A 240,192-nucleotide genomic window follows, 5' to 3' on the forward strand; every position below is an offset into this window, starting at 1 on the left:
CGTAAAACGCCACAGGGTTGCAGATTGGATAAAAAGAAATGACCCATCCATTTGCTGTCTACAAGAGACTCATTTCAAACCCAAAGATGCATTCAGACTGAGAGTAAGGGGATGGAGTACCATCTTTCACGCAAATGGACCTCAAAAGAAAGCTGGGGTAGCAATTCTCATATCAGATAAATTGGATTTTAAACTACAGACTATAGTTAGAGATGCAGAAGGGCACTATATTATTCTTAAGGGAAGTATTCAACAAGTGGATATGACAATTATAAATATATATGCCCCCAACAGGGGAGCAGCAAGATACACAAGCCAACTCTTAACCAGAATAAAGAGACACATAGATAAAAATACATTAATAGTAGGGGACCTCAACACTCCACTATCAGAAATAGACAGAACACCCTGGCAAAAACTAAGCAAAGAATCAAAGGCTTTGAATGTCATACTCGACGAGTTGGACCTCATAGATATATATAGAACACTACACCCCAGAACCAAAGAATACTCATTCTATTCTAATGCCCATGGAACATTCTCAAGAATAGACCATGTTCTGGGACACAAAACAGGTCTCAACCGATACCAAAAGATTGAAATTATCCCCTGCATATTCTCAGACCACAACGCTCTGAAATTGGAACTCAACCACAAGGAAAAATTTGGAAGAAACTCAAACACTTGGAGACTAAGAACCATCCTGCTCAGGAATGACTCGATAAACCAGGAAATCAAAAATCAAATTAAACAATTTATGGAGACCAATGAGAATGAAAATACAACAGTCCAAAACCTATGGGATACTGCAAAGGCAGTCCTAAGGGGGAAATACATAGCCATCCAAGCCTCACTCAAAAGAATAGAAAAATCTAAAATGCAGTTTTTATATTCTCACCTCAAGAAGCTGGAACAGCAACAGAGGGACAGGCCTAATCCACGCACGAGGAAGCAGTTGACCAAAATTAGAGCTGAAATCAATCAAGCAGAAACCAGAAGTACAGTAGAGCAGATCAACAGGACTAGAAGCTGGTTCTTTGAGAGAATCAATAAAATTGACAGACCACTGGCAAGACTTATCCAAAAGAAAAGAGAAAGGACCCAGATTATTAAAATTATGAATGAAAAAGGAGAGGTCACGACGAGCACCATTGAAATTGGAAGGATTATTAGAAATTTTTATCAACAGCTATATGCCAATAAACTAAGCAATCTGGAAGAGATGGAATCCTTCCTGGAAACCTATAAACTACCAAGATTGAAACCGGAAGAAATTGATTCCTTAAACAGGCCAATTAATTATGAAGAAATTGAGTCAGTGATAAACAACCTTCCAAATAACAAAACTCCAGGCCCAGACGGTTTTCCTGGGGAATTCTACCAAACATTCAAAGAAGAAATAATACCTATTCTCCTAAAGCTATTTCAAAAAATAGAAACAGAAGGAAAGCTACCAAACTCATTCTATGAGGCCAATATTACCTTGATCCCCAAACCAGGCAAAGACCCCCTCAAAAAGGAGAATTACAGACCGATTTCCCTAATGAATATGGACGCCAAAATCCTCAACAAGATACTTGCTAATAGAATCCAACAGTACATTAAAAGGATTATCCATCACGATCAAGTGGGATTCATACCTGGGATGCAAGCGTGGTTCAATATTCGCAAATCAATCAGCGTGATACATCATATCAACAAGAAAAGACTCAGGAACCATATGATCCTCTCAATCGATGCCGAAAAAGCATTGGACAAAATACAGCATCCTTTCCTGATTAAAACCCTTCAGAGTGTAGGAATAGAAGGTACATTTCTCAGTCTCATAAAAGCCATCTATGAAAAGCCTACTGCAAATATTATTCTCAATGGGGAAAAGCTGGAAGCATTTCCCTTAAGATCAGGAACTCGACAAGGATGCCCACTCTCGCCACTATTATTCAACATAGTACTAGAAGTCCTTGCAACAGCAATCAGACGACAAAAAGGGATCAAAGGTATTCAAATTGGCAAAGAAGAAGTCAAAATGTCTCTCTTTGCAGATGACATGATACTCTATATGGAAAACCCAAAAGAAGCCACTCCCAAACTATTAGAAGTTATAGAGCAATTCAGTAACGTGGCAGGATACAAAATAAATGCTCAGAAATCAGTTGCATTTCTATACACGAATAACGAGACCGAAGAAAGAGAAATTAGGGAATCCATCCCATTTACAATAGCACCAAAAACCATACGTTACCTTGGAATTAACTTAACCAGAGACGTAAAGGACCTATATTCTAGAAACTATAAATCACTCTTGAAAGACATTGAGGAAGACATAAAAAGATGGAAAGATATTCCATGCTCATGGATCGGAAGAATTAACATAGTTAAAATGTCCATGCTACCCAGAGCAATCTACACTTTCAATGCTATCCCGATCAAAATACCAAAGACATTTTTCAAAGAACTGGAACAAACAGTCCTTAAATTTGTATGGAAACAGAAAAGGCCCCGAATCTCCAAGGAACTGTTGAAAAGGAAAAACAAAGCTGGGGGCATCACAATGCCGGATTTCGAGCTGTACTACAAAGCTGTGATCACAAAGACAGCATGGTACTGGCACAAAAACAGACACATAGACCAATGGAACAGAATAGAGAGCCCAGAAATGGACCCTCGGCTCTTTGGGCAACTAATATTTGATAAAGCAGGAAAAAACATCCGGTGGGAAAAAGACAGTCTCTTCAATAAATGGTGCTGGGAAAATTGGACAGCTACATGCAAGAGAATGAAACTTGACCACTATCTCACACCATACACAAAAATAAACTCCAAATGGATGAAAGACCTCGATGTGAGACAGGAATCCATCAAAATTCTAGAGGAGAACATAGGCAACAACCTCTACGACATCGGCCAAAGCAACCTTTTTCATGACACATCCCCAAAGGCAAGAGAAACAAAAGATAAAATGAATTTATGGGACTTCATCAAGATTAAAAGTTTCTGCACAGCCAAGGAAACAGTCAGAAAAACTAAGAGGCAGCCCACGGAATGGGAGAATATATTTGCAAATGACACTACAGATAAAGGACTGGTATCCAAGATCTACAAAGAACTTCTGAAACTCAATACACGAGAAACAAATAAACAAATCAAAAAATGGGCAGAAGATATGAACAGACACTTTTCCAATGAAGACATACAAATGGCTAACAGACACATGAAAAAATGTTCAAAATCATTAGCCATCAAGGAAATTCAAATCAAAACCACACTGAGATACCACCTTACGCCAGTTAGAATGGCAAAAATAGACAAGGCAAGAAACAACAATTGTTGGAGAGGATGTGGAGAAAGGGGATCCCTCCTACATTGTTGGTGGGAATGCAAGTTGGTACAGCCACTCTGGAAAACAGTGTGGAGGTCCCTTAAAAAGTTAAAAATTGAGCTACCCTATGATCCAGCCATTGCACTACTGGGTATTTACCCCAAAGATACAGACGTAGTGAAGAGAAGGGCCATATGCGCCCCAATGTTCATAGCAGCAATGTCCACAATAGCTAAATCGTGGAAGGAGCCGAGATGCCCTTCAACAGATGACTGGATTAAGAAGTTGTGGTCCATATATACGATGGAATATTACTCAGCTATCAGAAAGAACGAGTTCTCAACATTTGCTACAACATGGACGGCACTGGAGGAGATAATGCTAAGTGAAATAAGTCAAGCAGAGAAAGACAACTATCACATGATTTCTCTCATCTATGGAACATAAGAACTAGGATGATCAGTAGGGGAAGAAAGGGATAAAGAAAGGGGGGGTAATCAGAAGGAGGAATGAAACATGAGAGACTATGGACTATGAGAAACAAACTGAGGACTTCAGAGGGGAGGGGGGTGGGGGAATGGGATAGACCAGTGATGGGTAGTAAAGAGGGCACGTATTGCATGGTGCACTGGGTGTTATACAGAACTAATGAATCATTGAGCCTTACATCGGAAACCGGGGATGTACTGTATGGTGACTAACATAATATAATAAAAAATCATTAAAAAAAAAGAAAAAAGAAAAGAAAAAAAAAAAAAAACCTGACAGAATTAAGGAGAAATAGAAAATACAACAGCCATAGTTGGAGATTTAGCTACTCCTATCCCTGTAATTGGTAAAAGCAGAGAGAAAATGAGTAAGAATAGGGAAGCATTGAACACTATTAACCAAAAGGATCTAATTGACATTTAAAGAATACTCTAAGAAGTAGGAAGATCGGTAGGAGAAGAAAGGGAAGAAGAATGGGGGTGTAAACAGAAGGGGGAATGAACCATGAGAGACTGTGGACTCTGGGAAACAAACTGAGGGCTTCAGAGGGGAGGGGGTGGGGGAATGGGATAGGCTGGTGATGGGTAGTAAGGAGGGCACTTATTGCATGGTGCACCGGGTGTTATACGCAAGTAATGAATCATGGAACTTTACATCAAAAACTGGGGATGTACTGTATGGTGACATAATATAATAAAAAAATATTACTATAAAGAATACTCTCCAGATGGCAAAGACAAAATACATATTTTCAATCACACACGGAACAATCTTCAGGATAGACTATATGCTATTCCATAAGGCAAGTCTTAAAAAAATTAAAAGGACTGAAATAATACAAGTATTTTTTGTTGTAACAGAATTAAATTAGAAATATAAAGGAGAAAGCTATTCGAAAATGCCTAAATATTTGGAAAATAAACCACAGACTTCCAAAAAATCCTGATAGTTAAAGAAGAACTTACAAGGGAAATTGTACAATACTTTAAAATCAATAAAAATAAAAATACAATATATCAAAATGTATGAGATGTGGCTAAAGCAATGCTTAGGAGGAAATGTAGGTCATAAAATGCTTAGACAGTTAAAAATGAAAAATCTAAATCAAAACTTATTTTCTACCTTGACAAGCAAGAAGGAAGAAATCAAACTCAAAGTAGAAAGAAGGAAATAATAAAGACCAGAGCAGAAACCAACAGAATAAGAAAGGAAAACATGAGAAAATATCAGTGGAAGCCCAAGCTGGTTCTTTGTAAAGATCCATAAAATTGATAGACTCGAGTACACACCTTACAGGAATTGCAAGAATCATAAGGAAATATAAACAACTTTACATGCCTACAAATTTAACACTTAGAAGAAATAGATAAATTCCTAGAGTGATACAAATTACCAAAACTGACCTGAGAAGTAATGGAAAATCTGAATAGATCTCTGCAAAGTAAAGAAGGCAAATTAGTGATTCAAAACAAGAGGAGGGAAATTGCAGTGTAGAGTTCACTTTGCAAAATTCTATATATTATTTGAAGCTTTTACAAGGAGAATATAGTCCCCAGTTGTTTATGTGATAATGAAAACGTCTGTTTCTGCTGGCTGTAGTTGTTTTACATTTCAGCTGAGCACACATTAGGCTTGACCCAGCACCATATGTATGTCGTTTTAAAAAAGCAAACAGGATAGATGCAGCATGCAAAACAACACAGCCATGGCCTTGTACCTCCCAGGCACGGCTTGCGATGTTCCTGCCACGCTGCTTAGAGAGCACGCATGGTCATAAGAAATGAAGCTGAAAATGTGCATGCCGCCACAGCTCGGGGACTCGTTAGCTCCGGATCCTTTAAGCTTTTATTCCTGATTTAGTCAGCCTGCTTTCTCTGGTGTGTGCAACCAGCCCCAAGTCTCCGGGACAGCTCTGCCTCATAAATACCAATGATTTGTTACTTGGTCGGCACAAGGAGGTGGGATTTGGTCCTGTACCTAGTCCTTGGTCAGATTCTTTTTAAATACAGATCTGCTCTAGTTAAATTCTTAAAAATTACTTCAGTTAATATTGCAGGGAGGGTTGAAAACGGCTCAGATCATCAGACTTTCCTTGAGACTAAAGGAAATGTCAAAGAAACAGCTGTTAACTCCTTCTTTTAAATGAGTTGTTTTTCTCTTTATTTTTTTTATTTAAATTCAATTATTAACATATAATGTATTATTGGTTTCAGAGGTAGAGGTCAGTGATTTATCAGTCTTCTATAGCAGCCAGTGCTCATTACATCACGTGCCCTCCTTAACGCCCATCGCCCAGTTACCTTAACTCCTTTTAAAAGTCTGGACAGAGATCGCTCAAAGGTTAATACCAGATATGTGATAAGGTTATAGGTGATTTCTTTTTTATTTATATTTTTACTTGTTTTTGTAATTTCACAATGAGCAGTGATTCATTTTATATTCAGAAAAATAAAGCTATTTCCAAAAATTTTTGTAAACAAAATCACATGTCTGTTCAATTGGGGAAATGAACAGTCGGTGCCGACGGCAAATATTTTCATGTTTGCCGTTCCTTGCCGAAATGACACAGAATTTCATTGGCATGTGGTAGTCTTACATATTACATTTTCACTTCATTAACTCTGATTTTAAAAATTACATCTTTAAAAACTTCCATAGAGGCGTTAAAACTAAAATAGAGAAAGGAACATGTTTTGAGTACATTTAATTTCCCGTTTCATTTTTTGCAGCAGGTCGGGCCGTCCCGGGAGGAGACGCGGAGACGGACGCTGGCAGGCGGGAGGTTCAGCAGCGGTGCGCCGCGCGTTGAGCGCACCTGCCGAAGCAGGATCGGGCAGACGGGAGGGCGGAGCCGCAGTGCGGTCTCCGCTGAAGCTTCAGCCGACCACCGCTCCGAAGAGGAGATGGCCTTCCAGGGCTGTTCTGAGTGTGGGAAGAACCGTGGGAGAGAGCGGGGAAAAGGTAGGAGAAGGGGGTGGGGGCGTGAAGGGGAGGAGGAGCGAGTAGCGCCCCTGCAGGCGCACGTGGATGAAGATGGCCTCGGGAAGGGGGTGAGGCCTTGGTGAGGTGACTCCTTCAGTTGGGGCGATACCTGAAGGGAGCTGATAGCTGGAGGCCTGTCTTCCTCGGAGCAAGCCTCCTAGCAGCAGGCGATCAACCTGGACGGTATATTACAGTGCGCCCTTGCGATTTGAAAGTGACAAATGACGTGCACGAAGTGTGTCTTGTAACACAGTCTTGGACAGCAGACACTCTTAGTTGCCCAGCCAAGAAGCTGCAGGATTCTCCTGTGGTCTAATTTGTTTGAAGCAACGATGCGCCGAGGCCAAGGGAAATGACACGCGTGTCTAAACCAATTCTAAGAATCCTGTTCTCTGCTTTCCTAGAGTTTCACCTGCTCTCCCACCCTCTGCCGCGGTTAGATGTGGTCAAAGAGCCTGACGATGATAAGATAATGAGACTCAAGGAAATGTCTGCTACAGGAATTCTGAAAAATATTTGTTTTCGTTGTTAAAAGGAAAGAATGATGCTGATGTCCCCTCATGACCTCCCAGTTCCCTCTTCCTTTTCTCATACTCGGCTGTGGTACTTGTAGCTGTTGTTGAAGTTACCTTGCAACTGAGAGGAAAAGGTCAAGAGAATTTTTATGAGTTTGTTCTGACATTTATGAACCACTGAATAAAGCCACAAACCTACCTCTGGGTTTCTTGCTCTTTAATAAAAATAAGCCCTAATTGTTTAAGTAGCTAAAATTGGATATTCTGTCACTGGTAACAAAGCGTAATCGAAAATGTGTTGAGCTGTAAGATGGGATCATGACTCTATTGAAAATCTAGAATGGATAGATCTAATGTACGTGTGTGTTTACCAAATTGTGTATTTTCAGTTAAGTTTGGAAACACCGTAGTACGGTATTTTCCTTCGGGGGTTGCATCCTGCATATTAGCAAGAGTGATATTATTAGTGTTACGCTGTTCTGCCATATATCTCTTCCAATGTTTATCCTTCTTACACGTATTTGACCAAAAAATACGTAATAAAATCCCTTCACCGACTTCTGTGGAATGGATTAGGAATCAGGTAGCACGAGTTCTGACCCCTGGTTCACTACCCTGCTCCTTATTTCTGTGATTATTTTCTGCAGCAGTATTTTTCTTTCCTTAGAGATTTTATTTATTCCTTTGACAGAGAGAGAGACAGAGAGAGACAGAGCACAAGTAGGGGGAGCGGCAGGCAGAGGGAAAGGGAGAAGCACTCTCCCCGCTAAGCAGGGAGCCCGATGTAGGGCTCGATCCCATGACCCTGGGATCATGACCTGAGCCTAAGGCAGATGGCCAGCCGACTGAGCCTCCCAGGCATCTCTCTGCAGCAGCATTCTCAGGAGCATCCAGTTCAAGTTGAATTAAGCAAAAGCAGTCAAACATGGTGACTTTTTTCCTCTTGTGCTTATGACTGGATCACTCAAACAAACTAGCTGTGAGATACTGACATGTCTGTGTTTTAGGATGTGGTCGAAGCTTAGCAGAGAAACACGTGTGGCAGCACATTTGCAGGTCACAACCAAGCTGCAAACTTTGTTTGTTGGTCACAACTAACATCCTGTGTCTGTGCGCTAATTATTTTTATCTGCCTGCAATCAGCCCCCTTTCACTCAGGTAGGCTTGCTTAGTGCGGAAACAGACACAGTGTGGAGACACCCGGCATCCTATGCTGAAGGACGGCGTCCTTTGTTTTGACACAGGAAGTCAGGGTTGTGGCCACTTCAACAAATGTCCTGAGTTGCGCTTGCTCGCTCGTGTCGTTTCTCACGCCAGCCCCTATAGAAAGGGCTGTGGACACTCCCCCCAAAGTCGTTCTAGCGGGACTGACTGGGGACCCACCTTGCTTCTCTTTGACCTGCTTCAAAATGGTCCATCTTGTAGTTACTCGGTCATTCCTCTTCTGAGGGATGACTTAATGTCTCACAGACATGCCAAACTAAAATGTTCTAAAACTGAACTTTTGATTCCTTCTCCATCTGCCGCATTTTGATAACAGCACTATCATCACCCAGAAACCTAGAATTCCTCCTTGCTGCCTTGGCATGGCCCCACTCCCCTCACACCCAATCCATTTTCTTTCTTTTTTTTTTATTAAAGATTTTATTTTATTTATTTGACTGAGAGAGAGAGACAGCCATTGAGAGAGGGAACACAAGCAGGGGGAGTGGGAGAGGGAGAAGCAGGCTCCCAGCGAAGGAGCCCGATGCGGGGCTCGATCCCAGAACGCCGGGATCACGCCCTGAGCCGAAGGCAGACATGTAACGACTGAGCCACCCAGGCGCCCCCAGAATAATATTTTAAAAACTGAATTAGAACAAGTCACTCCCTTGCTTCATGGATGCTCTCAATGGCTTTATGTTGCACTAAGAATAAAATTCCAACTCTTTACTGTGCCCTCAGGCCCCACAGGGTCTGGGCTGTGCGCAGTGTTCATACTTCAACATGTAACGTTTTTCCTTTTGCTCTATTGTCTAGAGCAGAGCAAATTACAACCCATGGGGCAAATCCCCCCATCACCTGTTTTTGCAGATAAAGTTTCGTTAGAACACAGCCACACTCAATCATTTATGGACATCTATGGCGGCTTTTGTGCGCAAAGCAGAGTTGAGTAGTTTCCACAGAGAACACCTGACCTGAAAAGCCTAAAATAGTCACTGTCAAGTTTGAGAAAAAATGTGCCAACCCCTCCTCTGGAGCCTCAGTAGCCTTTCTTTACCCGCTTGATCAAGATAAGATCTTTATCACCTCCAGCCTTTGCCCTGCTTGGAGAGGGTAAAATGTTTCCTTGTAAAGCTTCTTTGATCTCCTCCTCAGTGGCCCAGCTCAAATTTAAATATTCAGCACAGCCTTCCTTTAGAACTCTGACTGAAGTAGGGCGCTCCTCTCCCCAGGTGCACCCTACTCTATTATATCCCATTTCCTGTGTAACACATTAGAATGGAAATGACTTTGCTTATGTTTTTGTGTATGGTCTACTTTCCTCCACAAGACTCTAAGCTCCAGGAAGTCAGGCCCCATGTCTGTCTTCTTCAGCAATGTTTCCCCAATGTCTAGAAAGCGACTGCACACAGTAAGCGCTCAGCAAATATTTGTCGATTTTAAAAAGTAACTGTTATTAACCAACTTCCCTGAATGACAGTCCTCATTTAGTTTGACATCCAGTAAAAATTTCCCACAGGAAATTTTCCCTTCAATACCGCCTAGAATGCATGAGAGGATAACAATAGGTATTACGACTGCCACTCCGAGAGGTGGTACAGTTGCATTTTGTATTCATTCATTCATGCATTTATTCATTGAACAAATATTTAGTGATTGCCATCTGAGGGAAGGGTGGGGAGAGACAGGATTTAATAGGCTTGGCCATTAGGCAGAAGTGATTATCATTGTCTTAATTTGACTAAGAGACCTTGAAAGTTAAAGAGACACCATTCTGAGATTTCCCCAACCTGTTACCCTACTCATCAGGAACGACCGCCTTGGAAGACTCAGCAAGAATTTTGCTGTTAACCCCAGGGTGAAAGTAGTCAGCATAAGGCCTTCCAAGACCCAGTGGAAACTGTTCTGTAGAGCTCGGCCTGGATTGATAGATGCTGCTGAAGCATTCTATAAGCTGGGTTAAAGTAACTGGTGTTTCTTGCAATGATTAGGAGTCTTGTTAGTGATGGAGAAAGAGGAGCAGTTGGAGATGAAGGACTTTTCTGGAGCTCAGTGTTACTGGGCTTGGATGTGGCTCCGTAGTAGAGAGTTGTGGACCGTGTGGTCACTGGGTATTTGTGGAACTAGACAAAATGTCATCTGTTCACTAAGGAGAGGGGTGGAGAAAAAAGCAAAACCATAATTTGTCTACATTATGCCAGTTGCGCTATGTCCCGCTGCCACTGCCTTCTCTTTAGCCTTGGCCACACCTCGCAGGTCTTCCCTTATTTGTCTTTGTACCTCTCAGTGTGCCCAGCTCAAAGTTTTCACACTGTATTCTCTTACACATTTTCTAAATTGAATAGCAAGTACAGTTCGAGAGAAGGGATTTTCCCTGTGATTTCATCTACAATGAATGCACCGACAGCATTTGCGTGGTTTTTCACTAGAGTAAGGCAGGAGTTCCATGCTACTAAACTCATTCAGTTTCGGAAACTCTTTGTAAACTGCACGAATAGGTGAATTTGCAATGGCAGTATTGAAAGATAGAGCTAAGGGCTTTTGGTGTCAAGAGATCAAGCTGCCGACACTTGCCATCTTGTTCGGAAATGGCAAAAGATGGGTGTTAGGATGATCAGCAAGTTGCAACCTCATTAATCTGTCCTTGAAATCAGTTTTACTACAAGCTGCGAGATGGATTTCCTGTGGGAAACCGCCACTCTGCCCCTAACCCTCCTCCTCCCACCACTGAGTCTTAACTGGCATCATTTCCAAGAAAGCTCAGTAGAGTTAGCAAACAACAACAACAACAACGACGATGGTGATGAGTTTTAAGATTTTTAAGAAATCTACATTTCTGGACAAAAAAGGAGAGAAGAAGGAAGGAGCATATAAGCGTTATGTATACAGTGGCTATTTATTTAATCTTATTGAAGTGCTTTGCATACGTTGGTATAAACCTTTTCAACTTTAGCCTGTTCTTGCTACAGAGAGAATTACAATTTTAAAAAGGCTCTTCTGCCTCTTTTCACTTTCATACTCTAGAGAGCCACTCCTTGCTAATTATTCTAGTAAATATTCATACACATTATTCCTGTTTGCCATCATTCTTCTATCAGTGAAGACATTGTATTAGAAATAGCAAAACAAATTGCTAGCAATCGTGATTATACAAAAAGCTCAATATTGCCCTGCCATTAATAAAAGCCAAACTATTTGGGAGGAAGAGATCACAGCATAAGGATATCACTTCGCTGAGAACCCATGTCCTCATTTGATACCAAAAAGCTGCCAGATTGAAGCACTTAAAACTATTCAGACAAAATAAAAGGCTAATAAATCATTTTGAGAATCATGGCTAAGGGTAAATATTGGAATTTCACAGCTGTTTCGGAAACTTCCATGTATTTGAATAACACTGAATTAATATATCCGCAAGAAAAATGAGAAAATAGTTTTAGTCAGGTAAGGAAATGCAGATAAATTTTTAAAAATCGAATGGTACTATTAATAGCTCAATGTTAACTCAACTACCATGTTGTTGAGAAGAAATCAATAGTGTTTCTCTCTTACAGGTGAAACACACAAACTCACTGTCCAGCAAAACCCTATCAGGCCAAGGTCCAACTTATTTAGTGGCTCTATTAGTGTAAAATGCATCTGGATTTGCAGGAAAGGGTACATGTTATAGAAGTAGTATGTAAATGCCTTTAAATTGTATTATGTAACCGTCCTAGGGCAGAGACTATTTCTTATGCATTTTTGTGATTCTCCATAGTGCCTGAAACAGTTCCATGAATATCGGAGCTGCCCAGTGTTTGTTTCCTAACAGAATGGACTTAGTGCTAAATCAAACTAGGAAACCTAGACAATCCTAAACTGTACGGTAACTTAGCCATGTTTTACACTTAAATATTGTAAAGGACTTCATTTTGTTATATACTTTTGTATTTTTATCTCTCCTGAAATTCTAACGTATATAAATAGGTAAATTTTTTTTTTATTATATTATGTTAGTCACCATACAGTACATCCCCGGTTTCCGATGTAAAGTTCGATGATTCATTAGTTGCGTATAACACCCAGTGCACCATGCAATACGTGCCCTCCTTACTACCCGTCACCAGTCTATCCCATTCCCCCACCCCCCTCCCTATAAATGGGTAAATTAGTATCAGTTCTTGGTGAACAATAAGCGGATTTTATAGAAGACTGGCTTTTGAATTATATATTCTATCAGCCTGATACACGGTTATCATTCATCGTGTAGAGCAGGATGGCAAGATAAGAGATGTCATGATCTTTAAGATGCACATTTCAGGGCAGCTTTTTAAAATTTTCTAATCAAAGGTATTTTATGTTTAACTTTGATTTTACATATAACTGTCTTGTCTTGTTTGTTGCTCAAATAATTTATTATATGCCTATTTTTTGCAAACTTTTAATTATTGAGTACTTTTAAATTTACAGAACTATGACGAAGATAGCATCGAGTTTCACATGCCTCACACCCAGTTTCCCCTATAATCCTACCTTACATTGGTACATTTGTCACGATTATGAGGGCTAGCATGGTGTATCTTTCTCCATCTCTTTAATTTTGACCTATCGGTGTCCTTATATTTCAAATGATTTCTCTGAGATCACATAGAGTTGGGTATTGTTTTTTTAATCCACCCTGACAGTCTCTGTCTTTTAATTAGTGCATTTAAACCATTCGCATTTAGGGGCAAGTGGCTTAGTCTGTTGAGCGTCGGACTCTTGATTTTGGCTCAGGTCGTGATCTCAGAGTCATGAGTTTGAGCCTCATGTCCACCTCCATGCTAAGCATGGAGGCTACTTAGGATTCTCTCTCTCCCTCTGCCCCTTCCCACCTTCTTCTGCTCATGTGCATGCTCTCTCTCGCTAAAAAAAAAAAAAAAAAAATCATTCACATCACATTTAAAGTGATTATTGAGATATTTGGATTAATATAAGCAAATTTTGTAACTTTTCTATTGATTGTCAGAGATTTCTGTTTCTGCCTTCTATGCTTCAAAGCATGTATTTTATGAGTATTTTCTATTTCACTCCTCTCTTAGCATGTCAGTTATACTTTTTAAAAACATAATGCACTGTTTGTCCTAGAGTTTGTAATATACATTTTTAACTAAATCTGCCTTCAGTAAAACTATTCTACTTCATGTATAGTGCAGGAACCTTCTGACAGAGTTCCCAATTCCTCCCCCTCACCTCTTGCTGCCATCCATTTATTTATCCGTGATGTTATAATTACCCAATACACTGTTACTATTATTGCTCTAGATAGCTATGTTTTAGGTCAGTTAAGAATAAAAAAATATTTTATTTTACCCACATTTATTCTTTCTCTAAAACTTTTCCTTTCTTGATGTAAATCCAAATTTCTGACCTATGTGGTTTTCCTTCTTCCGGGAAAAAGTCTTTAAACATTTCTTGCACAGTAGGTATGCTGGTGATGATTTTATTCCATTTTAGCTCGTCTGAGAAAGTCTTCATTTCTCCTTCACTCGTCAAGTATAATTTCACCACATACAGAATTCTAAGGTGATGGATTTTTTTTTCTTTCAACACCTTCAGTATTTCATTATATTATTCCTCTGGTTTTCCTCTTTTCTCATAAGCCTGATGTCATTCTCATTCTTGTTCTTCCATAGATAAGGTGTTTCTTTGCTTCCTTATTTCCTGGCTCCTTTCAAGTTTTCAAGTTGTCTTTGGTTCTCTGCAGTCTGACTCTGATACAGCTGGGTGTATCTTTTGATATTTATCCTGTTTTCTGTTCTCTGGGCTTCCTGAATTTGTGGCTTGGTGTCTGCCATGAATTTTGGAAAGTTTTCCATGACATTATTTCAAATATTTGATTCCCTTTTCTCTTTCTTCTTGTCTTACAGTTTTTTAATGCTCTGTTTTATTTTCTTCATTTTTTCTTCTCTTTAAATTTCGACTTAGAGATTTTCAAGTAACCTGTCTTTAAACACACTAGTTCTTTATTCAGCCATCTCGAGTCTTCCTAGCATTTCTTGGTGTTTCTTAGAATTTCCATTTCTCTATTTATATTATCCATGTTCTTGATGTTGTCTACATTTTCCATGAGAGCCTTTAACTTAACCATATATATGTTATGATTTTCTGATCATTCCAACATCTGTGTCATATTTGAGTCTAGTTCTGATGATTTGTCTTTTTACACTGTGTTCTTTTTTGCCTTTTGCCATGCCTTTTTGAAGGCCAGATATGTTGTATTGGGAAATAGGAACTCAGCTAAATAGGTCTCCAGTGTGAGGGTTTATGTTAATTTGGCTAGGAGTTGGGCTTTGTGTACTATTTTCTGTAGCTGAGAGAGGCGTCAAATTTCTCTAGTGTCCTCACGTTCTGTCTCCCACATTGACTCTGGGCTTGCCTAAGTACTGCTGCTTCAAACAGAATCTGGGTCTCATCGGTCTTTCAGCTGTAATCCACTGCAGTTACACTGGAACCCTGTTGGTGTGGTGGTAAGGTGTTGGTGGAGGGGGCATTCTGTAATCTTTCAGTTTAGTCTCGGCCTTTCAGTGAGCTGCATCTCTGGTTTATGACTTTCACAAATGATTCTTCTTGTGTAGCTCTCCCTACCCCACCACATTCCTTAGGGCTAGGTGAGGCTGGAGTGGGAGCAGTGTCTTTCTGCCACAGTTCTGGAACAGGCTGATAAAGTTTTTTTTTCACCCCCCCCCCCATGGGAAGTAGGCCTTTGTTAGGAGGAGGGCCCCAGGCAGGTGCATTTCACAGCAATTATTCTGTCACGAAAACAGCTATCGTTCTCAGATCTTTGCCATGAGAACTTGTTGGGTTTCCTGGATATAAAGTCCATAAAAGTGTGGCGTGCCCCCTAAAACTTTGACCCCCAGGAGTTATTCTCACATTAGTTCATAGATAACTTCCAACAATCCATTAAAATCGCCATTTAAGTATTTCTATCAGTTTATGCCATCAGTGATGTCTACTCTAGGTAAGCAAATCTTACTATGATGCTGGATTTCTGTCTCTCCAGATGTCAGGCAGGATTTTGTGCTGCAAACTCATTCTCTGATGACTGCAAGAAAAGATATTGATTTTCTTGGTAGCTTGGAGAGAGGGCCTCCAAGCTCTTTAAATGTTGGAGCTGAAACCTGCATTTAACTTTCATTGGCTGTCTTTTGCATATGAAAGTTTCATACTTAAATCTTAAAATATTCGTGTTTTCCTTCTTGACAAGACGTCAATGGCCATTGATTTAGATTTTTATCACCAGCAATAAAAAGGCTACAGAGCCATTTTCCACCTCATGCTGCACGTCTTGCATCCACGGTGCTTCCTTTCATTTTGTTGAAAATGCCCGGCTGCATGTCCTTCGGCCACAAATCTTAGATGTACAAATGGACATAAATTACATCAAAGAGCCTTTTTAAATGTACATATATATGGTTTTCTTATGTTACATTTTTAATCTTTTTATTGTAAAATACATATTCATAAAATGTACAAAGTACACATGTACAATTTAGAGAATGATTATAAAATCATTACCCACATTAAGAAATATAATATTGTGAGTTAAAAGTCTGCAGTATAATGCTAAATCATAATAGAAGTAATGGGCATCCTTGCCTTGTTCTTAACTTTATTGCAAAAGCCTCTAGAGTTTCTCCATTAGATAAAATGATTACTTTAAGTACCGAAGTATATGCTTTTTATCATGTTTACTATTTTATTGAATGTTTTTTGTTTTTTTTTTTTTAATCAGGAATGGACGTTGATCTTTTTTTTTTCCCCAAAGATCTTTCAGCATGTATGGAGATACTGAAATGATTTTTCCCTTTGGTCTATTAATATGGTGAATTAAATTAACGAATTCCCTAATAGTGAATGGTCCTTGTATTCTGGAGATAAATCATACTTGGTCATCTTGTCTTTTTTTTTTTAATATGCTGATAAATTCAGCTAATCATAAGGGATAATGAGGTCATATGAGTGGGTCCTAATCCAGTATGACTGGTGTCCTTATGAGAAGAGATTAGGCCACAAACACACACGGAAGGGACACTATGTAAAGATGCAGGAAGAAGACAGCTATTTGCAAACTAATGAGAAAGGCCTCAGAAGAAATCAACTGTGCCAACACCTTGACTTCTAGCTCCAAAACTGTGATGAAATACATTTCTGTTGTTTAAGCCACCCAGACTGTGATACTTGGTCATGGGAGCCCTACCAACTGAAACATGACAGTCTTCACTTCAGTGCTTATAAACACAGTCAGGAAAATCACTATGGGGTGATGACTGGGAGTATGAAGCACAAGGATTTCAGGCAACTGTTAACAGAAATTTAGATGTGTACATTTTTCCTGAGAAGTCAAGTTCCTGTGTCATATAATGGGCTAGCAGAGTTGCTCATTTTTGGTCCATTGATCATTCTGTTTTAATCCTTGAAAGCAGTATTTTTTCGGCCAAGAAAGATGTGACTAATGAGAGTACCATTTTTTTTTTTTTAGAGATTTTATTTATTTATTTGACAGAGAGTCAGACAGCCAGCGAGAGAGGGAACACAGCAGGGGGAGTGGGAGAGGAAGAAGCAGGCTCCTAGCGGAGGAGCCCGATGTGGGGCTCGATCCCAGAACGTTGGGATCACGCCCTGAGCCGAAGGCAGACGCTTAACGACTGCGCCACCCAGGTGCCCCGAGAGTACCATTTTTTAATCCAACCCTGCAAATGAAGTAAGTGTCCTAAATAATCTGTTTTCTCTATCAAAACTCTTACCCAATTGTTAAATGTTTTCTGGTTTAAATTCGTTTTTTGTCTTATGCTGCTCTGTATTCACAGCGCACTGAAGTTATGTATTGAAGGTTCAGCTTTGAAAAATTATCTGCGGAATAAGCTAAATTTGTGAGTGACTGTTTAGCTAAAAAGTGAGAAATAAATTCATGTACCTTTCCCAGTTTTACTCTTTGCCATGGAGACTTTTCATTTTATTAATGAAGAAAAAGTAGCAATTTATCCCTCAGTTTAAAAATTCTGACCAGCAACTTTTCCTGGCTAAGAAAACATACATCTTTGTGAAGAAATACTAAAAAAAAAAAAAAAAAAAAAAAAATCATAAGCAAGTCTTTTAAATTTATAATTTTTATCTCTCTGTAGAACGTAGAAAGGCAGACTTGGAGGCAAAGTATCTTGCTTCTACATCCAGGATGCTTGGTGACCATGCGAGCATCCCCTCGGGGAGTTTTGTTTCATACAGATTTGACTCCAACTTTCCTCACATCTGGTCATATGTTCCATTCAATAACCAGCTCAAAAAAACTTGCTGAAATTTTCACCCATCATTTTACTATCAAGTACATTATAAATTAACCTGACTTCAGATGTTCCTGGTATAAATGTAGTGGATAAAAACAAAAAAGGGACCATATCACGAATGTCTGTATTTTCATCCAGCCCCATGATGAAGGCTCAAGGTAACCTTTATCTCTCAGCTACTTGTTTGAATCCAGCCTTATCTACAGCACAGTGCTGTATCAGGTTTTATTCTCTTAAAATAGGAGGCCCACCTTCCAGAGTAATTCCCAAACTGAGTTTAAGGGAAAATGTCAGGCGATTTTATTCTCTTGTTTACGCATCTCATGGTATGACTCTTCCTCAAGGCTTCTTTTCCTTTCCTTCTTTCTCTCTTTCTTTTTTTGTTACAAAATGTAGACATTTTCCTAATGAACAAATGATTAATTCCCGAGCATTCACAATTTTTGTTCTTTCTCAAGGATTCTAAGGATTTTGTGTTTTGAGTCACCTCCAGAGCACTCCTTGGTTCTAAAGAAATGGATGAGATTAATGGGATGTGAAGTAGAACTAAGGTTGTGTTTATTTGGGGGAAACATCAAGAGCTGGGGAAGGGAGGAATTTGGGAGAGTTGAAGGTGGAAAAGAGAGAGAATTGGAGGGAGAAGATACTTTTTGGGTGGAAGTTGTAGAGGGGAGGGTGATGATTAAAGATTTTTAAACACACTTGCTTTGCTTTAAAATAGACTTTCCTCTTACATGATCCACTAAGAGACTGATTAAATCATTAAATCTTTTAAATTACCTTTTAGCTGTCAAAACCAGACAATGCAGGCTTCAGGATTGGATCCATTTATACCGATTGATTTTTAAATGTCACCTCTGAAAGGACTGCTTCAAGCTACTATTTCTCAGGGCTTTTTCCACACAAGAATCACAAGAATGGAAAATATAAAGGATAAACTCTTCCCAAGGCCATGATTTGGCTACGGCTGGTTCTTCACCAGCTTGTTTCACTTTGACTACATCAAACTACCAACTCCTCATCCTTGCATTGGGTGGTTCCATTAGGCTTTTTTTTCTGAAGAGCCTTCCCAGAGAAACTTAGGAAAAAATCATCACAAGTGGGCCCTCCAAATACTTCTTTTTTTTTTTTTTTTTTTAAAGATTTTTATTTATTTATTTATTTGGGAGAGAGATGGAGATAGTGACAGAGAGCACAGGAGTGGGGAGGAGAGGGAGAAGCAGGCTCCCTGCTGAGCAGGGAGCCTGACATGGGGCTCGATCCCTGGACCCTGGGATCATGACCTGAGCTGAAGGCAGATGTTTACCTGACTGAGCCACCCAGGCACCACCTTCCAAATACTTCTTAGATGAATCAGTTAATTTATTTCTTAATTTTTAAATTTTTTAAAAGATTTTATTCATTTATTTGACAGAGAGAGAGAACACAAGCAGGGGGAGGCAGGCAGAGGGAGAGGGAGAAGCAGGCTCCCACTGAGCAAGGAGCCTGATGCAGGACTTGATCCCAGGACCCTGGGATCATGACCTGAGCTGAAGGCAGACACTTAGCCTACTGAGCCACCCAAGTCCCTGAATCAATTAATTTAAATTGATATGCATCTGTCTTTTTGCTCTCATGCTCCCCTGTTCTTTACCTTTTGTTTTATAGGAGTTTCTTTTAGAATTCTTCATGAGAATGCCCACCTGTCACCACCAGGATAGAATACGGAGGTCTATAGGTAAGTGGGTGCTCGCACCTGGGGGCTGAATCAGACGTGAAGCAGCTTAAGCAAACAAGCGTCTCCTTTCCTGCCCCCAGTGACAAATTGCTTCTCAGAAGCCTTTCCAAAACCAATGTGCTGATTGTGGCCAGTAAGGCTTCTGGACACACTCCCCCAACCCTATTCCAGTTCACAGTGGCCTGGTGAAAGGACAGAATCTGAGCCTAGCACATGCATACACAGACCATGGCCTGCTCCATTTTCTCAGGGGCGGCAGTGCTTCTGGGCCCCTGCATCTCAGTTGCACAGGACAGCTTCCAGAAAGCGAGTGAAAGCGAGTGTAGGTGGGAGCGCCTCACACCACACTGGCGTGTGAGGCAGATGCTGTTAGGGCCTATGCGCCCGGGGGGCTTGTCTGGATGCTGGATTTTGTCAGTAGGGGAGTAACACTGTTGTGCGGCTGGGCCTGTATTTACCCACTCCTTGTCAACTGCAATCTAGAAATATCTTGAACCCCCTGCATTCCCTACTCAGTTGCTTTTAACTTTGCTCTCTGCTGCCATTTCCTTCCTAGATGTGAAAGGGTAGAGCACTTCAGGTAAGTGTACTGCTTTATTTTATTTTTTAAAACAGATTTTATTTTTGAGTAATCTCGGCACACAACTTGGGGCTCAACCCTACAACCCTGAGATCAAGAATTGCATGCTCTACTGACTGAGCCAGCCAGGCACCCCAAGTATACTATTTTAAGAGGAATTAAATTTTTTTTTTAAAGATTTTTTATTTATTTATTCGACAGAGATAGAGACAGCCAGCAAGAAAGGGAACACAAGCAGGGGGAGTGGGAGAGGAAGAAGCAGGCTCATCGCAGAGGAGCCTGACGTGGGGCTCGATCCCACAATGCCAGGATCACGCCTGAGCCGAAGGCAGACGCTTAACCGCTGTGCCACCCAGGCGCCCCTAAGAGGAATTAAATTATCTCCATATAATGGGTCTGCTTTGGGCCACTGAGCAGACTGTGTCATCTTCACAGATGAACCTTCACAGAGGAGAGAATGTCCTTATTGCTGTCCCTGCCTTATGCTGATAAAGAGGGTTGTACCTTCATGGCCATACTCTCCTTTCCTTCAGCAATTATTCTCTGAGTCCCCACAGCCACCATGTATTAGGCTAAATACTGGGGATACAAAGATGAGATTGCTGCTGCCTTCATGACTGATCAGAAACCAGACATGAAAATAATCAGTCGTACCAGAAAGCACAAGGAAACAAGTCTAGGAAAAGGCATATGTAAGATGCTATGCTTAATCCTCATGACAAGAAGATACCACTGAGAAACTAGTATTTGAGGAAGGACTTAACAATGAGTAGATAGAGAAGGCAGGAAAAGACTTTCTAAATGGGTGGAACAATATAACTTGAAGCAAAGAGGCATCAGAGAGTATGGCATCTAAATACTGTCCGTGGGGCTATTAAATCAACCAGATTAACTATTTTTAAATCCTTTATCATCTTATCACTTTAAATCCTTACCATCATCATTATTATTATCTATCATTTGAAATATCAACCTCTGATGGAGGAGTGTCTCCTACTTGAAATAGGATGTTTTATAACATTTTTTTCTTTTATTTTGATTCATTTTTTAATTACGTATTTTTATGCTATGTTCATCAGTATATAAACTTTCATCACTATTTTATCTTCTTGATGGATTGCATTTTATGAATATAAATTGAAATAGCCATCTTTATCTGGTTAACCATTTTTGGCTTAAATTCTACTTTGTCTAACTTACTAAATTACTTTCATTAAATGAAGTAGCTGAATCTATAATAATTGGATCCCAGTCTTCTGCCTGGACCTTGAGAAAAGAAAGAATAATGCAATGAGAGATGAGCCCAATCTTTGATCTCAGCTTTGAGAGTAGTGATCAGTGAGGACATGGTTTTGGTGTATAGGAACTAGGGAAATAGTAGGAGAGGGGAAATCTGTAAAATCCTGAGGCCTGGACATACACCAGAGCAAACACAATTAATGACGTTCACTTCCCTTTCATACTTCTTTGAAACCCAAACTCACTTCTCTACCTCTTCTAAAGTTAGGTGATCTCAGGCCCTATAAAGTTGAGTTGTAGGCCAGGACAAACCATTAACACTTCCTGGACGCCCCATAAGCTACATGTTCTCCCAAAGGAAACAATATTCCTTCAGTGAAACCATTCTGCCATGGGACCAGAGATGGGAAAATGGGAGGAAAGGTAATTGGTTACTTTATCTTTGTTCATAAATAAATATGCCTCCTTATCATTTTTGGTTGAGCCATGTAAACTAAGAAGAAGGGGAGAGGGAGAGAGAATCTCAAGCAGTTTCCACACTGAGCACAGCGCCTGACGCAGGGCTCAACCTCACAACCCTGAGATCACAACCTGAGCTGAAATCAAGAGTCAGATACTTAACTGACTGAGCCACCCAGGCACCCCGTGAAACTTTATTTCTAAATCCAGCCACCATGCTGAGAAAAGTGCAAGCTCATGAAGAGGAACATGAGTGTTGCAATTAACAGCTCCATCTGAGCTTCCAGCCAATGGCGAGCAATGCAAGTGGGCCCCCTTAAGAACCTAGCGTAGTTCAGCCTTTGATGCCAACATCTGGCTGCAACTGCATGAGCAACTCCATGTGAGAACCATCTAGCTGAACCCACACAGTGTAGTGAACTGTGAGAGATAATAATAAAGATAGCTGGTATTCTTAGATAGGCATAGTACTGACTCTGTGGCCCCACAGATGATGAAACTGTCACAAACTTAATCTGCTTTTCCTCTTCCTTTTCTGAACATTACAGGTGTCAAAAATAAAAATGTTTGTTCTTTTTTTATCCCTTCTCCTCCCACTTTCCTTTCTTAGAAACGTGATTTCTACCATTCAAAGATTGTTTTCACTATCTGTGGTTTCTATTTACCTTTAGATTCTTGCTTAATTCCCCTGTTTCTAAGAATTCATTGAAGAAAGATATCTGCTTTTTATAAACTCTTACGTTATATAGCTTTGCAACACTCAAGAAGTGAGCCCCACAAACTCACTTCTCAGTAGTACAAGTGTGAAGGGAGGGCAGTTAGGTGAAATCCAAGTGAATTTATCCTTATATTTTATGTCCTGAATATCAAGAACTTAGACAAGCACTGCAAGTAAGAAAAAAATTCAAAATTTAAAAAATATATATAACATATATAATTATTGGATATCTGCATTGGTTTCACTAAAAAAACAACTGAGAAAAGTGGAATGGAGATTAAAAGTTTTCATTCAGCAAATATTTATAAGGGTATTTTTCATTGAGTATTAGATTTCTGTTCAACCCACTGTCAATCATGGCTGTTTGGTAAGGAGTCAGTCCATTCACACGATTTCTGGTGACATTTTATAAGGAGTAACACACAAGCCTAGCTTGATGAGAAAGGATGCTTTCCTGGCAAAACTGGAATGTATTGATAAATTGAACATTTCCCTAACTTCTTAAAAAGAAATCATCTTGACAAAGTGTTCAGTCTCGTTTAGTGAGTTATGTGATGAACAAGTTATGTATGGTTTCCCAAATGTAGGATGAGGTTTAAACAACGGATGGAAAAATTGAAAAAAAAAAAAAAAAAAAAAGAACGACTGATTTAGGGAATGCCACCAGAGACGAAGATGGAATGTCAGAGTGAGTGCTTTCATGAGGAAATATAGAAAAACTATACTCAAGTGTTCTCACAAGGACATATGAACAACTTGGTACCTTTGACTTCTCAGGAAGCGTTCTCTGAGTAGAAACTATTTAAGTTGAAGTACTGCCTGTTAACCAAGTTCATAGTGTCCATTATTTTTTGATAGAATAACCACAAACATAAAATTTTTTTTTATTTTTTATTTATTTATTTATTTTTTTTTTAAAGATTTTATTTATTTATTTGACAGAGATAGAGACAGCCAGTGAGAGAGAGAACACAAGCAGGGGGAGTGGGAGAGGAAGAAGCAGGCTCATAGCGGAAGAGCCTGATGTGGGGCTCGATCTCGTAACGCCGGGATCACGCCCTGAGCCGAAGGCAGACGCTTAACCGCTGTGCCACCCAGGCGCCCCTACAAACATAAAATTTAATCAATTATAAATATATCTATGCGTATGCCATTAACTAATCGTTCATGGATTTAATTTAATGTAGAATACTGTAGTAGTTGCCTCACCCTTATCTTACTCAAAACCCCCTTCTTAATTTTTATAGCAAAACATAGAAGAAGTTGGGTGATTTTGGATAGCTTCTTTGAAGAACTGCTGGACAACAGTAGAAAATATATGAATTTTGCAACAAAAGCTATCTGGTTGGGTAGATTTCATGTTAATGAGGGTAAATCACAGCTTTCTGAGACCTAGTTCCTTATTTTAAAAATGAGAAAGAGGTCTTATCTAGTATGAAAAATTAGCGAAGTACATAACATGCTCCAAGTTGTAAATCTCCAATCTCTTTCACCCATTTGGGTTAGGTGTCTCTCTGTGTCCTTTTTCAGCACCTTGTAACCAACTCATTGTATTGTATTCCATCTGTCTGATGAGTTATCATCTCACATGTTTCTCATGGGTAGGGGCAGTGTCTCCCCTGACATTGTGTGCCCAGTGCCTATCCATGTTACCTGAGCCAAACTAGGCTCTCAGTGAATGAATGAGTGAATGAATGAGAAAGACATTCAAGGTGGCTCACTTTTGTTTGGGTTTATGTATTGTGTCTTGAACAGTACAAATATTACAGAACATTTCCATCATCACAGAAAGTTTTATTGGTCCGGCTACACTAGATGCAATAATGAACAGTAACCAGATCTAGTTTGGGATGAAGAAAGGATTTTTTTTGTAGGAACGGTGCAATAATTACATGTTCTGTTTGTTTAAATATGTTATAATTATCTTCAGAGAATGCTGCATACCCATCTTAATGGGACTTAAATACTTCACAGTATGCAAATCTCACCTGATTATCATAAGTAACAATAAATCATCTTCATGGTGAATGTTAGAGAGGCTTTTTATGTTTGTAAAGGGTAGTGTGACCAAACCAAGATCTTCCAGAACAAGATGGTTGGCAGTACAAACACAGTGGGAAATTTGAATAAGTGCTCCATCAGAGTGAGTGCTTTCAGCTGATCTCCTTGTGCATAATTCTAAATCAAGCAAGTTGGCCTAAAGCTTTGGTGTCCTTTTTTTGTTTTTTCAAGATTCTGTGATTTTATAAATTGTTAAATGCTTTAATAACAATCCTCAGGGGACTGTGTGATATTCAGCTAAGTGAGAGATACAAAGCTGGTGATATCCCAGTTATGAGAACAGATTCCAAAGTATTTTTCTAGGAGAAGAGGCAGATACTGAACCTGATATTCAAATGTCATGCTAATGTCATTCCTTTTAAGTGCTCAGAAAAGGTTCTCGCACAGATGAAAGAATGTGAAATCACTTGACACTAATCTGGAATCTCTTTTAGTGTCTGAGGACATTGCTTCCAGGAGTGGATTCTCTAACCCCCTGGCTCTTTTTTAGTACCTGTGTCTCCTCACAAGTCCTGCCCTGGTTGAAATTTAGAAGATAATACTAATTCAGCATAAATAGTTCAATAATTCATTATTTTATTTTCCAAGACTTGAACTAGCAAAGAAAGAATATATATATCAGCAAATAAAACATTCTTCTAATTGGTTTTCCCATCCCAAATAATACTCTCTACCTTTTGACACCCAACTTGTCTGTTATTTTTGTTGTTCTGCTTCTGCATTCAAAACAAACTTTTATATAATTTTATTAAAGGAGAGAACCAGGAATATGGTGGGGTACAGGGATCCCGAGCTCACCACATCCCATGGACACACTGAGGCAACAACTACACCTGTACAACTTACTCTGAAAATGACCAGAAGACTGGCAGAACAAACCTCTGCAGCTAGTCATGGAGAGAATTGCACATCGAAAAGGGTAGGAGGGGTGGGGTTGTGGTTGGGAGCCTAACCCCTGGTTGGACTAACCACAACAGAAGGGACCTCAAAAGCATGGAGGAGAGAGGGGATCATACCCCACACTGGGTGCCACCCACCCTAGGGACCTGCCCTGGGAAGAAAAGTCCCCACAAGTCTGGCTCTGAAAACCAGTGGGGCTTAATTAATTCCAGGAGTTCTCAGCAGGGCTTAACTCTGGGAGAATGAGAGGATGATAAGAAGCTGAGTCCCTGCCCTTAAAGAGCCAGCATACTAAATAACTCAACCCACAACACAGCACAGAAGCAGGGGTTTGAAAAGCACCTGGGATATGTGTGAAGGAGATCTATTGACCAAACTTATAATGTATGCTGGAGGGGCAAGGATCTGCAGGAGAGTTTTCCAGAAACTAAAGCGCTGGCAGGTGCCATTTCCCCTCTCCCCCAGCCCAGATAGCCAGACACTTGTGGGAGGCAGCACAATAGTCTACACCTACCTTGCTCGCATCATGTGCCCTGCCCCCACATTCCCCTGTGGAGCCAATCCACCCGCTTCTTCAGGCATCCTACCAAAGCAGCTCCCATTCCACCACGTCTGGCAGGCAGCCCTTAATGGGACCAGCACCACTCCAAAGTAACTCCTGCCCTTCCCCACCCCCAGTGGGAGGGAGATAACACACACACCACATCTGTAGTCCCTGCAGCTGGGCCTCTTAGCTAGCTGTGCAGGGAGTGAGCCCTACCCTTTAGTGCACCTAAAACTGTGGCACACAGGCTAATTTCAGATAGCTGGGGCTGAATGCCAGCCCCGCCCACCAACCAGTTGCTATGGTAACTGCAATAGCTCTCTCAGTAGCATAGGGAGAAGACCCTGCCCAGTGTGCCCACCACAGGCGAAGCAGTCACAGCTCAGCCACAACAGGAAGACACACACAGTTCACACAGGGAACACCCCTGCAGTGTGTGGTCCTGGTGATCAGGGGATGGTACTATAAGGTACCAAAAGACTTCTATATAAGACCATTACTTTCAAGATCAGGAGACACAGTTGACCTACCTAACACAAAAACAAACAGAGAGAGAAAAGAAATGAGGAGTCAGAGGAATATGTTCCAAATGAAAGAACAAAACGAAATCAGAGTAAAAAAGCTAAATGAAACAGAGATAAGCAATATGCCTGATAAAGAGTTCAACGTAATCGTCTTAAAGATACTCACTGGACTTGAGGAAAGAATAGACGGACTCAGTAAGTACCTCAGCAAAGACATAGAAAACATAAAAAAGACCAGGTAGAGGTGAAGAATTCAATAACTGAAATGAAAAAAATACACTTAGAATGAATCAACAGCAGATTAGAGAATGCAGAAGAATGGATCAGCAATCTGGAAGACTGGGTAATGGAAAGCAACCAAGCTGAACAACAAAAGGAAAAAAAAAAGAATAATAAAGGGAGAATAGGTTAAAGGAGCTCTGTAACATCAAGCATAATCACATTCACTTTATAGGGATTCCAGAAGGGGAAGCGAGAGAAAGGGGCAGAAAACTGATTTAAAGAAATAATACTGAACACTTCCTAATCTGGGGAAGGAAACAGACACATAGATCCAGGAATCACAGAGAACCCTAACAAGATTAACACAAGGAGGTCCATACCAAGACACAAAATAATCAAAATGACAAAAAATAATGATAAAAAGAGTTTTAAAATCATCAAAAGGAAACAGTTACATACAAGGGAAACCCCATAAGGATGTCTGCTGATTTTTCAGGAAAAAGTTTGTAGGCCAGAAGAGAGTGGCAAGGTATACTGAAGGTGATGAAAAGAAAAAAACCTACAACTAAGGATATCCAACAAGGTTATCATTCAAAATAAAAGAGACATAAAGAGTTTATCAGACAAACAAAAATTAAAGGAATATATTACTACTCAACCAGCCTTGCAAGGAATGTTAGAGTGAATTATTTAAGTGGAAAAAAAGGCCATACTAAAAGAAAACTATAAAAGGAAAAAATTTCACAGCTAAAAGCAAACATATAGTGAAGGTAGTAGATTAATTATTGATAAAGCCAGTATAGAGGTTAGAATTCAAAAGTAATAAAATCAATTATATCTACAAAATTAGTGAAGGGATACACAAAATAAAAATATGCAAAGTATTTCATCATATACATAAAATGTGGAGGAAGGAGTAAAAATTTAGTGCTTTTAGAAAGTGTTCAAACTTAGGTGACCATCAGCTTAATGTAGACTGCTATCTATACACGTAGGATGTTATATACGAACCCAACGGTAACCACAAATCAAAATACTAGAGACACAAAAATAGAGAAAGAAATCCAAGTATAACACTAAAGAAAGCCATCAAACCACAGTGAAAGAGAGTAAGTGAAGAAGAAAGGAAGAGAGAAGCCCTACAAAAACAACCAGAAAACAATAAACAAAATGGCAATAAGTGCGTGCCTATCAACGATTATTTTAAATGTAAAAGGACTAAATGCTCCAATCAAAAGACATAGGATGACTGAATGGATAAAAAAAATGACCCATCTATACTGCCTACAAGAGACTTGCTTCAGACCTAAAGACACATATAGATTAAAAGTAAAATGATGGAAAAAGATATCCCATGCAAATGGAAGCAAAAACAAAAACAAAAACAAAATCCACAGTAGCAATGCTTATAACAGACAAAACTGACGGTAAACAAAGACTGTAACAAGAGACAAAGAAGGGCATTATATAATGATAAATGAATAAATCCAAAAAGGATATAACAATTGTAAATACCATGCATCCAACATTACAGCACTTAAATATATAAAGCAAATCTTAACAGACAACATAAAGGCAGAAATTGATCAAATATATTAATATTTCCAATAAGGAATTATCCGAAATATATAAAGAACTTATAGAAGTCAACACCAAAACAAACAATCCTATTTAAAAATGGGCAGAGAATCTAAACAGACATTTCCCCAAAGAAGACAGACATGAAAAAATGCTCCACATCACTAATCATCAAGGAAATGCAAATCAAAACCACAACATGATACCTCCTCACACCAGTGAGAATGGATAGTATCAAAAAGACAAGAAAGAACAGGTGTTGGCAAGGGTATAGAGACAAAAAACAAATTTGTGTACTGTTGGTGGGAATGTAAAATAGTACAGCCACTGTGAAAAACAGCTCGGAGTTTAATTAAAAATCAGAAATAGGATTTTGGGTATCTACCCAAAGAAAACAAAAACACTAATTTGATAAGATGTATGACCCTATATTTACTGCAACATCATGTATCATAGCCAAGATATTGGACGCAATCTCGGTGTCCATGGATAGAAGAATGGATAAAGAAGAAGAGGTTATATGAACAAGTTTCTTGTAGATATATTTATATATACCTTATATATATATATAGATGTGTGTGTGTGTGTGTGTGTGTGTGTGTATATATATATATATATATATGAATATTACTTAGCCATAAAAAGGGATGAGATCTTGTCGTTTGTGAGAACATGGATGGACCTAGAGGATAATACGCTAAGTGAGTCAAGTCAGAGAAGGACAAATACCGTGGGATTTCACTTGTATGTGGAATCTAAAAAAACAAAACGAATGAATAAACAAAAGAAAAGCAGCAGCAAACCCATAAACACAGAGAACAAACTGGTGGTTTGTGGGGGGGAGGACATATGGTGAAAAGGAGTGGGAGGTACAGGTTTCCAGTTATGAGATGAATAAGTCACAGAGATGAAAGTACAGCACAGGGAATATAGTCAATGGTATTGTAGCTGTGTTGTATGGTGACAGATGGTCGTTACACTCGTGGTGAGCATAGCATACAGAATTGCTGAATCACTATGTTGTATCCTTGAAATTAATGTAACATTGTGTGTCAACTCTACTTCAGTAAAAAAAGGACCCCTTTTAAACATCCTTTATACTTCCATGATAGATGTCATACTTTCCAGTATTCATTAAGAAACATTTTTCATATTCATTTATCAAAATGAATATTTCTTGAGAGAGTATTATTAAGGATCTGGGCCACCAACAAGGTAAACATAATCTCTGCCTTCACGGGGATTATAGTCCAGTGGGGGAGAGAAGCATAAAATGATTCATAGAAATAACTACATATTTACTGTTTGTTAAGGGTTAAGATGAAATCGTGGAGAGAAACCTCCCCTGTGGAAGTGACCTTTATGTGACTTGAAGATGAGTGGAACTGAGCCTGGTTGGGAAGGTAAGTGCAAAGGCCCCTCCCACGGGAGCCTTCTTAACTGGTACCAGCCTAGTTGGGGGCGGGGGGCGGGCAGCACACACTTCATTTAGATATAACTCAACTGGTTAGGAAATAATTCAGTGGAACTGGATTTTACATGGCAAAGCAAAGCACCTCTTTGGTTATCTCTGGAGTACTCAAAAAAGCTGCAGAACCTGCTGGAGATTCCATCCAAGAATGGAGAACGAGTAGGAACAGACATGCAGGTTTGAAGGTCCAGGGGAAAAAAGAAGAGAATTGCATAATCATTTTATCCTACCAAATCCTGCTCATTCGGTGAGAGAACTAGGAAAGATTTTGATTGCTGCAGATTTGCATTTAGGAAGCATTCCCTGGGTACCATGTGGGGACTGAGTTAGAGGGAGCAAGGACACTTTCAAGGAGACGCTTGGGGGATCAATAAGCCTGGGGAAAGATGACAGAAGTCTGGAGGAGAGTCGACAGCAAAAGGGGTGAAAAGAAGTGCAAACATGCGAGGTGTAAATGTAAATACATAAAAACCAAAAACTGCTTATGAATTTGGTGACACTTTTAAGTGTTTGTGTTTATTATGCCAGCATACTTACATGTTGGAAAAATAGTAAAACACTTTGTGGTATTTTGAGTCCTCTGAGCTGCCGCTGCCAAGACGGGATTCGGACCCCCCCGGAGTTCTATGGAGGGAGAGGAAATGAGGGCCAGGCCCCTGAAAGTACAGTGCCAGTCTGCAGTGCAAGTCTGACCCCGGGGCGTGGGGGGGGGTGAAGGAGAGACTGCCAGCAACTCCCGTACCATTTAGCAGGGTTCTAGGGCTGGTTCCCTAATTAGCAGTTGCCCTTTTAAGCTGTGGCTTTGTTTCTATGCCTCAGGGCAGACAAATCTGCTCTCGGGCTCTCAGTGCCATCCCTCCCCATTGCAGATGGCAGCGTGGAGGGTGGGGGTTCCCTTCACGACCCTGTCTCCATCTGTCTTGCTGGTCTCTGTGTGGTCGCTCTATCTTTTGTGGTGCAGGTAATGTTCAGTCAGCCCTCGGTTCTTTAGGAGGAGTTTCTCTGTAAATAGGTATATATTTTGCGTATCTGTGAAGGAGGTGAGTTTAGGATCCATGTTTCCATCTTGGACCAGAACACAAACGGGTCCTTTAAAAAAAAAAAAAGAAATTGCTCGGAAAACCTGTTTTTAGCTCCTTAAAATGATGACACTAAGGCCACACATGGGGTTTTACACGATTTCTCCCCAAAGAACAGGCTCAAGTATGTGATTGGGATGAAGGATTTGGGGAACAAGAAAATCACAATATGAAATAGAAACAGCATCAGGAAGGTCAGAATTCCGTTTTCTCGAATACTTGTCCTTGATTTAAACAATAAGCATTCCTTTAGAGGAAAAATCAGAGAAAAGGAAAGTGTGTGTCTTTTGTACTCTAGCCAAGCCTTTGTGAAGAAAATGGAAACTGGGGACCAAGAAGGGCAAACCTGAAATGAGCACTTTCCTCTGGGATAAGTGTTTGGAGAGAAAGCTCCAGATGGGACAGACTTCCCCTACCTGAGCTGAGGGCCCACATGGTGCCTCAAGAGGAGATGGAAATTTGGATTTGAAAGTGAAATATCCTACAGTTTCTTGTGGGCAGCTACTTTAACTTTTACAAAATAGTGTCCAGGCCAAACTCTTCAGCCAAAATTTGCATCCTTTGTGTTATTAGACCTTCTCCCTTTGCTCCCAGTTATGCTTTTACCGCTCATGTTGTCCCAGGGCCTGCTCAACTCCTGACTTCTTGGGTTCTGACTCCTGCTCTAAATGCCATGTGTGCCTTTGACCTTAATGAAAAATTTCTCGAAAAACAAGGGGTAAATGAGGTTACGGGTTTTCCAGCTCTTGATCCTCATATTGCCCAGACCTCCACTCCTACCACCAGGCCTCCAGGCCAGGACCCCAAGAACAAGTAGACAGGGCTTCATGCCAACAAAAAGTGACAGCCCCCCAAATACCCTGGGGCTTTGCCAGATTTGTACAAGCATAACTTATTATTTTGCTGGCAGAAGAGTGAGATAAATGAGGACTCAGAGGACCAACAAAAACTGAAGGCTGTCAGGACTAAAGCAAGCTCAGACATTGTGGAGCCTTGGCCTGAACTTGATGCCAAAAGGGGAGTGTTGAGGTCACACCCCAGATGTCTTGGTTGGCATCAAAAAGCTCCAGAAAGAGCCAATCGTTTAAATTCTTCCCTTCATTCTGGGCCAGAAATTCTTAATTCCAAGGAGGAAGTACGGCAGAAAGAAGGAGGGGACCTCAGAGCAGAACGAACTCCTGGACTCTGATTTATGGGCACGACGGTCGGATTTGGGCATGTGACAGTAGATCACCGTTCTTGTGTTTGCTGACACAGCTTTGAAGCCCTCATCCCCATCTCCAGGCTCTTGGCCAGAACTCAGATGGAAGAGACAAAATAATAATAATGGGGACCAATTGTGGAGGAATATGTCAGCGAGTATGACATTCATGAAGATTCTGTTCGGGGGAGACGAACTGCAAAAAATTGAATATTGAAACTAGCAGTTGTCAGAATTCTTTTCCCCGATCCCCACATGCCCCTGCAAAGTTTTATAATAAATATCAATTACCCAGTAGGAGAGGTGTGAGTTAACAGCCATCACCAGACATCTGGCTTCCGAAGCACCTTTGCCAAAGAGAGCACAACCTGTGCAACTGGATCTGAGCAGCCTTCACTCTCGGTGGTCTCGAGCATCCTTGCACCCAGAGAAAGGAATCACTTTGCTATTTTATTTAATGGTTTATTTATATTTTTGCATAACATATTTTGGCTGTATGACTTTCTGGACTTCCCTCTTTTACAACCAACAATCGCACTGAAATGTGAAATGTGCCTAAAATTAACAAAGGCAATGTCTCATCCCACCTCTCCGATCCTATTTAGGCTTGAAGAAGTGGGACAACAGCAGACAGGGTGCAAAGCAGAGGAGCAGAGAGACCTGGGGTTGCTCCCAGCTTTGTGCCTGCAAAGCTGCTCATCTGTGACCTGAAGTCAGCCACAACAGTTGTCTCAGTCTTAGAGGGAGTTGTCTTTTGAATGACGGATTAGAATTAGATCATCTCCAAGGGCCCTGGTTGCTCTAACACTCTACTGCTGAACTCAGGCTGACATCCGAGACAGACTCATGGGACTTATCTTCAAGTTTTCATTCCTATAATGATATGTGGATGACTAGGGGCTGAAGTGTTGGGAAGATACCTTGGAAATTTCCCCATAGAGACGTCAAGAGGAAAGAGTTCACAGTCTTTTTGCACCATTTCTGCCGAGTGTTCCTTATTTCTCTGGTCAAGAAATATAAGTTTTGAGAATATCTTCAAAAATAGTATGGCTCTCTCCTTCTCCTCTACCCCTGGAGGTTCCACTGGGTGATGAAGGTCTGAAAGAGATGCGGGAATCCAGCCAAGCACTGCCTTACCGCCCCCCCCCCCCCCACACACACACTCACAGGAAGGAGGATCCAAGAATCTGCCGACAGCCAGCAGGGGGTCCATTTTGAGCCATCTGCAGATACTTTAGAGAAATTGTTCTCTTTCAATGAGGAAAAGCCACACATACACAAAAACATGCTCCCTACCTATTTCCTGACCCATTGCAGACCACCAGTCTCTTCTCACCAGTCATTCTTCCAAAATGTAAACTATACCACAACACCCATAATGCTTCCGTTTCAATTTCTGAGGCAATATTTTCAAGATCCTTGAAAGCTAGATTGACAACAGCCATCCTATGACTTCTTTTTTAAAAAAAATCAATGGTTATGTGGCTGTTTCATATCTATTTCTGAGTAACAGTTCACCCCAAAATTTAGTGTCGAAACAACAATTTCTTTCTCATGGGGTTCTGTGGGTTGATGGGGAGGTTTTTCTGGTAGGCTCATCCAGGCTCACTCATTTTGCTGCATTCAGCTAGAGAGAGTCCCTGACTCCTTCACTGATGTCTGGTAGGTGGCCCTGGCTGTTGACTAGAAGAATTTGGTTCTCCTCTGAGAGGCCTCTTATCTTCTAGTAGGCTAGACTGGTTTCCTTACATGGTGGTTTCAGAGCAGCACTTCAAGGGAACAAAGTGGAAGCCACAGGCGTCTTAGAGCCTAACCTCAGAAGTTCTACATAATTTCTGCCATATGCATTGGTCAAAGTAAGTCACAAGTCCAGAGCAGAGTTAGGAGGTGGGGAAACAGACTATCTCTTGATGGGAGGCACAGCAAAGTCAAAGAGACATGTGTGCAGGAATTGGAGGACTGTGGACTGTTCTCTTTACCTCTACCTACTGCAGATAACTTTTAAAATGATTTTTAAAAAGTAAAACATTATAACTATGGAAAAAGTGGAAAATGTATCAATAATTATAAATAAGGAAATAAAAATCACCCTTAATCCCACCACCCCAAGAGAATGACTGTTAATATCATCAGCGTATGTACGCCCAGCATTTTTCTATACATCTTTACATTAGGTCAAGATATACATACTGTTTTGTTCCCTGATTTTTAGAATCCAACAGCATGCCCTAAACATTTTCTCATAATGTACTTAATCTTATATTAATGTGCTGTGACTTATTTATATATTTTGTGTATTTTTACTACTATAAATAATCATATAGTGAACTTTTTCATATAAATCTTTGTGCATATCTCTGGTTATTTCTTTAAGGTTAAGTTCATAAATTAGAATTGCTGGGTCAAAAGAAATATATTTTAAGACTTTGAGATATTTTGCCAAATGACTTCCCATAAAAAATTTAAAATAATTTTATGTTCTCAGCAGAAGAATACAAGGAATCCCTATTTTCCCCTTTTCCTTAACCCTGGTGAATCTGAGAGGTGAAACTGACATTCATAGCTATCTCAATTTGTATATCATTGTCAATAATGTTGAACATTTTCCCATTTTTATCAGCCATTTGCATTCTCTCACCAATACAGTCTACTGCTTGTCTCTCTCTCTCTCTCTCCCTGGAAATATCAAGAAGAAAAAATGGAGAAGTCATGTTTCTTGCTCATTCTTAGTGGTGATAGAAGCTTAATGCCGTAAATGACTTAAAGGGTAAGGGTCTCACTGTGGATACATCATAGGTTCATAGTCTAATAATTAGACATCAGTAAGTATCTCTGCTCTGCCCAGTTGTTTCTCTTCCCTAACATCTGATGCCTTACTAGATTTTAAGTAGTTCGGGAGCAAGAATCATTTCTTAATGCTTCTCTGTGTCTCCAGCACCTACAGATGGCAGATGTCAATGGTTGTTGGTTGGCTGGTTGAATAACTGAATGGATGAATGTTGGCCTAAGAATTTTTCTACCCTTCTATCTGATTCTATCCTGCTTCAACTTGAGAGACAAGCTAGAGTTTTTCATGCTGTTGAAATATACCATGCTACTGAAATATGCCATGAGGATATTTCTGTTAACTTTCTAAGGACTATCACTGAGTTTTGGTGCAAAAGGATCAATCCTGGCATACCCCAAATGTAGTAGTGCATTATTTCAAATAATGGGTTGCCCAGTCTCCCTGGCTCTTATACCCCATGTTCTCCTCATTTAGCTCTACACCAGCATCCAGCCAATATTCATTTTCTAAGCCTTTCTGATCCATCTCTGCTCATAAAATTAATTCTAGCTTTCCTTCCGCACCTCTCCTCTACCTTCTTTTGAGCATATAACTTTTTTCCCTTTCTTCTCTTTCCCTCCCTGCCTCTCCCTTCTTCCTTCCTTCCTTCCTTCCTTCCTTCCTTCCTTCCTTCCTCCCTCCCTCCCTCCCTCCCTCCCTCCCTCCCGTCCTCCCTCCCTACCGTCCTTCCTCCCTCCCCTCCTCCCTCCCTCCCCTCCTCCCTTCCCCTCTCCCACCCTCCCTCCTTGCCCTTCCCTAGCCTTCCCAGGCCTTCCCTCCCCTTTCCTCTTCCCCACCAGACTTGGTCTCATGAGACATAATTATTTTATCACTTTAAAGTGCTCACATTTATAATAACTACTTGTCCATAGGAGAAAGAGACTAATATAATGATAATTAAGGAAAGGTTTTTCCATTAAGACTCCTTCTTCTCACAGACACAGGAGACAGAATAACAAGTATAGAGGAGAGCACTGAGCTAGAATGGCTGCCATGACAGGTGATCCCAGGGTGAATCTAATAATGCAGACTTGATCTATGTCACTTTTAAACCCTTCCACCAAAATGCTATCCACTTCCGGGAAAATCTACATGTTTTTGCCTCCTTTAGCCTCCACCATGCTCAACCTCTTTCTTTTCACTATTCTCTTCTCCAGACTCTTCCTTCATTATTCCTTCCAGTGTCCCTTACGGCAGTCATCTCCATCCAGGATCTCTGTCTCTCACCTCTGCTTTTGTCCACACCCAACAGTTGAGTCTGTTAGCCTAGTATTACTACAACTAACTTAACAACAAATGCCAAGAACATACTATCATCTATTAGACATTTCCAGCATCCAAAGGACCTGGATGGTCCAATTACTGATCTTTTGGACAAATAAATTCACTGAGCCACTCAGGAATACTCTTTTTGGGCACTGGAATGCAAATTTTCTTCTTATAACCGACTTGCACCTGATTAGAACCTTGATGAGTGAAGATATTTTATGGGTTCACAGCTAATGGACAGGATCAACTCATCAAGTTTTATAGAGCCATTTTTTTTTCTCTGCTTGATGATGCAGAACTCTGCAGTCTTAATCAGGTACCTCTGTACCCCTTGAACCGATTCCAAGATAATTTTTGAGGGATGTATTGCCCTATCTCCAAGCAAATCCATGACTAACCTCTATTCAGGGTGGGTCAGCCTCTCATTTCTTTTTTTTTAGGTTTTTAATTAAATTCCAGTTAGTTAACACACAGCGAAATATTAGTTTCAAGTGTAGAATTTAGCCGTTCAACACTTAACATACAACACCCAGTGCTTCTCACAACAAGTGCCCTCCTTAATCCCCATCACCTGTTTAACCCATCCCCCCCACACCTCCCCTCTGGTAACCATTACTTTGTTCTCTATAGTTAGGAGTCTGTTTCTTGGTTTGCCTCCCTCGCTCCTTTTTTTCCCCCCTGTGCTCATTTGTTTTGTTTCTCTAATTCCACATATAAGTGAAATCATATGGTATTTGTCTTTCTCTGACTGACTTATTTCACTTGGTATTATACTCTCCAGCTCCATCCATGTTGTTGCAAATGGCAAGATGTCATTCCTTTTTTTGGTTGAATGGTATTCCAGTGTGTGTGTGTGTGTGTGTGTGTGTGTGTGTGTACCACAACTTCTTTATCCATTTATCTATCGATGGACACTTGGGCTTCTTCCATAACATCGCTGTTGTAGATAATGTTGCTATAAACAGGGGGGGTGCATGTATCCCTTTGAATTAGTGTTTTTGTATCCTTTAGGTAAATACCTAGTAGTGCAATTGCTGGATTGTAGGGTAATTCTATTTTCAACTTTTTGAGGCATCTCCATACTGTTTTTCGGGAATCTCCATACTCTTTTCCAGAGTCAGCCTCTCAATTTTTATCTGCATTTCAGTTTTGTTTGTTTGTTTAACAGGCTCCATGCCCAGTATGGAGCCCAATGCCAGGCTGGAACCCACGACCCTGAGATCAAGACCTGAGCTGAGATGAAATGTCGGATGCTCAACTGACTGAGGCACCCAGGCACCCCTGACTTCAGTTTTTACATCGAATATCAACCTGACTGGTTTTTCATGTACTGTCTAAAGTATATGCATCCACAAGATGAAATAGTAGCACTTCCATGCCTCATCAGAGAACTCTCCACCTCTAGCCAAAGACAGCTAGAAATTTGTGCTTGAGACACCTGCAAACTTCCTGTGGCTATTGGTTTTTCTGGTCTCCTATTTTTTTCAGATGTACCATGAGTTTTTAAAAATTAAACATACATTCAAATGCAAGTTATAAACTGTAAACAGGTACAAATAGGTTTACTATAAAACATATAAAAACAGAAAAGGTTAAAGAATGAGAAAACTGAAAACGAGAAACTGTATTATTTACTTCTTATAACGCACGGATTGTTTTACGTATTTCCACATTCCACATTGAAGACCTCTGCCACATGCACAAGGGAAGTCATAGGAAAAGAATGCTGTGCCTTAGCTTAACCTGTCATAGATGATCCCGTCAGCCCCAGCACCATCTTTCCTACCTTTACTTTTCTTAATTGCTCAGTTACTTTTACTGAGATTTAAGGTCCCAGTTTTTCAGCCTCTGCTCTATGCTACCAATTTTTTAAAATAATTTTTATTTTGTTATATTAGTCACCATACAGTACATCCCCAGTATGCTACCAATATTTCAAACTTTATTTACATACTATAAAATAAAATGAAAAGTGAGCAGTAGAGGATTGGACGGCAGAGGAGATAAAAATGATAAAAAATTTGCCTCCACATTTGAGTGATTGGGCAACCAGTGCGCTCTTAGGAAGAAGATAGCTCCAAAGAGAGAAGAATGTTAAGATTCCACTTAGTTTGTCTACAAATTTTGGAGGAACGAAAACCTTTCTTCCATCTTCTTTGTGTGAGACCTACTGACTGTTTTCCAGGGATGCTGAGGTGGAAGCTCTAACGAGCAGTGGTTTTTCCCTGGCAACACCCTTATAGCATAAGCAGTGACTGCCAAGGTCAGGGACGAAGGCAAGAAGCAGGGTACGTTGTCTGCAGAGAATTTAAAAGCAAGAATAAATCTGAGTAAAAGTCTATTCAATTTTTATTATCACCATACACTGGCAATTCTAAATAATGTCAATGGTGAAATACTCCTCCCACAAAACATTGTTAGTCTAAAAAATTGCTCTGATTACTGTTGAGTATCTTTTTTTTTTAGATTTTATTAATTTATTTGACAGAGAGATAGAGAGCACAAGCAGGCAGACCAGCAGGCAGAAGGAGAGGGGAGAAGCAGGCTCCCCGCTGAGCAGAGAGCCCGACATGGGGCCCCATCCCAGGACCCTGGGATCATGACCTGAGCCAAAGGCAGATGCTTAACCGACTGAGCCACCCAGACGCCCCAGTGTTGAGTTTTAATAATATTTGTGTAAACTTAAAATTAACACCTTTTAATTTCTCATCCTTTAATAAGCAACGTATTCTACATGGAAGTTAATTCAGGAAACTTCCACTTATATGGATACGCCCTATATATTCAGTCTCAGCTCTCAACCCTCATTTTTTTTTTTATCGAAATGTAGTTGACACACAAGGTTACATTAGTTTCAGGTGAACACACCACAGTGGTTCAATAGGTCTGTACATTATGCTCTGCTCACCACAAGTGCAGCTGTCATCTGTCACCATGCAACACTATTACAGTGTCATCGACTAGATTCCCTTTTTATCCCTGTGACTTATTCATCCCATACCTGGAAACCTGTATCTCCCTCTCTCCTTCACCATTTTGCTCATCCTTGCCCTCCCCTCTCCCCTGACAACCATCAGTTTGTTTTCTCTATTTATGGGTCTGTTTCTGCTTTTTGTTTGTTGGTTTATTGGTTGATTCATTTGTTTTGTTTTTTAGATTCTGCATTTCAGTGAAATCATATGGTATTTGTCTTTTTCTGACTGATTTGTTTCAATTAGCATTATACCCTCTAGATCCATCCATGTTGTTGCAAACGGCAAGAGCTCATCCTTTTTTATGACTAATATTCCATTATATATATACATATATAATACACACACACACATAGACACCACATCTTCTTTATCCATTCATCTGTTGATGGACACTTGGGCGACTTCCATATCTTGTCTCCTGTAAATAATGCTGCAGCAAACATAGGGGTGCATATATCTTTTCAAATTAGTATTTTATTGTCTTTGGGTAAATACCCAATAGTGGAACTACTGGATTGCATAGTATTTCTATTTTTAATTTTTTGAGGAACCTCCATACTCTTTTCCACAGTGGCGATAGCCAATTTACAAGTATTCCCTTTTCTCCGCCGCCTTGCCAACACTTGTTATTTCTTGTGTTTTTGAGTCTAGCCATTCTGACAGGTGTGAGATGATATCTCATTGTGGTTTTGACTTGCATTTCCCTGGTAATTACTGATGTTGAGCATCTTTTCATGGGTCTGTTGGCCTTCTGCGTGCCTGTGGAAAAATGTCTATTCAAATCCTCTGCCCATGTTTTGATCAAATTACTTATTTTTATAATATTGAGTAGTATGAGTTCTTCATATATTTTGGATATTAACCCCTTATCATATATATCATTTGTAAAGATCTTCTCCTATTCAGTAGGTTGTCGTTTTGTTTTGGTTTCCTTCACTGTGTAAAATCTTTTTATTTTGGTGTAGTCCCAATAGTTTATTTTTGCCTTCGTTTCCCTTGCCTGAGGAGACATATCTAGAAAAATGTTGCTAAAGCCAGTGTCAGAGAGATTACTCCCTATGTTTTCTCCTAGAAGTTTTATGATTTCAGGTCTCACATTCAGCTCTCTAACCCATTTGAGTTTATTTTTATGTATGGTGCTAGGAAGTGGTCCCGTTTCATTCTTTTGCATGTGGCTGCCAGTTTTCCCAACACCATTTATTGAAGAATCTCTCTTTTTTCCATTGTATATTCTTGCCTCCTAGGTCATAGATTAATTGACTAGATAAGCATGGGTTTATTTCTGGGCTTTCTATTGTCTTCTATTGATCTATGCACCTATTTTTGAGTCAGTACTGTACTGTTTTTAATAATTATAGCTTTGAAGTATATTTGAAATCTGGGATCATGTTACCTCCATTTCTGTTCTTCTTTCTCAAGATTGCTTTGGTTTTTCAGGGTCTTTTGTGGTTCTATACAAATTTTAGTATTATTCTCGTTCTACAAAAAATGCTGTTGGTATTTTGATGGGGATTGCTTTGAATCTGTAGGTTGCTTTGGGTAGTATGGACGTTTTGACAATATTAATTCATGAGCATAGAATATTTTTCCATTTGTGTTGTCTTCATTTTACTTCATCAATGTTTTGTGCTTTTCAGATTATAGGTCTTTCACCTCCTTGGTTAAATGAATTGCTAGGTACTTTATTCTTTTTGTTGCAGTTATAAATAGATGGTTTTCCTGATTTCTCTTTCTGCTACTGTTACTAATGTATAGAAATGCAACTGATTTCTGGGTGCTAATTGTGTATCCTGCAACTTAACTAAATTTATTTATTCTAAGTTTTCTGGTCTTCAGGGTTTTCAATGCATTGTATCATGTCATCTGCTAATAGTGACAGTTTAACTTCTTTACCAATTCGGAAGCTTTTTTCTTGTGTGTGTGTGTGTGTGTGTGTGTGTGTGTGTGTGTGGTTGCTGTGGCTAGGACTTCCAGTATTATGTTGAATAAAAGTGGGAGTGGACATCCTTCTCTTGTTTCTGATCTTAGAGGAGCTCTCAGCTTTTCAACATTAAGTATTATATTAGCTGTGGGTTTATTATATGGCCTTTATTATATTGAGCTATGTTCCCTCTAAATTCACCTTGTTGAGAATTCTTATCATGAATGGATGTTGTACTTTGTCAAATGCTTTTTCAGCATCTATGGAAATGATCATATGGTTTTTATCCTTTCTCTTGTTAATATGGTGTATCATGTTAATTGATTTGTGAATATTGAACGAACCTTGTATCCCTGGAATAAGTCCCATTTGATTGTGATGAATTATTTTTTAATGTATTGCTGAACATGGTTTGCTAATATTTTATTGAGGATTTTTTTACATCTACGTTTATCAGGATATTGGCCTGTAGTTTTCTTTTTCTGTAGTGTCTTTATCTGTTTTGGTATGAGGGTTATGCTGGTCATAGAATGTATTTGGAAGCTTTCCTTCCTCTTCTATTTCTTGTAATAGTTTGAGGAGAATAGGTATTAACTCTTTTTTAAATACTTGGTACAATTCACCTGTGAAGCCATCTGGTCCTGAGCTTTTTTTTGTTGTGATTAATAGTTCAATTTCATTACTTGTTATCAATGTATTCACATTTTCTATTTCATCCTGATTCAGCCTTAATAGATCGTATGTTTCTAGGAATGTATCCATTTATTTCTAGGTAGTCCAATTTGTTGACATATAATTTTTCTTATTACTCTCTTATTATCATTGTATTTCTGTGGTGTCAGTTGTTACTCTGCTCTTTCATTTCTGATTTTGTTTATTTAGGTCCCTTCTCTCTCTCTCTCTCTCTCTCTCTCTTTTAATGAGTCTGGCTAAAAGCTTAGCGATTTTGTTTATTTTTTCAAAGAACCAGTTCTTTTTTTAAAAAAAAAAGATTTATTTATTTATTTGAGAGAGAGAGAGTGAGCTAGAGCACATGGGTGGGGGAAGAGGCAGGAGGAGAGAGGGTGCAGACACCCCACTGAGTGGGGAACCTGACATGGGGCTTGATCGCATGACCCATGAGATCACAATCTGAACCAAAACCAAGAGTCAGAGGCTTAACCAACTGAGCCACCCAGGTGCCCTTCAAAGAACTAGTTCTTAATGTCATTACTTTTTTCTTTCTTTCTTTCTTTCTTTTTTTTTTAGTTTTTATTTCATTTACTTCTATTCTGATCTTTATTATTTCCTTCCTTTTACTAACTTGGGGTTTGTAATATGCCTTCATTTCTATTTTTAAAGTAAGTTCATGACACTTTGGAAACATTCAAGTTTGCCTTTGTGTCTACAACTCCTGTCCTGCTATGTATTTATATCTCAAATTTATATCTCACCTTTCCCCTGAACCCCAGACTTGTATACACAACTCTTATGCCACAGCTCCACCTGGATGTCTAATAGGCCTATTGAATTGACTCTGATCAAATATGATTTAACATTCTTGCCATATCTGTTCTGTCCCCAGGGGTCCCCATTTTAGCAAATGGCATCATTCTTCAACAAGTCATTTAGAATATAACTTGATCTTTCATTACTCTGTTTCTCCTGTATCTCATACCCTGTGCATTAGTAGAACTTAAAAGGCTCAACCTTCTGTATGTAACGAAAATTTATCCAGTTCTCACTCCTTCCCTTACTACCATTTGATATCCGGAACTGTACAAAAGCTTGCTGCTGGGTTTCCTTGCTTACCTGTTTTCCTCCAGTCTCTTCCATAGCAGTGGCCTTAGTAAGCTTTGTAAAACATAAATGATCTTATGTAAATAAGTCATATCATCACTCCCCTGAGCAAAATGCTCCAGTAATTTCCCATCAAATTTACAATAAAAACCAGAGGCCGTACGTTGGTTTACAAGTGCTGTATAACCGTCCTGGCCCCAGTTGTGTTTTTGGCCACTTTTCTCATTTCTCTGTCCTTATTCTTTTCACTCTCTTCGGCCACACTGCCTTTGTTACTATTCCTTCCCACCTTATGCTTTTTATATTTGCTTGCCCCTTAGCCTGAAACATTTGTCCCAGCGTTTTCTGTGCTTTACCCCACACATCCACAGGTCACTGTTTACAAGTTATCTTTTCTGAGATGTCGTCCCTGAACGCACTGCATTCTATAAAGCACAGAAGTATACTCAATTGCCTTGCCTTCATTTCTTCTCCTTCAGGGCATTTTTCAATATCTGACATATTATAAATTTATTTTCCACCCTAGAGTGTAGTCTCAAGAGCGCAGAAACCTTGCCTACATTGCCCGCTGCCCACCAGAGCTACGATTTGTATAGAGAAACTCTATAGTCACTGAATTAACAAATGGACAAATGTACCCAACTTTTATACCAAACCCAAGTCTGTGCTCTTTCCTGCTCTTTATCACTCTTTTGTTTCCTCAGCTCCTATTGGGGCATTAAGGAAGCATCCTTGACTTTTTGCTAGCGTCATCGAGCCCCATTCTCGAAGTTTCCTGAGAGAGATATGTCGAAGAAATAGCTGGTCCTCAGAGGGCATCTTTAGGGAAAGGGGCAGTGAGTCTAGCCACAGCAGCAGCAGAGTCAGGCTTCCCCACCTGACTGCCTCCGACAAGGGTTATCCAACAGCCATTCTCTGCTTCTTCATCTTGCTTTTAAATCATGGGATTCAATCCTGGTGACCATGTATCCCATCCTAGAGAATAAATCACATATGAGCCCAATGGTCTTATATAAGGGGTTGTAGCGATCTACTCAATTTCTTGGTCACACTGGAAAGGGAGGTCATGTGACCCAGAACTGAACAGTGAAATATAAGGGGAAATCTGCTTGAGTTTCTAGGGAAAAATCTTGCTTCCAAAATGAAAAGGCAAAGCCTCCAGAGAAAATGGCCTTGCCCCAGTCCTTCCTTCCTGCTCAGGATCTTGGCTGAGGCTGTCATGATGCCTGCCGACTTGGGACTAACAAGAGAGCAGATCAAGGATAAAAATCCAGTGAACTGAGGATGGTAGGGAAAAGGGGCAGAGATCAGGCCGGTGACGACCCTGTCGAACCTCCAACGAGAACCTTGCCATCAAACACTAGGCTTCTGGTTAAGTAAATAGTAAACTTTCCTGTTCATAAACCACTGCTAATCAGGTTTTCTGTTACTTTCCCACAGATGGAATAGCCAGGCACAGTAAAATGATGTCTAAACAGGTGACAAATAGGGTTTTGCTGAGACCCTAAAGTCACCTCTTCCTAATGAAGGATCAAACAAAAGGCCTATAATATGGGGCCATTAACAGAAGGCGTGGGTGCTGTCCTTATCAGGTTGCCAAGAAGAAAGCAGAGGGAAGAACAGAAAGGCGGGAGAGCTCCCCTTGGCAGAGAACCAGAGCAAAGGCAGCTGTTGCTTATTGTGGACACACTGAATTTATCACAGTTGTGTGTCACACCCTAGCAGGCATTTCTTTGAAAATGTACTGGGGAGTGTGCTTGTATGTTGTGCTTGCTTGTGTGTGGAGGCGTGTCCACGTCAGTACCACAGGGTATAAAACATCCTTTCCTGACTAGTCTTTTGCAGACCTTTTCTGAACTTCTTGGTGAGTGAATTTGCCCTGCAGCCACCCTTCCTAAGTCTTCAAACCACTTGGGAGAGATCCGGGCTCTTCCACGCTGATACTGTTGTTCCTCTGTCTGTTCTCTCTTAAAACTCTCCACGTGCTCTTTCCCCTTCTTCCCAGCCATAGTGGAGCTCAGAGACACCAGCATTCTGTCTTTCCTCCAGGCCCCGGGACACTGCTGTTCTCCAGGATGAAGTCTCCCTCCTGCTTCATTCTCATGCTCATCCTCCTCCAGCTGATGACCCCAGGGACTGCTCCGTGTACCTTAGACTCCATTGTGGCTACAAAGATAAAGGAAGCTCTCACCGGCTTAGGTGATTGACTGGGGGCGGGGAGTGGGAGAGAACCCCTGATCATGCCTCCTGCTCCTAAACCTAGCTTGTCTATTCCGTCCCCAATTACCCAACCTCTTTGAAGTCCGTTCAAGCTTAATCTTCCCACCCAGAGCTCTGCTTCCATATCATTTTTGGATTCCTGGCTAGAACTTCAGGTTTCCCCGATGGTGATAGCTTGATGATGGTGGTGGTGAGAAGGAGGATAGTTATAACTTATGAACACTCATCATGAATGAAGTATAATGCAAAGCTTTACATAGATCACTTCACTTAATTATTTTTCACTTTAGAAAGTAAGTACAACTATTACTTTCATTTTACAAATGAGGAAAGTAAACTTCAAAAGCTAGTGAGTACCATGATTATGGACACAGTGATACCTCTGAGGTAAAAGGAGATTTGGAAGGGGATTATGGGAGACAGATATCATGGGCAATATCCCTTCTTCTCTCCTATTCAGAGTTAAATCCTTCCCCAACAAGAAAGATGTCATGTATCAGTATCAAGAACTCAGGCAGACTGTCCTCCTGCCCTGCAGGTGAGTAACTCCATGAGGAGGAATGGTGGGTAAGATGCCCTGTGCCCTCCCCTGACCAGCCCCCCGTCTCATGTCTGTATTATCCTGGGGCCCATTCTCATTTCCCTTAACAATGCTACTGAGGGCTCTTGGGTTTCTGCCTCTTCGCTTCCCACCTCCCTTTCATGACCTCACACATCAGCCCTCCTTCCCTCAGTCGTCCTGTTAATGATTCGTCACCTACCATTCCCCCTGTCATTCATCTCCCTTTCTCCGTCTATTCCCTTATTTGGGTGGGTAAGGCCAGCATAGAGGTAAATATATCATGAAACTAAGCAAAGAAATGCCTAGGTCCCTCACTTTCACAGGTCTCCCTAAAGTTTGTTTTAGTAATTTTTGTATTTTTTTTTCCCCTTAAAGAGGGCTCTCAAAATTGAATTACCTTTCAGCTCCAAAAAACTTAGATCTACCACTGGGCTGCACAGAAATGAAAAATGGTAGGAGTGCCCCCCCCCCAAATCCAAGGGTTCTAATGTCTGCGTCTCATGTGCCCATGCAGGGATGGTTGTCACCGGCTGTGCCTGTGGCTATGGCTGTGGTTCCTGGGATATCCGGGGCGAAACCACATGCCACTGCCAGTGCAGCACGATAGACTGGACCACTGCTCGTTGCTGCCACCTGACTTGAGGGGGAGGAGGAGAAGAACCCAGCTGTGTGACCATGACCGTAATGAAACCATAAGCCAAACAGGAAACCTGACTCAAACTGTCCCTTTCATTTGTTACAACCTGCTTCTTGGGTAGTAAAGACAATTTTTACATCTCTCGTGGTTGTATTTTTGATATTACTGCTCCTGGCTTAGGATTGCTCTAGTCAAAAAATTTCTCCAGCATCCTAATTGCCCCTTCTCAGCAAGGATGAGGAAAAATGTGGGGAGAATGGGAAAAACTGGATTTGATACTCCAGCCTCCTAGTTCCCTCACTGTTTAACAAAAGAACGATGACTGTGCCAGGCATTTTGCTTGGCACTATAAGTACAGAGAAAAAAAATAACATGCATGCCCTTATGGAGCTCACTGAGTAGAACAGTGCAGGCAGACTTTCCAAGGTGGAGACAGGTCATGCCAGTTTTACAAGAATAAATTTCTAGATTCCTGCTTTGCGTATATACTGTTTTCTAAACGTGTCAGAGACCCATTTTGATCAAAGTGATGAATTTGCCATGTCTTTCTCCCCCATAACAAAAGAAAAACACAGCCTTTACCTGCCATAGAACCTCACCATGATTCATCAGCTCGGGGTATAAATATCCGCAGAATGGAAAGGAATGATTTCAAATATTGGCACAAAGGCTGAGTGATCTGGTGACTGGGTAACGAGTCCTTTTATAAGTTGTGAGGCATCTAGTGTTTGATGTAGAAGGGTACCATCCTGTCGTCAATTGGTAGACCGCCCAAAATGGGTTTTTAAGATTTTACTTATTCATTCGACAGAGACAGAGACAGCCAGCGAGAGAGGGAGCACAAGCAGGGAATGTGGGAGAGGAAGAAGCAGGCTCCCAGCGGAGGAGCCTGATGTGGGGCTCGATCCCATAATGCCGGGATCAAGCCCTGAGCCGAAGGCAGACGCTCAACCGCTGTGCCACCCAGGCCCCCCCCCAAAATATTTTTAATAATAAGTTGCAGTATAATTTTTAACAAATACTTAAAAGGAATTCAAATGAAGTGAATGATATTACTACAATAAAATTTTCCCTCCCTGCATACTTAATTATGAAGTTGTCATCTTAAAGCTTTTAACTATGAACAGAAAAAAGGGAAATATACTTGGCTCTCAACCTCATCTCTCTCTAGGATTATTTGTTCATGGAGATATAAACTACTCAAAGGGGAAAAAAAGCAGCTCCATCTCTCTCATTAAGAAATACATTTCCAAAATATACTGTTTGTGTTTATTACTTATCAAAATTTGTTACAAATGTTTTGTTCAATTGTGTACTGTTAATTGGTGTAATAATAACTCAATACCCCTACTTATGGCAAGTAGAGTGAGTCTCTTAAAATATAAACCAAAATCATGTCACATTTCTGCCAAATTATATATTCCAGTGACTTCTCGTTACACAGAAAATAAAATCCCAAGTATTTATCATGGCCAGCATGATCTGCATCTAGCCCCTGGAAGTATCTCCAGCCTCATTTCTAATCCTTCACCCTGGCCACATCTGAGTTCTTGGTGCTCCTAAAGGCAATAGCCACCCTCCCAGCTTGGGGCCTTTCTACTCCATGGCCCCCAGATAGTTACATGGTTCTCCACACACAAGGTCAATCATCATTATTTCAGAGAAGCCTTTCTGGCATGCTCTATCTCTTGTCATTTTCTTCTTCTTCTTCTTTTAATACTTTTTAGTCTTGACTTCAAAATATGTATTTATCGGTTAATGTATGATCTCTCCCTTTGGAACATGTAATCCATGAAAGATGAAACTTTGTCTAACTTGCATATCATTGAATCCCCGGTGCTTAGAATGATACCTGGCCCGTGGAAGAGCTGCAATGAGCAAATGAATTAGTGTCCTACCAAGTCCGAGTCAGCTCCCTCTCGTGCCTCTATCCCATTTCTGTGGTCATTGAGGGACAGACACTGTTTTACTGGTCTCCGGGTCGCGCGCTCAAGGTGCCTGTAGAAGAAATAACTGTACATCAGAGGGCACATCTTTTAAAGAAAAAGTCAAGGTGAAGATGGAAGCCAGAGGGGTTAGCAACAGCAGAAGCAGAAATTGGATTTTGTAGCTCTGGCTGATATGGGTGCCCACTGAGTGGCCAATTTCCCCTTTCTCTGTGTGAACAGCGTCCTGGTTTCACTCAGAATAGTAATGTGCCCAGTCCTGGGGGATAAATTACTGTTTAAGTCAATAATGGAGCCACTGTTCCTCTTGGCCAAATACTCTCTTTCCTAGATACCTTTGCATGGGGTGGAGTTGGGACATGTGACCCAAATCAGGCCAAGAAGACAGAGGAGGACTCTGCTTGGGTCTTCTGAGAAAGGGTTTGCTTCCTGGATGAAAAGCAGAGACTCAAAACTGTCCATGCCAATTTGTTGCTTTGGGTTTGAGAATGTGAGGTCTGGAGCTGCGACCATGGAGTTAGTCAACCATCTTGTGATTTTTGAGGAAAACCTGTAAGTATGGGGAAGAAGGAGGGAAAGAATCTGAAGCTGCTGGAACAAAGAATTTGAAAAAAGTCTAGAATCATCAAAACCTCATTTCTTCATAAGTGTAGAAATCCATGTTTGTATTTATTCATTTTTTAGAAGTATTTATTGAGTTCTGCTGTGTGACAGGCAGTGGGATACAATGGTGGCTAAAATAGGCAAAAATTACTGCATTCGTGAGCTTCCATTCTTTTTTTTAAAGATTTGTAAAATTAATTAATTATTATTATTTTTTAGAGCACATAAGTACGGGAAGGGGCAGAGAGAAAGAGAATCTCAAACAGACTTCCTGCTCAATGCAGAGTCCAACTTGGGGCTGGATCTCACAACTCTGAGATCATGACCTAAGCCGAAATCAAGAGTCTGAGACCGACTGAGCCACCCAGGAGCTCCAATGGAGCTCCAGTGGAGCTTCCATTCTAATTCTAGGCATCCACCAGCTGGAATTTTTGTTACTGTCCCACGGATAATAACCAAGCAGATGACAACAGAGTCCCAAGACCACACCTTTCTGCCTCTTCCTGTTGAAGGAATGAACGAAAGATCTGTAATGTGAGATGTCAGCAAACTTGGTAATTCCTGTCAACTTAGCTGCCAGGTTTGTGGGGCTGCCAAGAGGAGAGGGGAGGGGGAAAGAGAAAGGTGGAAAGATTTACCCAGCAGAGAACCAGAGCAAAGGCAGCTGGTCCTTCTCTGGACACACTGGAGATTGTTGCGGCCTCTTTCTGAAGGCTGGACCCTCCCCAGCTCTCTTAGATCCCAAATATTGTCTGTGTTTGTTGGTGGAGATGAGGGAAAGCCCTTGCCACATGCTGCCAGGGTGAAAAACGTCGTGCCCTCCCAGCCTTGGCAGCCCTTTCCTGAACCTGCTGCAGAGCTCTGTTCCCTGACATCTCTGCCTGTCAGGAGTGCTGCAAAGGGATCCAGGTTCCCCAGTCCAGTTCTTCCCCACTGTCCTTTCCCTACTCTCCCCTCTGGACCCCAAAATTGTTTCATCTTCTCTCTACATTTTCCTCATAGCAGGATGCTGTCTTCCACCAGGATGAAGCCCTCTTCTCGCCTCCTCCTCATCCCTCTTCCAACTCATGAGCTCAGAGGATTCTTAGTGCTGCTTACACTTCGCTATAGATGAAAAGGTAAGAGCAGCTCTCAGTGAGTTGGTTGACTTACACTGGGAGGGGAAAATGGGAGCAGGGGCAGTCATATCTTGGATTCTCAATCCTATTAGACTCCACCCCATTTCCTAACCCATCTTCAGATGGCCACCTCTAACTGGAAGATTCATCCCCAAACTCCCTGCCTTCCCTGTGCCTTATAGGCTCCTAGAGCTGCTGGTGGCTCGGCGATGAAGTCTACACCTAACATTCGCGAGCATTTACCATGTGCTAGGCACTGTTAGGCGTTCTATTATTATTTTATTAACTTCTCACTACAGCTATGAGGTAAGCACTGTTATTTCCATGGTGCAGAAGAGAAAACTGAGGCTTAGACAAGTTACATAATTTTTCCAGCAGCACACAACTATTAAGTGGCTCAATCCTGGATACGTTGACTCCTTTGCAGAAGGGGGATGTAGAATGTAGGGGAGGGGGCTGGCCAGTGTAGGCCCTGTCTTAGCTCTTCGTCTCTCCCAAAGAATGCAAGCCCTCGGACTGCATGAAACAGCCCTGCTGTAGTAGCATCAGTAATGAAAATAGCATGTCCTCCTTCCTCTCAAATAAGTTACTATATGAAGGTGGAGGTGTTTGCTCACCCCTTGCCCTTCCTCATGCACCTGAGCCCATTACTGTACCAGCAGGTTTTCTCCAAACTCAGGATTGTAATGTCATTGTGTTGGGTCACAACTCCAATACCCATAATTTCCATCCTTCCCTCCCAAAGGGCTACTAAGGGACCTGAGGTTTCTTCCCACTCCTCTTCCTTAACCTCCCCTACACCAATCTTTCCTCTCCTCCAGTGCCCTGCCATATCACCTCCTTCCCCTTCTGTGTTCTCCCTCTCCCCCTCCATCTAATCCTGTGCTGTTTCTGCCCCCTCAGAAAGGAGGAGGCAAAGGATAACTGGGGAGGGCTTCCTCATGTGCCTGGGCCCGTGGCTCCTCAGATGTCCGGGGGGACGCCGGGTGTCCTGCAGCGCAATCCTGTAGGGCATACATGGTCCACTGCTGCTTCCTCGCCTAAGGGAAGGAGGCAAGATCTCAGTGTGGGGACAATAAAGGCTGTAAAACCGTGAGGCCAACCAGGAAAACTCCACCCCCTCTCCTTCAAACCATGACTTCTCAAGTCCCCTCTGCCTGTGACATCCCTGCCTCACCAATAGTAAAAGTAGTCCGTTCACCTCCCTGTTTGTGTCTTCGGTGTTACTACCACGCTGAGGTGCGAGCAGAGGGCAGAGAGCATGAAATGGTGGTGGAAGACAGACCCTGTGGCTACCAACCACGGCCTGTGACCAGCTACAGAGGAAGAGACCTCCGAAGCTGAGTTTTACACCAGTTAATTGTTTCTTATCTTCCTTTTTTCTCCCCATTAACTTTTATGGAGAGCACTGGGTGGTAGCTAACGTTTTCGGTACTAGTTTGCAGGGAGGAGGAGAATATGTAGCCAGGCTCCTTCCACATCAGGTCGCTATGTTCTACCAAAGCCAGAGTTCCTACCAGGGGGTTATTTCTATGTTCTCTCTCCCGGCTTCAGGATCTGCTCCTTCTTCTGAACTGCTGTTGGGTTCTCCTTAGTTACACCTTAGCCTGGGTGGGCATCTACTTCCTGCTGCAACTCTGACAGATACGATCACCAGGAACAAGTCTGCCCCGCTCCGCCCCTCTGCACTTCAGGGAGTACAAGGGGTTTAGAACCTTCATAGAACTTCCGTAGTCTAGCTAATCACATTTTCGCCCTGACCGCTCTCTCTGTTGATGTAAGCTCATTCTGACGGCTTCATTTGTATTGCATTGCCACAAACCAAGCCCAGGCCCGTAGTCCTTTGAGGAGCATTAGCGCGTACTGACAAGCCACTATTTACCAAGTGCTATAACAACCCTTTTACACACGGTATATCATTTAAAGGTCACAAGATTGGCAAATCCATTCTACTCATTGCTCAGGCCAAATATACTGGAGTCATCCTGCTACCTCTCTTTTCCTTACCTGACAAATGGGGATACTCTACAAATGTTTTGAATGAATCAATAAACACTTCTATGGTAAAGGTGTTATCTACTATTGCAGTCGCAACTGAGGCTGAGGGCCATGGAGAAACCTGCCTGAAGTGACACAGCTGAGAAGTCAGAGCTGGGAGACTCTAACCTGTTCTGTGTGATTCTGAAGCCACCCTTCCGCTGGACCAGGCTGCGCCCCAGCGTGGAGCTGCACGTTAGCCTCTGTCTGCTCTTTCCGATCCTGCCCCACCTGCTGCACCCACTGTGTCCATCTGCGTAAGGGTCTCCCCTGAAATCATCTCTTTGCAAATCACTCAAAAACCTTCACTGCCGCCCACCCCTGCCACTGCCTGGGGTACCAAGCTTACCGTCCTCAGCTTTGCTGCGGTCCGCGCCTCCAACCTTCTTTGCTGCTCCGCCCCAGGAGATCTTCACTTTATTCAAATGTGTCAATTCCTGGTAGCCCTAATCCACTCCCCACACTTCTTTTTCCTCTCTGCCTTTGTACAATCCATTTCTTCTACCCCAGCTGCCACCCCACTGCCACTGCCCAGTTCCCCCTCCCCCCACCCGCAATCCCACTCTATAGAAAGCCTGCCTGTCCCTGAAGGGCAGGAGCAGACCTCATCCCCACCGAAGCTGTCTCTGACCAACCCCAGCCCACAGTGACCACGACTTCCTCTTGCTTCCAACATCTGTCTACACCTTCATTTTGCACTTGCGGATTGCTTCCTGTAGTGTTGATTATCTCTTTATGTGTTACGTCTCATTTCTCCTACTACATTTCATGTTTTCTGTGCAGCAAGGACGATGTCATATCCGTCCTCCAGAGTGCCTAGGACAGAATTTTACATAGTGTAGGAGTTTCGTATCTGTTTCTTATATGTCATAGCATGCTCTGGAATTTAAATGAAGTACAACCTAGATGCTAGACTGATTCCTCTATTACAGGGTTTTATTTCAGAGATAGGAAGTACATGCTGTGCATAGAACATTGGCTTTAATTAGACAGATGGACCCTCACATCTCATGCTCTTTCACAGCATGAACTTGGTCGATGCTCTTAATATCTAGGAATCTCAGTTCCCTTTTCTGTAAAATGGGGATAATATTACCTTCCTCATAAAGTTGTCTTAATGATTAAGTGAGGTTCCTGTGCTAAATGCCAACACTGTGATTGGCACATAGAAAACACTCAGTAAGTGGTATTAACTACTCTGGAGCCATCAGAAGCACATGAGCTATTATCATGGAATCAGAAAATTGGATATCCAGGAAGCAGCCCAGCCACCATCCAGTCTGCCCTCTACCTTTTTTTCAGGTGTTAATTGGAAGGTGAGGGGCTTGATCAAGGTCAAAAAATTGCTAGTAGGACAGTAAACACCAGCAGTCAGATCTTTGATTTCCCAATCCCAGGCTCCTTCTGCTTTACACCCTGTTTCTCATGACCAAAGCATGTAGTTTTTAATTCGTATTTAAACCTCATTTAATTTTTTTCTAAATAAACATTGGTTCTCCTGAAAATTTTATTTGAAAATTATAGTTTGAAATATAGTTGAAAATTATATCCTGGAGGCTAATGTTTAAAACAAGAAAGGATCTAGTGTCATGGTTTTGGCTTACGGATATAGAGAGCTGGAACGAGCATCACTCTTATACCTACAACAAGAAAAAGGGTTGATAAATGGCAAGTTCGTGACACTTTTTGGAACCCACCGGAGGGCTGACAAAAAAACTAACCCAAATCTGAGGAGACAGCTTCTGAGGGAGAAATGGGATAGAAGCTGTTGTTTACCTGGGGCAGATATAGCCAGTAAGAAGAAGTTGGACCATTTCCATAGTCTCAAGGTATTTCACTTGAATGCTTATTAATTACAGAGGGAAAACTAGTGACTGTACAGTTGATAAACCCAGAAGATCTCACCTTAACTCCATGATCAAATTGAACATTACCAGTACACCCGACGTGATAACTGACACATGTACCTCTCTTCTGTGGTGTTCTTGCCAAAAACGCATGACCTCAATCTAATCCTGAGAGAGCATCGAACCACCCCAAATTGAGGGACAGTCTTCAAAAGAATGGGCTAATAGTCTTAGTAGTATCAAAGTAAAAAGTCTAAGGAATTATCACAAATTGAAGGATACTAAGGTGACATGATAAAGAAATGTAGTATGGGGTTCAAGACTAGATCCTGGGAAAAACAGGATATTAACAACAACAAGAGCAAAAAGTGGAGAAGTCAGAGGAGAAATAGTCTGCAGTTTATTTAATACTGTTACATTGATGTTAATTTCTTAGTTTTCGTAATTCTGATTATGAAAGGATGTTAACATTTGAGGAATCTGAGTGAAGGGTGTAGGAAAGCTTTATTATTGTTGTAGCTTTTCTGTAAGTCCATGCTATTTCAAAATAAAAGTTTTTTTAGACATGGAAGTCATGGTAGTCATAGGTTCTCAAAATTGAAAGGGGTAGTTCAGTGTCATTTAGTTCACTTTTCACCTAAACTTACATATTTCTGTTTCAGGCATCTACATGTACTTCTACTAACATCTATACGCAGTCTGCTTTCAGTCCGTCTGCTTCAGAAAGAAGCAGAGTAATTGTGAAATAGCAGGCATCAGAATTTCATTTTAGGTGGACAGAAAAGAGAAGCCCAGAATGGACCCTCAAGTCAGGTGGCCATCTTCTTTCTTTCTATCGCTGGGAGGGAAATCAGTCAGACCACTTATGATGAGTTATTTGGACAGAGTACAAATTTATTCAAGTATGGTAATGTCCTAGTTAGACAAATTAAAGAGTAAAATACCAAATTTTCAAGATGCTTATACAAACATTGATCTTGGCCCTGGATACTCTACCAGAGCTAATCTATGTAACTAAATCAAAGAAAGCTATATAAAGAGTTGATTGTCTTGCTTTTTCATCCCCAGTGAGAGAGAGAGAGAGAGGCTTTGTAAGGTAGAACTATGGTCTTCATAAAATTTGTAAATGTAAGGAGTAGTCAACAGGATGGTGGAATAGGAAGTCTCAGTCCTCATTTCTCCGCACAAACACCAACTTGACAATGATGTGCATACCACAATACCTTTATGAGAAATCTAAAGTCCAGTTAAGAAGTTGCAACACTCCAGATGAGCCCAGAACCTTTAATAGCTGCATTGAAATGCGTAAGAAGAGCAATTTCACTTTAAGCTCATCAACCCCTCTCCCAAGCCAGCACAACCTCAGCACCAAGAGAGATGGCCTTAGCCTGCAATTTCTCCTCGCACGATAGGGAAGGAAGTGTGCATCCAATTTTCAGCATGCTGCCCAAAGGGCTGGTTTCTGTCTCAACACACCCAGAGCACTGATGAAACCAGCAGCCTAAAACAAAGGAAAAGAGAAGGTTGGCTTGCTGTGCCCAGCACAGCTCCACAAGTTTGGGGAGAAAAAACCCACAAGAACTTAAGGTTTCTCCATAGGGAAAAAGAAAGGAATGGAGTGTGGCTCCAATGTCCCAAGTCTTAATACAGAAGTCAGACACCAGGAGCAAGAGATTATGGGCTCCTGAAAAGAAACCAAGAAATCCCTGAAGTTGGGACTTTATAGGTACAAGTCCAGAGAAGACATATCCATAGAAAAGGTTTGAGAAGCTCTCAGAATCTCTATGAGGGCAGATTGGTGAAGGTCTTCTGAACCTGTCAAAGCCAGTCCATAAAGATTGGGAGTGGTGGCTATTCCCTCCAATGCACAGGCACCAACACAAAGCCACTCAGAACATGAAATCAAAGGAACTGCAAATAGATCTGCAGTGACTAATCCTAAATAAATAGAGATCCACGAATAGCCTGACAAAGAATTCAAAGTAATCATCTTAAAGGATCTCAGTGAGTAAAGGTTTTAGCTTTCTCCATTGTTACGAATAATGCAAGCAACTGTGACTCGGGCCATGCCTGGATATTTCTGCCAAATATCTCCCATAGAGTTGTTCCTGATTAAGGCTGGAGTCTGACTGGTAGTAGCAAGACAAATACTCATATAGACTCCCAGGGTGGAGGAGAAATAAGCTGCATTTTAAAAGGTAATGAATCAAATAGGAACTTCAAGGGGGGATCCAGTTATAAAATAGCACAGCTTTCCAGCTATGAGTCAGGTAATATGTGAGGAGGCAAAAATCTGGCCAAAACCTTTCTCTTTTTATAACCTAAAACACCAAATGCATTAGAGCACATCTAAGGTTGATGGGATCTTGTTGCAAGGATCTTGCCCTTACCTTCACGGGAACTTGGAGGGACCTCGTGTACCTCGGCCTCGAGTAAGGCTGGTTCTGTAGTAGGGTAGATCTCCGTGATCGTTTACAATCTCAGCAGCCTGAGTTTAAATGGCACAGCTGGAAGATGGCCATGTGATGACAGAGCTGTCTGGAACCAGCACAGTTGGAAAGTTTCATCCTGCCTTGTTGTTCTTCACCAACCGCAACCCCCGCCCCCGACCCCCGTAGGCTGCTGAATACCAAGAGCCATACTATGCTTATGAGTGCCTTCTAAATAAATTTATGATTTTGGTCCCAACAAATGCCAAGTCATCTTGACTGAGAAATGCCGACTGTTGGAATGTATGGTGGGTTGGGCCTGATTAGAATGAGCGTGAACCACTACCCAGACCTAAAAATGATAGATTTATCAGGGCCCAATAGGTATTGCAGACAGACTTCTCTATGATCTATACCACTGTTCACCATAGCCCTTAGCCCTTGCAGCTCAGAAGAGGGGTGATTGATGTATAGAGCTGGGGTGGTACTATCTTCTGGACACAGCAAAGGCAAGTGCACCTGAACAAGTGAGCTTGAAAGGTCACCCGGGCTCAAATGTGTTTAAACCATATTCTTGAGTTTGGAAATGTCTCTACTTATTGGGTATTGACCTAATGTCTTTTTTTAAAAAAAGATTTTATTTATTGATTTGACAGAGAGACAGCGAGAGAGGGAACACAAGCAGGGGGAGTGGGAGAGGAAGAAGCAGGCTCCCTGCGTAGGAGCCTGACATGGGGCTCGATCCCAGAATGCCGGGATCATGCCCTGAGCTGAAGGCAGACACTTAACGACTGAGCCACCCAGGCACCCCTGACGTAATGTCTTAAATGCCCTGACTAATCGGGAATTAGACTGGCTAGGTTGCCGTGACAAAAAATTAAAACAAAGTTTAAGAAAGTACCTCCTATAATGCTAAGTGAAATAAGTCAAGCAGAGAAGGACAACTATCATATGATTTCTCTCATCTATGGAACATAAGAACTAGGATGATCAGTAGGGGAAGAAAGGGATAAAGAAAGGGGGGGTAATCAGAAGGGGGAATGAAACATGAGAGACTATGGACTATGAGAAACAAACTGAGGGCCTCAGAGGGGAGGGGGGTGGGGGAATGGGATAGACCGGTGATGGGTAGTAAGGAGGGCACGTATTGCATGGTGCACTGGGTGTTATATGCAACGAATGAATCATCGAGCCTTACATCGGAAACCGGGGATGTACTGTATGGTGACTAACATAATATAATAAAAAATCATTAAGAATAAATAAATAAATAAATCTCAATAAGAAAAAAAAAGTACCTCCTATCTAATTGCCTGAATGCTTATCTTTAGGGTATGAAAACATTAATATAATGTTCCTTTGTGCATCGGAGTAATAAGTGCCACAGAGCATAAGATAGTACCAGTCCCATCAGTAAGGGTGTTTAGGTAGAATGTTTAGTTCTCTTTCTCTATTATGAACTTGTTTGTGACAGGTACATTTTTGACTAGATTCCAGCCTAATTACTTCAGAATAGTGGTTGGATATGAGGTAATTGAGCAGTAATAAGTTCTGCGATGTTCCCAGTACTTGGATAGCCGAAATCGCCACCTGGTTGTAAATCATAACCATGTCTAGCCCTTCAGATGAAACTGGGCTCTGGTGCAAAACTTTGTCAGTTTGGGATACACCTCATACCTGAAAAGGTCTGTGACCAATAAAAACATTACCACTGTGAAAATGAACATTAAACCTCCATCCCTTGGGTAACTCTCAGTTCGGGGGACCATGGTTTAGATCAGAGCAACTAGAATGACCATAGGACATAATTAGAACTATCTGGTAATTATAAAGAATGTCAATGAACAAAAAACACTGAACTTGAGAGAAGCCTTGGCAAAATGTCCTACAGTACACTGGCTCGGACTGATGTTTTTTTGCTTCATGTTTTGTTATAAATGCTTTATCATATGAGTTAATTATTTGTGGTGCTAAAGTCTTTGGCTTTACGCCCTGTTGAAATAATTCTACTGCTGTATCATATTTTCCTGCAGAATGACCAAGGGATCATTTTCCATTGACTACTCTGAAAAAAAAATAAACAAAATTATAAGCTAGAGATAGTTGGAGTATTACAGACTTGAACGAAAGATATTCAAGACAACAAAATGAACTGTAATCATATGCTTAATGCTCAAGACAGGGGATGCTCTGTGCTTCGTAGTTAGATATGCCAAGCGCTTAAGTAAGTAAAATTTAAACAGGCTTAACAATAGAATCTGCCTAGCAATTTAGCAGTTTAGGTCCCACGAAGATTCACGTTTATGTCAGGAAAGAGGACCAGGTCAAGGCAGAGGACAGTGAGCTGCCCACGGCATGCATGTAAGTCAAATGATATCCGAGGTAGTGATCCCAGAAGATGACCTTACTCAACCAGGAGCATTAGCTTAGCTTGATGACCCAGACCACAAGGAGACCAACGGACAAGTTGTTCTTGCCTTGAATTATAGAAGAGTCTTGAGGGGTTTGTGCAAGCTGCGTGGCAAGATGGGGCCGGCTCGACTAGGAACTTCTGCAAACATTAAGAATGAACTCAGGAGAAAAGGGAACTGCTCTGCCTGAGCGGTAGCTTTAGAGCCAATGTTCATCTTTTGTGTATTCAGAAGAGGTGCCTTCACTATTACATCAGAGTGAGGCTCGCTCCAAAAGGCCAGTTTGCAAGGTCTGTGCATTTTCTGCGGCAGCCTCCTCTCCAGCTACTCTTTGCAGAGACGATTGCACTGGTAGGAAGGTACAAAGGGGAAGAGTCTTTGTGTCTTTGGCTGGGGCCATATATACAGTCTATGTCAGCCCAAATCCTGCACCTGTTTAAAAAAAAAAAAACCATTTTATTTATTTATTTGAGAGAGAGAGAGAGCACAAGCAAGGACGAGGGGCAGAGGGAGAGGGAAAAGCAGGCTCCCCACTGGGCAGGGAGCTCAATCCCAGGCCCTTGGGATCATGACCTGAGATAAAGGCAGATGCTTAACCAACTGAGCCACCCAGGAGCCCCTATGCTGAACTTCTTTATCAAGACCTGGTGAGTGACATCGTACTTTCTTCCAATTATTTTTTCTCCTTCCAGCTGTCTCCTGAGACCTCAACCTGCTATAACCTGGCTGCAAAGCTTTTTACTCCTGGTTTTTCTAGGAGTAACCATGTCCCCAGTCCCCAGGCATCTTTGTAGTTTTCTCTTCTTTTCCTGTTCTGTCCCAGGACATTACTGAATGGGCAGGAAGAGAAGGACATTTTCTCATACTAAAGACAAGGAGAATACACTTCTCTGGGCTAGCAATTAGAAAGAGGCCTAAGGTCTCCCTAGTCGTAGGAATGTCCTTACTTCCCCTTCCTCACTCCACCTGGATGAGGTGAAAACACCTCAAAAAAAATAAGGATTCCATATTTGTCAAGGAGACTAGCATCCAGGGAGCTTTGTACCCTGAACATGGTGAGGAAGCAGTGGAATTGGTGTCCCCAAATGGGCCATAGAGTCGGGACAACTGTGGTCTTTGGTAAATGATTGAAGATCAAAGGAGATTTCCTCATTTCTTGGCTTGATATAAGATGTTGACTCCACTGTATAGTGGGTAGCCCCAATAAAGAGTGAGGTTGAATTTCCTACAAGCCTGGAAAAATGAGGACCATAAGTCGAAATTAAGTTGACTTACAGAACATAAAGAAATATGGCATAGAGGATGCCCCCAGCCACATCTCTTAGATCCCAAGTGTTCTCAACTCATCTCAGGGGGGTTGTGCTCTGGGAGCCAAAATAGAAACCCCGTAAGACCAGCCCCCTCATTATTCCAAACGCCTTTATTGAGCTTTGTTCTAAGCACTCTCTAGGCTTCAGGGGCGCAAAGAGGAATAGGAACCCACAAAGCCCACGAGGCCGGTGAGGTTCAGGGCACCAGGGGTGGTTTTATCACAGCTCACATCCTGGTTTTTTGTTTGTTGCTGCCTCACCACCACCTGAGGCAAATAGGGTGTTTCTCCTTTCCAAGCAGTGACCTGGCCATGGCCTGGCTCATATTCTTCAGAGTAAGTCATTAGCCTGTCACCAGTTCAGGCAGAACTTTGGCAGGCCCACCTTCTGCCATTATCAGGATTTGAAAGTGCAAACAGCACGCAGCTGAGCAAGCTGCAGGAGATCAGCTCTCTCAGTCCCAGGGATCGGAGTCCGGCCCGTCTGAGGGAGGAACAAAAGCAATGGCGGACACCGGGAAGGGGATCGGTAGGATTTTTATATCCTAGACAAGGAAAAGGTGCATCCAAAACAGAGGATATTTCCTCAACTTCACTTTTTTCCTTTGTAGGGATAATTGGAAGTTCACATCAAAAAGCTGTCATGACTTTTTAAAATGCTTTCTGATTAAAAACAAATATTTTTTAGAGGTGCGTGGGTGGCTCAGTCAGTTAAGCGTCTGACTCTCGGCTTCAGCTCAGGTCATGACAGGGTCATGGGATTGAGCACCACGTTGGGCTTTGTGCTTAGCTCAGAGTCTGCTTGAGATTCTTTCCCCTCCCTTTCCCACTCCCTCTGCTCCTCCCCCTGCTCTCACACACACACACTCTCTCTCAAAATAAATAACATCTTAAAAAATATATATATATTTTGTAACCAACACGTATTTAGTATCTCTGGTGTACTAGACATTTTGGCAAGTATTAAGTACACAACAGTGATGAAGATATGGCCGCTGCTCTTGGGTATTCATAGAGTAGTCAGGGCGATAACAATAGAATTTCAAAATAATGCAGTAAGTGCTGGGTGGAAGGGTGCCCCAGGTACAAGAGAAGAGCTGACTTAACCACCTGAAAGATGCTGAAAGAATGAGAAACAGTTGAGGTGAGGTGACTGGTAAAGCCTCTCACATAGTAACTTCTCATTAGCAGGAGCTCTCACTGTTCTCTCATCAGTTAGGTGGACTTGTGGGCACATGGGCCCAGGTGTCACGTGATGACTGAAAGTCATACTTCCACTCTCAGTGCCTCTGTTACTTTTTTGAAACATTTTCCAAAATATTTGTAAAAGATTTTCCATTTATTAATGAAAACCTAAATGTTCTGTATGTCTCCTGTTTCAAAGGAAATGACAGCTTTTGCCTCTTCTTGGACATTTTGGGTTCTGTTTTTTGGTTTTTTGGGTTTTTTTTTTTTTGCAATAGAGCTGTATACAGGCAAGCAAATGAGAAGAACCACTATTTGCCTTAGTGACCTGGAACTAACCATTTTCCTTTACGTTTTTTTCTCATGTTTCTCTGCTCAGGATCACTACCAAAAAGCTCTCTATAGCCAATGTGAGGATTCAAAAGCAAACACCTAACTGTTAAGAAAAAGCAGGAACTTGAGAGAGTTGTATAATCTATGCCTCTGTCTCTTTGTGTATAAAATGGGGATAGTAGTAATACATACCTCATAAGGACGTTGAAAACGACTAGGTCACACATATAAAACATTACATAAATAATAGCTTTAATTGTTTATGCAATTAAAATATCTTTAAAATGACTTTTCCAAAGTACCAATTCAGAGTCTAGTATGTAGTCAGTGCTCTAGGGTATTATTTATCTTGCCAAAGGTACGACTTCAGAAATGTTACTATCTGCCATTGACATTAATCTTTCTTGTCTACACCAAATCATCGCTTTTTCTACTGCAAACAGTAGTGAAGCTGGCAGAAGAAGGCCTTCATCAAAAGCAAGGAGATCAAGCAAGGAGATGGGGAGCTGTGCCAGGGATCCATCCATTTATCATTCCAGAAAAGATAAAGAAGACATTTCTGAAGCATTAACTTATGAGCCTAGAATTCTAAATTACATCACCTATAAATCTAAGCTCCCCCTGCGTGAGACTTACACCTGAACTGAGAGCTGAAGAATAATGGTGTTATTTATCTGCGGGGACCTCATGGGTGGCAGAGGTCCCAGAATTAACACTGATAAGACTGCTGAAGAAGGGCTGACCACTCTAAATCAGCCCACATGTTTTATCTGGTAACAGTCTCTGTCGTATAATTCAGACAATTAAAATTGTTGTAGAATTCTCAGGAAACCAGAGTGTCATCAACAGGAAATTCTCTGGCCATAGTTTGTTTTGCTGGCTTTGGGTGGCTTTAAAAGGAGTGGTATTTCTTTTTTTCCCCTCATGAGAAGCAATTATAATCAGCAGGATTTTTTTTTTTAACTCCTCCCTGGTGGCTTTAGCCTTCTCTTTCCTCCTTCTTCAAGAATTTAACATTCCATGGTGGTTTAAATGTAGGGTTTACATTTTAGAAGAAAATGGGAATTGCTCATTAGTGTTGGCTATGGCAAAAAAGTTTTTTTTTTTTTTCATTTTAGATTAAACTGTCTAGTTAGTGACTGGAAAAAAACCAGGGATTTTTTTTTTTTTTAATTGCTTGCTCTCTAAGGACAAATACTACAGATTTTAATGATGTTTAAAAAATTTTTTTTAAATCACCAGTTGAAGCTCGGACCAAATTGAACACACTCCAAATCGCCTAGCGACTATTAGAGAAATGCCCCAGCAGAAGGAAGGAGAAAAACCCATTTCTTTTTGACTTCAAGAAAAACTAACAGCATATAACAAATAATGTCCTAATGTTCTGCTTAAAAATTGTTTTATACAGTCAACAAAGGCGCACCATTTCTGAGACGAGATAACTGGAAATGTGCCCTGATTTTTGATATTCTAGAAAGCAGCCTGCTAGGAGCTTTGGGAGGGGTTTCAGTCTGGGAAAGATAAGAACTGTAGCAAAAGCACTGACAGAGACACAGCCTCCCCCACGCGAGTATTTCCTCAAGGTTACTAGTCCTGGCAACGCCATGTTAGGCACAACGATGGAAGAATCGACAGAGGATAGCATGAGCTCACCATAGGAAAGCAAATTCAGTTGTTCTGCTGGGTGCCAGGCAACCCTCTTTTGCTGCATTGCAAGATATCTCAGAGTGACTGTATCTATCTTCAAATCCACAGAAAATGAGACTTTCTGGATGTGATGAACAAAGTAAAATCTCTCCTGTCCAGGCTTTCTCCGACTTGTGGAGAAGAAAAACTTTAAACACGTAAGCACATAGAAAGGCACATAAGAAATGTCGAAGTGAACAGTTTGTTGTGATTCATGCTAGCTCATTCACCCTGATTCCTTATCATTGAGGGACATACAAGGATGCTGCATTTATTTCCTATAAAATGGAAAAATACCTGCCTTGACAACAGCTTTGAGCCTCACTGGTAATTAAATGCAAATTAAAGTAAGATAACATTTTCATTTATCAGACTGGCAGAGATTAAAAGAATAGTATTATCCAGTGTTCGCGTGAACGTGTAAGGGAATGGGCACTTTCACATACTGCTCTTGGGAATGGAACTGACTGTTCTTTCCAGAATGACAATCGGACAATACCATTTTCAAAAGTCCTTTAAAAAGAGAATATTTTAAAACCAGCATTTTCATTTCTGGAACTTTCTCCTGAGGAAACAAGAGTCCCAAAATACATACAAGATTGTTCCTGTGACACTATTTAAAATAGTGGGAAACAGACACGCTGGCCTCCCATCCTGGGTGAGTCTCCCATGGGGTGAGTCGTTTCCAGCTCCATGTTCGGTCTTCTAGAGATTGGCAAGGCCGATGTCAAGCTGGCCAGCTTTCCAACTGGAATGACGCCATTGGCCATCCCGGATCTCCAGCTTGGCAACAGCAGCTCCCGGGTATTGTCAACCTCTGTAACCACGCCACACCGGAATAGGGCAGCAGCGTTTGAGGAGGGAGCTTCGTGAGGCATCTGTGGTGACTGCAGAAGCTTGCGGGCCTCACAGGGGAGATGGAGCCGCCATTTTTGCAACCTCAGGCTGAAAGACACACTCCAAGCCTTGGTGGAGGAGGAAGCAAAAAGCTCCATCCTTGAAGTAATGCATCATCCTTGAATTGTCCACCCTTGGCCAGCTTGTTTTAATAAGAGAAACAATGCCCTCATGCAGTGAGTGGTTAAACCCTCAGAGTCAGGTTTCTGCTGTATGCAACTTATCTTACATGGTAACGGAACTTATATGTTAATGCACCATCTTCCACATAAGTTCTTATAGTCGATTTCCAACTTGTTTATCATGTTCTGTTGAGTTGTCTTGTCAAATACAGTAACAATGACACTCTTAAAATCATTGCACCATAAGTTTCGTTACTGGATGGGACTAGTGCCCCCTTTTTTTCAAAATACCTTTTTTTTTAAATGTTTTTTTATTATGTTAGTCACCATACAGTACATCCCTGGTTTCTGATGTAAAGTTCGATGATTCACTAGTTGCGTATAACACCCAGTGCACCATGCAATACGTGCCCTCCTTACTACCCATCACCAGCCTATCCCATTCCCCACCCCCCTCCCCTCTGAAGCCCTCAGTTTGTTTCTCAGAGTCCATAGTCTCTCAAGCTTCATTCCCCTTCTGATTATCTATACACAAATATTTATTCTTCCTGATGAACTCTAGAATTACTTCTCAAGTTGATCCAACCCATTTTATCTTTTGAATGGAACTGTATTAAACCTATAAAGTAATTTGGGAAGAATTCATACCTTGACATTTCATCTTTTCATTCTTTTTTTTTTTTAAAGATATTTTATTTATTTATTCGACAGAGATAGAGACAGCCAGCGAGAGAGGGAACACAAGCAGGGGGAGTGGGAGAGGAAGAAGCAGGCTCACAGCAGAAGAGCCTGATGTGGGGCTCGATCCCAGATCACCAGGATCACGCCCTGAGCCAAAGGCAGACGCTTAACCGCTGTGCCACCCAGGCGCCCCTCATCTTTTCATTCTTGAGCATGGTATACCTTTCTGTTTTTCCCAAGCCTCTATAACTCCAAATAAAGGTTTGTAGCATTCTTCACATATGATTTCTGCACAATTCTTTCTATGGTTACTGCTAACTATTTTATGTTTTTATTGCTATTGTTGATTTTCTTGTATATTGTACAACTTCTTATGGTTAGCATACAGAGAAATCATTGATTTTCAAATATTTATCTTGTATTTTCTCATTTATCCTAAGACTTTTTCAGCTGATTCTTTTGTTTTCTAGGTATGTAATTGTATCATCTGTAAATAATGATGATCTCATCTTCTCCTTTTTAAGAATTCGACCACTTATATTTTTATATATTTTATTGCATTGAGCAGAAAAACGTTGAAAAAATGGAAGTAGCCATGCTTGTTCTGCTCTTGATTTTACAGGACTATTGTGTCTCCATACATACATTCTATTGTTGTTTTAAGATAAGTATTCTTATTATGTTAACCAATATTCTCCTATTCTGATTTTTAAAGAGTTTATAAAAATTTTAAAAATAGTGAGAAATATAAACTGAATGTCCATTAATAAATTGCTTGAATAAATTTAAAACATATATATAATGGAATACCACACACCCATTAAAAATAAAGATCAATGTTAAATCGTTTATAAACCAACCTGGGTCTGTGGATGATAAAATTTACAGTGATTCTAGATTTATTTTTTCCTTTATGTGTTTTTGAAATTTTCTACAGTGATTCAGCCACCTGAAAGACGCCGAAAGAATGAGAAACAGTTGAGGTGAGGTGACTGGTAAAGCCTCTCACATAGTAAGTTCTCATAGCAGGAGCTCTCACGGTTCTCTCATCAGTTAGGTGGACTTGTGGGCACATGGGCCCAGGTGTCACATGATGACTGAAAGTAGGATTCATACTTCCACTCAGTGCCTCTATTACTCTTTTGAAACATTTTCCAAAATATTTGTAGAAGATTTTCCATTTATTAACGAGAGCTTAAATGGCCTCTATGACTCTTGTTTCAAAGGAAATGAGTGCCTTAGCCTCTTCTTGGATTTTTTTTTTCTTGCAGTGCGGTTATAGGCAAGCACATGAGAAGAACCATCATTTGCCTTAATGACCCAGAACTAACCATTTTCCTTTGTGTTTTTTCTCATGTCTCTGCTCAGAATCACTACCAAAACATCCTCTATAGCCAATGAGGAAGGATTAAATAGCAAACACCTAAACATTAGGGAAAAGCATGGTATTTGAAAGTTATTTCCCCTAGTTTCAGAGTTTTAATTAAGAAAACTGAGAAACCACAAGTTTCTATATGACGTGTGAATCACATTCTAGAAGTGCGGGATCTTTTGATAAAAAATTGACTCCACTGATGCTTAATGAGGCCAATAGGTCACAGGACACCATCCCCTGCCTTGGGCTGACTTTATTTAATAATTCAAAGACAAATTAAACAGGAATATCATCTCTGTCACCATTAAGAATTACTAAGAAAGCTTGACTTTGTCCCTTGATTATTTATGTTCTCTAAGAATTGGATTCCTTCCTCTCTCACTGACTCTCTTTCCCTCCTTTCATTCTAATACCTCCTTTTCTTTCTCCTCCCTTCTTTCCAGTCTCCTCCTCACCTGCCCGGTGCTTGAACCTGCTGCCTTCCCTGAGAGTCACATGAACAGGGGTCAAATCAGCAATGCTGCACGGGTTACCCGGCAGTCAGTCTTCACATTTGAAGCAGTCTCAGCCCTTCTCTGTAGAGTCTAAAAATAGTCTATCATTGCTATTTTCTTTCTACATTAAGTAAAACATGGTAATCACTAAAAAAAGAACTATAGTCAAGCAAAAAAAAAAAAAGAAAAAAGAAAATGAAAGAATCTGAAACCTACCATCCTGTAAACCACTGCTATATTTAGAATGTATATTTCCAGTGTGTTGCTATGTATATGAAACATTTTTTTACAAAAACTGAATCATAATCTCATACAATTTTCTAACCTATTACCTTTCCACTTAATCATTATACAAATTTTTCCATGTCATCCAAAATTCTCTAACATTTTTTTCCATTTCAATTTAACAGACATTTCTTTAGAGCTACAGTATACAACTCTGTTACCCTATACAAACCAGAGAGAAGCCAGACAAACATAGCTCTATTTGCAGATACAAAACAAATACAAGCCAGGTGTTAGAAAGTGGGTAGACAAGGTGTTGTAAAAGTAAATACCCAGGAGACTAAACCTTGACCAGAGCTAAGAAAGAGTTCCTAAGAAAGAGCTCCTAAGACTCCACCTTGTAATGAGAATGCAGGTATTCTTGTGCATATCTGCTCCTATCGGAGGCTTTCTCACCTAGTTGGGTCTGCCAGGTGTTCCTTTATATTTTAATAATATGTTTCATAATTCCTGTTAGCCATCTGTGTGTAGATAGGCTTGTTTCTTTGCCTTTGCCGATCGAGTGTATTTGCTATCTAACAGGTGTCTCCTAGGCCTGTGATTAAAACAGGGTCATACAGGGAAAGCGGCAAGTGAGTATTTCTCTAGTCTGGCCTGAACCTCAGAACTGCCTGCTGAATGCACTGCGGGTACATTGCCTAGATTCAAACTCCAGACAAGAGACATTGGAGAAAGTTTCTCTCTCCCTCTCTAAACTTCTTTCCTCATCTGTAAAATGGGGGCAATTATCCCACTTCATTAATTGTCATGGAGATCAAGTTAGAAAATGCATGTGCTTACCTGGCTTAAAGTTAGCATTACTGTTATTGATATTATCAGTAGTAGCGGTATGAATTCACCCATTTGGCTGACAATGGCAGGAAGGGAGAGAAATGGAAGCCTGGTGTCTCATACAGCTGCATATTCCCAAATGACTAGTGGTTTCCAGTCACAGAAGTGGTTTCCAGATTGTTCCTAGTACCTCTGGAATGGGATACCTCGCCAAGACCACTTGGAGAGGCCACAGGGTCACTCTCCTGCCATGCTCCAGATCACTTCAGTGCTTGAAGGGTTTTCCTTCTTTCTTGTCTACTCGGCATCATTCCTTCAGATTATTGTCCCTACTCTCCATACAACTGGAACTCACTCTCTTTAAGAAATACTCTGAGTAGGACCTCTTGGGGGAAAAGCACCAAATATTCTTGACATCAGGGAAGCCCCAAATCCCTTTCCTAAACCAATCCTCTCCGTAATATGCCCTGTTTGGTCCCTCCCTCTTCCGCCAGCAGCATCCAGACCATGATCTCTCTTCTCCATTTCTGCTGTGTTTTGTGGGGCATCTTACGTACATTACATATTTGCTCTGACTAAATTTGGAGGTCAGGTGCCGAGGCTTTTTTTCTGACTCGTAAATATCCACCTTTAATTTTATACTTAGAAAAGATGGAATGAGGAAAACAGATATTTGAAATCTGCAACTCAGGGTAACATTCAGGCTATCAAATTATGCAGGAAGTCCCCAGTCAAATATTTAGATCAACCGATCTCTTACTTCTCCAAGAGGGAAAGAATATATTTATAATGCTGATCATTGGAGTAAATGTTCTTCTGCTTGGATATGGAGACTTGGGAATGCTGAGGAGTAGTTTACTGCTTTGTGACTCTTTTTGAGGGTAGAATCTTAACGTACGGGTGTCAGACTCTTAATGTCTTCATCTAAAAATGGATCAAATAATACCTGCCAACGTCACAGAAATGTCACGAGGCTCACACCATACTTGTGAAAGTGACTTTCAAATGTTAAAAGTTTTGTAAGCGTTAACACCATTTTTAAATGAGCTGGCTCTTTCTTGGGTATAGTGTCTTACGAAGTCCGCGGAGATGTTGTAAGTTGCCCTCCAACAAATTTCACAGCTATTTAAGAAATAAAATCTACTCCTTTCAGATTTATTTCCATGTGTTTCTGTTGCCAACTATTTTAAGGAAGTTTTAAATTTGGTTATGATATTTCACAAAACAGCTAAAAACATTTAACGGACTTGATCTCATCCATCAATTAAAGAGAGGTTTTGTGTGTGTTTCATGTTTTTACTCTTTCATGCTATAGCATTAGCACCTCTGATGTTTTTTCTCTACAGATTCAAAGCTGGGCACAGAAGCAGATGGCTGAGAGCTGACGTCTGGTTTCAACAAAGCTGGTATTGCAGTGACATAATTTGCTTCCACTGACCTGCAGGTGCCACTCCCGCTTTGGGACAACCTACCGGAGCAGAACGGGCATGGCTTTGGAGGCAGACCCGGCTTCAAGTGTTAGCTGGGTCTTTTCACTAAATTATTTTCGTTTTTTTATTTTTTATTTTTTGCTTTATTATTACTTTTTAATCTTTAATCCATAGATAGTCCTACCTTGCAGCATGTCTGAGGACTAAATAAAGTGAGGAGTATTAAGTAACAAACCTGGGATTTAGAGATTTAAAAAAAATGCTTCCTTTTTCTTCATCCACCTCCAAACTGATGCTCTGGTATCTCCAGCTGAGTCCCCAGCCACGTCCCTTGAGCAAAGTGAGGGTCACGTTAGCATCGAGCTCAGCGGCTGCACGTCCTCCATCTGGAAGGATTCTGCCGTAGGAGACTAATTGCTAGGTAGGGTGCTAATTGGTTGGTCATATGGAATATAAGTGAATTCAGATCTGTTTCTTGATGAATGCCTGCTCATTGAATGTGCACCTATTTATCATAGGATAGCAATGACAATTTTTCTCAGAAAGAAATGTTTCTGATTTACATATATGTGGCTGATGCATGAAGCGGGTTTTATAAATCACTATGTCATCACCACCAAAAAATGCCCTGTAGCCATATTAAAAAGAGCCCATGACAAGGGGCCTATCAAATTGAATGGAAGGGCCATAAAACCATCCGTTCATTTGACATAAAACTGATATATTATGTGATAATGCTTCAAGTAGAACCCAGGACCCCATTCATCACATAGTCCGCTCATGGGCTAGGTTCTGAGCTGGGTGTTAATGAAACCGTCACGCTCCGCTCAAGCCGCAGACCGCAGGCTCCAGTCAGCACGGGGGACCTACACACCAGAAAATGTTCCCATTGAAAATATGTTTTGTTCACTAATGACGTTTCCTGGGAGAAAGTTGTATCAGGACAGAGGTCACACAGCTCCTTGGAGACAGCGTGTTCACATGTAAAGGGCGAGACTAGGTCCATGGTTCTCCGGAAGAGAAGTGCATGAGACTCACCTGCCTAACCTGCACAGACGCAGGGGCTAGGGCCCTCTCCCAGGGCAGGACCCGGGCAAGCCCAGCTTTAAAAAGATCTCTCGGTGATTCCAATGCTCACCCTGGGTTTAGCCTTTTTTTTTTTTTTAAAAAAAAGATTTATTTATTTGAGAGAGAGAGACCGACTGTGAGTGGGGGGGGGGGTAGAGGAAGGGGATGGGAGAATCCTCAAGCAGACTCCCTGCTGAGCTTGATCCCTGAGCCGAAATCGAGAGTCCAACACCCAATCGACTGAGCCACCCAGGTGCCCCCCTGGGTTTACCCTTTTTTTTTTTTTTTTTTTTTTAAGATTTTTATTCATTAGAGTGAAGGAGAGCATAGAGGGAGCCTGGGAGGGAGAGCGAGAGGGAGAAGCAGAATCCCTGCTCAGCAGAGAGCCCAACATAGGGTTCAATCCCAGGACCCTGAGATCATGACCTGAGCCAAAGGCAGACGCTTACCTGCCTGAGCCACCCGGGCGCCCCTGAGTTTAGCCTTTTTACTCAGTGTCATTACAGCACTAACAGCATCAGCGTCTGCTGCGAGCTTATTGGAAATGCAGAATCTCAGACCTACAAAATCAGAATCTGAATTTTAACAACTCGCCAGCGACTCGTTGCCCATTAAAATTTGAGCAGCATTAGAGAAGTGTTTCACAGCCTTGGCCCCATATTAATATCTCTTGGGAAGCTTTTAAAATCCCAATGCCCAGCTGTGTCACAGACTCTAATCAAAACCTCTAGGAGTGGAACCCAGGCATCCGAGTTTTATCTCCCCAGGTGATTCTAATGTGTAGCCAGTGCTTGAGAACTACTGCTTTAGAACCTCATTTACAGTTTACACCTGAGGCTTCAGCTGGTCCTGAGCACATGACCATGATGGGACTACGCAGAACCACTGATTTAAGGAGGCGGCTCGGAGTAACAGCAGAAAGGAGAGAGGCATTTTTTATTGAGTTCCGCCTTCACCCAGGTATTGTTTCATTCTTTTATATATACCTTCAAGACAACGCTACCAGGTAAGAATTCTTAAATATTTTTAAAACGAGAAAATTGTGGCTCAGAGAGGTAAAGTGATTTGCCCAAGGTTGTATAGCTAGTGAATATTGTGTATCCCATGCCAAAAGTTCTGCTCTACGATATTACGCTCCCCTCTCAGGGTTCCATTGCTTCTCTCCCTCTGTACCTCCCGGGATATATTAGGTTTTTCTGTTTGTTTGTTTTTAGTGGGAGCACAATTACAGAAGTGATAGGTAGAAATAGGATGATTGCTCTTTCCAGGATCATTCCTTTTTTTCAAGTATCATCAGAATGAAATGTAGAGAAATATCCAAACTCAAAGCTTTCAGGGATAGGATCAGTAGAAACCTGGAGGAGCCCAGATACGCCCAGCTGGGTGGTGGTAACCGGGTGGGACCTTTTCTTAGTGTTTTTACTCCAGTTGACTAATGCAATCTCCTTAGAATGTAATGACCATACTGCTACGGGAAATGTGGTGCTAAGAACACAGCTTGAGATATAATTGACATACAATAAGCTGCACATATTTAAAACATACAATTTGGTAAGTGTTGAGTATGTATACATTTGTGAAACTATCACCGCAATCAAGGTAATGAACATATCTGCCACCCCCCAAATTTTTCTTTTTTAAAAAGATTTTATTTATTTATTTGAGAGCGTGCATGAGAGAGAGTGAGCCTGGGTAAGGGGGTGGGGAGGAGCAGAGGGAGAGGGACAAGCAGACTCCACACTGATTGCAGAGCCCAAGGTGGGGCTAGACACTACAACCCTGAGACCGTGACCTGAGCCGAAATCCAGAGTTGGCTGCTTAACTGAGCCACCCAGGCGCCCCTCCAAATTTTTCTTTGTGCTTCTTTGTAGTAACTCCTTCCTGTCCCTCCCCCCTCCCAGGTAACCAGTGATTTGCTGTCAGTAGAGAAAAACTTGCCTTTAACAGAATTTTGTACAAATGGAATCATACAATGTTTACTCCTTTATTAGTCTGGCTTCTTTCAATAATTATTTTGAGATTCATCAAAATTGCTGCATGTATCAAGTGTTCTTTTTATCATTTACCCATTTACCTGGTGAAGGGTTGTAATACAGTAAGAAATATATATATTTGGCTTTTGTCCCTGGTTCCTGACATGGAAATCTTAAAACCCTTGGAATTCTCAAAGGGATGAGGGTCTTTGGGGAGTTAATGAGAGCACTCTTGCCTGAAAGGCCCTTCAATAGCTTCAGGATGGAAGCTGGTCACCAGAGAGCCCAAGGCATTTTGGAACATTCAGCCCTACCCCTCCATCTCCAGGGAGGGGAGGAATTGGAGATTGAACTAATTACCAATCACCAGTGATTTAATCAAACATGCCTGTGTAAGGGAACTCCCATAAAACCTTCTAAACAATGAGGTTCAGAAAGCTTCCAAGTTGGTGAACACATCAAGGTACTGGAAGGGTTATAAACCTAGAGAAGGAATGGAGGCTTCATGTCCCTTCCCCCATACCTATTCATCTCTTCCATACATCTGTTTTTGAGTTGTATTGTTTATAATAAACTGATAATAGTAGGTAAGTGCTTTTCTGAGTTCTGTGAGCAATTCTAGCTAATTATCAACCTCAAGGAGAGGGTCATGAGAACCCATTTAGTCTAGTCAGTCAGAAACACTTCCAGGGACTTGAGAGTGGAATCTGAAGTTGATGGAGTCTTGTGGTTCTAAGCCCTAAGAGTTTCATATGTTCCATATATTTGCCTACACTTGATATGTTCAATCTTTTAAATTTTAGACATTCTAATAACATCTCCCTATGGTTTTAATTAGCATTTCCCTAATGACTAATGAGCATGTTTTCATATATTTATTGGAATGTGTGTGTGGTCCGTTTTATTTTCCCCCCCTTTTTATGAGTTGTTTCCCTATTACTGCATTCTGAGGGTTCTCTATACATAAATGTAATTTATGTGATTTAAAAAATATTTTCTTCCAATCTATGGCTTTTTTTTTTTTTTAAGATTTTATCTATTTAGAGAGCATGCACGTGGAGTGGGGGAGGGACAAAGGGGGAGGGAGAGAGAGTCTTAAGCAGACTCTGCACTGAGCCCACTCGGGGCGCGGCTAACATTGCCAGATAGAGTATTCCTGGTTGTGGGTTGTTTTTCTTTAAGCACTTCGAACACATCCTGCCACTCTCTTCTGGCCTTCAAAGTTTCTTCTCAAAAATCAGCAAATAGACCCATGGGATTTCCTTTTTATGAACTAAGTGCTTCTCTCTTACTGCTTTTAAAATTGTCTTTATCTTTAATCTTTGAAATGTTAATATGTGTCTTGGTGTGGCCCTCCTTGGGCTCATCTTGTTTGGATCTGTGTGTTTCTTGAACCTGGATGTCTATTTCCTTCCCCAGTTTAGGAAAGTTTTCAGCTATTATTTCTTCAAAATTTTCTGCCCCTTTCTTTTACTTCTCCTGGAGCCCCTGTAATGCAAAGTGTCTGTTTGCTTGATGTTGTCCAAGAGAACACTTGACCTAGCCTCGTTTCGTTTTTTATTCTTTTTTCTTTTTGCTGTTCAGCTTTGGTGCTTTCTGTTACCCTGTCGTCCAGATTGCTCGTCTGTTTTTCCGCGTCCTCTAACCACTGTTGGCCCCCAGTGCGGTTTTCATTGCGGTTATCGTACTCTTCAACTCTAATTGGTTCTTTAAAAAATTTCTCTTTGTTGAAGTTCTCACAAAGTTCATCCACTGAGCATCTTTATGACTATTCCTTTGAACTCTATCGATAGATTATCTCCATTTAGTTATTTTTCTGAGGTTTTGTCTTGCTCTTTCAGCTGGAGCATATTTCTGTCTCCTCATTTCTTAGTTCATAGAAACAAGCACTGAAAATTAGGTAGAGCTGCTCCTTTTCCTAAGCTCGAAGGGAAGGTATTGTATATCCCCTGAGTAGACTGTGTGTACCTGGTGACTTTGGCTGGCTGGACCTGTGACTGGCGTGGGCGGGGGATCTTGGGGATCTCTGTGCTGGGGCTGCTCTGGTGGGATGGCCAAAGCCGAAGAGGGTGTGGACTAGGGCAGCCCTGCGGCTGTCTGCAGAGGGAGCACCGTGGCAGGAGAGTGAAACTGAAGTGGACGCAGGCCAAGTTGGCCGCAGGGCTCTCTGCACAACAGGTGCCCTGGCAGGACAGTTAAGGCTAAAGTGGGTGCAAGCTAGGATGTCCTGGGACCCTCTGAGCATGGGGCACCCTGGGGTGGCTGCTGGGGTCCAGGTAGGGAACAGGCTGGAGGTCTTGTTGGAGCAGCTGGAGCTGAGGCGGGCTCGGGCTGGGGTTCCTGGGGTGCTTCATATACGAGGTGTCCTGTAAGAGGAGCTCAAGCTGAAGCGGGCATGTGCGGGGGTCCCCCAGAGCGATCTGCACTGGGGGCGTCCTAGCAAGTTGTCTGAAGCCGAAGTGGTGTGGGCTTGGAGTGTCGCGGGGGTGCTTTGCCCCTTTGTCACTTTAGGAAGATGACTGGAGCTGTAGGGAATGCTGACCACCAGTGCGCCACTGTGTACCACGCTCGGGCTGCCTGAGCAAGATGGCTTAGGCTGATGTGGGCTGGGGGGCCAGGGGTCACTGTGGCAGTAGGCCGGCTAGGGCACCTGATCTCGGCTCCCAACCACACTGTTCAGGTGGGGAGGGGAAACGTAAACCATGCTGCTCGCCAGCCGCTCCAACACAGAGCATTTCCGCAGCTCCCGCCCCCATTTGGCAGAATTCTAGGGCAATATTCTAGCTGCTCTCTTACACTGGGGCTTCTTCTTTCTGTACCCAGCACATCTGGGGCTGACTGCGGCGGTAGGCCAGCTATGGCATCTAAACCACGAGCTCGTTTGCACTACCGAGGTGGAGAGGGAGCGTAAACGATGGTGCTCACCAGCCCCGCGGCAGAGAATTCCAACAGCTCCCTGCCGTCCGGCGGAGTTCTAGGGCTGGACCATTTGTCTTGTAGCTGCGCTTGTAGACTGCGGCTTGTTTTCTGTGCCCCAGGGCGGACGAACCTGCTCCCCGTCCCTAGGTACTGTCCCTCCCTGCTGCGGTCTGCGGCGTCGGGGATGGTGGTGCCCTTTGCTACCACGTCTCCGTCTCTCTTGCTGTTCTCTCTGTGGTCTCTTTTGCCGTGCAGAAGCTGTTCACCCGACCTCCGTCCTTCACGGGGAGCTGCTCTATAAATAGGTGTAAATTTGGTACGTCTGTGGAGGGAGTGAGTTCGGGGTCTTCCTGTGTTGCCATCCGAACCACTGCCTATTGTTATTAAAATACGACATCAGTAGGGCCGAGTATATACAGCTTAAATAGAAGTTCAAGATAGATAGAACATCCTATAAATTCTCGAGTCTTTCCTCTTGTCCACCCCTGCATGTGCCCTTTCCATCAAGTATTAGTTGATCCTATCTTTATGAGTTTTCCATAAAGGGAATCATACAGTATGTACTCATTTTTATCTGTATTAATTCATTAAAAGATATATCTTCATAATTTATCCATATTGTGAGGAAAATAGTCCTCTTTTTCCCTGCTTTATAGCACTCTATTGTAAGGATATACAACAGTTGGCCCATTCTCTTATTGATAAGTTCAGAGTTATTATGAGTAATACTGCTGAACATTCCTGTACACGCATTGTGGTACACACATGTACACATCTCTGTTGTGTGTATTACTAGAATGGACTTGATGGATTGTAGAGCAGGTCTAATCTTAGCTTTGGTAGATCTTGCAAATCTGTTTTCTAAAAGGATTATGCCAACTTGCATTCCTACAAGCAAACGGAATGAGAGGTTCATTTGTTTCACATTCTTGCCAAAATCTCGTAATTGAGGTTTTCACTTGTTTATTTTCATTTTAGCCATTCTTCTCCATGTATAGTGGTATCTCTTGGTGGTTCTATTTTTTATCTTTCTGAAAATTAATGATGTTGGCCATTTTTCATGTGCTTTTGGTTATTTTTGGTTATTTTGCTTTTTGGTATTTCATGTGCCTATTTATGAGGGGTGCGTTTTCCTCTTTTGTTTATATTAAGTTTACTTCTTTTTCTTATTTATAAAAGTTCTTTATACAATATGAATAAGTGCCCCTTGTCTTTTTTTTTTTTTTTTAAGATTTTATTTACTTAGAGACAGAGCACAAAAAGAGGGAGAGGCAGGGGAGGGGGAAAGGGAGATGGATAAGCAGACTCCCTGGTGAGAGGGTAATCCTGACATGGGGCTCAATCCCAGGACCCTGAGATCATGAGCTGAGCTGAAGTCAGATGCTTAACTGAGCCACCTAGGAGCCCCAGGAGTCCCTTGTCTTATACATGTATTTCAAATAATGTGTCCCAGATTGTGGCTTCCCTTTTTGTGCTCTTAATATGTCTTTTAAAAAAAAGTTTTCTTGAGGTATAATTTACATGCCATTAAATTCATCCAGTTTAAGTGTATGGTGTGAAGATATTTAGTGAATTTATTCAGACAGCAACCACTATAACCTAGTTTTACATTTGTTTAATTTCTGGAACCAAAAATTGGAGGGGTAAAATTTATCCTATTCTATACTTTGGTTGTGTAGAGAGGGTTCACTCCACAAAGAGGATTCATGTTGTTGTAGTCAGATGTCACACAAGTCAATGGTTTTATAATAAGTATAAAATCTTAATTGTAATGTCTAGTTTATTAATCCATTCCTTCATGGAAAAGCCTTTTTGTGTCTTAAGAAGTACAAGGGGATTTTTCTCTTATCTTTACCCTGAGAACCAGGTAGGCCTCCTAGAGATAAACCTCACAAAATTCCCAGGGGGTCTCTCCCTTATGTGGGGCCCCAGTAATGTTCATTTCTCAAGCTAGTTCACACTTAGTCTTCAACAATTAGCCATTTGCCCCGTGATTTTTCTCTTGCTGGTCCCAGCAGTGTCTTCTGCTCCCAGTAGGCTGTGATTCTCTGTGTTCCTCTGTCTCTCATTTTCCGATCAGTTTGCCCTGTGACTTCAATTCTCTGATGGATCTAAGAAGAGTCGTTGATTTTCAGCTTGATATTCAGATTTTTCTGGTTGTCAGGTTGGGATGAGAGTGATGATTTCCAGGCTACATGTTGGACCAGAAACTGGAAGTCCTTATGTTTACTTTTGATACTGATTTCTAGCTCAATACTATGGTCAGAAATATACTCTGCATTATTCCAACTTTTTGAAAGTTGTTGACAGTTGCTTTGTGGCAGAGCATATGGTCTGCTTTGGTTAGCCTTTCACATGTAGCTGCAGAGAAAATGTATTCTACAGTTGCTGGGAGTAGTAGTCTATATGGGTCAATAAGTCTGTTTGTTCTATCATTTACTGAGACCAGTATAGGAAATATCCCAATAGGATTATGGATTCATCTCTTTCTCCTGCAGTTTAACAAAGGCTTTGCTATTAGATGTACCCAAGTTGAGGACTGTTATATCTCCCATGAAATGAGCCTTTTATCATTGTATCTCTCTCTAACCCTAGTAATATTTCTTACCTTAAAGTCTATTTTATATTAACGTAGTTATTCCAAACATATTTAGGTTAGTGTTTGCATATGATTTTTTAAAATATATTTTTAATTTCAGCATTTTTGTGTTCTTACATTTAAGGTGATTCCCTTCAAAATATAAAATAGTTGTTGTTTCTTGTTGTTTCTTTTGTTTTATGGTTATAATCTGAGCTTCCAATCCTTGTCTTCCAATTAGAAAATTAAAGTTACTGCTATTTAATGTAACTACTAATATATTTGCCATTTAAATCCATATTTTATGTGTTTTATATTCGTCTTTTCTGTTTTGTTCCTCTTTTTTTCCTTCCGAAGTGTTTTTATTCCATTTTCTTTTCCGTTGGCTTTATGATAATATGTTCTTATAATTTTAGGCAGTTAGTGTGGAGATATCATGCATCCTGACTGATTACTCTTTATCTAGCTAGTGCTTTTACCATTTCTGAGTAATGCAAGAATCTTACAACATTTTTAACTCATTAACAAACTCTGCATTTTTATTGTATTTATATTATGTTTTGAATTGTATTTTGTCAATATGGGTTTATAGTTGACCCTTGAACAACATGAGTTTGAACTATATGGGTCCATTCACATGTGGATTCTTTTCAATAAATACGGTCTAGTACTGTATATGTATTTTCTCTCGTGATTTTCTTAATATTTCCTTTTCTCTAGTTTATTGTGTTATAATAATACTATATGTAATACATATTTTTAATTTTTTTATTATGTTAGTCACCATATAGTACATCATTAATTTTTGATGTAATGTTCCATGATTCATTGTTTGCATATAACACCCAGTGCTCCATGCAATACGTGCCCTCCTTAATACCTATCACCAGGCTAGCCCATCCCCCCGCCCTCTCCCCTCTAAAACGCTCAGTTTGTTTCCCAGAGTCCATAGTCTCTCATGGTTTCTCCCCCTCTGTTTCCGCCCCCCTTCATTTTCCCCTTCCTTCTCCTAATGTCCTCCCTGCTATTCCTTATGTTCCACAAATAAGTGAAATTATATGATAATTGTCTTTTTCTGCTTGACTTATTTCACTTAGCATAATCTCCTCCATTTCCACCCATGTTGGTGCAAATGTTGGGTAATCATTTCTGATGGCTGAATAATATTCCATTGTGTATATGGACCACATCTTTATCCATTCATCTGTTGAAGGGCATAATACAATATGTAATACATATAACATACCAAATACGTGTTAGTTGTGTTATGGGAAAAACTTCTGGTCAAAAATAGGTTAAGTTTTGAGGGAGTCAAATGTTACATGTGGATTGACTGCATGGAGATCAGTGCTCCTAACCACCCTTTGTTCCAGGGTCACCTGTATTTGTTTGTTTTCCCCTGTTGGTGCTCTTTATTCCTTCCTGCATTAACAGACTTCCATTTAGGAACATTTTTCTTCTGCCTAAAAAAACTCTCTTTAGTAAATGAGGTTCTATAGGCAATAAATTCAGTTTAGGTTTGTCTCAGAGACATGGATTAATCCTCAATTTTAGAGGATATGTTAACTGGAAATGGAATTCTGAATTGGTAGTTACTATCTTTCAATATTTAAACACATCAATGCATTATCGTCTTGCTACCAGTATTTCTTGTATAAAATTAGCTCTGTTTTATTGTAGCTTTTTAAAATCCCATAATACTTCAAGATGTATTATTTTTCCAGCAGTTTTTCTCTGCTGTACCTGAGTGTGGCAGTAGCAGCTTTTTCTCTTCCCCTCCCTCTCCCCACCCCTTCTTCTTTCTTCCTCTTTCATCTTCTAAATGTTACTTGGGGTTTGAATAGATTCTTCAGCCTGTGGCTTGACTGTGTGTGTGTGTGTGTGTGTGTGTGTGTGTGTGTGTGTGAAATTTTGGAAAATTTGTAATTACAATCTCTTTAAGATTTATGGGGTGCTTGGGTGGCTTGGTCAGTTAAGTGTCCAACTCTTGCTTTTTGCTTTGGTCATGATCTCAGGGTCCTGGGATCGAGCACTGTGTTGGGCTCTGCACTCTGCTCCGAGTCTGCTTGTCCCTCGCCCTCCCCCACTTATGTCACGTTCTCGCTCTCTCAAATAAATAAAATCTTTAAAAAAAGATTTATGACCCATTCTCTCTCTCTTTTTCTTCTGGGAATCCAATTACATGTATGTCAGGTGCTTTCACTTTTACACTTTCCTGCATTTTCTATGTTTTTTGCTCTCTAAGCTTCAGCCTAGATATTTTCTGTTGTATCTTCTTACTCACCAATCCTCCCGTCTGCTGTGTCTAATGTTCTATTAAATCCACCTATTAATACTAGATTACAGTTCATTTTTTTTTGTTTTGAAATTTTACTTAAATTCTAAGTTACTTTCTTTTCATCTGATTTCGCAAATATATTAGTCACAGTTGTTTTGAAGTTTTGTCTCGTAATGAATGAATCTGGAATACCTGTGGGTGTGTTTCTGTTGTCTGTTGTTTCTCTTGGTTTTCAGTCATTGAGTTCTATTTCTTGGCATGTTTGGTAATTTTTGTGTGTGTATGGAATGCCAGTTGTTATGTATGAAAAATAAAAACTGAGTAGACTCCAAATTATTGTTGTCTTCTAGAGAGATTTTATCTTCTAGCAAGCAGATAGAGCATGGGCAGATCACTTTGATCCAATCAGGTCTGACCTATTTCTGGTTTGTCCTTACCCCTGAGATTCTTAAGGTTCTCAGGGGAATGCCTATATTATTTGTGAGCCCTGAACTTCAATTCTGAGACTTTGTGATATATCATAAGAAACATATATTTGGTCTTCATCCTCATTCCTAGCACAGAGCCCTTAAGACCCTTGGAATTTCTTAAGGGATAAGAGTGATAAATGTGTCTTTTTATTCATAGCAAGCCTCTTTCAACCATACCTTGCTTTATGTTAATGAGATAACTTTTGGAAAGCCCCTAAGGATAAGAATGGGGATTTGTTGCCAGAACGAACCATGTGACTAGAGGGTTGGCTCTTTCAGCCCTACTCCATGATCTCCAGAGAGTGGAAGGGGCTGGAGATTGAGTTAGTCACTAATAACAAATAATTTAATCAATCATGTCTATATACTGAAGCCTCCATGAAAGTCCCTGAACTACAAGGTTCACAGAGCTCCTCAGTTGGTGAACACATGGAAGTTCTGGGAGGGTGGTACAACTGGAGAGGGCATGGAGGCTCTCTTCCCCTTCCTACTACCCTGCCCTATGTATCTTTTTTATCAGGCTGTTCCTGAATAGTATACCTTATAATAAACCAGCAACCTAGTAAGCAAACTATTTTCCTGAGTTCTGTGAGCTATTTTAGCATACTGTCAAATCTCAGGGTAATGGGAACCTCTGATTTATGCCTAGCTGGTTGAAGCCCAGATGAAAAACTGGACATGTGATTGGCACTTCAAGTGGGAAGGCAGTCCTGTGGGATTGAGCCCTCAACCTGTATGATGTGATGCTATCTCCAGGTAGATAGTGTCAGAATTAAATCTGTAGGGTGGCAAATGTGTGTCCACCAGAAAGTGGGAAAATTTCTTGGTGTGTGTTTGGGTGTGGGACAGGAACAACCCCCACAAATTGGGCAACAGAATATGCTGTGAGTAGGCAGAAAAAATAGGTGTTCCCCCCCCCCTTTTTAAAGAAAGGCAGGCTGCCACATGCAGCACCTCGTTTGGATGTGTCTGAAGTCTTGGAATCTTGACTGCCCTATATTCTCCTATAAATGGACCTTAAGAGCTTGTTTGGGCATTCTAGCAGGGGAGTGTAGCTACTGGCACATCCTTTTTTTTTCCCCCCAGATCTAGAACTTTTTTTTTTTTTTTTTAAGATTTTATTTATTTGACAGAGACACAGCAAGAGAGGGAACACAAGCAGAGGGAGAGGGAGAAGCAGGCTTCCTGCTGAGCAGGGAGCCTGACTTGGGACACCATCCTGGTATCCTGAGATCATGACCTGAGCCGAAGGCAGATGCTTAATGACTGAGCCACCCAGGCACCCCGCTACTCGCACACCCTTGAGTGAAGAATGGTCCTCTTCTGTCAGAGAAGTTCATCCTCTTCAACAGAGCACACAGCTTCCTGTGGGACATACGTGGAGCAGTGAGGAAGGAAGGGTACACCCACCTACCCAGCCAGATCAGCTGAATCAACCCTGGCAATCGATAGGGTGACAGATGTCACAGCCAGATTGCCCACACTTCCAAGAGGTGTTTTGCCTTATACATTTTCTCTCTAGAATCCTAGCAATGCATAAATCTCAGCTTAGCTTTATAGCCTCTTAGCAACTCATTTCTTGATTTGTAGATTCTTGTCTGGCACATGTGCAACTGAGGAATTGACAATTGCTTCAAGGGGAAATGAGAATGTCAGTCTCACTTCTGTACAGTTTTGTCTCTAGGACATTAGTATCAGGTTCTGCTTGTCATTAGCCATGAACTCCACTGTATTTTTTGTCTCTCTAATCTGATACTTTCTTGAGCAATATGTAGTTACTTCTCAGTATCTATGCCCTTGAATATACAAGTGCCTCCAGGAGAAAATACAGCCTGTTTTCTCTTTGGAATCATGGCTCCTCAACTCCTGGCTATCCTCATTATTCTCTGATGCTTTCAATTAGCTGTCTTTGAAACATTTTTAATCCAGTTTTTATAGTTTTTCTCAAATAACATGTTAGTGATACCAACTTCAGCAAAACCATATGTAGAAGATTTAAAATACAATTTATTTCCTTTTAAATTTTATAAATCCTAAATTCTAAATATATGGAGAATGTCAGTCATGCTTCTCTAAGGATCTTTTGTCTGGCACTTTGAATACTTTAAGTTGTGGTTGTTTATTAGTTCTAAACTCCATTATTAACTAATATGGAGTTATAACTTTTTAAAATTATTTCTAAGGAAAAATACTATGAATTTATATTCAGTCAAAATATGGGAATGCCTCAGAAATGAAGCAACAGTTTTAGAAGGAGCCAATTTCTTTACTTTTTCTGAAATAAGAAGTAACAAAAAGAATTTTGCAAGATGTATAAACAAAATTTATTAAATACACAGAAAAATCCAAACTATTTTAACTCACTTTAAATCAATTCCAGAAGGGAAAAGAAGTCTTTTTATGTCCAAAAGATACTAAAGAAATGGAGGTGAGGTAAGAAACTATATAAAACAAAGACCAAACCCCATTATTATATATACCATTATATATATATGTTATATATACCATTATATATATATATTATATGCCATTAGACTGAAGAAATTTAGATCTGGGAAATCATCAAGTTCATGTCAGTAACTATTTACCTTAAGAAATAAAGCTGAAAAAATATTTTTCCCAAATCAAAGACTAAAAATTGGAGCTCTAAGGATGACTCTCCAGGGCACAAAAATTGTAATTCTGGAAGTATTGGTTTCTTCCCTGTGTTTATACAGAAATAGATTTTTCTTACTATGAAAAATGACAAAAACAACATTAAAAAGTTGTACTGATGGTACAATTGTACCTCAGTAGCCATTTGCATTTAGATCAGAACTAGAAAAAATTAGTTCAGTAACAGATTTATTAGAGCAAGGAGTTGAGAGTGATCATTAAAATTTTTTATTACTGTTATGTTTACGGATATTTTGCATTAAATATAGATTTAAAAGCAAGATTGTATATACATAAAAGTTATAATAGAAAATATTCTAGGGGCTAGAACTATGGGTGGTATTTTTTTCTCCTATGTTTCTATAGTTTGAAATTTGCTGTATTTGGTCTGCATTACTTTCTTAAAAAAGAAAATACTATTAAAATAGTCTAGTATTTAGTAAAATTCTGTGAAAGCTATAATATGCTGGTGTGTAGCCTCCCTCTGTGGTGGCTGCCCCTTACTATCGTAAATTAGTCTTTGATGAGCTTTAACCATTCAGAATACTGAGAAGATCCTGTCCGCTTCCTATCCCAAAGGAAGAAATGCAGACTCTTACTAATCCAAAGAGACTAGACCGGGGATGGTCTCATGGCATGGAATGGGCAGCACTGATGCTGACAGTTAATGAAGAACACTCAGGTTTGTAATTCCGTCAGTGGCTTTTCATCAAGTTTGTGAGATTTTTGTCTACTCAAGCCTGGTGGGAAAGAGAAGATTGGCAGATACCTACTTGTCAAGCAGTAGTTGGGGAGATATCTGAGTAAATTGTCAAAATATGGTTTTGAAGAAAAAAAGTTTTAATCAACTTAATAAATTACACCTTGGTTTCATTTTCATCTCCATCATAATTTTTAGTCTCTTTTTTGTTCATGGAAATCCTGAAAAATAAGCCAGTCATTTTGAACATCTCATCAACACTTTTGTCTTAACCTTTGTAAAATTTTGTTTCTAGCGATCTAACTAAGTCCTCTTTGAGTTTTATTTGGTAGGTTCAGGGATAATTGGAAGACCTAGGAAAAGGCTCACTGGCTAGAAACTGATTGGGGATTATTACAATAGTGGCAAGCCCAATCATTTGCACTATCAGTGATATTATAAGTATCCCAGGTTTTACTGAATTTTCCAGGCAGAGTATAGAAAGTCATCTATAGACCATGACTGAAAGACCTCTCTAGGTTGCACTTGTTTTTCAAGTTGTCCTCGTGCTTACCTAGAATGGCTACTCTGTCCTCTTATATAAGTTCCATTTGATTCACAAGACCCATTTACTTAATATTAACTGAATACCTATATTATGGCAGATAATGTTTTAGACAATGGACAAATAATAATAAACAAGGCAAGATTTCTGTTCTCATGAATCTTATATTATGAAAAAGACAATAGACAAGTAAACAACTGAATTTCAGATAAAAAGGGGGAATATATATCTGTGGTAGAGAAGAGGTCTGTTTTCATCATGGCAGTCAAGCAAAGCTACTCTGAGGTCACATTTGAGCAGAGAACTGAAAAAATGCAAGAATGAAACATGTAGTCTAAGGAAAGACTGTTCCTTGTGGAGAGTACCTAAGGTAAGGTCCTAATATGACTGAAAATCAGCAAGAGGTAATTTGTTTCTCCATTTTTGATGAGAAGCTCTGATTCTCCCATCTCACAATGACCAAACTCTTATAATAGCACTTGTCTGTGTCATTCATTTGGCACCAAATGTATGCTGCATTATAATACTAGCCATCTTTGAGAAGTTGAGATGCTTGCTCTCCACTTAAGATTTAACTACTTCCAGCCAGGGACCTTGTCCTATGCCCCTTGATATACTCAAACCCCAAAATAGTACTCCTATAACAAACATTCAATAAACACTCATGATGATCGTAATCCAATGTAATGACCTGTGCTTTTGTCATGCCCTCAAGGAGTTTGTCAACTCTTGACTGAGAGCAGTGAGAGGCACTGGCTATCTTAAAACAAAACAAAACATATCCAATAAATATATGTTGGTTTTGAACTTCTACTTAGGTTTATTTTGTTTTTGAATTTTTTTATTTTAATTTTTTTATTATGTTAGTCACCATACAGTACATCCCTGGTTTCTGATGTAAAGTTCGATGATTCATTAGTTGCGTATAACACCCAGTGCACCATGCAATACGTGCCCTGCTTACTACCCTTCACCAGCCTATCCCATTGCCCCACTCCCCTCCCCTCTGAAGCCCTCAGTTTGTTTCTCAGAGTCCATAGTCTCTCATGCTTCATTCCCCCTTCTGATTACCCCCCTTTCTTTATCCCTTTCTTCCCCTACCGATCTTCCTAGTTCTTATGTTCCATAAAATGAGTGAAACCATATGATAATTGTCTTTCTCTGCTTGACTTATTTCACTTAGCATTATCTCCTCCAGTGCCGTCCATGTTGCAGCAAATGTTGAGAACTTGTTCCTTCTGATAGCTGAGTAATATTCCATTGTACATACGGACCACATCTTCTTAATCCAGTCATCTGTTGAAGGGCATCTCGGTTCCTTCCACGATTTAGCTGTTGTGGACAATGCTGCTATGAACATTGGGTTGCATATGGCCCTTCTCTTCACTACGTTTGTATCTTTGGGGTAAATACCCAGTAGTCCAATGGCTGGGTCATAGGGTAGCTCAATTTTTAACTTTTTAAGGGACCTCCACACTGTTTTCCAGAGTGGCTGTACCAACTTGCATTCCCACCAACAATGAAGGAGGGATCCCCTTTCTCCACATCCTCTCCAGCAATTGTTGTTTCTTGCTTTGTCAATTTTTGCCATTCTAACTGGCGTAAGGTGGTATCTCAGTGTGGTTTTGATTTGAATTTCCCTGATGGCTAATGATTTTGAACATTTTTTCATGTGTCTGTTAGCCATTTGTATGTCTTCATTGGAAAAGTGCCTGTTCATATCTTCTGCCCATTTTATGTTTTATTTGTTTCTCATGTATGGAGTTTGAGAAGTTCTTTGTAGATCTTGGATACCAGTCTTTTATCTGTAGTATCATTTGCAAATATATTCTCCCATTCCGTGGGCTGCCTCTTAGTTTTTTTGACTGTTTCCTTGGCTGTGCAGAAGCTTTTTATCTTGATGAAGTCCCACAAGTTCATTTTATCTTTTGTTTCTCTTGCCTTTGGAGATGTGTCATGAAAAAAGTTGCTGTGGCCGATGTTGTAGAGGTTGCTGCCTATGCTCTCCTCTAGGATTTTGATGGATTCCTGTCTTACATCGAGGTCTTTCATCCATTTGGAGCTTATTTTTGTGTATGGTGTGATATAGTGGTCAAGTTTCATTCTTTTGCATGTAGCTGACCAATTTTCCCAGCACCATTTATTGAAGAGACTGTCTTTTTTCCACTGGATGTTTTATCCTGCTTTATCAAAGATTAGTTGCCCAAAGAGCTGAGGGTCTATTTCTGGGTTCTCTATTCTGTTCCGTTGGTCTATGTGTCTGTTTTTGTGCCAGTACCATGCTGTCTTTGTGATCACAGATTTGTAAGTACAGCTTGAAATCCGGCATTGTGATGTCCCCAGCTTTGTTTTTCCTTTTCAACAATTCCTTGGTGATCGGGGCCTTTTCTGGTTCCACACAAATTTAAGGGCTGTTTGTTCCAGTTCTTTGAAAAATGTCATTGGTATTTTGATCGGGATAGCATTGAAAGTGTAGATTGCTCTGGGTAGCACGGACATTTTAACTATGTTAATTCTTCCGATCCATGAGCATGGAATATTTTTCCATCTTTTTGTGTCTTCTTCGATGTCTTTCAAGAGTGATTTGTAGTTTCTAGAATATAGATCCTTTACGTTTCTGGTTAAGTTAATTCCGAGATAACGTATGCTTTTTGGTGCTATTGTAAATGGAATGGATTCCCTAATTTCTCTTTCTTCAGTCTCATTATTCGTGTATAGAAATGCAACTGATTTCTGAGCATTGATTTTGTATCCCGCCACATTACTGAATTGCTCTATAAAATGCCACAGGGTTGCAGATTGGATAAAAAGACATGACTCATCCATTTGCTGTCTACAAGAGACTCATTTTGAACCTAAAGATACATCCAGACTGAAAGTAAAGGAATGGAATACCATCTTTCATGCCAATGGACCTCAAAAGAAAGCTGAGGTAGCAATTCTCATATCAGACAGATTGGATTTTAAACTAAAGACTATAGTTAGAGATACAGAAGGGCACTATATTATTCTTAAAGGATGTATCCAACAAGTGGATATGACAATTATAAATATATATGCCCCCAACAGGGGAGCAGCAAGATACACAAGCCAACTCTTAACCACAATAAAGAGACCTATAGATAAAAATACGTTAATAGTAGGGGACCTCAACACTCCACTATCAGCAATAGACAGATCACCTAAGCAGAAAATCAACAAAGAAACAAGAGCTTTGAATGCCATACTAGACGAGTTGGACCTCATAGATATATATAGAACACTACACCCCAGAACCAAAGAATACTCATTCTATTCTAATGCCCATGGAACATTCTCAAGAATAGACCATGTTCTGGGTCACAAAACAGGTCTCCACTGATATAGTCATTTTTAAATGATCTTTTGTATTTCTGTGGTATTAATTGTAACTTCTGTCATTTCTAACTTAATTTGAACCATCTCTCCCTCTTCCTTTTTTCTTTTTTTTTTTTTTTTTTTGAGTCTGGCGGAAAGTTTATCAACTTTGTTTACCTTTTCAAAGAACCAGTTCTTAGTTTCATTAATCTTTTCTATTTTTTAAATCTCTATTTCATTCATTTATGCTTTGATCTTTATTATTTCCTTCTACTAATTTTGTTCTTTGATCTTTTTCTAGTTCCTTTAGATGTAAGATTAGATTGAGATTTTTCTTGTTATTTAAGGTGGGCCTGTATCACTATAAATGTCTCTCTTAGAATTGTTTTTGCTGTGTCCTGTAGATTTTGGAGTATTGTTTTCATTTTCATTTGTCTCATGGTATGCTTTTATTTCGTCTTTGATTTCTTCATTAACCCAATGATTGTTCAGTCACATGTTATTTAGTCTCTGCTTGTGGTTTTCCCTTTTTTTTTTTTTTTCCCAGTCTTCTTATGGCTGATTTCTAATTTTATACTCTTGTGGTCAGAAAAGATGTTTGGTAAGATTTTAATCTTAAATGTATTGAGAATTGTTTTTGTGGCCTAACGTGATTTATGCAGGTCATTTGGGGTTTCTTTCTTTCTTTTTCTTTCTTTCTTTCTTTCTTTCTTTCTTTCTTTCTTTCTTTCTTTCTTTCTTTCTTTCTTTCTTTCTTTTTCTTTCTTTCTTTCTTTCTTTCTTTCTTTCTTTCTTTCTTTCTTTCTTTCTTTCTTTCTTTCTTTCTTTCTAGAGCATGTGAGCAAGAGTGCACAAGATTGGTGGGGGCTGGGCAGAGGGAGAAGCAGACTCCCGACTCCCCACTGAGCAGGGAGCCCGATGTGGGACTCAATCCAGGACCCCAGGATCATGACCTGAGCCGAAGGCAGACACCCAACTGACTGAGCCACCCAGGCACCCCCTGGTCATTTGTTTTTTTTTTTTTTTTTTAAAGGAGTTTGGGGTGCCTGAGTGGCTCAATTGGTTATGTGTCCAACTCTTGATCTCAGCTCATGTCTGATCTCAGGGTCTTGAGTTCAAGCCCTGCATTGGATACTACTTAAAAAGGGGGGGGGGATAGTTTGAGGTCAGGAATCTAGATTAGAATCATGGCCCAACTACTTAACAGTTGTGCAACCTTGGGTAAACCACTTTCTCAGTATTCTGGTCTCCTAAGTGGAAATGGCATCTTTCCTATGTACCTTCAAAATTTTTAGGTTCCTAGATCATTGTCAGTTTTTCAACCTTGCTAGGCAGTATTAAAAAGTATTAAAGTTCATGCGGTTCAATGAATCAATCAAATGTTATGGGGTATAATATTTTATGTAATAAAATTACTTCTTAACATTTTATTGCTATGTGAAACTGGAAGTAGAAATAATGGTTATATCCTCTTCTCCCTTCATCCTTTTTAATAGAATTTTTACTTTTCTATTGAAATATAATTGACATATAACACTAGTTTCAGGCATTAAATGTAATGATTTGATATTTGTATATTTTATGAAATGGTCATCACAATAAGTCTGGTTAACATCTGTCACCATTCATAGTTACAGGTTTTTTTCTTGTGAGAAGTTCTGTTCTCTTCGCAACTTACTAATATGTAATGCAGTTTAACTCTAGTTATCATGCTGTACATTACATCCCTATGACTTATTTTGTAATGAAATTTGACCACCTTCACCCATTTTGACACCCCTCCCCATGCCATATACACATGCAACTACCAGACTGTTCTCTGTACCTACGAGCTTGTTTTTTTGTTTGTTTTTTTAAGATTCCACATAGGAGAGATCATACAGTATTTGTCTTTCCCTAATTTCATAGCATAATACCTTCAATGTCCATTTATTTTGTCACAAATGCCAAAACTTCATTCTTTTTAATAGCTGAGTAATATTTCTGTGTGTGTGTGTGTGTGTGTGTGTGACCTCTTCTTTATTCATTCATCCATTGGTGGACACTTAGGTTGTTTCCATGTTGTGGCTGTTATAAATGACACTTCAATGAACATGAGATGCATCTATCTTTTCAAATCAGTGTTTTCATTTTCTTAAGATAAATACCAGAGTAGTTCTACTTTGAATTTTTTGAAGAACTTCCACACTATTTTCCATAATGGTTGCACCAATTTACGTTCCTACCAACAGTGTACAAGGGTTCTCTTATCTCTACATGTATGCCATCACTTGTTATTTCTTGTCTTTTTGATACTAGCCATTCCTACATGTGTAAAATATCTCACTGTGATTTTGATTTGCATTTCCCTGATGATTAGTGATATTGACCGTATATCTTCATGTACATGTTGGCCATCTGTATATCTTGTTTGGAAAAATGTCTGTTCAGATCCTCTGCCCATTTCTTAATCGGTTTTTGTTATTGTTGAGCTGCATAAGTTCTTTATATGTTTTATAAGTTCTTTATATGTTTTATATAGTAGTTCCTTATCAGATACATGGTTTGCAAATATCTTCTCCCATTCAGTTTGTTGCCTTTTCATTACAATGATAGTTTCTCTTGCTTTGCAAGAGCTTCTTAGTTTGATGTAGTCCCACTTTTTACTTTTGTTGCTTTTGCTTTTGGTGTCAGATAAAAAAATTCATTGACGAAATCAGTGTCAAGGAGCTCACTGCCTTTGTTTTCTTAGAGTGTTTTGGTTTCAGGTCTTCAAGTCTTTAATCATTTTGGGTTAATTTTTGTGTGTGATGTAAGGTAAGTATTTTTGTGTGTGTGTGAAGGAAAACCTATTTTTTTGAGGGGGCTCTGGGGCTGAAAATAAGTCCTTTGGGCTTTCAGTGTCCTACTGGTGATTTTGTCCCTTTCAAAATGACAAATGTGAACAATGACTCCCATGCCTCACACTGCATCCTGGTCCACAGCGTTCAGCATGGCTTGTGATATGGTTTCAAGCAGGTGCTCTGGATTCATGTTTGGTTCCCAAAGAGGTGCATACATCCCATACATTTGTTTATTGCACATGTTGCTGACCACAAAGTTATCAGTCACCATGGGGCAGCCGATGAGATGTAGAGAACAATGAAGGGCTTAAAGATCTTTGGGACCAACTCAAAGTGTAGTATTGGCCAAACTGTTTCTGAGAGAGGAGGTTGGCCACTATGCTCATGAGGGCATAAGTCTTGATCTGCCAACCATACTTTAACTCATACAGGTTCATCCAGAACTTGAGGTGCTGGGCAATTGTCTGGACATTGATGGTGAGTCCAGCCAGTCTGATATACAGCCAGTCAGCCATGAGAGAGATCTGGAATTCTGTGGTCACCACCGGGGCCTGGAAGTAGGACTAATAATTATATTTGTTTTACTTTTATTGAGGTGGCAGCCACCAATTTGTTCTCTGTATCGAGTCTGTTTTCTGTTTGTTCATTCATTTGTTTTAGATCCCACATATACGTGAAATCATATGGTATTTGTCTTTTTCTGTCTGACTTCTTTTCACTTAGCATAATACTCTCTAGCCCCATCTATGTTGTCACAAATGGCAAGAATGCATCATTTTTTATGGCTGAGTAATAGTCCAGCATGCGCGCACACACACACACACACACACACACACACACACACCATATATTTATCCATTCATCTATTGATAGACACATAGGTTGCTTCCATACCTTGGCTATTAAAAATAATGCTGCAATAAACATGGGGTGCATATATCTTTTCAAATTAGTGTTTTTGTATTCTTTGGGTAAATACTCAGTAGAGAAATTACTAGCTCATATGGCAATTCTGTTTTTAATATTTTGAGAAATCTCCATACTGTCTTCCACAGTGGCTATACCAATTTACATTCCTACCGACAGTGCACAAGATTTTTTTCTCCACTTCCTCACCAACACGTGTTATTTCCTGTCTTTTTGACAATAGCCATTCTGACAGGTATGAGGCGATATCTCATTGTGGTTTTGATTTGCATTTCCCTGGTGATTAGTGATGTTGAACATCTTTTTGTGGGTCTGTTGGTCACCTGTATTTCTACGGAAAATATCTATTCAGATCCTCTGCCCATTTTTTGATCAAATTACTTTCTGTTCGTCAAGTTGTATATGCTCTTATATGTTTTGGATATTAAGCCCTTATCAGATATATCAGTTGTGAAGATCTTCTCTTATTCAGTAGGTTGCCGTTTTATTTTGTTAATAGTTTCCTTAGCTATGCACAAACTTTTTATTTTGTTGGTAGCCCCAGTAGTTAATTGTTGCTTTTCTTTCCTTTACCTTAGAGACATGTCTAGAAAAATGTTGCTAAGGCTGATGTCAAAGAGATTACTGCATATATTTTCTTCTAGAAGTTTTATGGTTTCAGGTCTCACATTTAGGTCTTTAATGTATTTTGAGTTTATTTTTGTGTAGTGTATAAGGAAGCGGTCCCGTTTCATTCTTTTGCATGTAGCTTTCCAGTTTTCTCAAAACCATTTATTGAAGAGCTTTTTTTGCCCACTGTATATTCTTGCCTCCTTTGTTGTAGATTAATTGACCATGTGAATATGGGTTTATTTCTGGGCTCTCTATTCTGTTAAATCTATGTGTCTATTTTTTGTGCCATACTGCTTTAATTATTATAGCTTTGAAGATATATCTTGAAATATAGGATTGTGATACCTCTAGCAGTATTATTCTCTCTCAAAATTGCTTTGGCTATTTGGGTGTCTTTTTTGGCCCCATACAAATTTCAGTATTACTTTGGTTCTGAGGAAAGTGCTGTTGGTGTTTTAGTCAAGATTGCATTGAATCTGTAGATTGCTTTGGGTGTTGTGGATATTTTAACAACATTCTTTTAATCCAATTGGCATGGGATGTATTTCCATTTTTTTGTGTCATCCTCAATTTTTTTCATCAATGTTTTATGGTTTTCAGAGTACAGATCTTTTACCTCCTTGGTTAAGTTTATTCCTAGGTATTTTATTCTTTTTGGTGTAATTGCAAATGGGATTATTTTCTTAATTTCCTTTTCTGCTATGATTCTGTATGTTAACTTTGTATTCTGCAAATTTACTGAATACTTTCATTACTTCTAATAATTTTTAGTGGTCTTTAGGATTTTCTATATGGAGTATCATGTCATTTGCAATAGTGGCAGTTTTACTTTCTCCTTTTAACTTGGATGCCTTTTATTTTTCTTGCCTGATTGCCCCAGCTAGGACTTCTAGTGCTATGTTGAATAAAAGTGGTGAGAGTGGATGGACATCCTTTTTTTCTGTTCTTAGAGGAAAAGCTTTCAGTTTTTCACCACTGGGTGTGATGTTACCTGGGGATTTTTCATATATGGCCTTCATTATATTTCCTCTAAACCCACTTTGTTGAGAAATTTCATCATTAGTGAATGTTGTATTTTGTCAAGTGATTTTTCTGCATCTGTTGAGATGATCATAGTTTTTATCCTTTCTCTTTTTAATGTGATGTATCGCATCATTTGATTTGTGAATACTGAACCACACTTGCTTCCCTGGGATAAATCCTACTTGATTGTGGGAATGATTAAAAAAATATATTGCTGAATTCAGTTGATAATATTTTGAAGATTTTTGCATCTATGTTCATCAGAGATATTGGCCTGTAGTTGTTTTTGTTGTTGTTGTTGTTTTTATAGTGTCTCTGACTCGTTTTGGTATTAGGATAATGTTGGATTTTGTAGAATGAATTTGGAAGTTTTCCTTACTCTTTTAATTTCTGGAATAGCTTGAGAAGAATAGATATTAACTCTTTAAGTGTTTGGTAGAATTCACCTGTGAAGCCATCTGGTCCAGGACTTTGTTGAGAGTTTGATTACTGATTCAATTTTATTACTGGTAATTGATCTGTTCAAATCTTGTTTCTTCCTGATTTAGTTTTGGAAGATTTTATGCTTCTAAGAATTTACCCATTTCTTGTAGGTTGTCCAGTTTGTTGACATAAAAGTTTTATAATATTCTCTTGTAATTCCTTGTATTTCTGTGGTGTTGGTTATTTCCCCTCCTTCATTCCTGATTTTTGAGTCTTTTTTTCTTGATGAGTATGGCTAATGGTTTCTCAATTTAGTTTATCTTTTCAAAGAACCAGCTCCTAGTTTTATTGATCTTTTTTTTTTTTTAAGTCTCTATTTCATTTATTTCTACTCTAATCTTTTTCCTTCCTATACTAGCTTTGGCCTTTGTTCCTTCTTCTTTTCCTAACTCTTCAAGTTTAAGATCAGGTGTTTGAAATTTATTTCTTGAGGTAGGCCTGTATTGTGATAAGCTTTCCTCTTAGAATTGGTTTTGCTGCATCTCAAAGATTTCATCCGTTGTGTTTTCATTTACATTTGTCTTTGTGCATTTTTTCTAAATTTCTTTTATTTGTTAACCTATTCATTGTTTAGTAGCTTGTTGTTTAGCCTCCATATGTTTGTGTATTTTCCAGATTTTCTTGTCATTGATTTCTAGTTTCATACTGTTGTGGTTCGAAAGATGTTTAATATAATTGCAATCTTCTTAAATTTATTGAGATATTTTTTGTAGTCTAACATGTGATCTAACCTGGAGAATGTTGCATATACACTTGGAAAGATGTGTATTCTGTTATTTTTGGATGGAATATTCTGTATATTTGTTAGGTCCATCTGGTCTAATGTGCTATTCAGATACTTTCCTTGTTGATTTTCTGTCTGAATGATCTATTAATGTAAATGAGTTGTTAAAGTCCCCTACTACTGTTGTATTACTGTCGTTTCCTCCTTTTCTGTCTAATATTTGCTTTATGTATTTAGGTGCTCTTATGTTGGATGCACAGCTATTTATAATTGTTCTCTTATTATACTGATCCCTCATTATATAGTGTTCTTTTTTGTCTCTTACAACTGTTTTTTTCTTAAAGTCTATTTTGTCTGACATAAGTTTTGCTACTGTGGCTTTTTCCCCCCCTTCTATTTTCATGGCATTTGTTTTTCCATCCCTTCACTTCAGTCTGTATGTCTTAAGTCTTTAGTGAGTGTCTGTAGGCAGCATGTAGATTCATTTAGTTTTGTTTTATCTACTCAGTCCTCCTATGTCTTTCGATTGGAGCATTTAGTCCATTTACATTTAAAGTAATTATTAATAGGTATATACTGACATTTTGCTTATTGTTTCCTAGTTGTTTTTGTAGTTTTTCTCTGTTCTTCTGTTGTTCTCTTCCCTTGTGGTTTGATGGATTTTTTAGTGTTATGCTTGGGTTCCTTTGTCTTTATTTTTGTGTATCTACTATAGGTTTTTGATTTGGGGTTACCATTAGCTTCATATATAACAACTTATGTGTCTAGCAGTCTATATTAAGTGATGATTAAGTTGGAACACATTCTAAAAGCATACATTTTTAGTCCCCCCTCCATGTTTTATGTGTTTTCATATTTTATATCTTTTTTGTTGTTTTTCCCTTAACTGCTTTTTTTTTTTTTTATAGGTATAATTGACTTTACTACTTTTGTATTTTAATTCCATACTGGCTTTATAAGTGATTAAACTACTTCCTTTACCACATGTTTGCTTTTAGTGATTAAATATTTTTCCTTTCTTTTTTTTTTTTTTTTTTTTAGTTCTGATTATGGCCTTTTCTCTCTACTCAAAGAATTCCCCTTAACATTTCTTATAAGGCTAGTTTAGTAGTGATGAACTCCTTTGGGAAAGTATCTCTTCTTCTATCCTGAAAGATAACCTTGCTACTAGGTAGAGTATTCTTAGTTGCAGGGTTTGTTTTGTTTTTTTTGTTTTTTCCTTTTGCACTTTGAATATATCACACCACTACCTTCTGGCCTGCAAAGTTTCTGCCCAGAAGTTAGCTAGTAGCCTATGGGTTTTCCCTTATGTAACTGTTTTCTTTTCTTTTCCTGCTTTAAAAATCCCCTCTTTATGATTACTTTTTGCCATTTCAATTATTTTGTGTCTTGGTGTGGATCTCCTTGGCTTGATCTTGTTAGGGGCTCTCTGTGATTCCTGGATGTGGATATGCTTCCTTCCCCAGATTAGGTAAGTTTTCATTATTATTTCAAGTAAGTTTTCTGCCCCCTTTTCTCTCTTCTCTTTCTGGGATCCCTGTAACACAAATGTTATTATTCTTAATGATGTTGCAGAGTTCCCTTAACCTATTCTCATTTTTTCCCCTTTATACTATTCAGCTTGGTTGCTTTTGATTTCCCTGTCTTCCAGAATCCTGATTCATTGCTCTGCATACTCTAATCTGCTGTTATTCCCTCTAGTGCAGTTTTAATTTGTTATTGAAGTCTTCACCTCTTACTTTTTTGTTTTCTATTTATTTAAGTTCTCAACATTTTACATTTTGCTCTTTTTCTCTGGTGTTGTCTTATTCTTTCAGTTGGTACATATTCCTGTCTCGTTTTGCTTAACTCTGTTTCTATGTATTAGGTCAGCTCCATCTCCTCATCTTGAAAGTAGTGGCCTTGTGTAGAAGAGGTCCTTTTGTGGTGCCCTGTAGCACAATCATCCACAGTCATTAGAACCAGGCACTGCAGGGATATCTCTTATGTGTGCTGCTTGTGCCCTGATTTTGTGGCTAAGCCACTTCAGTCTTTATCTTAGACTGTTGCAATGACCCAACGACTGCTGTGGACACACTGGGCAGGGTTTGTTCCCTGTACTGATGAGAGGCCTGTCAAGGCCACCATGCTGGGCAGGGTTAGCAGTCAGGGTAGCTGTCTGCAATTAGTCTCTCTTCCAGTTGCAGGCACACCAAAAGGCAGGGTTTGCTCCCTGCAAGGCCAGCTGAGAGGCTTTCATTGGTGGGCTGCAGTCAGACTAAGCAGCTGCAGTTAGCCTTTCTGCCATAGCTACAGGCACAAAGTGGCTGAACTTGCTTCCTGTGCAGCCAGCTAAGAGGCTCAGTTGGTGAAACTGTGGGCACACTGGTGTGTGGGGTTATCTCTCCCTCTCCTCAAGGCAGGAGTCACTTTGGAGTGTTGCTGGTCCTGGTCGGTGGGGCTTACAGGGTGTGGGATGCCTACTGAGGTGGGTGGGTTAGATGGGGTGAGTCTGTGGGAAAACCCAGGGGCAGGGCCTGCAGTACTAGCAAGAAAGTTTGAGAGTGTTACACTGCCTTATACAAGTGTCTCATTTTCCTGGTTGGAGAAGAGAACGGTACCTGCCAGTCTTTGTTTTTTTGTTTTTCCTGGAGAAATCTTGTGAAGATCCCTGTTCCTCCAGTGCACATCCTAAAATTAGCAAATTAATCTCCTTCACGTATACCCCAGGCTCTTTTCAAACTGCTGCTTTGTGCTGTCTTGGGCGAGTTATTTTTTAAGCTGGCTCTTTATGGGCAGGAAATCAGTTTCCTTGCCCTCCTGCTCTCCCAGAGTTAAGGCGGCTAATTTTTAAAGTATGCTAATCCCTTCTGATTTTAAGAGCTCCTGAAGTTAAACCCCACTGGTTTTTAAGGCCACAGGTCATGGGCACTTGCCTTCCTAGTGTGGGTCCCCTGTTCCTAGGGTGCCTGGTGTGAGGTCTGATCCTTTGTGTTTCTTCATGCTTGTGGTGTCCCTCCCATTTGTGGTTAGTCTCACAGGGGTTTTGGTTCCCAACCATTTTTCCATTCCTTCTACCTACCCTTTTGATGTGGCCTCTTTTCTACAATTGACTATGAAACGTCTGTTCTGCTAGTCTTCAAGTCATTTTCAGACTTAGTTGCATAGATATAACTGTTATCTTAGCAGTCTGTGGGTGAGGTGAGCTCACGCTCCTCCTAGTCTGCCGTCTTCCCTGAATTTTCTCTCCTCCATTCATTTTAATAAGGGTAGTTGAAGATAAAAAAAAACCTTTCAGAATTTTATCAAGGAGTAAATTCCAACATGTTGAATTACTAATGGAAGGTTTCCTACTTTGGGAATGAAGACTAATAAATGTTCGTTTAAGAACACTATGTCAGGCAAGAAGTCTTTTCCCCATTTTTACATAAGTTTTGGTTGAGAAAATTTGTTCATGATTATACAACTTTCCAAAGATGCAAGTTCAACAATTCAAATATGGATCTGCCTGAGAAAGCCACTGTATTCTACACCAACAGTTTTCAAATTTTAGCATGCTTCAGAATACCCGGGGTGCTCATTCCAAATGCAGATTCCCAAATGGCCTCTTGGAACATGTATCATTTATAAACAGAACAGATAAATGTGATGTGGTCCAGGATCCATACTTAACAGGAGTCCATTAACTCTGTAAACTGCCTACTCAAGAAAATTAGAAACCACGTATCTTTGTTATTTTCATCTGGCTATACATCAGATATAGTCCTAGAAGTCTGACCCAAGAGGTTATATGATAAGGCATCCCAGGAACATTTTATAAATGTAGAGGATTCTTGCTAAATTTGAATCTGGTAAAAAAATAATTAGCTTACATTCCCTGAATTAACTAAGATATAATTCATCATCAAGACTGGGGGAACTGCTGAGAATGAGAGGGGGCACTGTTATGTCAAAACAATAGGCATTAATTAATTGGACCATCCCAGGCAAACCAAGAATCTGAAGGAAAAGTCAGATTATGTATTTTTATATATTCAATACCATGTTCCTAGTCCAAAGAAATCAATAGGTTTACCACCTGTTTCATTTTATTTTGACAAGTATTTATAAGGAAGAAAAAACTTTTTTTATTTGTACAAAGTCAATCCAAAATGGGGATATAACTCTGAAGTACTAGAAGAGAACACCAGCTAATAGACAGAAAATCTGCCTTCAAATCCCAAAATGCCACTTTGTAGCTATGACCTTGGATAAATTATTTTTCTTACTTGGGCCTTAGTTTTATCATTTGTAAAACAAGGAATATCCACTAAAGATGCACTTTAGAATTTTCAGTGGATCGAATGAAGTAACAAACACATTTGAAAGTATCTCATAATAGCTGGAAAGTGTGTGTGTGTGTGTGTGTGTGTGTGTACACACACACACATATATATAAATAAAATTGAGGGAAAACATTACAAGATATATCTTCTTATAGTAGCTGCAATGATATTACTAGATGTTTACAGATTGTTTTTGATGTAAATATTGCCTCATTGTATTTCTGGGAAGGATGGGGTTCTAGATTTCTCAGCAGCCACAGGATTGACAGTGAGTATTGTTTGCACATCAATAAGAAAACAATACCATTGTCTTCAGTATCTACAGAACTGGACATGACTTTCAAAAGTACAATCCTAGTACATTCTCACTACTTATCAGCTACTGTGTTGAGTCCTTGGGCCCTATCCTTAGACCCAGGAATGGCAGGGTCAGCACTGATAAAAATCTTACAGCCTGATTTTGTGAGGAAAGCATGCGACCAAGTGCCAGAACCTTAAAGAATTAGGACTGGCTCAGCCACTAATTAACCATGTGATCTTAGGCATGACATACTTATAAAATGAGGGGACAGTCTACAGGATCATTAAAGACCCTATAAGTTCTGACATTCTATAATTCTGTAAGTCTCGCCTTCTTGGGTATTTTCCTACTCTGTCATAACAGAAAAAAAAAAAGCACAATTAAACATAGAGATGTTTTAAATAGATTTAAAATAGTTTCAGGATACATTTAAACTGATACACAGATAAAATCTTCCCCACGTGGAAGTGAAATCATAGTCATAAACAAACTAAGAAACATTTGTTTTACAAGATAGGGCCATGACCTCAAGGTGTTAGACAAGATAATTATTAAAGGCCTTATAATTGCTGAATTTTCAATTCTGAGACATTCTTGGCATTTTAAGTGTCTAGAGGACTGCCTTCTTTCATTTTTGGATATTTTCTTCCACATTTTCCAGTCTATTGTCATTACAGAAGAAAATATTTAGCATACAATTACAGAAATAGCAGTTTTAAATAGAGATTTAAAGTAACTTCAAGATACATTTACACTGAAATATACAGATAAGAGAGTCAAAACACTTATTCACAGTCTCATTTTCATTAATTTATGGAAACAAATATGAACCAAGTAACATCTTACATGGTAACTGAATTCTTCAAATTTTTTAAACTAGAGACATGTACAACACTTACAGCATTTACACAATACTATTTTCAAAATAGGTTTTTGACCTCTAAGTTCCTACTGACAAGCTTTAGATAGCAGCTTAGCCCAGTTAATATTAACTTTGTCATAAGAAGCATCTACATATGGTCCCCCCACACCCTGCAGCATGACAAAGTGAAATTAAGAAACTTTTAAGGCAGAAAAAAATAATCCTTCAAGTGTAAGGTCCAATGACAATGTTTACAAATGAACATAAGATCTCAATTATTCAACTGAGCAAGTGACTTAATTTACACATTAACTCATTTCCATTTCCTGATTTCTGATTCTGGGATATTTATGCTACACCTACTGTGCAAGGCATTGAGAACACACAGGAGGATCAGACATAGTCCAGTGGTATGCGGGTAAATGTTTAACAAGTTCTTGGAAAGAGAAGCCCTGACTTAAAACATTTACAAATTTCTATGGTGTAAATACTCCCATTATGCAGATTTCAAGCTATGAACAATTTGATCACTGGCTCACAAAATCCCTGAAACTTCAGAGTCACCTCTCACAAACTATTAGCTAAGCTCCAACACACCACTGTATGGTCCACACCCTCAAGTAGCTCATAATCTCTCCATGGGCATATATTTAGAGGCCAGAGAAGGATGGGGAAGATAGAGATAAAATTTAAATAATTCAATTATGTATTTTGTAAGTAGTTTAAAAGGAAAAATAAAATCTCGAATTTTCTTATTTGCTATTCTACTTTTCCTCTTAAATTGATTTCAGGAAATTAAAATGTAGCATATTTTGGGGGACAGTAAAGGATAAGTGGAGTAAGAAGGAAAAAGACACAAACATCCTAAGATATATGCGAACGATGATAAGGGCAAATATAATGTACCTTTTAAAATTTAAGCCCTTTCAGTTTAGCTCCAAGACCTGAAGATTTGTCCCGTCCTCTTTGGCTGCAGCTTTGATGAGATAAGCTAGCTTCTTTTGCACAATACTAAAAAGCACACTGCTTCACACCACTCACACTATCAGCTCATAATAAAAGGCAAAACTAAATTCTGGAATCTGATAAGTGAAATTCCTTTGCGTAATCATCCCCTTGGATCAGACCTTGGGCAAGTGCCGGCTGGGATGACCTGGAAATTCTTCTGGTAACAAAACATGGAGTCTGCAGGTTGGGCATGTCCCCTGTTGCATCAGCCAAGGTCTAATGCACTAAGGAGCAAAAATATTCATGTCAGTCTTTCTGATTTAGCCTAGCAGAGGCAATTGTTGCTCTATATAATCAGTTATCTAGTAAATTGCCAAGCCAACTGCTGCAATAGTGGCACCTTCTCGGATTCACTAAGTACTATAGCTGGTAACAGCAGAACACCTTTCAGCCAGTTTATTCGATTAGGATCCTTTCCCTAGCCCCAATTTTCAGAATGACTTAGCAATTCTTCCTAACAAGGAGGCTGAAGAAACCTGCTACATAGTTTTCCTCTACTTCATTATATATTGTTCTTGTTTAAAATCTAGAAAAAAAATGATAACATACAAAAGTCACTAATACTCTATATTAAGTGCTTATGGTGTTTTGACCTTAAAATCCTTAGATGATGGATATACTTTTCAGATGGCTCTTTGGTGACAATGATAGTACTCTTGGGCTATGAACTAACTCTCCCCCCAAAAATCAATTTTACCTGTGTAAATAATGAGAGCCAGATCAGATGAGAGAGGATTAAGAATAGGCACTATATATTAGGACCACTAACTGTAACCCTAAAAAGTAACCTGAATAGATTACCTGCATTCTATTCTATGGGCAACGGCAAAGAATAAGTTTCGTGAAACATTTATTTTCTAAATGGGTAGGACTTTAACAACTTCAAATGACTAAGTATCTTTCCTGATCTTTTGGGATTAGCCATTCTGCATCTATTTCTTCATATCAAGAGTAGATAGAAAATAGAATTCTGTACTAGACATCACAGATCTTTGAAACTGTGTTTTACAGATATGGCTTGAACGAGCTGGCTACTATTCACTTCCCTGAGAACACTTTCTAATGTAAGGTTATCTTTGCGCTAGAAGACTTGATCATAATTGTGTATCAATAGCATTTGCACAGCAAGAACACGAGGAATTAATCTATATAAATGCCAAGAATCAACAAAAGATATGCCAGTCTCATATTTTTCTAACATCAAAACTGAAACCTGAGCATCTAAAGAGCAAAAACAAGATCCCGGACAGACTGTTAAAGTAAACTTTATGCTTTATAATGGTAGGATGCCATCAGTACATGGAGACAAAGGACACTATACGTTATTTATAGCAAATCAAGGTGAAGTGACACTGTTGATAAACTGCCACTGAATCACTATGTCAATTAACATTCCTTCCAGTTCTGTTCAAGGGAGCTACTCCATATTATTTCAATCTCATCATTGTCTCTTCTTTTCCTGTAAGGTGTATGGAGATCTGAGAAAGCACAGTACAAACTGGGCCTAGGTATGGTGAAAGCAGATGTAAATGTTTTCTGTGCAGTACTCCAAAGCCCCAAGTTATAGTCTGTGGAACTCATGCCACAGCAATAGCTGATGATACATGTATATCATTTCAAGTAAGGCAGCATGAATCTCACTTAGCTGATTTTAATGGCAAAATATTTAAAAAGATAAGTTTAAAGGGTTACCTGAGAATGGAATTTGTGAGCACAAGGCAAAACAGAGAGATTTTCTGGAGAGAGATTCTCATGACAGATCACACAAGGCTCCTCTTCTTCCTCCTCATCATCCTAGGGAAAATACACATAAGGTTCAATTCAGCTCACTTCTTTTTCCCAAATTTAAATGCACATAGAATCAACAGCCTCAGTCTCACCAAATTATTGGCTCCTTCCCATGAGGCAGGCCCTTGTGAACTGAGGGGCCTCCAGGCTGGTTTTGGGGGCTGGGCAGCATTAGACTGTGGAGGAGTGTGGCTGGGTGAAACACAGTTACCATTTGGCACAGATTTTCCTTGACTCTGAAAACAAGAATATTATACTTTTTTCCCCCAGAAGTGTTCTAAAACAGGGAAAACGAATAGACTAGCACAGAAAATGGGGTACAGGGGTACAGTGAGAATTAGCAAAAGGGTAAAAGGTCAATTAGATTCATGAGAAATCTTGAAACAAAATGTTAGCAATATTACTTGTATACACAGAGCCAGGCAAAGAAGAAAAAAAACAACACTATCTCCTCTTTTAATTAAAACAAGTCTTTACAAAAATTAGAAGAAAGGTCTTCCTTTAGAGTCAAAGCAACCTAGAAGAAATTTCAAGAGGGTCAGTTTTATTCTAGAATGAGCAGGTAGTATTTCAATAAGACTTCTATGCCATTTGTTAAGTTGAAGTTGAATTGTTAATAGACAATGTGATTATAGGTTATTGATTTATAGACATGTTATGAAGATAATGAAGCCCACTCACTACTACACAGAAGGGCAGGGAGATAAAAGCTTTTTGTTTTTACCTGTGATCTCTTGGGGTCAATAAATTGGGAAATCTTGTACACAATTTCCTCAAATGTCAGTCCAGATAAGGACTTCCCATGAATGTCCTTCAATTTCCGTAAGAAATCCGTAAGCTCCTTTCTGGAAGAGATCAAGGAAAGTACAGTGGTGATTTTTCCTATTGCCTTGAGGGTGTGTCCCCCCCACCCCTCCCAAGACCCTAAATCCTATTCTATGATTGATATGTAGCAGCATATAGATGTGGCCCTTTAGCTCTCTGAGCTAAAGTCTAACTGCATTTATCTTATACCAAAACAAAAACTCCTAAAGTTTAATACTCCTTCCAAAAGGAAAGTTTAACTGTTTTTGAAAGCTTGTATGAAAATTGAATTTACTTATGTACTGAGCTCTTTATATTGTGTCTCTCACTGCTTTTACTCAGGACTAAAAAACTCCTTTTTAACTATGTTACTATAGGTCTGTCTCTATTCTGTATTAATAATTTTACTTTTGTAAAACTCAAACAAAACAAAGATTACACAGAACAGAGAAGCTAAAAGACATATTAAAATATTTCTAGGTTTCTCTGTTCCCATAGTCCCTTGACCCAAAGCCTCTGAATATATTTTTGGTAGGATAGAGCAGGATGAAATATTTTCTTTACCAAATGAAGTGTTAGGTCATCAGCCTTGTAAAACTACCTTTGATTTACTATTCATTCTATACATATAACAACTGTATTACTGTTCTAATTTCATTATCCACTATATTTATAAAACCATAATCTAATCCTGAAGCACAACAAAATTGTTAGGCTTCAAATGAAAATATTGGCTAAAAACTAGAATTATTTCCTTGAATACATAAGTAAAGATAAAAAACTTGATTTCTGGAGAAGAAAAATATCTTTCTGCTAAAGTCAGCACTGTGTAAAGCACAGTAAAATCATTATTTCTTGCATTTAACTGTGTTCTCTAACAAAAACTAAGAGCCCTTAATACATTTAAGGAAACAGGAGGGTAAAACCTGATGTTTGGGCTCGTATAGCATACAATCAACTTAAAATTCACTTTGGAAAGACATTAAGATAATTATTGCAGCTGGTGGCATTAAAATTGGATAGGTTTATGACTAGTTGTACTTTTAATAAAGGAGCAAACCTAAATTTAAAAATCTATTGTCTCATAACTTAAGACTAATCAATTTAGTGAAGAGGTTTAGCATTTATATTGAACACTATTCCTTTAAATTTCATTTTCCTTACCAAGGCCACAGTAGGGAAATATGTGTGTTTGTTTCACTGTCCTAACTATGGTTATGGAAACTGTAGAATATGATCTGTACTCCCAACTAAATAAAAGTTAAGGTACCTGGTTTGTTGTGGAAAAGCAGTTTTCAGTCTGTCTGTAATCCTCTCCCAATTCATCAGGGGGGGATCACTTCCCAGACCTGCACTGGGAGATACAGCCTCTCCCACAGGTGCCGGCACAGTCCAGGCTATACCAGTCATCTGTAAGGAGCACAGAGTTATAACCCATCAGCTTCAGTTATTAGGAAGTAACATTCCATGACAACATGGTATTTCCATACTTCAGAAAATGGGTAGAATGAAGAGGAATACTGACATATACATTCCCCTTTTAGAGTTTTATTTAACTAGCACAATACTATTTCTTATTGTTTATAATTACCCTTATTTTAAAAAGGGGACATGTGAGTCTCAGTAATTGCAAACGTACAGAAATACAGGGTATTTACTGCTATTATTTTAAAAAACTAGAAACAACCTTGTCTGCTAATAGGGGAACGAGTGGATTATAGCATATCTAATCAATCCTTAAGAACAGATCTATATATCTGAGTATGAGATGTCCATGAAATGTGTCATTTTCTAAAAAGTCTGTGGTATGGTATTTATGGTATGACTCATTTTTATATTAAGTTTTTAAAAAAAAATATATATATGCATAGAAAAAGATCTCAAGTTATAAACAATCTGTAAACAGTGATTATTTCCTAGGATTCAATTGCAGGGTAATTTTGCTTATTTTTCTAATTATAAAGGTAGTTTATGTTAAATTTGAATTTTCAAATAAAGATGAGAGTACTACTAGAAGTTTGCCCAATGTCTCATGAATGTTACAGACAAAGGTGGTGTGGAAGTTGTTGTGACACCTCTGAGCCATGAAACCATCAAAGTTTTGCCATATCTTTGGGTAGTTTCTTCTTAGAAGCTTTAAGATTCTAATTAATATCAGCAAGTGAATATTTTCACATGATTACTGGTTATAAACATGACAACTTTTACCTAAGGTTCTACAGGTTATTTTCAAACATAAGGTTACTCATGAAAAATTAGCCATGACTAACAGCTACTGAAATAACTCATACAAAGCCTACTAAGTTAGAGGAGAATATTGCCCAGAAACCTGGGTTTGCCTCCGTATCAAGCTTTTCCCCAGGAACCAGAAAGTAATCTTATTAGAAGGCTGAGGTACTTTAAAGTTTTCAATAAAGTTTTACATATGTATATGTGTGTGTGTATATATGTACATAAGTATATATGTGTGTGTGTGTGTGTGTGTGTGTATAATGTATATGGCTCCTTATATAATGGTGCAGGTGCAAACTACATGAGGAACACTGATATCATGGGGAGAAAAAGATGTGGTATCAGTTAACACGTTAAGGCCTATATACATATGTTTGCAGGGGCAGACTCTACAAAAATGAGTCCAACTGACTATATATTTCAAAGGGAGACTGTTTACAGGTACAAAAAACTGACTAGAATGTATTTAATGAAAATTCTCTAATCTTGACTTTTCCATAATTATATTTAACATCAGTCTTCTAGTTTTTTTTTAAATGTTTACCTTTGCCAATATTACAATAATCCTAGCATTTAAAATTTCTCTATTGCCTCTTCAGGTTTGGATAAGGCTTATCTGGCTAGTTGTAGCTAGGAAAATTCATAACTTTACAGTATAATATATTCCAAGATGATGTTATTTATAGTGTGTTTATAAAGTTGAAACACTGTCCTATACCTATGTGTGTGTATGTTTGTGTAAATAAAATTTTTCTGTAGCATTGTGGCATAATTTTGTTCTTTGCTTTTTAATCTACCCATCAAACATGCTAAATATAAATGATCTATTAAAAATGTCATTTACGCTGTATTGTTGCCTATTATAGAAGCAAAACTATAAAACCCTGTAAGGATTGTCTACTATAAAAATGTATTAATCAGTTTTTGGATACAAAGATAATCAGTTAATGAAATAATATATGTAATGGCCTAGCACAATGCCTCAAATGAACTATTCATTCACTTATCATTCAGTTAACTTCTCTTCCACCATTGCCACCATCACCACTTATCAAATAAATAGAAGACATTCATTCAGGAAGTCTACTGCGGTGATAAAAAACCAAAAAGAGATCTGTACCAGGGGGGCCCTAGGCTGGCCAGGTGCAGAGATGACTCCAGGGCAAACGGCAGGCATCTGAGGAACAGTGAGTATGGGTCTAAAGAAAGATTCTTTCACGAGGGGTCTTCCCAAGAACTGCTGCATCTAAAATAGAAAAGGTTAAAAAAAAACAAAAACCCCACACATTTATATATTTATATAGGCAAAGATTTAAACTCAGAACAATGGTTGGGGGAAAAAAGCCAATTTGAAATCTAGTACAAAGCACTAGCAGCAGAAACGGTGTTGTCCTAACAGTTAAATGTATGAATATCTGGAAAAGCAAAGGGCAAATATACTAAAGAACACAGCAGAGAAGTGGGTTCTAGTCTCACCTTCTTTCCACCTAGCTAGGTAACCATGGATGCCAGATTACTAATCTATAAAACAGAGGGTTAAGTTAGGTGATTTTTTTAAGGTTCCCTTCCAACTATAATAATATAGGACTATGCAAAGGAGCTCCTCAATGAGTACTGGCCATGTTGATGAACAATACTCACACTCAAATTCCACTAACGAACCATAGTTGTCTACAGAAAATATTACTTTCCCTGATTATGTACTGGGGGGATCTTATACCACCCGATGGAGTTTTGACTTTGTTTAGCTCCAATGAGAGTAGAAAGCTGAAGTGGAGTGGGCCTGGGGCCTAAACCCTCCTACAATGACTTGTAGACACATGCTTGTAGGTGTTATTGCACGTCCCAGGGGCTTGTGGAAAGCTAGCCCTGCTTAGCATCTACCAATGGGATGGATACCTTACCAGGCTACAGAAGAGGACAGATTAAGTTTCTACCATGTGCCAGATCTAACACTGGCATAAAGCAGAAGTTCAACTATTTTCTGAACAGAAAAAAAACCATCAGCACAGCCCTTTTAAGTAATGATACTAAAAGCAGTAGCTGAAAGATTAGTGGAAAACATGAAAATGGATACATGAGATTGACATTTTTTATTTAACATTACAAAAGAAAGACATTGTATACATCATTGTCTATAAAGTACGCTTGCTAAAAATATTGAACTTGATTCTAAGCAACCCTCTAGATCTAATGAACAGTTCATAGGAAATAAAACATGTACAATGACATCACAAGGATGCAATCAATCAAATCAATAATGTGGGAAATTGAACAAGGGAAGTAACTTTAACAAATAAATGACATGAGTAAAGGAGAGGGGAGTCCGGCAGCTGTTACAGATTTAAAGAACAATCAACCAAATGCAAAGTATAAACCTTATGTGGATTTTTTTTTAAATAAGTTTTTGAAAGTAAGAGTAATTATAATCAAATTGGAAATATTGCAAACTGGGTAATAAAGACATTTTTCAGACAAGTGGGAAATATAAATTTTAACTGGATATTAGATATTAAAAATTTTAATTTCCTTAGGTAAAAAACTGGTATAATAATTATATCCAATAATAAGAGTCCTCATCTTTAAGGAATATATACTGAAGGATACATGGATGAGATTATATGGTATATACTTTAAAATATTCCAAAAGGAAAAAGCGGATGATATGAAACAAGTTTAATAAAATGTTGATAATATTGACGCTCGCTCTCTTGGTTCACAGAGGCTTATTATACTATTCTATTTCATGTATGTTTCAATTTTCAGAATGTAAAATTTTCAAAGAATGAATGGATGGTAGGTATGAGTCTCTCTTCACAGACAACTATTGCTGCTCTCTTTGCAGACAACTATTACCTAGCATTTCTTTGAGGATTAGATAGCCAGGGTACAAAAACCAAGATATAATAAAACACATAAAAATATTGGGTTAAACTAGGAAGAGTGCCCATTATTTCAGACTTTCTGATTAGACTATTATACATTTAAAGCCTGGTGACTATTCCTTAGAATACTAGGATAGGTGGACTTTCTTTTCTTTCTTTCTTTATGTATGTTTTAAGTTTTTATTTAAATTCTAGTTAGTTAACATAGTGTGATATTAGCTCCTGGAGTAGAATCTAGTGATTCATCACTTAAGTATAACACCCACAGATGGACTTTAGTAGCCAGATCATCTAGTATAATTTCCTAGTTTATACATGGGAAAACAGAAGTCCAGAATAGCTGATTTTCCAAAGACCAACAAGTTATTCACAGAGTTAGGACTTAAACCCTGATCTCTAGTTTGCTTCCACTGTAAAAACCACCTCAATTTATGGTGAATATCATGTTACATTTCTAGCATTTAGGCTCCCAAACTATTTCATTAATGTTCAATGGTCACTGATGCCTGCACTTTAACACAACTGTCAGCTTTGATCAAGCACAGCAGTGACTCCGGTTTGCAAACATAAAGATACACATGTACCTCTCAGATGTTAGCAGAAGGATGCACAGAGCCTGTCAGTGGGTTTTGCCCTTGACTAAATCTATGTAAGCCCCATCAAACATAAGAAAGCCTCCAAAGTGATGAGGATCCAGGGGTCAAGGTTTAACTACATATATCCGCTATGGAGTTATCACTGTTATCAGGGAGCTTGTGCTGGTCTGGTTTCAAGAAACTCCATAGAATACCTCTCTATCTGGCTTCTGAGTCTCCAGAGCCATTTAATATTTAGAGTCATGGGAGAGTTTAATTACAACCTACAGGCAGTAGTTTGAACATGAGCTGAAGGCACAGGGTTTCTAGAAATCATACCAGAATATGTGTTACTTCCTGTAGAACTACAGGGACTCTTTGGACTTCTCCATCATTTACATAATACATTCCTTATCAGGGTAGTTGGGTATAATAAAGTTCCAAACTTAAAATAATAATGTCCATAATGTAGTGCTCCTATAAAAACTGAACTGACCAAAAATATAATAGGCAATACTGCATTCTAAAGACCATGGTGTATATCATATAATGCTTCTAGTTTTGGATTCTACTTTTGAAACCCAGCGTAACTCCACCCAATTCACGTAATTTTTAAGTTCTCTGATACGCTCAACTATTTACAGAAATAACATTTTCAAAGTTCTACAAGAAGTGCTGATGGCGAAAAGTGATTTGCCGCTAAGTATCTCACACCTTTCTCCTTTTCCTATTCCCAGATCTGTTCTGATAATAAAAATTATCACCTAATGGTTCTGTCCTAAAAGTTCTTTTGGAAAGCTGTCTGAATTTATTGGGTTAAGGTACTAGGTTTCCCAAAAGGGTAACATAAATAGTGTAACAGAGAGATATTTGGTTGAGACTCACTGATTCCCAGCAATAAGCAGGGAAGGGGCATCAACGGGAGCTGTTAAAAGTTACGGAAAAGAATGTCAAAAGTAGAAGTGGAGGAGTGAAGTCTAGCCAGCTAGGGTACTATGCCGAGATGTTTTAGTCACTGGGGAAACCTGAGCGCATTGGGAATTCTGCACATTCGTTAGTTTTCTCCAGCTCCGCAGATGAGACTGACAGGATGGAATGAGAATACATTACCTCTTTACATACCAAATGCATCACTAAAATCCAGTGATACACCTATGCACTGGCCTCAGCTAAGCCAGCCAACTAGTTACAGCATCTGGAGACAATGTAGGTAATTACAAACAATATGCACAACACGTGCCTATTCTATTTTGAACACACATTAAACATACTGAGTACTCACTGTTTTATAGCCCTTACCATTTCATCAACATAAAGATGGCAATTGTTCAAAATGTCATATTTCTTACCAGTATCTCAGGACTAGGTGGTGGTGGAGGAAGTTGGATTGGAGGCAGGGTACTCAAGGCAAACCCTTGCTTCACCTTGTTAATTTGTTCATTGTACTGTGTCTAGTAGAAGAGGAGAAACAATATTTTAGAGCAAAATAACTTCAAAGAAATAGCATATGGGAACACTTGGTGTAGTTTTGAATAATAAAACATACAATAGTTATTCTCAACCTATTATGTCAGGAATAACATAAAAACAGTTTTTAACATAAAAATAATTCTGTAACACACTATCCTCAAATAGTTGTATCTTTAGAAGTATCTGTTGGCTGGCAAGATACAAAGAGACATAATTCACAGACCCTGTGATAATTCCTCAGTATTTCCATAATTCTCATCCCCAAAATGGGAACCAATCACATAAAGTGAATAGCGTCTAAAGATTCAAGAAGCTATAAGTAATATATGGGCTGAAAAAAGTATTTGTAACAAAGAGTTGAGCTACTTGCAAATATTCACTGGAGGGGAAATTTTAGGGAATATTCACTAAATATCCACATTTTGTTTATTTCAAAGTTATACCTTTCGCTTTCTCCAGTACCACATATACCTTTGTTTTATTCTCTTGGATTTTGCCAAAAGTATGATTCCAGTCACTGAAGCTTAACAACATGCTTTCAACATTTTTTGACACTGTCCCCATTTTACTTTACAGTCTTGTTTTGTAAACAACCCACAGAGACTGAAAAAGAAATGCTTAAGAAACAAAACATTTAAAAACTTCACACAGAAGATGTGTGCTTGAAAGAAAACAAGGATGGAGACCAAGGGGGCAAGCCAGAACTATGAATAAACCCAATACGAATGCTAACCATCACTAAAGACTGAATAAGAAAGAGTCTGGGAGAGAAACAGTCAAGACCACCAGTGGAAAAGCTAGACAAGAAGGTAACACTTTGAGGCAGCAGTCACAATTAAATGTCATTATTTTGCTAGCAGTGTTGTGAAATCACAAAACAATGAACATTATATATTTACTTTTTTTGGGAAAGATTTTATTATTTATTTGAGATTTGAGAGGGGGAGAGAGAGAGTGAGAGAGAGAAAGAGAGCACAAATGAGCAGGGGGAAGAAGCAGAGGGAGAGGGAAAAGCAGGCTCCCAGCTGTGCAGGGAGCCTGATGTGTGGTTCTATCTCAGGGCCCTGAGATCATGATCTGAGCTGAAGGCAGACACTTAACTGACTGAGCCATCCAGGTGCCCCTATCTATTTACTTTAAGATATAAATACAAAAATAACCCAAAGCCAAACGAAGAAATTAATAAATATCCAGTGAGTTACCTCTTTAGATTACCTTAAGCATAGTCCTAATTCTATTAAACCAATAATGAATAATTTATTATTTTGCATTATGAAATAATTACATAAAAATTTAAGATTGAAAACTAATACAGGTCTGCTTGATCTTCCTTTTAATTTTATAAATACACAATTATTCAGACCAAGTTACAACATTTATTTTTGACTGAAGCAGCATCAGCTTTGGAATTCTAGGAAAATTAGGTGTGAAGCACAATTTTTGAGTTTATCATTTACTGTATGAAGGACCTGAAAGACCTGAAAAGACCACAAGCAAAAGTCTAGGATTTTGTCTACAACCAACTACATGCAGGTAATCAATATCAAACCTTAAAAAGGCATAAATATTAGTAGCTGAAATAAACATGTTCTTCCTTAAATTTCTCCAGTAATTGTTTTTAATGTTAGATGTTTTCTTTTAGTATATACCACCTACAACATTCACTCAATTTACTCTAGAGATACTTCACCACTTACCCTGAGGAATGCAATCTTGTTTCTAACATCTGTTACGATGGCATTCCAACTCTCTACTGCAGCCTTTAATTGAAGTGATTCCAGATTGCTGGTGTAGGAAAGGAGACACAAGAGAAAGTTCTTTCTTTTTATATACCACATAGGTCTCCAAAAATTTCCATTATATTCTTTAGCATGTATGTAAATAACATAAAACAACAAAATTACCTCCATCACCAACAATTACTTCAAATGGGCACAAAGTTGTATGGAAGCGTTTGTTATTAAAACAAAGACTGGGAACATGTAAGATTTCTTTTTTCAAGAGCAAATATAACTTCTGCTTCCAGAACATCAAGTGTTCTTCTATCTTGGCAATATATTTTTTTTACGACATATAAAACCTTTACACAGGAATCCCTCCAATGAAGTAAGGCGACTGAGAAGGCCAAACAGAGAAACTGCCCTAGCCATCCAATGTAAGAGTATTCTCAAAGATGCTGACTCCTCTTGGAAGCAGGTTTTGGACTATCTTCACCATAACCCTGACATCACAGGGCTATGGTTGGCCTATCAGCTCTTCTGCAAATTAGAAAAAGATACTCCTTATGGGAAGGCAAATCAGAAAGAAGTACCTCTTCTGCAAGGATCAATTAGATTGTTGCCTCTATGCAGTGCCTAAATTGCACAAACACAGCAGCTCTGCCAAACATGCCCACCAAATGACTTAAGTAGGAAAAGCTTTGAGGTGTTTAAGGTCTGCCATCTCTAGAAGAGAGATTTCATCAGGCCTTTCAAAAGGCTCTGTTATAACATCCCGACCCCAGTATCACCCAGCACACCAGCTTTAAGAGAGCAGAAGACGTTATCGCTGAGATCATCTTATACAAAGAGGCTTGATAATATTTTAGTTTATAGAGTGCCCCTTCTCCCTCTAGCAAGCAAAGATAGACTGATCACTTACAACAGTGCTTCCCGGACCTGAATGCACATCAGTATATCCTGGGAATCTTGCTAAACATCAGAGATTCTGATTCTTTAGAATTGAAGAATAATGATGATCATTAAAATGATAATCATTAAAAAATAATGATGCCTTGGTCCCAGAAATTCTAATTTAATTAATTCAGTATGAAAGTATATTATAAATTTAAGGATAATCTCATGCAACCTGCCCGAATTTTGAAAAGCATTCATTTATTATAACAGGAAAAAATTGCCTTTAACATATGATTTTAGATGTTAATACTGATTTTTTCCCTCAATGTACTCCAAAGGTATTTAAAATTAAGCATTACAAGAAAAATTAATTAGAAAAAGGTTTTCCACTTAGAATCCACCCTGTTCTGTAAATATCTGGGCTTCATGCATGTTTCTGAGATTTTTTTTGTCTACTTCACTACAGAGAAAGGGAAAAATCTGTCCGCAGCTATTACTGTACTCAGTAGACCTCAGTGCTTCAGCAGAAGCAACCAAGTAAAAGCAGCAGAGTGACTAAATGACTTCTGAGGTTTAAAAAAAATAAGGGTATTTTCACTTCAAAGACTCTGACATAATACATGTAAAGCACAGATTCTATTCAGCCTTAAAGCCACTTGTATCTCTGAGATGAAGACGCATTAAGGAAGAGGGAAATGTTACCTTGCTGCCATGTGAGTCACCCTGGCAAGCTGACTGAGGCATTCCTTTTCAGTCTGCTCTAGATGAAGCAAACCAAAATCTCTACGACACTGTAAGAAATACACCTACAGATTTTTGAGAGAAAGACAAAGAAGTTGAAGGTGCCCTTTTAAATGAATACATTCTTTTCTCAATCATTTCAAGTAAAGTTGAAGCTATTTTTCAATCTATTCCAGCACCTGAGCTTCCTGACCATCCACAATACATGATAAAAACTCTGATTAATTCTACAATTCTAACTTTTTTACTCAATGGTTACTGGGTTAGTAAACATTCCAGAACATTAGTTTTCAAACTTGAACATACCCTGGTATCATCTCAGACTCTAAAAAAATGATGCCTTGGTCCAGAGATTCTAATTTAATTGATACCAAGTGCTGCCTGGGTAGTGGGATTTTTAAAAGTTCTCAAGTATCTCTAATATTCAGCAAAGTTTAAGAACACTCCCAGAAGTCCTGCTATTTGCTTTTTTTTTTTTTTTAATTGATGAAGGGATAAGAAAATAATCAGACCACACAGGAGGACCATGCAGTCCAAATGGGACTTGGGAGGTCATCAAGTCTGTCTCCCCACAGCAGGAATTCCTTCTGCACCATTACTGCTGCATGTTCACCTGGCCTCTGTTTTTTCTCACTAATCATTCAATATTCGCTGAAAACAGATTATATTCTTGGACAGCATTAAGTGTTTCTAAAATTAATAGTGGAAGTAGAAAGAAACATTCTGACTAAAAGCAGTGAGACACAAAATATACAAACTTGAGCTCTTAATCTGATGGTTACCCATGACCGATGTGGAAAGGTTTATAATCCTTTTAATGTTTGTGAGCTCTCTAAAAATTTGAATCTTATTGTATATCAAGTTTGGTTATCTGTAAGTAAAAATTACATACATACAGATAATCATATATCTTTTGGAAGAGACACTTGCTGTGGTGTTCTAAATTAACTTAGAAGAAACTAGGTGACATTCTGTGGGGTCTAGAAGATAAGCTGTTTTTGAAATTTGTCTGATGTGTATGTGTTTTGGGAAAATCTATGTAGAAAGTAAGAAAGAAAGGAGATGTTATCTCCAGCAGCAGAAAAATGTTATTCTTAGAAATTTGGCTTGGTGACCTGGCTTCATGAGAATTTTCCCAAATGTATGTATTTGCTATACGTATTGAAGCAGACCAATTTCCTGAAGTCATTTGGGGAAAAACAGCATAAGATCATCAACATTGAAGTAATCATATACAAAGTTCCAATGAGTCAAAAAAAGCACAAGAATTGAAGCTATGTTCTTCTGGCTGGTCCTAAGATGACTTATTTCTGTTCATTTAGAACAGTCTTTTTTCAAATCTTTAGTATACTAGTACACGAGCAAAACTTCCCTCCCCAACCCCATTTCTCTCTCTCTCTTTTTTTTTTTTACCTCAGCTGTTAAAGCTCTGCTAGTTTCTGCATTCAGTTTGTTTAAGTATGTTTTAATTGTGCTTTCCAGATTATGCTTCTCCATTTCCCACTGAGATCTGAAATATACGATCATTAAAGAGTCAACAACATTGCAGCAAGGACAGACTTTTCCACCTTATTCAGGAGGGAGAAAGATTCACGCTGTTCAGTAAGAAATATTTTCTTGTAAAAGTTTACAGAATATAAAAGCAAGAGAAGACATTACTTAACCCTACTGTTATCCTCTACTACCAAGAGTATAGAAGTTTTAAAGTTGTCAACCTAAGGGCTAGGATTTAAAACCTGGCTCTAAAATAAAGCTATCTGAGGATGAATCTGAGTTCTGAAACTTAATAGATGTGAAACCTTGGGCAAGTTCCTTAACTTCTCTATACCTCAGTTTCTTTACATGTGAAAATGGAGAACAATGTATTACTGACCTCAAAGAGCTGTTGCAAAAACACATTCAGCTAATATACATAAAAGCATTTTGTGTTTAGTACATATTATTAAATAAATGCTAGCTATTATCATTAGATTTCACACAAAGTTCCTACAAGCTTTTCTGTATCCCCAAAAGAGCAACTACAAAGGTTTTTACCATCCCTGCCCTCACTGCATTAAAGCTAAAGCACTGCATTAAAATATTGCACTGGTTATCTCAGTATCTCAGCTCACATTCAACACCTTAGAATGAAAACAAATCCTACAGCTTGAAAAGGAGAGAGGGAGATGATAAGGACATTATTTATGAAGGACATTAGAGAGAAAGGCTACCTATAAGGTTTCTTTTTTTTCTATCCCATTTCAGCTTCCTACACCTGAGGCCCAAACTTTAGGGCATACAAACCAAATTATGTCCTTAAAGGAAACAACTGATTAGAAATATAGTATTATAATAGGGACTTTTACAAAAGCTATCCTCAATGTTTTATTAGAAACACTTGGATGCTTGCATACTTGACAAACATTGATGAGAAGTTTGATAAAACAATATATTGTTAATACCACTATGGCCAGAGTGTTTTGAGGGAAAAAATATTCAAGGACATATATTCAACCAAGAGGAATTATTATGCCATTGAATATTGTGCAAAATTGCTTACAAGAACAAGAGAAAAAAATAAACTGCATGAAAATGAAAAACTTTTGTGCTTTAAAGGACGTCATCAAGAAAGTAAAAAGACAACCCGCAGAATGGGAGATAATATTTGGAAATCATGTATCTGATAAAGGACTTGTATCCAGAACATGCACAGAACTCTGAAAACTCAACAAAAGACAACCCAATTTAAAAAATGGCCAAGGATTTAAATAGACATTTCTCCAAGGAGATATACAAATAGCCAGTAAGCACTCAAAAAGATGTTCAACGGTCAACAAAACAAAGAGGCAGCCCATGGAATGGGAGAAGATATTTGCAAATGACACTACAGATAAAAGGCTGGTATCCAAGATCTATAAAGAACTTCTCAAACTCAACACCCAAGAAGCAAATAATCAAATAAAAAAATGGGCAGAAGATATGAACAGACACTTTCCAATTAGGACATACGAATGGCTAACAGACATATCCAAAAATGTTCAACATCATTAGGCATCAGGGAAATTCAAATCAAAACCACGTTGAGATACCACCTAACACCAGTTAGAATGGAAAAACTGACAAGGCAAGAAACAACAAATGTTGGAGAGGATGTGGAGAAAGGGGATCCCTCTTACACTACTGGTGGGAATGCAAGTTGGTACAGCCACTTTGGAAAATAGTGTGGAGGTTCCTTAAAAAATTAAAAATAGAGCTACCCTATGACCCAGCAATTGCACTACTGGGTATTTACCCCAAAGATAAAGATGTAGTGAAAAGAAGGGCCATATGCACCCCAATGTTCATAGCAGCAGTGTCCACAATAGCCAAGCTGTGGAAGGAGCCGAGATGCGCTTCAACAGACAAATGGATAAAGAAGATGTGGTCCATATATACAATGGAATATTACTCAGCCATCAGCAAGAATGAGTACCCAACATTTGCACCAACACGGATGGAACTGGAGGAGATTATGCTAAGTGAAAGAAGTCAAGCAGAGAAAGACAATTATCATATGGTTTCACTTATTTGTGGAACATGAGGAATAGCAGGGAGATCGTTAGGAGAAGGAAGGGGAAAATGAAGGGGGGGGAACAGAGTGGGGGATGAACCATGAGAGACTATGGATTCCGGGAAACAAAGTGAGGGTTTGGAGGGGGGATGGGCTAGCCCGGTGAAGGGTATTAAGGAGGGCATGTATTGCATGGAGCACTGGGTGTTACACATAAACAATGAATCATGGAACACTACACCAAAAATTAATGATGTACTGTATGGTGACTAACATATAATTAAAAAAAAAAAGATGTTCAATGTAATAAATCATTAGGAAAATGCAAATCAAAACCACAACAATCTACTACTTCACATCCACTACAATGGGTAAAATAAAGACAGGTAATCCAACAAGTATTTGTGAGGATGTGGAGAAATCAGAACCCACATGCATTCCTGGTGGGATTTTAAAATGTGCAGTCACTTGGAAAAGTTTGGTAGTTCCTCAAAAAGTTAAACAGAGTTTACTGCATGTCTCAGCAATTCCACTCTTAGGTATATACCCAAGAGAACTGAAAACCTTATGTTCATACAAAAATATGCTTACAAATGTTCATAATAGCATTATTCATAATAGTGAAAAAATGGAAACAAATCAAATGTCCACCAACCAATGAAAAGATAAACTGTGGTATATTTATACAATGGAATATTATTTACCTATAAAAAGGAATGCATAGTGAGACATGCTACAATATGGATATACAATATAGTAACTGTAAGAAGTTAACCACAAGAGAGTACTTATATGATTACATTTAAATGAAATGTCTGGAATAAGCAAATCCAAAGGGACAAATAAAAATTAATGATTGCCAGAAGCTAGGGGAGGGGAGAATGAGGAATGCCTTTTAATGGATCCAGGATTTCTTCAGGGCTATAAAAATGTCCTGGAATCGGATAGAGGTGATGGTTGTATACCTCTGTGAATGTCCTAAAAGCAAATGAATTGTATAATGAACACACTGAGTTTCATTCTGTATGAATTAGATCTCAAAAAAGTTTTATTAAAAAATTACCTACAGGCAAAAATATGTGAATCAGAATAAAACTCAGCCAGTTTCATAAATCAGTCACACTTAGCAGTATTGATTAGGGCAGAGATAAAAACACATGAGCTCTGGTCCCTGCCTAGCTTGTTGTGGGACCATAACTTTGCTGATCTAATCTCTCTCAGCAGTTTTCTAGGGCCAGAGCTAAGATGAACATATCCCCCAATTTTCCTAGGACACTTCCAGTTTATAACTGTTGTCCCAGTCTAATTATTAATAATGCTCCATTTTATGGTCAAAAATACCCCAGTTTGGATAATAAATTATATGGCTACCCTGGCCAGAACATGCTGAATGGAATATCTAGAGTTTCAGAGATGTACACACAACCAAAGCAACAGCTAAGTTTGTACCTTTTCATGGAAAGTTGCTCTTTAAGATTCTTGATTTCATTATCTTTAGCATGGCTCTGACGCTGTAATCTAATAAAAGATGAAAGTGATAAATATTAGAAATTATTTGTCATCAATACAGTCAGAACAGCTCTACTTGTAGCTGAGGAGGGACTAAGTATGACCATTTTGGGCCATGAATATTGAGCCTGAAAATAATTAGTCTCCTATACCTAGTCCTTTTGGAATTTACCTTTTTTTCCCCCCTGTCTGATATACTGACTTCCCAAAGAAGGTAAGTACTAAGTTCTAACCCCATCAATTAGAAGCCAAAGAGAACTTGTATCCCCAGTGCAAAGACTCAGAAAAATGTCTTTAGCTCTTTGTACTTCAGTTTACACACTAGAAAACAACAGACAATATGTTCTGATTTCCTAGACCTTGGTAGGATGAGAACTTTAACTTTTCTTACAAAGTTATTGTGTCAAGTCACATAAACTACTAAAGGGTTAGGGTGTGAAAGAAATCAGATATTAAATATAGAAGTAATTGTGTGCAAATAAGAATTTTAATTAAAATAGTAAATTATAACTGGGGAGTCACTGACATGACCTAATCATGGGATGACTGGGTAAAAATTTTATATAAATCAGAAAATCATAACCAGTGATTGGTTTAAAAAATAATATGCAAAAAGCTACCGAGAGAAGTGAAAAGTAATACTTTTTGGTTGATATATGTTCACAAACCATTTCGGATGTTCCTTCCTTGTGCTGCTATATATCTCCTCACAAGTGAGTTTTTACACTGACCCATTAATTTGCTATAAAATGAAGAAGTTTACAGAAAAAGCACATTTCTCTTTAAGTTCTGATATGTTCAGACACTTGGGATACACAGGAATTTGGGTTAATATAAATTATTGGAATGATAGCCTTAAAACAATGACTCTAAATGTTGGCTAGATTGCTTACTATTAGATTTCAGAGATTACCCACTCACCTTTACTCCAAGCTTCTTAGAAGCTACAGAGACTTACAATCAATGCTCTATTGAACTGAAAATGCAATGAAAAGAAACCAGATCTGTTTCTACACAAAAGAGATCATGTTCTCAAGTAAAGAAGAAGAAAGATGGGCTTTGTTACTATTTATGCAGGAGTATGTACAGAGATTTGAAAAGGAGGTAGTTAGATTTTTTAAGTTGACATCTTCCTTTCCTTTGAATGCTTCCATTATTTTAATATTTTATCTAGCTGTAGTTTAGAGTGGGCAATAAAGAGCTGACAGAGGGGGTGGGGAATTCTGAAGACCTGGATTCTTAAATAACAGAGAATAAGGTAGGCATCATCCAACTTGGATGGGAAACAGCTATATATGTTCAAACAGTCAAAACTTCTTAGTCCTGTTTTTCTCTTGAATAACATGAGGGTAGGATTAGACATTCTTTTCTGAAAAATCTATAGTTCTTAACCTTATTCTGGCTGGCTATCAAATTTATTATATAGATTTTATTAACAGTAATTACTTTACATTTATTAAGTGCTTATTGTAATTTGTTCAAAATATGTTGCTATTATATAAATCTTCTTTGTTAATTCTTCAATTATCATCAGCAAACATTTACCAAACATTTACTGTAGGGCTGACATTGAATTAGGCCAAAGAAAAAAAGATTTTTTTGCTTCCTAATAAACACCATATTCTAAAGTAAAAGAAATCAACATTTTACAATTTAAAAATATTTACATTTTTATCATATACTCTTGAGACATGTTCAAGTGAATTGAACAAAGGCTTAAAAGCTAAATTATAACACATTCCATACTCCCTCAGGTTTCGTTTCAGCCTAGATGCCCTGTTCTCCAATCTCATTCTACATAGTTGAGGGTAAATACTGTCTTCAATGAAGTTCTTCCTTACCATAACAATCACAAGTACTCTTTTTACCCTACAAAATCCCTATTAAGTATGGTGCCACTTGACAGTTATTTATATGTACAGTTGGTCTTGAAGAACACAGGGGTAGGGACACTGATGCCTACCTCCAGCAAATGCAGTTGAAAATAGTATATAACTTTTGACTTCCCCAAAAGCTTAACTAATAGTTTACCATTTACCATTTACCAGAAGTCTTATTGGTAACATAGTCAATACATGTTTTGTATATTATATGTGTTATGTACTGCTTTCTTACAATGAAGAAAATATTACTAAGATCATAAAGAAGAGAAAAATACATTTATAGTATTGTACTTTATCCAAAAAATCTGCATATAAGCAAACCCACATAGTTCAAACCTATGTTGAAGGGCTAGCTGTACTTTTTTTTTAAAAAACATTAAACTTATGAGATAACCATAGATTCATATGCAGGTGTAAGAAATAATAGAGAGATCCCATGTGCCCTTTACTTACGTTCCCTCAATGTTAATGTCTTACAGAAAGAACTATAGTATAGTAACCAAAATATTGATAATGATCCAGTCAAGACACTGAACAGTTTTATCACAATACCTCATTTTGCTCCCATACCCATTCCCTCGTCCTATCCTTGGATCACTAATCTGTTTTCCATTTTTATGACTTTGTCATGTTAAAATTTTTGAAATTTTGCCATTTCAAGAATGTTATAGGAATGAAATCATATGGTATATAAGCTTTGGGGATTGACTTTTTTCACTCGGCATAATTCTCTGTCTGCAGGGTCTGCAGTGTTATCACTCTTTCATTCCTGATGGTGGTGTATGTATCTCCTTTTTGTTTATTTGTTTTGGTAGAGGTCTGTCAATTTTATTGTTATTTTCAAAGAAACACCTCTTTGTTTCATGGATTTTCTTGTTTTTTCTGTTTGCAATTTCATTACTTCTAATCTTTATTAATTCCCACTGCTTGTTTTAGGTTATTTTGCCTTTCCTTTCTCTGGATTCTTGAGGTGGGAGCTTAGATTAGATTGAGACTTTTCAACTCTTATCAAATGTGTATAGTGCTATAAATCTTCCAAGAACTACTTTAGCTGTGTCCCACAAATTTTGATATATCATATTTTAATGTTAATTCAGTTCAACGTATTTTTATTTCCCTTCAAATCTCTTTTTTGACCCATGGATTAATTAGAAGTGTGCTGTGTAGTTTCCAAGTGTTCGGAGATTTTCCTGTTTTCTTTCTGGTATTGACTTCTAGTTTGATTCTATTTTGATCTGAGTATATACTTTGCATGATTTCAATGCTTTTAAATTTGGTTTGTTTCATGGGCCAGGATATGCTCTATCATGGTATATTTCCTATGGCCACTTGAAAGCATATGTATTCTGCTGTCGTCTGGTGATGTGGCCTATAAATATGGATTAAATCCTGTTGGTTGATGGGGTTGTACAAATTCTATATCTTTGCTAATTTTCTATCTAGGAGTTCTATAAATTACTGAGAATAGGGTGTTGAAATCACCAACTATAACTGCAGGTTTTTCTATTTCTCCTTACAGTTCTATCAAGTTTTGCTTCACATATTTTGAGGCTCTGTTGTTGGGTACATACACCTTTAGGTTGTTATGTCTTCCTGGTGGATTGATCCCTTCATCATTATGTAATGTCCCTCTTCGTCTCCAGTAGTTTTTTGCTCTGAAGTCCATTTTATCTGATATTAATACAGCCATTCCTGCTTTTTTGACTAATGTTTACATTGTATACATCTTACCATCCTTTTATTTTCAACCTATGTTAATGAAACTGAAGTTTCTTGTAAACAACTATTGTTGGATTACAGTTTCGTTTTGTTTTTAAAATCTGCTCTGCCAGTGTCTTTTAATAGATGTATTTAAATCATTTACATGTAAGGTAATGATGTTAGGGCTTAAGTCTGCCATTATTTTTTTATTTCCTATTTTTCTTTTCTTACCTTCTTGGGGTTATTTGAACATGTTTTAGGATTCCATCTTGACTTATTTATAGTGCATGTGAATGTAAATCTCTCTCTCTGTAACTTTCTTAGTGGTTGCACTTGGTGTTACAATATGCATACATAGTCTACAGGTATTTGTATTTTCTCTACTTTCACATAGGTCCCTTTACCCCGTACAATTTTAAAATACAATTGTTGTATTTCCTCTACACGTTAAACTCCACAAGAGATGGTATTATAATTTTTGATTCAAGCATCAAGTATGATTTAAGAAATTAATGAGAAACAGGATGGACTCTTATTATTTACCACCCCCCCTTTACTCATTTTGATATTCTTTCCTTTCTGAAGTTCCAAGCTTCTATTATCATTTCCTTTATGTTTACAGACCTTCCTTTTAGCCATTCTTTAATGGTAGCGTTGGTAGCAACAGATTCTTCTACTTTTCCTGAGACTTGTCTTTATTTCCCTTCTTCCTAAAGGACACTTTTGCTGGATATAGGATTTAAGATTCTTGTTTTCTGTTGTTTCCTTTTAAGTTTTTTCTTCCAGTACTTCAATAATGTGCCACTTCCATCTGGCCTCCAGTGTCTCAGATGAGAAATTCGATGTCATTTGAATTAGTGTTCCCACATGTGTTCTTTTTCTCTGGTTCTTTCAAGATTTTTTGTCTTAATTTTCTGCAGTTTAGTTATGTGACTTGGCATGGACTTCTTTGGGTTTATACTATTTGGGATTCACTCAGCTTCTTGAATTTGTAAATTTATGTATTTCACCTCATTTCTTTTAATACTGCCCCCCATCTTTCTTCTCTCCTCCTGAGATCCTAGTAAGAACTTAAACTCTTTTATTATTGTCCCACAGGTTACTTAGACTTTTTTTTTTTTAATCTTTTCCTTAGTCTATCTCCTCTCTGCTGTTCAGATTAAGTAATGTCTTTTGATCTATCTTCAAGTAAACTGGTTCAATCCTCTGTTATCTTTATTAGTGATTATATCCAGCAAGATTTTCAGTTATATTTTTTAGTTTATAATTTCCATCCTTTATAACATTTTTTGCTAAGATTTTCTAGGTTTTCATTTGTTTAAAGATAATTCAATTTTCTTGCTGACGCACTGTTATGATGGTTGCTTTAAAATCTTTGTCAGACAATTCTCAAATCTGAATCACCTTAAAGTTGTCCTTTGTTGACTATCTTTTCTCTTTCATGTTGTGATTGTCCTCGTTCTTTGTATACTTAAGTATTTTGGATATTATGAGACTCTGGATTTAATCTTTTTTTTTTTTTAAGCAGGAAGACCCCCTGCGTAGTGTGAAGGCTGAGTGGGTGTGTATGTTTAGCGTCCCATTCGGCCCTGCTAACAACATCCCACCAAAATTGGACACTGACACTCTGCCTCAATGCAGATGAGTGGTGGAGAAATTCGTCCCTCCCTGGTCCCACTGACATTTCCTAAGAAAGTGGGGCACCAACTCACTCTGCTTTTTGCCTCTGAGTAGGGTATAAGATCAGCTTCCTGTTGGGCCCTACTGACACCAGGGAAGGAGAAAGCAGAGGGCTGACTCACACTGCTCTGTTGCTACAGAGTGGAGAGCAGATCCCTGTTGGGCCTCTCTGGCATCAGTTGGGAGAGGAGAGAAAACAGAGTGCCAACTAGCCCCAGGGGTGGAAACTCAGCTCCCCATGAGGACAGTGGAGGTGAAACCTAATATTGACCAGTTCCACCTCAGATTACCCTAAGTCTCATTGATGCTAGGCAGAGGTAGAGACTTAGCTTGATCACACTGACACTATCCTAGCAGAGGAACTAGAACACTACCTGCTTTTGCCTGGTGGGGAGTGGAAAACCAGCTGGATGCTCAGTATTGTTGATACTGCCCCAGCAAGGAAATCTGTTTTCTGCTATCTGCCATTACTGGAACACACTACTTGCTTCCAAGGGGTGGTATGAGACCACTGGTGCTTGACTAGAGTAGGTGGATACTGCCAAAAAGGCTTTCTGTTGTTATATCTTCCTTTTCCTGATCCTTTGGTTAGAGGAAACAAGCTTTTCTCGAAGTCTTCCCCCTCTCCATCTCTTGGCTATTCCAGGTTGGTGATTTCTGCAGTACCCTGTCTAGGATATATGGCAGGCAATAAGGAAAAGTCGCTGCTATATCATTCCTCAAGTACTAAGGTCTCTAGACAGTCCGTTTTCTTCTAACTTTTAGAGTCTTCCTCTGCTTGTTTGTTGTTTTATATCCAGGGTGTTTAGTTGTAAGTAGGAAGACCTGCAAGGAATACTACTACTATTTCTTGGTAGAACTAGAAGTCCCTCTGTTTTAAGTAATTTTAAACAAATTAATCTGTACTCTCCATTAGCTCACAATGTCTGACATGTATTGATATCTTCTACATGTGCTTTGCATAATTCTTCTCATATAATGGGCCCCTGATAAATGTTTGGTAAATGCTCCTTGCACAAAGACATATGCATCCCCTAAAATGGTCTGTTTGTAGTCTCAAGCATACAAAAGATGTCTGAGTCAGCTATCAGAGTTGAGGAAGATATCCTCAGATGGTAAAGGAGAGAGGCAGCAGCTCATATGCATGGATGGCATTACTTTTCTGATCTCTGATATTATATAATATGCATCTGGATTGGTGATTGCCTTCCAAGCTAAAAGACAAAGTTTTGTACCCCGGAGTGAGGATTCTTAAGTGACTGTAGCCAGCTTAGATTTGCCAAAGCCATCTTAGGTCCTCACCTCCTTGAACTTAAAGGATCTCTCTCATGAGCAGGGATAAGCCCAAGTGTTTTTAACTGAGATTATGTTGCCAGCACTAAGGCATCCAGTTCTTCCCAAATATTCCTTCAAGGTTAGATGATATCATATGTGGGAGAAAATTAAAGACCTAAATATCTGCCAAATATTTCTCCAATTTCATAATTAATATTGTGGACTCCTCACTCTAAGATATTTCCTAGAACTTGTCTATTCTCCCTATTAGCAGTCTAAGAACTAATGGATTTCAAATCAGACTTCATAGACAACTGGTATCCCGTAGCATTACTATTTATTAAAATAATGTATTACAAGTCATGTTATTATTTAAACTGATATGACTGGAGACAGTGATTAGTACAAAAAGAATAAAACAAGACACTCATTTTCCCCTATTAAGTCAGAATTTTTAGTCTTAGGTATTTAATACTTAAGATTGTTAAGGGAAATGAGACTGGAGGGAGGGAGAAGTCTTCAGGAATTTGATTCATTTTTAATCTCTTGGTCTTGGAACACAGAAACTCTGAGAGACCAATATAAAAAAGCATTCAAATGATTTCATGGGTATCTCTGAGGAACACATTCATTATATGCTATAAAGAAACAGCAAATCATTGGTCATATTTTCATAAATTAGAATCATGACCTGAAAGTTAATTATCTTTCTCATGTAATTCTATGTAATTCTATTATAATCACACTTGTTCAGCCAATACATGTAAAGCTTGATATATAGAGTGAGCACTTATTTCTCCATCCAGCTGGCAAGGCAAAAGTATAGTTGGTTTTTAAGCAAGTGCAGGCCTGTTCTCGGCAGTTCCTAATGTGTAGTCACAATGCCACCTAGTGGCTACACAGGGATTATCTTTTAAAGATCGTGTATTACAGAGCAAATCCAGATTTTCCCGTTATCAACAGATTTGCACTTACTTGGAAACCTTATTGATTCCAAAAGCCACTTGTTGGTTCAGAGAAGCAATGATTTTGTCTTTCTTCTTAATCTGCATTTGGTTTTCTTGCCACCGAAAAGTCACTGTTTTCAACTGTCTTTTGAAATCCTGATCAATGAAAAATATTACTTCATAGTTATTTCTGTTCAAGTCACCATATATTTAAAAAAAAAACAACGCGTATTTAAAAAAAAAATGGGTACTTTAAACAATAAAAAGAAACTACCATTAAATTGAACATTTCAACTACTTCTGACTGGCTTCAGGTAGAATGACAAAAATACTTACTTCACATTGATAGTGCAATTTATAAAGCTGCCGCTGCCGAGCAAGCTTTTCCTTCTCAGTTTCTCCATATTCTGCAGTTACTTTGCTGGTTGAGCCCTAATGAGCAAATGGAATATGTATGCCTTATTTTCTCCTAAAAAACACTAATTCTTCAGTTAAAGGGGATTTAAAGTTGTCATCTAACTCCTATTCATGCTTTATGTCTCAATGCAAACACCACTTCTCTGATAAACCCACCTCTCCCAATTACAGCGTTCATTACACAATCCCACAGTTACTTGTCTACTGCTGCTACTTCTGGATAACAGTACCTGCATGCTTGCCATATTTTTAAGCTTTTTTTCGGTCATGCCTTTATTGTCATAAAAACCGTATGAGATAGGCACTTATTATTCCCATTTTAGAAATGATAAAACTGAGTTCTTACCCAAGGTTACACAGAAAGTGGAGAAGACTGAATTCTAAGTCAGGCAGTCTTAAGTGCCCAAACACTTAATTATTACTTAGTACCACCTTAGCATAATATTCAACTTCTCCACTGGACTGTAAACACTATGATCACAGGGACCATGTCTTAGCTTAGCTGTTGACTAAAGGCAAGTGCTAAATGTTTTTTGAATAAATGAGGGCATAAACATTTTTTAAAATGTGTGCCAGATTTTTATTGTATTTTGGAGCTTTCATAGCCTTTGAATGAAAACCAAAGGCCCTGTATTTAAACTTCAGTCTGACATCCAAAGCTAAGAATATGTCATTTCAGTTAAAATACATATATTACATTATTATAACTGGAAAGGGAAAAGGAGATATGACAATTATCAGCCAGGGAATCATTTTTACTAAATGTTCTGTTAGACAATCAATATTCCTACATACTATGGAACAGGTTATCATTAAATTACCTTATCATAAAATTATCATTAAATTACCTTAGTATGGAATTCTCATTTAAATCAAGTGATTAAAAAAAAAAGAGTCATATGCTTTGCCTGATTTAGTGTTCTATTGAGTACTTAAACCATGTTCACGTGTACTGTCACATATAGGTACATCATTCCCAGCAGTGACTACTACTAGGAAAGGAACCAAAGGAAAAAAAAACAAAAACAAAAACCACTGTTGTACATTAATATTTTTGTAGACATGTCAATTCTACAACCAGCTTAATTTTTTAAAAATGAAAGTATCTTTGTTTTACAAAACTATTTTTCTCAAAATTAAATCAATAGGATTAAGCCAAGTTTTTTTTCCCCTTGTGGTATTTGAAAACCTTTCACAAGGAATGCATTTGTAATCAACACTGCCTAATAGTTAAAGCCAGGAAATGGTTTGAGGGCTAAAGTGAAAAGTTTCAGCTCCTAAGGTTCTTTCCTCCCCTTTCTTGTTTTTTTTTGCTCCTTACAAACACAGCACAGACCACTAGGCTAACACGCTGTTCAAAGAGTCACGGGAAAAACAGTTAACAACTGTTTCTGGAAGAAGGGAGGCAGGGCTGTACCCTCTCTTATCAGGCTTACCTGCTCTATCATGTCCAGAATATGCAATTCATCCAGGCTATAGAACTTGTCTTCAGATGCAGAATCCTCTTGAATATCACTTGCATCATCTTTCATAAATCCACTGACTGGGTGTAGATTTGCTTGCTCTTTCTTCAACTGCTCTTCCTTTCCTATCATACTGGGGCTATAGTAGTGACATAATCAATGTAATCTTTTATAATGGTTGAGTGTTTTTCATCTAAGCCATTGCTTCCCAAATTAATACTGTATTGGTCTCATGAAATGTTCAGCATCAGAAGAGTTCATGGCCAAAGAAAGTTTAGACAGTGTTCATATTGTGTATTTCTCTTGATGATTCATAATGAATTTATTTAGCATATATGAGCTAGTGCTCAATCGAGGTACCTATTCTGTTCATCCTAGTGTTTTCAAGACTTATGAGACCATGGAGTTCATTTTTCAAATTATAATTATTAACACCAGTTACTTTTAGGGAAATAATACTTTGGGAAATACTGACAAGCATTTCCACATCTGCTATATTATTTTATCATTCCAGCATTCTTAACAAGTAGGTTGGTTTAATCAATTTCACTGCTTAGGTCCAGTGTACATTTAGAGAGAGGGCTGTAAAGATAGAGGGCTGTAAATAGCAACATAAAGGAGATTTAAAAATGGAGGTTTCTTTGGTAATAGAACTTAAAAAAAAAAAAAAGAAACTGCAATAACATGGATTTCAGTAACCAGAAAACCACTAAAAAAAGAATGAAAATACTGTAAGTGCAATGACAATTAACTCATTTCTATACCTATGTCTAAAAATTTAAATGCATGCTACTATCCTTTCAAATTGGTCTACTATTTATAAATTTCCTTCTTAATCTCATTAAATGGTAACAAGAAATAGTACTTTTACTTGTAATGTGACATAAATGACTTAGTGAATAGAAAGAAAACAGATAACTCTAGGATGCATTATTACTTCTTTTAGTCACTGAGACCTAGAAAACAATGGCATCTAATGCTTGCAGAGTAACCCGTAAAACGCTATAAATACATTAGTTATCACTAAGGTATTCTAGAATGACTAAACCATTTCGGAAAGTTCAATGAAATCAATTGCCTGTGTAGACCACTGGTTCCCAAACCCAATTAATTTTCCAAATTATCTGAAGAGCTTTTTAAAATTATTATTTTTGCAGGTACCCTGACAACTGTAAATATATAGAAGAATTTGTATTTTTGAAAAGCTCCAGAAGATTATTCCTATAACTTTTTTTTTAAAGATTTTATTTATTTATCAGAGAAAGAGAGGTGGAGTGGCAAGAAGCCCGGATGCAGGGCTCAATCCCAGGACCCTGGGATCAAGACCTGAGCCAAAGGCAGCCGCTTAACCGACTGAGCCACCCAGGGATTCCCTATTCCTAAATTTCTAAAGTTTAAATAATAGCATTGTGAAAATATAGGAAAATGTTCATATCAGTAAGAGATGCAAACTGAAGCATGGAGAGGTAAAATTACATGAAATTTAGGATTGAAAACACTTCAAAAAAGAACAAAATGTTAAAGGAAGAATGAAGCAAATGTGGAAAAACAGTGTAATTGCTGAATCAGGATGACAGTTACATATATTAATGTAGACGTATATTATGCTCTTTTTATGCGTATTTGAAAATTCTCATGTGAAAACAAAGGTTCCTGGGTAATTTGATGATCATCAGGTCTGGGTCTACACTGTAAGTAAAAATAAGCAAAATGACTGACTGCACTGTTTTACTCTTTAGTAAGTTATTTTTATGGCACTTAGACCTGGCTTGAAAAAAGCAAAAAACAAAAAACCATTGCTCTAGTATTGTTTTGCTCAACTTGTTTAAAGAGAACATGAAAACTCATCTTGGATGATGAACATTTACTTACCAAGTAGATCATGCCATTACCAGTGAGAAAATATCAACTACAAGTGATGGCTTTAAAGTTAAAATATGTTCTTGCTACCATTTTAAAGATATCTTAATAATTTATGTCTTCACAGTGAGTTCTCTAAAGTTACGATTTTCAATTAAACTTTTTGGTGGGTATAATGAATCTCTTCATTACAGTCTCCCCTACTTCCATCCTCTACGGCACTGTCATCACTCACATAGTTTGTAACAGTGATCTTCAGGCATTAAAAGGTTACCAGTAAAGGTTCAAAATTCACAGTTAACAAATGGGATTAACAACAACAACAACAAGCTGTGGGTTAATCAAACCAAATGAAAACAAACTCTTTTGTAAAAGAGGTCACTAGGACAAACAATGATCTGCTCTTTAAGGTTAAATCTTACTTAAATTTAGATTTGGCTAATCACAATTTAGGGTATATTTTAAAAGATTTTGTGCTTAGTCTTTGAATCCAAATTAGTCTTTGAATAAAAAAGCAGTCAGTACTGGGTGACTCTTGAGTAGCCATCTATAAAAACGGTGAGAGATTCTAACCTCCCAAAGTAAAATGATAATTTAACTTTTTATCACTCTGTTAAAAAGTGACAATTTATTAAGACAAGGGATTGTACTTTCTTCTTTTAGAACACTTTCCAAGGCAAGGCTGTGTCATACTGGCAAAGCACACTTTGAAAATAGAAAAATATAAAAATTAAATAAATACTTACGCTTGTTCTTCTTTTGATTCCTTATTCTGAAAAACAGCATCAAGAATTAGTAATCTGTATCAACTATGTCAGTACAGCATAGTGATGTGACTGCATTTAGATCAGTGTTTCTCAAACTTTTTTGACCACAATAAAAATAAGAAATACATTTAACATCATGACGTAAATGCACTTATATATGGATCTTTATCTATATGTATAAAACTGAAATTTAAGTTCCACTAAATAAACTTTACCCATAGTATATGTGTTATGGACTGCATGTTTGTGCCTCTCCCAAATTCATATGCTGAAACCCTAATCCCCAATGTGATGGTAACTGGAGTTAGGTCCACTGGAAAGTAATTAGGTTTAGATGATGCTATGAAGTCCTCATGATGGAATTAGCGCCCTTAAAAGAAGAGACCCCAATGCTAGATCTCTTGCTCTTGTGTGTGCCCTCTTTCTCTCCACCGTGTAATGATACAGCAGAATGTTAGCCATCTGCAAGCTAAGAGGGCCCTCTCCGGACACCAAATCTGCTGGCACCTTATTTTGGACTTCCCAGCCTCTAAAACTGTGGAAAAATAAATAAATGCTGCTTAAACCACCCAGTCCATGGTAGTTTGTTATAGCTGCCTGAACTAAGATACTATGTAATGAATTCTGAAGTTTTTATTCCTACTAATTCTATTTATTTTATAAAATGGTAGTTGTGACCCAATGAATTGATTTTGTAATCTACCACTGAGTCATGAGACAACTTAAAAATTATTGATTCAGGTATTGGAAATAAGTAATGGGGCTGAGTTTGTACCTGCTGGTAATCTTGGGACAGAGTTGTGTAATTCTCCTTTATGGAATACTATACTAACTACAAGAGTTCTTGAAAATCTACACATAAGGTAAAAGCAGACTGATGTATTAAAATCTTATAGAAAAAGAAGTGTTAGGGAGATCACAATTAGAAGGAAATGTTAAAAAAAAAAAAAACCCTAAATGTTAAGTTCATTTAAGTAAAGCTATAAAAGCAACATACTACATATAAAGGTAACATTAATGACACTCAACACACGCTAATTAAGAGTATTAACTACTCTTACACATTACCTTTCTATTAATAGTATTAATTACTTTTATATAAATTAGAGTATTAATTTCTACTACCACCTCTTATTTACAAGAAACTTCAGGGTATTCTTCCCCACAGATTCCATGATGTACTTACAAATTTGTTTTGCTTTATGTCTGTATACTAAGAGGATTGTTGCATTTTAGTGTCTGATCAATGTCCAGTGCCTATTTGATTCTACAATTTAGAAATTATTAACTCCTACACCTTGGTTCCAGTGTACCTGAATAAGTGAATGGAAAGACATCTGGTTGTTCATAATGAACACCTAGTACAGCTGAAATAGTTTCTGAAACTTTTTAGCTCCTCCCATGACAACTTTTTGTCAATGCAAGCATTGTTCTACATGCATCTTAGCAACTTCCCTTCTGTGGAGAGCACACCCAGTTTGAAGGGCTAGATTTATTTCCTGCCATGTTTCTTTCTTTTCCAAAGGCTTCATCACAAAGCCTTCTATTCTTCTACCATCTGCTTTACCTCCCTTTTCTATTCTTAACCCTTAATTCCCCTGGGTGGGAGGTGGGAGTGGGAAGGAGGATCTAATTAACTCCCAAAAGAGTTATTTATAATTTGGATATATTAGAAGCTAAATATGAAATTCCTAACTGAAGAAAGAGTAACTACAAAGCCTCTCTATATACTATTTAGTAGTCGTCTGTACTGTCCCCTCTATTTGCTACACAAATTTTACTTTACCATATTCTTCCAGAGTCCCTGGTAGATGTTTGTAGGAATTCAACTAGTGTTAGGTAGAGATATTGCAAAACAAATCATTAAGAGAAGACACAACTTCATTAATAGGGACTTTGATGTTGTTCTGTATAACACAAGCTAATTTCTGTATGCTAGAATTTTCATGAGGAAAACTCCTGATTAGAAAACGTGATTGACTTAGCTTTTTACAACTGGTTGCTTACATTTTAACTAGACAATTCTTTGTACCTACAATAACAAAGTATATTAATAGGACTATTACATGTGAAATAGTCATATGCAAAAATTTCAGCATTTTTAGGTCCTATAACTTTAAAATTTAGATAAAAAAGATATAAGATCTCTCTTCTAATGTCCAAATCTTATCTATATAAAATTATCTTCAAAGTATCTCAACTTCTTCTAATAAAATAAATTGGAAAAAAAACTTAGGTTGTTATAAACAATAACAAAAAGCTTCCTGACATTTAATAAGACATTTTCAATATTACTAGCATATGAAGTCTTGAGCTGTGTTTACATTTATTTTCAGTTGTGTTTATTCCCTGTTTAATTTCAATTTGACATAAAAGTGGGACTTTCCATTTAACTAAAATTGAGAATCTGAGTAAACATATTTTCATTTTTTTGGAAGAGACAAACTATATACCTTTGGTGTGACAGCTGTGGATTTACTTGGCCAGCTTTATATAGTATTAGACCTGAGATTTACTAATGTTTTGGCAAAAATTTAAAAATATTAGCTAAAATAATGGACCAGGTTGTGTTTTGTCATACAAGAATTGCCTAAAAGTAAGTCTTATTCAAGTCTTTTAAAAATATAACAATTTTCAAAATAACTTTTGAATGAAATGGTAAGTTAGAATAAATGATGGTTATGATAAATATGAAAATGATATTGATATTTTATTTATCAGAGCATAAATAACCTTTATTTTATCCTTCACCTAAGTTTTTTGTAACTTTCCCTTCATTGTATTAAATTTCATTTATGATTAAAATTTGTGTATACTTTCAAAAGACTAGATAACATGGGCTTACCAGATTGTAGTTGGGCAAATATTCTGAGTTTATAATAAAATCTACAGAGTACATCTAGATTTTATGTTCCAGGCCAGAAAATAACACTTTTTTTTTTCCACCATAAAGTTTGCAAAGCATAATGGTTAGCTCTATGCTTGATTAAAAACAAAAAAACCTCTTGAGTCCAAATCCATAGGAATCTATGAACATCAAGAGTAAATCAAAATGTAAATGAACTTTGGGTGATTATGATATGTCAACGTAGGTTAACCTACCGTAACAAACGTACCACTCTGCTGGGGTTGTTGATAATGGGGGAAGCTATTGATGTGTGGGGACCAGAGATATATGGAAAATCTCTGTACCTTCCCTTTAATTTTTCCCTGAACAACAACAACAAAATTGCTCCAGAAATACAGTCTTAAATAAAAAATTAAGTCAAAAACAAAACAAGACTCAACTTTCCTTTGTAATTTTCCAAGCAATTAAGAGACTTTTTGCTAAAACTGTTATAGACGTAACAAGAAGTTGTTTATTTTGTAACTGGCAAAACAAAAGGCATGAATGAAGCTTCTTGAAATTGTACCGTTTTTGTACAGTCTTGCATTGTTGTCAGAGTCTTGGACACAAAGAAGAAAATCAAGATTTCTTAAGGTTTTGAAAAATGCTTCTAAATATATCACTAGAAATATGATGAGAAGCTGTTTTTCAAACACTGAGTAGGCATTTTTTAAATGACAGTGGTATGCAAAAATTAATGAAATTTCCAAATAACTACTTCAGTTTCTCATTTGTATATTTAAATGTATAATCATTTAGGGAAGTGAAGTAGGACACACCGTGAGTTTAAATCATTCATGATCTAATATATATAGACTTCTCTATAAGCCACATATTCAATAAACTATTGACATTTGTAAGTCATTTATGCTATATGTCTACTTAAACTAATTTTAAGTTCTAACAGTGAATCCATGTATTAAATCTAAGTGTTTATAATTAGACATCCGTCTATTATAATGCTAATACAGTCACTTACCTTTTTATTCTTAGTCTTTTTCTTTTTCTTTGGTTTACTCTTAACCTGACAAGAAATAAATCACTTAATATGCAATTCAAACTGCACAATAAGTTATTTTGCAAAATATATTTCCTCTAACCACTGAAATCTTTTATCTTCTAATATCATACATCACATTTTCTTCCTAGATTCTACAAAAAATTATTTTCATTTTCACTTTGATTTTAATCTCAGTCTTCTGCTCTTGAGAAATCACTGATCTATAAAGGAATAACCTATCAATAAATAGACTATAGAAAAAAGCTCACAGATCCTCATTTACACATGTGCATGCATAAGCATAAAAGGAGGAAGAGACTTTAAAAAACTCAACATATTCAAGTCCATAAGAGGAAAAATTAAGTCTGGGAGTAATTTAGTGACCATATAATATCTGTTAAAGAAATACAGAGATTCCATTCTGCAAGATTTTAATTCTACCCCTGTGCAAATGGCATTGAAATATCCCTGTTTTCTTCTTTCTCTCCTCTTCTATTCCCCGTTGTGCTTTCTTCTACTTTCTATTAAGTTCCTACTTCCACTCCCATCACTCAGGATGAAGAAACATGTTCAGAAATCTAGCATAGTGGCTGGCACATAACAAGTGTTCAGTAAATGCTGGCAAAATAAAAGGTTAAGGCAGGAAAGATTTTGGAATAAGTACTAGGGGAGGAACCATTCCAGTTCAAGCTCTATGTAAACACTATGATAAACTAAGATCGTCTGGGATGCTCTAAGTACAGCACATGCAACAAACTAAAGGCCCTGATTAAGTTTTAATTTAAATATTAATGAGAGCTTATACTTCCTGGAGATCTTTAATAGATTCTGTTGAAGATTCACTGGGTATCGATGCTCCATCTTTATTCATTTCTGCTAACTGTATTTCAGGGTTTGATTTCACATTTATATTGTACTCCATGAGGGGTGGACTTAGTTCTTCTTCCTCATTCTGTAACTCTTCTATTTCAATTCCTAAATGTTAAGAACAAAACACTCAAGATTGGGATGCATACAGTTTTAGCCTCATCACTATTATAAACAAATCCTCCCCCCACAAAAAACACCATCCCAGGAACAGAAATAGAAGACATCTAACTCTGTTCCATCACTAGATGAAAATGAAATGCCCATTTATCAATGACCAAACAGGTACAGATACTAGCCTAGAACCAATCAGTATAAGCCCAAATGCTAAGATAACTGTTATCTTAAGTAGACTCTAAATATTAGATATTCTAGAACTTAAGTTGACTCTAAATACAAAGTTTTTGAGGATCCTGACATTGACCCTATTAATACTGAAACTAGTATAATTTTAGGATAATGAACATTTTTTATTTCTAACTTAAACATTTTTATTAAGTATAATTTTACTCCAAACAAAACCCATGGTGTTGTTTTCGTATGTATAATTTTACTTGCACAATATGAATTGCATTAAAACAAACAAACAAACAAAAAACCCAAGAGCACCAAAATGGAAATTAAAAAAATCAGCAATTCACTACCAGGCAAAAAGAGTATATAGTTTAACACTGGAGAGTTAACCACATAAAAGCTACATAAGCTAAAGAGTAGCATACATGAGCAGGTAGAGCAAGCAGGCAGACATTTCTGCCTGTTGAAGGGTCCAATGTGTTAAAAAGTTAACAAACTATGCTTGGATAAATCCTGGAGCACATGCACTAAGACCAAAGCAGAGTAAAAAGGCTCATACTACATTCAGCTGACCAGTAGGAATTTGACCACATGATTTTCCAAGCTTATAACAAATAATTATAGTTTATCATATGGTTTATCTGACCAAATAAAATGCCTGTAAGTATCCCCTAGCTATCCCAAGTTGAAAGGTCACCTAGGCATTTTGTTTTTAAACATACTTACGTTGACTGCCCGTTATTGACTGTAGAGCAATTCCTATGATACATAAAGAAAAAGTTTAAGATGTACAATTGCAAATACAACCAAAAAATATCTGACTGGGACTAAGACAAGCCAGAAGATTTTTATAGTGCACTAATTAATTTTATAATTAACTGTAAAAACAACCAGCTTCACTCATGAATCCAGTTTAAACAGGGCAACAAGGCATAATCTTTAGATTATAACATAAAGGTTATAAACTCATGTTTAGGGGCACCTGGGTGGCTCAGTCGTTAAATGTCTGCCTGTGCACACGCTGTGCACACGCCTTGTGCACACGCTCTCTCTCTCTATCTCTAAAATAAATAAAATCTTTTAAAAATAAATAAATAAAACATTTGTTGTTGAAGGGGCACCTGGGTGGCACAGCGGTTAAGCGTCTGCCTTCGGCTCAGGTCGTGATCCCAGAGTCCTGGGATTGAGCCCCGCATCCGGCTCCTCTGCTGGGAGCCTGCTTCTTCCTCCCCCATTCCCCCTGCTTGTGTTCCCTCTCTCGCTGGCTGTCTCTCTCTCTCCGTCAAATGAATAAATAAAATCTTTAAAAAAATAAAAAAAATAAAACAAAAAAAACTCATGTTTAAGAAAAAGAAAACAAAATTTTGATAGTTCATAATAGATAATGCCTAGAACATAAGCACTTTAAAACAAGTAGCACATTCTTACAATTTAAAAAGTCTAAGGTCATGAAGTAATAATAGTCAATTATGAAGCAAACCTCCATTGAAAGTTGGAGCATTTTTTTAGCAATATGAATTATCCTGATCAGTCCTCCCTTTCTCTTGTCCATTAATATTTATTAAGCACCTACAATGCATCAGGCCCTATTAAGCTCTAGATATTGAATGGTGAAGAAATAAGACAACCTATACAGTGATTTAGTGGGAACAGTGGATACTAATCAAACAAATGAAAACAGCAACTGTAATAACACTAAGAAAGATATAAGATGCTAGGAAAGCCTCTATTAAAGGGACTTGAAGTTTTTTGGTCTACTTAAGTGAGAACTGCTTGAAATGCACTGAATTTATTTAGTGCTCAAATATTTCCCAAATATTAACTTTATTCTGATTTGTTATTAAAAATCTTAATAAAGTAAATGTAAAAAAAAAAAAAGCCCTTATTTTAAGTCAAGGGTTCTTGCATGACTTTCTAATATCATCAAAGTCAGCATTTTCTTTTATGCTCAAAGAAAGCTCTTACAGGTTAAGCAGGAAAACACATTGGTATCCCAGAACCTTAGTAAAAGGACTGTTACTGGGGCCTAGCAATTATCTCTGAAGAAAATCTGGACCAGCTCAACAATTACTAGAAACCTGGTAAGTTGTACAGTTACATAGTATCAGTGTGGTCATCACTTGCTCACTAGGTAATACAACTAATAACCTGGGACCAGGAAAAGTCACCCAGAATAACACAGTAAGGGTTTCAGTGATGTTGACATGCCTTGAACTCCACTCACCATGATGACAAGTGAAAAGCTATCCAGGAATGTGGGAGAGGAAGTATGAAGTCTTTCCCATATCAAGAGACGATGTCTGGGAATGGCTAATGCTGACCTTGGATACCTACATAAACATTATTTGATTTTTTTAAATTACCCATGGGCATGGCCAATGGATAGCTGCCAAACTTTTAAACTAAATGTCATGGTTCTGCTGGAAAGGAGGAGAAAATATATACCCCTGGTATCTAAAAGGGTGTCCTTGAAACACACAGTACCTGTATTCCATGGTTTTCCTTAATTTTGTAATAGTGATAAAACTCCTTTACTTAAAAATCTTCAACAATTCCTTTCTGAAAACAAAAACTCAACATGGCAAGAGAAATCCTCTTGAATGTATTTTAACTTTCCCCTACTTTGATCTCAATAAGGCAAAACTTTTTAGTTCCTGAATTACAATATATTTTTGTGTTTCTACACCTTTATTCTTGTTTCCTTCTGAAACGTCCTTCTCCATCTTCTTCACTGAGCTAACTTTTACATGTCGTTTAAGAATTCCTTAAATATTACACTCTCCAGAAAGCTTTTCTGGACTCTCTTAGGGTAGGATTTCCTATGGTATTCTGGAACATCTCTAGCACTATGATTTTTATTAGTTTCTTGATGAGTCTATCCTCCCAAGAATGTGAGCTCACTGAATCTCCTGCCCTTAGCACTGTGTCTGGCACATGACAGATACTCAGTGAAGTTTTACCAGCTGAAGTAAGTAATTATTTTGTACCTTGCTGATAGCAGGATAACATCCTCTGGATGATTTCTGGTACTGGTATGCCTAGGTAGATGGATAGTTGATGGTAATCGAGGGAGATATTCTCAATGGGATTCTCCTTCACTTTCTCAATATCCTCTTGCTTCATCCCAAGGCGCAGAAGAATATCTGAAACTTTTTTCCAAATTGAATTGAATTGTGACTCAGTGAGACCATTCATCAAAATCTCACTAAGGAGGATATCCCTGTATTTGCACAGCCTCAAGATGTCTGCAGACTTAGAGAGATCAGAAGATGGTGGTTCCATATTCCAGCCTTTTTTGGGTGCAGGGAATACATTCAAATGTTTTATGAGAGCTAAGAGGAGGTACAAGTCAAACTGTTTGGACTGTGGTAGTTCCTTGTTTGGGGGATAAAGCAGATGCCATGCTCCACCCAAAGGGTGATTGGTCCAAAGATGGTTGTAGTAGGGTTCCAGCACATTCTTGTGTATAAGAAGCTCTTTTTTCAAAAGAGGGGGTGGCATAGCCTCATCAAATATTTGCCGGACAATGTCAGTACCAGAAATGATAATTATATGAAGCAGATGATAGAAATAATTATAATCAAGTTTGAAGATAGGCATTTCATCTGAAAATGAATTTTGAGAAGTCAAAACATTCCACATTAATGCTCTTTTTCTATGTGGTCTCTCGTATTACATCCTAAGCTCCTGTAGGACAGGGACTATTCCAAAAGAATGAAGTACAATACGGTGCTTTGCCACAGCCAGCGCTCAACAGGCATGCTGCTAACTGTCTAGCTGTCAAAAAATCCCAACAAAAACAATATATTCCCAAGCAAAAATAATCACAAAGACTAATCACCACAGAAGCCTTTCAACCATCCAGGGTTTTGTTCAAGTAAATTGTTCAAATGGCATAAAAAGTATTAGGCCTTTGAAAATTCTGAAGGCTGTCAAGAATGATAACTGCCAGTGTTTAATTCTACTTTATTTAAGCAACTATATTTTATCTTAATCAGCACCGTCCAGTAGAACTTTCTGTGATAAAAGTGTTTTAGATTTGGTCTACTAGCTACTGAACACTGGAAATGCTGCTTTTTTGCCAACGGAACTGAATTTGAATTATATCTAATTTTTATTACTTTAAATAGTTGCATATGGCTAGTGACTATCATATTAGACAATACAGAACTATATATCAAAATCATAAAGTGACCTAATGCCTTACTACTCAAAGTGTAGTCCGCAGACCAGCAGTGGCATCCCTATGGGAGCCTGTCAGAAATGCAGAATCTTAGCATCCCTCCAGCCACCTCCCCCAACCCAGAGCTACTGAATTGGCACCTATGTTTTAACAAATCACCAGATGATTTAAATATATATTAAAGTTTGACACACACTGACCTGATGATGATTCTTACCCTCTCAAAAAATAAATTAATGATTAAGTTCATTAAGTTTATTATTAAGATATTTCATCAATGAAATAGAATAAAGTATGAGAATGAACTACTTGGTATTTTTCTGGTTTAACAGCACTTCCAAAGGAGGAAAGTAGACTGAGGTGAATTAGAAAGTAATAAGAACTTGATATATGATGACATATTTTTTGTATGAATATCCAAATATATATTTATCATAAAATGCAGCTTTATTATTTTATCCTTCACGATTCTATGTTTCAAGAAATTTTAAACATAAATATTCTTGTTTGATATACTTGACATACACTATGGAGGCAAGCAAGGTTACAAGCAAATGACCCAAGGAGCTTTCTCTCGTTGGCCAAATAAGATGCTGGCAGGGATCAAGAACATTCATTTTCCCCTAGCAAGAAAGACTGCCACCAAACTAATATTCCATGGGACTAGGAGCCCTAAAGTATCCAAGTGCCGAGCAGCTGGCATTTCTTAGTATACTCCTAAACAGCTGGCACCTAAGTTTAGACTGCTTGGCCTTGAACCCAAACTTCATGCCTTCTCTTTAGCTCTAGTCACAGGGAATGCTACAGGAAAGGAGACGTTTGTTGGGAACACCTGCTGGAGTCCAATCTCATTGTGTAGTCACAGCTATACACACCAGACCTAGCAAACTTCTCCACAGGAGGCCAAGGTAATATAAGACTCATATACCTGATTTCTGTTCATGAATTCCAGCCTATGTCAAGTGATGCTTACTTAGTGTAAACCCAAACTCAGTGAATGACAAACATAAACACATGGTTGTTAATGGCATGATACACTACACAGCAAGTCAAAACTTTTAATATAGTTTTCAAGAGGAGGAATAGAAGAATAAAACAGTACCTTTTGTACTAAATTTTAAACTGATCTTCGGTCTTATATCAGTATCAGTGATTTTCAGAGACATTAACTTTTTATAACTGCAAGTAGAAAAAAATTAAGTTACAGTTAATACCAAAGTCAGTCAAGATTTCTGGCATCAGCATGGCTAAGTAAGTGAGCACTTTCATCTCCTCCTTCTCCTGGAAAAACTTAAAAACAAAGGAGAAAAGGGAATGAACAAACAAAACCCACCAAAAATGACAACCCCACACTGTCATTTTCATTGGAATTATGAAACAAATAGATATGCCAGACTTCATACCCCCCCCAACAAATCATGTGACTAGCTTATTTGTAAAAAGGCATGGCAGCAGAAACACTGTAGAAAAACCCAGCAAATCTATAACTCCTTCTGGACCCCCCTCCAACATAAGATCTTCTTACTAATCACTATTCCAAGGAAATTCAATTCATTCAATGACTAGTGACTTAAAAAAGAAAAAAACAAGGCAGCAACAAAGAACCCAGCATAATAGCAATACAATTAACTAGAAAAAAATGAGGTTAAAAGTAGCAAAATTTATTAAACAGATGAAACACTAAGTAAATGTTGCCATAAAACAAATGAATAACTTAAAAGACTTGGCACTGAGATAAACTTTGCCACAGAAAACAAAACAAAACAAAAATGGGACAATACCACCACAGAACGTTTGTTTAACGAGGACAGAGATTTTGGTGGTGCTTGTTGTTAACTGTTTTATCTCCAGCACCATAACACTGCCAACCATCCACTATACCAGAAACATTTTAAACTCAAACGGTATGAAGTACTGGCGAAGATACTGAGTAAAAGGAATTTGGTGGTGGGAGTGTGAATTGGTAAAACCACTGTGTGAAACAGTTCAGCAAAATCTAGTAAAGCCAAAGATACGGACAGATGGCCTACCAGTTCTACTCCTAGGTATAAATTCTGGAAAACTTTCTGCATATATACATTTGGAGACATGTCCAGGCATGTTCATCATAGCACTGTTTTTTATAGCCGGAATTCAGAAATAACCCATTTATCTACCATTGTAATTAAAGTAGTATAGCCATACAATAAGATTATAGCAATGAAACGGAAAAGCTATAATAAGAATGTATCACACAATGTATGGGTAAGCATAAAAAGCTTAAGTGTTTAAATGTATATAAAGTTCAAAACAGAAAGAAATTAAATTATACATATAAATATAATTATGAATTTATATCTATAAATAAAACAAATGACAACAATAGCACAAAAGATGGGAAGAAAAGGAAACATATAATAAGGTTCATACACTCTATGTGATATAGTATTTGAAAATGGACTTTAAGAAGTTAAAAATGTATATCATAAGTCTTAGAACAATCACAAAGAAGAAAGCAAGGAAAGGAAAAAACCCAAGAAATAAAACACAAGGAACAGATGGGGAAAACTGAAAACAACCAGGAAGATGATAGATTTGAATTCAACCATATCAATAATTACAGCAAATTTATATGGAATACACATTCCAATTTAACAGACAGACATTGTCAAGTTGGATATAAAGAAGCAAGACCTATGCTGTCTATAAAAACTCTCTTTAAAAACAGACATATACAGGTTGAGGTAAATAAATGCACAGATATACCATGCAAATATTAATCCACAGATATAAAATGACTAACAGGTACATGAAAAGGTGCTCAACATCATTAATCATCCAGAAAATGCAAATCAAAACTACAATGAGATATCACCTCACACCTGTTAAGAGTGGCTATTATCAAAAACACAAAAGATGATGAGTGCTGGCCAGGATAGGGAGAAAAAGGAACCCTTGTGCACTGCTGGTGGGAATGTAAACTGATACAGCCACTAGGGGAAACAGTACAGAAAGTCCTCAAAAAATTAAAAACAGAATTGATCCACCAATCCCACTTTCGGGTATATATTATATATCCATAGGAAATGAAATCTCTAGCTTAAAGAGACATCTACATCCCATTGTTCACTGCAGTATTACTTACAATAGCCAAGACATGAAAACAAACTAAATGTCTATTATGGATAATTTGGAGAGCATTATGCTAAGTGAAATAAGCCAGACAGAGAAAGTCAAATACTATATGATTTCACATATACGTGGGAGCTAAAAACCCCCAAACTCACAAAAACAGAAAGTGGAATGGTGGTTGCCAGGGATGAAGGTGTGGAGAAAATGAGTAAGGGGGTCAAAGGATACAAACGGGATCCAATTCCAGTGTACAGCGCGGTGACTATAGTTAACAACACTGTTTGTATACTCGAAAGTTGCTAAGACAGTAGTTTTTTGTTTTTTTTTTTTTTAAGATTTTATTGATTTATCCTAGGGAGAGAAAGAGAGCATGCATGTGAGCAGGGGGAGGTGCAGAGGGAGAGGGAGAGAGAGAGAATTTCCAGCAGACTCCACACTAGGCTCAGAGCCCGACATGGGCCTTGATCTCATGACCCCAAGATCACAACCCCAACTAAAACCAAGAGTCTGATGCTTAACTGCCTGGAGCAACCCAGGTGCCCCAGAAAGTCGATCTTAAAAGTTCACATCACACACACACATGAAAAATGTTAACACATCTATCACCTCACACAGTTAACTAACCTTACCGAGGTAATCATTTCTCAATATATATGTGTATCACATCGTCATTTTGTACACCTTAAACTTAGATAATGTTATATCTTTAAAATGCTAGGAAAGGGGCACCTGGGTGGCTCAGTCGGTTAAATGTCCGACTCTTTATTTCAGCTCAGGTCATTATCTCAGGGTCCTGGGACTGAGTCCTGTTGGGCTCCACACTCAGCAGAGAGTCTGCTCGAAATTCTCTCCTTCCACTATCTCTCTGCCCCCCGCCCCACACACGCTAATAAATAAATCTTAAAAATTTTTTATTTTTAAGACGTATTATAGAAAAAAACAGCAATATGGAAAAAATAAACAGATCATGACCAACTGTTATTTATCCCAGGAAAGCTTAGTTTGACTCATCATTTCAAAATAAATGAATGTAATTCAGCATATTAATAAATTAAAGAATAAGAAGAAAACCATATGATCATCTCAATGCATGCAGAGAAGCATTAATTCAATACCCATTCATGATCAAAATTTTCAGAAAACTAGGAAAACAAAAGAATTTCTTCAACCTAAAAAAAGGTCAATTATAATCTACAGCTAACAACATACTAAGTGGAAAAAAAAAAGTGGTCTTCTCATTAAGATCTAAAAAAGGCAATGATGTCTACTCTCACCACTTGTATTTAACACGGTACCAGAGGACCTAACCAGTGCAGTAAAGAAAAATAAACACAAAAAATATAATTGGAAAAATATAAAAATATATAAATTGGAAAAATACAAAAATATATATAAAAAATATAAAAATAAATTGGAAAAAAGAAACAAAGTTGTCTTTAGCCAGAAATGATACGATCATCTGTAGAAAACCTCAAAGAATCTACAAAATGGTATTAGAATCATTAAATACCAAGTCACAGGATACATGCTCAGTCTATACAAATCAGTTCTATATAATAACTAGAAATTAAAATTTTAAAAATATCATTTGCAACAGCATAAAAGACCAAATACATAGGGACAACCTGACAAAATATTTACGAGACTGTACACAGAAAACTACACAACATTCCTGTGAGACATCAAAGAAGATATAATTAAATGAAGTTATAGTCCATGTTCATGGATGGGAAACCTCAATATTGTTAATATGCAAATCATTCCCAAACTGACCTACAGATTCAACATAATCTCAGTCAAAATCCCAGCAAAGATTTGGAAGATTTTATAAGGTATTTCTTAGATTTATTATAAAACAGCAAAGGATCTAGAACAGAAAAACAACGGTTTTGAGAAATAAGAACAAAGTTGAACTCATACCACCTAATTTCATAAGATAATACAAAACCATACCAATGAAGATAGTGAGGTATTGGTAAATGGACAGATAAATGAATGGAACACAAAAATGAGTTCAGAAGGACAATACATATAATCTGTATATTGCATATATGTATATAGATACGACAGAATGAACCGTGACCCTTATGTCACACCATATGCAAAAATTAACTTGAAAACGATTATAAATCTAAATGTAAAACCTCAAACTTTAAAAACTGCTAGAAAAAATATAGGGGAAAATCTTTTGATTTGGAGGTAAATATTTTTCTTCAAACACAAAAAGCATTAAGAATAAAAGAAATATAAGACCTCACTGAAATGATTAATTTGTGTTTTTTGAAAGATACCTTTTAGAAAATAAAAAGACATGCCATGGACTGGGATAAAATATTTTTAAAATACATATTAGATAAAGAACTTGTATCTGGAATATACAAAGAAATCTTACAACTCAAAATAAGACAAACAATCCAATGAAAAAAGTGGGCAAAAAATTAGAACACATAATTCATCAAAGTGGGCAAAAAATTAGAACACACAATTCACCAAAGAAGATACACGGGTGGCAAATAAACACATGAAAAGATATTCAACTTCATTAGTCATTAGGCAAATGCAAATTAAAACCACAATATACCATTACACACCTGCAGAGAAACTAGAACTCTCCTATACTGCTGGTGAGAATGATAAAATGTACAGCTGCTTTGAAAACCATTTGGCAGTTTCTTTAACCTTAAACATATACCATATGACTCAGTGCTCCTGCTCCTAGGAATTTGCATAAGAGAAATGAAAGCATATGTCTATAAAAAGAGTATATATGTGAATATTTATAGTGGCTTTATTCATAATAGCCCAAACCAGAAACAACTCAAATGTCATCAACTGTTGAATGAATAAATAAGTTGTGGTACAGCTACACAATGGAAGACTACTTAGCCATAGACAAAAATAAACTAGCGATACATGCAATAACACAGATGAATCTCAAAAACATTATGCTAAGTGAAAAAGTTCAGATGCAAAGGGCTCTCCTACTAAAGGAGAGTCGGTAAAAGGCAACATTATCAGAACAGACATCATATAAGTGGTTACCCGGGTTTAGAGGTTGGGAGAGGGTAATGACTACAAAAGAGATTTGGGGGAAATTTGGGGAAGATCAAAATATTCTGTATCTTGATCATGGTAGTGGTTATCCAACTGTATACAAAGAAACTCATTTAAATGTTTGTTTCTCAAGAGTTAATTTTACTGTATATAAACTGTAGCTTGAAAAACCTGACCTATAAAAAGAACTTCAGTGTTTAGAAATGCATTTATAAGTGGCACTTTTATAAAGAAGAGCAAGAAAGGGATAACTGTGAGGTTCAGGACAACAGTTACCTAAGGAGAAGATGAGGAGTGGGGGAGACGGGAACAGTGAGTGCTTCCAGAGGGCTAGCAAAATGCTATTAACTTGGGTGGGGACACGAGAGTGTTTGCTTTATAATAACTGTTAAACTCTGCATTTATATTTTGTGAGTGTTTCCTTATATATATTTTAATAACAATAAAGCATTTTAAAGTTAAAAAAATAACCATCCTCTTATTCATTCATAAAACCCCATGAAGTAGCTCTTCCAATTTGGGTACTGAGATCCAGTTACCAGAGGATTCTCCCACAGAAAACAACTAAAAAATGTCGGCAAATTACAAAAAGCAGCTCCCTGAGGCACTGGAGAGTAGAAAGAAAAGACCAACTCTGCTGAGAGGGTGCACGCTCAGGGGAAAAGAGGAGAGGGCTGGATGAAATGTCAGTAAGTTCACCTATCTTACAGCTTTTAACCTGGGGCTAGGTATATCCTGGTGGGAAAAAAAAAAAGTCTCCTCCACTGCAGGAACCAGAAAATTGAAGCCAGGGAACAATGGCTACTGAAGAGTGGGGGAATCCCAAAAGGGAAAGAGTCAAGAGATCCCCAATTGTTTCTAGCCAGACCTCTGAATGCTGAACCACACATGTGTGGAACAGACTCAAAGCAGCTCAGGTGAAGGCAAAAGATCCGAACTGAGACTGGAACCACCACCCTCAAGAAAAGAGTTCACAGTTCATATTCAAGTTAATTGACTGTCAGAACTAAAGTAACATACCCACTGCAGAATAATGGAATTCAGAACCTCTACATCTGTCATGTATTTATTGAGTACCAGCTATATGCAGGCACCCATATGGCATTATGCTATGCACTAGGAATATACTAGTAAGCAAGATAAAGTGCTTGCCTTCAAGGATGTTACAGTCAAATGGAGAAGATAGCCAAGAAAGTATAGTAAAACTTAGTACAGTTGACCTTTGAATTGGACGTGGGTTTGAAATTATACATCATTTTTTTTATAAATTCAGTATAGTACTGTAAATGTATTTTCTCTTTCTTATGATTTTCTTAATAACATTTTCTTTTCTCTAGCTTACTTTAATAATATAGTATACAATACATATACAAAATATGTGTTAATTGGCTGCTTATGCTATCAGTAAGGCTTCCAGTCGACAACAGGCTGTTAGTAGCCTGTTAAGTTTTGGGGGAATCAAAAATTACATGCAAATTTTTGACTGTGGGGGGGCAGGGAGGGTCAGCACCCCTAACCCTCACACTGTTCCAGGGTCAATAGTAAATTTTTTGATGGGAGAAGTAAAGGGAACATGTGATAGAAACACCTAATCTAATGTAAGAAAGGCTTTCCAAAAATTTTAATCAGGCAAAGCCAAAGGAGTATCCAAGCAAGGCCTGGAGGTCAAATAGATGGCATACAGAAGGACTAAAAAAAGCTTGGTATATTGGTGCATATATAGTAAGAAAAGAATGACGGGAGATGACACTAGTGAGTGCAGCAGGGACGAAGGTGTCTGAAGAGCCAACCTAAGAAGCCTGAACTAAATTAAGAGCAATGAGAAGCCTCAGAGAAGTGAAATAGTTCAATTTTCATTTTTCAGAAGTGTTCTTGATGGCTATGTAAATAAACAACAGAAGTGAAGAAAGGTAAGGCTAGAGACAAAAAGACCAGTATAGAAACTGTTTCAGAATTCCAAGTGAGAAATAATAACTTTATTTAGTTTAATGCAAATGTAGGGGCAGAAGGAAGAAAGCATTTACAATATTTTTGGGAAGCTGAATTGACTGGACTTAAAGTTACAGAACAGTGTTGTGAAGAAGGATTGCAAGTCTATGCTGAACAATAGATATTTTTGGAAAATAAAAGTGAAGATATTTAGTACACCAGTAGATCTAGATTTAAGAAGTGGAACCTGTGCTAGAGATGAAGACTTGGGTTTTCATTAGCTCATGAAGGAAAACTGATGTCTTAGATATCAATGCCATAATCCTGGTAGACTAAAAAATGGTAGACATTTACACTTGCAATAGAAGAAAAGAGAATCAATAAATTAGGAGAACATTTTATACTGAAATTTCTAATTTCAATAGCAATAATGTTCTATACCTCTATGAGTTCCCACCTTATACTGTACCTTGGCCTGGATGAGTTTTGAAAGCTAGGAGAAAGTTTTTATATCCTAACAACCTAATTTTAAATAACTTTAAGAAAAATATGTTTTGTTTTCAGGGAAGGATAATTTTCATACTTAAGGGAAAAGTATCCACAAAAATTTACTCTTATTTTAGAATTTAAATGTCTACAAAGTGGCGAATGAGGGGGAAATAAATGTTAACCAAAGACAGTTTTTTCATACAACTAATACTACCTTTAAACTTAATGGACCTCCAACAAGTGAACAGAAACAGAAAAAAGCAGCAAGTGAAAAATATATATATGCTCAGGAAAAAGAATATTTTATTTCAAGCTTACCTTGCTCCTAAATTTTCAATGGTTATATATTCATCCTTTCTCACAACTTCAAACTGCAAGTGATGGAAAAAAAAAAAGCCCTAAAGTAGTTCAATTTTCAAAATTCTTTAGTGTTACTTCTTACCCTTAATATTTGAAAAAAGACAATGAGAAGGAAGCTATAGAGACTTTAAAACAAGTAAAACAGAAGTAACAAGGTGAGCCATAAGCAATCCTAATCAAACAAACTAGAGTTGATCTTAAAAAGCAATTCTACTATATATCAGTATAGGATTTAAATGATGAATCTGAAATACAAAAATATACATACGTAAAGAAAGAAATAATACATATTTCTAATTTTGGTCTATTTATATACTGAAAACTCAACAAAATATTTCATTAAATAAAAAAAATTAAGTGGATACCATTTGAGTATGTAACAGGTATAATATGTGATGTTCTACAGATATATTTTTGGGAAGATACTCACAGACTAAAAGAAGTTCAGAAAGTCTGAAATTATTTTTAACCTTAGATGGCACAGAATTAGATTATCATTCTTGGTTTATGACTTTCCTCATTGGTACAGCCGTTGCCAGCTTTGTCTCTCTCCCTCCCTCCCCTTCTGTGTGTGTCTTTATTTTTAATTTTAATTTTTTTAATTCTTAAGGACCACATAAATTGTACTTTGAAAAAATCAAAGCAATAGAAAGGTCAGAGAGCTTACTCATCATCAAAGAGAAAAAATATGACTAGAATACCATTATTATGATTCTCAAATCTGTATGAAGTAGAAAATACCATTCCAGTGAGAAGGCAAGAAAAATAAGAAAAAGATACTCACCAAAATTTTAACAATTCCAGGTACATCACATTGCAGCATCCTTACCATGTCACCTGTACATCCTTCCTTCAAACATTTTTTCCCACTAAAGGTCTAAAGTTATCAACAGAAAAAACAAATTACTAATAGAAAAAAATATAAGCAATAAAATAGAAAAAAATCACTAATGTGCAAATCTGATTAAGGTTAAAAGCAGATGTTGCTAAATGGTAAAACAAAAGATGTGAATAAACTTTTGAGAGTTGTTTAAAGATAATCCATTTCATGTATCAATGGATTTCCTATTTAAAATGCATGATCACTCTTTTCTCTCTTATCATTTCTACTTCAAAGTCTTCAAGTACCAAAAAACAGCCTAAAATGTATTCAGTACCCCTAGAGAAAGCAACTTCAAGTGAAATGTACTGATTAAGCAAGTGTAAAAAAGAATACTGAATTTCTATCAGATATATGAGGATTCCAGGGAAAAAAAATAAAAATGTTGACTTTCTCTGGCTCTGAACTTGCTATTTTCCCTAGTTAAGTTACTTAGTTTTCGTGTACTTCTTTTTCTGAGGTTGAGCTATATTGATTGTCCTAACAATCAAAGAAAGTGAAAAGTATTCACACGCTACTTAAAAAAAAAAAGGAGAATAACACTTCACACAATGATTTTTGTGTACAATGCAAGTTCATGTTTTATCTATTAATCCTCACAAAAATCTTAAGAAGTAGGTATTACTATTCTCACTTTATGGTTTAGACAACCGAGTCTCTGAGTGGTTAAATCACCAGCCTAATGTAAAAAAAAAAAAAAGTAAATGCCTCAGTCTGGACTTGAACCCAGATCACCCAACTCCATATACAATCCTTTTTCTATTATGCCACAATTGCTTTATAAAGATTTTCTGTTGTCTGCGCAATATAAACACTCTAGAACCAAACAGTATAAACCTAACTTATGGCCATTAGCTCACTAAAAAGTAATCAATATAGAATTGGGCTTTGGATTTCTCCTTTCAGAAGAATATAATTTAGTATATTACCTTAGGTAAATATAAATAATTACAAATATTTGATTGAAGACTATAAAAATTATTATTATTATTGTTCTCTATCCCTTAAAATAGAAACTATCCTTAAAATTATGTGTCCTTTCCATTTTTTTTGTTCAGCAATTATATTCTTTGATTATACATCCTTTATGTGAATACACACAACAATATTTCTATTTTTAAGAGCATGAACTAAAAGGAAGGGAACAAATTGAGAGAAATCACTAAACAAACAACTAGCAGAGTATCCCTTGCAAAGATGTGTTTAATAAATGGTGATGATGAACAAATGAGGAGAAAAACATCAGAGACAATAGGGAAAGAAAAATAGAGCGAGGAAAAAAAAGCAGAGAAGGATGTGAACACGAAGAAATGGGATGGATAAAGGAAGAAATGCTATAAAGTTCTGAAGGAAAAACAAATACCTGATCATTTTCACCTGGATATTTTAAATTTTTGAACTTTTTCCAACAAATTTTATGGAAATAAACACAGCAGCTTTTGCTGCACATTAACTGAAAAAATCCCTAGAAAAGACAAAAGCAAGCTGTTGATATGGAAATAATAATTCATATAGGTATAGAAAATACTACCATAAGTCTCACTCATTCATTTATTCACTTATTTAAACATGAACACCTTAAGTGACTTTCAAAATGATTCTATAACTACATGAGTTTTACATGGCATTTAAAATTTATCAACAGATCACTGGTAATCAAAGAACTTTGTAAGTCATTTTTACAGGTCCATTTTTTTAATGTTTTTTTATTATATTATGTTAGTCACCATACAGTACATCCCTGATTTCTGATGTAACGTTCAATGATTCATTAGTTGCGTATAACACCCAGTGCACCATGCAATACGTGCCCTCCTTACTACCCATCACCAGTCTATCCCATTCCCCCACCCCCCTCCCCTCTGAAACCCTCAGTTTGTTTCTCAGAGTCCATATTTTACATCACTAAAGACAGAAGCATTAGGACAAAAAGGCAATAACTGGAATAAGCCAATGTAATATTTTCCATATACTGATATATATACTGTTGATCTGATACAACAAAATATCAGAAATCTGGTGAGTGACCTTTTTAGAGGAACATGTTGTCTACCCCTCTTCACATCCATTTTTACATTTCTCATTTCCTCTAGCCCCAATTTCATACCATTTTCCCCCTGGCATCTCTATTAACAATAGCTAGACCTGATTTGCAATATTAATGACAGATAGCTACTGCATTATCCCAAGGCATAAATTTCTAGTCCTTCCCAGTATGTACTCCCTGGGAACTACAATCCTGCTTCCTTTAAATAGGTAAACTGCTTGGATGACAAAGATCTAAATTTTGTGGCCAGGATCTTCTGATGCTACATGCTGTCCATGTGATTGGAACCCTGGAAGCCTCCCTGGGAAATCTTAGGACCATATCACCACGTCACCTAAACCAGACCCAACTTGCCCCCACCCTGAGCACTCCATTTCACCCAGCCCACTTCTCAATACCTGTGTTATCCTAATGAATACATTTTGGATTTCTCCCCCCACCACTCACTCATCATGCCTTGCAACTGGATTTCCATTATATGATCGAAGTGGTGTCAGATTGGTACTGATGATCACGTCTCATCCTATCTTGTGATTCACACAGCCTTATTCTGATATATCCAGAGAGAACTATATATATGACATACTTTGTTGAGTTTCTTCAAATCCAGGCTGGTTTCATTTGCTTGCCCAAGACCCATTCAACAGATACGGATCACTTACTTAGTAACAGAATTCTTGAAGAGTAACAACTTTCACCTTAGTAAAATGCTAATATTCTCAACCTATAACATTTCTAAGAATATTTTACATAAATTTTACTGTTATGACTGCAGGGACATTAACTATAACTACAGAGACATTTGAATATTACAAAATCCCTAGCAAAACTGATTTTTTATTGACTCACAGAATATATATATAATTCCTGCTCACTATGAATATAAGTTCTTAGAGATACTCAGAGAGAGAGGCGGAGAGAGTGCATGTGCACACTCGAGCAGGGGGAGGGGCACAGGGAGAGAGAGAATCTCCAGCAGACCCCCCCGCTGAGTGCAGAGCCGGACCCAGGACTTGATTTCACAACCTTGAGATCATGACCTGAGCTGAATGTTTATAAACAGCTGGATGTTTAACCAACTGAGACACCCAGGCACCCTGAGATATTCAACTTCTTAGCTGCATACTCTAATTAAAGTAAGTACTCTTCTTAAACAATGTTTTGATGCATGATAACAGTAATGTTTTTCTAAGTTTAATTTCATAATTTCATTTTTAAAAATACCCAGTTAATAATTATATTACCTTATAATTGGTGTTCTTTAAAATGTCAGCTTCACAAGATCGTTCACAATCTAGGTAACTGCAAATGGTCTGCTTCATTATATTACTTTCCGTTGTCTTGATAAAATCATTAAGAAGATCCTAGATTTTAAAAATTAAAAAAATCTTATGAATTATTAGTAACAAGACTAATAATATGGAAGCAACGCTTCCCATAATTTACCTTAAATAATATGTCCATTGATTATCTCCCTTTTTGAAGGCACTGTATGTTTTTTTTAAAAAACAGTAACAGAGCATATTTCCTTCATTCAAAGTAAACAATATATGGGAAGGCCCTAAATTAGAAACACTGGATTTCTTACTGAACATAAACATGGAGAAAGGAAAAAAGTCTATGTTTGAAGCTGTACCTCTCTTAACCATCCTAACTCATAGCATAGCACCTGGCATGTTCCTATTAAAAACTACTTGCTCTCTCTCTCTCTCCTTCTCTCTCTCTCTCTCTCTCTATGTAAAATACACACGCAGACAACAAATCACTGGGAGCCCAGGAGGGTCCGCTAGAACTGGTCCCCAGAAAACAATGTTGGCAGTGGGACTCCTGCAGTGGTCCAATATACCACTCACTGCCATTATGGGCAGAAGTAGAGTACAGAAATATGCTTCCAGTGTTCAGAGTTACAACTTGGAATGCAATTTCCTATTTTCAAATGCTGATTAAATGGAGGTAAAACACATTGTCAAGTCTACATTAAACAGGTCCTTAGACCAGGTCCTTAATACTTATCCCTTAAAGAGAGAGTATTACAAGATTCCAAATAGTAGTATTTCTAATATACTGAGAATATACAACATAACAAATAAGCTCCTATAGATTGTTTGATAGATCTAACCACCATTTATAACATCCCTTTGATGGCATTCAGAATTTTATTTTTTTTATTTTTTTAAAGATTTAATTTATTTATTCGACAGAGATAGAGACAGCCAGCAAGAGAGGGAACACAAGCAAGGGGAGTGGGAGAGGAAGAAGCAGGCTCATAGCAGAGGAGCCTGATGTGGGGCTCGATCCCAGAACGCTGGGATCACGCCCTGAGCCGAAGGCAGACGCTTAACCGCTGTGCCACCCAGGCGCCCCGGCATTCAGAATTTTAAATTGATGGCTGATATTGAAGAATAAAGATGTTTTGACCAGGTCAACTAAAATGTTTTAAATATCAAGATAAGCGAGAGAGAAATGAGAGGCACTTAAGGACCTGTCAGTATGAAGGTAGTATATCCTGTCAGCATAGCCAACAGCCTAGTGGAAATGCTGAAAAAAACAAACAGGCTCACAGAATGTATACAACTACTGTAGTTTCACATATCTCAAACTTAGTAGTTCAATATTGATCTACTGACACTCCCATCAGTTATATGCCACATACATATGCCTATATGCAGCTATATAAGTGTATATCTCTGTGATCTCCATTTTCTCTACCCCTGCACCTTGACTTCTTTAGAACACTAACTACAATTTGTAACTACTTTAACTAATTTTTTTTTTCCTTTTTAATCCTTTTGTCCTTGTTCTGTACTCCTTATTTCTTGCCTCTAGTCTTTGGCATTCATTCATTCAACATATTTACTGAGTGCCTGTTATAAGCCAGGTTGTTATGGAAGTTAAGGGATGTTATGGATGTTAAGGAGACAGTAGTAAACTTAGCAGGTCCACGGGACTTAAACCAATCTCATCTACCACTATCTATTCAGCTTCAAGCCAGAAATCTTGAAGTCATCCATTGCATAACGGATTCCATCACCCTTTGCACACAATATATCATCAAGTATTGTTGCGTCTTTTTCCAAATTACGTTGCAAATTCTTCCATTTCTATCTACATTGCTACTACTCTGTCTTACCTAGATTATTGGCTGTAATAGCTGCCTAACTGGTCCCCCTCTTCCCCCCTACTTTGCTCCAAGTTATTCTCTACACAGAAGCAAAAGATGTCAGTTCCTTGCTTAAAACCCCTCAAAGGCTTCCCACTGTGCCTAAAATAAAGTCTTAACTCTTACCAAGGACAGACTGCAAGGTCCTGCAGAACCTGCAGAAGCTAAATTCAGTATATCTAGCCATATCTTTGAATTTATCTCTACCCTTGTTCATTATAAAACTCATATGGTTTTATTTTTTCAGTTCTTCAAACTTGCGTGTCAAGGCCCAAGGGCTTTCCCACACTCTTTACATTTACCTAGAATGCTCTTCCCCCAGTCTTCACAGAGCTAATTCTATTCTCAACCTTCTGGTTCCCACTTAAGTATCACCTCCCAGAGAACACACATGCATATGTGCATATATACACATAGATAGATACAGGTATACGAGTGTGTATCTGTCTGTTCTCTATTTCTCATTTTATTATAATTTGTTTATATCATTCCAGTGTTTAAAAGTCTTCAGGAGTTTCACATTAACTTCAAGATAGGGTCTGAACCTCATAGCTGGCTTATATAAGGCCTTTCATGATCTGGTTGACATTTACCTCTGATATATTATGCATTCACGAAACAAAAACGGACTGTCATTAAAAAAAAAAAAAAGGAACATTCATAATAACAGAAACTCTTGGTAGATAACAGCTGAAATAATCATTAAAATTAAAAATTCAATAGAAGGATAGGAACAAGGGAAATGTTAAAAATAACCATATGAAAGGACACTACCCTGCTAGGGTGCCAGCATCTTTAGGGGTGCTATATTCTCCCACCAGAATGAGTTTATCTAAGGAGATATATGAAGATAGGCGCAACTCGGGGCAGGGTAGGCCTTTGGTAGAACTCACCTAGCATAAAGCGGTACAGGTCAGCCTTCTAAATGCTCTAAAAAAACTAATCATAATGTCTGGGAAGCAAGACTTTTGGTGGGGTGCCAGGCACCAATCGTAACAGATTAAGAACATGCTGGCCTACAGCCACAGCAGGGTCACTAAAGCATTCTGCCCTACCGGACATTAAACCTTTATTAGATTTTAAAGAAGTATAGGGAGGGAGGGCTGGTGGAAAGTCTAAAGCAGCCGGAATGGTGGCTGGGTGTTCAAGAAACCCATGGCAGCAACTCTTTTTGAAACAGTATGTAAATATTTTAACATTATAACAACTAATATGATAGCACTAGTGTGCACTGCCTGAATATCAGCCCTATGCAGAAAGTTAAAGTGGAGAAAAATCTCCTAGAAAGTAGAACAAAAAGATAAAATGCAATAAATAGGGAAAAAAACAGGAAAATCATAGATTTAGTCCAGGATGTCAAGTATCTGAATAACAAACATTTCATAAATAAATAAAATTTTTAAATATCCCAGAACATTTTTAAAACATAAGCTCAGAATACTAGGGAACACAGAATACCCTAAAAACTCCCAGAAAGAAAAAAATAAAACAGGTTACAAGCAAAAGACTAAGAATCAGAATGTTAGATTTCTCAAAAGTAATACTGGAAGCAAGGAGATAACAGAAACACTCTGAAAATACAAAGGAAAATAATTTACAACCTACAATTCTATGCCCAGGCAAGATACAAATAAAGTGTACAAAAAATATTTTGAAGACTTGAAAGTTCTCAAAAAATTTACCTCCCAATCATACCCTTTTCTAAGAAGCTGCTAAATGAGCTGTAACACCAAAACAAGGGAGTAAACCTAAAAACAGGAAAACTAGAGATCCAAGAAAGAGAGGATTCTACATAGAAGTGAAGGATAATCCATGGAATAAAACCCTGAAGTAAATTTAATAAAAATGTATAACTATTGGTAGGCTGGGGAAAAAGAAGTGTATGTGTAAAGGGGATGTATAAGAGAGCTAATAGGGGCGCCTGGGTGGCACAGTGGTTAAGCGTCTGCCTTCGGCTCAGGGCGTGATCCCAGCGTTCTGGGATCGAGCCCCACATCAGGCTCTTCCACTCTGAGCCTGCTTCTTCCTCTACCACTCCCCCTGCTTGTGTTCCCTCTCTCGCTGGCTGTCTCTATCTCTGTCGAATAAAATAAAATAAAATCTTTAAAAAAAAAAAAAAGAGAGCTATAATAAACTCTCCTTATCTGCCATAGTGGGTAGTCAAAAGATAATATCTAAAATGGAGAAATATTACAAAAAGCAGTACATCTTTTCAAAAGATATAGATATATCAAAGAAATATGCCTAGAGATCTGGAAGAAAGTGTCTCTAGTTAGGAACCACAATTAGAAATGATGGACCACAGACTGTTAATGTTAAGTCTTTTAATATTATTTGACAAACTGTATATGTATATTATTTTGCTTGAAACAAAAATTCACTAAAATGTTTGGATAATAAAAAAAAATATTTTAAAAGGAGGAGGAAAAAGAGAAAACTGAGACCAAGTAGGGACTGCTTTAGGCAAGCACAAAAGTTTAATGTTAAAAATAATATATAAAATCACTAAGTCTAGGTTTAAAGTCATATGATTTTCCTGACAAATGACAAAAACTGTCTGCTTATTCTACTGATTACTGAGAGAGCTATATTAAAATAGTACCCTGTGATTGGAGAGTTTTCTATCTCTCCTTCTAGTGTTACCAGTTTTTGTCCTGTATATTTTGAAGCTATATCATTTTATTAGGTTTATACAATTTGAGAGGCTATAGCTTCCAAGAAAATCGAATTTTGTGTTTTTTCAAAACATCCCCTTTGAGGAATGGATTTGGCTTTCAACTCAGCCAAAATATAAGGATCCAGAAAGGTTTAAAGTAAAACTTTGGAAAGAGACAGGTCATTCAAACACTAACCAAGAGAAAACCACTGTAGCTATTTTCATACTAAACAAATTAAAAAGTTACTTTAATATGGCTTAAAAGATGGGTAAAAATTACCCCAAAATTAAGAATACCAAGAAAGTATGGGGAAATGGAAACTCTCATACTTTGTCTTAAGAATACAAACTGGTGGGGTGCCTGGCTGGCTCAGTTGGTTAAGCATCCAACTCTTGACTTCGGGTCAGGTCATGATCTCAGGGTCATGAGATCCAGCCCCACGCAAGGCTCCTTGCTCAGTGTGAAGTCTGCTTGAGATTCTCTCCCCCTCCCTTTGCTCCTCCCCCAAGTCGCATGTGCACACACATGTGCCCTCTCTCCCCCTCTAAAAAAAAAAAAAAAAAGAATACAAACTGGTACAAACTTTGAAAAAAAATATGAAGATAAATATCAACAACTTAATAAGTGTGTAAAGACTTGATTCACAATTCCACCTTTAAATATTTGTCCTATGGGAATTATGTGGGAAATGCACAAAGATCACTTCACATAATAGTGAAAAACTGGAATGTTTAAGATAAACTAAACGTTCAATAGCAGGAAACTGGTTACACAAATTAAAGCAGTTATATGATGGATCATGAAAAAAAATATCATACTGTAGAATAATCTAACTACTGGGAAATTCACAGTATTCCAAAACTACACATCAATGTGTATAACATCATTCCAATTTACTAAAAATAAAGGGTACAAGTGTTTATACACGTCTGTCTGGAAAGACATAAATGAAAATACTAACAGTTTCTGCATTTGAAGAAATATGGGTGAATTTAATCTTTGAGCACCTTCATATCTTTCAAGTTCTCTGAAATAAGTTTTTCAAGTTTTCTTAGTACTTTTTAAATTTAAATCAACAACAAAATAATGTAAATATAATTAGAAAAAAAGAATTAACTATTACATTTAGCTCTAGCCATGTGAAGTACTGGACCAGTACCACTTTTAATCTTCTTGTTTTTAAATACTAACAAATCTTGTTATTTGCTAACCCAGCCACCCCACTTCTCTCTACATGCTGAATCTTACATTCTGCACTATGTAATAGAATCAATGTTGTTTCTTACATAAAAAGCTAATTTCCAACAAAAGAATGTGCTTGCTATAGAACATGACAAAGTTAGCACAGACCACACTTCATCAAAAATGATTCTAATTAGTCACAGATGAAATGTTCTTAAACAATTTCTTACTGTGAAAGTTGTAGGTAAATCTTCATCTTCTGTAGGATCTATGTCAAACCAATGATCATTTGTATCTATTTCTTGTAAGCTTTTGTGAAATTCTAGCAGTCCTCCATTATATCTGCAAGGCATTTTAAAATAAGGTTAGTTTGAATGGGACTCCGTAACTAGACAGTTTACCAAGAAGACAATAAGCAACCCTTTTATTTTATTTTATTTTATTTATTTATTTTTTTGTGGTAAGTAGGGTGGTGATAACCTCTGGCATGCTATAGAAATACAAATGCTAGGACTCTCACCTGTGGTAGATTGGGATGAAATACAGGTGGAAGGGGAGGCAATAGATTATGTAGTAGCTCAAGCTTGAACAGTATGGGGGCCATGGTAATTAAAGGGATTGTAGAGTTGGTTGGCTTTTGTCTACTGTCTTGGAAGCCTTGAAGAAAGAGAATGATAGGCACAGGTCAGCCAACTGTTGACTCAGGGCACACCATGAAAGACAGAGGACTCTATGGCAGCATTTAAAAGGCTCTCATCTCCTGCAGCCATAAAGATAATCTGTACTGAAAATGAGGCCAGATTTAATTACAAGGTGAAACAAACTGCAAAAGAGACCAATGCACCTCCCTGCCAGGACTATTACCAACTTAGGACACTCTGTGAAAGCTAAAAGGTCTCTATGGTAACATTTAAAAAACCTTTACCAAGTCTAACCTTATAAGGGCAGATGGTGCAGAAAATGAGGCCCAGTATTTAATCACAAGGGTAGAACACCAGCAAAGACTAAAAGCACTGCCTCAGCAGGACTGTTATGCTAAAATCAGGGCTTTGATAGGGAACAAGTAGACCCTGAGATCTAACCTGCTCCGTTTCTGACCTGGGCCAGTTCATCTGTCCTTAGGCAACCTGGTGGTCCCCCGCTCCTGGGAGGTCACCATATTGATGCCGAACTTAGTGTGGACACCTGATCGGCATAGTGCACTACAGCCCAGAACTCCTGGGCTCAAGCAATCCTCCTGCCTCAGCCTCCAGAGTAGCTGGGACTACAGGCGCGCCATCACACCTGACAACCCTGAGATCTGAAACAGGGACATTTAAATGAAACCGCTCAATTGTCCTGAACCCTCTGGCTGACAAGGACCCCTTCTTTTGCTAGAGGGGTGCAGAATCCCTTTATTGACCAAGCCAAAATATCATCTAAGGTGCGTGTATCAAAAGATGATGCCCTTCCTTCTCAAGATCTTCTCCTATCTCTGCTCATTGCTCATAGACCAATAACTCTAGGATCAAGTATAAGCAGAGCCCAAGCAGGAAAACAGAATCTCTGCCCCTAAAGAAAAAGCTGATTCGCCACAAGAATTACAGAACTTGACAAGTATGTACTGGCAGAAACATATGTGGGAGTGAATCTTAAAAGAGTGCTGAACCAACACACAAAAACACAGCTGGATAGGGAAGTGTATGTTGACATGGGATGATTCCTCCATAGTTCAAGATTTACTTTCCTAGCAAGGACACCTGAGCCATCTAAGCCAACACGCTGCTGAGAAGGCTACTTCAAGCTTGGATCCAACAATGGCCTATAGTAATTGAGGTGGAGATGCTGGAAGTTTTTTGGCAGGGTATTGAAGAAAGCTCAGGGAGATAAGGTTGTTAGAATGGACTTCCTACACAAGACCAAAGAAGCCACCACTTGACAAGATTCCCTGGAAAAGCCCAGAGGACACTCCACCCATTGAAGCAGTTAAGAAATACACAGTGGAAAGGCACCAGTGTCTTTGAGCAGCTCAGTGGTGACTGTTCTCTGTAGGCCAGGGATGAAAGAAAATGATGCTGCCATGTGACTGGGCTTTCTCCTATCAATGATTTGGAAAACGAATTCTCTCCAATGTCCAACAGTAAAGAGACTAAAGAGTAGTTCACACATCTGAGGGAAGGACAGCAGTATACATTCTTTGTCTTGTCTCACAGCTATGTGAATTCTCTCTACAATATAGACTCTTAAAGAGATTCTGACCATCCTGAAATTCTGCAAAACATCACACTGGCCCACTGTATTGTTGACATCATGCTAGTAAATGGGAAGCAGAGTGTCTTCTGGGTACCCTAGTGAAAAACAAGCATGCCAGAGGATAGAAGATAAACCTTACAAAAGAATCAGGTAACTTCCACAGAGGGGACTCTTTCAGGAATCCCATGGTTGTACCCAGCAGTAATCCTGCATAAGGACTGGCACAGCTGCCAAATTCATCTTTCAAGTCTCAGCCAGACAGGATTTCCTCAGGAAGACTTCTGATTCACAGAACTGGACTGGGTGTCCAGTGAAGACTATTTAATTATTCACTGCATTTTCCTTCATAGCTCTTTATCACATTTCATTATTATTTGTATAACTCATTATTTGATTAAGGTCTATAACCTTCACTATACTGTTACATGAAGACAGGAACTGTCTATTTTGCAAACTATCATATCCCCAACACTTAGCACACATAGTCTCTAGAATATACTAAATTCTTAGCAAATAAAATTAATAAATTATGCTACACACAGCTAAGAATCTCCATATAGAAAGTAAATAGATAGTCCACATAGGTTTCCCTGTACAATTTCACTAAATGTGTAATCCCCAATATTTCCCAAACCCAGCATCTAGACCTTTTCAATGCTTTAGAAGCTCATTTATACCTTAAACATCTATTCCCACTGGTGATGGTACTTATAACTATAACCGTCATTTATTTAATACACCTAACATTTTTGTGTTCTGAGCACGTATTTAATCATCTGCAACATCCTTATAAGGTAGACACTATTATTAGTTCCATTTTACAGATAAGAAAAGATAAAGCTGAGTAACATTACATTTCTCAGGGTCATAGATGAGTACATGGCAGAAAATGTATTTAAACCCAGGTCTGTCAGACTCCAAAGCCTATGCTCCTCATGTCTTTGCTACACTGCCTTTTATTGCTATGACCGGTTAAGTTTGATACTTAATATTCTCAAATACATTAAAGAAATTATTATCTATAGGAACTGAGGTGAAGAACCACCAGTAGAGCACAAATGTCATGATACCTGGTATACTTTAAAAACTTTATCCCATTTTACAATGCTAAAAATAGAAAGGCAAGATCTGCCCGTTCATTAAAATCCTTACCTCTTCTGAGCACATCGAAGCAAACCACGTCCAAAATAAACTAAAGACATAAAGTTCTCACAAATTTCATTCTCTTGAATCACCATCTTCATCACTAGAAATTTATTCTCCGCTTCTGTGTAATCCTGTAGTAACACAAAACTAGGTTTGGCTGATATAAAAAGCATTTGTTTTTCTTTTACAAAAATTATTTTCCAAACTGGAGAAGTCAGAGCAGCTTTCATATTGATACAGTCATGGAGTCATTTATTAACATCTCTAATCCTAGCATCTCTGTTTGTGATTACACAGATAATGTACTCAGTGATTAAAATACTTATTTATAAAAGAACTTAAGATCTTCTATAGCCAACGTTTCAAAATGAACATTTAAGAGAATTTCTAAAATCGACCTCTTATTAAAATGAAGTCAGAGAGTGTGAAAGATTTACAATGGGCAAATAACACATGCTACATACCTCTTTCTTTCCTCTTTCAGTAAGTGCTACTCCATACAAAAACAGTAATGTCAAATAATAACCAATATTAATCTGATGTGCCTAAAAGAAAAAAAATTAATTGGTTATTTAGACTAAGCTAGTTTTCAGTATACCAAGCTTAATATCCTAGGCCTATCAAAAAAAAAAAAATGAGATCTTACCATTTGCAACAATGTGGATGGAACTAGAGGGTATTATGCTAAGCAAAATAAGTCAATTAGAGAAAGATAATCATATGATTTCACTCATATGTGGAATTTAAGAAACAAGACAGAGGATCATAGGGGGAAGGGAGAGAAAAAGAAAAGACAAAATCAGAGAGGGAGACAAACCATAACAGACTCTTAACTATAAGAAACAAGCTGAGGGTTGTTGAATACGAGGTGGGTGGGGGGATGGGGTAACTGGGTGATGGGCATTTAGGGGGGCACCTGATGTAATGAGCACTGGGTGTTTTATGCAACTGATTTAACCACTGACCTCTACCTCTGAAACTAATAATACACTATATGTTAATTAATGGCATTAAAAAATATATCCTAGGCCTACTTAGTGATTATTAAAAATAGCAAAAATTATCATCATTATATTGTCAACCATCTAGTAAGAATAACAGCAAATACATTTTAGATGTATTTGACAATTCAACACTGAAGAAAAAGGATAGTTGATAATCTCAAAATAAACCATTAGTTTGATTAAAGAAAATGAAAGCCATAGGGATTTATTGTCTCCTTCCTCCTCCCACCCTCACATGCTACAAATGGCTAAGATCTCCATATAGATGTAGTAATGAATACAACTATATTCTAAGTCCTGTGAGTCCTTCTGAACATGGGGGTAGGTTTTGGAGACTTCAGACACAACACACACTGTTGTGAATGCCAACTTTCTGGTTTTGATAACATATATTGTTATGTAACATGTAACTATTGAGGGAAACTGAGTGAAGGGTATGGCAAGACCTCTTTGCACTTCTGTATTATACAGCTATATTTTTGCAACTTCTGTGCATCTAAAATTACCTCAAATAAAATGTTTAAAAATTATCCATGGAGAAAAATACTGTACATTCTGTTCATAAGCTCTCTACTAACTGAAAATCATAACCGTATCTGTTGTCACATTAACTTTTTACAAAAAGACTGTCCCATACTATAAACAAGAGTTTCTTCAGGTACACAGGGTTGATAAGCATCTACAGGATATGAGTCTTTTTCTTTACTGATCTAACTGTATTCTCTTACCTAGCATACTTCTCATGGCCAACAGTACACATTTATGAGGTAACTGGCTGGAGTTAGAAGTTTGGCTCCAAACTGATCTCAGTGGAAACAGACATGTGTGTTTGCTCTCAATGAACCCATGTAACATCTAACTGGTTTCCATCTTAAAATTCCCATCTTTGCAGAGGTGGTAAAACGCAGTTCACAGAATAGACGCTAAGCCAAGACTACCTACATGGGTTTGTATCCTGACTCCACTATTTACTACCTGATGAATTAAGCACGTTGTTTAACCTCTATGCTTCAGTTTCAAATCTATAAAATGGGAATAATGAGGTGGGGTGCTTGTGAAGAGTAAATGAGCTAATCCTTACAAAAACTGTCTGTCATATAGCAAACACTAAATAAGTGTAAACTATTATTTTGTAACTTAAAAAAAACTCTCTTCATAAACAATATGACCGAGCCTTCGGCTCATACAACTCTAAAAAGAACACTCTGAGAACAGGATAAAATGTGGAATTGTAGTAATGCTACAAGTACAAGGTAAAGAACTCAGGAATTTAGAGATGTAAGCAGTACATTTCTAACCAATATGCTCTGCCCTTTCTTACCTCCCCCCCCCACCAATAGCAGGGATTATTCCAAGTATTGGAACTAAATGGATATAGAGATATTACCGGCAACTGTCCCCCACCCTCACGCCACCTCCTACAACAAAGTTGCCCCACCTATCCTTGATAGCCTTGAGGAACAGGGAGAGCCATTTGCTCTGATTATGACAATTTCAATTCTGCTCAACAACGCTACCAAGAGAAGGATCTCCTCCATTCCTCATGTAAGACTCATCTTTGAAGTAATGCCCAAGTACGGTAGGCTAAGCAATCAGCATCTGTTAATGTTGATTTTATACTCATTTATTTTACTGCTTGGCAACCTGATCAGCGAGAGAAACAGTAGAGCTTCAGCATCCCAGAAGTTTTTGGGAATATTGGTTAACGCAAACTCCCTTTTGTTACCTCTTTTGACTCCATGTAGAACTCGTTTGGGGTGGTATATATCGCCACTTAGAACCCTCATCCTGAGAGTCCTAAACAAAGATGATTTCTCCACTTTCTTGTATGCCTTAGGGATTTGGTGTTTTTGGCTACCTTGGTTGGTACCTAGGTAGTCCTTTCTTGAAGATAACTCTAATCCATCTTCTATATGTGTGTGAAACTTAGTTTACTTTACAAATCCAAAGTATTCAAGAACTGATTTTTTCCTTTTACAGTCCTGTACTATTGGTTCTGATTTTTGATGCCAGGTTTATTTTTCCTCAGATTTTCTATTTATTTCTAAAGTATCATTTGATACTGAACATATAAATATATCTTGTCAATTTTATCTCGCATGAGTACTCATTAACAGATGATACAAGTTCCAATTTTTACAAATACAGAAATATCAGGAGTTGATTAATAACTAGGAGGAAAGGAAGGAGTCATTTCTGAAGTTTATAATTCTCCATTTCTAAATGGGAAAGCCCGTGCTTACTAGTTCAAGTTTCTCTTCATTTAAGATGAACAATTTTATGGTAGGGAGGGGACTAGATTAGGCTCATTACAGAGATGCAATCATAAAGTACAAGACATAGGAAGGAAACCAATTTATGCATACTTTTTCCCCAGAGGTAAAAGGAAAATACAAATTGGTCTATACCTTAAAACAAGGATTGTACCAGCTACGCTCTCACTGGAAAATGTTGTCCAAGTCCATTATTTCAAACTTTCAGAAGAAAACACTTACAGTATAATTAGTAGCCTGAATATTCCTAAGTGCTGCTTCCAGTTGTGTTATCAAGAAACGTAAAGTCAAAACAGGAACAATTTCCTCCCCATTCTGGCTGTTAGCTGCAACTTCTCTCTGTGGAAATAATTTGGTCAAAAATTTCTTTAAGTTAAAGCAAATACCTACATACATTTTTATTATACAAGTAATACATGCTAGTCGTAGAAAATCTGGAAATGATTTTTTAAAAATCCACACTACCAGGGTACCTGGGTGGCTTAGTCAATTGAGCAACCAACTTTTGATTTTGGCTCAGGTCATGATCTCAGGGTTGTGGGATAGAACTCCAAGTGAGGCTCCCCACTCAAGCAGGAAGTCTGCTTCTCTTTCTCTCCCTTTCCCCCTCCCCGCTTTCTCTCTCTCTCTCCCCCAAATAAATAAATAATCTATACCACCCAGATACAATTGTTCTCTCATTTGTTTGTTTTTAAGTAGTCTGATAAATCTTCTTTGTAACTGTTTCCTCAAAACATTTAAAACCACTCATGCCTGCCAAGAGTTGGCCACATCCACTCCTGCTTTAGAGGAAAGTGGTAATCCCAGTTTATTCTCATACCTTCTATTCTCTAAGCATGGCTAAAATCTTTCTTCCAACCCTGACCCTGCAAGAATGCTGACTTAATTCCAACACCAGGGCAAGGCATGATAAGCTACGATCTGATTGGAACGAAACTAATATAGGATTTATTATATACCATACTTTGTTATTTACATGGATGAAATGAAAAGGAGGACTATGTCTTATCTTTGTGTCCATTTCTCAATGCCTTGTACCTACAAGTGCTTCGCTTAAATTCCATTATGTGTTTAACAATGTGTTATGTGTGTGGAAAGTTTAACCTACACTTAACATGGTTTTTAATATACAATACTTTCTTGTTTTTCTCCTAGATAACTACTTTATTTGCCTCCCAGCACTCAATTTATTGAACCTCTTCTCCATCAACATATATGTTCCCTAAAGTAATCCACTGCCATGTTTTTAAATAATGTCTACATATGGATAGTTTCCAAGTTTGTATTTCCATCTCAGAACTATCACTTGAATTCCAGACTCATTTATCCAACCAGTTACTCAATAGTATCTCTTGGATTTGAGTAAACATATAAAACATAACACTGAAGTTCCACCTCCTTTAGAACTAAAAATAAAAACCATTTTTTGAAAGCAACAGAAAGCTACCAAGGCATTGAAAACCTCTGGGGCCAACATTCAGAGAGAAGGAAAGCCTAGAGACATGAGACTGACTTTTAGAGCCACTTTTATCCTTAAGGCAACTCCCATTTTCAGCTGTGGCTGAGAGGCTGAGATGCTAGGCTGAGTTTTTAGCCAACTTACAAAGCTGGGGGGAAAAACAGAATGCATTACCTATCAAGGATAAGGGATCCTGGAAAACACTTCATCCTTTGGGTGGGGCCTTGAAGAAATATACCCTTAGAGTAAGAGTATCAGTTTTGTTTCCAGCTTGAATGCAAGTAGTTTATTTGGGAGGTGCAGAGAACAATCGTAGGGGAATAGAGGTGTGATACAGGGAAGGGAAAGCAGGCTTTAAATTAATGGGTATGTTATTTATTTATTTATTTATTTTTTTTTTTAAGAGAGAGAGGTGGGGGGAGAGGGAGAGAGAGAATCTTAAGCAGGCTCCATGCCCATTGTGGAGTCTGATACAGGGCTCGATTTCACAACCCTGAGATCATGACCTGAGCCAAAATCAAGAGTCAGACATTTAACTGACTGAGTCATCCAGGTGCCCCAAAGGGTGTGTTATTAAGTTAGTTATCCACAATGGGAAGGCTGGGGTTAATACAACAGAGAAACTCAGTAAAACAGTGAAAAACACAAGCCTAGTATTATTCAACTCAAAGGGAGAGAAAACTGGGATATTTGCAGAACTCCCAAGGCTTATTGATTGAGTGGTGATGGGGTGATGCAGGAGTATTAATTCCCTGGGACTTCCGAACTGCCATGAGAAGTACAGCCTTCTGTAGTTCCAGAGAGGGGAAAAAAGCCTTAAGGCATAGAGATATAGACATTGAAAACTGGAAATTCTCCAGAGCATACTTTAAGAAGCCAAGGGTTATGTGCAGGAAACTGATAATATCTACTACAAAAGGTAAACCATAAATAGACCCTTATTTGCAGAACAGAAGCTTAGAATCCCCAGTCCCCAGTTGAATTAAGTGATCTGCCAGAAAAGCACATTACTAAGCAAAGACTTTGCTTAGTTTTTCAAGTACTTCTCAAAGGAAGGTTGCTCTAAACCAACTCAGGCAGCCACTGCAAGCAGCAGAATTCTCTATTATCCTTTAGATGACTATGGAATTAGTTTTCATGTTCATTCAAGCTTTGGGTTATTTCTGCCTTTTTAAGATTCTTACCAGGAATTTATCAACTTTACTGATCTTTAAAAAAAACAAGTTTTGGCTTTATTGACTTTCTCTATTTTACTTCCTTATTCTATTTCAATAGACTTAGATATCTTTACTACTTCCTTCTTTTGACTTTGTTTTTAATTTGCTATCCTTCCATTAATCTCCTAACTTTATGTTTAGATGATTGATATTCAAATTTGCTTCTTTTTCTAATATTTGCATTTCAAGCTATAAATATTCTTTGAAGCACATATTTTACTTATAACACAAGCTTTGATATATATTTTTTATTCAGTTCAAAAATTTACCTAATTTCTACTGTGATTTCTTTTTTTACTCACGGGTATACCTAGAGGTACATCTTAAGAACAATGATTTTTTAAATTTATCTTTCTGTATTGATTTCTAAATTAATTGTACAATGGTTAGAGAGCATGCTCTATATGTTGTGATTCTTTAAAATTTGATGAGACTTGCTTTGTGACTAGCACATGGTAAATTTTTGTAAATGTTCTGTGTGCACTTAAAAAGAATGTATATTCTGCCACTGTTGGGTGTAGTGTTTTGAGTTTGTATGTGTGTGTATGTGAATTAGATCGAGTTTGCTACAGTTCCACTAATTTTGTGTCCATGTTGTATCACTTATTAAAAGATCATGTTAAAATCTCCTACTGGAAAAAAATTAATTAATTAAAAAAATTTCCTACTGGGATTGTATATTTGTCCAATTCCCCTTTAGTATTATCGATTTTGTCATCTTCTGCAGAACAGTTCTGTATGCATTTGAGTCAACTTCTGGAATTTCTCTTCTACTTCCTAGACTTGTCCATAGAATCAAGAGCAAGTAATACAATCTTGCGGTTATTAGAGCTTCATAGTAAGTTTTAATATCTAAGTGGTAAATTCCCAGCCCTTCTCCCCTACAATTCTCTTTCATAATTTTCTTGGCTAGTCTTCCCTTTATTTCCCATCTAAACTTTAGGATTAGCTTTCAATAATAACAACCAAAAGAAACCCCTTTTGTCACTTTTTGATATGTGGTATTTATAAATTTTAATTTAGGGAAAATGGCCAGCCTTATCACACTGTGTCTTCCTACATGTATTGCTTTCTATTTGGTCTTTTCTTTTTTTTTTTTTTTCTTTTTTTTCTTTTTTTTATTTAATGATTTTTTATTATATTATGTTAGTCACCATACAGTACATCCCCGGTTTCCGATGTAAAGTTCGATGATTCATTAGTTGTGTATAACACCCAGTGCACCATGCAATACATTGGTCTTTTCTTACCTTTATTAGAGTTTTAGAAATCTTCATTTACAGTTTCAATATAGAGTACTGATTTCTAAACTTAATGTGAAGAAAACCAGTGTGTAAATACTTGATAAAATCCAGACTCCAGACCTACCTCCAGAGATTTTGATTCTTTAGAACTAGGATGGGGTTCAGATAGTTTCATGTAGGAAAAACTTTGAGAAATACTAATTTGTATCTTGTATACTTTTTTGGTTGCTATAATTATTCTTCTTTCATTTTTACCTTCTAATTGGCTATTGTTTGCATATAGAAAGTCTACTGATTTCTATTTCCTGTTGTTGTTGTTTCTGGGTAATTTCCAAAAGATAGGAGGGAAATAGTGGCATTATTCCACAGTTTCAAATCAGAATTCATACTGGCAAATTATCTCAGTTAAGGTTATAACTGTATGTAAAGTCTTTGGATATTTTTAGAGTTTGTTTGAATTTTTAATCATAATAGTATTAATTTGTTTCATGGAAATAATAATATATTCTTCCACAGAAAAGGCAACTGTGGCCTTTTCAAAACACCTATGGTGTTTTGTCCCCAATTAAAAGCTACAAAGATACGAGTAGAACATTTTCTTTAACTTTGAAAAACTCCATTCATTTAAGAACTGATACCCACCTTGTGCTGAAAGTTTCATAAATTATTATCTAAAAAAACTACTTCCAAGATACAAATCTACAATATATTCTCTAGAGTACTTATTTTACTCATAAATAAAAAGTTTTGGACATTGTTTTTATCTTACATTTTTTAAAATTTGTCAACATTTTACAAATTAGAAAACCAAAAGCAATCCCCTGTCCTAGGGTGGCATGTCATGGGTTATTAGTGGAAGAAGAACACTAGACCTTATAGTCAACAGTGGCTTACTAGCTACTAACCCACATTCCCACCATTACTCTTGAAAGGTTAGCACCAAATAACTATTTAATAAAAGTCTACAGTCAAAGCTGACACCAGAGCCCTTCACAAAAAGTAAGATGGAGATTTCAAGACTTTAACTGCACTGTTGTGGGAAGGATGGAAGGAAGGAAGGAAAAGAGGGAAAGAGTCACTGTGAAATAATAAGAAATATATACATTGATATATGTTACTAGTTCCTGGTAATAGTTGGTCTTTGATCTTTGTTCCTGACACAGAGTTCCTAAATCCCTGGAATTTCTTGAGTGATAGGAGTATCTTTTGTTCTAGTGAGGTGACTCTCAGTAGGCCCCTGGATGAAGGCTGGTCACCAGAAACACTAAGCCATAATTAGAAGCTTAGAGTTTTTAGCACTATCCCCCATTCCCAGAGAGGGAGGGGCTGGGCATTGAATTAATAATCGATCATGCTTATATGATGAAACCTCCATAAAAATCCTTCAAGTATGGGATTCATAGAACTTCCAACTTACTGAACACATCCACATGCCAGAGGAGTGGCATACCCCAACTCCACAGATACAGATACTCCCATACTTGGGACCCTTCCAGACTGCCCTATGAATCTCTTCATTTGGTTATTTTTTAAATCCTTTATCATAGCCTTTATTATATAATAAATTGATATATATTAAGTAAGTGTTTCCTGGAGCTCTGTGGCCCATACTAGCAAATTACTGAACCCAAGAAGGGGTCATGGGAACCCCAATCCATAGCCAGCTGGTCAGAAGTATTGGGGACAACCTAGGACTTGTGACTGGTGTCTGAAGTTGGAGCAGACTTGTGGAACTGAGCCCTTATCTTGTGGGATTTGATACTAACTCTAGGTAGACAGTATCAGAATTGAATTGACTTGTTGGATACCTAGTTAGTGTAGGAGAATTGGCTGATGTGGGAATAAATCCACACATCTAGTGTCAGAAGTGCTGTCAGTGTAGTAGTAGTGTGAGAGTAAAGGAACATAGTATGTTTTCCCTGGACAGTCATATACAAAGAGCTGTACTTCTACCCCAAAGAACAAATTATAATCTTACCTGCATAATTTGGAAGGAAAAATTTTCTTGTAAGAACTTCTTAATGTGAGGGACCACCCCTTTTGGTAGAGTATTAATTGCATTCAATAATTTCTTCACTTCTAATAGTAAGTTAACAGGGACAAGATCAGTAGGTGTGTCCTTTTCCTGTTTACCCTAGAAGAGAATATTTATTAAAAATGTACACAATTATACATTTTTGTATTACTCTAATATAAAGACCAGTAAAAATATTTAAAAAAGAACAAAGAGTGGGGAGCCTGGGTGGGTCAGTCAGTTAAATGTACAACTCTTAATCTCAGCTCAGGTCTTGATCTCAAGGTTATGAGTTTAAAGTCCCACACTGGGCTCCATGCTGGGGGTAGAGCCTACTTAAAAAAAAAAAAAAAAGAACAAAGTGCCTTTATATACTATATGTAGATCACTGTGACAGAGCAATAGAAAATCCAAGTAAGAATATGACATTCTCGGTCGCCTGGGTGGCTCAGATGGTTAGATGTCTGTCTTCTGCTCAGGTCATGATATCCAGATCCTGGGATCAAGCTCCACATTAGGCTCTCGGCTGGCTCAGTGGGGAGTCTGCTTCTCCCTCTCCCTCTGCTTCTCCCCCTGCTTGTGTGGTCTGTCTCTCTCTCTCAAATGAATAAATAAAATCTTTAAAAAAAAATTTCTTTAATTAAGAAAAAAAAAAAGAATAAGTCATTTTCTCTGCTCAAGAAACTTAAAACATAGCAGGAAATTTAAGACCAAAACTCAGGAAGCTTTAATATACAGAAGGCCAACATAAATTCATTTGGAAGTTATAAATTAAATACTCCAAAATAGGCATAATTACACCATTTTTAATAGGGTAGTGGGATGAGAAATATGTACAATTTAAGGCATAAATGTAAATTAGGCCTCAAAAAATGGTTGCCCATGAGAAATACATAGCATGCATTGAATTGATCTGCTTAAGGCATAAAAAATGCTGTTTAAAATATTACATAGATTATTCTACATAATAATATGAAAGCTAGATCTAAGAGTACTTTCTACGTATGTGACTGATGCTTTAGTTACTAAACACACAGCATACTGAAAATAAACAGAATTGTAATAGTTTAAATTATAAACAAAGTAGTAAAACAATGACTCTTAGTTCAGTCAGAGCTAAGTCATACTAAACTTGGGTCTACAGGAACTCATTTTTATGACTTAATAAGCCATCCTTAATGGCTAATCAATAGCTATATAGTCAAGTCCTGCTGGACTGTCTATTAACAGTAGTTGTGAAGAACGGGTGGGCAACAGAAATGGAAAAGCAACTGGAACACATGGATGATGGACTTCCTTCAAACCTTAACCAAGACACCACAGTTCCTACACCCTGTTTAAACTTTGGGAATATGAATATGTTGATGCTGACCTCTGAAAATCAGAAAAGACAGCTTCTTATTATGGAGGCCATGTGAAGCTTGAGTCACTGAAAATGCCCTGGGGGCGGGGAGAGGGTGACTCTTTGACCCTCAGTCAGGTCTAACAGACTGCAGTTACCCAGGAAAGTGACTAGGAATCAATAAAGTCCATGGTAGGACTATCTGCCAACTCTCCCCTTCTGGGTTTGAGTCTTAAATTAAGATTCCTCCAGCCCCATCAATACCCAACAAATAACCTTACATTTTATATTTCATTATATGAAAATTATACACAAAAATGTAGGAAAGTGTTAATAGTTTGATAAATCTAGGTAAAGGGTATGTAAGTATTCATTGTATTATTCTTTCAACTTTTCTGTAGGTTTGAAATTTTTCAAAAAGTTACAAAAACAAAAAAGCTTCCACAATGTAACTGGACTAACCCTTCAAAAGAATTACCACTGTCAGTAGTGCATACATTTCAAACTAAAGGTCAGTTCTGCAGTCAAAAGTCACCACAAAATCATCTAATTACCAAACTGATACACAAGCAAGATTATGGCATGAATTAAAATTTTTAATAGAACATATTATAAGCTTAATGCTTATTAAATATTTTTATCTTATTATAAATACAATTTTTTGTTAAGTTGTATAAATACAATTTTTTTAAGCCAGTTATCAAAATATTTGATGCTCAATCCATTTCACAAAATTAATCTAGCCTCTAAACTAAATTCAGGTCAAAGTTTTCACCTCCTTTGACTTCTGTATTTCCAATTCTATATTCAGAAATGTATTTTCTGGATCTAATTCCCACTGGCTCAAGTGTACATCCCTATGTACAGCTGTATATATTGTATTTTCTCTGCAACATTTTTTACAGTGATAACCTCATGCAGGTGAATAATATGATTATTTTATGTTTATATATTTTCTCCTATAACTAGATAACCTTTATAAAATTTATTAACAGTGGACAGCAATAACCACATAAAACTATGTGTAAGGTTAAAATTACACTAAAAAAACCCAATAGGGGGCGCCTGGGTGGCTCAGTTGTTAAGCGTCTGCCTTTGGCTCAGGGCGTGATCCCGGTGTTATGGGATCGAGCCCCACATCAGGCTCCTCTGCTGGGAGCCTGCTTCTTCCTCTCCCACTCCCCCTGCTTGTGTTCCCTCTCTTGCTGGCTGTCTCTATCTCTGTCAAATGAATAAATAAAATCTTAAACAAACAAACAAACAAAAAAACCCAAATAGCTCTTCATCCATCCTTCATTAAATACAAGCACATGTGACATTCATATATGTGTGTGTGTATATATATATATATATATTTTTAAGCTATCATGAAATATATTGTCATTGGCAATATAAACCTTATATTAATGTATGCTTTATTCTCTTTCATTTTGAACTGGAATATCTAAAGTAAAATGATAAAAACAGGAAAGAGAATTTCAAAACAACTCTGAAATTTCTTACTAAATAAAATTCTGTGTGTGTATGTTTGCATGTGCATAGTTTTCATTTTGTTTGGATTTTGCTTTTAAAAGACAAGTAAGGGATTTCTTAAAATTGTTGTGATGTTTCTGGGCAAGTCAAGTCAATCACCTATGAGTTTTAACTTATAGTGAGAATTGGTGCTTATAATAATATTGAGACAGAAGTATCGATTATCAGAGATTTATTATGACCATAATTTTACTTATGAAGGAAAGTAGAGTCACCCCCAAATTCTTAACAGATAAGTAACCTGACTAGATTTAGAATTACATTATCACATATAATTACTCATTACTAATTAATTAACAATTAATGAAAATTAACTCTTCTCTTACCATTTGGTCAGTAGGCTTTTCTACTTTATTCTTGATTTCCTCCTTAGTCTGCTCCTCCACAGTTGGATCCCTACTTTAAATGAAAAAGAAAGGTATATTCAGAGTATCTCCTTACAAAGAACACAATTAAATTGTAGTAGTAAAGAATCTAACAAGTGAATTTGTCTGAAAGTTCAAAAGTGTAAACAATGTATAGCAAGACTGATAATAGTGGTAGGTGTCACACCTTTAGGGACTCACGTTAAAGAAAAAAAAGTATGCTCTGCCCTTATTGCCCTTACTGGATGGCGGTAAACAGAACTGAAAGCTGATATAAAAAAACTTTTCTTGAACAGAAATACAATATGCCATGGGGCGCCTGGGTGGCACGGCGGTTGGGCGTCTGCCTTCGGCTCAGGGCGTGATCCCGGCGTTATGGAATCGAGCCCCACAACAGGCTCCTCCGCTGGGAGCCTGCTTCTTCCTCTCCCACTCCCCCTGCTTGTGTTCCCTCTCTCGCTGGCTGTCTCTATCTCTGTCGAATAAATGAATAAAATCTTTAAAAAAAAAAATACAATATGCCAAAATCATGGGAAAAAATTAACTTTGTAGCACTGTTTCAATGTAAAGAAAAAAGGGTCTTAAAAAGGCTGATGTTTTGTGCGTGTACATGTGTATGCGTTTATGAAGATAATGAAGGTTTGGAAAGGATCTATCTTATGCAGGTACTTTTATTTGTTTCAGGTTCCTGGCCTTACAGTTATCCAGTTTTCCAAAATGATTTTTTTAAAATTGACAGAGAATATCATATTTAAAAATTATTTTTGTAAAAAGGAATAACTTGACAAGTATTGCTTCTGACACTGGCTTGAAATGTGAACATATGCAGCGTTACATACAGAACTGAAAAAACTATTTATAAAATTGCTTTTGCCTACATAGAGAACCATGACATAGGGCCCATAACATAAGAACCATAACATAGGATCATATAGGATTTATATGATCTTAATTCTATAAACTAGCAGAGAAAAAACTAAGAAACATCAATGGATTTACTCTGCACTGTATTTTACAAAAATTATCCTATCTTACTTCACATTTATGTATTCATTTCCTAGACAATCATTTATCACCCACTATGCGCCTACCGACTTTGTCAGTGGAAACTGGGACATATAAATAGTATAGTATTATCCACGTAGTGAAAGTTTCAACAGAAGATGATTTATACACACAAACAATATTTCACAAGATGGTTCTCAGTGCTCATAAAATGTCATGGCAAAAAAATCCTCTTAACTGTCTTTTCATCCACTTCTAAGTGCCACTCCAAAGAGGAACACAAGGAACTTTCTTGTGTTGTCAAGGAATGAAAAATACTGCAGCAGTATTCTGAAGCCTCAGGTTTGTGGAAGAGTACAAAAAGTTCTCAAATGTATATCCTTCTTGCTAACTCTATTTCATGATCATTCACTCCTCAACCCAACAGTTCTCAGTCTCAGATGCACATTAAAATCACCTGTGAAGCTTCTGAACCATCCAGATGTCCAAACCCTACTTTAGAGCTTCTTATTCAAGTGTGGAACGTGGGCTGCTATAATATTCACCATAGTTTCTAACAAATTTTGATATGTAATCTTAACTAATCCTCATTCCCTCTCCAACATTAAAATGACTCTATTAAAGGTTACTAAAGAAATCCTACTATTTGCTATTTCAACAGCTTTGTCTTAGTTCTTCATTCTACCTGTCTTTCTGCATCATTTAACATTGCCCATCATACCTTCCAACCTTCCTTGAAAACCTCTGCGATCTTTGCTGCTGCTGGTTCTCCTCCTAGCCCTCTCCTTCACAGTTTCTACCACTGGCTACACCTCTTCCTCATTTGTCATATTCATTTATTATTTTAATATTTAATACAAACTATGTAAATTAACAGTATCAAACCATGCTCCTGGTATATTAGAATAAGAAGGTACATAAGCAGTCATCTATGGCAGTCACTTTATATATTAAAATGATTAAATTGATGTCCAGAGAGATTATATAACTTTTTAAGTTATACACCTAGAGAATGTAGCAAAGCTAGAACTAGACACAAGACTAGTATTTTTCTTTTGCTATTTTGCTACTTTTACCACCTATATGTTTTGTTCTGCTGCTAAGAGCTGAAGTTTTGCTATCACAATATATCCTTAAATATACATAGTATATATACTAATGTTCAATTTTTTTTTAAAGATTTATCCATTTGAGAGAGAGAGCAGCAGGGGAAGGGACAAAGGGAAAGACTCTCAAGCAGACTGCCCGCCAAGCATGGAGCCCGACACGAGGCTCAATCCCACAACCCATGAGCTGAAACCAAGAGTCACACACTTAACTGACTGAGCCACCCAGGCGCCCCACTAATGTTCCTTTTTTATCCCTCTGTTTTCTTACTACATTTTCTACTTAAATCAATTTCATTTATGCCCATGTATAAACAAACCCCCTCAGATAGGGATCAGGCCCTTCTAATTACTTAACCTCCAAGTCTCTATCCCAACATCAAACATAAAGTAGGCACTCAAATATTTATTGGATGAATAAAAAAAATAAGCAAACTTTCATGAATTCTATTAGCAGCCATTCTAATGACACCTGAATCTATACTTCCAGCCTTGCTTTTTGACACTTCTACAAATTTCTAACCATCTACTCAACAACTTCCACAACTTAAGACATCTTACCAACACCTCCATTTCCTCATATCCAAAAGTGATGCATCATCTGTCCTCTCTTTCTCATGCACACATTAAACTGGTCTCCATTTTTGAGCCCCATATTAGTTAATGGTACATATCTCCTTCTGGTCATTAGAAACCTTTGAGTCATCTCTCTTGTCCCTCTCCTCATATTTAAGCAGTCATAGAATTCTGTTCATTCTAGTTCTATAAATCCCTCTTGTTTTCTATTCCTACCATTGCAAGCCTTTATCAGCTTCGTCCTGAGCTAGTAGTGTTGTATTTCGTTATCTCTTCCTTCCCACCATTAAGAAGTAGTCTTTCCAAAATACAGTGTAAAATTTCCTTTCTCTTTTTAAAATGTCATTGGTTCTGCACAAAATATAGCTAAACTCCTTAGAAGACAGTTGAAATCCTCCCAATCATTTATCTTAAGTACTTTGTCTTATTGTTTCCTTCCATTTCTACATATATTAAAATGCTTCTTTCCTTTAATGTTCAGTTCAAGTGTCATCTTGTGGAAACCCACTTAACCCCAGTCAATCCATAGTAACTTTCTACATATAGCCATGGCATTATGCATGTACTTTACCTAAAGATATAACTTTTTATATATCTTCCTACTACATTATAATTCTAAGTACCCAAAATTTTGTCTGTCTTTATTCTCTAAGTACCAAGGAGGCACTTTACATTATAAGCATTACAGCAAATGCTTGTAAAATAAATTAATAGATCAATTAATCTATTTTGGTGAGAATGCCCACGTGTAGTAAGCTGTAGCAAATTCTTCAATTCTTAACTCTTTAGCTAGAGAGTGGTCCTTAAAAGAAATTTTCTGTAACTAGATTTCACTAAGTCTACATCCCCCACTAATCAAAGTCGATAAATTATCTCCAAGCATAAGGGTATCTCAATCACGCTAGCTTCCCAAAGTTATGTGGAAAGGACAAATGTTGTGTCTTCAAAATGCAACAAATGTAGTTGGTTTTTGTCAACCCATCCCTTACCTTGTAAAAAATTCCTCTGATAGAGAATCCATGCTCCACAATGTTGTTTTGCAAAAGTCTTATTCCAATGCTTGCAGACTTTTACTACTGATGTTTAAGGCTGTAAGAAAAGTAATATTTTTAGTGGGAAGGTAGAAGGATTACATTCTTTTTCCCCATTATAAAAATATACATAATTGAAGAAAATTTTGAAATAGCTATAAAAGAAAATGAAAATTACATGGTTTCACCATCCAAAGATAAGTCACTGCCTACACTTAACTATACTTTGTCCAAACGTATTTTACAAATTTGTAATCATACTGAATAATCAATGTTCTACACTACAGTTTTCACCAGTGAACACTGTAACAAAAGCATTTTGCATGTTATGTTATACTCCTACTATGTATTCTCACTGGCTACCCAACAACTGGTTGACTGGGGTTTCCTAGACCACTATCTTATAGATGGACATTCAGATTGTTTCCTAGTCTTCCATCATAATTAGTTTTGTGATAAACTCCACTATCCATAAGACTTTTCTATATTTATGATTATTCACTTACAAGAAATTCTCAGAATTTCTCAGTCAAAAGACACCGATACTTTAAGTCTTAGCACATACTGCTAAATGGCTTCCCAAAAGGTTCATACTAATTTATTTCCACAGAGTGTAAGAGTTTCTGTTTAACACAATCTTCAATAACACTAATTGTTTTGTTTTCTTTTAGTCTAAAGGCAACATTTAGCCACTTTCCCCCAATAGATATGATTCTGTATCTTCATAAAATAGGAAAGGTGGGATGTATACTCTGGTTCAAATATCAATGAATGTTGTGAATGTTTCCTCAAAGGAAAAAAAAAAACCTGCAGCAACATAAATGAAAACAAAAAGAATAGAGTGTCCATTAGTATATCTCTTTATTTATATAACTCTCTCCTTAACTGTCCCAAGAACAATTCTTCTAAACTTAGTCACATTTACACCCTAAGCTGCACAATAACAATAGCCAAATTATGGAAGCAGCCCAAGTGTCCATCTATAGATGAGGGGATAACGAAGATGCGGTATATATGTATGCAATGGTATATTATTCAGCCATAAAAGAGAATGAAATCTTGCCATCTGCAATGACATGAATGGAGCTACAGAGTATAATGCTAAGAAAAATAATCAGAGAAAAGCAAATACCATAACCATATGATTTCACTCATATGTGGAATTTAAGAAACAAAACAAATGAGTGAAGGAAAAAAGACACAAACCAAGAAACAGACTCTTAATTATAGAGAACAAACTGATGGTTACCAGAAGCGGGGTGGGGTGGGAGGATGGGTTAAATAAGCAATGGAGATTAAGAAGTGCATTTGTGGTGATGAGCACTGGGTGATGTACAGAATTGTTAAATCACTGCCTTGTACACCTGAAACTGATATAACACTGTATGTTAACTAACTGGAATTAAAATAAAAAAAAAGAAACACTTATATCTTAATGAAAGATGTTACTTGAAAGAAGGTATATACACAGTGTAGTTTTAATGAGTTGAGCATATGGCTTCTCCCATATGCTTCTATACATAACTCTGTATCCCTGCATCTTAATGAAAGATTTTTTTTGAAAGAAGGTTAAACAGTGTAGTTTCAATAAGCTGAACACAGGACTATTCCCATATGCTTCTACACATAAGTTTATAGACATATCTTAATTAAAGAAGATGTTACTTAAAAGAAGGCAAAGACAGTATAATTTCAATGAGTTAAGGATACAACTCTTCTCATTTGCTTCTACACATTAGTTTACAAATATTTGTACCTCAAAAAAAAAATAAAATAAAATTAGTCACATTTGTTTTGTATTTTTTGAGAGTTCAAGCCTCCAGACTCCATTGTTCTCGGCTAGGCTGATTTCCCATTCTAATCCCTTTGTATGAACGTCCAGGAAGTATTAGAGCAAGCGTGTAAAACCACTATTCAGTGCTATGGGACAAAGAAAGAAATAATGAAAAAAAAGAAAGTGGTAGCGATAGCATAAAGAAAACAGACCTAAAGTGCCTTGCTGCCAAGCCCAAGACTGGATAAAATTTCTCATTTCTTATCTCTGAACCACTTATTAATCCTAGTAACTGGGTAGCCAGTTTCTCTAACAGCATATGTAATATACAGCCATAAGTTAGAGCGGTAGAGCTTTTGGAGGCCCGTTATTAAAATGCAATTCAGCATAGGTAATACCCAAATCAAGAAAATACAAGATCATTCCCAAGTCACCTATTAAGAATTCAGATTGCAATTACTCAAAGAAACACTATTTTACCTGATGTTGACTCTCCCTAAATGGCAGAAAAAGCCAACTGAACACATAGAAAAGAAGTACCAGCAGTATCTGAACCCTCATAAGCCTTGAGGTTTGAGTATCCTGTCATTAGTGAACTTAACAGGGAAGGGGCAACTCAGTGCCTGGCTAAAACAAGTCCAAAACTAGTATTCCTAATTATGATACTGCCTGTATCTATATTCTATATTTGACTCACACCAGCTCTAAATTACATGGATAAGTCTTGAGAGACAAGGGTAATTCTCTAACAATTCAATGGATACTTCTTAATCAAAACACACACACACACATACACACACACACACAGACTTCTATCTAAATTTCTTCATTTACTAACAAGTGTTGGTGAGGATGTGGAGAAAAAGGAACCCTCATACACTGTTGGTGGGAACAGAAATTGGTGCAGCCACTGTGGAAAAAAGTACATAGGTTCCTCAAAAAATTGAAAACAGAAATACCATACGATCCAATAATTCTATTAAGTACCCAAAGAAAATGAAAACACTAATTTGAAAAGATATAAGCACCCCTATTTATTGTAGCATTATTTACAATAGCCAAGATATGGAAGCAACCCAAGTGTCTGCCAATAGATGAATGGATGAAGATGTAGTATATATACATACACATAATACAATGAAATATTACTCAGTAATAAAAAAGGATGAGATCCTGCCATTTTAAAAAAAATGCTGGATCTAGAAGGTATTCTGCTAAATGAAATAAGTCAGACTGAGAAAGACAAATACCTAAAAACAAAACAAATGAATAAACAAAATAAAGCAGAATCAGACCTATAAATACAGAGACTGATGATTGCCAGAGGAAAAGGGGTTGGAGCATGGGCAAAATGGGTGAAGAGGAGTAGGAGATACAGACTTCTAGTTATGGAATGAGTAAGTCACAGGAATAAAAGGTACAACAGAAAAATATAGTCAATGATACTATAATAATGTATGGTGACAGATGGTAGCTATACTTGTGGTGAGCATAGCATAACCTACAGAGATGATGAATCACTATGTTATACACCTGAAACTAATGTAACACTGTATGTCAACTACACTTTTAAAAAGTTAAAAAAATAAATTTTCTGATTTAAAAGAGAGCTTTTTAAACCTTAGTTTCTTGCCCATCCCTAACAAAATATGTCTTGCTGTCAGTATAACTCACCTATGCAGAATCCAGTTCTCCTAGGTAAATTATTTTATAGTTTTACTCTTATTTTTAAAAACTCAGTAAGCAGAACCATACATCTATTTAAATTTGCATTCTCTGTTCAATACCGATGAAAGATACAACCTAACCCTAAAATGAAACAGAGCGACGTTCTTTCACACTAAATCAGATCTACTTCATCTCTTCAATAAAGCTGTATAGAAAAGGACATGGCTTTGAGAATTCTAGGATTGTGATCAAACTGTTTTTATGTTTTCTATAACCTCCCAGCTTATTTTTTTAAAAAGTTAGGCATTATCTCACAGACAGAACATACAAACAGACGCCTTTTCTAGACAAAGCAATCCCCTCATTTCCAGAATTTAAAAGCCCAGATACAGATACCTCCCCCTCTGATAAGCTCTCCTTCAGCCAGTTGTTTGTACAGATCACAGCAAGGCTGAAAAGGGAAGAAAATTCTCTGGCAACAAGGTAAAGATGGAAGGCCTCTGCTAAGGTATTCAGTGTTCAGCTTGAAAAATAAAAGGGCGTAATATTAATTAATAAATCAGAAGATATTTGGATCCTGAATTAAGAGTTAAGAAAAGCTAATGGCTTTTTCAGTTTGCTTAGAAATACAACCTGAGCTGAATCTCTGTGATGAAAGGTTTTCCAGGAGAGTATCATCAACCCCATCATCTCCCAGGAGCTAAGCAGATCACGTGTGGCACACCCCACTGCAAACAGCAGCAGCGGCAGCACTTTACAGCCTCTGTGGGGAAGGAAGGCGTCAGTGCCTAGCAACGGAAAGGAAGTAGCCAGCCTGAAACGTTAACACTGTGCTTCTAAAATAATCCACAGGTTCTTACCATTCTAGAAGAGGCTGAAGGAAACCTTTAAAATCAGGGTTAACATGGGAGAAAGGATGGATCTGGTTTCCCCTGGTGTATTCATTTCAATCAACTTTCCCTGTCAGGAGGAAACTAAAAATTTACTCAGCCTTCCTGGAACTAAGGGACTGCTCTCCTACAGGAACCTATTCGGGTGCTGGCTGGTTGATCAGAGGGCGAGTTAAAGTTCAGTGTCAACTTACAGCACATCTTTGTCCACCAAGCAAAATGATTTAGCCATAGGCTATTTTACTGGTTGGAAAATAAGGTATTGCCATCTTTATCTTCACTACAGTAAGATGCCTTCCTTATTGCTCCGAGTTCCTAGCCCCCACTTTCCCTCTTATCTACTGAAATTATAGCAAACTTTTTTTTTTTATCACAAAGGATTTTCCCACTTTTAAAGTTGTGCTTATTCACATCAGAAGGGACACAGCTTTTGTTTATAATTGTTTAATCATTCGTTCAAATGTTTACCTTGTAGCACGCTTGTCACCTCCCCCAAACAGTATATGAACATATTGTTTTTTAAATCCACTTAAGCGCTCACCTTAAGTCACCCGACCAAGGTAGAGGCTCTAACTGGCCAACAAGTTCATATTTCAGTGTGTGGGTAGATATCCCATTAATTTGCTACCCTTGTCAGTTCTGGCCCTCACACAATGCCAGGTGGAAAAAGAGAGTATCAAGTGTGCAAAAACAGTAAAAATAAAACTCACTTTTCTCAATGCTATTAGCTTGAAAACAAAATAATATACTTGGTATTTTTCAGGAGAGAAATTCAGTTATGAGAACTTCTCTTATGCCCACTAAATCAGGGTTCCTCAATCTTGGCATTATTTACATTTTAGGCTGGATGATTTTTTGTTATGGGAAGATGTACTATGCATTTTTAGGATGTTAAGAAGCACCTCTGCCTCCCACCTAATAGATGCCAGTAGCAACTCTATCCCACCTCTCAGCTCCATTGTGAAAAGCAAAAATGTCTCCAAACACTGCCAAATGTCCCCTAGGGGACAAAGCGCTGCAGTTGAGAATCACCTAACTGATCAAAAGTGAAAAGGTTAATTAAGTAAACACATAACAGATTGTTCTGAGGCAGAACAGTAAGACTATCCTGGATTCATATAGCATGTACAAACACAAGCAAATCATTTGCCTACAAGAAAGAAATGACGTAAAATATCTTATTTAGATTTCTCAAAGTCAAAAGTTAAGAGATTGCATAGCATTGGTAGTTAAGAGCACAGAAACACTGGAATCAGTCTGCAAGGGTATATAGAACTGCTTTGACACACATTAGCTGTGCAACCTTGTTTGAAACGAAACTAACATCTGTGCTTCAGTTTCCTTGTCTGAAAAACAGGGATAAAGATGGTCCCAGCTTCACAGGTAATCAAGACTGAATGTTTAAAACATGTAATAGAACAGTACCTAGCACATAGTAAGCACTATATAAGTGTTACTATCATTACCACCATCATTATCATCAAATTTTGTTTAAATTTATAGCAAAATCAGTTCACTTTTTTTCCAATTCTCTACCTCGATGAAGAATTGCTATTATGGAATGATATTAATAATGAGCTTAAGAACTGGGACAAAAAAACACATTTTTCAAATATATCCTACATGGCACAAATGGCAGCTAGTACGCACATCTGGCATTTTGAGTTTTTCACACCAGCATATATATATCTCTCATATTTCTTAAACTGTATGATATACCGTTGTATAAATATATCATTTTACCAGACGACTATTGATAAACACTTCCTCTTTAGTTTTCCCTTTTTTTCTTTTGCTATTACTAACATTGTTCCAATAACAACCTTGAAAATGCAACTTGGTAAAATTTTGATAGCTATTTTCAAAAGTTAGATTTACTACATCAGCATTGAACTAAGTATACTTAATAGAAGGTCGTGGGTCTATTAGCAAAGTAGACTCTGATAATGCTTGTTAACACTTCTGCTAGATTTTATCAAAAGAATTCCAAAAAATTCCTTGAAATTGAGAGGTGAGATGTTTTGATCTGTATAAGTAGTAACTACTTCAAGGCTTAAAAAAAATATGAAAAGGACAGTTTCTAGGAATAAGCTAAGACATTTGGGATGGGAGTTCTTAAAATCAAAATTTTATCTATTATTGATCTGCTTATGTATGCTAGGCAACCAGCAACAGCCATTCCGGGTGGCTTTTAAAGCAGTAAAATAGGTGCTCTGTGACCCTAACACTCCAAAAGTCTTTATTTCTCAAGTGTGAGCTCCAGGTAGACAAGAATGACTAGACCATGAGGTTAGACTCATTATTTTGTTACTAGCTGTGTTAAGAGTGAACAAAATATACTGATTATTTGGTTTTCTAATTTTCCATTAATTTCATCCATTTTTGTATTTGTTCAACTTCTTGGCAAGGCCACAAAATGAACATACCTAGACACAGGTAGCCAAAACATTATTTTACCCCAAAGAAAAAAGTTTGCTTAGGCCATCTTCAGGACTGATGGATGATGGTTAGAAAATCTTTGTAAAAGTTATCAGAAACTGAAGATCCTTCCTGCCCCAAAAGATCAGGGCATTCATGGTCTATCACAGCTCTTGCCATTTTGCAAAAATCATCATTAACACTGTCTGGCACCTTAATTTCAGAAAGCAAGAACACTGCAATGCCTACCCAGTACTCCTCCTTATAAATCTGCCAAAAAAAAGAAACATCCTTGTCAAACTTAGTTTCTTGTCAGAAGTAGGTTTTTAATTCTCTTCAGATCTATTCAGTCAGTTACTTCTGGACTTACACAGCAAACCTATAGAATATATATATTAATTTGTTTTCAATATCTGGAATGTACCTACAATGAATATGCACAAGGTTAGGATTTACCTGGAAAAAAATCCAGATATTGAAACACCCATCAATTTCAGTTTATGTACAGGTAGCACTGCCAAAACCATGCTGTTCAGAAATGTTGCTAGAAACACTTGGAAGGAGCACATGTTAACACTAAGCAAATTTTCAAAAGTGGAATATTTTCAGTAATGTTGTCATTACTGTGGTTAGACAATAATGAAAAAAGGAAAGGCAACAAGACAGAATGTTGAGACACGACACAGGTAGAGATGATAATCCAGCAGGGAGTGGAGGACACAGTATGTATTTGACTCTCACCACCAATGACAAAGCCTACAATACCCAAATCCAAACTGATCCACCAATGTTAAGAACACTGACGGCCCCTCATTATCTCAGAAAGAAATATGTTAGTAAGAAAGATTTAGTTGAGAATGTAGGTGAAGCTTTTGGTTATGAAGAGTTCTCTGTCATAAAATTAATTGGGTGTATTAACTTTGATTTCATCAAAAATAAGATTAATTTTCATCAGCTCCATCAGACACATATGTCTGGCCCTGGGCTGAAAACCTATATTCTATATATATATGGCTGAATACAAAACTGATCTTCACACAACTCTGAAATATAAACATGACTGTAATACATTTTAAAAAGTAAGAAACTGAGGGTTAGAGAGTTCATATCGCTAACAAATTAATAAAAGCAGAAACTCAGGCCCAGATTCACCAACTGCAAATTCCATGTTCTTTCCACTATGTCCCATTAAGTGCAATATTTAACTTTATATAAGCGTGGTGTTCAATTATGAGCTGAACTAAATAATGTGCATAAAGACAAACACTCAGAAACAAAACTGTTCACATGGTCTTACTGGTTAGTAAATGATACTGCAAAGATAATTAATCAAGACATCTTAATATTTCATCATACAATACTCTCGTCAGTTTTTGCTAAGAGAATTCATTTGTTCAACAAAACAATTCAGAAAAATGCCAGGTACTACACACGGCACTGAAATGAACAATAATTAATGTGTCTAAATGCTCTGTTAAGCTTAACGATTTTGGAAAAGACTCCAAATTTTTTTGATCACATGTATCTAAAGCAATAAATCTGAGAATACACTGAAAATACATAAATAGCAGTTCATTTATGAATTATATGCAGGTATTACTATAATATAAAAAAAAGAATGAGATTTTAAAAAAGTAAAAAGTTCCAATATTTGTTCCCACACCTTGACAGTTTCACATACCCTAAGGTGTGCATGTTCCACTTCGGACATCACTTTCTTAGAAAATGGCTTCACATTTTAATTCAAGAAACAGATATCTACCCTTTCCATGAACTAAATAATATCCATTTCTGAAAGATCAGAAATTTTAAAACGACATATGCAAAGGACTTTGCTCTGTTCAAAGGTCTTCAATAAATACTAGTTATAATTAAAAATGATTACTATACCTTAATTTAAAATAAAATTATGTCACTTGTCTTTATTTACAAAATTGGATTCAGAAACAATGGATAATACTCATATTTTTTTAAAAAAGCCAATCTTCTGATACTAGGATATGAAATTAGATGTGAAAATAGGGTAAAAAAAACACTTATCCAAATTATCCAAACGTACTTAGACTAAAGTTAAATTCTGGAAAATGTATTTTTAAAAAAATCAGGGATTGTTTGAAAAGTGAAAAAGTTAATTTTACAGTTTGGCAAATCATTTAGAGATTTATATAAATTTTAATACTTGATTGGGAAAAGAAACAGGAAGAATAACTGAAAAGAGAATAATTTTAGCTTATTTAATAGGTTCTTTGCCTTTGTGTTGAAGGTAACATTTCTGAAAAATGAGAGTTGAAATTCTATAGACTGTTTTCTGGCTCTGCATAAAGGGAAAAATTGATTTAATATTAATATTTGAACTGTTTTAACCACAGTAAAGACAGGGTATCTAAATGACCCCATGCGTAGACCTCTGCCAATTTTCTACCACTAGATTTCTTTGCCTTGGATCTTGAGAACCTGGGCCGCTGGAACTTTTGTTCTACCTGCTGTTTATTCCTACAATCTCTTACTTTACATCTGACCTCATGTCTCCACTGAACAGAAGCCCCCAAAAGTCAGAATTTTTTTTTAAATCTTTTTGTTATATCCCCAGTGCCTACAACAGCACCTGGCACACTTTCAGCACTTAATACTGATTTAGAGAATGAAGCTACCCATCCTTCTGCACATCACAAGTCCTCTGAAGGACTCTGCCAACCTAGATTCCTCCTTTAGGGGTCAAAAGCAGTCCACATACTACCATAAGACTGATCCCTGCAGATAACCATGGAATAAAGACAGGGCCTCTGTCCTCTGGCAACCAGTTCTCCATGTTCTTTTTGGTTCCTCTAAGTATTTAAGTACCCTATGGTTCAGTCTTTTCTATCTGTACTCACCCTTTATCATTTAGGCTGAAGGCTTTAAATTTTTATCTTCAGTCTTAACCTCTCCGTTAACTACAAATAATATATTCGACAGAACACTCAGCATCTCCTGGACGCCTAGTAGACATCGTAACATAACAGAAACTGAGCTCTAGATATTGCGCTCTACCCACAAAATGACTGGAGCAGAGCCACTCAGCCAAGTTGGGTCTAGATCAGACTAACTGCAGTCAACCCACAGAAATAAATGCTTATGGTTTTAACCACTGAGTATGAAGTGATTTGCTATGCAGCAAATACTGAACTGTATGCCATACTATCTAAAATTCCAACACTCCATCCTGACTCTGATACCTCCTATCCCTCCTCCTTTTCTTTTCCTCCACAGCACTTACTACTACATTCACATATTTTACGTACAGGTCTTATTTGTTGACTATATTTCACATTAAAATAAAAGGTCCAGTTGGGTATTTTTTGTCTACCATATTAATTAATTCACTGCCATAACCCCAGAACCCAGAAATGTACTTACCACTCAAGCACTCATTAAATGTATGGTGGGTAAATGAACAATTAGCCCTGTATTCTGGTATAACTCCCATACTACAAGATTTAGTATTCTACGAACTCTGTACTTCGGTCAAAAATTTGTATCCTCATTCAGGCTGATTTATCTAACAGGACTTAAGCCCTGGTCATGAGACATTAAAAATTTCCATTTTACTCTTCAGTACTGATGATATGTAAAGTTTTTCCAAAAGAAATAAAGGAGATAGAAAGCCCTAATACTGAGTTGTAAGGTCCTAAGAAAGTTTTTTTTTTTTTTAACTCCCTTTAATGTGTTTCTGGAACTACAAATTAAGGAAAATATCTATGCAAATATAAAGGACAGCAATAAAAATTTATGAAGAAAAGGGATTTTAGGCCAAACCTTGAAGATACTGATATTTTGCCATAATCAAGTATTAAAAAAATATCATGTGGGGGCGCCTGGGTGGCTCAGTCGTTAAGCGTCTGCCTTCGGCTCAGGGCATGATCCCAGCGTTCTGGGATCGAGTCCCGCATCGGGCTCCTCCTCTGGGAGCCTGCTTCTTCCTCTCCCACTCCCCCTTGCCTGTGTTCCCTCTCTCTCTGGCTGTCTTTCTCTCTCTCTGTCAAATTAAAAAAAAAAAAAAAAGGCAATCTCTTTCCCATGGGTCAGAAAGATTTAAAAAAATTAAAAAATTAAAAAAATTAAAATATATCATGTGTTCCTAAAGCTAATCTATTTCTCTCAACAGCACTTATGCCGTTTTGTCTAACAGAATCTAGCTCTTTGAATATGAAGGAATATTAGTATTTAAAAAAAAATTGTATCTGATTGGTTAAACTAATTTAACTTTTTTTAAAAGTGAAATACAGATGCTCACTTTAGCTACTGTCTTCTTAAAATCTGTGGGCATAAATGTTCTTTATAAAAATATATACAGTATGTAAATATGCTAACCTGAAACTTTTAAAAACTATAAGAATAAAGGAAAAATTTGTATATGGATGGAATAAACATAAAAGTAAAATTAATGATTTTAAAAAAAGAAAAACAAAAATAAAATCAAAGTTGGTTCTTAAAAAGTTGAATAAAATAGACAAACCCCTATGAATGGAATTAATAAGCATGAAAGTAAAATTAGTGATTCTGAAAAAAAGAAAAACAAGAATAAAATCAGAGTTGGTTCTTGAAAAGCTGAATACAATAGACAAACCCCCACAAAGCCCAAATAAGAAAAAATACAGATAACATTACAATCAAAAAGGAAATTTAAAACTACAATGAAGAGATTAAGAGAATTACTAGAATTCTGATGAACTTTATATCAAAAAATCTGTAAATCTAAAGAAATAGTTTCTATGTTAAAAAAATTTCCTACTTTCAAACTTAAGAAAGGGTAGGAAAAAGTTATCGGATCTCTAACCATTTCACAAATTCAAACACTTTCTAAAGATCTACCACTAAATAAGGTATCAAGCTTGACTTTATAGGCCAGTTGTATACAATCTACAAGGATCAGATGTTTCCAATGTGAGTCTCATTCTATAGTACAGAAAGCAGAAAAACTTGATTCATTTTTCAAAAGTAACATATAACCCAAATTCCAAAAGAGAGAATTAAAAAAATTAATGAAAAATTTCAAATATAAAATCCTAAATAAAATATTTGCAGCATAGCAAATATAAGGTTTGTTACAATTACCTGTATGACCTTGGGCAAATTATTTCACCTCTCCTTAGTTTTTTCACCTGTAAAATGGATATCATAATAGGACCTAATGCATGAAGTTGTTATGAAGATTAATTAGTAAGTATAAAATTCTTCAACAGTGCTTGACATATAACAAATACTCAATAAGTGTTAGCTACTATTATCCTAAGAACAAAATAGCAACACAATTCATTGCATTATCATGTTAAAGTGGAAATTGAGAACTATAAACAAATATTTGATAATTTTTTCTAAGTAGACATTTTGGAAAATCTTTAAATAAAACAGGTATAAAAGACAATCTCCTAAACATTTGAAAGGCTATTACAAGCCAATAGAACAAATTATACCTAGTGTTAAAATACTGGTCATTCCCATTCAATTAAGTAATAAGACAAAGATGTTCAGTATCACCATAATTATTCCATTTTTTTGGCGTGCATTAATGAAATAAAGACAACAAATACTGGAAGAGATGAAATTATTATTTGCATATGATATGCAGCTAGAAAGTCTTAAGAGTGAGCAAAATTCTATTAAAATTAATATGAGATTTTAGTCAGGGTCTGGATAAAAGACATATAAAAATCAGCTCTTTTTTTACAATAGCAATAACAAATTAAAATTTTAAAGGAGAAAAAGGGAACCCACTCATATTAACAAAAATTATATAATGCCCTGGAAGAAACTTAATACAAGATTATATGATAAATTATATAAAATTTTACTGAACATAAACCACATGAATACTATTAACTACCTCAGCAATATCTATATCTTCTCAATCACCCAAACTAGAAACTTGAAAGCCCTCTCTTCACATCTGAAGAGTCACTAAGTCCTGCCCATTTTACCTAATATATATTTCTCAAATCTGTCACTTGGTTATATGCACTTCAATTACCCTGGTAATCCTTTGGAAAGACTGCAGCAAATTAAACATTCTCCTTACTTCTAACCTTATCCATCTTAAAATCATAGCCCACCCAGCTGTCAGAGTAATCAACCTAAAGCACAAACCTAAATAGATCAGGCCCCATTTTAAAACTAGAAATCACCACTGAATTCAGGATCAAGAATAATAAGGTCTTTAGTCATCTGGACTAAGCTTCATCTCCTCCTCCTCCTTCCCCCCTTTTTGGTGCCTAAAATTAGGCTCTGCGTTTCTCATATTAGGATATGCGAGTATTTCTGCCTAAATACATGAGGGCTTCTCACAGCGACCATCATGGTACATCCTACTAAACTTCCAACATCAATTTTTTAAGATTTTTTGAGAAAGACATTATTTTATATTAAAATGAATATTTTACAGAAGAGAATGCAAATTTTATATAACTGTTTAAGTTAAAATGCAAGATTTTAAAGAAAGATGGCATTTACAACTAGCAGCTTTGACCTTTTCCCTTGGCTCAGAGTGAGTATGAAGATGACGCATTTGTTATTATTAGTGAAAAGTCTAACACTAACCAAACTGTTATCACTGCATTTGCCAATGAACCAAGATATAACTAACACCTGCTGAGAATGTAATTATGCCAGGCAACTGCTCTAAATTTTTTAAGTTGATAAACTCATTTTATAATGGTTTATACCACCTGACATGACCTCATTTTCACTGCTATTCTCACCCTTGCTCTCTATTCCAGTCAGTGGCATCCTTGCTGTTCCTGACAAACTTCATGGTCCCACTTCAGGACCTTTTCCCCTAGAGAGCATGACTCTCTCCTTCAACTCCTTGAAGCACTTACTCAAATATTGCTTTCTCTTTCCCGACCTCCCAATTCTCTTCTTCCCAATCGCCATTACAATAAAGAGTAATTCGGCTAATTTTTCTTTCTTCATCTCTTTCCTTATAAACACTGTTATTTCCCCTACCAGAATGTAATTTCCATAACATAGGATTTTTTTATGCACTAAATCTCTAGTGCCTAGACAAGTACCTAGTACACTGTAGGCTCTCAATGATCTACTGAATTATTTATTGACCTTATCTTATTAAACAGGTACTACCGTTAGCCGGATTTTATCTCATGAAGAAACTGAAGCACTGAGAATCTGCCTTACAGTCACATAGTAAAAAGTGGAACTAAAGTTTGTAAGCACACAGTCTGGCTTCACTCTTTAAATAACTGAATGGTGCCTCTAACTTACATGAATTCTGTTATGTACTACCCATTGAGTACATTTCCCTAATTAGGCAGTTGCTTCTCAGCAGGGGATTCTTCATGATCTTTGTTCTCTCATGACTTCTAACCCGTTTTACAATCAATAATTGTTTACAGAATGAATGCATAGATACATTACTCAATTATTTTTACATGTATGTTTCAATTGGTTGGTTATATTAAGCTTTCAGATTAAAATATTTTTAATATAAAAAGCAATCCTGCCTTTTAAAACGTAGTGATGTAAAAAAATATTTTCTTTGAATTGACAAAACATGATTAATGACGACTGATTTAAAGGACATGTACCCTACTCTTACAATTTTCTCCAAACTGATCTTTAAAGCTTAATTCAACATTAGCATACATTAAGCAAAAAAAGCTCCAGAGCCAGCTACTCAGTTCATTATATACACATGCACAATAATTATCAAAAACCGCAAACGACAGTGCCATGTTCAGAGACACCGATATTTAGAAAACATTTGATCATGCCAGATAAAAAATAGATACCTTCACTTACAAAAACTGATGCTAATGAGAACACTCTCCGCAGCAATACCTGGCCCAGAAGTCACCAGGAGCTAGCTTTCTGGAATTAAGTTTGACGGCTACCTTAAGGGCATGGCTACCTTGCCACAGAATCCCAATGGTCATTGGCTTACTCTGAAAAACAAACATTCCTGGGTTTAGAAAGGCTGGACATAGGAGAGATTTTAAAAAGAGGCCCCTCCCAGGCCGCCTCAAAATCTAGAGCGCAAGATTCTCCTCAGAGCTCCTCACCGTTGTCTAGACTAGGGGGAAGCGACCATTTCTCAAGCAGCGGCTCACGCACAAAAAAACAAAAAACCAAAAAAACAAAAAAACGGCCATCCAGCGTGAAGGCCGAAAAAGCAAACAAACTGAGAGCTCTGACGAACAAGAACCCCCAGGCGCCTAACTGCCCCTTCGCAAGTTGAGCTGCAATCACATTTCTCGCGAGATTTATCGTCTCCACGCGATCTCGAAGCTGAAACCTCGCGGCTTTTTAGCTAAGCGAGGACTCGGTGGGTAGTGGGAAGGGGGTTCTGGAAGGACAGCTCCCAACCCCCTTGGTGAACCCACAGACCTTCTCGACCCTCCTCCCCACTTCTCCCCTTTCTTCACTGAGAGCAGTTCCCCAGGGTGCCTAGGGACTTCCGGAGCTCTACCGGAACCGGAAGCGTCGGGAGTGAGGGGGTGGAGCTGAAAAAAAATCAAAAAAAGCGCGGCGAAAGCTGGAGGCCGGAGCTGGCAGGTGGCGGACCTCAGGAGGGGTTGTGGCGGGTTCCAATGGACTCCACCGCCTGCTTGAAGTCCTTGCTCTTGACCATCAGTCAGTATAAAGCCGTTAAGTCGGAGGCGAATGCCACTCAGCTTTTGCGGCACTTGGAGGTGAGGGGCTCCGGGGTGAGGGACCAGACGGGCTTCCCTGTAGAAATCCTTACTTCACGGTGCGGCTGGGGTTTAGCGGCCGCAGCCTAGGAAAGGAAGGACTGCGCCTCGCTCCCTCAGGTGTCTTTTTGTATTAGTAAGGAAAGCGAGTGTCAGCTTTGAATTCCCACCCATCCTCTTACTCCGCCCCAAGTCCCTCCGCGTTCAGCTGACTACAGCTAGAGAGAAGAGTGACTAACTCAAAAGTCCTAGGAAGAGGGTAAAGTGTGATATATGGTTGGGGAATTTAAGCTGTGTTTGGGATTGGTAGAGGAGAAAGTTCAGAGCTGTATGTTTTCCTTCCTTTCTTTGGTTTTTCCATCGCAACAGAGCCCTTACAGAATAGAATGCACAGAAATTCTCGGGGGTGGAGGTGATGGGGAGTGACGATTAAACTTGTTTTATTCCTTGTCCCTTAGGCAGTTTACAATATGAACCGGTTGCTTACTGCTTTTCTTATAACTCATGTTCAACTAAGATTTGAAAAAAATATTTTAATTTTTTTTGAGTTAAGAAGTAATCTCACTAGTAATCATAATCTTTTTTTTTTTTTTACCAAAATATATTGCTCACATTTTTCAAACCTAAATTGCTAAATTGCTTTCACTTTTTCTGTTAGCTCCACTGGTTTGTGTCTAGATCACTTATTCACAGCTTTCTGTGTTCCTGTTTGTTTTTAGGCTTTTAATCTGTCATTTATTACATATTCATGGAATTCCAACTAACAATGACCTCAACTTAATAAACAGTTGAACTCAATCGAAGCTTATTTTAATTCTTTCTGTCAGCTTCTGTTAACATAGAATTGGACATAATTTTAAAATATATTCTATTTGTTATGTTAGCTCTATGATATAAAGGCTACATTACCAGAGATTAGCAGAATACATACTACAGAGAGAAGACGATTGTGAATGGGACGGCATTAATCTTTGGTGAAACTGGAGTGCATTAAATATGCCTTTGTTTTCTCCAGCTTCACTGATGCTCCTCCTTATGACTTCGGTGCCCACCTTTCCTAAGTATATTTTCTTTTTTCATTCATTATTTCAACAAATCCCTGCAAACCTAATAATTAAGGTGTTAGCTGTTAAATGGTAAAGCTTGGCTTCTCAGTTAGAATAGAACAATGTGCTAGTGGGCTCCAGAAGCCCCAGAATGAGCAGTTTTATTTAAGAAGTAGGAGTATAGCATTTTGAATACTAATCTGAAACATTACTTCTCTTTGAGAAAAAACAGATATTTCTTGAATCTGAGAGCCATGTTATAGTGAATTGAAGGAGACTCAGAAATTGGAGGCTTAGAGACTGATTCCCTGATATTGCATTCCTGAACTTTTAAGAGGTTTATTGAAAACTCTTCTGCCATTTAGAAAGATAATGTGCATACAATGCATAATGTGCATTAATCTTAAGTGAAGAGTTTGAGTTTTTAACATGCATGTACAGTCAAGTAGCTACTGCCTGTTCCATGATACAGAACATTTCCAGTTTGCTATAGGTTTTTTCAATTGTCCCTTTTCATAAGGTTCCGATGAGTGGACTCATAAGATACGTACTTTTGTGTGTGGCTTCTTCTATTCTATAAATCTGTGAAATTTATTCATGTTGCACATGTGCTAGTACTTCATTCTTTTTTTATTGCTGTGTAGAATTCCACTGTATGAATGTACCACAGCTTATGTACATTCTCCTGTTGATGGGCAATTGGGTTTCTAGGTCTGGGTGGAATTTTGAATAAATCTGTTATAAACATTTTCATACATTTTTTTGGATATATGCATTCATTTATATACCTAGAAGTGGGATTGTTAGGTCTTATGGTAGGTTGATGTTCAGTTTCAGTTGAAACTGCCAAGCAGTTTTCCACAGGTTACACCATTTTTACCTTCCTGTCAGCAATACATGAAATTTGCTGTCACTCATCCTCATAGATCCTTGGTGTTTTGAGATTTTTAAATTTTGACCATTTTGGTGAGTGATGTTAACTGTGAATATCTTTGTGCGTACTTCATGAGAGCAACATTAGAGGATACAAAGAAATGGTTACCATGTGAAAGGAGATGATTCATTTTGCTATTCTGCTGAACTTCTGCAATATTTTTTCTTTATAGCCCCATGCAGAATCTGAACTTTGAATTTTTTTTGTGATTGGCAGAGCTGAGCTGATCCCATTCATAATGGTTTTTTATAGCACTGATGTTACATAATGATTATGAGCACGGATTCAGGAACAATGAATTTCAATTATGCTGCTGTCTTGGTGTATGCCTCAGTTTACTCATCTGCAAAACAGCACCTAGCTTACAGTTATTATGAAGATGAAAAGAATTAACATATACAGAACAATGCTTAGGCCAAAGTAAGTGCTAAAATATTCATTATTACTAAAATAAATTCTATTTGCATGAAAACATCCAAGGAAAGAAGAAAATTTGTAAAGCGATTTTTACATTTTACCTTGTAATAAATAACTATTACATGGTAGAATACTTACGTTGTTGAAACATAGGTCTCATCCTGAAGGAAACTGTATTTAAAGCAGAGCATGTCTTAATCTCAAAGGCATAGCTTCATAAGTACGCAAAAGGGCAATCAGAACATTCCTTACCCCCCCAAATATCTACTATCAGTATGTAATTTCACCATTGGACCTGTATTTTCTGTCTTTTTAGACTTCAGTGTTAAAACACATGTTCCTTGGGAACAGATATTCTGAAGCTTGCTTGCTTGCTTTAAGATTTATTTATTTTAGAAAAAGAGAGGGAAGTGAACACGAGCAGGAGGGGCAGAGGGAGAGGGAGAGAGAATCTCAAGCAGACTCCACACTGAGCACAGAGCCCAAAATGGGGATGGATCCCACGACCCTGAGATCATGACCTGAGCCGAAACCAAGAATCAGTCGCTTAACTGACTGTGCCACCCAGGCACCCCAGATATCAGCAAAGCTTTAGAAGAAAAACTGACATCTGGGTGAGGAGATAAAGGGTTGCAGAAAGAAAAGATTAGAGGGATGCTAAAACAGCCTGTTTAGACCTTATCTTTTAAAAATAAAAGTGTTTGGAACAGATTTTATCTAATTCTGAAATAATGAATTGTTTTTCCATCCTTATAGAAAAGGTACTATCTTTATAGAAAAGTTAGGCTTTTAATAACATTCAAAAAGCCTTTTGAAAATACCTGGCTGTCGAGGTGCCTGGGTGGCTCAGTCAGTTAAGCATCCGATTCTTGTTTTCTGCTCAGGTCATGATCTCAGGATCCTGGGATCAAGCTCCCCATTGGGCTCCCCACTCAGCAGGAAGTCTGCTTGTCTCCCTCTTCCTCTGCTTCTCTCCCTTCTTGCTCTCTCTTTCTCTCTAAAGTAAATGATAAAAAATCTTTTAAAAAAGGGAAAAAGAATACCTGGCTATCTGACTACAGTTTTTGGCCTTCAATCTCAGCTTTACATTTTCACATGTGAAAGGGAAGGATGGTTTATAGAGTTACAAGAAAGTAAAAGTGGAATAACCAAAAATAAAATTTGTCTATGCATGACCCGGCTACTTAAAAACTTTTTTTTTTAACTTCCATTTTTGTAATCTCTAACTTCTGGGCTCAGCTACTATCTTTGGAGGGAGTAAAAGGAGTAACCACATAGTTAATGCCATAGCTAAGCCTTTGGATTTAGCTACTTTTCACTTTGCATTGCCTTCCTCAAGATAGGTAGAGTGCATGTACCAGAACTTATTTACTCAATAAATACATTGCAGTAGAGTGTTGATTTATACCCTATGCCTTCATAGGGTGTTCAGTGTAGTAAAGAGGATAAATATTGCTATGTTGTCAAAGTTTGCCAGCTCATAAAATAAAAGTATAATGTGCTATAGGATAGTGGAATAGGCAAACATAACCTACTTGGTGAAAGAGGGTTAGTTTCCTCCTTCAGGAGGAAACAAATTAAAACTTGAATCTAAATGATTACATGAGCTAGTGAGAGAAGAGATAGGTAATCTTTGAGACAGAAGGAACAGCATGTGACTTTTCGAAATTGGAAAAAAGCATGGCAGTGTCACTTTGGAAGAACTGAGCTCTTATTTGAAATGGAGAAGAGATGGAAATTGCCAATTCTTAACTAACACATTTTAATTACTATTTTATAGGTAATTTCTGGGCAAAAACTCACACGATTGTTTACACCAAATCAGATATTACCAAGTGAATGCTTGAGTTGCCTTGTGGAGCTACTTGAAGACCCAGGCATAAGTGCACCACTGGTCTTAAGTATCATCAGCTTGCTATCTCAACTAGGTAATGTATTTAGTTTCTCTTCATTTTTTAGAAGATGTTGAATTTAATGTTTTTGTAAAGGGAAGATTGGGTTATAGTATCTTTTGAAGAATGATTCACGTTCAGAAGATTTCTTCATTGTAAGACCTTTCAGAACTTTTTGCATTGTGAATCCCTTATAAAAAGAATATATTGTACGTATCCTTTCTTAAAATTCTTGGAACAAAGAATCTGAAGCATAGCAAAGGTTCAGGGGTCTACAGAAAAGAATACATCTTGTGAAATGCTGACCTACTTTTGAATTTAAAAAAAATACATGCACATAATGCCTGTATTAAATACATCACTCAGAAAAGTCATAGCTAGTGAAAAAAAGTCATCCTTTTTTGATAGACTACACTGAACTCAGAGCTAAGGGTAAAAATGCAGGTGTTGCTTTTTCTACTTTTTTCTATCTTTAGTTTTTAAATTTTCATTTCATGGGTAATTTTTTTCTTGATGTGTGCTTGAGAGTGGAGGGGAGATAATTCTTGTGTGGTGATAAAATTAATGCATGCTTATCATAAAAAAATCCCAGTGATCCAGAAATATTAACATAGATCATCGTGTCCAGTGGAACTTTCTATGATGATGGAAATGTTCTATATGTGCATTTTCCATTGTAGTAGTCATTAGCCACATAGGGCTTTTGAGCATTTGTAGTGTGCGTAGTAGACTAAAGAACTAAATCTTTAATTTTAACTGATCTAAATTTAAATAGTCACTGTGGCTTATTGTCTACCAAATTAGCACAGATACAGAGTAAAAGAGAATGTCTTTGTTCATCACCACCAACTCTTATCATTTCCTTTGGTAGATAATATTTCTTAATGGTCTGATAGGTGTTTTTCTAGATCTTTTTCTATGCTATAACAAATTATTTTAGATCAAATAAATTAAATACTTTTTAAAAGATTTTATTTATTTGAGAGAGAGAGAGAATGCACAGTCGGAGCGGGTGCAGAGGGAGAGGGAGAAGCAGGCTCCCCACTGAGCAGGGAGCCCAACTCCTAGGCTTGATCCCAGGAACCCCAGACTATGACATAAGCCCAAGACAGACGCTTAAGCAACTGAGCCACCCGGGTGCCCAATTAACAAATAATTTTGGTTGTTTTTAAAAAAATGGTGTTGCGGAGCATCAGATTTTTTTTTTTTTTTAACTTAGCATATGTTAGCTATCTTTCCATGTTGGCGTCTTTTTAATAGCTGCCTTGTACCGTACTGTAGAGTACTATAATTTATTTAACTACTCTTCTAGTGGTGGGTACTCATCTATGCTCTTTTTCAAGTTTTCGATATCAGAATCAATACATTTTTATGTATTTTTGCTCAAATATTAGTCTATTTCTGTTGAATTAATTCTCAGAATTTTCAGGTCATTTTTCAATCCAATAGTCATTACTAAATTACTTTCCAAAAAGGGTATCCTAATTCTAGCATCCACCAACCTTTTGTATGAGAATGACAGTCATTTTCAACATTTAAATATATTAGAAATTTTTTATTTATTTTTTATTTTTTTTATTTTTTTTAATGATTTTTTATTATGTTAGTCACCATACAGTACATCCCCGGTTTCCGATGTAAGGCTCGATGATTCATTAGTTGTGTATAACACCCAGTGCACCATGCAATACGTGCCCTCCTTACTACCCATCACCGGTCTATCCCATTCCCCCACCCCCCCTCCCCTCTGAAGTCCTCAGTTTGTTTCTCATAGTCCATAGTCTCTCATGTTTCATTCCCCCTTCTGATTACCCCCCCTTTCTTTATCCCTTTCTTCCCCTACCGATCATCCTAGTTCTTATGTTCCATAGATGAGAGAAATCATATGATAGTTGTCTTTCTCTGCTTGACTTATTTCACTTAGCATTATCTCCTCCAGTGCTGTCCATGTTGTAGCAAATGTTGAGAACTCGCTCTTTCTGATAGCTGAGTAATATTCCATCGTATATATGGACCACAACTTCTTAATCCAGTCATCTGTTGAAGGGCATCTCGGCTCCTTCCACAATTTAGCTATTGTGGACATTGCTGCTATGAACATTGGGGTACATATGGCCCTTCTCTTCACTACGTCTGTATCTTTGGGGTAAATACCCAGTAGTGCAATGGCTGGGTCATAGGGTAGCTCAATTTTTAACTTTTTAAGGGACCTCCACACTGTTTTCCAGAGTGGCTGTACCAACTTGCATTCCCACCAACAATGTAGGAGGGATCCCCTTTCTCCACATCCTCTCCAACAATTGTTGTTTCTTGCCTTGTCTATTTTTGCCATTCTAACTGGCGTAAGGTGGTATCTCAGTGTGGTTTTGATTTGAATTTCCTTGATGGCTAATGATTTTGAACATTTTTTCATGTGTCTGTTAGCCATTTGCATGTCTTCATTGGAAAAGTGTCTGTTCATATCTTCTGCCCATTTTTTGATTTGTTTATTTGTTTCTCGTGTATTGAGTTTGAGAAGTTCTTTGTAGATCTTGGATACCAGTCCTTTATCTGTAGTGTCATTTGCAAATATATTCTCCCATTCCGTGGGCTGCCTCTTAGTTTTTCTGACTGTTTCCTTGGATGTGCAGAAACTTTTAATCTTGATGAAGTCCCATAAGTTCATTTTATCTTTTGTTTCTCTTGCCTTTGGGGATGTGTCATGAAAAAGGTTGCTTTGGCCGATGTCGTAGAGGTTGTTGCCTATGTTCTCCTCTAGAATTTTGATGGATTCCTGTCTCACATCGAGGTCTTTCATCCATTTGGAGTTTATTTTTGTGTATGGTGTGAGATAGTGGTCAAGTTTCATTCTCTTGCATGTAGCTGTCCAATTTTCCCAGCACCATTTATTGAAGAGACTGTCTTTTTCCCACCGGATGTTTTTTCCTGCTTTATCAAATATTAGTTGCCCAAAGAGCTGAGGGTCCATTTCTGGGCTCTCTATTCTGTTCCATTGGTCTATGTGTCTGTTTTTGTGCCAGTACCATGCTGTCTTTGTGATCACAGCTTTGTAGTACAGCTCGAAATCCGGCATTGTGATGCCCCCAGCTTTGTTTTTCCTTTTCAACAGTTCCTTGGAGATTCGGGGCCTTTTCTGTTTCCATACAAATTTAAGGACTGTTTGTTCCAGTTCTTTGAAAAATGTCCTTGGTATTTTGATCGGGATAGCATTGAAAGTGTAGATTGCTCTGGGTAGCATGGACATTTTAACTATGTTAATTCTTCCGATCCATGAGCATGGAATATCTTTCCATCTTTTTATGTCTTCCTCAATGTCTTTCAAGAGTGATTTATAGTTTCTAGAATAAAGGTCCTTTACGTCTCTGGTTAAGTTAATTCCAAGGTAACGTATGGTTTTTGGTGCTATTGTAAATGGGATGGATTCCCTAATTTCTCTTTCTTCGGTCTCGTTATTCGTGTATAGAAATGCAACTGATTTCTGAGCATTTATTTTGTATCCTGCCACGTTACTGAATTGCTCTATAACTTCTAATAGTTTGGGAGTGGCTTCTTTTGGGTTTTCCATATAGAGTATCATGTCATCTGCAAAGAGAGACATTTTGACTTCTTCTTTGCCGATTTGAATACCTTTGATCCCTTTTTGTCGTCTGATTGCTGTTGCAAGGACTTCTAGTATTATGTTGAATAATAGTAGCGAGAGTGGGCATCCTTGTCGTGTTCCTGATCTTAAGGGAAAGGCTTCCAGCTTTTCCCCATTGAGAATAATATTTGCAGTAGGCTTTTCATAGATGGCTTTTATGAGATTGAGAAATGTACCTTCTATTCCTACACTCTGAAGGGTTTTAATCAGGAAAGGATGCTGTATTTTGTCCAATGCTTTTTCGGCATCGATTGAGAGGATCATATGGTTCCTGAGTCTTTTCTTGTTGATATGATGTATCACGCTGATTGATTTGCGAATATTGAACCACGCTTGCATCCCAGGTATGAATCCCACTTGATCGTGATGGATAATCCTTTTAATGTACTGTTGGATTCTATTAGCAAGTATCTTGTTGAGGATTTTGGCGTCCATATTCATTAGGGAAATCGGTCTGTAATTCTCCTTTTTGATGGGGTCTTTGCCTGGTTTGGGGATCAAGGTAATATTGGCCTCATAGAATGAGTTTGGTAGCTTTCCTTCTGTTTCTATTTTTTGAAATAGCTTTAGGAGAATAGGTATTATTTCTTCTTTGAATGTTTGGTAGAATTCCCCAGGAAAACCATCCGGGCCTGGAGTTTTGTTATTTGGAAGGTTGTTTATCACTGACTCAATCTCTTCATAATTAATTGGCCTGTTTAAGGAATCAATTTCTTCCGGTTTCAATCTTGGTAGTTTATAGGTTTCCAGGAAGGATTCCATCTCTTCCAGATTGCTTAGTTTATTGGCATATAGCTGTTGATAAAAATTTCTAATAATCCTTCCAATTTCAATGGTGCTCGTCGTGACCTCTCCTTTTTCATTCATAATTTTAATAATCTGGGTCCTTTCTCTTTTCTTTTGGATAAGTCTTGCCAGTGGTCTGTCAATTTTATTGATTCTCTCAAAGAACCAGCTTCTAGTCCTGTTGATCTGCTCTACTGTACTTCTGGTTTCTGCTTGATTGATTTCAGCTCTAATTTTGGTCAACTGCTTCCTCGTGCGTGGATTAGGCCTGTCCCTCTGTTGCTGTTCCAGCTTCTTGAGGTGAGAATATAAAAACTGCATTTTAGATTTTTCTATTCTTTTGAGTGAGGCTTGGATGGCTATGTATTTCCCCCTTAGGACTGCCTTTGCAGTATCCCATAGGTTTTGGACTGTTGTGTTTTCATTCTCATTGGTCTCCATAAATTGTTTAATTTGATTTTTGATTTCCTGGTTTATCGAGTCATTCCTGAGCAGGATGGTTCTTAGTCTCCAAGTGTTTGAGTTTCTTCCAAATTTTTCCTTGTGGTTGAGTTCCAATTTCAGAGCGTTGTGGTCTGAGAATATGCAGGGGATAATTTCAATCTTTTGGTATCGGTTGAGACCGGTTTTGTGTCCCAGAACATGGTCTATTCTTGAGAATGTTCCATGGGCATTAGAATAGAATGAGTATTCTTTGGTTCTGGGGTGTCGTGTTCTATATATATCTATGAGGTCCAACTCGTCGAGTATGGCATTCAAAGCCTTTGATTCTTTGCTTAGTTTTTGCCAGGGTGTTCTGTCTATTTCTGATAGTGGAGTGTTGAGGTCCCCTACTATTAATGTATTTTTATTTATATGTCTCTTTATTCTGGTTAAGAGTTGGCTTGTGTATCTTGCTGCTCCCCTGTTGGGGGCATATATATTTATAATTGTCATATCCACTTGTTGAATACTTCCCTTAAGAATAATATAGTGCCCTTCTGCGTCTCTAACTATAGTCTGTAGTTTAAAATCCAATTTATCTGATATGAGAATTGCTACCCCAGCTTTCTTTTGAGGTCCATTTGCGTGAAAGATGGTACTCCATCCCCTTACTCTCAGTCTGAATGCATCTTTGGGTTTGAAATGAGTCTCTTGTAGACAGCAAATGGATGGGTCATTTCTTTTTATCCAATCTGCAACCCTGTGGCGTTTTACGGGATGGTTCAAACCATTTACATTAAGACTGATTACTGAGAGATATGATTTTAATGTTGCCATGTTGCCAGTAAAGTCTTTGTTTGTATTGGCTGTGACTTTCTGTTCTGTATCACTCTTGGGGCCTTTTTACTTTTATAGAACCCCCCGTAATATCTCCTGTAGGGCTGGTTTCGTGGTTACAAAATTGGTTAGTGACTGGCGATTCTGAAATATCTTTATTTCTCCATCAATTCTGAAGGACAGCCTTGCTGGATAAAGGATCCTTGGCTGCATGTTTTTCTCTGAAAGAGCTTTAAATATGCTCCCCCAACCCTTTCTCTCATTCCAGGTCTGTGTAGACAGGTCTGACGTAATTCTGATGCTTTTGCCTTGGTACGTGAGAAATTTCTTTGCCCTGGCCGCTTTCAATACTGTATCCTTGCATCTAATATTTGCGAATTGCACTATGACGTGACGTGGCGTAGGTTTGTCATGGTTGAGCTTGGGAGGGGTCCTCTCTGCCTCTTGGACACGAATGTTTGTTTCCCTTGCTAGATTAGGGAAGTTTTCAGCTACAATTTGTTCAAATATCTCTTCTAGACCTCTGTTTTTCTCCACCCCCTCGGGGATGCCGATGATTCTAACATTGGATCGTTTCATTGAGTCAGTAATCTCCCGTAACCTACTTTCGTGGGCGTGGATTTTTTTAAGACCATCTTCTATTTTCATTTTTTCCTCTATTAACCCATCCTCCCATTCACTAACCCGTTCCTCTGCTTCTGCGACCCTGGCCGTCAGAGCCTCTAGTTTTGCCTGCATTTGGCTCATAGAATTTTTAATTTCTGTCAGATTCGCTCTCATTTCTGTCCTTAGGGATTCTATATTCTCAGTAACCTTTTCGTTAATAGTTTTTTCAATTCTACTCATCATTTTGACCATCGTTACTCTGAATTCCATTTCTGATAATTTGGTTACATCCATATCCATTATTTCTGTGGCAGAGGCCACAGACTCACTGTCTTTTCTTTGCTGGGGGGGGCTTCTCCTTCTTGTCATTCTGATGAGGAGAGGTTGCGGGGTTGTCCAGAGCCCAAATTGTTGACTGGGTCCCAGGCCGTGCCCCTTGTTTTATAGGGATCTTAGGGATGTGGGCTTCTTCTTTAAAGATTTTATTTATTTATTTATGTGGCAGCCAACCAGCGAGAGAGGGAACAGAAGCAGGGGAGTGGGAGAGGAAGAAGCAGGCTCCCAGCGGAGGAGCCCGATGAAGGACTCCTTTCTGGAACGCCGGGATCACGCCCTAAGCCGAAGGCAGGCGCTCAGTGACTGCACCACCCAGGCGCCTCGGGTTGTGGGCTTCTTGATTTTTCAGCCTGCCTTCTGGGGGAGGGGCCTGCCGCACCGATACTCAGGCAGCCCTGTTTGGGTAGAGTCTCCGCGTCCCCTCAATACTCAGCGCTGGAGATGTTCATTTGTAGAGATCCAGATGCATCTTCCTGTGTCTCAGGCTGGTTCCGTGGGTGTTCAGGCTGGTCTGGTACCTATCCAGCTCGACTCGGAGGACCGGCTGAAAACGGTGTCTCCTACTCCTCCGCCATCTTATATTAGAAATTTTTTAAATATAGTCTTTTTATTTTGTTTAAGTTTTATTTTTTAGTTAATAGACTTATCCTTTAGAACAGTTTTAAATTCCAAAAAATTGAGATAATTGTCTTTTAACTGAAAAACTTTTGCAAATATGTAAAGCAAGTTTTTTCCTTTAAATTAATTTAGTCCACATAGAAATATCATTTGTTTATTGAAAAAAAGGAAAAGCTCATACTCCCTTTCCTTTTCCAGCTCATACTATTTCTGTGATTAAATTCCAAATTGTAAGGTAATTATAAATAGAATAGCCATATCATACTTGATATTTTTATACATAGTAAATTTAATATGAAATAAACTTAAAATTATTTATCTTTTTTCTGTGAAGACCATATATAAAAATGATATTTGGTTCCATTTTATTTGCACTTATAGCTGTAGACAATGAAACCAGAGACTGTCTTCAGAATACATATAACCTGAACAGCGTGCTGGCAGGAGTGGTTTGTCGGAGCAGCGCTTGCCATAGTGATTCGGTGTTTTTGCAGGTATACACACCTAGACGGTACTCTTCACTTAATATTTGTTTTTCCTTCTCTATTTGCAGATCAAAGTGGACGGTATGTATTGTAAATTGCTAATTTATAGTGTATGTGCTGACATAATCCTGCATGAATAGGACAGTTCTCTCCATTAACAAATTTAAGAGCTGGTTAATCACACATGTACTACTATTTAAAAGTTTCTAGAGAAGGGAAGCTTATCCACATCTAGCATTATTTTTGAAGAAAAACAAATCTACCTTATAACGACTTTGACAGACTTATAAACACAGATGTCAACATTTTGAGATGTAAACTATTTGTATTAAAATCGCAAATTGAGTTGGCATCTAGTCCTAATCTGTTGAGGAAACATTCTACAAAAAATTAAAGCTATAGATTTAGTCTTGTTTAACATAGACTCAAAGCTCTCATACAGATATTTTGTTGAACCTAAAATGCCATCAGTTGCAAGAAAGGAAAACTTCACCGATTAAACTGGCATGCCGTTTTAAAAATGGCAAAATATGAAAAAATATATCTTAGAATTCATGGAATATGTATATGTTTTAGCCTGCATATATGTTTAAGGTAGTTAAGTGACCCAGGTTGATGACAAGATGCTCTGTTTAAGATAGATTTTATAGAAATGTGTGGAATCAGGAGATGAACCCTAAAATTCTTAGTAATCTTATTACTTTATGTTTAAAAAGCAGAACCATTTTAAGGAATAGAAAAGGTCTTGCTCTAAACTGCTTCCTGAAATGGTGACATGTTCAGAACATGCTTAGGAGTCCATGCTTGTAAGCATGCAGTATGTTTTTATACGTTTATATTCATTAATATTTTCTTATTCTCAGTGCATTCAGCTTCTGCAGAGATTAACATACAACGTCAAAATTTTCCATTCTGGTGCCAATATAGATGAGTTAATTACCTTCCTGATAGATCATATGTGAGTATGCAGCCAAACATGTAGCCAAATAATCTGTTGATTTATTTTTAAACTAAAACTATGTAATAGTCAGTTTTTCATAGATAGGATTTTCCAACTTTTTAAATTGAATGAGACTCCAATTCTTGTTTACTCCTTTTAGATGATTTCAGGGATCAAATGGTGTAAAGCAGCTTTAATTTTCATAACAAATTTATGAAATGAACAGAAAAAAACTATTGAAGCTGAAAATTTTATGCTTATGTTTAATCTTGATAGAATATACTGATGAGATAGCACATGGTCATTCTAACAATTACTTCCATATTTCTGTGCTATTATTTAGTTTCAAAATATGTAGTGAATGGTCAGTATTACTCAAAGCTTGACTGTCTTCACATGTTAATCATTTTTGCGTATAAAAAGTTTAAATATAAATTACTATAAAATAATTTAGAATGAACTTAATGCTTTTATCTTTTATTATCTTCCTTAAAACAACAGTCAGTCTTCTGAAGATGAGTTAACAATGCCTTGTCTAGGATTATTGGCAAATCTTTGTCGACACAATCTTTCTGTTCAAACATACATAAAGACTTTGGTGAGTTTTGCATAAAATCTTTCTTATTTGTTGTGAGTTCTGTGCTTAAAGAAAATTATATCCATGTTTTTCTTTAAAAAATTAACAAGAGTTCTCATGTCTCATCCAGCTGACTCATCAAAGTTAAGGAACAGATTGACACATAATTAACTTGAAGTATTCCAACCTTTGCACATGTTGTATTTAAGATGTTAAGTATTAATGAAAACGTTGAGTACCAAAAGTTTTCCTTCTTCATAGCATCCCATTATATCTATGCTAAATTATTTTGTGCTCAAAGAAAGGACATACATCACTGACAATCCCATTTACCTCAGATCTTGTATTTCCACAAAATCAGTGGCAACTCCACCAGAAAGATTCATGAATAAATGACTACAATGACTACTAGCACTTATAATGAGTGAAGGCATACAAATGAGGTTAACTGAACCACTGTTAGAAATATGTTAAATCAGGAAAGTTCATTGATTCTTTAAGGTACTTTGTGAAAAGTTCCCCTGCTGTGCAGTATCCAGTATTACCTGTTTCATTTCAAATTAAACAATATCTCATTTGTTCACATACTGGAGGTTCTTTGGAGGTGGAAGTTATCTTGAGCCATGGAAGTGTTTGAATAATCTCTTAAATTGATAAGGTTGTTTAATAAAAGTTTACCTACTCTGTGCAAGATACACTTTCTAAACCAAAATATAAAACTAATAATTTTTTATTCTAATTTATTTAAAAATTTTTTTCTTTCTCAGAATAATGTGAAATCTTTTTATCGAACTCTTATAAGCTTCCTGGCCCATAGTAGTTTAACTGTGGTTGTGTTTGCACTTTCGATATTATCCAGTTTGACATTAAATGAAGAGGTCGGGGAAAAGGTAAATATTTTCTTTATTATTTTTGAAAATAGTTCTGAAATGTATATTCTCTGATATTTTAAAAATCCTTAACTTTGTTAAGCTTTAGAATGGTGTCAACTTAAATTTGTTTGTATAATATCCTTTTCCTAATTTGTTTTTAAGCTGTTCCATGCTCGAAACATTCATCAAACTTTCCAGCTAATATTTAATATTCTCATAAACGGTGATGGCACATTAACTAGAAAGTATTCAGTTGATCTATTGATGGATCTCCTTAAGAATCCTAAAATTGCTGATTATCTTACCAGGTATGGCTCTCTGACAAATTTTAAGACTTGTTTTGTTTTTCTTTTCAATGAACCAATATATGTTTGTGATTAATAAAATTGCCTTTTCAGATTTGGTATACTTGGATTCTACTAATGAACAAGGGACTCAACTGAAATGTTGTAATGTGCTTTATTCCCATTCTTTTTGCTTTTCTGGCCTGAAATGTACAAGTATAAGAACGTGGGCGGGTGGGGAGGCATGTTTCAGTCTTTGTCTTAGATAAATAAGATTGTATCGCTTTCTAAAATGTACATATCTTGATTAATCTTTTCCAGCGCCAGATTTAAATCTTGAACATTACGGTTTTTGGAAAAACATTGTATAGGAACGTTCATGTCAGTATATATTTGTCTTTTCTTTTTTGCATAAAAATGAATAGCATTTTCTTCATTATGTGCCTCTGTTGTGTCATAAGGTAAAATGAGAGCATATGTTTATGTGCCCATTCTATCTCAGTGGCATTTCATGTGGTCATTTATCTTTTGAGATCAGTTAGCAACTGTTTTCCAAAGAATTCGTGGCCATTTAATAGCTTTTAATTTTTAGAGAGGGATGGGAAGAGTGAGAGGGTGGGGGGAGGGCAAAAGAATACTAAGCAGGCTCCACACCCAGCACAGAGCCCAAGGCAGGGTTGGATCTCAAAAGCGTGAGATCAGTATCTGAGTTGAAATCAAGAGTCAGACACTTAAACAACTGAGCCACACAGACACCCCTGGCCTTGTTGTATCTTAAGTGAAATTTTCCCAATGCTTCAGCCGTTTTGTGGTCATAGGTTAGGAAATTGTAGAAATTGCTTCAAAGAGTTCAATTAATCATTCACAAATGAGAAGACAATTATGGAACCCCTGTTGTGGTCAAATATTGGGGGAGGTGGGAGTGTTAGCAGAGACAGGAATTTGAAGACATATCCCCTAATCTTTGAGGAACATGGAATCCAGAGATTGTACAAAGACAGAGTCCCTAATTTTAAGGAACATAGAATCTAGACGTTAAAAAAAAACAAAACGCTAGGGCAAGGTTGACCACTACCCATGTGGTTAACTGATCTTTTACAGAACCAAGAAGCATTCACATTAGTAATGAAACAGAGTTGGAAAAAAGACAGGTGGGGACAAGGGGCCCCACCCTAAGAGGAGAGGATTTTACACCACTCTGAAAGGAGCCCTCCACCCTTTCCCACGTGATAGGTAGATGACAAGAATCTGATTGGGTGACAGGCTCATGGAGGATTAATCAAATTAAAACTGCCCACCAACAAGCCCATAAAAACCCTGAGACTTAGAAACTCCGGTGGCAACTCTCGCAGGTCCCCTCCCTCTTCGAGAGCTTTGTACTATCATTGAATACACTTTGCTTTGAGGTCACTCTTCATCTGATCTACCTCTTCATTCTTCGAAGCAGCGGGACCAAGGCCTACGGGCAGTAAAGGAAAAGAAATCCCACAACATTAGCATTTCATTTTTTTTTTTTTCTTAAGCATAGGTGGGTAAGAAAATGTTCTTCCAGAGTGCCCTTCTTTTACTTGTCCTCCCTTTATCTGTTCTAAGAGTCCTCCCAATATACTCTCATGTAACACCCATTCTGACCACCAAATATTTGTTTAACAACTCTAAGGAAACAGGATATACCTCTGCAGGACCAAAGTATAATCTGATTTAGCATTAGTAAGTGGTTGCTTAATCACTTCTTCTGTAAATCTCTCAGTTCCATTATCTGTTTTCTTTTTATATAGCCTAGAATTCCAGAATCACCTCTGGAAAGGAAGTTAGATTTAATCGTGTTGTCTTCTTGTTTATTTGCTATGCCATTTAGCAAAATATTCCTGAATCTGTTCCAAAGTCTAATTTAATGTCTGGGTTCCTAATCAAAACCTGAGAAAATCACACTTCATGAATTTGTATTCTTATATTCACTACCTCTAACTTTATCTGGGCAGCACTTCTCACATTTATTCCCAGCTTTCTTTCACATTTCCTATAGTAGCCCTTTCAAATATTTACTATGCTCTTGCCACTTTTCACTCCAAAGATGATCTTATCTTTGTTTCACAGGAAAAAAAACCAAAGAACAAAACTGAATCCCATCTGATCAGAGTTCTTTCGAATTTTTGCTCTTAAACCAAGTTACTTGTGTTTATACCAGTTCTTAGTGTCATTTTGTTTTGCTCATAAACACATTCCTTTATTCTATGCATTAAATCTCATTCTGTCCTATTTTTTCAACAGTACCCTTTGTTTCTTCAATGTCTCCCATTCCATTGACTCCCTTCACTTATATTTGACTTTCAGTGTTTCCCTCAGCCATATGTCCATTCTAAAATCCGTGATTTCCCATTGCATTCGAGGTAAACAAATTCTCAGTATAGCCCTCTAAAATCTGGTCTCTGGGAACCTCTCAGCCCTGTTTCTTTACATTTTCTTAGGTACTTTTGTCTAATCACTTCAGACAGTAAATAGAATCTCTAACTTGCTAGAAATGCCTTTTGTGTATCCATGTGCTATTCCCTCTGAAGTACTTCTGCTGGAAAGCTGGAATACTTTCTCCTGTGTATGTCTAATTCCCATTTATTTTATAAGACTCAAGTGTGGGGAAACCTCATCTGATCAGGCCTGCCACACCAAATCTGAATTCCATATTCATCCTCCTAGCATTCTATATATTTCTCCATGATAGTGTTGTATTTTACATTGTATAATAGTCTATGTTTCTGCCTTCCTTCTTAGACTGTTAGCTCTCTCATAGAGCATCGTTCTCCCAAACACAGGATGCACTAGTCACATAGACAATAATGTGGGTGGTATCTCTAGTAGCTCTTAGAGTTCTGTAACACAGGGCCCTGTGCCTTACTTCTGTATATGCAGAGCTTGATATAAAGCCTAGCTGTTGTAAGTGCTTTATAAATAAATAGCTGCCTGATTTATTAGTCTATTTCATGTCCTTTGAATTTTTACAAACTGAGCATAGCTTTTAAAAAAAAGCAATCGAAGTACTGAAAGTTTCAAGGATTTATTTATTGCCACATGAATCATTGTTTTTTCACTGTTCAATAAATAACGGAGCCAATTTATGTATATCGTAGTGGTGGAATGTTTCAAATTTTAAGTATAAATTTTGCAAAGACTGTTCTATATTAGAAGCTCAAAATAAATAGATGAAAGAAAATACACTTAAATTTTATATTTATTTTGTATATAAATTCTTTTTGATGTATCAATTTCATAATTATCATTTGATGTATATTTTTATTTTAAACTTAGGTATGAGCACTTTTCCCCATGTCTCAATCAAGTATTAGGTCTTCTTAATGGAAAGGATCCTGATTCTTCTTCAAAGGTGTGTAAAAACATGACTTTTTGTTTTAAACTTTTGAAAACTAATATGCAGAAAAATCTTAAGTGTGCAGCTCTCTGAATTTTTACAAACTGAACACAGTCATATAACCATTATCTAGATCAGATAATATAGCATTACCAATACTCTAGAACCTTTCTCAAATCTTCATTCACTGGTACTAAATAAAAATTGTTTCACAGTGCCTGATGAATATATGTATACCGTGACACAGCAGTTCCACTCCTAAACCACATAGCAAGGACAAACATGTCCGTAAGCTCATCAAAAGACATGTAGAAAATGTTAAATAGAAAATGCAGTTTTAAAAATGATACTATTTTCTGATTTTTAAAAATGTCGGATGCTTAGAGGATAAATACAACAAAACACATACAAAGTCTCTACTCTGAAATTACAAAACATTGAGAGGTGTAAAAGATCTAAATAATACAGATATACCAAGTTCATAGATTAGAAGAGTTTCAAAATCATGGCAGATTTTAGTGTTTTTTTTGTGTTTACATTTGTTCTGGTGTATGTGGACATTGGAAAAGTCTAAAAATAACTAGTGCTATCCTGAAAAAAATGAACAAAGTTGGAGGACTTCTAATACTACCTGATACCAAGACTTACTCTAAAGCTGCAATAATTAAAACAGGGCAGTATTGTCATAAGGATAGACAGCTAGCCCTCTGAAACAGTACAGTTTAAACAGAGTACATAAAATATGGTCTCCTGATTGATAACAGTGCAATTTTAAAAGTATGGTCATTTCAATAAATGGTACTGGGTCAATTGAATATCTATATGGGAAAAAACTGAATTTTATTTCCTACCTCATATCAAATGTGAAAATTAGTTCCAGAAAGATTGTAGATCTACAAGTGAAAGGTAAACAGTGAACTTATAGAAGAAATGCCTAGCAGAATATCTTTACAGCCTTGGAATAGACAAAGATCTTCTTAAATAGGAAACAAAAGTACCAACTACACAGGAAAAAAGTTAAGTTGTACTGTATTAAAATTTAAAAGCTTCTGTTCACAAAAAGACCGCCAGTAACCACAGCGGAAAGGCAACCCACAGCATGGGAAAAGGTATCTACAATACATATATCTAACAAAGGACTCTGATCTAAAATATATTTATTTATTTTATATATATTTAAGAACACGTATATATAAATCAAAGAAACACTGAATCCAGTAGATAATCTGAACAACAACAAAAAGAATTGGTCAATAAATATGAAATGGCTGTTCAACTATATTAATCTACAAGGAAATGTAAGTTTAAATGATAATGTGATGCTACTATGTGCCTACCAGGTCGTTAAAATTTTAAAAAAGAGCATCAAATATAGATGAGAATATAAAAAACCCATAAGGTTGTAGTACACATGGGCTGAAAATTGGCACAACCACTTATGAAAAAGAGATTATCTGGAAATTTTGGACACATTTGTAGAGTATGAGCCAGCAATTTCACTCTTAAGTGTTTACCCCAAATAATCAAATATGTACGTTCACCAGAAGACGTGTATAACTGTACTACTCCTATTAGGCAGGAACTGAAAACAATCCAAATGCCGTCAACAGTGAAATGGGCAGATAAATTGTGATGCGTCTATACATTAGAGTACTACACAGCAATTAGGATGAGTAAAGTGCAACTGTGTGCAATAGTATGGATGGATTTCACTAACCTAATGCTAAGGTGAAGAAGTCAGATGGAAGGAAGGATATATACTGTAAGAGTCTTTTTATATATAAAGTTCCATGTGACTTGTTTTATATAAACTGGCAAGCTGATTAAAAAATTTATCTGGAAATGCAAAGATCCAAGAATAGCTAAGATAAAATTAATCTACAGTGTCAGAAATCTGATGGAGAGGAGTGATTGAGGCATTCATTGTCTGGGAGGGAATACAAGGGATTTTAGGAGTTTTGGTAGAATTCTCTTCATCTGGTTGCTAGTTACACAGGTATGTTCACTTTGGAAAAACCATCCACCTTTGTAATAGTGATTGATTAGTTTATTTCTGTACATTATACTTAAAAAGTGTATGTATATGAATGAGAAGGTATTTTCTTATACGGGTATAATATGTCTCTGGTAAGAGAAAAGAGAAACTAATAACATTGCTTGCCTTCAGGGAGTATGGCTAGAGATCAGGCTGCTTTGTTTGGCCATGGAACCAAGTAATTGCATTACCTATTCAAAAATAAGTACTATAATTTATATTTGAAAAAATTAATCAAAGATTATCATTTGTTACATAGTAAATGCTAATGGGCTGAATTCTATTAAAATCAGATGCTATCAAGTTGATCAAAACACAAATCCCAATTATATGTCATTTATAAAAATACAGATAAAGGTAGAAAATAAGTGGATAGGCAAAGAGATGCCAATATTTTTTTTTTAATGATAGGTTGGCAGTATATGAAATGAGGTAAAATTTAATTTAGCTAATAAGTATGTTGGTGTAAGATGTTATGTGATGTTATAAAGGCCCAATTTATAAGGTAAAGAACTGAGGTAGAATAGAGGCGCTAACAGGTATAATGTCAACAGTGTGCAAACAATGTGGAAATAGCCATACTTAAGGTTTTAAAGCTTGGGAATACCACTTTTCAGTATTATCCTAAAGTATGCTTTATAGGAATTCTCAAATCCCAGCATGATAGTAAGTGTTGGTGGTTTCTAATTTTATTTTTTAATTTTTTTTCATTATGAAAACAAAACATATCTGTGCTTTGGGGAAAAAAAAGTACTATAGAAAGCATATGATATTAGTGGAATTTGCCCTCCTTTCTTTGGCTCTAACAGTCCTCCTTCCTAGGAGTAACTACCATTAACAAATTTCTTTGTAACCTTATGGTACCTAATCCCACATTTTGAAAAATATTACTGAAAGAAAAATTGGAAGCTGTCTTTAATTTTTGTTTTAGAGTATCTTCTTTAAAAATGTGTCATTTTCAGCTTCATCACTTGGTTGCTTTGTACATTAAAGGCCAATGAAATTGACATTTAACGAAGACTTTATATTGCACAGGTTTTAGAATTACTTCTTGCCTTCTGTTCAGTGACTCAGCTGCGCCACGTGCTCACTCAGATGATATTTGAACAGTCTCCATCTGGCAACACCATTCTGGGAAGCCGTTCTAAATGTTTAGAACCTACTGTGTCTCTACTTCGTTGGTCAAGCCAACCTCTGGATGGGTCAGAAAACTGTTCTATTTTAGCCTTGGAGTTGTTCAAGGAAATATTTGAGGTAATATAATGATAGACAAATTGACTTTTCCATTTAATGATTCTTAGTGAACAGTTTACTTTCAAACACATCCACAATGATCATCATTGTTTATACACTTTAGGAAACTTTTTAGCAAACTTCCTTTCATTCAGCTACTGAATTTCTTTTTTGGGGCAAAGTCAGGAACGTTGGCGTTTTCTTTTTCTGCACTGAATAGCTTATGTATACTCCTTTCAGTGCAATAAGTAAAGGTATTAGCTGAGATTTGTACAGCTTGTTGTTGTCTGCTTGTACTTCTTGCAGTAGTCACATTCTGTTTCTCCATCTTGGTAGATACTGTCTACTGTCTTTATTAGCCTACTGAGTGGATTAATATAGGAACGTTGGATTCAGTCACTAAGATGGAGTGGAATATGCCAGACACTGGTAGGCACTTAGGATACAAAAATTCTTTCCCTAGAGGCCATTACATTGTGGTAGATCTTACTATCTAGGTCATTTAGCGTTCTCTACTGTTGTCCCTGGTTTTATACCCATTCTGCCTACCACAGTATCTTCTTAGAGTATTTCCCCTCATGACTGGATCCTATGCACAAACAAAAATGTATATGAGTGATAAAATACATTCGTCAAAGATGATGCACAAATCACTCTTTCTGTTTTATGTTGGTCTTGACTGTTAATCAGTTTTAGCATTTAAAAAACTCGTCAAGATTCTTGGTGGGAATTATTCATGGTTGTAAAGTATTAAGACCAGTGGTGGTTATTTAATTATTGTAATTCCACTTAGCAAATTCAGGATACTTGTTTTCAAATCATGGACACAGTCAATTGGAAAGTCTGGTTTGCTTTTGAATAGCTTAAAACCTTATTGTTCCATATAAGAAAAAAGTCATCATAGCCATCAAAACTGGATAAAAGAGTAGATTTTAAATAGGAGACACAGGTCAATTAAATATTGAAGTAATTATAAGAGATTTGATAAGAATGTTGCAGCTTGGTGATGACTTTGTCTGTGCTCTGTATTCCATCTTAATTTTTCATCATTGGTGGGGGTTAATTCTCCAGGACATTGTAGATACTGCTAACTGTTCCTCAGCTGACCGTTTTGTGACCCTTCTGTTGCCTACAATCCTTGATCAACTTCAGTTCACAGAACAAAATCTAGATGAAGCCTTATTAAAAAAAAAATGTGAAAGAATGGTCAAGGCCACTGAAGTTTTGTTAAATATCCTTTACTATTAAAACATGGAAACTATGGGGCGCCTGGGTGGCTCAGTCGTTAAGCGTCTGCCTTTGGCTCAGGGTGTGATCCTGGCAATCTGGGATCGAGCCCCACATCAGGCTTCTCGGCTGGGAGCCTGCTTCTTCCTCTCCCACTACCCCTGCTTGTGTTCCCTCTCTCGCTGGCTGTCTCTCTCTCTCTGTCAAATAAATAAATAAAATCTTAAAAAAAAAAAAAAAACATGGAAACTAACCACTCGTTTTTGTCTAGCATTACCTTTACTGCATTTTTATCTTTATTGGTAATTTTGTCACTTCCATGTTTATCTATCCAGAATTATTGAATTGGGATTTAAACTATGAACTAATTCTCAATGGGGAGTCTATAAAGGAGTTGTCTAGACTTCCTTCCCTTATTTTTCTGTGTAAAATTTTTAAACTAAAGAATATTTTCAGAATGTTTTTTAAACTTGATTTGGACACTTTTACCTCAATTTGAGATTAGGAGGTACAATCTAAAATAACAGCTGGGTTACTCTCTAATGCTAATTGCTGTCTCTGGATGATTTGTGGTGCCATCTTTGGCTTCGTGTATCAGAGAATAAGCAAAAATTGGTAGAGTCATTAGTATTTTAGCTTATATTATAATTTTTACTGAAAATTAAATCCTCTAGAAATGTTTTAATAAAGATGATATCACACTAGATTATAAAAAAAGACAAATATTATCAAGACACATTCATTCATTACAAAAAAAGAAAACCTTGAGTGCAATTAGTGTCACCACCTAACTTCTGTATTCAGATTTTCTTAGGTCTTTTCTTGTGTTAGCTTTTTCTTTTAGATCAGTTGATTCTAAGTCTTTATGAAGCCCAAGTCCCATCTTTAAAATATTTCATTAATGTGTTTTTATTACTATCAGCAAGGAGCCATTATATCTCAACCAGATCTTTTATATTTATCTGGTCAATTTTCCTTGTATCTCAGCAACAAGAATTTGCTCAACTTCGTCCTGCCCTAGAGCAAATTCCACATCTGTTTACTCTCTTCTTGGAGTTGCTGCTCCTTAATTTTCCTCTTCCCTACAGCAGGGATTCTCAGTCCTGATTATGTATTAGAATTACCTGGAGAACATTTTAAAAATCCTGACACCTGAACCTTACTTCCAGCAATTCTAATTTAATTGGAGTAATGCGAAACCCTGGTGTAGGGGGAAGGGGGAGGGAGGAGATTGTGATTGATCAAACTACCCCTGTGATTCTAACATGTAGCCAAAGTTGAAAACCACTGTTGTAGAGACACATTATTTTGCTTGGTTGTAGAGATATCTGTAATATATGCAGGCCTCAGAATTGGTACCATTTTGAGCCAAATTTGACTCTTTTTTAATGATATTCAAATTAACTTATAATATTACAAAATAGGAAAAAAAATACTTCCCTTAGTTCAGCAAATACTGAACCATTGTAGTAACCTGCTAACAAAATACTAACATCCAGCAGAATAACAGACGTGGTGTCAGTCCCATCTCTTGCCACTTACCAATCACTTAAATGCTCTGAGCTCTAGTTTCCTAATCTGTCATTGAGCTAATGTAACAATGACTATATGGGAGTGCAGTGACAAGATAATTTGTATGAAATCACTCTAAATACTATAAAGCGTTATACAAATATAAGGGGTTTTTTGAGAATTTTTTGTTTGTATTCCTTAACAAAACTTACCTCTGTGTGGAGATGATACTCTAAAAATGCATGTTGCAAAAATTCTGACTACTATCAAATGTACCACTCTGATAGAACAACAATTTACGTATGGCAAGATTGACCTGGGCTTTGGAACGAAGGTAGCAGATTCTGAATTGTGGTGAGTATGTGAAATCCAAATGGCAAAATGGTAACGCCAAACATAAAAAATCAAAAGATCTAGTGATTCTCTTCTCTTTTGGAGGGTAATCCTTGGGTATGCACTATTAACTCAAGGTGTAGCAGAGAACTAACAAGTTTTTTCATAATTTTTTAAAAATTCATTCAATTCATAGATTACGTGCTTCGAAGAAAGGATAATCTTAACATCTGTGATTTGTTTTTCATTGTTTAGGTCTGTTTTGTGTTGTTTTAATTGTGATTATCTAAGGGTCTTTTGTACTCCTTTTCTGGAGGTTCTTTCTGACATTGCCTCAGTAATTTTATGTTTTAAGCAAAAAAACATGAAAAAACAGAGGAGTCACTTTTTTTATTACTAGGAAATCAGTTACTACTGAAGGTTTCCTACTGAAAAAGACAGTTCTTTTCCTAAACGTGTCAAGACTTATGGTTTAAAGGTGAATTTTCACTGATAGTGATTAGAGAGATTATTTTATCCCTCCCCCCCACATGAATTAAGCCCATTAACAAATCTTTATTGAGGACTGGAATGCTAGACATTGATTTGTTCCAATTTCCATAAATGACATAATTGTCAATAATTGTGCTCAAGAACAAGGATTACCTTTTTTCACTTTTTTGTACTCCCTTTGTGGTATGAGTCTAAGAACATGGCTTAGTATAATTTATTTGGTAAATATTAGGTATTCTGTATTGCTTAAGGTTGCCTTTTATTGTTGATATTCCAGTGACAAAGCTAAGAATTAAATAGGTCATGTTGCTGATGCTGCTAGTAATTTGGCGCAGAAAATGAAAGCTTGGTAGTATTTGAGATTAGAAAAAGAAACACTGTCACAATTTAGACTATTAATGCCAATTTTTTCTTTGGGTGCTTGGGTTACAAGGATGTTGGTCTCTATTATATTTTTAGTTCTCCAAAGAAACTTTATCTTCCTGAGGTTTAAAAACAAAGGTAGTGTTTTTTCAGAATTTCTTTAGAATTATGGACAGAAACAATATTGTAAGCAATTTTTTAGTTATCTAATTTAAATATGATTTATTTTTAAGCAAACTTGCTGCTGATGTAGTTTTGAAAACTCTTGATTTGATGAACAAACTTAAACAGTTGGTTCCTGGTATGGAAGTAAGCTTCTATAAAATCCTTCAGGTGAGTTTAAGCTCTTCAAATATTGAAGTTTATTCATACATAAATGCTTCCTAATGTGTGAGTTTCTGTTTTAATATTCTTCGTCTTTAGAAAATGTTTCTCTGAGAATTGGCCATCAGAAGAAAGTTAATTGCCTTAAGTAGCTATAATATTCCCACCACCTGGTAATTTTACTTAGTTTTGCAGGAATTGAGCATAAATGCCTCTGACTGTAATGTACAGGATGTTCATGATAGTAGAGCTTCCTCAGCCTTTTTCCTTTCTTGTGTCATACTTTAGGTTTCTTCGTTTATATCTAATAGCATTGCAGTGACGCGGGAGTGGTATTTGTTTTGGAGTTTTTGTTTTTGGTTGGGATTGACGATGTAGGGTACTAAGGGGATAAGGGACACATCTGGAAGAGAAGGACTTGATTGTGAGTGATAATAAGATTAGAGACGGTATGCAGAGAATAACTGACTCACAAATTCAATGATGGTAGCTGAAGAAGAGCTCTTCTATTTACCTTGATAGCCACAACACCTGACTTATAATAGATACTTAGCAAACGTGTGAATTGAGTTACTATAACAAACAAAGATGGCTCTGGTCTGTATAGACAGGTTAGAAGCCAAAACTGGAACCTTACACAGGAGCCACTTGTACACTTTTTTTTTGCTTAAGAGATGGGGTTCAGATGTTGACTCCACCATCAGTCAGTCAGGTCAGTGCAGACTTGAGCAAGCTATTTCACTTGTCTGAGCTCTAGCTTCCTTAAATACAGATTGAAAATAATGAATCTCCCTCCATGGGAGCAGTTACGAAGGGTTACCATGAGGGTTAGAGATAAAGCCCAGCTTTTAACGTGGTTTTGTGGCATAAGATTTATACTTGAGTACTTACAAAACACTCGACATTGTAAAATGTAGGTAACTATAAAGGAGTCATATTTTAATATTTTTTCTCTGTTAACAACTTAAAAATTGAGTCAAACTGATTTTGCATCAATTAGATGTTTTTCAGAATAAATGATTTGGGGCTTACAGTACTAATGTAAAATATTTACTGACATGGAGGACTTACACTTCAAGTATAATTGTTTCAGTTACTGAATTAGAATTTTTTTAGTTAATTTGAATTTTATTCTTATTTTTTACTTTAATTGGAAATGACTAACTGTTGTTTCTTATAGCCATATTTTCTTTTAAGGGTAGCTAGAAAAATAAAACAACAATTCAAAACATCAGTCAGTTGTAGATGATATTTTAAATTCATCAATATATTTAATATGTGATTTTCATAGGCACAACAAAACTCTTGCCAGTTTTTTTTAAAGCTAGTGTTCATATTGACTGCATAGATAATTATAACAAAGTAAAGGCTAATAAATACATTCAAACATCAGATAGAAACCTTTCAGAATTTGCCTAGAATTATTTTATGATTTAGCTCTGTTTACTCACCTTGCTCTAAAAATCCTGACATTATTTATTCTTTGTGCCTCTTGTTTTCTGGTTTCTGATTTGCTTAGGATCCACGCCTGATTACTCCCTTGGCTTTTGCTTTAACATCAGATAATAGAGAACAAGTACAGTCTGGATTGGGAATATTACTGGAAGCTGCTCCACTGCCAGATTTTCCTGCTTTAGTGTGAGTTGTAGTCATTTGCAGTGTATCTCTTATGGTGCAGGAGTACCCTGCTGTGTTTCTTTAGTAGTCCTCAATATAGATAGATTAGAAAATTTGTGAGCCAGAGACTTCATTATAACAGTAATTTTTCAAGTAATTAAAAGAAAATTTGAGGGGCGCCTGGGTGGCTCAGTCGTTAAGCGTCTGCCTTCAGCTCAGGGCATGATCCCGGCATTCTGGGATCGAGCCCCACATCAGGCTCCTCTGCTGGGAGACTGCTTCTTCCTCTCCCACTACCCCTGCTTGTATTCCCTCTCTCGCTGGCTCTCTCTATCTCTGTCAAATAAATAAATAAATAAATAAATAAATAAATAAATAAATAAAATCTTTTTAAAAATAAAAAAATAAAAGAAAATTTCATTCCAGTAACTGAAAAGACCAGGTGTATACTCAGGGAAAAGCTAGCTTCAGGTGAGTTAAATATGTTTTCCAGGCACTATGCCCCCCTGTCTCTCACCTCCTCTATTTGACATAGTAGCTTCTGGACTTTGCTTACATCTTACCAGTTTAGTTCTTACATAAAACAAATTTTCCCTGTGTCAGCTATACTAAAAAAAAAACATTTAGATTAGATGTGAGGAGGAACTTTCTCAGTTTAAGGCTTGTAGATAACCACAGGATTGCCAGAAGTTAAGATGGGAATCTGCTCTAAAGGATTAAACACTTAATAAACAACATAGCTTTTAGGACTAAAAAACAACCAACAAAAACAAAACAGGGAAGAAAACAAAGAGCTTTCCCTTCCCAGTTGTTTAAAGGATAAGTCAAACATCACTTTCATCGACCAAATCTGGGTCATTTCCCAATGAGGGACCTTGGCAGATCCCCAGGATTCATCTGTGAGAACTACATGAACTCTAAGTTAGTTTAGGGGCGGTGGGAGGATTCCTAAAGAAAAATTCTGTGCTTTTATCAGAAAGTGGAATAGATAATGGCCAAGCAGAATTGTCCACTATTCTCATTAATTTCAAACATTAAGAGAATATTTGCTATTATGTTTTTTAAAAAATTGAGATTTTCGGGGCTCTCCATAAACTAAATGAATTGATCAAACATCCAGTTGTATTCTACTTTAATTTTAAAAAGTTTAAGGGGCTTATATAAATGAATTTGCAAAAGTGGTTTGAATAAACTGAAGTAAGTTGGTGAGTAGGTGAGACATTCTATATGCCAGGGGTCTGAAAACTATAGCCAGCAGGCAGGAGCGTATGTTTGTAAATGAAGTTTTACTGAAAAAAGGGCACATCCATTCATTTTCATATTGTCTGTATTTTCTGTGTCTACATTCATGCTACAACATCAGAATTGGGTAGTGGTAAGAGAGACTATATGGCCCCTTAAGCTTAAGATTCTTACTGCTTTGTCCTTTAAGAAAAAGTTTGCCAACCTCTGCTATTTTTCTGTTGTTGTTAAAGATTTTATTTATTTATTTGAGAGTGAGAGAGAGCGTGTGCACAAGTCGGGGGAGGGGCAGGGAGAAGCAGTCTCCCAGCTGAGACGGGAGCCCGATGTGAGAAGACATGGGGCTCGATCCCAGGACCCTGGGATCGCGACCTGAGCCAAAGGCAGATGCTTACCCGACTGAACCACCCAGGTGCCCTCTCTGTTTCTTTTAACTGACTTAGCAAACTCATTTTTCAGAATTAATTAAGTAGTCATAAATTAAGAGATTAAGAACTGTGGAGAACAAGACCTAGAGACCACATAATCAAAATTCTCTTCATTTTATAGTAAATATTTTTTAACAAATGGACAAATAGGGAGCTTCTCAAGTTAAAACCTGGAAATGGTCTGTGAAGCTGCTTCATTTAGTCATTGCTCCAGTTGTGGTAATCTGACATAAAGGAAAGCCCCTAAGTTTCAGAACGAAAGCTTCAGCTTCACTGAAAGTGGGAGTCTCATCCTCTGTCTCTGTATATGAGTTCTTCCTCCCATTTCTTTGTATCTTGGCTGCCCCTGTCTTACTTGTGTTACATAATTTTCTCTTTAGACACTATCTCAGGTGTTCCTTTATTTTATTTATGTCTGTGTATGCCTTTGTTTATATCATCTTAGTTTAATAAGGTAAATTTATATGTTGGATGAATGGGTGGGTGGGTAAATAAGTAGGTTTTTTGGTGTGCGTTTCTATCTGGTGAGGGCCAGCTGTGTGCCAGGCCCTCTTCTAGTCATTTTAGATACTGCAGTAAATTAGACTGGGGGCCTCTGTCATATGGTTTACATTCTAGTTGGGAGACAAATTTAAAAAATTAAGTTTCATAATGTGTATGTCAGTATGGGTGGAGGGGCCTCTCTGAGGAAGTGAATTTGAACTGAGACCTGATGATAAGAAGGAGCCAACTCTATGCAGATCTGGTGGGAAGAATCTTCTAGGAAAGAAAAAGCTCATTCAAAGACCCTGTGGCAGGAACAAGGCATGATAAATGGAAGGGGCAGAATGAGAGTCAGGTTGGTGAGAAGATAGTGAGAAACGGCAAGGATGAAAGACATAGGTAAAGGACAGGTGATGTTGCCCATGGTGAGAAGGATGTTCTTACCAATAGCAATAACATTGTACTTAATTTTTATAAATAATCCATACTCACAGACTAATTCTAGTGCCTCCAGACCAGAGGTGGAATTGTCATTATAAAGGATTGTAAGTAGAAAGGCATTTCCGTGGCAAATATTTAGGGTATTTCCCAAAATTTGGCTTCATCATAGACTCCAAGATTATTTCAAAAATATTTGAAGGCTTATATTCCTAAAAAGATCCATTCTAGAAGTCCCCTAATTCTATACTAACTGCCTTTTCATCTATTTTTTTTTAATTTTTTATTATGTTTTGTCAGTCACCATACAATACATCCTTAGTTTTTGATGTAGTGTTCCATGATTCATTGTTTGTGTATAACACCCAGTGCTCCATGCAATACGTGCCCTCCTTAATACCCATCACCGGCCTATCCCAATCCCCCACCCCCTTCCCCTCTGAAGCCCTCAGTTTGTTTCCCAGGGTCCCTAGTCTCTCGTGGTTCATTCCCTCTTCTGTTTACCCCCTCTTCAGTCTTCCCTTCCTTCTCCTACTGATCCCCCTGCTATTTCTTATGTTCCATAAATGAGTGAAACCATATGATAATTGTCTTTCTGTGCTTGACTTATTTCACTTAGCATAATCTCCTCCAGTCCCGTCCATGTTGTTGCAAATGTTGGGTAATCATTCTTTCTGATGGCTGAGTAATATTCCATTATATATGGACCACATCTTCTTTATCCATTCGTCTGTTGAAGGGCATCTTGGCTCCTTCATCTATTTTTTTTTAAGATTTTATTTATTGAGAGAGTGCACACAAGTGGGGTGGGGGGAGGGGGCAGACAGAGAGGGAGAGAGACTCTCAAGCTAGCGCAGAGCGCATGGCAGGACTCAATCTCATGACCCTGAGATCATGATCTAGGCCAAAATCAAGAGTTGGACACTCAACCGACTGAGCCACCCAGGCTCCCCTTCCACTATTTTTTTGTAATTCTTTCATTCTTTTTTTTTTTTTTTTCTTTTTTAATTCCTATTCAGACTTGGAGAAAGCATAGCAGCAAACAATGCCTACAGACAACAGGAAACAGAACATATGCCCAGGAGAATGCCCTTGCAATCACTAAATCACAGTCTTCCAACTTCAGTAAAATGTTTAACTCCTCCACTTTTGAAAGCTAGAGTTCCTGGGTTGAACATTGAGGAATTAATAGAGAAACTTCAGGCTGGAATGGTGGTGAGTGGTAAATAGCCATTATAAATGGGATTCTGCCTTGTACATACCAACTAAATATCAGCCCTGATTATAACATTTATTTAAATAACTTTAGATGCAGATTTGATCAATGAAACCTTATCTTTTAATATGAAAACAACAATATTCTAGGAAGTTTGGAAAGAAAGAAAAAAAATTAGCCATAAAATTCCCACATTTTAACACAGCAATCATTTTTCCCCCAGTCTTCCCCAATTAGCCTACCCACATCCTCTCTACCCCCCTGTTTAAGAAATATATCCCACAAGCATATCAGGTCCTACCCAGATACTCTTCTGCAATAGCCAGGTTAATGAAATGTTGTGAACCTTCTAATACAACGCTCATTTTTTTACTTTGTTACTAAGTTTTAATGATTTAGTTTCACACTAGGCATTTATTTTTTTGTTGTGTTGCGTGTTAAAATTTTCTGATTTTTGACTGTTGTATTAAAACTTAGGTAAAGGATCAGATTAATGATGTGAGAATATCTGACATAATGGATGTATATGAGATGAAACTGTCCACATTAGCAGTGAGTACAAGCTTATTTTAACTATTCGTAACCATTAAGCTTAAATAGATGTTTCTCTGGTAAGTGATAAAGATTAACGGTATGTTTTCTTACAGTCCAAAGAAAGCAGGCTACAAGATCTTTTGGAAGCAAAAGCTCTAGCGCTTGCACAGGCTGATAGACTGATTGCTCAATATCGCTGTCAAAGAACTCAAGCTGAGACAGAGGTGTGTACGATATAAAGACTTATCAGTAGAAAAATAAATGAAGTAGAACATGTACAAAATTTTAGTTATATTTTTGTTACTGTTTGAACTAAACTGTTCTCAGCATTTGACACAACTATTCTCTTCCATCTTGAAACCCCTTCCCCCTTTAATTTTGGTCACCCCATTATCTTCTGATTTTTTTTCTACACTAATGGATATTCTTTTCCTATATCCTTTAGCGACTTCTCTTTCTCCACTCAACCCTTAAATGTTGGGTTTTCCCAGCATTATGGTCTAAGCCCTTTGGCCTTCTTTAGGTGGTCCAGGGTTTCAGTCATTACCAGAATGTTAATGCCACCAATTTTATGTGCCGAGCCCAGATCCTTTACGCTAAGCACTAATGCTTCCTGTATACCTCTGTTTAAATATATAGCAGATACTTCCCATTCAGTATGACCAATGCTGAACTCATCATCCTTTTTAAAAATGTACTCTTTTTTTGTATATTCCCTCTTGTTCTGAAGAGTTTTCCAGACAGGAAACCTGGAAGTCACACAATTTACTTCCTATGATTAGCCATCCACCAAACCCAGTTGATTCTACCTTCTAAATATTACTTTTTTCGGCCTTGTCTCTTCTTGCCACTATTTGCTATGGGTCAAATCCTTGTCATTTTTTATATGAATCATAGCAGAGCCTCTAGTTAGTCTTTTTACCTTCAGTCTGGAGCCCTCCTCTTAACCACCGTCTGTGTGCATCCCAAGTCATCTTTTTGTATTTGGTTCCGCCCTCCCTTGTTCCCCTACATTGATTCCTGAGGATGTAATCTGATTTTATTGCTCCTGTGCTAAATATCCTGCAGTGGCTTACCATTTTACTCAGCAGATGATTTTAAATTCCTTAGTTTGGCACACAGGATTCTAAAACTACTATCATTCCTCATCTCCTTGCATTTCTGTGCATTCTCTGCAATCAACTGTATCAGATTACTTTGCAGTTTCTTACGCAGTTCTATTGCTTTGCAGTTACTTGACATACTCTTAGGTTTCCCTGTGCTTGTACTTGCTCTTCCATGGCTGGAACACCTTTTTCTCTTTCTCTGCCTAACTCCTAATAATCCTTCAGATTTTAGTTTAAATACCTCCATTTCTTGTTTTTTTTTTTTTAAATGATTTTTTATTATATTATGTTAGTCACCATACAGTACATCCCCGGTTTCCGATGTAAGGCTCGATGATTCATTAGTTGTGTATAACACCCAGTGCACCAAGCAATACATGCCCTCCTTACTACCCATCACCGGTCTATCCCATTCCCCCACTCCCCTCCCCTCTGAGGCCCTCAGTTTGTTTCTCATAGTCCATAGTCTCTCATGTTTCATTCCCCCTTCTGATTACCCCCCCTTTCTTTATCCCTTTCTTCCCCTACCGATCATCCTAGTTCTTATGTTCCGTAGATGAGAGAAATCATATGATAGTTGTCTTTCTCTGCTTGACTTATTTCACTTAGCATTATCTCCTCCAGTGCCGTCCATGTTGTAGCAAATGTTGAGAACTTGTTCTTTCTGATTGCTGAGTAATATTCCATCGTATATATGGACCACAACTTCTTAATCCAGTCATCTGTTGAAGGGCATCTCGGCTCCTTCCACGATTTAGCTATTGTGGACATTGCTGCTATGAACATTGGGGTGCATATGGCCCTTCTCTTCACTACGTCTGTATCTTTGGGGTAAACACCCAGTAGTGCAATGGCTGGATCATAGGGTAGCTCAATTTTTAACTTTTTAAGGGACCTCCACACTGTTTTCCAGAGTGGCTGTACCAACTTGCATTCCCACCAACAATGTAGGAGGGATCCCCTTTCTCCACATCCTCTCCAACAATTGTTGTTTCTTGCCTTGTCTATTTTTGCCATTCTAACTGGTGTAAGGTGGTATCTCAGTGTGGTTTTGATTTGAATTTCCTTGATGGCTAATGATTTTGAACATTTTTTCATGTGTCTGTTAGCCATTTGCATGTCTTCATTGGAAAAGTGTCTGTTCATATCTTCTGCCCATTTTTTGATTTGTTTATTTGTTTCTCGTGTATTGAGTTTGAGAAGTTCTTTGTAGATCTTGGATACCAGTCCTTTATCTGTAGTGTCATTTGCAAATATATTCTCCCATTCCGTGGGCTGCCTCTTAGTTTTTCTGACTGTTTCCTTGCCTGTGCAGAAACTTTTAATCTTGATGAAGTCCCATAAATTCATTTTATCTTTTGTTTCTCTTGCCTTTGGGGATGTATCATGAAAAAGGTTGCTTTGGCTGATGTCATAGAGGTTGCTGCCTATGTTCTCCTCTAGAATTTTGATGGATTCCTGTCTCACATCGAGGTCTTTCATCCATTTGGAGTTTATTTTTGTGTATGGTGTGATATAGTGGCCAAGTTTCATTCTTTTGCATGTAGCTGTCCAATTTTCCCAGCACCATTTATTGAAGAGACTTTTTCCCACCGGATGTTTTTTCCTGCTTTATCAAATATTAGTTGCCCAAAGAGCCGAGGGTCCATTTCTGGGCTCTCTATTCTGTTCCATTGGTCTATGTGTCTGTTTTTGTGCCAGTACCATGCTGTCTTTGTGATCACAGCTTTGTAGTACAGCTTGAAATCCGGCATTGTGATGCCCCCAGCTTTGTTTTTCCTTTTCAACAGTTCCTTGGCGATTCGGGGCCTTTTCTGTTTCCATACAAATTTAAGGACTTTTTGTTCCAGTTCTTTGAAAAATATCCTCGGTATTTTGATCGGGATAGCATTGAAAGTGTAGATTGCTCTGGGTAGCATGGACATTTTAACTATGTTAATTCTTCCGATCCATGAGCATGGAATATCTTTCCATCTTTTTATGTCTTCCTCAATGTCTTTCAAGAGTGATTTATAGTTTCTAGAATATAGGTCCTTTACGTCTCTGGTTAAGTTAATTCCAAGGTAACGTATGGTTTTTGGTGCTATTGTAAATGGGATGGATTCCCTAATTTCTCTTTCTTCAGTCTCGTTATTCGTGTATAGAAATGCAACTGATTTCTGAGCATTGATTTTGTATCCCGCCACGTTACTGAATTGCTCTATAATATAACTTCTAATAGTTTGGGAGTGGCTTCTTTTGGGTTTTCCATATAGAGTATCATGTCATCTGCGAAGAGAGACATTTTGACTTCTTCTTTGCCGATTTGAATACCTTTGATCCCTTTTTGTCGTCTGATTGCTGTTGCAAGGACTTCTAGTACTATGTTGAATAATAGTGGCGAGAGTGGGCATCCTTGTCGTGTTCCTGATCTTAAGGGAAAGGCTTCCAGCTTTTCCCCATTGAGAATAATATTTGCAGTAGGCTTTTCATAGATGGCTTTTATGAGATTGAGAAATGTACCTTCTATTCCTACACTCTGAAGGGTTTTAATCAGGAAAGGATGCTGTATTTTGTCCAATGCTTTTTCGGCATCGATTGAGAGGATCATATGGTTCCTGAGTCTTTTCTTGTTGATATGATGTATCACGCTGATTGATTTGCGAATATTGAACCACGCTTGCATCCCAGGTATGAATCCCACTTGATCGTGATGGATAATCCTTTTAATGTACTGTTGGATTCTATTAGCAAGTATCTTGTTGAGGATTTTGGCATCCGTATTCATTAGGGAAATCGGACTGTAATTCTCCTTTTTGAGGGGGTCTTTGCCTGGTTTGGGGATCAAGGTAATATTGGCCTCATAGAATGAGTTTGGTAGCTTTCCTTCTGTTTCTATTTTTTGAAATAGCTTTAGGAGAATAGGTATTATTTCTTCTTTGAACGTTTGGTAGAATTCCCCAGGAAAACCGTCCGGGCCTGGAGTTTTGTTATTTGGAAGGTTGTTTATCACTGACTCAATTTCTTCATAATTAATTGGCCTGTTTAAGGAATCAATTTCTTCCTGTTTCAATCTTGGTAGTTTATAGGTTTCCAGGAAGGATTCCATCTCTTCCAGATTGCTTAGTTTATTGGCATATAGCTGTTGATAAAAATTTCTAATAATCCTTCCAATTTCAATGGTGCTCATCGTGACCTCTCCTTTTTCATTCATAATTTTAATAATCTGGGTCCTTTCTCTTTTCTTTTGGATAAGTCTTGCCAGTGGTCTGTCAATTTTATTGATTCTCTCAAAGAACCAGCTTCTAGTCCTGTTGATCTGCTCTACTGTACTTCTGGTTTCTGCTTGATTGATTTCAGCTCTAATTTTGGTCAACTGCTTCCTTGTGCGTGGATTAGGCCTGTCCCTCTGTTGCTGTTCCAGCTTCTTGAGGTCAGAATATAAAAACTGCATTTTAGATTTTTCTATTCTTTTGAGTGAGGCTTGGATGGCTATGTATTTCCCCCTTAGGACTGCCTTTGCAGTATCCCATAGGTTTTGGACTGTTGTGTTTTCATTCTCATTGGTCTCCATAAATTGTTTAATTTGATTTTTGATTTCCTGGTTTATCGAGTCATTCTTGAGCAGGATGGTTCTTAGTCTCCAAGTGTTTGAGTTTCTTCCAAATTTTTCCTTGTGGTTGAGTTCCAATTTCAGAGCGTTGTGGTCTGAGAATATGCGGGGGATAATTTCAGTCTTTTGGTATCGGTTGAGACCTGTTTTGTGTCCCAGAACATGGTCTATTCTTGAGAATGTTCCATGGGCATTAGAATAGAATGAGTATTCTTTGGTTCTGGGGTGTAGTGTTCTATATATATCTATGAGGTCCAACTCGTCGAGTATGGCATTCAAAGCCTTTGATTCTTTGCTTAGTTTTTGCCAGGGTGTTCTGTCTATTTCTGATAGTGGAGTGTTGAGGTCCCCTACTATTAATGTATTTTTATTTATATGTCTCTTTATTCTGGTTAAGAGTTGGCTTGTGTATCTTGCTGCTCCCCTGTTGGGGGCATATATATTTATAATTGTCATATCCACTTGTTGAATACTTCCCTTAAGAATAATATAGTGCCCTTCTGCGTCTCTAACTATAGTCTGTAGTTTAAAATCCAATTTATCTGGTATGAGAATTGCTACCCCAGCTTTCTTTTGAGGTCCATTTGCGTGAAAGATGGTACTCCATCCCCTTACTCTCAGTCTGAATGCATCTTTGGGTTTGAAATGAGTCTCTTGTAGACAGCAAATGGATGGGTCATTTCTTTTTATCCAATCTGCAACCCTGTGGCGTTTATGGGAGCATTTAAGCCATTAACATTAAGACTGAGTACTGAGAGATATGATTTTAATGATGCCATGTTGCCAGTAAAGTCTTTGTTTGTATTGGCTGTGACTTTCTGTTCTGTATCACTCTTGGGGCCTTTTTACTTTTATAGAACCCCCCGTAATATCTCCTGTAGGGCTGGTTTCGTGGTTACGAAATTGGTTAGTGACTGGCGATTCTGAAATGTCTTTATTTCTCCATCAATTCTGAATGACAGCCTTGCTGGATAAAGGATCCTTGGCTGCATGTTTTTCTCTGAAAGAGCTTTAAAAATGCTCTCCCAACCCTTTCTCTCATTCCAGGTCTGTGTAGACAGGTCTGACGTAATTCTGATGCCTTTGCCTTGGTACGTGAGAAATTTCTTTGCCCTGGCCACTTTCAATACTGTATCCTTGGATCTAATATTTGCGAAATGCACTATGATGTGACGTGGCGTAGGTTTGTCGTGGTTGAGCTTGGGAGGGGTCCTCTCTGCCTCTTGGACACGAATGTTTGTTTCCCTCGCTAGATTAGGGAAGTTTTCAGCTACAATTTGTTCAAATATCTCTTCTAGACCTCTGTTTTTCTCCACCCCCTCGGGGATGCCGATGATTCTAACATTGGATCGTTTCATTGAGTCAGTAATCTCCCGTAACCTACATTCATGGGCTTGGATTTTTTTAAGAGCAGCTTCTATTTTGGTTTTTTCCTCTATTAACCCATCCTCCAATTCACTAACCCGTTCCTCTGCTTCTGTGACCCTGGCCGTCAGAGCCTCTAGTTTTGCCTGCATTTGGCTCATAGAATTTTTAATTTCTGTCAGATTCGCTCTCATTTCTGTCCTTAGGGATTCTATATTCTCAGTAACCTTTTCGTTAATAGTTTTTTCAATTCTACTCATCATTTTGACCATCGTTACTCTGAATTCCATTTCTGATACTTTGGTTACATCCATATCCATTATTTCTGTGGCAGAGGCCACAGACTCACTGTCTTTTCTTTGCTGGGGAGGGGGGGGCTTCTCCTTCTTGTCATTCTGATGAGGAGAGGTTGCGGGGTTGTCCAGAGCCCAAATTATTGACTGGGTCCCAGGCCGTGCCCCTTGTTTTATAGGGATCTTAGGGATGTGGGCTTCTTCTTTAAAGATTTTATTTATTTATGTGGCAGCCAACCAGCGAGAGAGGGAACAGAAGCAGGGGAGTGGGAGAGGAAGAAGCAGGCTCCCAGCGGAGGAGCCCGATGAGGGACTCCTTTCCGGAACGCCAGGATCACGCCCTAAGCCGAAGACAGGCGCTCAATGACTGCACCACCCAGGCGCCCGGGTTGTGGGCTTCTTGATTTTTCAGCCTGCCTTCTGGGGGAGGCGCCTGCCGCGCTGATACTCAGGCAACCCTGTTTGGGTAGAGTCTCCGTGTCCCCTGCGAGGGGGGATGGGGATGGGCACTCTCTGAGCCGGTTAAATACCTCCATTTCTTAGGAAGCTGTCTCTGGTCCTCTGCTTCCCACACATGTGAAAATTGTATTGCCCTGCCCCTCACCCTTGATGTCAGAGATGGTTTTGGTATCTCTAGGCCCCAGCAAGCACAGTCCTTGGCACATGGTAGGTGCTCAGAAAGTTTGGCATTGTGCTGTGTGCATATATGTACACAGTGTGTACATTAGAAGTGAGAGCTTACTGCAGTAATATGAAATTCCTAGCAAATAGAAATGGAATCTCAACAGTTTGATATCATTTATAATGAATTATAATAAAGTCATTTGGCTTTTGAGAGAGGCATTAAAATCAGTGACACGTAAAGTACCTTTAGAGTCTTCTCAGAGTACACATCTTTGAAAAAATACGGATAAATATAACCATATGTTTTCCTTTTCTTCTTTTGACATGGATTCCTTTGTCTTGCCTGATAGCATGTTGAATTTATCATAAATTCCAACAAAGAAAATTAGCGATATTAAACTCATTTTGTCCTCTCCTTTCCCATAGCACATTCTTATATTCTATGTCTGTTGGACATGTCTTGTATTTTATTGGAGAATTTAATGTTTTATCCATTTTACTGGAAAAGCTTCTTATAAAAATAACACTAAATAATGGGGTATTACTGCTTTATAGACTGTCATAAAAACAGAAGGGCTTAGGTTTTTATCTGGCATTTCAGAATAAGAGTATTTTTCAGGCTAAAGGGTGTTGGGGGGAGTTCACTTCTCATTCTAGTTTTCTGTTTCTTTAATGTTTCACAAATACTTTCATATTAATTTTGGTTGTATTCCCTGATAGTCCTAGCTTAATTTTAAGTGTTTGCTTAATCATCTGTGGTATAGTTAAGATCTTATTTTTAATTTCTACCTGAAATGGGAAAACTGATTTGTGTAAACTTTATGGTTTAGTGTTGATGGCTAGCGCCAAGGACCACACATACCCTTTTAATTAAATACTGGATGTAGAGCTACCTTCTTGTTGTTATAATTGTGTTCATTTCCATGAGTCTGGTCATACTGAGATTATTCTAGTCAGGATAATCTCCTAAGTAAAAAACTATAACAGTGTTAGATTTATTAGAGGTAGTTAAGTAATAAGTATATATGACTACTAAAACTTTATATAACCCCATAGATGCTAGCCTATTAGATACTTGGTAAACCTTTTAAATTATAGAAACTGAGCATATTATATACATGGTAGCAGAAAAGTCTCTGTTCTGTTTGGTTTTGTTTTAGGCACGGACACTTGCTGGTATGTTGAGAGAAGTTGAGAGAAAAAATGAAGAGCTTGGTGTGTTGCTGAAGGCACAGCAGGTTGAATCAGAAAGAGCCCAGAGTGATATCGAGCATCTCTTCCAACATAATAGGAAATTAGAGTCTGTGGCTGAAGAACATGAAATACTGACAAAATCCTACATGGACCTTGTTCAGAGGTAAATTAATAAAGTAAAATTTCTGTGTAAAGTTGGAATCTAGAATGAACACACAGCATTTCTTTTCTGTGGCCTTAAAATCCTTTTGTAAACTTTCACATATTCTGATAATTCCATAAGTTAAGTAGTTGACAAGAAACTTACATTACAGGGGCGTCTGGTAGCGCATTCGTTAAGTGTCTGCCTTCGGCTCAGGGCGTGATCCCAGCATTCTGGGATCGAGCCCCACATCAGGCTCCTCCGCTAGGAGCCTGCTTCTTCCTCTCCCACTACCCCATGCTTGTGTTCCCTCTCTCGCTGGCTGTCTCTATGTCAAATAAATAAATAAAATCTTTAAAAAAAAAAAAAAAAGAAACTTACATTATAGGTAAATGAAGTATTGTTTACTCAAACTCAGGATCAAAGTCAGAAACAGAATACAGGTCTCTCTGTTTCTTTCCGGTTGACTCTGCATATTTCAGGTATTCATACAGTCCTCAGTCGTCTGGGGTGTTAGCACCTCAAGAACAAGTTAAGTCTGCTTTGTTCACTGACAGACCCCTAAGGCCTGGAACAGTACTCGGTACACAGTTAGGCATTTCATAAATATGGAATGACCTTAGTTGTCATGATTCATGTTAAGTTGAGCTATATGAATTAGCCATTTCTGTACATCAAATGCATTGAATATGAACAATTTCATAGTATTCAGTCAAATAGCATAGAAATTCAGGTGTTAGTGTTTAAAACATCTCTAAGTTTGTAGTGAGTATTTCTCCTTAATGGCATTGAATATGGTTTACTTATATGTGTGACTGTAACAATCTGTGGAATAAATTCTTATAGGTGAATTGTTGGGTTAAAGGGTATGTGCTTTCAAATTTTTTATGAATTGACAAGTTTCCTTCCAAAAAGGCTGTACAAACTTACATGCCTACTAACAAAATATGAGATTGATCATGTTTTCCTTCTTTGTCAAATTTTTTTATCTTTTAGGTCAATTTTAAAACTTCTGAGGGGCGCCTGGGTGGCACAGCGGTTAAGCGTCTGCCTTCGGCTCAGGGCGTGATCCCAGCGTTATGGGATCGAGCCCCGCATCAGGCTCCTCCGCTATAAGCCTGCTTCTTCCTCTCCCACTCCCCCTGCTTGTGTTCCCTCTCTCGCTGGCTGTCTCTCTCTCTGTCAAATAAATAAATAAAATCTTTAAAAAATAAATAAATAAATAAATAAATAAATAAATAAATAAATAAATCTTCTGAGATATAAAGAAGACCCAGAACAATTATGTATTTTCTACCAAACAATACAAATTGAAGCATTCTGGTTAACTTGTTTTTTGTTTTAATTTATAATTAAAGATTGGTTAAGATTTGAAAAAAAATGTTCTATCTATGCTATTAATATAGAGTTCGAGAAAATTTTAACTGCAAGGTCCATGTGCTTATTTGCCCATCAGTAAAAATGAAGGCTGGAAAATGTATAGCATCTAGAAAATTTGTGATGTTAAAATTTCCTAAACAGGATATTTTCTCCCAACAACAACTTTCTTCAAGCTCTGTTTGAGCAGCCCTGATAGAGTGGACTATCAGCGTTAAGTCAGGATGTGAGAAAAAGTAAGCATTGGTCCCACAGAAATACGTGGTTTCCAGGAACCATGGGAATATCCCGCTGATGTTCCAGATAGTGAGTGAGGGGCCAAGAGGTAAAACTCCTGCCTTCTGGGGCCAGAAGGTAACAAATAATGAAGTAGGCTGGGGAAAGAAAGGTCATCTGTAATGGTAGGGACTGTCTAAAGGCATTCAAATTCAGAATTTTAAAAACCACGTGGGACAGATAAAACACTTGTAGGCAAATTTGGCCAGTGCTACCAGTTTGTACTTAGTGAAGTAAAAAAGGACATGTTATGCTTAAGATACTTGGGTGTCAAAGTATCACTTTAGAAAGTATTTCTGTGTTTACTTTGCTGGTAAACTAAGCAGGACTGTTAGATGCAGAGCTCTAAAGAGATAAGAGAAGTTTAGTATCCTCAGCTACTTCATTAATTCGACATTTTTAATTAAGCATACATTATGCCCAAGAGGCTAATGATGGCAGATTTAAGTTTTATTTTTTAATAAACTTCATCCTTTTACAGAAGTTTTAGAAAATTTTCTGGATCTAACTATAAAAATATCATATATATAGCAAATTATGTAGAGCAATGTTATCTGTAAGGCTCTATATCCTTATATATGCAGTAAATGCCCTGTACTTTTTATAGTAAATGTAACCTCCTAAATCAGCCAAAATACATCTTTAATGTCTTTTAGAGTTTAATCTAACTTTCTTTATGTCCTGCTTGTTCATGACATTCTTCTTCTTCAGTGTATGAAGTTTGGTTTGAAGAAATAATAAAGAACACAGTTTCTTTTCTCTATCATATGTTTGCCTCCATAAAAATATCAACTCATCTTGTCTTTTCAGGAATGAAACCACTGAAAAGAAGAATAAAGATTTGCAGATGACATGTGATTCTCTGAATAAACAAATTGAGACAGTGAAAAAGTTGAATGAGTCTTTCAAACAACAAAATGAAAAGTAAAATCTCTAGTTCTTCTAATTATTTTGGATTTTTCAAAAACAGTGATTCCCTTTATACAGAGCATTGCTTTTTACAAATAAAATTAATAGAATTACCACTTATTTTAGATATAAAATATATATTTGACAAAATGTAAAGGTAATTACTGTTCTTATTAATTTTCTCTTAAAATTCTTGTTGAGGAGAGGAAGATTTCCTTGATGTTTTCTTCTCTATTTTTATAACTTCAGAACTATTGCCCAATTAATAGAGAAAGAAGAACAGAGAAAAGAAGTACAGAACCAACTAGTAGACAGAGAATGTAAGCTAGCAAGTAAGTAGCTTCTCATTTAATATATTGTCTGTATTTTAATATATATTGGTAGAAAAATCAAAGCATAATTTTATTTTCTAGTTCTCTCATTTTTTTAAATCTTAAGTCATGTTTTAAACAGCTTCCCTTTTCTTGCCATAACATTTTACAGAGCAGTTTAGTTAGATTGATTAAATTGAAAAAGCAGTATGTTTTTTTAAAATCTGGGAGTTAGAGGAAATGATGGTCTTTTCAAAAGAAAGAGTTTTAAAAGAACATAACAGCAGGTGGCAGTGCTAGGTAACTTTTAGTAAGCAGCTTCTTAATGGCAGTAGCTCTGAAGTGATCCATAAAAACCTTTTTGTTCTAACTCATTTGCCTTAGAACACAGACATCTGCCTATTTAATTTTTCATACTTTTCTATATCTCTCTAACCCTTAAGCTATGAGGATTGTCTTTCCTCTCATAACTATACATATAATATCAGGAACAGAGGAAGAGGGAAAGACATGGAGATTTGGCATTTTCTATGGAATACTGGCCTAGGGGAAGAGTTCCACGGTGTTTTTTTATTCATCAAATACTGTAGAAATTTTATTTCCAACAAGGTATTTCTTCATCTTCCCAGTTGTCGTTCTTTTGCTCTAATTACATAGTGGCGAATAAACCTTTTCAGGGTAACATCAGTATCCACCCTCTGAGCTTATAGCTGACTGTTTGTTTGTTTGAAGATTTGCAACAAAAAACAAAAGTACAAGAAGAAAAGATTAAAATCTTGCAAAAAGAAAGGGAAGATAAGGAAGAAACCATTGATATCCTTAGAAAGGAATTAAACAGAACAGAACAGATAAGAAAAGAATTGAGCATTAAGGTAAGAATCTGTTGAGTTCTCATTGGTAGTAGATGAGTAAGTCTGATTTTGTGGAAAAGGTGAACTTGGGTAAATTAAAGTTCTGATTCTTTAGTAATTTCATTTAGAAGATATGTAATATCTTTCTCACAATGTGAAAACCTGTATTTTTCCTAAAATCATGAAAAACTTACTAAATACATATTGTGTACCAGCACTTACTACTTTTAAGTGGGCAAAGAATACAGAAAGAGGGTCTCAGTTCTGAATGTCACCTACAGGTGGCTGTATTTGGCTGCCTCTCCAAGCTTTTAGGGTTGGGAATAATAACAGTGGTTCATATTTGTCTAGAACTTTATAATTTGCAAAGCACTCTGAAACATTTTTCTTAATCCTCTTCTCTTTAACAAATATATTAATATATATTAAATATTTTCAACCTACAAATGAAACTGAGTCTTGAGTTACTTACTGAGGGTCTGTCACAAAGCTAAGTATTCAGTATTCTGAATCTAAGTCCACTGTTCATTCCACATTATGGTTGTTTGTGTGTGGTAGCTACGAATAGGACTTTCTGGCCCATCTGCTACCAGGAAGATGAGAACACGCCAGGATTAAATGACCGTTTGAACAACTACAGAGCACGAGTGACAGAAGAGGCATAAAATTTAATGCCACATTTACCGATTTCCTAGTTCTGCTTTCATGTGATCATCTTAATAGTGATTCTGAATTGTGATGTGTAGTGTTTTCTGCAAAATTTCAGCTGCTAATGTTGACTTAAAAAGACAAATTGAATATGTTTTTCCAATTTGTATTATATTGTTTAATAATTACTTATCTTAAGCTTACCATAAAATTTAATTAACTAAGATAGAATATGTATTTGTAATGTGTCTTTTGACATGGTGGTTTTACAAATGAAAAATAGGACGTCTTAAAATATCTGTGAAGGGAAGACATGCTAAGTTTGTTTTCCTCAATTCCTCTCCTCCCCCATTTCCTAGGCTTCCTCCCTAGAGGTTCAAAAGGCCCAATTAGAAGGTCGTTTGGAAGAGAAAGAGTCGCTGGTGAAACTTCAGCAAGAGGAGTTGAACAAACACTCTCATATGATAGCAATGATCCACAGTTTAAGTGGTGGAAAAATAAGTCCAGAAGCTGTGAATCTCAGTATATAGATGTTATGTATTTATCTTCCGGGGGAGGTGTGGTAGGGGAGGTAATTTGTGACTCCGGAACAACAGCAAATTATTATCAAATTATTAATTTAGTAAAGAACCTGATCTGATAAATATTTTTTATTTGGTCTTAAAAGTTTTACGTCCTGTTTCTGGCTTTTATTGCTTAAAGCTTTCTTTGGTTCTTATATTAGAATGTTCTTCTTGACCTCCATTATTGTTTTTCTGAGGTTTTTCCCTTTTCCTTAGTTGCTTTCCACTCTCTTCTGTTTTTTAATTTATTCTCATTTGTGATTAGATTTAAAAATCAATTTTTCTTGATATCACAATCCTAAAGATTAAGAAATTGAAAACACAGTTATTAGTATAAAAAAAGAAGGCGTGGCATTGCCCGCAAAGTTTTTCTCTACATAGCACAAAAGAAAATTCAATGAATTTAAAATAATTTTATTACTGCATTTAAAATGCAGTAAGATATATGGTATAAATTCTAAATTTGAAAAAAATGCAATGAATAGTTACAGAAATAATGTGAAAAAATTAGAAGATATCAGATGTGCTAAACGAATACATTGTCACATTTAAAAAAATGATAATTCGTAGAATTATTTGAGATAGCCTTAGTTTTTTTACTCTTTTTAAAATGTACCATGTTGGTCTGCCCATATCATTTCCAATCAATTATGAATTTCTTTTGACTTGCACAAAGAAAACTTGGATTCCACCCTTGCTACATATTCAGACATTTATTACTAATTCAAATGTGAATTGCATTTAATATGTTGTCTTTCATTTAAATAGTTTTTAATTTGGCCATTTAATTTTAAGGCATAGGTTAAATATCCTTATTCATGTATTTCTTTAATACAAGGGAATTTAAGTACTCTTCATTTGAATCAAATGTTGTAAATAGTGTTTAAGAAGAGTTCTTGTATCAATATTTTAGTTGGTTTTATTGCTACAGTTTCCAACCATTAATTTGCTTGGTGTTGCCTTCCCCATTTATATCTTCATGTGACATAAGTGAACTTAGATTTACTTCTATTTTTCAACCATAGTATATCTGAATTTACGTTTAGAAATTAGACATTTTCATAATTTGGTAATTATGTTAAGTATCAAACTGTCATAGTTTTACATACTTGAATACATTCTGTATAGTTCTGCACATTTTTTAAAAAAGCATTGTACAGAGTAACATACTTTAGATTGCTACTTGTTCTATAAGGGTTACATTCTATTTCTCTTTTGAAATTGTAGTCATTTTCAATTTTATATGAAAAAATGTTTAAATGAATAGATATGACTGAAGAACAAAAGGCTCTATAAAATAAAACAAAAAATTCTGTAAAATGAATAAACCAAAACCTCTAGGG

At 37.5% G+C, this 240,192-nt stretch overlaps 3 protein-coding genes and 1 pseudogene across 22 annotated transcripts; 2 read left to right on the plus strand and 2 right to left on the minus strand.

The window, feature by feature from the left end:
* The first annotated feature begins 29,735 nt into the window (after positions 1-29,735).
* Positions 29,736-46,433, plus strand: RETNLB (resistin like beta). Of its 2 annotated transcripts, none has more exons than XM_026500203.3 (4): positions 29,736-29,758; positions 44,927-45,076; positions 45,558-45,635; positions 46,174-46,433. In XM_026500203.3, the coding sequence occupies exons 2-4, from the start codon at positions 44,953-44,955 to the stop codon at positions 46,299-46,301; spliced, it is 330 nt and encodes a 109-aa protein (XP_026355988.1). In that variant the 5' UTR covers positions 29,736-29,758; positions 44,927-44,952; the 3' UTR covers positions 46,302-46,433. The 2 variants fall into 2 exon arrangements, with proteins under 2 accessions (XP_026355988.1, XP_057162729.1); XM_057306746.1 differs by lacking the exon at positions 29,736-29,758 and adding an exon at positions 44,669-44,741.
* Positions 46,434-89,904: 43,471 nt separating this feature from the next.
* On the minus strand, positions 89,905-97,036 carry LOC130542623 (proteasome subunit beta type-3-like; annotated as a pseudogene).
* Positions 97,037-98,416: 1,380 nt separating this feature from the next.
* On the minus strand, positions 98,417-193,829 carry DZIP3 (DAZ interacting zinc finger protein 3). Of its 18 annotated transcripts, none has more exons than XM_057306562.1 (34): positions 193,435-193,817; positions 193,175-193,317; positions 190,475-190,521; positions 178,589-178,688; positions 174,874-174,943; positions 171,637-171,792; positions 165,961-166,077; positions 162,926-163,006; positions 162,468-162,592; positions 159,314-159,425; positions 153,329-153,448; positions 151,401-151,502; positions 149,942-150,034; positions 149,116-149,168; positions 141,317-141,393; positions 139,019-139,636; positions 136,758-136,790; positions 135,676-135,845; positions 134,850-134,894; positions 130,963-130,988; positions 128,330-128,495; positions 126,813-126,908; positions 126,505-126,632; positions 118,931-118,999; positions 115,366-115,462; positions 113,914-114,017; positions 112,294-112,381; positions 110,476-110,577; positions 106,787-106,912; positions 104,705-104,844; positions 103,355-103,475; positions 102,723-102,866; positions 102,535-102,636; positions 98,417-101,066 (listed from the first exon to the last, which is right to left on the minus strand). In XM_057306562.1, the coding sequence occupies exons 4-34, from the start codon at positions 178,618-178,620 to the stop codon at positions 100,956-100,958; spliced, it is 3,624 nt and encodes a 1,207-aa protein (XP_057162545.1). In that variant the 5' UTR covers positions 178,621-178,688; positions 190,475-190,521; positions 193,175-193,317; positions 193,435-193,817; the 3' UTR covers positions 98,417-100,955. The 18 variants fall into 18 exon arrangements, with proteins under 18 accessions (XP_057162545.1, XP_057162543.1, XP_044237791.1 ...); XM_057306560.1 differs by having other exon boundaries at positions 174,874-174,946; positions 193,435-193,812; XM_044381856.3 differs by lacking the exon at positions 190,475-190,521 and adding an exon at positions 182,706-182,835 and having other exon boundaries at positions 174,874-174,946; positions 193,435-193,751.
* CIP2A (cellular inhibitor of PP2A) lies at positions 193,698-239,089 on the plus strand. 2 transcript variants are annotated; one of them, XM_057306563.1, is made up of 22 exons: positions 193,977-194,064; positions 196,297-196,464; positions 198,242-198,389; positions 205,981-206,093; positions 206,948-207,042; positions 207,526-207,622; positions 208,369-208,491; positions 208,636-208,781; positions 212,061-212,136; positions 215,192-215,410; positions 216,461-216,620; positions 218,341-218,482; positions 219,550-219,649; positions 221,160-221,278; positions 224,868-225,063; positions 225,542-225,616; positions 225,712-225,822; positions 233,739-233,935; positions 236,378-236,491; positions 236,726-236,808; positions 237,520-237,659; positions 238,646-239,088. In XM_057306563.1, the coding sequence occupies exons 6-22, from the start codon at positions 207,551-207,553 to the stop codon at positions 238,814-238,816; spliced, it is 2,244 nt and encodes a 747-aa protein (XP_057162546.1). In that variant the 5' UTR covers positions 193,977-194,064; positions 196,297-196,464; positions 198,242-198,389; positions 205,981-206,093; positions 206,948-207,042; positions 207,526-207,550; the 3' UTR covers positions 238,817-239,088. The 2 variants fall into 2 exon arrangements, with proteins under 2 accessions (XP_026348673.1, XP_057162546.1); XM_026492888.4 differs by lacking the exon at positions 196,297-196,464 and having other exon boundaries at positions 193,698-194,064; positions 238,646-239,089.
* The last annotated feature ends 1,103 nt before the right edge of the window (positions 239,090-240,192 follow it).

The sequence above is a fragment of the Ursus arctos genome, unplaced genomic scaffold, assembly GCF_023065955.2.
Source record: "Ursus arctos isolate Adak ecotype North America unplaced genomic scaffold, UrsArc2.0 scaffold_4, whole genome shotgun sequence".
NCBI lineage: Eukaryota > Metazoa > Chordata > Mammalia > Carnivora > Ursidae > Ursus > Ursus arctos.

What these genes read in the sequence shown, in the direction of transcription:
- RETNLB (XM_026500203.3), top strand. Translation starts at nt 44,953, where the DNA reads ATGAAGTCTCCCTCCTGCTTCATTCTCATGCTCATCCTCCTCCAGCTG. An exon ending in GGAAGCTCTCACCGGCTTAG is followed by an intron (nt 45,077 to 45,557) that starts GTGATTGACTGG and finishes TCTCCTATTCAG; the next exon opens with AGTTAAATCCTTCCCCAACA. An exon ending in ACTGTCCTCCTGCCCTGCAG is followed by an intron (nt 45,636 to 46,173) that starts GTGAGTAACTCC and finishes GTGCCCATGCAG; the next exon opens with GGATGGTTGTCACCGGCTGT.
- DZIP3 (XM_026492850.4), bottom strand. Translation starts at nt 178,620, where the DNA reads ATGGATTCTCTATCAGAGGAATTTTTTACAAG. An exon ending in TAAAGAACACCAATTATAAG is followed by an intron (nt 151,503 to 153,328) that starts GTAATATAATTA and finishes TGTCTTTTCTAG; the next exon opens with GGATTTTTTCAGTTAATGTG. An exon ending in GTTATCCTGCTATCAGCAAG is followed by an intron (nt 136,791 to 139,018) that starts GTACAAAATAAT and finishes TATGTATCATAG; the next exon opens with GAATTGCTCTACAGTCAATA.
- CIP2A (XM_026492888.4), top strand. Translation starts at nt 193,963, where the DNA reads ATGGACTCCACCGCCTGCTTGAAGTCCTTGCTCTTGACCATCAGTCAG. An exon ending in GCTTCTATAAAATCCTTCAG is followed by an intron (nt 219,650 to 221,159) that starts GTGAGTTTAAGC and finishes TGATTTGCTTAG; the next exon opens with GATCCACGCCTGATTACTCC. An exon ending in CCAGATTTTCCTGCTTTAGT is followed by an intron (nt 221,279 to 224,867) that starts GTGAGTTGTAGT and finishes ATTCCTATTCAG; the next exon opens with ACTTGGAGAAAGCATAGCAG.